General features: G+C 39.4%; 3 protein-coding genes and 1 long non-coding RNA gene across 12 annotated transcripts; 2 read left to right on the forward strand and 2 right to left on the reverse strand.

Annotated features, from left to right (window-relative positions):
* Positions 1-55,763: 55,763 nt before the first annotated feature.
* Positions 55,764-128,249, forward strand: bmal1 (basic helix-loop-helix ARNT like 1). 3 transcript variants are annotated; one of them, XM_016995598.2, is made up of 19 exons: positions 55,764-56,069; positions 98,040-98,171; positions 100,791-100,938; positions 101,965-101,985; positions 103,535-103,573; positions 103,979-104,020; positions 104,925-105,082; positions 106,490-106,569; positions 112,343-112,435; positions 112,892-113,009; positions 113,271-113,420; positions 113,890-114,133; positions 116,587-116,693; positions 116,955-117,105; positions 119,060-119,148; positions 121,116-121,224; positions 122,539-122,632; positions 126,994-127,096; positions 127,588-128,249. In XM_016995598.2, the coding sequence occupies exons 3-19, from the start codon at positions 100,799-100,801 to the stop codon at positions 127,746-127,748; spliced, it is 1,899 nt and encodes a 632-aa protein (XP_016851087.1). In that variant the 5' UTR covers positions 55,764-56,069; positions 98,040-98,171; positions 100,791-100,798; the 3' UTR covers positions 127,749-128,249. The 3 variants fall into 3 exon arrangements, with proteins under 3 accessions (XP_016851087.1, XP_003224223.1, XP_016851085.1); XM_003224175.4 differs by having other exon boundaries at positions 55,767-56,069; positions 113,887-114,133; XM_016995596.2 differs by lacking the exon at positions 55,764-56,069 and adding an exon at positions 58,326-58,609 and having other exon boundaries at positions 113,887-114,133.
* Positions 128,250-129,681: 1,432 nt separating this feature from the next.
* btbd10 (BTB domain containing 10) lies at positions 129,682-170,898 on the reverse strand. Of its 5 annotated transcripts, XM_062967716.1 has the most exons (10): positions 170,767-170,827; positions 162,104-162,214; positions 156,872-157,031; positions 139,998-140,188; positions 137,013-137,298; positions 134,948-135,050; positions 133,448-133,568; positions 132,997-133,194; positions 131,640-131,750; positions 129,682-130,818 (listed from the first exon to the last, which is right to left on the reverse strand). In XM_062967716.1, exons 3-10 carry the CDS (start codon positions 156,970-156,972, stop codon positions 130,508-130,510), a joined length of 1,422 nt encoding a protein of 473 aa, XP_062823786.1. In that variant the 5' UTR covers positions 156,973-157,031; positions 162,104-162,214; positions 170,767-170,827; the 3' UTR covers positions 129,682-130,507. The 5 variants fall into 5 exon arrangements, with proteins under 5 accessions (XP_062823786.1, XP_062823785.1, XP_062823788.1 ...); XM_062967715.1 differs by lacking the exon at positions 162,104-162,214 and having other exon boundaries at positions 170,767-170,889; XM_062967718.1 differs by lacking the exons at positions 156,872-157,031; positions 162,104-162,214 and having other exon boundaries at positions 170,767-170,898.
* LOC134295396 (uncharacterized) lies at positions 170,895-191,909 on the forward strand. Of its 3 annotated transcripts, XR_010001954.1 has the most exons (5): positions 170,896-171,017; positions 173,629-173,687; positions 174,203-174,264; positions 178,090-179,763; positions 180,245-191,909. It is a non-coding gene; the product is annotated as an uncharacterized LOC134295396 (long non-coding RNA). The 3 variants fall into 3 exon arrangements; XR_010001952.1 differs by having other exon boundaries at positions 170,895-171,017; positions 178,090-191,909; XR_010001953.1 differs by having other exon boundaries at positions 170,895-171,017; positions 179,634-191,909.
* Positions 177,625-184,720, reverse strand: pth (parathyroid hormone). The gene is made up of 3 exons (XM_003224188.4): positions 184,630-184,720; positions 181,614-181,704; positions 177,625-179,816 (listed from the first exon to the last, which is right to left on the reverse strand). Exons 2-3 carry the CDS (start codon positions 181,697-181,699, stop codon positions 179,552-179,554), a joined length of 351 nt encoding a protein of 116 aa, XP_003224236.1. The 5' UTR covers positions 181,700-181,704; positions 184,630-184,720; the 3' UTR covers positions 177,625-179,551.
* Positions 191,910-227,226: the final 35,317 nt, after the last annotated feature.

Here is a 227,226-nt window from a genome sequence, read left to right on the forward strand (position 1 = left end):
GAATATAGACAAATCCCTATGCCCCAACATCCTTGCTCAGCTTTCAAACCTCTCTGTTCTCATTTAGGAAGTGTATAATATCATAGTTAGGTTTCCATTAAAATGTGAATCAAGTGAATTTCTTCTTTACCTTTGCATTTTTCAAAAAAGAGAGAAACAGAATGGTATAACCGCTTTAACTTCATCCAGTCCGGTTTGCCCTCATGATCTTTCCAATAGAAGCTGGTTCACTGGGGGGAAATGTGGTGCCCCCCACTTCAGGTGCAGGCTATTTCCCTGTCCCCACTAAACCATTGCTGACTGAAAGCCTGCCTGCTGGCTGACCTTTGTGGCTTTGTATAAGTGAATGCTTGCCTGCCTAGCTGACTCACTTTGCATGTATGTGTTATGAACAGCCACTTTGCCCTGGCTTTGTCCACTTGTTGCTCTGCTTTTTGCCTCACACACCATCACTCTCCTCAGTTGCAATCACTGACCAAAATGTTTAAAGGTAGAATAAGAATAGCATTTTCCTATTGCATCATAAAATTTAAAGTACAGATCAGATCTCAGGAAGATGTTCTGACAACTCTAACTACCTCAACAGACTGCTAGCCACAGGGTGTGGGGAATCTGGCACCCTATGGCTCGCATCACCCGGATCCATGGGAGGGTGATGACATGGGGGGAAGTATGAACACACGTGGAGCATGCATGGTGTGCGCGGCTTCCCCCCATAGAGTTAATAGCAACACAGGAAGCTGCCTGTGTTTCCACTGCAGTGCGCCAGTTCTGCCTTCATTCGTCCACTGAGCTGGCACAACGTTGTCTGATGGGTGCCAACCAGCTCCATGGATGACCAGATCAGTGTATGACTAGATCAGTGTATGTCGCTTATGATGAGATTGTAAGTGGTAACATAATGTCTTGAACCTGTAAAAACTGGCCTGTTTATTTTACCGTGCTACGAACAACAGGGCATTGTACTGCTTTTTCATAAAGCAGGACAAAGAACAGAGCTTCGGTTTCTCTTAGACTGTGGTCACACAAACCTGAAATTACAGTTGTTTTCTTCCAGCTCCAACAAAAATAGAGAAAGCGCTCTCTCAGCAAGAGCTACATCTGCTTAGGACAAAACGGTCATCAAATGTTCAGAGAATCTTTGGAGAGAAAGCCGTATCTGATTATGTCAGGAAATTTAAACTCTATTTCATGTGAAATATCCCCTGAAATATCAATTAAATTCAAACTCTTAGTAGCTCTAGTTATTAACATAATTGTAGAGAAGCTGAGACAAACTATTCATGTCAACATGTGTTTCCCTCCCCCACCTGCATTTTTCAAAATATAAACTTAAACATCTTAAAATACCAAAACATGGTTTAAAGTGCTCAGAGGAAACACATTTGCATAAGGCTGTGTGTGTGTGTTTTAAATTAGTAGTCTCCTCACAAAACTGGGACTAGACTACAGTAGACAGAATGTGGCCTGTGGTCCATCTGCAGCCCCAAGGACTACTTTTGTGGGCCCCAAGGATTGAATATGCTCTTTGGGGATATAGAGACTTTTAGCATTTGGGGGCAAATTTTTAACAATTTAAGCCTGGGAAAAGCATTTTTTAAAACAATCAATGAAATAAAAGTGGAAGCAAAAAAATGTTTTTTTCCCCTCAATGTGGGGCAGGGGAATAATGGACCCCTAGGCTTTCCCGGGTTTTCACCTCCAGACAGGGCTAAATGGATTGTGTGTGGGTTTTTTCAGTAGGCATGCTGAGTGGATAGTCAATATCCAACAATGCCTTTCAGTCCACAGAATGGAGAATGGCAGCAGACAAATGCTTTCTCCCCTGTAGCCTTCCTCATGCACCCTAACTACGCTTTAGAGCACTGTTCCTTAAACTGTGGGCCCTGCCCCCAAATGGGGTCCCCTTAGCTTGATACTGGAGTCATGAAAAATTGGCAACTTCATAAAAAGAAAAATCAGCTGATTTAGAAAACCTTGCAAATGTTGATTTATTATCAGTAAATATTTTGTTTTTATACCTGTTTTATATAGCTATATACTTGGGGTCATGTAAAGATTTCTTAAGTGGAAAGGGGTCTTGAGTGGAAAAGGTGTAAGAAGCCCTGCTTAGAGAATTGGTAGACCACATGGAGAATTTGGAGGACTATGCATGGCCCCAGAAGGAAATGATGTTTCCATTGCATGGGTGTATAGGTCCACTCATATGACATCAAAGGTACCCTTATAGTGTTGAGAACACAACCATAATAAATCAAGAATCTTCTACCATTTTCTTGTTCTAATATTGGAACTTCCTTTTGCAATTAGATATGCGTTTACTATTTTCACTTTTATAGTATGACCTTTATTGTTTTAAGCTTTTTAAGCATTTTATAACCTGTCCCCATTGGTGTGTTATGGTGTCTTTAGTCTCTTGACATTCTTCTGCTTAAGTACTTATAGTCCTAGAACTCAGCACTTTGTTTACTACATTAACACTTTATTGCTATACTGTTTGGCAACTTTTTCATGTTTCTCTTTAATCAGGCAGATTTTTTTTGTTTGTTACCTGCCCAGGCAAAGAAGTCAGTGAAGTGAGGCCGCCCCATTTCAATTGTCACAGATGGAAGGAAGTTTGCTGTTGAAAGATGAATAGGCAAGTTGAGTAAAAGACTAGTCATTCAGGAACTACCCACTCTTCTGATCCTTCCTGCCTATGGTCTTCCAACCTATGGCCTTCTAGTGCCACTTTTGAATTTGCCCCATATATATATATATATATATATATATATATATATATATATATATATATCACAGATTGTTTAATCATGGACCAGAGGGCTGAGCTAGTCAGTACCAGTGAACTACTGCTGGGTATCAGTAATGAAATGGGTGGAGTGAATTTATTTCAGCATCATCCACCTAGATATATAGTTCTACATCAACAAAGTAGAGGAATTTGGCATAAGGAGAGTGTTGAAATGTACATAAAATCATTCATTCTCACTAGAGACCTGTTTACTTATGTGCTGGATCAGAAAGTTTCTATTTGAAGTTAGGCCAAAAGACTACTGCTAACTACTGCACTGCCATCAGCCTCCCTATCTTAACTGCCTGAAGTAATTAGTATGACTTAGAAGAACACACACACACATAGACACTTGCATGGGGAATATCTCAGTGAACATGCAATGGCTACCCAGGATGACTTAGACCTAATATTATTTCTTGGACATGAGGATATTGGGATGGAATTATAATCCCAATGTCATGGTCAGGCCATTTCCTTATGAAGTCCAGATAAATGTATTTTCTTCTTTTCAAGAATCATGAACCCATCCTGAAAGAGTTGAGGAATCTAGAAGATTCTTGACTACTCTGGGAGGATTTAAACATAATTAATCAATTTTGGAATTGTGAGATAAAAAGAGCTTTTGAATTAGAATCATATTGTTGAAATAGATGACAAGAGCCATCCAATCCAACCACTTGTCATGCAAGAATACACAATGAAAGCACTTCTGACAGATGTCCAGCCTTGGTTTAAAAACCTCCAGAGGAGATCTATCACACTCCAAGGCAGGGTATTCCACTGTCAAACAGCTGTTACCAAGATGTTTAGATGGAATCTCTTTTCCAGTAGTTTGAATTTCTTGCTCCAAGTCTCTGGAGCAGCAGAAAACAAGCTGATTCCATTCTTGATATGACATCATTTCAAATATTTAAATACAACTGTCATGCCACCTTTTCACCTTTTCTTCTCCAGGCTAACCATACTCACCTCCCTAAGCCATTCCTCATAGGGCTTGGCTTCCAGACCTTTTACTATTTGGGTTGCCCTTCTATAAACATGTTCTGACATGTGGTATCTAGGTTGCTGACAGATTGCTCCCAAGTATTTTTGGTCTTTTTTTGTTTTGTTTTACCAGGGAATTGGGACCAATAGGTCTACCCAGATGACGGGACAGCTAAACAAACAAGGTACTGAAGTGTTCCAAAGGCCATCTATATATGGCATGGGTGGAAAATATTCAGCTGTTCAGATGTTGGATTACAACCCCTATTATAATTTTCATTAGCCACGCTGACTGAGGCAGATGGGAATTGAAATCCAACATTTGGAGAACTACACACACAACCTTTGCTCATGCAAGGCATGAACTCCAAAAATGTTTCTGTACAAGTTTCTTGCTCAAAAATCAATGGGAGCTAGAATGACAATTATGAGATGAGGTCAAGTTAAAAATTCACAGTATTGTGTATGAGTCGGTAAGAGGGGAGAATGTGCTATATATAGGGTTTTGAATGTCAGCACTCTCCTAAAACGTGTAAACATAAATTTCATTCCAGCTTATGATTATCTACAGTTCATACTGGGTGCAGGCTAACACACTAGTCATCAAGCTCTAATCCCACCCTTTCTATGTTTAAACATGTGTTCTTTTGTGCCATAGGTCTGGGCACAGTTCCCAAGAAATCTTTCTTCAAGACCCACACTCTTTCAACAGCAGTTCATTCATATAATGGCACATAGCATGATGCACAGCTAATTTTTTTCTCATTGTTCATGTTTCTGGATTTCTTCAAAAGTTTGGTTAACCTGTGAGATAGCTGTAGGTTTTCAAGCAGGAGTAAACCTTCAGTTCTAGTTTGATACTGTGGAAAACTTCATGGGAAGCTGGAGTTAAATAAAACTCTCATTCCTTGATTCCATTTGTACAAATTCTTTCCAACCTTCAAATAATTTTTCAAATCAAAACAAAAAAATGGAAGCTTATTTGTTGCACCTCTATTGCATTTCCAGTATAGATACTTAGCATTATTATTATACATAAAGTTATTATTATTATTATTATTATTATTATTATTATTATTATTATTATCTTTTGAATTGTTTAATTTTGACTGTTAATAATATTATGTAACTGAAATAGTGGAATAATGATAACAACAACAACAACAACAACAACAACAACAACAACAACAACTTTATGTATAACCTGCCCTATCTCCCTTGGGGGACTCTGGGAGGTTTTAATGCCATAATGAACAATAGAAACAAAACAAAACAAAACAAAACAGTAAACAAACCCATCAATATAAACTTATAGTAACTAGCCAAAAAGACAAGAAATCAATCACACTTACAGCATAATAAAAATCTAATCAACTAAAATGCATTAAAATTAATGATTAATGAGGTTACAACCAAGTTAGAGACCATTAGGAACAGGGAACATACAACCACTGATATGCGATTGGCCTGCAGTTTCCATCATCCCTATTTGTCTTACTGGCTAAATGTGATGGGAGTTTTAATCCAGAGGCATTTGCATATTTCTACATTAACTAGCAATGACTCCAAGAATACAGAAAATGGAGAGCCTCGCCTTGGAACTACCCATGGAATAAATGTAGGAGACTCCATTCTCCAATTGAGTAATTTTATGTTTTCTGTCCTCAGCCTTCATTTTAAAGGTCACACACACAAAAACTGAACATAGGACGTCCAGATAAAATGTGCATATACACTGTTCCAACTAACAAGAATTCCATATCCTTCCTTTGGAATAATAAAGAAATGTTCACAATGGGTGCTTTTTTGCTTTCTGCATCATTACAGTGTATCAAAGTAAAGTACTGTATGTGGATCAAATCACCTGTTAATTTGCGATGATCACATTAATTCCATTAGATTTTCATAGGCAAGGAATGATCAAAGGTGGTTTTCTCAATTCCTTCCTCTGAAATACAGCTTACAGCAGCCAGCAGTGGCCCATCCAAGTACTAAACAAAGCTGGCCCTGCGTAGTTTTCCAAGATCAGATGTGATCTGATACTTTCAGGGTATTGAGAGAGATTATGTGGCAAGTACAGTATATTCTAAAGTGAATGGCTATGATAAGAATTTCCTCTCAGATTAACTAAACTGCATGAAGACTGTGCATGCCACTATGCACATGTCAAAACACACGCTAGGGGAAATAAATAGTTAATGTTTTTCACTGTCAGTTGTCCATGCTTCACAAAATATATTGACCTGTTTTTTGAGAAATGTAGGTTCGGAGTAAAATTCCTATTTACTCCCCAGAAGTGTGATTTATTGAATGTAGAACTTGGACAGAAAAAAAGTAATTCATTCTCTCTATAAAACTGAGTTCCTGAACTATAAAATGAATATAAAATGTTCTTAGATCTACAGAGTTCCTCTGGAAGATCATTCACTCAAAATGGAAAACTCAGGTGGTGAGTGCTAACAGAATTAGAGGTCTAAACTGGGGTCAGTGGGCAGCACTGTGAAGTGAATCACAAGCTAGGAACCAGAAATTATGGGAAAGAACAGTAAAGAAGATCAAATGGGTCCTTTTTACTGTTCTTTGGAAAACCAGTGATGTTCAACACCACCAGGAGGTGTGAGCAAGGAGTAAGTCAGACCAAAGAGACAATCGGAAGAATCAAAGGTCTAACCAGCCATTGCTGCTAGTGGTATTCTTCACATCCATGGAAAGCTGAACCTGTTCTGGGTTTTAACCTGAGCTTAAGGGAAGCAATCCAATATAGTAAAGCAATTTCACAAAACATTTTTGGTACCTTGAGTAGCTCCTTTAAAATTCAGACTAAAATCCAGGTGCCAACATTCAGGAAAAATGTCAATATCAATATCCTAGAAATATCAATCACTTCTTCCTGCCTAGCGAGATATGAAGTCAATCTAGTACCAAAAAAACCTCCCTTCACTGTAGTTTCAGCCACGTGGGATAAATCGACTCAGACCCAATAGCGAATGACAAAAGCAAGTTGAGACATTTAGAAAAAGACTGGGATTGAGGATTGGCATTTCAGAGGCAGCCTAAGATTTTCAAGAGTACATTACAAACAAATCTAAGAAACCTTCTGCCTGTTTCTAGCATAACCTAAAATCATACAGAAGACTTGTCCTTCTCAGTAGCTACTGAATGTGGAATGAGATTGGGAAATTAAAATAGAAGGGAATGGTGTTACATTGCAGCAGGTTGTAGCAAGTCCCACTTTGTAAGCAGTTAAGGGCGCCTCCATATGGCCAAAAAACCCAGATCTACCAAGTCACAAATGTAGGAACTGAAAATAAACTAGCCAGAACACTCTCCCTCTCCCTTTTTTTCCTCCTGAAACTCCAGTACGAGCTGAGATTTTTTTGGTTCCCACTGCAGCAGGTGTGTTTCTTTTCATGTCCTGGGAGTTTCCAATACAGTTTACGAGAAAAGTTACACATCAATATCAATCGTCTTGGTTCCTCCCACTGTACTTTGGTGTGTGCATGTCTGGTTTTGACAAAACAGTGTTGTGCAACCAGTGGCATTATGGTGCAGGAGCTCATCTCCACAATGTATACATACACCGTCCCAGACAACATCAACACACAGTACTATGTTCAATTGATCCAGACCAGATTGACTGCAATCTTGTTTCTATTATATTACAATAAGTTTCATGGAAGCTGAAGTTACTCATTTCTATCTGTTTCAGTTCTACTTATAAGCATTGGCAGGAAATTTTTCAGCCATTTGCAACGGGGTCTTTCAGTTTTTGATTAGAAAAGTAAATCTTAATGTTAACATTTCTAAACATTAATGTTCTACATTTCTAGATGTTACAACAACTGCCAGAAAGAAGTAGAAACTTCCAGTAAAACTAGACAAAGAAATGTCTCAGCTTCTGTTTGACCACTTTTTTCATTCTCTTACTACATCATTATCATAGATAACTGAAAGCCTCATCATCACCACAATCCCTTGCCAGAGGTCAGGCAAATCTTGTCATTTTCCTGGGTGCTCTGTGAGATTATTTCTTTGCCCCTGTTCTGAGAAAAGGTAACAGAGCTCTATTCCATTGGATTTTTCTTCTATAATACTACTAAATGTAACAAACAACAATATATATATACAGTAGAGTCTTGCTTATCCAACATAAACGGGCCAGCAGAACATTGGATAAGCGAAAGTGTTGGATAAAAAGGAGGGATTAAGGAAAAGCCTATTAAATGTCAAATTACGTTATGATTTTACAATTTAAGCACCAAAACATCATGTTTTACAAGAAATTGACAGAAAAAGCAGTTCAATACATGGTAACATTATGTAGTAATTACTATATTTACGACTTTAGCACCAAAACATCGCAATATATTGAAAACATTGACTACAAAAATATTGACTACTAAAAGATTGAATTGCATAATGAACTTCCATTAACAACATTCAGTCCTTGCTGCCTAGAGAAACAGTTGTGGATCTGGGTGGGAGGCAGACTGCATTGGATAATCCAGAACGTTGGATAAGCGAAGGTTGGATAAGCGAGACTCTACTATCTATCTATCTATCTATCTAATGACAAAGATTTTGAGTAGGTTTGGTCGGTCCCTTCCCCCCACTCCAGACCCACCGAGACCTAGGACAAAGATAGAAGTGTGACCAGTGACATTTCGGAGTCACTGATGCAGTTCCTATCTGGCTTCAGGAGGTCCTCTCTCTCTAAGGCCCTATCTACACTGCCATATACTGCAGTTTGAAACTGTATTATATGATCAGTGTAGACGCATATAATGCAGTTCAATACATATAATGCAGTCAACTGCATCAGCTGAGTCCAACTGGACACATAATGCAATTTCAAACTGTAGTATATAGTAGTGTAGATGGGGCTCAAAGTTGGTTCTACACTGCTATATAATGCAGTTTGCTCTGCATTATATGGAGCCTGATTTCTGTCAAAGTGTATTGACCCAATTTTTGAATGTTTCCAACAGACGCTGTGGTATTCTTTTGTAATCACTAAATTACCATTTAAGTGTCATTTTCAAGGTTTTTTAGACTTGGAACTTTGTAGTTAAAATACAGTTTTGATTTCATTACGACTATATAAAATATAGAATTTAAATTATTTTGAGTTCTGGATCTGCTCTTTATGATTCTCTAAAAAATTGTCACAACTAAATATTAGAAGTAGAATTCAAATTAACTATATGGGAAACAGTGAAGTGTCTGCCTTTTTGAAAGAAGGTTAATCCCATTCAAAACTGCAGTTACATCGGCATAAGCAGAGGGTGAGCTGATTCCTTGGAAGCCTTAATGGAATCAATAGTTAAAACCGCTCAGTAATGAAATCAGCAACCTATTACCGAAGGGCAGAATTATCCAGCTAGGGAATTTAAGTAGAAGCAAATCCCAGTGATTTTAAGGGAACTTTCTGTAAAGATATGAGCACTAAACATATCCATCTAATTCGTATACAGATGCTACAGTTGCAGAACCCATATCTGCGAGATTTCTATGCTCAAACCTGACAAGTACTGGTTTTTGCTAATGAAAACGATTCTTGCTTGATAAAAGTGAAGTAATGAAATAGAACAACTATCATGTGAACAGTAATAATATTTGAGGCACAAGTGATTTGAGTAATCTGCATCAATTAAGAGTAATGTAAATATCCAATGTCACTGTGTGTATTTGGTGAGAATTTGCAAGAATATCCTGTCACCTGATGTTAATTTTCTTGCTGCTGATTTTTTTAAAAAAAAAATTACATACAAAAATATTGATTTACCTATGAAAGTAATAATTGCGCTTTGGATTTTTTCCCCAAAGATTTCTTGCTATGTTCATACGCAAAAAAAATATATGCATAGTTATATACAGTAGAGTCTCGCTTATCCAACGTAAACGGGCCGACAGAACGTTGGATAAGCGAATATGTTGGATAATAAGGAGAGATTAAGGAAAAGCCTATTAAACATCAAATTAGGTTATGATTTTACAAATTAAGCACCAGAACATCATGTTATACAACAAATTTGACAGAAAAAGTAGTTCAATACACAGTAATGCTATGTAGTAATTACTGTATTTACGAATTTAGCACCAAAATATCATGATATATTGAAAACATTGACTACAAGAATGCGTTGGATAAGTGTTGGATAAGTGAGACTCTACTGTATATTGTATAGCTTGTGGAATACTAAGAGGAGTGGAGGTGTTTCGAAAGGGAGTTGCCTCCCTTTTCTGTGCTCATGTGCTCTCTAACTCTATGGCCTCATCATTCCTCTCTATGAGTGGGCTTTCCCCCTCTCCATTGTCACCAGTGCTTTTATCAAACTAGCGTTTTAAAGCAGACACCCCCGCATCCTTGGCATCTTCTGCCTCCTGCAGAAATGTAGTTTGGGAAGGTGGGGACCTCTCTAGCTGAAAATTCTGAAGGCCCTGCCATAAACTACATTTCCCAAAGTTCTGCAGGAGGCAGAAGACACCAAGAAAGCAGGGTGGCCAGTTTAAAATGTGAGTCTGATGAGGCTGCAAGTGAAATTCTGATTTTAATTTTTAAAATATGTATAATAATAATAATAATTTTATTTCTTAGCCGCCTCTCCTAATGGCTCGAGATGGGTTACAGAATAATTAAAACACACACACATTGTAAAAATAACAGAAATACGCATATTAAAATGTATTTCTATGAAATACATATTAAAATACACAAAACAGAGATTAAACAAAGGACACAAGTTTAAAATTCATGCTTAAAAACTGGCTGTTGGAAGAGGTTTATCTGTCAGAGCTCTTCTGGCAGGTCGTTCCACAGATGCCCCCTGGGGGCCTAAGTGTTCAGGGAGGATTGTACGGGAGAAGGCGATCCTTTAGGTAATCTGAACCCAAATCATGTGGGGTTTTAAAGGTCAAAACCAACACTTTGTACTTTGCCTGGAAGCCAATTGGCAGCCAGTGGAGTGACTTTAGGATAGGTGTAACACGCTCACTCCTAGATGTTCCTGTAACCAATCTGGCTCCTGTATTTTGAACCAACTGACGTTTCCAAACTTGCTACAAAGGTAACCAGGGGCGGTTCAGCCATTAGTCAAAGTACGCGGTTGCTGAAGGCACTGTCCTGTAGAGGGTGCAGTTGAGGTGCCACCAGGAAGTGTGCTCAGCGCTCTCTCTGCCACGAGGAGGAAGGAGAGGAGGAGGGAAAGAACGAGGGGAAGAGGGAGAGGAGGAGGGCCCTGGCCACTCTGGCTCCACTCAGCACCCTCCCAGACTCCCACAAAACTCCCATTGGCTCCCACTAAACCTCCTAAACCTGGCTCTAAGCATTACAAAAAATTAAAACCAGGACAGTAAATAAAGAATAACAATTTGAAAACAGGTGAATTGCAGACAGGAAACAATCAGGGCCAGTTAACACCTCCCAACAAAGTATTCCACCAGGCAGGAATCAGCCAGGGTTCAAAGCTATAAGAAAAGTCTACAACAGTTCCATACAATCGATTCCACTATCACACAGAATAAAAACATTATTCCTAATACTTAGGTGCTTCATTTCCTAGTTTTAGGTTAGATTAGGTCATTGTGCCTTCAAGCCATTCCTAACTTATGGCAATCCAATCACAGGGGTTGCTTGGTAAGACTTGTTCAAAGAGAGGATGTTGCTGCTTTCCTCTGAGGCTGAGAGAGCGTGACTTACCCAAGGTCACCTAATGGGCTTCCACAGCACAGCAAAGAATTTGAACCGAGGTCTCAAGAGCCATCGTTCAATGCTCAAACCACTACACTGCTATCTTAGGCTTGACAATGGCCCCTTCTACACTGCCTTATAAAATCCAGATCATCTGCTTTGAACTGGATTATATGGCAGTGTGGACCCATACAATCCAGTTCAAAGCAGATAATGTGGAGGCAAGTGGGAATGTGGGAATGATTATTATTGACTCTCACCACTTGGTGATGGCAGGGAGGGCGTGCCCAAGAGGATGTGCAGAGTGCAGTGTGCCATCCAGGTTTTGGGGATAGGAGGGTACCACAAATGGTACCCCAATATTATCATCATTATTATTACTATGAACTTTATTTCTACCCCACTTTTCTCTCCCATAAGGACTCAAAGAAGCCTTGCAATTATTATTATTATTGCCTCTCACCACTTGGAGAAGGAAGGGCACCCAAGAGCATGGGCAGGGTGCAGAGTCCCATCCAGGTTTTGGGGATGGGGAGCAGTGGGCTCCACAAATAGTGCCCCATCATCATCATTATTATTATTATTATTATTATTATTATTATTATTATTATTATTATTATTAACTTTATTTCTACCCTGCCTTTCTCCCCCATAAGGAGTTAAGGGAGCTAACATTTATGAGTATTGATATAATGTTTATTTATACCCCGCTTTTTCTCTCCACAAGGAGACTCAACAGCAGGACACAGCCCAATAAAAATTTTAAAACAATACCCACACAGGGTTGTTGTGAGTTATCCAGGCTGTATGGCCATGTTTCAGGAGCATTCTTTCCTGATGTTTCGCCTGCATCTGTGGCAGGCATCTAAAAAACTCTAAAATCAGGACAACACTCAGAAGACTGGGGACTTCCAGATAAGAAACAATCAGGGCCAACTAATACCTCCCAACAAAGGATTCCCCAGACAGGAAGCAGCCAGGCTTTGAAGCTGCAAGGCCATTCAGCGCTGATCAAGCTGGCCAATTGCAACATTCACACTTGCCTCAAACAGAAAAGAGTTCTTTCTCCCACCTTAGACATTCCACAGATGTTTAAGCCCCACTTGCCTAGTTTCCAACACACCTCACAACCTCTGAGGATGCCTGCCATAGATGTGGGTGAAACGTCAGGAGAGAATGCTTCCAGAACATGGCCATACAGCCTGGAAAACTCACAGCAAACCTATTATTATTATTATTATTATTATTATTATTATTATTATTATTATTATTAAAATGTTTATTTGTACCCCACTTTTTCTCTCCACAAGACAGACAATAACAGAACAAAGTTTAATTTTTTTGAAAATATTTTTATTAAGTTTTTGCAGTGTTACAAAAGAAAGGGGTAATCTAAAGGAAAGCTGTGTAGGAAGGGTAGGTATAAATCACTGGTTGGGGGAAAAGGAGGGAAAAGGGGGGAATATAGGCAGAGCCGGTCCAACAATAAGGCGAATTAAGTGGTCGCTTCGGGCGCAAAACATACGGGGGCGCAGTCAAGACTGCTTTTTCTGTTGTTTTGTTGTAAAACATGATGTTTTGGTGCTTAATTTGTAAAATCTTAATGTAATTTGATGTTTAATAGGCTTTTCCTTAATCCCTCCTTATTATCCAACATTTTCGCTTATCCAACGCTTTTATTTTTCAGTGATTGATTTTTTTTGGGGGGGGGGTGCCAAAATTCTGTTCGCCTACACTTGAAAAATACCTAGGGCCAGCTCTGAATATAGATAGAAAAGGAAATGGGATAGAATAGGAGATCAAAGAAGGGGTAAATTCCCAGGGAAGAAAAGGCCTAACGGGGGGGGGGGGGGGGGGAGGTAGACTTCCAATCTTCTAACTTCCATTCCAATTATTTCAACAAATCACCTTTTCTTGCAGGTATTCTTCTAGAAGTGACCAGTTCGTTTCTCTCATTGGTCTTCCAGTGGCTTTTTTTAGCAGAAAGGTCAGCCTGTCCATGTTCTTGATGTTTAATAATTTTTAAACAATATAATTTTAAAAAATAATAAGAATAAGAATGTTTTTATTTATGCCCCACTTTTCCTCTCCACAAGGAGATTGAACAACAGGACACAGCCCAATAAAAAAATGTAAAACAGTACCTACACAATTCAATGTTCATGTCATGGCTAGAAAGTGTTTTGAAAATACAATAAATAAAATCAACCCGACATTTAAAGCTCACTATTAACTAACAGGACACAATGCAATAAAAATTCAAAAACAAGACATTTTTTTTAAAAAAGTTACCTGTTTGTGTTTTAAAACATAGCTAACATACAAGAAATACAATAAAATATGTTGTCGAAGGCTTTCATGGCCGGAATCATTGGGTTGCTGTGAGCTTTCTGGGCTGTATGTCCATGTTCCAGAAGCATTCTCTCCTGACGTTTCGCTCACATCTATGACAGGCATCCTCAGAGGTTGTGACGTCTGTTGGAAACTAAGCAAGTGAGAATGTATTGTCGAAGGCTTTCATGGCCAGACTCATTGGGTTGCTGTAAGCTTTCTGGGCTGTATGGCCATGTTCCAGAAGCATTCTCTTCTGACATTTCGCCCACATCTATGGCAGGCATCCTCAGAGGTTGTGAGGTATGGATAAACTACTTTCCTTACTTAGTTTATCCATACCTCACAACCTCTGAAGATGCCTGCCATAGATGTGGGCGAAACGTCAGGAGAGAATACTTCTGGAACATGGCCACACAGCCCGAAAGACATACAACAACCCATTTTTATTATTATTAGGCCTTGCCCCCGGGAGGGTTCCTCCGCTGTGGCTCCCTCCCTATCTATCTATCTTGCCACATATTCTTCACATTGTGTGTATGTGTATCTACTGTGTATATATACAGTAGAGTCTTACTTATCCAAGCTAAACGGGCCGGCAGAAGCTTGGATAAGCGAATATCTTGGATAATAAGGAGGGATTAAGAAAAAGCCTATTAAACATCAAATTAGGTTATGATTTGACAAATTAAGCACCAAAACATCATGTTAGACAACAAATTTGACAGGAAAAGTAGTTCAATACGTAGTAATGTTATGTTGTAATTACTGTATTTACGAATTTAGCACCAAAATATCATGATATATTGAAAACATTGACTACAAAAATGGCTTGGATTATCCAGAGGCTTGGATAAGCGAGGCTTGGATTAGTGAGACTCTACTGTACATACACATATACAGTAGATACACATACACACAATGTGGAGAATATGTGGCATATATTGGCGTATGTGGCGTGTATATATATATAGACACACACACACACACACACATACAAAAACATATGCAGGGACTATATATATATATATATATATATATATATATATATATATATATTACACACACACACATATATATTCTATTTACCTCTGCCTTCTACCTTTTATTTTTCATTGATTGGTTTGAGGTGGGGGCCGCTAAATATACTGCTTGCTTACACTTTAAAATTACCTAGGGACAGCCCTGAAGGTAGCCCAATGTAAAGCGCATTGCAGAAGCCCAACCTTGAGGTTATTAGTGTGTGCACTACCATCTTCAGGTCCTCCAAATCTATGAAGGAGTGCAGCTGGCGTATTGGCCAAAGCTGGTAGTAAGCATTCCTGACTGAGCTGACATTTAGAGGGCTGGATCCAGGAGCACCTCCAAGCCATGGACACAGTTCTTCAGGAGGAGTGTAACCCTACCCAGAACTGGTTGACACATCTCCATCCCCAGATTAGAACCCTTGTTGGCTATCACCTCTGTTTTTTCTGGATTCAGTTTCTATTTGTTTTTCCTCATCCATCCCACTACTTCCTCCAGGTATTCATTCAAAGGAGACATGCTATCCTTAGTTGAAGCTATATTTGAAGGCATGGAGAAATATATTTGAGAGTCATCAGCATGCAGATAACACCCTGGCCCAATCCTATGGATGATCTCTCCCAGCGGCTTCATGCAAATATTAAAGAGCATTGGGGATAGAATGGCATTTTGTGGGGCACCACATAACGGCTCCTTTTTTAAGGAGCAGCTATCCCCAAGCACCAACATCTCAAACAATGGTTCCCAAACTTATTTGGCCTACCGCCCCCTTTCCAGAAAAAATATTACTCGGCACCCTGGAAATTATTTTTTCAAATTTTAATAGCAATTAAACAGAAAGATATATGTACCTGTGGCCATCACCGTGCCCCTGGATTGCTACAGCACCCACCAGGGGGTGGTAGCGCCCACTTTGGGAATCACTGATCTAGAACTTGCCTGAAAGGTACAACTGGAACCACTGCAGCACAGTGCCTCTGATACCTAGTCCCTCCAGGTCTTCCAGAAAGGTCTAGAAGCACCAACAGGGACACAAACCCCTCATCAGTGTTGAGACGAAGATCATTCACTAAGGTGACCATAGCAGTCTCAACTACATATCCTGCTCTGAAGCCGGTTTGAAATAGGGCAAGGAAATCTATGTCATGTTATATATATTTATATACTGTATTGAGGCCCCTAGAACCATAAGAAATGTAAAATATTTCCTGCTAATACCTCATTCCCATTTGTCCTCCTTAAAAATCAAATTGCCTTCCTGTGGGGTATGTGCTCCATGTTGGGAACTAGGGTTTTACATTGTTCTAAAACTCATTTTGCTACTTTTCCAAGAACTGATATTCCTGCTGTCAGGGATCCCAGGATGATGCCAATGGAACAAAAAAATGAGATTTATTTCTGAATAGATACCCATGATCTGCTTTACAGAACCCCTTCTATGCAGAGAATCAGTGTGATGTGGTGGTTTGAGCACTGAACTATGATTCTGGAGACCAGGCCTCAAATCCCTGCTCAGCCATGTAAATCCATAGACACTCTTGTCCTCAGAAGGAGACAAGGATAAAAAAATCTGAACAAATTTGCCCCTCCAAAAATATATCCTGTGATAGGATTGCTGTAAGTCTGAAATGACTTGTAGACATACAAGCAACAATAAATCTTATGCAACTCTGCCCCCTTGTGTTTTTTTTTCCCAAATAATCCAAGAAACAATTTCAAGTACTGGTCTTATTTGTCACGACTGAAACAGTATCATTTTTATCATTCATCCTCCATCCACTCTCTACTAATTGGAAAGGATCATATGGATTCAAAGTGCTTTTCTGGGAAGTTCCAACAAGTAATAAATGAGGTTTTCTGTTGCAAAAGATCTCACTATTTTATTTGAATGTCTCAGTCCATTTTATTGTGATATTGGGAACATAGTAGGTGAAGTGTGGATGTGGTTTCATTGCTCCTTCCTTTGGATTCTTCCCAGGAATCTCCATAAAGAACTCTGCTAACTTTCTAACAGTCAAGAAGCTGTTTCCAAATGGAACGGCTCAAAAGAACTGAGTAGTGTATTAAGCACCCTTATCACCGGCCACATCTTGGTGCAGTGAATTGTACAAATTATGTGTTCTATAAATTGGAGCCTTTCTTTTAGCCACTCTTGAATTTACTGAGTGAAATATGATTTCTTATTGCTGAGTGATTTGCCAGTTTGGTGATGTGCATGTGAGAAGGGCTTTGGCTGAAAAGTAGGCCATCAACTCTTGCTAAAGAAGTTGCCTGGGGCATTTGATCCGAGGAGATTTTGAACCATGCAAGCCATTGAGCCATCATTGAATGATGTACATAGATGGATACACTTGTAAAGCTTTTGAGGGAAGAAAAGAACAGAAACTGGATGTAATAGCAATTTCCTTCACCTGTGGTCTTTAATTGCTAGGACACCTTCGTTCTAAGCAAGTATGTGTAACAGAAGTGAGTAAGACAAGGGATCATATTTTTTCTGCCCATTTTTGAAGTTTTCTGACTCAAATTTCAGCAGTGTTATGGCAGAATAATTCCCCTCCAAAAATATGACTGTACAAAACAAGGTCTTTATGCCCTGCAGTAGCATCATATGTCACAAATGGAGTAACTCATGATGTCACCCCCGTGGACCTCCTTATGTACCAGACCATACAGAATCCATAGTGGTGTTTTGTGTATTAATATTACTTGTAAATCTTCATTCCCATATGTCAGAGAATGTAACAACAAAATCAGTGATTATAAAAAACAAATATGTGCAAACAAAAGCACATCATCTGAAGTATGATTAGAATTTGGCAATAATGATAATAACTGAAGCACATGCACATTAGAAGATCCAAATAATAAATCAGTATAACATTTTTATCTTTGAGGGCATATTGCTACAGTACATGTAAATTGTGCTTGTGGAAAATGTTTTTATGATTATGCCTAAGTATAAGTTACTGCTTTTTATTAAAAAGTAATAACTTACTGTTGAAAAATATATCAAAATGTATAGACAGTAATGTTAGTGTCACTCCTGCCTGCTGATAGTGTCACATGGCGTGATCTGCTCCTTTCTCTGCACTCCCTTGGTGATGCCAGTGATCTCATGAGTGCCATGCTTTAATTTTAAAAAAAATTCCCCTTGACAGTCATGCATTTTTCTCTAATTCATGTTTTATGTGACAATGAGTTGTGAGATGGAAATCAGTGCCAAGACCCTCCTGAAAGCAAAAGAATCGATGCTTTTTTGTGCTCATGTCCTGCAGTGCACACACACCATGGATCATCCATTTAGTTTATTCTAATAAGCGTAAACACCAGGAGGATAAACATTCACAGAGCATCAGTGCTACCAACTTTGAACACAAGATGGAGCCACATAGCTAATATGAAAGGATGAGCCAGGAACCTAATTTTCATCAGTTCACCCATTTCACTGGGACATGAGAGAAGCCCCCTCACAGGATGGTAACACATCCAGGCGTCCTCTGGGCAGTGTTTTTGAAGATGGCTGATTCTTTCATACCAGAAGCAACTTGCAATATGTTCTCAATTCACTTCTGACATGATAAAAGTTTTTTTTTAACCCATTTCATTATGCATCGATAAGGTAAATGTAAAGGTTTTCCCTTGACATTAAGTCTAGTCGAGTCGGACTCTGGGGGTTGGTGCTCATCTCAATTTCTAAGCCAAAGAGCCAGCATTGTCTGTAGACACCTCCAAGGTCATGTGGCTGGCATGACTGCATGGAGAGCTGTTATCAATATTAATATTTATCAATATTAATCTTAAATACCTATTGCAACTGTTTTCTATGTCAATCATATATAAACCTCTAGCCTTTGCCTCCTTCTGAGGTTGAGAAAGTGCGACTTATCAAAGGTTTTGAACCCTGATCTCTAGGACTGTAGTTCAGTGCTCATCATTATTACAATTCTATCATTGTTGCTATCCTATCATGATTACTATCATTTATTCATTCGTTTCCTGCTTTTTCCCATTCTGGGATGCAAGGTGATACACAAGAATTAAAACAAATACACTGATAAAATTTACCATAGTTTGAAATAGAATTAAACTATCAATAAAATTAAAAGCAGTTTAAAATAAACCATTAAAAAGGGAGCAAAAAATATACAATTTCCCGCTGAATTGTTAGCCCCCAAAGGTCATCCAAACCTCTCTTTTGTCATTCAGAACTCCATTCTCTCTATTTTATTGTCCTCCCACAATCTGCTTCCATTGTTTTTCAAAAAGAAAGAGGGAGGGAAGGATAAAAGGTGGGAGAGAGAGACTTAGGTATATCATTCTTGACTGGAAGAGGGGCATACAGATAAAAGGGTACATTTATTAACTAAATTTATAGCAGAACCTTTGCTCAAGGCAGCTGTAGAGCTGAATTAATCTTTCCCATCCAGGCCACACTGGCTCAGGCTTGTAGTCCAGCATATATGCAATTCAACAGGCTGGAAACAGCTAAATGAAAAATATTGAGAATGGGTGGACCAGAAAAGAAGAACTTACATCACTGGGGTTCCTCTTTTTATTTTGATGCAACCATAGCAAGACTGGCATTTATATCTCTCCATACAGCAGTCAATTAGAGGAAAGAGAAAATACTTTAGTATCTATTTTGAGGGGCTGGTTTTTATGGTTTTTTGGTAACCCATAAGAATCAAATTCATATTTCAGATCACAACAAGGGAAGTCATATTGACATTTCAATGAAATCTAATTGGCAGGTTCTGCACTCCATTCAAGAAAAGAGAAGCAATCCATGTGTCATCTGAAGAGAGTTAACACAATGGCGGTGACTCATAGTAACCATGGAAATGAAAAGACAGTGGATAGAGCCCAGTACACAAACCTCACTGGCATCCTCAAAGAGCAGAAAATAGGAGCTTGATTAATTTTTGCACACATCAAAGCAAGATCTGTCAGTGGCAATTACAGACAAGACAAAGAAAGCAAAGTGCATGGAGTCTTTTCAGGAGTCTTAAGGCATTCAGGATCAGGATATATTGTCATTTCCCATTGCAAAGAATGAAAATGTCTTTGAAGTCAAGAAGTGACTACACAGTGCAGATTGACAGAATTTACTGCATGCAGATGAAGTCAGGTAGAAGCCACAAATAGGCTTTAAAATAGGATCAGTGGCACTGTACATGAAAAGGGATAAAAGAATGCAAGTGGAAAAGAGCTATAAGGGAAAACTAGAGGCTAGATGTTTGCCTCTGCATCAAATGACATCCTGTGGATGATGTCTTCTAGGGGTTTTAATAGTCCCACACAAAAAAACCCCCAAAAACAAATCCGGTAGTTCATCATTTGAATTGGGATGCTATTAACTGGACAACTTGTAATGCACGTGAATGTGATCTAGTACCAAAGAGCATGACCTTGTCTGCTCAAGAACATTTTAACTCAGAAATATTTTGCATAGAAATATTAGCTGGCAAGGTATAGCATATTAAGACATGATGCCTGTGCAGTTACTGTTGATGGGACTGAAAAGAGAGAATAGTTTTTCAAATATATATCAGCCTTTATTACTAGACAGCTTCTGGTAGTAATATACAATTGCTTGGATTGTAGCAATTAAAAAATAAATAATAGGATTTGTAAAAAGATATTTATTTATTTACAACATTTCTACCCCACCTTTCACAACCCTGGAGGGGACTCAAGGTGTCTTTACACGCAGGCAGCTATTTGATGCTTTAACAATGTACAATTAAAACAAACACTTTAAAATAGAATTATAAAATACATTAAAACATTTAAAAACATTTAAAACAATACCTTCACTATTAACCATGTCATCCAAAGTCATAGTCATTGCACATAATTCCATATTTATCTATTGCACGAGTTCTCCGAAGGCTTAATCAAAAAGCCACATTTTCACTTTCTTATGGAAGGTCAGGAGGGAGGGGACTGATCTAATATCCCTAGGGAGGGAATTCCATCGCCGAGGGGCCACCACTGAGAAGGCTGGTAAACTGGCTGGGATTTCTGGGAGTTGTAGGTCAAAAACATCTGGGAACTCCAGGTAGAGAACCACTGGTTTAGGGCTTTATAGGCTAAAGCCAGCACTTTGAATTGTGGAACTGACGTAGCAGGGGGGTTGTATGCTTCCTCTACGCCGCTCCGGTGAGCAATCTGGCTGCTGCCCATTGGACCAATTGAAGCTTCCGAACAGTATTCAAAGGCAACCCCACAAAGAGTGTGTTGCAGTAGACTTTTTAGGATGTAACCAGAGTGTGGACTCACATGATCAAGTCTGACTTCCCAAGGTACGGGTGCAACTGACACACAAGTTTTAATTTTGCGAAAGCTCCCCTGGCCACTGTTGAAACCTGGGGTTCTAGGCTCAGTGATGAGTTCAGGAGAACTCCCAAGCTGCGAACCTGCGTCTTCTGGGGAAGCATAACCCCATCCAACACAGGCTGTAACTCTATACCCTGTTCAGCCAGGGTATATTGATTTATTAAATTTAATAGAGAGAGAAACATATTTACATTACAGTACAAGTGTCTTATCTCCGGATTCAATGCCCCTGGTTTCAATTACTCACACTCCAAAAATTCCCTTCAGAAAGTGTTTGTGGGGTCTCTCTAGGCCATCCAGTGCAATTCTATGGTATTCCTCCAGACCAGTTGTAGGAAAAATAGGTGGTTATCTGCAGTTTTAGGATTCTTCCGCAAGGGGTCTTGGAACATATCCCCAGCTGATATGGGGATCATATTGTGCTCATAAAACACAAAGTATGGTTACTATGAGGTATATACTTACGTCACAATGTTATTTTTAAAGGAATGGGGAATCTTTTAAGATTTACACTGGGAAGATTTTTATGCTTTTAGATCTCCCTGACCATTTCCCAAAATGGACTTTACAAACTTTATTCCTGCATTTGACCATTGTTACTTTAAAGACAATCGTCCAGGTGACAAACTGGTCAGTTGGCTGCAGCAACAAAAAACCCACAGATTTCCTCTTTGTATTCCAGATTCTCATTTCCTTCTGATGGGGATCTAAATAGTATTCTATGATGTCACTATACAGCTGACATTCAAAGCCTGCCAAATTGCATGATAGAGCCCATTTGTTTGAAGCACAGACAAGTAATGGGAAACAGGATATCTTGGATGATAGTTCTTGGCTGTTGCCTCTGGCAACAAAATGGTTGAATTCAGGTCTGGTAGGTGAGCCACAAGTCAACCTCACCCTAATCCTAACCTGTGTGTGCACCTGACTTATGATGACTCCATGATTTTCTGATCAAGGATGTGGTTTTGCTAATAATAATCATCATCATCATCATCATCATCTTTATTTTTATATCCCGCCCCATCTCCCTGAAGGGACTCGGGGCAGCTCACAACAGGGACAAGCCCGAAACAACAACACAACATATTTGACAAAAAATTAAAACATTTCAACGATACACAAAATAAAATAATGGACAATACATTAAAATCCAAGCAGATAAAATCAGAGTAATTAAAAGCAAACCAGCGGTAACAGGTTTCATAAAGTGCTGTATCATGGAAATGAGTAACAGTGATAAAGTGCCATACGCTTTTAAAACATAAAGAAGTATTCTGATGACAGCTCTATTGTGCCTATTCATTCAAACGCACTCTAGAACAACAATGTTTTCAATTCCCAGTGGAAAATGGGCAGGGAAGGAGCTAACCTGACCTCCTTAGGGAGAGAGTTCCAGAGCCGGGGGGCCACTGCTGAGAAGGCCCTCTCCCTCGTCCCCACCAGCTGCATTTGAGACAAAGGCGGGAATGAGAGGAGCGCCTCTGTGATGTCTCATGGGCCTCAGAGTTCTGACCCTAGCGCCATCATGGATAATGATGACGAAAACATGGGTTTTCTGCCGTCTCAGCAGGAGACGGATTTCTTCCAGATGCCTGTTGTTGATAATTCTAGCCAAACGGACCTTGAACAAATTCCTCCCAGTTCCTCTCCTCCCTTTGTGAGAAAGGAATCCTATACGGTGAGTCGGGGCCAGAAAGAACTATCAAGGAGAAGCCTCAGATTAGCAGCCAAACAAGTCGTTAATTAGCTAAGTTTCTCCTGGGAATTTGCAGGGAGGAACGCAGCTGCAGAAAGATGTGTTTCACTTCTCTTTCCCTTGGGAAAGGAAGTTCTGGACACCTGCTTTGCAGGAAGATTGAAGAACATAAAAGTTCCCCACACAGGGGAATCCGTGTGGAGTCAACAGATCAGCTTCAGGATTAACTTCGGTTCCAGCCTAGTGTGGACAGCGTTTTAAGTCTGCAACTCCAGTTTCCTTGCCTTGCCTTGCCTAGCCTTGTCAAGTTTTCATGAACTATCTCGTCATGTTTCCAGCCTTGGATTTTGTCTCAAGTATCTAGCCTTGTCTCCAGTTCTTGTTTTGGACTTACTTTGAACCTTAAAAACACTTTGGACATTTCCCCACTCTATGGCTTGAAAGTAGAGTGTGTTTCGGTATTGGGATTATAACTTTGGACTCTAATATAATATATTGGACAATATATTTCTGGACTATATTTGACCTTCCCTGAAAGGTCTATTGCTGGACTACATTTTCTACTTGTTTTTATTCTACTTTAATATTTCCTTAATAAAGATATTAGATTGTTTTTGGTCTCCGTGTCTGGTTCTTAGTGCTCCATTGCCTTGGGCGTGACAGCCTCCCCGGATGATCTTAGGGTTTGCCTTGGTTCGTAGGAGAGGAGGTGATCATGGAGATAGGCAGGTCCTGAACCGTTTAAGGCTTTATAGGTAACCTGCACCTTGAATTGGGCCCGGAAACTTATTGGTAGCCAGTGGAGCTGTTTAAACAAAGGAGTTGACCGTTCTCTGTAACTAGCTCCTGTTATTGATCTGTTATTTGCTAGTTCCTTCCTCTGAAATATGTGGCACCTGGTATTCCCTGGCTTCCCTCCCATCCATGTACTAACCTCCTTCATGCTTTCTTGGCTTTAGGTTGCTTTCAGACAAGACAATCATGTCATTTTTCCTCATTCACAGAATTTTACAAGACCTTGTTTGCTCCCTCATGTTTTTTCTTTCTTAAAAAAATAGGGACATGATACTTGCAGCAGACCTGTTGAGTGAGAGGGCTAGGAACCATCTGTCAAGAAGTAGTTCTCATCTTTAGTGCTGCATAGCAGCACAGCATGGCAGAAACAGCCAAGAGTGTAGGACAGACTCAGGGCCATAGATAGGCCCATGGTGGATTCTTTTATCAAGGCATGCCACAAACCTTTCCTACCTGTCCCTACTGTGGCATGTGTGCCCTACAAGTTGGTCATCATGAGTGGAAATGACTGGCATTCCCAAAGAAGTTTTGAAAACTCAATTATAAATATTTTACCAAGTTGATGTCACAATTAAATACATGTTTTTATTGATGCAGACCTTCTTCCTTTTTGAACTTTCTCTTCAGATTATGTTTCAAAATTCAGTAGATGGCAGAAGGATAACAGTTCCAGCTCCCACTCCTGTTCAAGACATCTGAAGCAACCACACAGGGTGACAGCTAAGATCTCTACCTTCCTTCAGGAAGCAACTGAAGACTTGGATGTTTTGGCAGGCCTTCGGAGATAGTCATTAATTAATCAGCCCCAGTGGGTTTTTAATAATTTATCCTGTTTTTATTACGGTCTTACCATTTATGTATTTTAAATGAAATTTTTATCTTGTATTGTTGTTTATATTGATATATTGTATTATTGTTTTATCTTTTTATATTGTGATTGTATCGTGTTGCTTATATTTTATGTTGTTTGGGCCACTGCCCCATGTAAGCCGCCCCGAGTCCCCGTGGGGAGATGGTGGCGGGATATAAATAAAGTTTTATTATTATTATTATTATCCACTGTTTACTTTGCATCAACAACCTGCAGCTGAGTATTTAGTGCACATTCTCAAAATAGTATTTATTAATTCATTTAGTAAGTACAATAGAACAGGATGGAATTGCCAATGTTGAATGCGTACATTGTGTTGCAGAATCTTTCACAGAGCACAATGCCAGAGAAGAAGAAAAATCTGTTAGTTACCACAAAATTAAAATACAATCACTAGTTGACACTGCTGGGGATTTTTATTTTTTCATGAGGAACTGAACAACCACAGCTTAAATGTTTTCAGCTGTCCCCAAAATAAGTCAATTTCTTTTCCATTTTCAGCCATGCTTGGTTGATTTTCTTAAGGGTAGAGTGGGAGTAGGGAGTAGAGAGCTACAGAAGTGTTCATTTCACCTGGAAGTTTGCAGACATGGTAGTTGATCAGTTTAGGGATTTTTTCCCCACAAGATTTTGAGATTAATAGGGGCTTTGGCATCTGCTGGAATGTTTGACTGTGGCCCAACTATCCGTTTTCCCAATCTCAACTTGCAGTCATATTTCCAAACCTGTTTACTCAGTAAGATATTTTCATTGAGTGCAATGGGACTTACGTCCTACTAAGGCTGGATCTACTCTGCCATATAATGCAGTTTGGAACTCCATTATGGTTAGTGTAAACCCGTATAATGCAGTTTAACTACATCTGCTTGATATTCCTTCAGTTTAATATTCCTTCTGTCCCACCCACCTTTCCACTTTTAGGTCCTTTCTTCCAATTCAGTATTATCTTTCTTGTGAACTACTTATCTGTTTGATGTTTGAAAGTGCTGCTTCTCAGAACATCTTCATTTTCCTTGCACTCCCTCAGCTGCTGCTATTTTCTCACTATATGCTTCTCTGCTCAGCATGTGATCTGTCAAATCACATCATGTATTTTCTTCATGCCTATTTACTTGTCTGCCTCTTGAGTTGTGGTTTCTGGTTTGCTTTCTTGATCTAGATGTGTTAAATCTATCCCCTCTTGCCTATAAAATAATAAGAGATTAAGAGACATGGGAGACGACATAGTCAGGCCTTTGCTCAACGCAGGATCTGCAATGCAAGATAGAATGGCAACTTCTTTATAGATGGGCATGCAGTCTTTAGTTAAAACTTTTCATTAAAAAGAAACTATATTTCCCAGAGCAGTTCTTCCACTCTACTGTTGAAAACCTTTCACTGTTTTACAGTTCCTCTAATTTGAAAACCAAAATCTGTTTTCTTGCAGTTTATACCTACCAGTTCTGGTCCTGACCTATGGAGCAACAGAGAATAGGCCAACTCAATCTTCTGCGTGACAACTCTTCAGATATCTGAAGACTTCTGTCACATCTCTCCTTCTTTTCCAGGCTAAGAATACCTAGCTTTTCCAAGTAGTTCTCATAAAAAGGTTTCCAGATTGTCTTCCCACAGATATGCTCATTCCAAAAATCTGATACTGGGAACTGAATATAGTATTTTCAACCATCTAATCAGTGCTGAATAGAACAGGAGAATTCTCTTTAATCTGGACGATATATGCTTTTATTAGTCTTTCTCTCAGCATATACATATCTATAAAATTTAATTTAGGCATTTTCTCCTCTTTCTTGGTCTAAGCATTTTAACTCCCTTAATAGCTGCTGAAATCCTCCCAAACAAAGCTTTAAAAAAGCCTTTAGTAGACTGATGCACCTAAGATAACTGAAGCCGTGTCTAACATAAGCCCTGCATCTTGCCATATTTCAAAAATCACTGTCTAGTGCAATTTATGATATTGAAAACTGTATGTATGTAGCAACTATTGTAAATAAATCTGACTGTGGTAAAATGAGTTTTACATTAATAAACCACCCTTTGAAGTAAAAAAAAAAAAAAGGTCTTGCTTCTTCATCACTTCATTATTTTTCCCAATTCAAATTGTTTCTGAAACAAGAACTAAGTTGCTTTGGAAAGTGCATTTTTGCTATGGTCTATGAAGTTAAATGTGGGCTACAAAGACATGGACAAAGTCTGAAAACTAACTTTAAATTGCGACAAGAGGCAAATCAGTCTTAAAACATCTTCAAGACTAAGTCATTTGCTGATCCTTGCCATCCTTCCTATTTGCCATGATGCCATCTGCTGCTGGCAGATGGTGCAATTTACAGTAGCCCAGAAGCTACAAAAAATAAGAAGGCAAAGAGGGTAAACAATAATATGATTAGTGAATGTGAAAGGTTTTTGAAAACTAGGTTTCTGATTTGTTTCCACACTATGAAAACTGTGCCTTTCACACTGAATCATTTGGTTAAATAATGCTTTATACAGAATACATCAAAGTCAAAATTATTATTATTATTATTATTATTATTATTATTATTATTATTATTATTAATAATAATAATAATAATGCCCCGCTTTATCTCTCCTGCAGGAGACTCAAAACGGCTTAACACAAAAGCATCAGCATACAATTTAAAATATATGAATATGCAAACATTTGAGCCTACCACTGGAAGGATGTCACGACCCAGGCTGCAGAGCACCAATAACCATACACAGAGGCCAGAACCTATCTAATATCTTTATTGAAGGAATATATAAAGTTAATAAAAACAAATGTAGAAAATAGTTCAGAATTAGACCTTTCAGGAAAGGTCAGAATTAGTCCAAAAAAGCAATGTCCAATAAGAAATATTAAGGTCCAAAGTTGTAATCCAATAACCGAAACACTCACTTTGCCAAGCAAAGTGAGGGGAGATGACAAGGTCCTTTAGTCCATGAAACTTGAGCGAGGCTAGGAAATAACTTGATACTTGAAACAAGGCTTGAACGTGGAACAAGGTAACTAAGAACAAGAACAAGGTCCGTGGAATAACTTGATAAATCCGTGGAACAAGGCAAGGAGTGATCCTGGGAAACAAGGCAAAGTCCGTAGATAAACAAAGGCTGGGAAGCAAGGCGAAGGCTGGATAGCTAGGCAAGGCTTGAGCAGGAGCGAGGCTTGAATCGGAGCGCGCTGTCCAGACACAACTCGCTCCGTAGGCTGACGAATTGACTCCGCGAAGTTACTACGCGGGTAAAACACCTAAATAGAGTCTAGCTTTCCCGCCGAAACAGTTCTCTGGGAATCAGAACCGAAAGCTAACTCTGAGACCAGATGTGAGACTCCCCAAAGATTCTCACGAGAAGGAGTCTTAATTGGCCACATTCTTAGCTGCAATCCTCGCACTCCTGCGCGAAGCTGAATCCAAACTTCTCTGTTGTTTACAAAACTCCCGGCGCAAGAATACGGGAGAAGTAGGCTCTGGGCTTGTTTGACATACTTCTGGGAGACAACTTTCTTGCAGGTGCAAGGTTCCCAGATCTGCCTGGGAAAGATCTGGCTGAGAGGAATCCAGTTCAGACTGGGAAGGTAAAAAACCCAAGTTTTCATCTTCATCAGGAATTACAATGTCCTGAGCAGGACTACAAGGCCCATGGGTCATCACACTATCCCCCTCCTCAAGGCCCCTCCCAAACTGGGGCCCTCTCCCCGAGGCGCGAGGTCGTGGTTTGGTGGGATAGGTCTGATGAAAGCGACGGGTTAGATCAGGAGCATGGACTGTGGAGGCGTCTTCCCAAGAGCGTTCCTCAGGGCCAAAACCCACCCAGTCAATGAGATATTGTAGGCGGCGGCGGTGAAAGCGAGAATCCAAAATGTCCTCAACCTCGAACTCCTCCTCCCCATCCATCAAAACAGGAGGGGGGGCCGGTTGGTCTGTATCAGGTCGCACACCATCCGCCGGAAGGAGCAGGGAACGGTGAAACACTGGGTGAATGCGCATTGAACGCGGAAGTTGGAGTTTGAAAGTCACGGGGTTTAATTGCGCCACCACTGGATAGGGACCAATGAAACGGGCATCTAACTTCCGGCAAGGGCGGTGGGAGGGCAGAAAGCGAGTGGACAGGAAAACCCGATCTCCTACCTTGATTTCGGGGCCCGGCTGGCGATGTTTGTCAGCGTGGCGTTTATAGTCCTCCTTGGCTTGATCCAGTTGCTGGAGCAAAAGTTGTTGCACCGCTGTGAGTTCCTGCAGCCAATCCTCTGCTGCGGGAACCTCTGAAGTTTCAATGACAGGGGGGAAGAAACGTGGATGGAAGCCGTAGTTTGCAAAGAACGGCGTTTCTTTTGTAGAAGCTTGAACTCCATTGTTGTAGGCAAACTCAGACAGTGGTAACAGAGTAGCCCAATTGTCCTGTTGATAGTTTACATAACAGCGAAGATACTGCTCCAAAGTGGCATTGGTGCGCTCCGTTTGCCCATCTGTTTGGGGATGATGAGCTGAAGATAAGCGAGAGTCTATGCCCAATAGTTTCTGTAGTGCCTTCCAAAAACGAGAGGTGAATTGAGATCCACGGTCTGTGACTAAACTCTTGGGCAATCCATGTAGTCTGAAAACATGTTGAAGAAATAGATCCGCAGTTTCCTTGGCCGTGGGGAGGCCTTCGCAGGGAATGAAATGGGCTAACTTGGTGAATAGGTCCACCACCACTAAGATCGTGGTGAATCCACAGGAAGGTGGTAGGTCAGTGATGAAATCCGCGGAAATTATTTCCCATGGGCGAGATGGGGTAGGAAGGGGGTGTAAAAGCCCTGAGGGCTTCTCCCTTCGTATCTTGGAGCGCTGGCATACTGGGCAGGTGTTGACATATTTTTCCACATCCTTGCGGATCTTGGGCCACCAAAAATCCCTTAGGATCAAATGCATAGTTTTAAATAGTCCGAAGTGTCCTGCTGGTTTGCAGTCATGACACAGACGAAGCGCTTTTTCCCTGCCCGGTCCGGGTGGGATATAAACATGATTTCTATAGCAGAGCAGCCCATCTTTAAGCGAAAAGGGAAAATGCAGACCTTGGCGAAGTTGGTCCTGCGCCCAGGCATCTGCTTGCTGACTAGCCCTGATTTCTTGAGCACAGATGGGTCCTGGAGTAGGGGAAGTTGAACCAATGGGAATGGATTTGGTGTTCCCCACCGTGAGCGTGGCAAAGTTCTCAGGTTGTAGCAGTTGGGATTCAAAGGTCTCCTTGCGTCCTGCAGCGTATTCCGGTTTACGTGACAGGGCGTCTGCTTGCTTGGTTTGGGCTGGGGTCACATAATGGATCTGGAAGTTGAAACGTTCAAAGAATAAAGCCCAACGTTGCTGCCTCTGATTTAGTTTGCGGGCAGTTCTTAGATGTTCTAGATTACGATGATCAGTGTGGACTTCAATGGGAAATTTGGCCCCTTCTAGCCAATGTCTCCAAGTTTCAAAGGCTGCCTTTATGGCCAGTAGTTCTTTTTCCCAAATGGTGTAATTCCTCTCTGGTGTGGTTAGTTGACGAGAATAAAAGGCACAGGGGTGGAGGTGATCTCCCACCGGTTGTAAGAGTACAGCCCCAATTGCCACATCAGAGGCGTCCGCTTGCACCACAAAAGGGGTTCCAGGATTTGGGTGCTGTAGAATTGGCTGGGAGGTGAATAGTTTCTTTAGTTGCTGGAACCCTTTCTCTGCTTGATCAGTCCAGCGGAAAGGCTGCTTTCCACGGATGCAGCTAGTGATGGGGTCGGACCAGCGGGCAAAATCTGGAATGAACTTGCGGTAGTAGTTCGCGAACCCCAAGAAACGCTGCACCTCTTTCTTGTTAGTTGGCGCCCGCCATTCCAATACTGCTGAAACTTTGGCTGGATCCATGGAAAGCCCTAGAGGCGAGATGCGGTAACCAAGGAAATCTACCTCTTGTAGATCAAAAGCGCATTTTTCCAGCTTGGCATAAAGTCCATGATCCCGCAATCGTTGTAACACCATTTTGACGTGGTTCTCATGTTCTGATTGTGATCTGGAAAACACCAAAAAATCGTCCAGGTAGATTATCAAGAACCTGTCTAGATAGTCCTGAAAAATGTCATTGACAAAATGCTGGAACGTTGCGGGGGCTCCGCATAAACCGAAATTCATAACTCGGGACTCAAATAATCCGAATTTGGTCTGGAAGGCGGTCTTCCACTCGTCCCCTTCCCTGATGCGAACTAAGTTGTAAGCCCCCCGAAGATCCAGCTTGGTGTAAACCTTGGCTCCTCGAAGCCGATCCAGTAGATCCGAGATTAAGGGCAGGGGATAGCTGTTCCGCTTGGTGATATTGTTCAATGCTCTGTAGTCCACCACCAAGCGTAGTTCCCCTGACTTCTTCTTCACAAACATCACTGGGGAGGCGGCTGGGGATTGAGAGGGTCTGATGAATCCCTTGCGAAGGTTTGTCTCTAGGAATTCCCTGAGAGCTTCTTGCTCTGGTTCAGTCAGGGAGTAGAGATGCCCTCGCGGGATCGGGGCCCCCTCCACCAAGTCAATGGCACAGTCATAAGGTCTATGTGGGGGTAATTTTTCGGCTTCTTTCTCATTGAATACATCCCAATACTCGGAGTACTTCTTTGGCAAGGTGATGATGGGCTCGGTGTCTGTGGCATGGCATACCTTGGCTACGAGGCAATGGTTTTGGCAATACGGTGAAGCAAACTGCAGTTCTCTGTTGGACCAGGAGATGTTAGGGTCGTGGAGAGTCAGCCATGGAATTCCCAAAATCACAGGGAAATGGGGGACCTCGGTAACAAAGAAGGAAATCTCTTCCATATGTTCCCTTATCCACATCCTGGTGGGTTCCGACCACTGACTTACGGGGCCCGTCTTGAGGGGACGGCCGTCTATGGCTTGCACCACACGGGCATTCTTGAAATCATGATATTGTAATCCCAGAGAGTCGGCATACTCTCTATCGATGAAATTGTTGGTAGCTCCAGAGTCTATCATGGCGTGGATCATGACGGGTCCCCTTTTTGCTGACCATAATGTGACCACGAGAAGGAACAGGACCCCGGTTGGCGGCTCTTGGATGGATTTTTTGACCGGGTTGGCGAGCCTCTCTACACCCGGTCGTTGGCTTCCCCCGCCGGCTGTGTGCCAGTCGGCTCAGACGCCTTCGTCTCCGTGGAGGACGCCGCCGCAAGACGGGCGGCAGGCTTCCCTTTGGCTGGGCACTCTCTGGCGAAGTGGCCCCCGTTCCCGCAGTACCAGCAGAGGTTTAAGCGTTGACGACGGGCCTTCTCGGCGGCATCTAGTCTGGGACGCACATTGCCCAACTGCATCGGCACCTCCTCGCCTCCTCTGGGGTATGGGGTTGGCGGTGGGGGTCTCCACACCGGACGTGGCTGAACGCTGGCGGGAGCGGGGGGTTTTGCCCCGGCTCTACTGCCCTGGCCTCGAACCCACTGTTTCCTGTTGGCAATCATGACTTCAGCCCGTAAACATTGATCAATGAGTGCCTCGAGGGTCTGGGGAGGATCCACCTTGGAGATTTCTTCCAGCATTTCAATGTTGAGACCCTCCCGGAATTGTCCCCTGAGGGCTACATCGTTCCAGCCGGTGTTGTGGGCCAGCACTCGGAACTCGGCTATATACTGAGACATAGGTCTGTCTCCTTGGAAAAGGCGACGGAGTTTGTGACCGGCTGCCTCCAAATTGTCCTCGATTCCCCAAGTCTCCTTGAGGTGGTCCAAGAAGTGTTGCGCTGATCTTAGGTGTGGAGAGACTTGGTCGAACAGTGCCGTCGCCCAGCTGGCCGCTGGCCCGTCTAGAAGACTGTAAACCCATGCCACTTTGATGTCTTCTTGGGGAAACTCGGCAGCACGGGCCTCCAGATAAGCTTGACATTGGCGACGGAAGACATGAACCTTAGAAGCTTCTCCAGTAAACTTGGTTGGCAACGCCATGGCCGGAAGACGAACTCCGCGTTCCTTCAAACCCCTTATTTCTCCATCCTGTGCATTGAGCTTATCACGGATTCGGTCCACCTCTTCCTTGTCGATGGTGTAGGTAATCGGCTGGCCGCTCGGCCCAGGTACGACTCCGGTAGACATTCTGGCCGAGGTTAATTGGTGCTTAGGGTGGCGGAGTCAAACTGTCACGACCCAGGCTGCAGAGCACCAATAACCATACACAGAGGCCAGAACCTATCTAATATCTTTATTGAAGGAATATATAAAGTTAATAAAAACAAATGTAGAAAATAGTTCAGAATTAGACCTTTCAGGAAAGGTCAGAATTAGTCCAAAAAAGCAATGTCCAATAAGAAATATTAAGGTCCAAAGTTGTAATCCAATAACCGAAACACTCACTTTGCCAAGCAAAGTGAGGGGAGATGACAAGGTCCTTTAGTCCATGAAACTTGAGCGAGGCTAGGAAATAACTTGATACTTGAAACAAGGCTTGAACGTGGAACAAGGTAACTAAGAACAAGAACAAGGTCCGTGGAATAACTTGATAAATCCGTGGAACAAGGCAAGGAGTGATCCTGGGAAACAAGGCAAAGTCCGTAGATAAACAAAGGCTGGGAAGCAAGGCGAAGGCTGGATAGCTAGGCAAGGCTTGAGCAGGAGCGAGGCTTGAATCGGAGCGCGCTGTCCAGACACAACTCGCTCCGTAGGCTGACGAATTGACTCCGCGAAGTTACTACGCGGGTAAAACACCTAAATAGAGTCTAGCTTTCCCGCCGAAACAGTTCTCTGGGAATCAGAACCGAAAGCTAACTCTGAGACCAGATGTGAGACTCCCCAAAGATTCTCACGAGAAGCAGTCTTAATTGGCCACATTCTTAGCTGCAATCCTTGCACTCCTGCGCGAAGCTGAATCCAAACTTCTCTGTTGTTTACAAAACTCCCGGCGCAAGAATACGGGAGAAGTAGGCTCTGGGCTTGTTTGACATACTTCTGGGAGACAACTTTCTTGCAGGTGCAAGGTTCCCAGATCTGCCTGGGAAAGATCTGGCTGAGAGGAATCCAGTTCAGACTGGGAAGGTAAAAAACCCAAGTTTTCATCTTCATCAGGAATTACAATGTCCTGAGCAGGACTACAAGGCCCATGGGTCATCACAAAGGACAACAGGGAGGGGGGCATTTTGGCTTCCCTGAACAGAGAGTTTCAGAGTCAAGGGGCAACCACCAAGAAGGTCCGCTCTCTTGTTCCCACCAACCAAGCTTGTGATGGAAGTGGGACCAAGAGGAGGGCCTCTCCTGAAGATCTCAGGGCCCAAGCAGATTCGTACAAGGGGATGCAGTTGGCCAGGTAGCCTGGACCTGAACCATCTAGGGCTTTAAAGGTCATAACCAGTACTTTGAATTGTGCCTAGAAACAGACTGGCAACCATTAGAGTTGCTTCAACAAGGAGGTTGTCTACTCACATAATCCAGCCCCAGTTAGCAACAGTTAGCCCTGGCTGTTGCTCTTTGGACCAGCTGAAGTTTCCAAGCTTTCTTCAGAGGCAGCCCCACATAGAGCGTGTTACAGTAATCCAGATGGGATGTAACCAAGACATGAACCACCATGGTCAGATCTGGCTTCTCAAGGAATGGGCGCAGTTGGCGCACCAGTTTTAATTATGCAGAGGTGCTCCTGGCCACTGCCGATACCTGGGCCTCTAGGTTCAATGCTGAGTCTAGGAGGACCCCCAAACTGCATAACTGTGTCTTCAGGGGGAGTGTGACCCCATCCAGCACATGCTGAATGGCTATTCCCTGGTCTGCCTTCCAAATGACCAAAAATACCTCTGTCTTGTTTGGATTAAGTTTTAATTTGCTTCCCCCCTCATCCAATCCATTAATGATGACAGGCACTGGTTTAGGGTCAGGACAGCTTCTTTGGCATTTGGTGGAAAGGAATAGTAGAGTTGGGTGTCATCCGTATATAGGTGTCACCGTATTCCAAAACTCTGGATGACCTCTCCCAGCAGCTTCATGGAACCCTGAGGAGTCCCACAATTCAACAGCTAGGGGTTCAAACAGGAGTCCCCCAGCACCACTTTCTCAGTATGGACCTCCAGGAAGGACCAGAGCCACTGTAAAACATTACCTTCCAGTTCCAGCCCAGTGAGATGATTCAGAAGGACACCATGGTCAATGGTATCGAAAGCTGCTGAGAAGTCCGGGAGAACCAACAGGGACACCCTCCCCCTGTCTAGTTCTCTTTGCAGGTCATCCACCAAGGTGATCAAAGCTGTCTCTGTTCCATAGCCAGGCCTGAAACCAGTTTGAAATGTATCTAGATAATCCATTTCATCCAGAAATCCCTGGAGTTGCGAGGCCACCACACACTCCAAAACCTTGCTAAGAAAGGGAAGGTTGGACACTGGCAAAAAACTGCCCATTATAGAGGGCTTCAGGGATGGCTTTTTAAAAATAGGTCTCACAACCTGTACTAAGGAGGCATTGATCACCACCTTCACTCAAATGGAGGAAAGAAGTTGAGTCAGTGCAAATTTTCAGTTTGGACTTTGGTAAAAATTTCATAGTAGAACCTTTAGAAAGTGTGGATTCAGTTACAGTCAGCCGCGACGTCTGTTGTGTGGGAGATGTGTGCATCACCCATGTTGACATCTTTGTGAAAATGTTTTTGATGTAAGAAGTTTTAGTGCCACACTTTCTTTATGGAAGAAATCTGCAGCTATTTAAAAAACAGAATGATACTGGCACCCATTCATTCTGTGCTGGATCACTTTAGATAATCCACTACCCTATTGGCCCAGTTGAATTAGATATTTTATGTTTTCAACAACCAAAAAGAAAGAAAGAAAGAAAGAAAGAAAGAAAGAAAGAAAGAAAGAAAGAAAGAAAGAAAGAAAGAAAGAGAAAAAGAAAGGAAAGAAACATAAAGAAACATAAAACTGGAACTGGCACTATTTAGATATTCCAGAAACCTTGAAATGTATTACATTTCTACAACGTTCATTTAGATGTCTGTTGGAAAGTGTCAGAGGAAAGGACCAAGATTGGGTTTCAGGAAGAAGACTCTAGCAAGAATATGAAAAAACCTAAAAAAAAAAAAAAAAAACAGGAAGAACTAGCGAAGGGTCACTTAGAGATCAAAATGGAGAAGTCAGTTCATAAGGAGAACAAAGTGATTTGGAAGAGCAGGACAGAAGCATTGATGGGGCAAAGTCCAGGGAAGCTGAGAATACAATTAAGCAAGATTTTTTTGCTAAATTGAAACTGGAAGGTGTTTTATAGAAGGGATATTAATGTGGTCAGTTTAGTACTTGAGTATGGGAAGGCAGTAGAAATAAAATAATAACATCAAAACCTCTCCATATTCATTGAATCATAGAATCATAGAGTTTGAAAAGACCTTATGGGCCATCCAGTCCAACCCCCTGCCAAGCAGCTGGAAAATCACATTCAAAGCACCCCCGACAGATGGACATCCAGTCTCTGCTTAAAAGCATCCAAAGAAGGAGCCTCCACTACACTCCTGGGCAGAGAGTTCCACTACTGAACAGATCTCACAGTTAAGAAGTTCTTCTTAATGTTCAGGTGGAATCTCCTTTCCTGCAGTTTGAAGCCATTGTTCTGCATCCTAGTCTCCAAGGCAGCAGGAAACAAGCTTGCTCCCTCCTCCCTATGACTTCTCCTCACATATTTATACATTCCATCTGGAATAAATGCAATTTGATTGGAGCACTCATAATTTTGTCAGATCTACCAGCCAAAGAATTACAGCTCCTACACTTAGGGGAAATAATTATTAAACTATATTAAGGGTGCACTTCTATACTCACTTACATAGGATTAAACCCCAAAACAATTAAATGGAATCTGTTTACACACACACATGCATCAAATTATGCTATTATTGTCAAGTGTGGACATACTTATTGGCTGGTCTAAGTCAAAGGAGACCTGAGTAACCCAATAAGTCAAAGAAATGGAGTGGGACTCAGAAAAATAAAAGGTGAACAAGGAGGTAATTTGTCCATAGAATCATAGAATTGGAAGAGACCACGTGGACCATTTAGTACCACCTCCTCCTGCCATACAGGAAAAGCACAAGCCCAACCTCCTGCCAAGCAGCAGGAAAATCGCATTCAAAGCACCCCCGACCGATGGACATCCAGCCTCTGTTTAAAATCCTCCAGTAAAGGAGCTTCCACTACACTCTGAGGAAGTGAGTTCCTATTGAACAGCTCTAACTGTCAGGAAGTTCTTCCTAATGGGTTGTATGGCCATGTTCCAGAAGTATTCTCTCCTGACGTTTCACCCACATCTATGGCAGGCATCCTCAGAGGTTGTGAGGTATATGGGAAAACTAAGAAAGGAAGGTTTATATATCTGTGGAAAGTCCAGGGTGAGAGAAAAACTCTTGTCAGTTGGAGGCCAGTGTGAATGTTGTAATTAAGCACCTTAATTAGCATTGAATAACTTCATCTCCTGGCTTCTTCCTCCCTGGGGGAATCCTTTGTTCAGAGTCGTTAGTTGCCCCTGCTTGATTCATGTCTGGAACTCCTTATTAGTTCTTCCTAATGTTCAGGTGGAATCTCCTTTCCTGTAATTTGAACCCATTGCTCCAGGTTTCCTAGTTTCCAGGGCAGTGAAAAACAAGCTTGCTTCCTCCTCCTTAGGACATCATTTCACATATTTATACATGGATATCATTTTTCTCTCAACCTTTTCTTCTGCAGGCTAAACATCCCCAGCTTTTTAAACCGCTTCTCATAGGGCATGGTTCCCAGACCTTTGATCATTTCAGTCACCCTCCACTGGACACCTTCCAGCTTGTCAATATCCCCCTTGAATTGTGGGGCCCAAAACTGGACACAGCATTCCAGGTGAGGCCTGACCAAAGCAGTATTCCAGGTACAGTCTCACCAAATCATGTGCTTTCTTTAATTTGAAAAAATGCATCCAACTTTTTAGAAGTAATCCAAGGTGGGTAGCACTAAACAATCCAACTGTAGCATTACATTTCTGCAAAGGTGGGATTGCATGCTTCTGTGAGACACACGATCCTAACAGGTAGAGATCTTTCCATAACAAAGGAATTCTTTCTCTCCTAGATCACCCCATCCAACACAGAAAACAAGGTAGTGTTTACAGCAACATGGATGAGGTAAGATACCAGTTCAGACAGACTCACAATTCTCATGGCAGACTTGAAGTACTGAAAAAATGATGAATCTCTTTGTTGGTAGACATATGTTTCACTTTGGAATCTAAAATTTGGACTACAGTGTTCAGAGTTTATGGTTGTAGTTATTCGTATATTTAGGCCTATCAAAACAGCACAGACTGAGGATGAGCACCATTTATCTGGAATTCGAAAATCTGAAATAGTACCTTTGCTTTCTGGTGACTCAATGTACACAAATTTTGTTTAATGCATAAAATTATTTAAAATATTGAAATTGCCTTCTGGCTATGTGTAAAAGGATATACATGAAATATAAATTAATTCCATGTTTATATTTGGATCCCATCTCCAAGGTATTTAATTGTGTACAGACATGCAAATTTCCAAAATCCAAAATCTGTACACATAATAAAAGTGAAAAATATGTATGTGTGCATGTGGTGGAGGTGTCCACTTACACAGACAGTCTCCCGCCTCCACTAACAGCCATAGTTCCCACTGAGCAGGAGACACCCATGGCCCTCCCTCCATTGGCATGCAGGTTATAGTGAGCGCCATGAACATGTAGCCCAAACCCTGCCCATGTCCCCCACAAACACCATCCTACCTCCCACCCAAGTGAAGGCTTTCATGCAAGGACCATTTCCTCCTAGATGTTCTGTTTTTCCTCCAGAATGGACATCCCAGGGTTCCCTAATTTGCATGACCCCGCCCACTGCCTCTCCCTTAACCCTTTCCTACCCTTTTCTATGGCACAGTTAACAGAGGAATTGATCAGCAACTGAAGAAGACGTTTGGGGAGAATTCACCAGGATTTACCAGAACTGTACTTGACTGACATCCAGAGAGCAGTTTTAACCCAACCAACGGTGGATCACGTATAATGGCACTTGCAGTACGTTCACTGACATTGTGACCCCCACCGACAATGGACTGGGACAAACTTGGCACAGAGAAACCCCATGACCAACTGAACATACTACAGGGGTTAGTAGGAATGGACCTTGCTTTTGGGAGTTGTAGTTCACCCTTCTCCAGAGAGCGGTGAACCCAGCCAATGACAGATCTGGACTAAATTTGGCACACAGACTCAACATAGCCAACTGTGAATACTGGCAGGGTTTGGGGGAGATTGCCCTGGGAATCTGGGAATTGTAGATAGAGGGCCTCCACCATCTTGCTCCCTGGGGGAGCAGGGAGGGTATATAAAGAGGGGATGAAACTCTATGGAGAGGGGAATGGTGGTGGGGAAGAGAAGAGATCTAGTTAATTGCTGTAATATCATGTTTCATGGATATGTCTATGTTTGATGTTTTTATAGTTTTAATGGTTTTAATCTATAGTTGTATGTTTTTGATTTAGATATGTGATATATTTTATATATGTGTAAGGCATTGAATTTTGCCATTTATTATGTTGTAAACTGCTTTGAGTCCCCCCAGGGGTGAGAAAAGCGGTATAGAAATGCAGATGATAATAATAATAATAATAATAATAATAATAATAATAATAATAATAATAGGGTTATCCAGAAAGTACATTACGTTTTGGAATTAAAAATGAACAAAGTATAGGAGAAAACATTTACCATATGCAGTTGAAAGCCACACCCAAATTCTGCCACTTGCTTCCTCAACCACTTGTTTCCAACAATGGGGACGTGGCTGGCAATGCAGCGTTTTGGCAACGCTGTGCAGCTGAGGGAAGGGGTGGCCGGCTGGTTGAGGACAAGATTGTCTATGTACAAAGAAAATGTGTCCAAATGACATATATTGTTACAGTTCCCCGTACAAAGCTCAATTTGGCCGTACCCGACAAAATGAAAAGGAGCAACAGCTCCAACACAAAAGTTGTTCAAGTCTGGTATTGGTTCCAATACATATAGGCTTCAGGGATACAGTCAATGAAAATATCTTCCAAACAGATGGTTGGTCGTGTTGCTGTATACTGGATTGAAGAAAATAATGATGGAGCACCGCTCTCAAAAAAGTCTTCAAAAGTAAAGTCCAAATAAAGTCCCAAGTCTACAGGGGTCCCGGGTATTTTTGACCCTGTTTCAGGGAAAAACCCCTTCTTCAGGAGTTGTTAAACTCAGCAACAATGAATTTCTATCTAAAACAAAACATAGAGTAACAAGTATTTTACCAGCAGTATTAACAGAAGTAAAGGTAACCCATATAACAGTATTATACTTACATAGTGCTAAATGCTTTCACTGAGTGACTCTGCTTGTGGTGATTTCAACTGCGAGTAATTCTGGAGGTTCATTCAAAGGTTTTTAAAGAGTACTTGAAGGTTTAAAGGAAACAGCTAAAATTAAGTGATTCATTAAGTCCCTGAGGGGAAAAGGTTTTAAACTTAAAGATCCAGTACATTTCCCTTTGGGATAATAGTTTTTCCAAGTCCATGAAAGGTTTTTGAGAGATGCATTCCAGAGCACAAAATTTAAATGAGGTAGATGAATGTTTGTATTGGGTGAAGTGTGAATATAAAAGAGATTCTGTAGATAAATTTTTGATTCTGGATTTATGTTCAGAGATTCTGATTCTCAAGGATCTGGTTGTTTTTCCGATATACCAGAGATCACAGTCACACGTCAAGAGGTAGATTACATTGCTGCTATTACAAGTAGAAAAATGTTTTAGTGTGGTGCCCACTTTGTTCCTATGATTATATATCTCCTTAGTCTTCCAAGATTGAGGACAACACTTACAGTGTTTAAAGACCAATCTTCCATTTTCACAACTACTTAGACTAAAGCGTAATTCAAGCTCTAATGAACACTTCATTCATGAAAGCCTGACCTTAAGCCAGGAGTGTAGAAGTAGAGGCTATCCTAAACATGTCATCAAAAAGGCATTAATTAAAGCTGAAAAAACTGATAGAACCACCCTACTGAAAGAATCTGCTAAACCAACTAAAAATCAAATTATCTGGACACAAGAATTATCGCATTACTCCAAACACATAATCCAAATTATAAAAAAGCACTGGCATCTTCTTCAAGATATTTCAGGTTGTGATAAATTACCTATTTTTGGAAACAGGCGTACTAAAAATATTAGAGAATATTTAATCCATACAGATTTAATCACTCCCATTAATACACCGAAGAGCACCCTGAGAGGCCATTATCCTTGTGGTCACTGTAAGTGTTGTCCTCAATCTTGGAAGACTAAGGAGATATATAATCATAGGAACAAAGTGGGCACCACACTAAAACATTTTTCTACTTGTAATAGCAGCAATGTAATCTACCTCTTGACATGTGACTGTGATCTCTGGTATATCGGAAAAACAACCAGATCCTTGAGAATCAGAATCTCTGAACATAAATCCAGAATCAAAAATTTATCTACAGAATCTCTTTTATATTCACACTTCACCCAATACAAACATTCATCTACCTCATTTAAATTTTGTGCTCTGGAATGCATCTCTCAAAAACCTTTCATGGACTTGGAAAAACTATTATCCCAAAGGGAAATGTACTGGATCTTTAAGTTTAAAACCTTTTCCCCTCAGGGACTTAATGAATCACTTAATTTTAGCTGTTTCCTTTAAACCTTCAAGTACTCTTTAAAAACCTTTGAATGAACCTCCAGAATTACTCGCAGTTGAAATCACCACAAGCAGAGTCACTCAGTGAAAGCATTTAGCACTATGTAAGTATAATACTGTTATATGGGTTACCTTTACTTCTGTTAATACTGCTGGTAAAATACTTGTTACTCTATGTTTTGTTTTAGATAGAAATTCATTGTTGCTGAGTTTAACAACTCCTGAAGAAGGGTTTTTTCCCTGAAACAGGGTCAAAAATACCCGGGACCCCTGTAGACTTGGGACTTTATTTGGACTTTACTTTTGAAGACTTTTTTGAGAGCGGTGCTCCATCATTATTTTCTTCAATCCAGTATACAGCAACACGACCAACCATCTGTTTGGAAGATATTTTCATTGACTGTATCCCTGAAGCCTATATGTATTGGAACCAATACCAGACTTGAACAACTTTTGTGTTAGAGCTGTTGCTCCTTTTCATTTTGTTGGGTACGGCCAAATTGAGCTTTGTACGGGGAACTGTAACACTATATGTCATTTGGACACATTTTCTTTGTACATAGACAATCGTTTGTGTTATAGATACTTTACAAGTATTCTGGGACTTTGTATAGAGATGGTTGAGGACAAGAGGCAGAATTTAGTGGGGAAGGAGTTGCAAAGCTCCTTCATCGCTACAGTAAGTGCCTAGATATGAATGGTAACTATGTGAGATGTGGTATTTGGGTGTGGCTTTTAACTGCATATGGTAAATGTTTTCTCCTATACTTTGTTCATTTTTAATTCCAAAACGTAATGTACTTTCTGGATAGCCCTCGTAATAATAGTTCACCCTTATTCAGACAGCACTGAACCCAGCCAACGACAGATCTGGACTAAACTTCAGTGATATTACCTAACATCCCAAAACAAACAATGCCTTCTTCTAATAACCCGGGCTCTGACGGGTCCACAAGCTAGTAAGAAATGAATCAAAATCCAAAACACTTCTGATCCCAAGCATTTTGGATAAGTATACTCAATCTGTAATTCCTATTGAATTCACTGAAAGTTTTGCACAAGGTTGAGTATTATATATGACTGCACATTGTATATGTACAAACTATCTATCTACATACTAGATTGTGAACAGTGCCTTTGTTCACAGCTGTGTTTTCCTTATAATAAAGGCTGGAGAGAAACAGTACAGAAGATAAGATTTCGTCCTTCCTTCTACTGTATTACAGGAAAGGCTCATTATTTAAATGCACCAGCAACCTCATATGTACAGTATAGTTGAATGTCTAGATACAAGTAACTTTCTGCACATAAGTAAAACTGCCAATCACAAGGTTTTAATGGTCTCATTTACCAATTGAGCTGTTTTGTATGAACACCATTTCAGTGTTATCAGAAATACAGTAGAATCTCGCTTATCAAATCTTCGCTTATCTAACATTCTGTATTATCCAAGGAAGTCTGTCTCTCGCCTGGATCCAAAGCTGTTTCTCTAGGCAGCAACGTGCAGTGGGCCAACACACCCAGCAACAACACAAGTGCAGCCACACTCCCAAACAAATGGCAGACTTTTGTAAAACACGATGTTTAGGTGCTTAATTTGTAATATCATAATGTAATTTGACGTTTAATAGACTTTTCCTTAATCCCTCCTTATTATTCAACATTTTCACTTATCCAACGTTCTACCGGCCCATTTATGTTGCATAAATGAGAGTCTACTGTAGTAAAAAGATAATCTGACTCTAATTGCTAATTTAGTCGTCCCCCCCCCCACTCCCCCGGGTTGAACATGCTGCTGCTAAATGCCAGGTCTCTAAATGGTAAAATAACTAACATCCAGGATTTAATCTAGGATGAACATGCAGAACTGGCATGTATTACAGAGACCTGGTTGGACAAAGCTGGGGGAGCTAATTTCCCCCAGCTTTGTCCACCAGGTTTCTCGGTGCAGCAGCAGGCTAAACCTGGGGGGCAGGGGGGTGGAGTTACTGTGGTCTATTGAGATTCTATCTCTCTGACCAGTTGCCCCATCTCACAATCAACCTCATTTGAATGTGAATATCTCAGGGTGGGTGACCAAGACATAATAGTGATACTGTTGGTGTACCATCCACCCTGTTGCTCAACAGTATCCCTACCTGAGCTAGCTCAGGTGATCTTGGGTCTGACATTGGGGTCCCAGATGCTAATAGTGTTGGGGGACTTCAATGTTCATGTGGAGATCACCCTGTTGGGAGTGTCTCAGGACTTCATGGCAACCATGACAACCATGGGGCTGTCCCAAGTCATTTCTGGCCCCACCCATGCGGTTGGATACACTTTAGACCTGGTCTTTTGTATGGGATGGGAAGATAGTGGCAGTGGTGTGGAGGAACTTTCTATAGTCCCATTGTGATGGACCAACCACTACCTGGTCAGGTTTAGGCTCACAGTGACTTCTAACCTCCACAGCAGTGGAGGCCTATTAAGATTGTCTGATCTAGGAAACTGATGGACCCAGATGGGTTCCTGACAACTCTTGGGGAATTTCCCACCAACTCAGTAGGTGATCCTGTCAAAGCCCTGGTCAATCTCTGGAATGGGGACCAAGGCAGTTGACACAATCACTCCTGAACGTTCCCTCGTACAACACAGAGCCATAGCACCTCATGATACACTAGGGAACTGGTGGCAATGAAGAAGGTGAAAAGGGGACAAGAGCACTGCTGGCAGATGACTCAGAGTGAATCTGACCGAACACGGGTTAGGACTTATTCTAAAGCCTACTCCATGGCAATGAAGGCAGAAAAAAAAATCCTACAATGCTGCCAATATTGCTTCTGCAGAGAACCGTCCAGCTGAACTATTTTGAGTGGTCAGAGGACTTTTGAATCCCAATTCTTCGAATAGATCCCTGACCAGTCGGCAACTCACTATGAAGCTTTTGCTTGGTACTTTGCAGATAAAGTCGCTCAGATCCGTTCCAACTTAGATGTGAGTTTAAGTAGTTTCCATGGATGTAACTCAGGCATCTGTTTGTCCAGTTTTAATGGAATCTTTTCAGTTTGTTCAGCTGGAAGATGTGGACAAGATCCTTGGGGATGTGGGACCCACCACGTGTGCGCTAGACCCTTGCCCATCCTGGTAAGCCAGGGGGACTGGCGGAGTGGGTAAAGGTGGTGGTGAATCCCTCCTTAAGGGAGGGCAAAATTCCAGTAAGCCTGAAAGAGGCAGTGGTCAGACCATTATTTAAAAAGCCACCACTGAATCCCACTCAATTGAACAATTAACAGCCAGTATCAAATCTCCCCTTTCTAGGCAAGGTTCTGAAGCATGTGGTGGCCTTGCAACTCCAGGGATTATTGGAAGAAACAAATTATTTAGACCCGTACCAGTCCAGGCCTGGATATGGGATGGAAACAACTTTCGTCATCTTTGTGGATTACGTCCGCAGAGAGCTTGACAGGGAGAGTGTTACTTTTCTTGCACATCTCAGCAGCTTTTGATACCATCAACCATGGTATCCTTCTGGGCTGGCTCACCGAGATGTGACTAGGGGGCATTGTTTTACAGTGGGTCCTGTCCTTCTTGGAGGCGATTCCCTGAAGATAGTGCTGGGGGAGTCCCATTCAAACCCCTGGCCTTTGTCCTGTGGGTTTTTCCTCAGGGGTCTGTTTTGTCCTCCATGCACTTTAAGCCACTGAGTGAGATCATCTGGAGTTTTGGAGTGTGGTGTCACCTCTATGCAGATGACACCCAACTTTACTGCTATTTTCCATCTAATTCCAAGGAAGTCATTCCAACCCTAAACCAATGCCTGGTGGTAGTAACGGATTGATGAGGGCAAACAAACTGAAACTCAATCCTGACAAGACATGCCAATCAGGGCATAACTTTACAGCCTGTGTTAGATGGGGTTACACTCCCCTTGAAGGTTCGCAGTTTGGACTCATCCTGGATTCATTACTGATCCTCAGGTAGCGATGGTGGCCAGGGGTGCTTCTGCACAATTAAAACTTCTGTGCCAACTGCACCCATATCCTGTGAAGTCAGATCTGGCCACGGTGGTCCATGCCCTTGTCACATCCAGTCTGGATTACTGTAATGCGCTTTATGTAGGGCTGCCCTTAAAAACATTCAGAAGCTTCAGCTGGTTCAAAGATCTGCAGCCAGGGAGCAAACAACCCCGTTACAGCAGCTCCACTGGCTACCAATGTATGTCTGGGTGCAATTCAAGGTGCTGGTTTTAATCTTTAAAGCCCTAAATGGTTCAGGCCCAACTTATGCATCCAACTGCATCTCCCAATACAAGCCTACCCGATCCCTACGATTGGCTGGAGAGGCCCGACTCTTGGTCACACCCATGTCTCTGGTGCAGTTGGTGGGAACGAGAGAGAGGGTCTTCTCGATGGTGGCTCTTTGGCTCTGGAACTCCCTCCCGAAGGACATCAGAATGTCTCCCTCCCTGTTATCCTTCAGGAAACAAATAAAAAACCTTCTTTTTGAAGGAAGCTTTTGGGAAAGACAACGGCTAAGTTGGGTTAAGTGCTATGGACGTAGAATAGGGCAACAGAAAAGTGGCGGTTTTAATTTTAATCATAGAAGTTTTAATAATTGTCCTATCCTGTATTAATGTTTTTAAATTAGCTGGATACACTTTTATATGTATTAATTGATTTGCATTTTGATTACGATGTGGTGTATGTTGAATGGCATTGAATGGCTGCCGTATGTTAGCTGCACTGAGTCCTTCAACGAGGGAGAGAGAACGGTATATATAAAACAAAGTAAACAAAATAAATAAATACATCAATGGGACTGCATAGCAATATACCATTTAGCAACCAATTCAATTGTTTGTTATGGTATGAAGTCACAATTGGATTTAGGTTACAATGTTGAAACATGACACTTTCTGGAGACATAACAAACATTTGAATTCTAACAAAAGAAATGTATGGTACTATACTTAGGCAATAAAAATGATGCACAGATATAGGATGGGTGACATCTGGCTTGAAAACAGTATATGTGAAAAGGATCTAGGAGTCTTAGACCACAAGCTGAACATGAGACAACATTGTGATGCAGCAGCTAAAAAAGCCAATGCAATTCTAGGCTGTGTCAATAGTAGAGTGTCTACTAGGGAAGACATACTGTCACTCTTTTCTGCTTTGGTAAGACCTCACCTGGAATACTGTTTTGGACACCACAATTCAAGGTCTTTGTCAAGCTAGAACATGTCAGAGAAGGGCAACCAAAATGATCTAAGGTTTGAATGCCAAGCCCAATAGGGAGTAGCTGGGGGAGCTAAGTAGTATGTTTGGCTTAAAAGAGAAGTTTGAGAAGGGCTGTGATAGCCATATTAAAATATTTCTAGAAACTAGGAGATGGAGCAATGGATTCAAATTGCAGGAACATTGAGAATAACTTCCTGTTGGAAAGAGCTGTTCAACAATAGAACTCACTGCCTTGGAGTATGGTGGAGGCTCCTTCTTTGGAGGCTTTTAAGCAGAGACAGATGGTCGGGGTGCTTTGATCATGTGTTCTTGCATGGTAGGGGATTGTACTGGATGGCCCTTGTGGTCTCTTCCAATTCTATGATTATGTACTTGTAATGTTGCATTATCCTTGTAAAATATTTATCTTCCTCACAAACACAATTTTGATGAATGATAACATTGATAACATTGATAACATTTGTGACTGAGAACTTTGATAACATTTCAGCTGGAACTGGTTCATATTGGTGGATTGCAATAAACTGTATGTCACCAGGATGGAATGGGGGTGCAATTTGTTTTCTTTTTGTGAAGGGTGTTGTAAGGAATGGATCTTCTTATTATATGAGCCTGCATGTACAACATGAGAGCTGGAAATACTTAGCTGAATCACAAAATCACCATGAACACACTTTATTGTGTGTGATATATCATCTCATTCAAGCATTTAGTCACAAGCAGTTGTTCCCTTTATTCCTGTTATTACCATGGTAACAGGAAACTATATCCTTAGGGAAAAATCTGTGGGATCCTGAAATGTCAATCAGCAGGCTGGCTAACATTCAACTAGGAATGACAAGTCTATTGCGGTGCCCTTCTCAAAACCTGCTAATACAAGTTCTAGATTGCAGATATTATTTTGGAAGTAAGTACCACTGAAGAATATCTCAACTATTTGAAATGATACTGATGGAAGTTAAGGAAGAAAGCAAAAGCAAAACAAAACAGAGGTAGAATTGAATTTTAAGAAGACAAAAATAATGGTCATTGATAATTTACATACATTTAAACTAGGTAAAAAAAACAATGAAACAGTTAAAATAGTTCTTATATTTAGACCTGTCAATAACTAAGATGGAGAGCATGGTAAAGAAATTATAAGAGAAAGACTTGAATAATCATCCATTAAGGATGTTTTGTGCAGAAAACGGAATTATCTCTGCAGAAATATCATACTATTTTCTGTCCAGAAAAATGCCTTGCAAATTTTGTGCAGAACAAGTCTAACCTATGAAGATCCTCATTAGGCCAAGATGATTTCTGTCTGGGCTTCCTAATGTTCAAAAACATATATTTTTTCAGTCATATTTGGAATATTTTCTAAATATTCTTAGCACTTTTATTTTACATTACTGCTAGAAATTTGGAGAGTAAAGGAAACTTTCACTGGGAGGGGCAGTGTTCTTATTTTTGCATCTCCGCAGCTACATACCTGAATATGCTTGCTAAAAGTATCAGTAGTTGCAATTCTAAATTCTGTGTCATGATATATATTAACAGTAACTACAGCTCTTGAGTAGTACTTATCTAGCAAAACCACCTGTGGACAAGAGGAAAATCAGGGGGGAGTCTCAAGATTTGCACATGAGGAACAGAAAGGAAAAAATCCTTTGCACCAAACAGTCCAAAAGGGACTCGGCATGCTTGACTGGTGTTTACGTATGTAGGAAGCTCCTAAATTGGAAACTGGGTGGAAGAGGGAAAAGAATTGAGTGACTAGCATTCTCAGCACAACCCATTCTATGCTGGATATGTTGTTAAATATCTCTCTTGTATTAACGTAACATTTAACAGGATAATGAAGTTTATTTTTTGAGCATATCCACAATACTTAAGCAGGATTCCCAAGTTGTCTTGATTGAATTACTGTGCTGCTTATACAGTTGAGGTCAAGGATTGTTAACACTTTTTGGGAACTCCCTTTTTGACTGCAGCCTGATTCACAAATAGAGATGAATAATCTTCCCGGAATGCTTCTCTAAGTACTTCCTGTCCTTCTCCATAAAAGGATGATAAATATAGGGTGCTCCTATCATGTAGTAGTTGCCAACTATCAGGCACACTCCCTTGGGTGGAATGATATAGTTTAGTTAGAACATGAAGGGCATGACCCAGGCATTTTGAAACCAATTGATTTCAGCAAAAGAATGAAGCAAATGTTTACTCTATACCATTGTAATAATCAGTAAGACATTAATAGTACTTAATATAATTTTGATTCATACCTTGATTTGTTTACTCCTATTGGATCTACATCAAAGGAGGAAGAAATCTAGCCAAGTAACCTCAAGATCATATGGGTGAGGAAACATCTCATAATCAAGGCAGTACTAATTATATCTTAATTGCAAAAACTGTAAGACAATTTGTAAGACTACAAATATTGAATCCAGTTTTAAAATAAATATAGAAATTCTGTACCCAAAGTCACTGTGCATATAAAGATAATGGTTCAAAACAGCAATGACAGATACACTTCATCACTTTTCTTCTCTTGATTTTTCAATATCTGTAGCTTGATGAAGAAGCCCATAGAGCTTTGAAAGTTTGCATGACATATTTTATGCTTTTCAATTGGCCAATAAAAACATTGCTCTTTTGTTAATTTTGTTGTATTTTGCTGCATGGCCAATATAGATACTCCTGATTATGACTCCACATTGTAGGTTTCTGAAGAACAGGCCGCAATTTAGTTTCAATAGAGGTCAGTTCACTAACTTTTGATTCATTATTAATCACAGATTGGCTCCCTCGGTAGCCACCCTCCTTACAATAATGTTGTTTTCAGTATGCTGCAATTCTAAAAAAAAAAATACCTCACCAAATATGTGTTTTTACTCTTGAGATGAACTTCTTTCCAATAGTTTCCATACTGAGTTTACATTTTTCCTTACGGTTTCTTAAATCTATATTATTGATATACTCTAAATGCATGAATATCACACCTTCTAGAATCTGCTAATGTTTGGCCCCTCTCAAAATATCCTGGTTTTTGTCCCTATGTCAGTGTTTCTGAAACAGACTTCTTCATCCATGAAAACTTGTCAGAGCAAAGCAAAGGGAATACTCTGGAGGTATAATATACACACAAACATTTCCCCAGTATTGACATTCAGAGCAGTTGTATATGAATTATCAAAATTCCTCACTAAGAATGTATATAGAGCAAATCAAAGAGAAAATGGGGGAAACAGATAAGCCTTCCTCACCATCCCCCCACAGCATATTAAACAAAGCATACATGTATAAGCTTGGTTGTGTTGTAAGACTTTCCCCCTTTTCTTCTCATGCTATTTCTGCTTTTAGTACAACATTTTCTATTAAAGAAGTAATGCCCAGTAACACATCTATTTAGTTATCCAATGCAAACTTATATGATGAAATAATGGATCTGCAGCAATATCAAGGAATATCATTCACATATGTTCAGATACATTGCTGCTCTAGATGTTTCAGTGGAAGAAAATCCATGCCACAATGAGATAAGATATTATATGGAAGAAAGAAGTACAAATACAAAGGGCATGAGGGCACCCTTGCTGTGATACTTCCCTCCATGAATAGCAGTTTATTCTCTAGCCATATTTTTTAACTCCTTCACAGAGTCATTTATTTGATGGTCGGACTGGGCAACATCCCTGGCAGCATGATTTCATTGCTATGGCATTGCAGCAGTGATGCTATGGCACTTTGCGTGGGTTGATGTTGCTGTGGCAACTACAGAGTTGAAGCTTTGGCTGTGTGAGGGGGTGGCTGCAGTAGTGATGAGAGAAGTTACTATTGTAGAAGCACACAATGACTTTGTGGAAATCCTGCAGCATTTTAAGAGGCACACTGCAAGAGAATTACAGAATAATAAATGCAGTAAGAATATATGGCATGAATGTATTTCAGGTCAGAATATTTAACATCTATTAATATGAAAGAAGATAATTTCAAGAATAGAATCCCATATTTACAACACTAAACAAAAATATTACAAAAAGTTTCTTTTCAAGTATCATTTGTCTGATGCAAGTCTGATTGACTGCTTAGCTGTTGTTTGAGAATTTTCTGTGGAAACAAAGTATATTTTTTAGCAAAACCCACTGCTCCCATGTTAATAAAATGACAGAATGACGTAAGTGACAAATTAATGCTCTGAGGATTTAGGAGAATGCTGCCACAGGTGTCTTGATCCCAAACTGTGCAGGGTTTAAAGGTAAGAAAAATGCACTTAGCATTGTTCATGCAACTGAACTGACATGGAATAACTCATTACAAGTGAGATATTGCCAAACTACCCAGAACCTGTTAGCGATTTAATCAGGAGATTAAAATGATCTGAAATTATATGAGTTAATAGCAATAATGTCACAACAATGAAGTGGAATAATGGAGAGAACAGAGGAAAATTCTGGCTTGATAAACAACAGTAAGGATCAGCTGTGTACTTGAGAAAAGACATGCAAGTTATCTCTTTATAAGAGCAAGTAAGCAGGAAGGGATAACTTTACATAAATCATATTCAGACCTAGATTTTGGTTAAGAAAATGGAATGGCTGAAGAAGAGTCTTAGATAACTATTGCAGCAGTCAAGTGAATCAGTAAAGAAAATGGTCCAAGATGTGTATGACAAGCCATGCAGAAATTTAAAGGAAAGGAAAAATGCACTTTGAATTCTTCCTGCAAATGAAGCAGTGAGGAATTGTTTCAGTTTCAGAACAAACTGAGATATGATCTAACTATACAAGCTATGGGTAAGGATCCTTCAGTGTTCTTTGGACAAGGGCTAGTTTAGAGGGTTCCTGAAGGGATTGAGTGCTCATTTTGCACCTTATCTTTCTTCCTCAGAGTCTATGTTTTAGCAGCAATCTTGATGGCCACCGTAGATCAAATTGGTTGGTGGTCTGTCCAGCAGTTGTTATGGCTCTTGTGAGAAGTACAAAGAAGCACCAATGCTTTGACCAAGGGTGCTTCCACAATGTCTTAAACTTATTTTTCTGATGAAGGTGTGTGTTAGTAATGGCAAAGTTGTGTTCCACACATTTGGTGAGAAGTAGGATGCCATCTAAGTTGCTATTTCCAACTCTATCTTTCCCTACAGTTCCTGGCAAAAGGTCAACATCTCACCCAACTCTTACATTAAAATCACCCAGGAGGGTCTTAAGTCTTGGATGTCTTCAGATGTAGCTGTGACCAAGCCCACTGAGAGTTGAAGCCAAACATGTTGGCATCCCTCTCAGCCAATCATGGCTGATGGAAGAGGAAAGGGGAGGTGGAGGCATTGTTCTTGTAGTCTTTTTAAAAAACATGTTTTCCCAAAATTCCCAAAAGATCAGTGGATGGGTGAAACATTATGATGCTTGATAAGTAAAGAGTGATAAATATGTTCTACCACTGTAGCAAGTTTCAGCCCAATAGCTTTAAAAATGAGGGAGAAAGAAGCCTCTGAATTTTCCCCATTTATAGTAATTTAATAGGAAGCAAGGAGATGCCACATGCCTGCACTGAACTACATTTCCCAGAATGCATTGGGCTGGAGAAGCTATCTGTGGCATTGCGAGACTGTCTAATTATTATAATACATACAGTTATGGAATTTGCAAAGAGGAGTTAAGGAAATAATAGTATATAAACCTGTGCAAAGTTATGTGATTGTGTGCCAATATGAGAGAAGGTAAACCTGTGCCTCTCAGCCAATCAAGGCTGACGGGGGAGAGAGGGAGAGGCAGGTTGTTTTAAAAAGCTTTAATAATCCCCTAAAATTCCATGGATAAGTGAAATACTATGAAACTTGATGGGCAAAGTGTGGTAAATTTGTCCTACTACTGTAGCAAGTTTCACCCCAATAGATTTAAAAATAAGGGAGATAGCAGCACCTAAAGTTTCCCTAATAGTTACCGAGGAGCCATATGCCTGCTTTAAAACTACATTCTCTAGATGTCCCAGTTCCTCTCTCCTCTTGACATTCCTCCCCCCCCCCCCCCCGTTTGTCCTCACTTTTTCCTTATTAATAACATTGACTATCTTGACCAAATTTGGATGTTGCTTGTCCTGGTTTTCATCTGTGAATTTTTGGAGGGTATGAGTTTAGAGAGAGACAGCATGGTGTAGTGTAGTGGTTTGAGAGTGGACTCCGATTGTGGCTTGATTCCCCACTCAGCCATGGAAAAACACTGGGTGATGTTGGGCAAATTACACACTCTCAGCCCAAGAAAACCCAATCAAACAGGAAATAACACTTTCAAACCAGGAAGATTTATTTATTCAGAGGCTGATGGCCATCTGTCAGGAGTGGTTTGATGGTGTGCTATAATTTCTGTTCCTGGTTGATAAATGCCATTTCCTAATTGGTTCTGTCATAAAAACATGGCGAAACTTTATTACACTACCAAAACTTTGTCTTTGTGCAAGGGACATCGTTCTATAAATAACACATTATGATTTGTTGAGTCTTTCTCCACCAATTTAATAAAGTTTCAGCCACAAAAACAAAGTTTCTCAAGTAGAACAATGACTTTCAAAGTAAAGACAACCCAATGAAACAGGAAATAACACTTTCAAACCAGGAACAGATTTTTGTTATTATTAAAAATGTTTTTAATTAAAAAATGAAAATTTGCCAAAAATCTGAGGGTAAGTCAAACATTCTGAAATTTGGTGAGCTAACAGTGGTAAATGTGTTCTACCACTGTATCAAGTTTCATCAGAATAGCTCAAAAATGAGAGAGAAGCCCCTCAAATTTCCCCATTGACAGTAATGTTTTCCTTCATGCGCATCTGCCAATGAAAAATACCTGTTTTCAACATTGTAGCTGTTGTAAATAGATTTTGAGTGCTTAATTCAAACAAAAAATTCATATCACACACAGTTCTTTCACAAATTTCATTACAAAATTTAATGTAATTTCATTAAATCACATTTTACAACATTGTCAACGCTGACACTGAAATACAACACCGCCTGAGCTCTGTGAGTGAGGCATTTTTCCGAATGAAGCAGAGAATGTTTGAGGATCGGGATATTCACAGGGATACCAAGGTGTTTGTTTATAAAGCTATTGTCTTTCCAACCCTGTTATATGCCTGCGAAATGTGGACTGTCTACAGATGTCACACTCAACTCCTGGAACGATTCCATCAGCATTGCCTCTGAAAAATCCTGCAAACCTCTTGGGAAGACAGAGACAAATATCAGCGTGCTGGAAGAAGCAAAGACCACTCGCATTTAAGAGATGCTGCTCCGCCATCAACTTCGCTGGACTGGTCATGTTGTCCGAATACCCGATCACTGCCTCCCAAAGTAGTTACTCTACTCTCAGCTCAAGAACAGAAAATGGAATGTTGGTGGACAGCAAAAGAGATTTAAAGGTAGGCTTAAAGCTAACCTTAAAAACTGTGGCATAGACACCAAGAACTGGGAAACCCTGGTCCTTGAGCACTCTAGCTGGAGGTCAGCTGTGACCAGCAGTGCTGTGGAATTTGAAAAGGCAAAAATGGAAGGCGAAAGGGAGAAACGTGCCAAGAGGAAGGCGCGTCAAGCCAACCCTGACCAGGACCAGCTTCCACCTGGAAACCGATAACCTCACTGTGGAAGAACATGCAGATCAAGAATAGGGCTCTACAATCTACAGCAGTGGTTCCCAACCTTTTTTCACCGGGAACCACTTTGACCAGGGACCGCTCTCCAATATTAGTACCAAAAGGGTTACAAATCAGTTTTTTGTCAACTTTAGATTTGGTTTGGTTATTTGGGGTGCTGATTAAGAAAATTGCATTGGTTAGACCACATCAGCTCTTGTTTCTGATATAGAACATATGCCACCCAGTAGTCGCTATCTGCTTACCTACAGAAAACCATGTTTAATCATCTAGAGCTGATGTAGTCTATCCAATCCAATTTTCTTAATCAGCACCCCCAAATAACCCCAGGAACAGACCTAAAAACGAACACACCAAGACACTCTGCTTCCAGGCACCACATGGAACGACTCTGCTCAGGGGGAGGGAGGAGGAGGAGGAGAAGCAGCAGTTAGGAGGCTTGTTGTCATGCCTTTCGTGGGTAGTCAGCCTTTTCCCTCCCGATATCCCCACTGGCTCAGCACTATAAGAGGGTATTGTGAGACCAGTCGCTCTCGTTGCAAGGTGCAGTAACGGTGGGGCCACAGACCACGTTTTAGTTCTTAGAGATCACTGGTGGTCCACAGACCACAGGTTGGGAACCACTGGTCTACAGTCACCTACAGCATAGAAACATCAAAGCAAGTTGTGAAAAAACTGTGCAGGTTGAACATCTCTTATCCAGAAATGCCAAACACTCCAAAATCTAAAATCGTCCATAGGAATGACTGAGATAGGGACAACTTTGCTTTCCGGTGGTTCAGTGTACTCACATTTTGTTTTGTGTACAGCAGTATAAAAAGATATTGCATAAACTTAACTTTAAAGCATTGTATCCAAGTTATGTACGAAATACACACGGAGTTCCATGTTGAGACTGGAGTTTTACCTCCAGGATAACTCATTGGATACATGCAAATATTCCAAAATATGATTTTAAAAAATCCAAAATACAGAACATTGTGGTCCTAGGCATTTCTGATACTCAACCTGTACCTGATGGCGCAAACCTGAGGTAGTTTTTCGTTACAGGGTTTCACATTCTGATAAAAACCAACACACAAAGTCCCACCCTGGACTTTCCACAGGTATATAAACCCCACTTGCCTAGATTTCAACAGACCACACAACCTCTAAGAATGCCTGCCATAGATGCAGGCGAAACGTCAGGAGAGAATGCTTCTGGAACAGGGCCAAACAGCCCGAAAAACTCACAGCAACCCAATTTTAGTAAGGTTGGTATGAATCTCAATTTTATAGGTTTGTGTTATGGGAAGGGAGTGCTTCCTGTCACCCTGAAACGTTCCCCAGGGGCAACCGAGAATGAAAAGGCGGTGGACTCTGACGAGCTTCGTTGTGCCCCGCTCAAAGAGACCTGAGGCGCGCGGCACCGGAGTCCCCCAACGGCCTCCCTGTGACGACAGCAGCGCGCGCAGGGGAAGCTGGGCCGCGCCTCGGCAGCCCTACATCCGGGTCCCGCCCGTCCCAAACAGTCACTTACGCAACCGTTAGCCGCCGGAGCCACCAGGGGCCGGCAGGAAGGCGGCGCGAGCGAATGGGCGGGCAGTCAGGCAGGCGGGCGCGCGCGCCTCACCCCCCTCTCTTTCCCTTCCTCCAGTTTAGAGGCTTTTCAGCAGGCGCGTTCTCGCCATTCCGACGCCTTCACTCGCCGGCCGGCGATGGCGATTGGCCGCCCGGGTCGGAAGGCGGGCCGAAGGGGCCGCTCCTTCGCCGGCGATTGGTCCTTGAAGGGTGGCAGCGCCAGTGCCCTGCGATTGGTCGGGGGCTCGGTGCGGGGGGAGAAGCCATTGGTTGGAAAGTAGGTTAGTGGTGCGACGTTCAGCGGCAAGCCAGGCGGAAAGTAGGTCAGGTACAGGGGCTGCTGCTGTTACTGCTTGCGCCGGGCGTCGCTCCTTTCGCTACGCGGCGCAAGAGGAGGCAAGGAAGGAGGGGGCGCCCAGCCGTGACCCCCGCGCCCTTCGAAACACGGTGAGGAAACGGGCGGCCGGAGGCGGGGACTGGGGGATCCCTGCCGTGTTGACCCAAGCGCGTCGAAGGGGATCCCTCTGGCTGAGGCGGAGGGGAGGGAGGGGGGCCCGCTGGCTCCTGTCAGCTCCTGTCAGTGTTTGAACCGCTTGGAAGGAGCCCCAAAGGAGATATGTATGTATGGTAATGCGGTTGGCTTATGTTTGTGCAAAAAAGGGTGGACGAGGGTCCCCACGCCATAAAATACGCGCGTCCTGCTTTAAGCGTGCTCTTCACTGTGGAATTAACGCAGTTTGACACCGCTTTAACTGCTGTGAAACCCTGGGGGTTGTAGCTTTGCCCACTTTGACAGCCAAGGTTCAAGCCCTCGTAAAGCTACAACTCCCAGGATCCCATCACATTGTGCCATGCCATTTAAAGGGGTGCCAAGCTGCCTACTGTGCAAATACACCCACATAGTTGGACTTTGTGTGCCTATCAAAGTATGGCGAGCGCTTGAATTCCATAGGATTTTCTAAGAGTGCATCTGCATCAGGCATGGGCAAACTTGGGCTCTCTTGGTGTTTTGGACTAGACACCAGTTTCAATGGCATGGCTCAATGTTATATAGAATCATGAGAGTTGTAGTTTTATTAGCCTGGGTTGCTGTGAGTTTTCCAGGCTGTATGACCATGTTCCAGAAGCATTCTCTCCTGATGTTTCGCCCATTGCCCATGACAGGCATCCTCAGAGGTTGTGAGATCTGTTGGAAACTAAGCCAATGGGGTTTATATATCTGTTGAAGGTCCAGGGTGGGAGGAAAAACTCTTGTCTGTTGGAGGCAAGTGTGAATGTTGCAGTTAATCACCTTGATTAGCATTGCAGCTTCAAGGCCTGTCTGTTTTGCCTGCAGTAGCCTGCTTTGCCCAGGAGTTTTGGTGCCTCACCAAACTATAACTCCCGAGGGGTGCATGTGTGTATTTCCTGACATGTTATTTGCTACAGAGAAGATGTCAAAGAAAGAGATTGTTCCTTCCCATTGTGGCTCAGGAGAGATAAGGAAATGGACATTATTACCATAGTTTCAATTCCTTTGAAGGAGCTCTGTCTGTTTATAACAGACCTTCCTTATCTACGAAATCTGCATCCTTAGATTAAACCATCTGTGGCTTGAACAGACTCTGAAACAGTGGTCTCAACATGTGGGTCCCCAGGTTTTTTGGCCTACAACTTCCAGAAATCCCAGCCAGTTTACCAGCTGTTAGGATTTCTCAGAGTTGAAGGCCAAAACATCTGGGGACCCACAGGTTGAGAACCACTGCTCTAAAAGCATTAATTTTGCCATGTTATACAAAGAGAACTGGTTTTATTACGCCACTGTATATAATGGGACTTGAACATCCATAGATTTTTGTATCTATGGTGGTCCTGGGACCAAACACCATTGAGCAGGAATGGGCAAACCTTAGGCTGTTAGGAATTGTGGGAGTTGAAGTCCAAAATACCCAGAGGGCCGAAGTTTTCCCATGCCTGCTATAGAGTGTGGTCTCTTTAATTCCAATGCATAATTCCAATGCCAGTTCTGTAAATTTTCTTTCTTTTTGATTTGGAAGACATTCCTGCCCAGCATGCTACAGGATGGAGTTCACATTCTAACTCCATAGTTGGCTTTTCATTTCAATTATTATTTTGGAAACAATGTTCCTGGCTGTTCGACATCTACTAATGCCACAGTTGGCTGATCTTTTTGCTTTTAAACTTCGGCATAGACAGTGGAATAAATATTTTGAATTCATTTTAAAACATAACTTATAGAAACCTAGCAAGATGTTCAGAGAGACAAAAATAAATAAATAAGAAAACCCACATAACTGACATTAGGCTTTGAAAGAGACCACATTGAATAAACAGGCTCAGCTTCCTAGCTCTCAAAAGGAATGAAAACCTGTTTACTGGGAATTAAGTCCTATTTGACTTCCTAGCAATTGTAAACAAGCTATCGTGTGTATTCCCAAATACATTCTTATCTGCTTTAGGTTTATGAGCAACAGAAATCATTCTATATTAGTATATTGCAAAAATGATCTCTCTGGCTTATAAATATGAATTGGATGTTTTAATTGAAAAATGTAATCTTGCCTTTTGTGTGTGTTTTTCCGCCATCAAGTGAAAGAGTGTCCATCAAGCATAGCACACTTATAAAAGCCTTGCCTCAGTTATCCTTATTTTGACCATTACCCCATCACTCTTTTCATACAGCTTCACTATCCTTCTTTTTAGCTGATGATTATAACTTCATGGTGAAAATCCGTTACTGAGACTGCTCATGATGTGGAGGTGGTATTCTGATCCAAGATATTCTTTCGGTTGACTACTGGACGAACCAAGATTATTGGACATATCAAAGAAACCATACATTTTTGGAACAGGCTTGAGTCTTACCTAAAGAGACAATCCCCCCCCCCTTTTTTTTAAGTGGGGTTCTTGAAGATAAATCCCATGAGCTTGTTTTGTGACATTCCGTTTGCCCTGGAACAGAGAAATTGTATTTGCCAACAGTGAGGGTAATGTGGAGATTAAGAATTTCTTCCTAGCATGATCAGATGAACTTAGATAAGATAAAGTACTGTGCTGAAGTATGGTTGAAATCCACTGAGTAGTTCTGCTTAATGCACTGTAACTTATTAAGGTTATAGGCCTAAACCCAGTTGCTACTCTCACCTACACTAAATACTTTTAACTAATGAGATTTACATAAATGCTAACTTACAATTCAGAAGCTGATTAAATAAGTTTGAACTAATGATTGGATTTAAGCCATAGTCTTAACTGAACTTGTTCAGATATAAAGTCTATTAAATTTCAGTGACAATTACATGAAAATACAGTAGAGTCTCACTTATCCAACATAAACGGGCCAGCAGAATGTTGGATAAGCGAATATGTTGGATAATGAGGCATTAAGGAAAGGCCTATTAAACATCAAATTAGGTTATGATTTTACAAATTAAGCACCAAAACATCATGTTATACAACAAATTGACAGAAAAAGTTATTCAATACGCAGTAATGCTATGTAGTAATTACTGTATTTATGAATTTAGCACCAAATATCACAATGTATTGAAAACATTGACTACAAAAATGCATTGGATAATCCAGAACGTTGTATAAGCGAGTGTTGGATAAGTGAGATTCTACTGTAAGTATGAATAGGACTGTAGACTTAGAAATAAGAGTCTTTCCAGGTGTTAGGTAAAGGTAAAGGCTTCCCCTGACGTTAAGTCCAGTCGTGTCCGACTCTGGGGGTTGTTGTTCATCTCCATTTCTAAGCTGAAGAGCCGGCATTGTCTGTAGACACCTCCAAGGTCATGTGGCCGGCATGACTGCATGGAGAGCCGTTACCTTCCCGCTGGAGCGGTACCTATTGATCTACTCACATTTGCATGTTTTCGAACTGCTAGGTTGGCAGAACAAGCAAACAAAATGTTATTACTGTGTTCTTGGTAGTCCCTATATAACATCTTTAAAATGATATTCTGAATCTATATAAAGGAGCTAGTTTATGAAAGTTCCTTGCCAGAGGAATAGCCATACTGACGATCAACTTCTGTATATATTCATTTATTTTTGTATGCAACACTAGATGATAGCTTTGCACCATGAGATGCATTCGTGTAACAATTTAGACCTGTACGTACTTCTAAGCTGCATTGAATTTGGTGGGACTCTGCATTCTCAGTACAAATGCGCACAGCTGTGCTGTTCAAATGCTAGTTAAGATTTTTAAGAGGCAGAGCAGTGTGGAGAGAAAAGCCCGATGCTTTTTAAATATAAAAAAGGAGCAAACTAGTGATGGTTCAGATTTCTAGTGCTGTGGTAGAATAGTAGGGAACACATGACTACCAAGTGCCTATATTTTTTTAAAAAATAGGTTCCATAAATAGCATGAATACAGAGCAGGAAGCATTGTGTACCATCATTTATGCCACAGGCATCATCCAGTAAGTGCCCACTGAACTCATGCAACTACATCTTACATAGCTCTCAAAATAACAAAGGACACTGCCAGCAAATCATATTGTGACTTGAGTGGTAACAAAATAGAATGTTTCTTCAGCAGAAACATTAAGGCATATGTGTGGGTCCAGTGCAACAAATTATTTATATGTGTAGGTATGTTGGCCTTTTAAACTGATCATCTGAGAAATTTTTGTATTTACTAAAATCAGTTGAGATTACTTTTGAGAAAATGTGCTCAGGACTGAAATGCAAGAAGATAATTTTAGCACACATCGCTTGAGATAGCTGTATAGTTCTTAAAATATTTTATTTGAAATCTGCTCAAATGGTTAATAACCATTATGTCATTAATTTAAATGTAAAATAGAGTGGACTAGGCAAGAAAACATTGCACTTCTGAGACCTATACTTTCCATTTCTTTAAAATCACTATAAAAATAACAGATCGGAACATGAAGAAATATAGTGTTTTATAAAATGATTCCATTTTGGCAGAGGCCAGAGTTCTCTTTTATAGAGCATTTAAGGGATCTTTTTTTTTTTACATCAGCCTTCACCAGCCCAGTTTCCTCCAGAGCTTTTCACCTACAGCTCCATTCAGCCAACCAACATGGCCAACTGAAGCCTAGCATATCTGAAAGACAAAAGCTTGGGAAAGGCTACTTCACATACTTGGATTCTGTTTAAACAAGATGAATGGTATTGCTAAGATTTGAGCAAAATATTGGTCAGCTTTGGAGTGTCTGTGTAGAGGAAGCAGATATGCTCGACTCTAAAAATGATGTCAATCATTTTTAGAGGATTAGGTCCAAAGTTAGAGGTTTTATAATGTATTTTACTAGGTGTTCTTAACGTTGCAGTTGTAGATTACAGGTTGAAATCTGTACAGCTGATATGATTTGCAAGTGTGCAATTGATGGCACTTCATGTGATTGTTTGACCCACACTGGAAATCTGTTGAATGTGTTTCTCTTCCTCACTGGAGTTGAGTTACCCATTTCAGGATATCTTGCAAGGAAACCCACTGTTGTCATGCAGATGAAGCCCTGCCATTCTGATCAGGCTTCTTACTATTTCATAGAACACGTTCTTGAGGATAATGACCAGATATGTATGTATATATATTTAATATGTAGAAAGAAATCAGGATTTGGTAGAAGGAAGATTCATAGTTGTTGATTTGGAGTGGCATTGCCATATGATGCACTTTACATTGTTTTGTTCAAACTAGTGCCAATTGTGCCCTGAAAAGTTGTACTAAACGTTTAGCAGGTCTAGTTATAACTAAATGGACAAGTTACACAATTTCCAAGTTTTCTGATTTGATGAAAAAGCATTAACACATAGCTGTGTTATTTGTATGCTAAGTTTATTGAAATATTGTCTATGTTATCAAGGTGTGCTATAGTAATTAAGACTGACTTGGTTATGTGGGAGTAATTCCTAGCATTACTTACTTCTGAGTTGACTAGTATAGAATTGCACTGTAATTCTGTTGAATACTTGGGACGGATTATACTATCATGTACTTACATTCTTAAGTTTGTCCCATTTCTGTGTTATTTCAGCAGCCATAGGGCTCTATAGTTCTCATACATTTAGTTAAACATTCTAGCATGTAATGAGCATGGAGTCGGATTGTAAACGTCTAATTGTAATTTTAGAGCTTTAATTTTGTGTGTGTATCTGTACATTGAAAATACATATTGTCATATTCTGATTACAACCACTGCAGCATGACCTTTTTGTGTGGAGAGAGTAAAAAAGGAAGGCTTATGCTTCCCCTACCAAATAGTGAATTTCTCCTGTTTCATAAAAAGATAGGGGCTCACAGGGATCAGTTTAAAGCAACTTCAAGCGTATGTCAGATGAAGTACACCAAACGAGATATACAAATAGACACGTGAAAAATTAAATAACTGCCCTCATTCAATGAAAAGAAATGCTTGTCTCCTATTGAAGTAAATAAAAAACCCCAGCAGTTCCCATTATTCCCTGGCATGGATTGTGTATGGATGCACTGTTAACCTGGCTATGTTGTCACTTATATTTAGCTCCATTTTATGTTCATAATGCCTGGATCACAGAATCAGAGTTGGAAGAGACCACATGGGCCATCTAGTCCAGTCCCCTGACATGCAGGAAAAGCACAATCAAAGCACCCCCAATAGATGGCCATCCAGCCTTTATTTAAATGCTTCCAAGGAAGGAGCTTCCACCACACCCTGAGGCAGTGAGTTCCACTGTTGAACAGTTCTCATGGTCAGGAAGCTCTTCCTAATGTTCTGGTAGAATCTCCTTTCCTGTAATTTGAACCCATTGCTCTGAGTCCCAGGGCCCTTCCACACAGCCTTATAACCCAGAATATCAAGGTAGCAAATCCCAAAATATCTGCCTTGAACTGAATTATCTGAGTCCACAAAGTAGAAAATATGGGATTTTATTCAGCTGTGTGGAAGGGGCCTTAGTTTCCAGGGCAGTGGAAACAAAGCCTGCACCCTCTTCCTTATGACATCCTTTCACACGCACTGATGTCGAGCCAGGCATCATCTATTCTGTATCTTTGCATTTCATTTTTGTGCCTAAGTGAAGTATCCTACACTTCTCCTTGTTGGAATTCATTTTGTTTGCTTTAGCCCAGCTCTCTAACCAGTTACGGTCATTTTGAATTCTGCTCCTGTCATTTGGAGTATTAGCTGTCCCTCCTAATTTGGTGTCATTTGCAAACATGATAAGCATGCCCTCTAAACCTTCATTCAAGTCATTAATAAAGATATTGAATAGTACTTGGCCCAGGACCAAACCCACTAGTCACTTCTTTCCAAAATGAAGTGGAACCATTGGTGAGCACCCTTTGGGTTTGGTCACTTAACCAATTACAGATTCACTTAATAGTAGCATTGCCTAGCCCACATTTAACTAGTTTGTTTCCAAGGAGGACATGTTGAAGGCCTTACTGAAATCAAGATATGCTTCATCCATAGCATTCCCTGCATCTACCAAGCTTGTAACTCTATCAAAAAAGAGATAAGATTAGTCTGGCATGACTTGTTTTTGAGAAATCGATGTTGACTTTTAGTAATCAGAACATTCCTTTCTAAGTGATTGCAGACTGCCTCCTTAATTATATGTTCCAGAATCTTTCCTGGTATTGATGTCAGACAGACTGGACAGTAATTGTTTGGGTCCTCTTTTTTTCCATCTTGAAGATAGGGACAACATTTGCCCTCCTCCAGTCTGCTGGGACTTCTCTTGTTCTCCAAGAATTCTCAAAGATTATTGCTAATGGTTCTGAAATTACTTCTGCTAGTTCCTTCAATACTCTAGTTCCAACAACTACTCTTAGGTTGTTATTATTCATTACAGTAGAGTCTCACTTATCCAACACTCGCTTATCCAACATTCTGGATTATCCAACGCATTTTTGTAGTCAATGTTTTCAATACATCATGATATTTTGGTGCTAAATTCGTAATACAGTAATTACTACATAGCATTACTGTGTATTGAACTACTTTTTCTTTAAAATTTGTTGTATAACATGATGTTTTGGTGCTTAATTTGTAAAATCATAACCTATTTTGATGTTTAATAGGCTTTTTCTTAATTTCTCCTTATTATCCAACATATTCGCTTATCCAACGTTCTGCCGGCCCGTTTATGTTGGATAAGTGAGACTCTACTGTATTATAAAAAAGCAGCTGTGCTCTCTCTCTCTCTGGCAGCCCTCTTAAAATGCTAAATGGCATTGACTGTCTAGAGGCTCTTATATTTTGTCTCAGTCTCACAGAGATCTCTTAACTGCAGGACCACCCACGAGTAACATAGTAATGTACGGTCCATGACCTTCCTGAGAAGGGCAAATATCTGACACATGTTGTCTTCTGTTTTGTTATGGTGGCCACCATATCATCCAGTACAGCTGCTTTTATAATAAAGGGATGACGGGGGGAGGGGTAAGTGAGTATCAATTGTTTGAAGAGAAAGTGATATGATGACCAAGCATGTGTGCTTTATCCTACTTGTGTGTTGTCTTTAGCCATAGTTCTTGGGGGGTTGAATTAGATATTTTCTATATGTTGGTAAATACATAGAAAATGAGCACAAGCATTTCATGTCCACAGTCATGGGTTCAGATTCTGGCATAGAATTCTGGCTGTGGAGCTTTAAAACACCTGTCCCCAAGCTCCTTTTTTTTCGTGTCAGGAGCAACTTGAGTTGCTTCTGGAGTGAGAGAATTGGCCGTCTGCAAGGATGTTGCCCAGGGGACGCCTGGATGTTTTGATGTTTTTTACCATCTTTGTGGGAGGCTTCTCTCATGTCCACGCATGGAGCTGGAGCTGATAGAGGGAGCTCATCCACGCTCTCCTCGGGTGGGATTCGAACCTGGCAGCCTTCAGGTCAGCAACCCAACCTTCAAGTCACAAGGCTTTAATCCACTACTCCACCGGAGGCTCCCCCAAGCTCTTAAAAACCTGTGATAGAGAGGAGATGAATGGAAATAGATTGTACAAGGTCTGACTTAATAAAAGGCAGCTTCCTGTGTATTCTTGTAATACACTTGTAGGTAATAAGAGGAAGGATCCAATTCATTTTTTGTATAGACACTTCTCCATTGAACTTTAGAAGCATCTACACTGTAGAATTAACAGTTGTTACCACTTTAATTGCCATGCATCAAAGCTATGAAATCCTGATAGAGAGTGCAAACTATTGCTCCCATTATTCCATAACATTGAGTCATGGCAATTAAAGTGGTGTCAAACTGCATTAATTCTATAATGTGGGCTCACTCTTATTTTTATTTATTTACCATATAAAGGGGACTCAGAGTGGCTCACATATATATAGGCAACAATTCAATCCCACACAAACATACATTCAGCAAATAAACATATACATTAAAACCAACCATTAAAACATCTCAGATACTCTTGGTGATAGTTATTCAGCTATACTGAGAAATCTCTCTGCCTCTCTCTCCATGGATGGATGGTCTATTGGCCTACCTGGGCCCCTGATACAATGTATAAAATATTTATTTATTTTTACTAAAAGAACTCAGGGTAGCATGAAAGTAAAATCTGTACTGACATGATAAAACAATTTACTTTAATAGATTAAAACAATCATGTTAACAAATTAAAATGTTCTATGATAAATAGGGCTCAATGACTGGATATCCAGGATGCCTGCAGTTGAACAAAAATGTCTCTGACCTTTGTTGTCAATTTGAAGAATGCTTTCAGTACCTAAAACTAGCTTTGTGCTTCCTTAACATTGTGAAGGTTTTGGCATCCTTTATTGTTGGAACTAAAAACCTGTAGAATTGCAAAAACAGTTGATTAATTCCCCTTCCTTTCTAGTCTTTCCCTCTTTCATGAGTATTTGTATGTCACTGGTTCCATAAAGGTCACTTTTCAGAAAACAGCAACAAACTACTTCCAGGTCATCTTTTCTCACATACAACTGCAATGACGATTGGCTGGCACACACATACTTAGTAACCTTTTCACTCTCCAGCTATTTGAGAAGCTTGGTATTAAGAGTCTTAACGACCGCAGTGTTTCCAAGTCAGCTGCAAGAACTGGAACAGTTTGTGATGTTGGTTTGATGCCACACTGTAGTATGCTGGGTTAATTTCTAGTAGGAATGATGCCAGTAGGCTGCTCCTACAGCAGATGATATTGCCAGTGAATGGCATTGCCCGCTCACAAGATTTTGTAACTTCATTCACAGTTAATTGATGCATTTTCCCACCCGCATCTGAAACACACTGATAGCCCAGTCTTATGTATGCTTATTGGGAAAAATATCCTATGATTTCAGTGAGATCTAGCCCAGTGTGTTTGTGCAAATATTCTTGAAGATAATAATGACTGATTTCATTGGAATTAATTTTAATGAATGTTTACATCGCCAGCATAAGTACGTATTATTGATTTTATTTTGTACTTTAGTAGAATGAGAACAAATGAAGACACATTGATATAGACATGATGAAAGCTTGTCTAAAGGTCTGTGCTCTCAGGACCCAATAGTTCCAGATTGTGTAGTTTTGTTCCAGTTTCCCACTTGTCTTTGTTTTCAGGGTCTGTAAATTTGATTGGTGACAGATGGTGGTTGGAAAGTGCAAATGCCTTTACTTTATTCTCCAAAATTCCCAGGCTACATACAACCAGCCCACTGATGCATCCCCCATTAGTTATAACCAGCCCCTGGGATTATATTGGCAATATTATCCTCCCTAGACTATCTCTCAGCCTTGTCTTTGCTAAACTCAGCAAGCAAATACTTCCCTATAAAGACTGACAGACACACAGACACCACCCCCCCCCACCCTTTTATAGGATTGTCTTTATGGGTAGGGGTTTCCTGCTGTGAAAAGGCCATGGAGAGAAAGGAACAGCTGGGGTGGGGAGAAAGATTGACAGATTTAGCCAGTGGATGCTTATGCAAGAATTGATCATTTGAAGAGTCAAAGGGCCAGCGGTGAGCTGTGACCTGAGTCAGGTGGATTGTTAGATTGCTGCATCTTTATTTTCAGCTTTGCACTGATCTTGTAAGAGGTCTCCTACTGAAGCTACACTCAGGTAGGGATGAAACAAATGCTTGGTTTGTTTTATTGTCTTGTAAAGTTCAGTAGAGAAAGCTGCCTTGAAGAGAAACTCTTTATTTGTTCAGTGTGAGGTCCTGCACCTGCTCAAAGTAGCAGCAGTCCAGTGGCCTTTTCAGTCCTTGGATGTTGCAGTGGGACTCACTGTGCCTCGTTTAATTTGCCTGCTATTTTCACAGAGCTGCAGCAGAAAGTAATGTGAGAATGAATGTGCATGTATTAATGTTTTTGTTTCTTGTCAACTTAGGGAGACCTAAAGGAGTTAGGAGAACTGGTAACACTTTGTAGGTTACTTTTGTTTTATATTGATCAACCATGGTAGTGGGTTGGGAAGGCCTGACAAGGTTGTGAGAGAAAGCTGTCACAGAGAAAATGCTGTCATGAACCATGTGATGGGAATTTTATTTCTGAGTAAATTGCCATAAGACTATCCAGCTATTCTGTATGTATTTTTAAACAGTTAGGGGTAGGTGGATTGAGAGAACGGAAAGCAAATGTAAGTGTGAGAAGTGGTTTAATCTGCTTCACTTTTATGTTGTTTGAGAACCTTTTTTGTGATATTGAATATACTTTACTGTTGTGTTTGATTTTGGAGTAATAGTGGGAAATCTGTTAGGCTTCTGACTAACTATAGACTAGATTTTTCTCAATAAAGGTGAATGAATGTCAGCCTCCCTGGATTGGAATATGACATGAATATGTGCTGTGTGGTTGTGATTTGTATCTGAAAAGGGATACACAATAACTGCAGCCTGTCTTTTAAAACTGGTACCTTGAAGAAATCCCATTTAGATTACTGTAACACACTCTTCATGGGCTGCTCTTAAAAAACTCTTGGAACATCAGCTAGTTCAAAGAGCTACAGCCAATGTTCTGGTTATAGGGCTTGTACAACTCACTTGCTTCATCAGCTTTTGTTTTGGTCACATAGTGATAATTATGTATTTATTTACTACATTTATATCCCACCTTCTCACCCCAGAAGGGGGACTCAGCGGCTTTATGAAACACAATTACTAGAGCCCTCCCCCCAAAGGGGAAAGGTGAATTTCTAAGTAGGAAGAAGGCCTCAAGGCAAAACTGGAGGACAAATAGAAATAGAAAATGAGATCCACCTGGCTTTGTTTTTGGCAAACTTTTGGCTCTGCCGCAAGAGAGCCTGCCTTCTGTCTTGATGTGAAAAAGATTTAGCTATCCCATCCCTTCGACATCTTTCACTAGTGATTGTAGTACCTTGAGGCAACTTTTCATTTTTCAAAAAAACAGTCGAAATTGAATGTTATTGGCATGTAATGGACTTTGTTTCGATATTAGAAACCCAACTGCAATAATTGAGAATTTCTTCTCAGGAAAGTAAGTTCTGATTCATGTTCTGTTGAGTGAGATAAGATTGGATGTAGTCATTCAGGGGCATAAGCGATTTTGCTAGTTTGTGTTTTCTAACAAAGTACGTCTTCTTTACCCACATCATTTTGTCTGACTGCATTTCTGAGACAAATTCTGTGTAGGATTGAGAATGCAGGTCTATTGCCAGTTTAACAAGTATTGATTATTGCTTAGGTAAAGGTTTCCCCTGACATTAAGTCCAGTCGTGTCCGACTCTGGGGGCTGATGCTCATCTCAATTTCTAAGCTGAAGAGCCGGCGTTGTCCTTAGACACCTCCAAGGTCATGTGGCCAGCATGACTGCATGGAGCACCGTTACCTTCCCACTGGAGCGGTACCTATTGATCTACTCACATTTGCATGTTTTCAAACTGCTAGGTTGGCAGAATCTGGAGCTAACAGCGGCCGCTCACTCCGCTCCCCGGATTCGAACCTGCGACCTTCCGGTCTGCAAGTTCAGCAGCTCTGCACTTTAACACACTGCACCACCAGGGGCTTGCTGTTCATTTATTGTTTATGTTAGTTGTTCGTGTGCTATACTACCTGTTGAAATTTTAGTTCATGTCACATTTTGGGAATGGTTGTTAACGTGCCATGGACCACTTTTCTTCTCTTTCATGGACCTGGATTCAAGTGGATGAACGTGAAACAAAAATAAACCTTTATCATCTTTTGCTGAATATTCCTTTGTAGATTCTTGCTGGGCTCTAAAATGTACAGTGAGCTGCATTCTGACTTTTATCAAAGAATATAGATTGCATAGTCACTGGAGGGAAGGATACTAGAGTTGAAGTATTTTGGCCACATCATGAGAAGGCAGGAAAGCTTGGAAAAGATCATGATGCTGGGGAAAATGGAAGGAAAAAGGAAGAGAGGCCGACCAAGGGCAAGATGGTGGACGGTATCCTTGAAGTGACTGGCTTGATCTTGAAGGAACTGGGGGCGGTGACGGCCAACAGGGAGCTCTGGTATGGACTGGTCCATGAGGTCACGAAGAGTCGGAGACGACTAAATGACTGAGCAGCAGCAGCAGTTTGCTTCTGTGTGCTGCTTTTTGCGTAGGTGAAAGCCTACCTCACTCCAATGTTTGAGACTGCTTAGCACTTTGTCTTCTTCACCTCCAGAGGCACTATAAAATATATCATTGCACTTTCATCTCAACTGCCCTCCCATTTTACTCCATTTTCCTAATTGGTGGTCTTTTATCTCATTATTTAATGTTTTAAATTGGTTTTTATTGTTACTGTATTGCACTTGTACTGCATGTCTGATTTTACTGTGTTTTACTTATTTGAAGATGCTGTTTTTATCTGTTTTACTCTGTTTTATTGTTTTCGGGCTTTTGCCCTGAATTAGCTGCCGCAAGTCCTTGTGGGGAGATGGAGGCAGGATAAAAAAATAAAGTTGTTGTTATTATTATTATTATTATTATTATTATTATTATTATTACTAGGTCAGGTATGGGCAAACATTTTTGCTTTGGGGCCGCATTGTGGGCTCAGCCATAAGAGCTGGGCCAGGAGGGAGGGGGGCCAGGCATGGGTCATCTTCAGGTTGTCCTCCCAGCATAAGCATGGGCTGCTTGTCCCATTCATATGCCAGGAAGAAGGCGGGACATGCGGCAACTGCCTCAATACTATTTCCCATTTTCCTCCCCCAATCCTCGGGCTGTCCTCTTGACAGAATGCTTGGAGAAGGGTGAGATAAGGTGGTGACTGAGTGTGCTTTGGAGGGCTCTCAATCACCACGTGCTTTCCTTGAGCCGTCCTCCTGGCATACAGAGAGGACCTTATGCCGAGAGGAGAGTGAGACACACAGTGACCGAGAGTGCTCTTAGCTGCTATATGCCTTCCTCCCCCATCCTTTTGGCATAAAGATGTGGCAGATCACTGTATTATTATGCCAAGAGGACAGGAAAAATGAGGAGGGCCTGAGGTAAGCACTGAGATGGCTGCATCCGGCCTCCAGGCCTTAATTTGCCCATGCCTGGAAGCCCATGCATAGAAGCAAACATACATGTGGCTAAGTAGTTTGGTGAAACTGGAGAAGGGAGCAGAAATTAATTTAGTGGAAACTATGTAGCATTTTACAAAGGAAAACACTCTTTTTGAGAGGTCTGCTCCAATCTAGTACCCTCTCAATGTTTTGGGAGTTGCAAATAACTAAAACAGTCTTGCTCCACATTTAACAACTAACACATTTGTTAAAACACATCTGGGGGAGGCTGATTTATATGGAATGGCTGTTAAATTAATAATCTGTTCTAACATTTTTGAAAGAAAAGAACTACAAATGGAACAACCCAGAAATTCAATATTAAGTTTTTATAGTTTTGTACAATAAAACAACAAGTACTTGCTATTCTAACATTTTTTCTTAAATTATTTCTGATTTTTATGGTGTTTCCTAGAGAAACACACTCTTTTACCATCTAGCTATATTGCACTGTACCTATATTTCTTAGTGCACTTCTAGGACTTAATTATGGCTATTATTAATTCAAATTTAGGTCTCTTTCAAGGATAAACATTCAGTGTTGACCAGGTCATTTATCCAGAGGCAGTTGTTCACCGAAAATGCAAACTTACAGCTGTCTGTCTGCCTCTTTACAGTGTGAGCAATCCTAGTTATGGGAACAGAATAAATAATGTAGGCTGAATGAACAGTGATTAATCTAGTAATATGGAAATTGTGACTGTCAATCATTGTTTTTTCTTTTACTATTATAAATGAATAATGTCAAAAATTATCTTTCCATGTTTACTAGTTCAATTTAATCAGGTAAATTGCATCCCTATCTCCAGGCAATGAGTACACTGCTTGCATTAATTAATCTTTATAGTGAATCTCTTAGTATTGGCTTTTTCTCAGTACAGAATTGTAAGTTTGTAGTTGTTAAAAATAATTGTTCATGAGTTAGAATGATATGGTTGATTTTTAGTGTTTATGAGACATGATCACAATATAATGGTTTACTTTTTCTTTCTTTATAAAGGATATTCCTCTTCTGTGTTTTTGATATGGAAATACCATTTCTGGTTTGTTATTTCTTATTTATATATCCACATTTAATCGGGCTTTTAGTTCTGCCTCTGGATATAAACGTCCATTGGACCCGGCTATTGGTTATTGCTTATCGGTTGTTGTTGAGTTTATGCTTTTATTATTTTTATATGTTTTTATGTATTAATTCATTGTAATTGAATATATCTTATAGTGTTGTCTTTTATTGTTGCATTACTGGGCTTGGTTCCCATGTAAGCTGTCCTGAGTCCCTTCGGGGAGATGGGGCGGGATATAAGAATAAAGTTGTTGTTGTTATTATTATTAAATGGTGGCTTTTTCACTAAACTGTGGCATAAATCATCAAATCAATTTTATAAACCAGAGATTGAAGTTACCTTGTTTCACTAAACATGTTAAAAATAGCCCACCAAGTACATTTTACTTTGAATAAGAATCATTGATAGCAAATAATAATAATAATTTGGGTGACATGGTCCACAGCTTGTGTTGATGGAACCCCTGAGCATTTTGTGCCATGATTTCAGTTTGTGTAGCTGACTGGCAATAACTGAAAGATACTCTTCATAAACAGCTCCCACTAGATTAACGTCCTAGATTAAAATTAGAGTCGCCCTACTAACTTCAGGAGCAAAGAAGTATTCTGTTTTAAATTAAGCTGACCTTCCTTACTGATGTTATGGTATTGCATAAATATGATTAAAATAATACAATGCAATTAAAACATGAAAATTACACATTGTAATAAAAATAAAGGAAGCAAATACAGTCCAACAAACAATCTTTTAAAATGTATAGATAAAAGCTGTGAGCTGCTGTTGAAACAGTTGCATTGTTGGCTGAGACACCAGTTAAACTTCTGTGAAAAGAATGTTTATTCTCATGGCACCAGGGAAAATTATTTTGTTGTCTGCGTATATTATTGAGCCAAGATATTTGAAGAAGACCTTCTTCTGGTAATGTTAGTGGACATAGCTGGATACAGCCCTTTGGTTTGTGCATATAAGCTTGTAAACCAGTATAACAAAATACACTTTGATCTGGTTTGATATCCTGGTTTCTTAATTTCCTGCAGTTTGCATAAGCAACCATATTCAACATCTGTATAAAACTGAAAAATGCAGTTTGTTACAGATAGTGACTGGAAGCTTCCAATCCCTTCTTTTCTGTATGAACAAGAGGAAGGAATGTGTTATCCTAAAATTTCTGCTTAATCATTCTCATCACAATAAGCTGTAAAGTTTTTTAAGGCTGTGTATGAACTTTTGATTTTTGAATTGCAAAGCAACTGTACAGATACGTTTTGTGCTAAAATATTCCAAATTCTGCTGTACTAGTTCAGGTTATCAGGCTGTCTTCGAACGATGCAATATATTTGAATCAATTTTAAAATATATAAATAGTATAGGATAGTGGTGTATAGTAGAGGGTTGGAGTTGGACTCTTGAGATCAGGGATCAGAATTCACTCCATCATGGAAATCAATTTGGTGACAATTTGGTGACCCTATCTCAGGCTTATAGGGGGCTAATAGCAAATAACCTTTAAGCCAGTGGTTCTCAACCTGTGGGTTCCCAGATGTTTTGGCCTTCAACTCCCAGAAATCCCAGCCAATTTACCAGCTGTTAGGATTTCTGGGAGTTGAAAGCCAAAACATTTGGGAACCCACAGATTGAGAACCACTGTTCTAAACAAATAACCCCTATGATATATTTGGCTTACTGTTCCCAAAAGCTGGAAATACGTTCAGAGCACACAACAGCATAAGGTAACATGGTTAGAATTTGGTCTTAATAGGACAAAATGTTAGAAAAACAGAGTAGAGCTGAGGATGAAATTGCAGAAAATTAGGTCACCGCATCATCTCCTTTAAGGAAGTACTTCAACTGGATTTCCCATAATTTTCTACCTGAGTTACCAAATCTGCTATACTTGAAGGAGTAGAGGTGGATCTGGCAGTGTGAGCCTCTTGATATGTTTTATGTTTTGGATCCAACCCAATATGAGTTTGAAATCTTGAAAGTTCTCCAACTTCATGTTCTCCCAATTCCCACAACCTGTCAGTTGATCTTTTGAATAGCCTTCGAAGTATAGCTTTCCATTTGGTTACCTTACTCAGTGGAACAGCTGATTAAGAATGATGACTGCTTCAGTACTTGTATGTCCACACAAACACAATATGTGGTCATCTGGTGGTCACTGCTGAATACATTTTAGGTTCAGTAGACATGTGGTTTAATTTTCTAAGACAAAGCTTATATTTTTGGTAGTTCCAGCTGTCATCATTCAGTAAAAAATGTATTTCTTCATGTGGCAATGCAGACACTATGGGCTGTCCTGATTAATCTGGCTAGTGATGGCATAGACCTCTCTCTGGCATTTTGGATTCCGTATGCCAGTTGGATCAGTTTTTATAGGGCTAGGTCAGTCAGTGCTCTGACTAGCTAAAAGACAGTTTCATATGTTTGTATGATGTATCTTTCATCTGCAATTATGTTTTTGCATAATGAATATGTTAGACTCATCAGTGAAATTTTCTAAGGGCTGAAATTAAGAGTATGGTCATCCACAACAGCGGAAATGGGCTACATTGAAAATACATGTTTTTCTCCTGTCGTCTAAGGCTGAATGATTGTTTTAACTGGCGTTGTGAAGGATGAATAATAGAGAGTCTTTTGTCAAGTGGTGACTTGCCATGGTATGTATTTAAATCTCTTGATAGTGGATTCTCCAGGTCATCTGCTTATATGATGAATAATTTAGCACATACCTGCATCTGATCAGAAATCTAGAGATGTGTCAAAGTCCTCCTTGCTTTCACAGTGGGATGATTGTAATTTGATTTAACATTAACATTTCTGTTGATTCACAGCATGTTCCTATGCGTGTCTGTTCGGCTGTGTAGTTTATATCTGTTGTTGCTGTTTTTACAATTATCATGACCGTGTTTCTCCAAAAATAAGATATCCCCTGAAAATAAGACCTAGTAGAGGTTTTGCTGAATTGCTAAATATAAGGCCTCCCCCGAAAGTAAGACCTAGCAAAGCTCCCCCTGGTGGCTGGAAGCTGCAATACCGTCCCTGCTGTACAAGTGGTCCAGGCATTGCTGTGGAAGATCGTTACAGTCTCCAGACAGTGTGTGGGAGCCAGGTACTTTACAGCCCTTATTTTTTGTGGCCCTGTGTGTGAGTTAGGCACACAGTATATAATACTGTACAGTATATAATAAATGTTCTTTCTTTTTTGTTCAGTAATAAATGTGAATTCTTCTTCATAGAAAAATGAAACATCCCCTGAAAATAAGACCTAGCACATCTTTGGGAGCAAAAATTAATATAAGACACTGTCTTATTTTCAGGGAAACAGAGTTTATTGATCACTTACCCAGTACTTTAGGTGTTTTTTGTTACTGTCAACATTCTTCAGTGTAAGTAAATGGAAGTAGTCGTCCATGTCTGCACATCAAACAAGTAAACACAAATTACTACTTAGTGTAACTTAAAGCTAACCAATAACGTTGGGCAAATAATTCTTTTCTGGTACCTCTTGGTGATTTTGTTTCTGAGTAGGATTGGATTTTGATTGTTGTGTTTGCTTAAACTGTTTTAAAGTAACCATGTAAAAGTTACTAGCCTGCAAAAAAAAAAAAGGTAGCTTGCAAGGGAATACTGGTGTGTATGAACTCTGAGTAAGAACTCAGTTCTTCATTGTACAACCCACTTCATTTCTATTCTGGCTAATTTGGTTTGTTTGTTGGGCACAGAGGAGGGATGGAGTGCTTCATCTTTCCTCCCACACCTTTCTTACTTACTTGCTTGGAATTCTTTATTATTTGTGGCTACCAGGCTGCTGGTTTTTGTCAGAAGTTCCAGATTGTCTCTCTGGTAGATACAGGTGCAATCTTTTTAACAATTACAGACTTATATCCATAAAGATGATATATACACAGAGACTGTTTCTGCACAACTTTATCTTTTGCTGGGTTGAATTTGTCTGATGTATCATTAGAGTCACAGCTTCTCTTACTATCTTATTTGTTTTATCATACAGTTGGCCCTCCACAATTGCAGGTGTGAGGAATGTAGAAACCCGTGAAAGTCGAAAAATCACAGATGTCTTTAGAATGGAGTGAGACTTATTTGTGGAGCTGTCAGACAGGGGGTGCTGCTGTGCACACATTCACAGAAAGGCCCCGTGCCTTTGACAGAAGGGCAGAACAAGTGATTTCAATTGGAATGTACTGTTTATGTACATTGCCTTGACTTTCTTTCCTGTGTTTCTGTAATGGATTTCTCTCGATCTGGCTTTTGCCACCTTACATTCTATGAAGACAACTGTTACATAAATCACAGGTGATCTCTTACAGGCCAAGTCAAAGGGCTTATTTTCACTCTTTCTTCTCCATGATCTCTCTGCAGCTTCTGACACAATTGATCCTGCTCTTTTGCTGGATTGACTTCATGACCTAGGATTTACTGATTCAGCCCATCTGGTTCATTGCTTATTTTTCAGGCTGGTCACTTGATGGAAGTCAGGTATCTCTTTCTTTTGCCCCTCTCAGTTGTAGTTCCAGATTTCTCTATTTATATACTTTTAAAGATAATATTATCAGTTCATATGGTTTTCAGTGAGATCTTTATATTGATGATTTCTCTTTTTCTCTCTTTCTTTTTCTCTTTTTCAGAACTCTTTTCTGACATCAAGAGTTATATTTCAGAATGTCTTTCAGCATCATTGCCTTAAAGAAAGAACTATTTTCCCTTCAAAACCTTATTCACATCACTGTTAATGTTCCAATTTATCTTGTGAAGGAAGCACATTGTCTTATCTTTATTTTTTACTGTTATTAGTCTTTTATTTTCCACATTGTAGCAAAGTCAAGTCGATTCCTTTTCTTTATAACATAGCCAAAGCATACCTTTTTCTGCTTCATTTACTAAGATGTCATGTCTTGGTCATTTCTTGCCTTGGTTATTGTATTCTTCTTGTGATGGTTTCCATTCAGCATTCAATTGCTAAGATAATCTTTTAGTTGTCGTTTTGATTATATGACCCTACTTGCCAGGTTCGATTCCCACCTGGGGAGAGCATGAATGAGCTCCCTCTATCAGCTCCAGCTCCATGCGGAGACATGAGAGAAGCCTCCCACAAGGATGGTAAAAACATCCGGGCATCCCCTAGGCAACGTCCTTGCAGACGGCCAATTCTCTCACCCCAGAAGTGACTCAAGTTGCTCCTGACATGAAAAAAAACTTGATATATTTGTATTGGTTACCTGTTTCTTTTAGGATTCAGTGCAAGCATACTATTTTACTATTCAGAGCCCTATACAACCTAGCTCCCCCCTATCTCTGCCCTTATTTCTTTTTACCAGCCTGCTTGAGATCTATGCTTTTTCCCCAAGCAACTCCCGTGAGGCTTCCATTCCATCCAGATTGTCTCACCGTTCATGAGGGCAAGGTGAGACACCAAGATTTGCAGACTCTCAGCTGACCATCTGGAAGCTCTTACTTTTCGCATCTCTGTCAGATTGTTTCATGCGCATGCTTGAGGCAGCACATAGACCATCTGCTCAGTGGTCATATTCTTATAAATTGAACAAGTTCCTTTAGTTTTTGGTATCTCTCCTCATATTCTGGACTTTTAGGTCTCATTATTGGGTGAAGGGTTTCCCTTTTGTCGATCCATTGTTACCTACCAGCAATCTCTTGGAATTGGCAACATTTTAGCATTCTTTCCTGTTTCATGCAACCATTATTGAAGAAGTTTCTGAAAGGATAAAAGAATTTGAACCCACTTGTGGTAGTGCCTACAGTTCAGTGGGACCTTCAGTTGGTTTTCTCCCAATGTCGAGGAAGCCCTTTGACCTCATGAGATTTCAAGCTACTTATCTGGAAAACGGACCTCTTCGTTGCCATAACTTCATTGGGGAGGGCATATAGCTCTATGCCTTGCAGGTTGATCCACATTAGTGTTTTTCATAAGCACTTAGACTGCACATTTGATTTCTATTATTTATTTATTTCTGCCATTTCTGTCCCACCTTTCTCAATCCCGAAGGGGACTCAAGGCAGCTTTACACATAGGCAGCTATTTGATGCCATCAAAACAATGTACAGTTAAACAATTAAAATAGAATTATAAAATACAATTAAAACAATTAAAAACGTTTAAAACAAAACATCACAATTAATCATGTAATCCACAAATGTAGTCCGGGCCATTCCAGTAGTCATTGCACATCATTCCATATGTATCTATTACACAAGTTCTCCAAAGGCTTGATCACAAAGCCACGTTTTCACACTCATATGGAAGGTCAGGAGGGAGGGGGCTGATCTAATATCCCTGGGGAGGGAATTCCACAGCCGAGGAGCCACCACTGAGAAGGCCCTGTCTCTCGTCCTCACCAGTCGCACCTGTGAAGGAGGCGGGACCAAGAACAGGGCCTTCCCAGATGATCTTAAACTCCGAGATGGTTCATAGAGGGAGATACATCTGGACAGGTAAGCTGGGCCAGAATCATTTAGGGCTTTATGAGCTAAAGCCAGCACTACCAAGATATACTCTCTGCTTTTCACCTTAATCAGAACATTGTACTTTTGCATTTATGCAGAACCCTACTCCAGATCTCAAATATTCTCTGTACTGTCTAGATGTATGTAGAGTGCTGGCATTCTACATAGATTGTTTGACCTCTATTTACAGGTCTCTGAGACTTTTGCTTTGCTGTTCCACCAGTAAAGTGTAGTGACCATCCATCTGGCTTATGAATTTGTTGAGAAGTAATCTTTAGCTCAAGTGAGGAGCCACTCAACCAGAGAGACATAAAGGATCGGCAGCCTTCCTGAGGGATATCTCTCTCCATGACATCTGCAGAGCTGCCACCTGATCCCAGCCTTCAACCTTCATCTCACACTATAGACTGAGTGTGAGGTCCCAAGCAGAAGCTGCTTTTGGGAGGACTGTTCTCTGCTCTTACGTTACACAACACTCCCTCCTCCCATGGTTAGTAGCTTGCTAGTCTCCCATTTGTGTGAATCACAGAGACCAGGAAGAAGAAGAACAGGTTGCTTACCTGTATCTGTGGTTCTTTGAATGTTCATCTGTGAACTCACACAACCCTGCCCATCCTGCCCTCATTGTGTTTTGCTTTCCTTAGCTCCTCAGCTGCTGCTTTGACATCCAGAAATCTGAGGGTTTTAGGCAGGAAGTGTGCAGACCATGAGCATGGAGGATTGTAGGGATTGCCACCAGAACACATTGCATAACCCTAGAAGGCTCTGAGAGATGCACTGTGCAGGCACAAAAGACCAATTTCTGTGAGTTCACAGATGACCATTTGAAGAACCACAGTTATAGGTAAGCAATCTGTCCTTGTACACTCTTGATGGGATCCATTGCTTTTTGTTGTTTTGCTTGTAAATCGTCATGTGCAGTTATGAAGCTATATAAATAAACAACAGTAAGAATAAATAGAATTCTGAAGCCGTTGAAGCAGGAGATATATATTTAAAGCAAGTGGTTCTTAAAGCATCTTTGACAAAAGGGGTTGTTGCATGCCAGTACATTTTTTCACCGAAGTCATTATTTGAGAGGAGCAAGGGATTCAGCAGTCCTTTTTAAACTGTTAGGTTTTGTGTAGTGGTCTAGAACAGATAGTATTAATTCAAGAAGCATGTACAAATATTTTTACTGTTATTCTTGAGGAAAACTTTTATAATGGACTGTCCTCAGAATAGATTTTATGCAGGATCTTTATACTTAAACATCAAACCACATTGATAAATGCTACATAGAGGAAAAAGTGTTAGCGCTCTGATGATTAGTACTTTACATTTAGGAAACACAGATAGACAAACACATGGGTAGATAATTTCTATACCTGAGGGGGGAGGGAAACCATATAGTAAATTAGAAATTCTTCTGAAAAAAAATAATCAAAGATAGAAAAGAAACATTGATACTTTCTAGATTTAATTGCTTTGTGCCCCATTGGTCCCAAACCATAGTCTCTCATTCATTTTATGACTGCACCCCCATGTGGTCATAGCTAGACAACCTCAGGAAGAACTTGATAAGAAACACGGAAATCCTTCAACTGCTTATTTGAATGGGCTCAGCAATGGCGAGAGAACAAACAATTGTCTTCATGGAGGAACAATTGAACTTTCTATAGTATTCAGCCTGTGCCACGGTCATAGTAATCCAGGTTTATAAATACCTTCTGATGGAATTGCTTTTAAGCAAGAATCCTCAAAGGAGTTTTCTCAAACAGGAAAATATTTACGGACTAAATTAAATTGTCGCCCCCCCCCCCCCCGCCCCCCACATGTGTCAGGCCACTTATCTTTGTTTATATGCTTATATTTGGGCAAATACATTGTTTTTTGTTTTCAGAAAATACTTACTATGTGCAAACATGTTATTTTCTGCACAGGAAAGGACGTTTTAAGATTGTTTATTGGCCACTAGGGTCATCTATTGGGGGTGTTTTAGTTTTTCTGCTACTTTCTCTGAGGCAGTTGTGAGTAGTAGAAGTAGGACTTCCTTTTAGTGCTGTAAAGGATCTATATATCTTTACTTTTGGAGGTTTGTTCAGGTTCTTTTTTACAAGGTGGTGTCACTGCCAGTCACCAAACTTACTTACTTAGGCGATCCCTCGTAGTTTGAGGATGATGGTCTTCCAGTTGTGGGGTCTTGAGGGTGGGTTCTTAGGTGGCTGAAGAGACCTATTCTTGATCTGCATGTTCTACCACAGTGAGGACATTGGTTTCCAGGTGGAAGGTGGTCCCGGTCAGGGTTGGCTTGATGGGCCTTCCTCTTGGCATGTTTCTCCCTTAAGCCCTCCATTCGTGCCTCTTCGAACTCCGCAGCACTGCTGATCACAGCTGACCTCCAATTAGAGCGCTCAAGGGCCAGGGCTTCCCAGTTCTCAGTGTCTATGCCATAGTTTTTAAGGTTGGCTTTAAGCCCATCTTTAAATCTCTTTTCCTGCCGACCAACATTACGTTTCCCGTTCTTGAGTTCGTAGTAGAGTAACTGCTTTGGGAGATGGTGATCGGGCATTCGGACAACATGGCCAGTCCAGCGGAGTTGATGGCGTGGGAGCATCACTTCAGTGCTGGTGGTCTTTGCTTCCTCAAGCACGCTGACATTTGTCCACCTGTCTTCCCAAGAGATTTGCAGGATTTTTCTGAGTCAATGATGATGGAAACGCTCTAGGAGTTGAGTGTGATGTCTGTAGACCGTCCACATTTTGCAGGCATAGAGCAGGGTTGGGAGGACAATGGCTTTATAAACGAGCACCTTGGTATCTCTACGGATGTCCCGATCATCAAACCCTCTCTGCTTCATTCTGAAAAATGCTGCACTCGCAGAGCTCAGGCGGTGTTGTATTTCAGTGTCAATGTTGACTTTTGTGGAGAGGTGGCTGTCAAGGTAGCGGAAATGGTCAACATTTTCTAATGTTACACCATTAAGCTGTATTCCTGGCATTGCAGAGGGAGTAGCTGGTGCCTGTTGGAAGAGCACTTTGGTTTTCTCGATGTTCAATGAGTGGCCGAGCTTCTCGTATGCTTCTGCAAAGGTGTTTTTAATGTGGCTTGTAATGTGGCTTCTGAATGCGCACAGACTACGTTGTCATCAGCATATTGGAGTTCTATAATAGATGTTGTGGTGACCTTGGTTTTGGCTCTCAGTCTGCTGAGGTTAAAAAGCTTGCCATCTGTCTGATAGATGATTTCCACTCCGGATGGGAAGCTTCCCATCAACAAGGTGAAGTATCATGGCAATAAAGATGGAAAATAAAGTAGGGGCAATAACACATCCCTGCTTGACACCTGATTCCACCTTAAATGGGTCACTTCAGGAGCCATTGCTGTTCAAGGCTGTTGCCATCATGTCATCATGGAGGAGCCGCAGGATGTTCATAAATTTGTCAGGGCACCCGATTTTTTGGAGTATGGTCCAGAGAGCACTGTGATTCACTGTGTCAAATGCCTTTGCAAGGTCAATGAATGCCATGTACAGAGGTTGATTTTGTTCCCTGCATTTTTCTTGGAGCTTTCGTGCAGTGAAGATCATGTCCACTGTTCCTCTGGAGGGACGGAAGCCATTCTGGGATTCTGGGAGGGTGTCTTCTGAAACAGGGAGTAGGCGGTTTCCAAGGATTCTTGTGAGGATTTTCCCAGAGGAGGTTATAAGGGAGATACCGCGATAGTTTCCGCAGTCTGTTCTATCCCCTTTCTTGAAAAGGGTGATAATGGTGGCATCCTTGAAGTCTGCTGAGATTTTCTCAGTCACTCACACTTTTTCAATGAGCTGGTGGAATTGTATCAGCTCAGGTCCACCCTCTTTGAAGATTTCAGCAGGGATCCCATCGAGTTCTCTCGTCCTTCTTTGGACCTCAGCTTTTGCGCTAGCATGGCAGAACAGCTGGTGTGGCCATGACAGAGGGGCTGTGACCTTCTGATGCAGAGAAAAATCAGAATGTTTAGCCCTCTGGACTGGAGATTCTGCCAACTCTTACTGCACTATGAGGGGTAATGTGTTCTAATAAACTAATGTAAAATACAGCAGGAAGAAAATCAATAGTAATATCGTGGTGTAAGTGGAATTTTTATTATCCATCAATAGACATTAAATTACAATTCATGAAACCAAAGATATTCTGGAATTTATTGAATTGCACATAGACTGGATCAAAAAGTATGAGTGATCCTCATTAATTGACTATATGGCAAGTTTTCCCTGTGTGCTGTCTTCCTTATTTTTATACTATTTCTCAAAGAAACTTCCACCTTCTTTAATGTATATCTACTAAGTCCCAATAATTGTAGCCAGATTTTAGAGTTAACAATTTAATATGTTAAAGTGGGATTGTATTATGTCTTGTTGATTTAAGTTGTTTTTATTTGTTATTTGTACCTTTGGCATTGAATGTTTGCCAGTATGGTTTACCTTGCTGTTAGCTACCCCGAGTCCCCTCGGGGAGATAGGGCTGGCTATAAATAAAGTATTTATTTATTAATTATTAGGTTTTCTACATGAAACTAGGATTTGTTCCCATTATTCGGAATCTACATGATGGTGATGCCACTTTCTTGAGGTGCACTATAGTGCTTACGAACAAAAGCATTATATTACCTTAGTAGGATATGTCTGCTTTTAAATATGATTAATGTATTAAGCTGTTTCCATTTGCCATCTATGAAAAGGTCATCTGCCAAATCAAATCTAATACTTATTTCTCCTTATGTACAAATATGTACAGTTTGCATAAGAATTACTTTCCTTGACACTTAGCTATTCTAGACAATTTACAAAGAAAATCTTTTAATAGACATTATGGAAGAGGTCATTTATCTGTGATGGACTCTTGATTCATGGTTTTTCTCTCAATCTTTTCACATGCCCAGTCAGTCATTTTGCTTCAATTTCTTTCTCTTCCATTGTATTTTCATTTTTTATTTTTTATTTGGGGGGGGGGGGGGGGGGTTGGAAGTGTTGGGATGTTTCCAGCATAGTTTTTTAAAAAATAAGTTGGCTTGCATAATGTCTATATCAAAACTCTATGTTTAGGGGCAATATGTCTCTAATATTAGTTGCTAGGGAACAGTGACAGGAGATGACTATTGCCTTCAGGCCCTGCTTATTGGTTTTCTCAGGGTTTTGCGTTATCCGCTGTGGGAAAAGCATGCTGGACTAAACAGGACTTTAATTTGATTTAGCAAAACTCTTATATTCTTAATGCCGTGTCCTCAGAAACATTCAAATATATTTGTTAGAAAGCAGAATTCCTATGTAAGCCTTGTGGCTATCCATTTTCATTCCAGATTGTGGAAGGTTTGACTCTCATCACTGTGTAAAAAAAAAAAACTTGCCATAGACTTGGTATGTAATTGAAAAAGAATGTCTTCGTGGTGTAATGCACTTGTGATTCAGCATTGTTTAATGGTGACACTGAATTTTCCTGTAGGCAGTGTTGGGAGCTGGCAGCATATTGCATGTTGAGGCTTTGCCTCTCAGATGGGTGCCTCGGCAGACTTTTTGAGTTGACCTACTTCTCTCTCCCCTCCCGACCTTGATTTGCTCACAGAGGTGTTTATGTACTCATGATCTGATTTGCTGCATGATTAAGTAAATCATGTGACAACAAGCAATCCAAAAGAAGAAGCCCCAAATCAAAATGCTGACTGCGTGCGTACATGCATGCTGCCTTCCTTATTTTTTATACTATTTTTCAAAGGAATCAAGATGATATTTAAGATAAAACACTAAAGGGAGAGTTGTGGCAGCAGCAGCATAATACAACACAGTGTCAACATGAGTTGGCTTGGTTCTCTTTGTACCAGGACTCTAATCAGGAAGTGACCTAGATGGTATTCTTTCAAATAAGTCCTTGAAGTAGCTTGGCAACGAGCTAGGGTCACAATAGGAAGAATTTCAGTCTCTCTGTGTCCGTGAGTGTTGAGAATATGTCCCAACATGGTAGTGCTGGTGTTATTTCTACACAGTGACTGGAGAAACAAGAAAAATCCGTTACCACTCTTCTGTGTCCTTACAGTGTAATAAAATGAATAGCTGTTGACCTACATGTTTGTAAATGGTGTACAGCATATTTCTAAAGCAACACTGGTATAGTGTATTCTATAAAGTGGTTTTCCCCCTCACATATAACAAATTTACTCTTTTAACATAAAACAAAGGGGGTTTCACATCTTTGTGAGAATCTGCACCTGTATTCTTGACTGGCATCCAGGTACAAGAATTCTCTTAAATCCCAACTACAGATTGGGAATACCTATACTGGAATAGAATAAGTGTGTGTTTCTATGGATTGTTAAACAGAGATTTTCTATTAGAATATCATATAGAGCACAGATATGTTCGGTCTTACAGAAACTACAACCAGCCTTCACTTTTGGGAGGCGGGGTGTTGGGGTGCAGGACCCCCATGAAAGAGGAAAAACTGCAAATATCTCTACCCCCTTCCCCCCAAATATATTTAACACAAAAATGCTCCGTGTATTACAGTATTTGCTTTTGTTTCCATCTCTACCTTACACTTTTTAAAATAGCAGCTTCTATAACACTGGTGTCCATCTTGAACTGGGAGGAAATCAGACTGGTGGAGTAGCAGGAGGCAAGGGCAATGCAAAGGAGCTGTGGTAGCTGCTTTTCTAGTGGCAGACCACTTTGGGCTTTATAGGGGCCACCCCACCAGTTTTATTTCATCACCGCAAACAAATATTTTACCACTGACTAGGCCTGACTTAACATAATTCAACATGGTCAGCAGTTAATCTGAATCAAATTTGTGAAGATTAAACTTATGAATATGGAGCCTGAATTGTAATAACTGTCAGATTGCTTCTAGTCCGAGTTCAAAGTGCCATTGATAAAATGCAAAGCTCTATACAGCATGGAACCTTGATGATTTTAAGGAATAACTTTCTCTTTGTGTATATTATCCATCTGTCCATCCAACCTATATACCTGCCTGAGACCTGCAGAGGAATCCTTTGCTGTGTCCCACTGGTGGGAGTGTCACGTCACATAGGGATGTGAGAGAATGCCTTCTGATTAGATACCAGTTGGCAGCAATTTCGGTTTATTTTAGGCCAAATTAAAACATGACTCTGTTGGTATTTTTCCCCATGTGTATAAATTCATGTTTTTAACTGTTTTGATCTTTTCTGCCAGTTTAACTTTGTGGTGATCTATTTAGAATGCTTTTGTACTATTTAAATTAGGTATTGCTTTTGCTTGAAATTGTTTTCAATTTCTACTGTTTCAATTTCATGCCACCTTGAGACCTAATGATAGAAGGCAAGATAGAGATACTCAAATACATAAGCGTACATTCATACATACGCATTCTTCCGTGACCATTTTATCCAAACACATAAATTGTAGCTCTCTTCAGATTCTATGAAATGCAGCTATCTTTTGTCCTTAAGGAACTGTCATAGATAATTTGTAGTGTGTGTGTGTGTGTGTGTGTGTGTGTGTGTGTGTATACATACCTACATATACACACACACATATATAAAAGCTTTGGATAGCATAGGAAAGTGTTAACACGCCTGTGATGTTTGCTGTCTGCCCCCACACCCTCAGAAGGTTTATCTCAATTTCTTTTCCTCATCATCATCATCATCATCATCATTTAATTACTTATTAATCGCCCTCCGTCCAAGATGCTCTAGGCGATTTACAAGCTAAATTGTAAAGGATAAAAATACATACATACAAATATTGACAAAATTAACATAAATCAAAAGCTCTAGTAAAAAGCCAGGTCTTAAGTGCAAGGGTAAAAGGCCCTAATTCACGCATGGCTCTCATATAAAGCGGCAAGGCATTCCATAAGGCAGGGGCAGAAATAGAAAAAGCTCTGCATCTGGTCCTTTCCAAGTGTACTTCTCTAGGACCCGGTATATAAAGTAAGTCGCGTTGGGATGGTCGTTGCGACCTCCAATGATGGGAGAAGGAGAGACGGTCCCTAAGGTACGATGGGCCCTGGCCGTAAAGAATTTTAAAGGTCAGAACTAGCATCTTATATAGACCACGGTAATCAGTTGGAAGCCAATGCAAATGCTGCAGCACTGGTGTTATATGGCATTTCATGGGTGTTCTTATGTGTAGCCTGGCTGCTGCATTCTAAACAATATGGAACTTTCGGGTTGTAGACATCAGAAGGCCAAGATACAGGACGTTGCAATAGTCCAGCCTAGACGTAACTGTGGCATGGATGACTGTTGCCAGAGCCTCATCAGATAGATAGGGTGCCAATTGCCTCGCTTGTCGTAGATGGAAAAAGGCCTGTTTGCTGGCAGCAGCGACCTGAGCTTCCATTGTCAGCTGCGAATCCAAAACGACACCCAAGCTCTTAACGGTAGGTGAAGAAGATAGGGCAGCACCATCGAAGGTGGGTAGCAAATGGGTCAGTCCAATCGAGCGGCCATTCCAGAGGATCTCAGTCTTCGCCGGGTTCACCTTCAGTCTACTAACACGTAGCCAGTTCGACAGACCCTTCAGACATAAGGTGAAATTGTCTGGTATTGACGTTGCTCCAGGCTCCAAGCGCAGAAGGAGTTGGGTGTCGTCCGCATATTTATAGCAATCTAGGCCGAAACTCTGAGCCAAACTAGCAAGGGGTCTAACGTAGATGTTGAAGAGAAGAGGGGAGAGAATTGCACCTTGGGGTACCCCACATAGGAGGGAAGATCTTTCAGAGACTTGATCCATATACTCCACGCATTGGCTCCGGTTTCGGAGAAATGAGTTGAACCAATTGAGGGCCTGACCGCGAACTCCGGACATGGCAAGACGGTTCCTGTAATACCGTAATTGTGTTTTCAAAAATTTGGCTTGTTGTGGAAACAAGGATTGATGATAAAACTTCAGTGGAGACACCTTTTCCCCATGATAACTCTACCAAGAGTGAATTTCCCTTCCTAGGAGAAGATTTCTCTCACTTCATGTTGTCTTACCCCCATTCTTACTGATGAGTCGTTTGTGAATTGGATGTTTGTAACTTGGGGACTGCCTGTACTTTAAATTTTTGAATGTCTTGGGACTGTTAAGCATTTTAATAATAATGAAAATTAATGTTTTGAAGTTTTTAAATGTGATTTCTCAAGCACGATTAATTTTATACCCTATGTGTAGTCAGTTCCTAAACTATATCTTGTTGTTTTGACTCACAGTTAAATGTTTTATTTTAATTCATGTCCTTTTTATTGTGATTCTGAGATTGGCTAATTGATTGATTGATTGATTGATTGATGACTACAGCATTAATTTCTATTCAACTTTTTCTCTAATACTGGGATTCAACCAAAGTGGGTTATAAAAAAATATGGGCATTACAAGCTGAACATCTCTTATCTATAATTCCAACATCTAAAATGATCAAAAATTGTCCACATGGGTTGCTAAGATAGTGACAATATTGTTTTCTGATTATTCGGTGTACATAAATTTTGTTTCACACAGAGAATTGTTATAATAGTGTATAAGGTCTATTTGAAACATTAATTCATTTCATGTTTAGACTTGGATTTCATCTCCAAGATATCCCAGTATGTACATATATGCAATTATAGATATTCTAAAATTGGAGCGGGGAAGGGATTCAAAATACAGTAGAGTCTCACTTATCCAAGCTAAACAGGGCGGCAGAAGCTTGGATAAGCGAATATCTTGGATAATAAGGAGGGACTAAGGAAAGCCTATTAAACATCAAATTAGATTATGATTTTACAAATTAAGCAACAAAACATCATGTTAAACAACAAATTTGACAGAAAAAGTAGTTCAATACGCAGTAATGTTATGTTGTAATTACTGTATTTACGAATTTAGCACCAAAATATCATGATATATTGAAAACATTGACTACAAAAATGGCTTGGATAATCCAGAAGCTTGGATAAGCGAGGCTTGGATAAGTGAGACTCTACTGTACTTCTTATCCCAAACATTTTGAATATGGGACAATCAATCTGTATAGTTAAAAGTAATTAGAAAGATTTAACTGCCACCCTTAGCCTACTGATTTCCAAAAATTGAAGCTTAGCTTTTCAGCTGAAGCTTTCCTAATCAGAGATGGAGGGATCACAGTATGAAAAGTGGACATCCTAGAGTAAAAAACTGCTGTTGCATATCTGATATGGTTTTTCTATTTTCTAGATGTTTTTCCTCTTTCATTTAGTTTTATTCATACATTTCTTAGATAAATAATTGCTGCACTGGCCTAAATTTGACAATGAGTTTTGTTTTGAACATAAATGAACATATAAACTAACAGCAAGAATAAGAATATTTAAACATTATAAATGTATACCATATTTCACTACATAATAGTCTCACTTTTCCCTCTCTTTTTCGCTTTCAAAAGTCGGGGGGGGGGTGCAACTATTTTGTGGTGAAAACTTTTGAGGTCTACAAGGCCTCCACACCGGGTTGGGGGGGGGGGGGTATGTCATTATGTAATGACATATGCTATGCAATGAAATACGGTATTTTATAAAATATAAAATATTACTTTAAAACAAAGATTAAAAATGGTCCAACACCATAAAAATGCTTTTCTTGTTAATAATCCATTTTTGGCCTTCATCCAACCCATTTTTAGACCAGAGAAGGCTATGGAGTAGGGGTCATGGAATCAGTAGGTGTTGGAATTATTTCTGGGTGGAGTCAGTCAGTTGGAGTGTATTGACTCTAGGTTCAAAATAAAAATTTGTAATATAAAGTTTAGGAAATTTTCTTTGTTCAGATTTTTTAAAAAAAATTATTAAGTGTAATTAATGGGATTCAAAATATAAAAAGTAGAAACATCTATAGATAGCCAAATACAGTAGAGTCTCACTTATCTAACACTCGCTTATCCAACATTCTGGATTATCCAACGCATTTTTGTAGTCAATTTTTTCAATACATCGTGATATTTTGGTGCTAAACTCGTAAATACAGTAATTACTACATAGAATTACTGCGCATTGAACTACTTTTTCTGTCAAATTTGTTGTATAACATGATGTTTTGGTGCTTAATTTGTAAAATCATAACCTAATTTGATATTTAATAGACTTTTCCTTAATCCCTCCTTATTATCCAACATATTCACTTATCCAACATTCTGCCAGCCTGTTTATGTTGGATAAGTGAGACTCTATTGTATGTCTGAAACAGGCATGTTATTCCCCCAAACATATACATCGCAATATGCTATCAAATCCTTCCCCTTCTGCCCCCCAGCCGTGAACCCATCACCCATGACTTCCGACACTGCTCACTGTGAGTCCCATATCTCATAAAATCTACCCTTATATCTACTTTAGTAAATTCCCCTAGTGGCTATTTTTATTGTCTTACTTCCCACATATTCAAATGCCAGCCTCCATTTTTTAACAAACTCTTTATTATTTCCTCCCTGGATACCATTAGATAGCTTGGCCATTTGAATATATTCTAATAACTTTTCTCTCCAGTCCTTTTTAGATAGTTCTTTTTCACCTTTCCATGATTTTGCTATTGTCAGTCTAGCTTGAACAAAATTGTATTGACAGATTTTCTCATCTCCTTTGCTAATTCTCTCTCCAAATATTCCTAAAAGGCACATTTCTGGATTGTTCTTAACTTTATTAGTAATCATTATGTTTGTTTCCTTAATCAGCTTTTTACAAAAACCTTGTACCATTCTGCAGGTCCACCAAATGTGGAAAAAAGTACCTTTCTACGTCTTAACACTTCCAGTATTCCCCTAGCTGGATTTTATCCAATTTGCCTATTGTCTCTGGCATTATATAATGTCTATAAAACCTCTTATACATATTTTCTTTAATGGAGCCAGCTATTGAGAATTTAAATCCAGTTTTCCAAAGATGCTCCCAGTTCTCCAGATCAATGTTTTTCCCTAGGTCTTTAGCCCTGGAGATCATAGCAATTTTTTTCTGGTTGTCCTCTAGATTGTATTTTGGTATATATTTATATAATCTAGAAACTAAGCCCTTAATCCCCTTCTCAAGAATACCTTCCAACGTCGTTTTTCTGTTAGCAAACAATTTAAACTCAGAACAGCGCCCAATAACCTATGCTGACAACTGTCATAATACATGGCCAACTGTAAACAAGAACAAGGGCATTGGATGAAAGTGCTGTGCTGTATTATAATTGTGGACCACTGCAGTTAGACATTCTCAAAGGCTTGTCTGAACATCCAAGTCTTTTTACTCCTCTGGAAAGAGGACAGTGTGGGGGTCTACCTAATCTCTCTGGGGAGGGCGTTCCAAAGCCACGGGGGCCACCATCAAGAAGGCCCTCTCCCTTGTCCCCACCAATTATGGTTGTGATGGTGGCGGGATCCCGGCAAGTCTTAACACTTGCGCAGGAAGATACGGTTACGAAGATAGGCAAGGCCCGAACCGTTTAGGGCAGTGGTTCTTAACCTGGGGTCCCCAGATGTTTTTGGCCTTCCAGAAATCCCAGCCAGTTTACCAGCTGTTAGGATTTCTGGGAGTTGAAAGCCAAAAACATCTGGGGACCCCAGGTTGAGAATCACTGGTTTAGGGCTTTATAGGTAATAACCTGCATTTTGAATTGAGACCGGAAACTTATTGGCAGCTGATGGAGCTGCTTTAATAGGGGCATTATGTGTACCCTATAGCCAGCTGCAGTCAGGAGTCTGGCTGCCAATCTTTGTACCAATTGCAGTTTCCGAGCTGTCTTCAAAGGCAGCCCCATGCAGAGTGAATTGCAGTAATCCATTCTGGATGTAACTAAGACTTGGACCACTGTGGCAAAGTCAGGCTTATATCTCGTCCAGATTCTTAGAAGGCTAGATCTTACTGGATGTCTGTTAAATTATTTGTTCACCTTATCTTTTCCATACCATAGTAAGCATATCATCTATATCTGAAGTTAAAGCCCTCCAGGTTAAGTAAAGCGTGGTCCTCAAGTCTAACCCATTTCTTTAACCAGCTAAATCCTGTTGTAGCATCTAAAATCTGAGAAAGCTAAACCCCCAGTTGTCATGCTAACAGTTTTCCTGGTCCGTTTGCATTTTCCAAACATTTATGTCTGTTATGCATAATCTTCCATTCTAACTTATTCCTGAGTAACAATTCATATTGCTGATGTAATTTAGTCTGTAATTTGCTGTAATTTATTCTTATCCTTCTTATTATTCTATAATTCTCTTTCTGGAGTCTTTCAGTAAATAGTCATTTATTCTCGATTGCTTTCTTTCCCATTGTCTTCCTTTTAACCTAACAGCACCGGGTTATGATCTCAAAGCACTCTTGGTAGAAAATCTGCTTTTTTAGTTTTTACTATCAGCTCTTTTGTTGAGAAAATGTAATCAATTCTGGATGAAGTTCCATGTCTATGAGAGTAATAGGAGTATTCTCTTCTACCTAAATTATGTAATCTCCACATGTCATATTGTTCCCAGTATTGCAATTCTTCCAACAGTGAGCCTGGGGGTTTCCCTCCTTTTATATCCTATTTTATTTTGCAATTTCTATCAAAATTGGGGTTCATTACCCCATTAAAGTCCCCCAGCCAGATCATTTCCCCCCATATTCTGCCAAAATTGTTGATAGGGTTTTGTAAAATGTTTTTTGTTCTGCATTTGGAGCATAAATCCCCACTGGTAAAACTTGTTTGTATTGAAATTTCACTTTAACCATTAGAATCCTGCCTTCCTGGTCATCATATACTTTCTCCAACTCCAGTTTTTGTTCAGAAATATTAATCAAATGATTTTTCTTATTCTATGGCTAAGAAGTGTTTTTTGTGACTCAGTGAGCATTTCAACACTGTTTTCCTGGTGTCAAAGTCTAACACTCAACCAGTATCCAACACTGGCCCAGATTGTAAATCAACACCTTGAGATACTTTATTAGAAAAAGTGATACCTTTCATATAAATTAAATTGTTGCATTTAAAGCTACACATGTTATGGAGGTGTCCTATCACTTGTCTTGTTCTGCTATATAAGGAAAAGAAAATTATTTTTTCTTCTGCATGGTCACTTTGGAACCCACACCTGTGGTATCTCCTGCGTCCACGCAGCTGTTCCGGATGATCTCTCGCAAAGCTTTGCCTAATTGAGGACTCCAGCCCCGCCCCTCCCCATTAGTAATAAAGCCAGGCTATGGTGCTTGAGGCCTTAGTTCCTTTCGTCCGCGAAAATAGCTACATCGGATTGCATCTCCTCTTTATGGACTTTGAATTAGGACTCCTGACGTACTCTTTGGACTTTTGTTTGGACTTCGCTTATTCGTTAAGGCCAGTATGGCTGCTAGTGCAGCCCTCAAATGTATGGGGTGTGGGGGGAAGCTGCCCCAGGGAGACCCCCATCCCCTTTGCATTCTCTGCCGCCGAGGGGAACACTCGGCTGCCTCTTGTGCCGCGCCTGTGGAGGTGCAGGCTTCCGTAAATACAGCCCTTGCGGCTGCAGACTTACCTTCCTCCTCCCCAGCACCTGTTCAGGTGGGAGGAGGCTCTTCGCTCCTCCGGCGGATGCCCAGGAAGGCGCAGAGCCAGCCCCAGCCAAGTGCCGCTGGAAGTCCAGCCGGCTTCCGGCTTCCGGCGTTTCTGGGGCGCAGGGCCTTCCGGTGCCCATGGCAGTGGCGGCGCGGCCCCTAGAGCCCCCAATCCTCTTGCCGCCGCATTTGCCTCAGCAGACAGGGGGAGGGCCTCTCCCTGCCATGCTTCTGCCTCCTCCCGAGGAGAGCACCCTTCTGGTAGCCACGCTGCCTGCACAAGCGATTGCTTGCTGGGGCACTGAGGCTCAGCTCCTAGAGGGTGACCCCCCACTTAGAGCGGTTCCCCATGGCAACAGTCAGCCGACTTCATTTCAAACTGCAAGTATATATCCTTGTTCCTCTTCTCAGACTATGTGGCCTACACAGCAGGATAGTTGGTATTACTTGCCCAATCCTCAAGTTCAAAATTTTTATCCTTATCATTTTGGGCCTATTTTTCCACAGCCTAATCAGTTTTCTAATTTTTCTGTTCCTCAAGTTCCTCAGGCACAGGATGATGATTTTGTTTCAGATTCTGATTCTTCTATTGATGATGAGGATACTTTAATGCAGTGTTGTACTTCCTCAGTTCCTACATCAGAGGGTGCATCTTCATTTTCTTCATTGATTTTACGTTTGGTTCATTCTCTCGAATTGCCTGCTGTTTCTGTGCCTGATGACCCAGTAGATGATCTATTGTTTTCTCCTGACCAACAAAAGGATCAAGTGCCTAGCCCTGTACTTCCTGCACTTAATTTCCTGTTGAAACTAGCAAAGACTCAATCTGGTCCCCCATCTTCCGTGCCTGCTGTGTCCAAGAAGTTTGACACTCTCTATCTCTATCCTCAGCACAGTGGTTAACAAATCCTATGAAGCCTTATTCTGTTGTAGTGAAGGTGGTGCAACCTAAAACAATATAAGAAATTGCAATCTATTCCACCGGATAAAGAGGACAAGAAGATGGATGGCTGTGGGGAAAAAGGTGCACACTGCTGCCAGTTTAATTACTCATATGGCTCTTTATCAGGCCTATATGGCAGCCTATCAATCTTATTTGTGGGACACATTAACACCTTACCTAGACATGATTCCACCAGAGCACCAGCAGTTGCCAAGGACTCTTCACCAAGAAGGAATCACTGTGGCACTTCATCAAAGGGACTTAGCTAAGCATGGAGTTGATACGGCAGGAAGAATGTTTGCAGCTGCAACATCTATTCGTCGCCATGCCTGGCTAAGATCTTCTACATTATCTGAAGAGGGCAGAGCTATGGCAGAGAAGTTGCCAATGTCTGAAAACAATTTATTTCATCCTGACACAAATGCTGAACTAAAGAGTACGCAGAAAATTAAGAAAGCAGTTCAGAAGTTTGGGCTTTCTCAGCAATCTAACTATCAGCCTAGGTTTCGGGGGCCAACCCCCCAACCATTTTACCGCCAGCCTTTATGGCCTGCTCCCTTTAGGCCTTCTCAGGACCAGAATCCTAGATTTTCTATCCCTGTTAGACGTAATTCTTCAACCAGGGGACGTCAGTCCACTAAAGGGAAGCAACAGGACCAGGGTCGGCATCGTTTTTGATGACCCTATACCTTTTTCTTTCAGTGATGGGAATCCTCCTCCTTCACTGGGTGAACCTTGCACTTCTTCTGTTCAATCCACTTCCCCTGTTTTTGGAGACCATTAGCTCCATTTGTTGAGGCCTGGCGTGCTATAATGTCAGATGCTTGGGTGCTAGAAATTGTAGAACATGGTTATGCCATTGAGTTTTTTGAACAACCCCCTGTGGGAACTGTTCGAGTCACCCCTCATTCTTCTGCGCTTTGGCAAGAAGTTCTTACTTTACTTGAGAAGGGGGCTATAGAACCCCTATCGCCTTCTATGTTTCCTTTTTTTTCTCTAAATATTTTTAGTTTCTAAAGAAGATGGGAGGTCTCCATCCTATTTTGGATCTTAGTGGGCTGAATGCATATATTATTTATCGTCGTTTTCAGATGGTGACTTTATCAACCATTTCCCCCCTTTTGCCCAGCAATGCTTGGTTTGCGAGTATCGATCATAAAGATGTGGGAATTAGGTACCAGGATAATAGATATTTGTCCTTTATGACTAATGGCCAGGCTTTTTGTTTTCGCATTCTTCCTTTTGGCATCTCTACAGCTCCCAGGGTGTTTACCAAGGTGATGGCAGTGGTGGCAGCTCATCTTAGAGAGCACAGTGCAGTGGTCTATCCCTACATCGATGATTGGTTACTGGTCGCTAGAACATGTGAGCAGTTACAAGACAATATTCAGTTTACTTTATCATTATTACAGAACTGGGCCTTATTATCAACAAGGACAAGTCTCATCTTCAACAATGCCAGACTACTCAATTTATTGGGGCTGTCTTGGATTCCCATCGGGCAAGAGCCTACCTCCCAGACGACAGATTCCGAAATCTTTGTACCCTGGCTCTTCAGGTGATAACAAAGACATCCGTTTGAGCCAAGGACATCCAGTGCCTGTTGGGCCATATGGCTTCCACTATGGAGGTGACTCCATTTGCTCGGCTCCATCTTCGACCACTTCAAACTTGGTTTATCTGGACATTTCATCCCTTACGCCAGGGGTCCTCAAACTTTTTAAGTGGAGGGCCGGTTCATGGTCCTCAGACTGCTGAGGGGCCAAATTATCATTTGGAAAAAAAAACACAAATTCCTATGCACACTGTACGTCCTATTTGTAGTACAAAAACAACAACAACGAAAGAACAATAAAAAATATTTTAAAAAATTAACTAACATAAACCTATCAGGATTTCAATGGGAAGTGTGGGCCTGCTTCTAGCCAATGAGATAGTCAAGTTAATTAGGATTGTTGTTGTTGTGTGCCTTCAAGTCATTTCAGACTTTGGGCAAGCGTAAGTTAAAACTGAGGACAGGGGCCAGGTAAATGACTTTGGAGGGCCACATCTGGCCCCCGGGCCTTAGTTTGGGGACCCCTGCCTTACACGATAGCCCCAACAGGCGTTTACTAACCCCTGCAGATATTCGCCACTCTCTTAGTGGTGGACTCACCGATCCAACTTGTGCATTGGACTTCCATTTCGTCTCCCCAAGCGTTCGATGCTACTGGCAACTGATTCTTCACTAACAGGTTGGGGAGCTCATCTAGGCAACCATGCAGCTCATGGTGCCTGGACCATAGCAGAGGGAGACAAGCACATCAACTATCTGGAGCTGCTAGCAGTAGAAAGGGCACTTCACGCTTTCACTCATCTAATTTAAGGACACGTTGTGCAACTCACCACCGACAACACTACTGTCGTCTTTTATGTCAACAAGCAAGGAGGCACATGATCTCTAGCTATGGTGTCACTCTCAGGATCTGGAATTGATGCATAGCCAGGAATGTAACCATCATAGCTGTCCATGTCCCAGACGACGAGAATTTTTTAGCAGACACTCTCAGTCAGAAAACTTATGCAGATAACAAGTGGTCCCTTCATCCTGCCCAGGCACAATCACTTTTCCATACATGGCACACTCCTTTAGTGGACCTTTTTGCTTCCCCTTCCAACACGAAATGCCAGTTTTACGGCTCACGACTCCCTCGGCATCAGCAGCCGGGGTGTTTAGGGGACGCTTTCCTCCTGGACTGGACATTGGTGCCCCTGTATATTTTCCCACCACTTCCTCTGTTGTCCAGGGTAGTTGCTCGTCTGCAAGCAGAGCAGGTCAGCTGTATTCTGATAACGCCATGGTGGCCTCGTCAGCCATAGTTTGCCACGATCCTTCAGCTGGCAGGCAATGATTATGTTCAGTTGCCACTCAGACCGGACTTGCTGACTTTGGGGTCCACATCAGTCCCTTATTCCCAAATCGCACATCTCCAACTGACAGCATGGAGGATTCGGTCGCATCTTTTCCTCAGCCGGTAAGAAACATTTTGGATCTTGCTCTTCGGCCTACCACCAAGCACTCCTATATCTGTAAGTGGTGTCGTTTCTGTAATTTTGCTCAACAACAGGAAGTTCAACCGTTGTTAGCACCTACTTTTGTTCTCCTCCAGTTTTTGATGTCTCTGTCTGATTCGGGACTATCTTTATCATCACTCAAAGTTTATTTGTCTGCCATAGCCTCATTCAAGAAGGAACGTTACTTACCCTTTTCCTTTGCTGACCCGCTGGTGAGAAGGTTTTTGCAGGGCTTTAGGAACTTTCAGCCTCAAGTTCATCTCATCCCTCCTTCCTGGAAATTGGAAATTGTCCTTTCAGCTCTTGTAAAACCTCTCTTTGAACCTATGGCCACTGTAGAGATGTGTTACTTTTCCTGGAAAACGGCCTTTTTGGTGGCAGTTACATCTGCTCGTCATGCCAGTGAGCTTACTGCCCTTAGGGTTGATGATCCTTACCTTAAGTGTCATAAAGACAAGATTGTCCTTCGAACAGACATTTCTTTTTTGCCCAAGGCTGCATCTCAGTTCCACATGTCTCAGGACATTGTGCTACCTGCATTATTTCCAAATCCATCTACACCTCTTGAGCAATCATTGCACCTCCTTGATGTGCGTAGAGCTCTCTCTTTTTACATCCATCGTACAGCTCCATTACGGAAATCACCAAGATAGTTTGTCAAGTACTGTGAGGACTCTGTTGGCCTTCCAGTTTCCACTCAAAGATTGGCAGCTTGGATAGTTTCAACTATCAGATTGGCTTATGAGATGGCAGGACTGGACTTGCCTGTTCAAATCCATACTCATTCCACCCGAGCAATGGCTGCCTCAATGGCATTTTTGCATGGAGTGCCATTGGATGACATTTGCCGTGTGGCCATTTGGTTGACACCCCACACTTTTACCCATTATAAATTGGATCTGGCAGCCAAAAGGGATGCAGTTTTTGGAAGGGCAATCCTTTTTTCCACAATAGCATAGTGCCCATCATCCGTCACTAAGCTTGCTAGCCTACCACAGGTGTGGATTCCAGAGTGATCACGCCGAAGAAGGTATGGTTGCATACCTGTAACCGTGTTTCTTCGAGTGGTCACCTTTGGAATTCATGCAATCCGCCCATTCTCCCCACATTGTCATGCCTAGTGTGACTGCTTTTCACGGTACGGAACTAAGGCCTCAAGCCCCGCAGCCTGGCTTTATTACTAATGGGGAAGGGCAGGGCTGGAGTCCTCAATTAGGCAAAGCTTTGCAAGAGATCATCCGGAACAGTTGCGTGGGCGCAGGAGATACCGCAGGTGTGAATTCCAGAGGTGACCACTTGAAGAAACACGGTTACAGGTAAGCAACCATACCTTCCTTCCTATCTACAAGATAGCACATTGAGAATTCATGTGGACAGGTTTTTTGAGTTATATAAAATTAGAATACCTAAAAAAGAAAATTAGATTGGGGGGGGGGAGGTTTTTGCATGTTTTGATCACTCTTCCAGTTATTTTGTCATGACTATGTGAACATATGTTTAGCTTTATAAAGGGAAAATGCTTTTTCCTCCAAATTTTTGAGCCCATGATTTTTAAACTGTTTGATATAGACAACTAGCATCTTTTCACTAGTGTGCCAGGGTCAGGCACCAAATTTATGCCTTCTGATTAAGACTGTTTCATTCCTGGGATTGGTAGCAAATGGCTCAGCGACCGACACAGGTACATGGATTACCATTTGGGTGGCACTGTTTGGGCAAAATACAAAACACTCCATGGAAATTAGTGCTAATGTCATTCTCATGATTGGGTTAGCCAGTTCCTGACAACTGCCTGAACAACAGGGAATCAGTCAAGGAGATTTCTTTAACTCCCCCTCCCCCCACCCCAGACATTGCTAGTTTTAGTTTATGCATACCAAGGCAACTTTTTTGTTTTCCTCAAAGAGAAAAAGTAACTGACAATATATTTGTTTTCTTACCATCCAGGCATTTGAAAACTTTCAACTAACAAGACTGGAAGAAATGAAACAAGGGCTGAGGTAATTCGTTGCTTGTCATTGGCAGCAGCCAATACATCCTTGTGGAGTGGATTTAGGATTCCCAGTATCAAGCTTACAGGTAAGAACAACTGCTGGGGCTTAAATGCTTTTCTGCTAATTTGCTATCTTGCCTTACTCAGTTCCATGAAGAGAGAAAAAAGTGGACTGCTTTTATGTAAAAATCTAAAAACATGTTATGTAACACTGTAATTAAAATTAATTGAATTGTACAACCTCTTCTCCCTTTTAAAGTAATAGGGATCTTTTGTAATTGTCTTTTTTAAATTAAATAATTGTATCCTATTGTTTCTAACCCTTCTTTATGTTCCATGTTTCTCTGTCTTGTATATATTATGTTTGCATTTACATAATGCTCCCTCATCATCTTCTCAAATGAAACAGTATGTTAGGAATAACAGTATACTGTTCTAGTTCAGCTCTGGCACATTTACCATGAAACAGTTTTGTCACATATTAATGTGGTGAAGTTTTTCTTTTCAAAATATCATCATAGTGATTTTTGTGTGTCAGGAACGACTTGAGAAACTGCAAGTCGCTTCTGGTGTTAGAGAATTGGCCATCTGCAAGGACGTTGCCCAGGGAACACCCAGATGGTTGATGTTTTACCATCCTGTGGGAGGCTTCTCTCATGTCCCCGCATGGGGAGCTAGAGCTGACAGACAGGCGCTCTCCCTGATCCCCAGGTTTGAACAGCCGACCTTCTGGTCAGCAGTCCTGCTGGCAGAAGTGTTTAACCCATTACAAATGAATAGAGTCCTAGAGCATCTTAAATATTAAGAAAGGGATGGCAGTTATCATATTCAGTGTTCCTTATACAAAAAATGTATATTTTTTTTCTCTATGATTCCAGTGACAGTAGTGTTTGGCTTGAATGTATGAGATTTGTGCATGAATTCAGCAAGATAATGTGTAGAATTCTCGGGCAAATAACTATCTCTAATCAGTGATCAATTTTAAAATGGAATGTTTGAAATTGATGGGTAATCCAATTGCCTTTAGCCAATGATCTACTTTCAGCACCCGCAATGTTGGCTACAGCTCTCCTGTTGCTATTGTTGCTGCATGCCTTCAAATTATTTTCCGAATAATTACAATATTATCATAGGATTTTCTTGGCAAGATTGTACTTATTTAGAGGGGTTTTGCCTTTCCCTCCATTTGAAATTGAAAGAGTGTGGTTTGTTCAAAGGTGACTCCAGAGGATTTTCATCAATAACCAGGAATTTGAATCCTGGTTTCCAGAGTCATAGTCCAATGTTCAAACAGCTACCTCGCTGTGGCTCTATACATCAAAATACATCTGTTTTCTTCCTCTTCTTCTTCAAAATAGTGACCAGAAGGGATGTGATACCAAATCCGGTTTTGATTTTGGAAGGGAAACAGGAAAAACAGAGGTATTTCAGGAAGGTGTCAGTGATGAAGTCTTTTTGAACATTTGCCCACATTTAGGGGGTATTTGACAAGATTTTCTGTACTGGAAAATGTTGTGTTTTTTTGTGAAAACTTGGAGAGTGGTGGTAATGGGGTTTATGGACTGGACGTAGCATTTGTGCTGCAGTGTCTTTACCTCTGGTTTAAAGCAATAGCATAGAGCAGTGGTTCTCAACCTGGGGTCCCCAGATTTTTTAGCCTACAATTCCCAGAAATCCCAGCCATTTTACCAGCTGTTAGGATTTCTGGGAGTTGAAGGCCAAAAACATCTGGGGACCCCAATTTGAAAACCACTGGCATAGAAGAAGAGTTTCATCAGTAGCAATTACTTTTTTTGAAACATCTATGGTCAGTGACTAAATATTTTTGATTAACGTTTCCTGGAAGCCATGAAGAAATAACTGTCACAATTTTACTTCAGTTCTGAGCTTTCCAAGAGCATTTCTTATCTTTTTCATCAAAGTTGAATACAATGATACCTTGACTTAAGAGTTTAATTTGTCTCAAGACTGAACTCTTTTTACTTAAAATGAATTTTCCCATTGAAATTCATTGAAATTCTATTAATCCCCCTGAACCCCCATTTTTGTTAGGTGTTTTAAATAAGAAAATGTATGTTATAAATAACAAATAATGTATACATGCACATTGTCATGGAATAATACAAAAGAAAGATCAACTTTAAGATGGTAGAAGCACAAGGTAGTGGCAAGGAAGCACAAAACACAAAGCAAAAGGGAAAGAAGCATCATTTTCTTTATACTGTACTCATTCCAGCCTCCCTTCCTCTCTTGTTCTCTCTCCCTCTCTCTCTTCATGAAGCCAAATATACCAGGAGTAAAAACCACACCAAATCAACTAATCCAAAGTTTCTCAAAGCAGACAAGAGCAAAGCAAACAAATCTCCCAAAGCAGACAAGAGTACGAGGCACAGAGGCACAAAGCATGGAGGCTGCTCCCTTGAAGCCCTAAAGACTTATACTCTCACGCTAGCACTCCCTCTGGTGCTAGCTCTTAATTCAAAACATTCTTAAGTTGGGATGCTTTCAAGTAGAGGTTACACTGTAATGGGTTTCCTGTTCCCTTTCCCCACAAAAATACACACATAGGACTGCTGTGAGATGAAATAAGAAATGGCTTTTGGACAGGCTAAGCTTTAGGAATAGAAGAAATTGTACATTGGCATGAATTAGTGAACTGTTTATGTGAGGTAGGCTAACTTCCTTGCATTTTTTGATAATTCCAGACAATCCAATGGCTGACCAAAGGATGGATATTTCTTCTACAATCAGTGATTTTATGTCACCTGGCTCCACTGACCTAATCTCTAGTTCTCTTAACTCTTCGGGTATGGATTGCAATAGGAAAAGAAAAGGAAGTTCTACTGATTACCAGTGAGTCTATTTTAAATTAATATCACTTATAGCTGTGTTTAGAGATCTGTGCTTTATTTGCAGTAAAAGTTGACAAAGACTGGGCCCTACTCAGTCTTCAAAAGTTGTCCAAAGTGGTCTATGACAAATGACAAGTTACTCTTTTGTGAAGCAAGTTGAGGCTTATAGTTGGGAGTGGGTTGGGGGTGGAAAGAGTATAAAAATGCAGATAGAAAAAGGTAAAGGTTTCCCTTGATGTTAAGTCCAGTCATGTCAGACTCTGGGGGTTGGTTCTCATCTCCATTTCTAAGCCGAAGAGCCGGCATTGTCCGTAGACATCTCCAAGGTCATGTGGCCAGCATGACTGCATGGAGCACCGTTACTTTCCCGCCGGAGCGGTATTTATTGATCTACTCACATTTGCATGTTTTTGAATTGCTAGGTTGGCAGAAGCTGGAACTAACAGCGGGCGCTCACTCCGCTCCCCGTATTCGAACTTGCGACCTTTTGGTCCGCAAGTTCAGCAGCTCAGCGCTTTAACACGCTGTGCCATCGGGGCCTCCAAAAATGCAGATATCCTTCCATAAAAATCACACATTTAAACAGTTGATCATGGAATACCAAAAATACCTTCTATTTATTACAAGAAAAGCATGAGAATTATTTGATTGATGGCTTGTTACTTGTTGTTGGAATTGAACTAATATAAGATTCATAAATTTAGTCACTTTCAAACTGCAGTAAACTACGTGGTGCATTTCAACTGGAGACATTGCTTCAGTTCCATAGGTCTGTGACAGACACTTCATTCATATGTTCCTGTTTTTAAAAAGAAGTGTCTGAAAGCAGCAAACATAAGTTTGCAGACACATGCATCATACAGGCTCAGTAGATAGACAGCTGGGATTGTCTTAATAAGAGTTGGTTCTCAGAGTGCAGGATTGCAATTACCTAACCGTATTAATTAAACATTTCTGGTAATTGAAATGTGTTTAGAAAGCCAACATGTCTTAGTACTCAGAATATGTTATAATTTTCTCTTTTCAGAATCGATGGCTTTTCTTTTGAGTAAGTACAGTAATTGTGTTCATGATTCATTTATAGTGTTAACATAATATGTCCCTCCTGTTCCTCTTTAGGTGTTTTATCTCTAGAGAAAACGGGAATGATATATTATGTTAAAATGCAATTAATTAAATGTTAGATATTTAAAATGTGAGTGGTAAAATTGTTGCTGTTGTGTGCCTTCAAATCATTTCTGACTTTTGTGTTAGAAATTGTTCATAGGAAATGGTTCATAAGGCCCTTGCCTTCCTCTGAGAATTAGAGAGTCATCAGTGGGTTTCCATGGCCAAGTGGGGATTTGAACCCTGGTGTCCTACTCCAACACTCATACCAGTGCACCTTTGTGTGTGTGTGTGTATTTGTTATGCAACTTATAGAAAGGATGACATCACCCAGGCTAGAATTTCCCTAACTTCTCTTGTTCATTCGCCCCACAACCACATTTTTCGTTATCACTGTGTTTTCTCTCTCCTTGCCTCTCCTCCCCGCCACTGTCCCTGTTTTCATTTAGCCTTTGTCTCTTCTCCCTCCGTTCCTACCAGATAGCAGGGGGAATTATGGTGCTTGCAGGTAGCACCAGAACAAACAGGTTCTAATTCATTAGGTAATGTAAAAATAGACTTGGGGATCTCTTGATTTAAGCACTGCCAGATACATATGATGACTCATGAACAGTGCATAAAAATTGGTTGTATTGGTATTTTCCAGAAAAGAGCAAATTTCCTGCCTTTGAGAACTTTTTTTTCTTTCTTTCATCATTTTAAGTCATTTCTAATCTTATGAAAATTCACTTAGAGGAAATGGGTTTAACATCTTAAGGATTTATAGGATGTTGTTTTATTGGTATTTATACTTTATGGGAGGATCAGTTCACATGTTCTTAAACTATGAGCTGTAATATATAAAAGAAAATTAAATAACGAAAGGAGAAATAGTTTTAAAATCTATTATTCTGTAAATATTATTTCTGAATGTGCATATTAGTGCATAGAATTATATGATCTACCTGCTACCTTCTGGTTGTATGTCCTACATGTCATAGAAGCAATGCATGAATGCTAACAAAACTAATATTTTTATAGGAGAGTATCCTCACAGAGAATGTAAGACCGCAAATGTTGCATTGTAAACAATGTCTGTTAATCACAGCACACAGTATTTTATGCTGTTAGAATAGTAACTTAAAATCCAACCAGGTATATCTGATTTTGTGACATACCTATAGTAGTTATATGGAAATAGGCTCTTACATTTCAAACAACACTTGATTGGATCAACTAAAGATATTGTTTTGCCCTAAATGTAAAAATAGATAGAAATGTTTAAGGTTGGATTTGCTTGTTATGAATAAAAGAGGACAATGAAAACATCTCTTCTTCTGAGCACTGCTAATGATCTTCAGTTTTAAATTATGTTTTCTATTAAATGTTTAAATGCAAACCATATGTTTGCATACTTTAGTTCAATGTTTAGTTTTAGCAAGATGGGGTAAGAGGTAATATTTGCTGTTTTTTCTATTTCTATCTTCATCTTTCTTTTATTCTGATTTTAGTGAAGGCATGGACACAGATAAGGATGATCCACATGGAAGGTATTTATTTACTTGTTCGTTGTTGCTGAACTGACTGTGCATCTTTGAAATTAAAAGTACATTAAATCCCTGATTGTTTTTGAAGGTACAGTGAAGATAAAGGTCTGTATCCCATGGAATGTAATTAAAATCTGGAGGAGTCTGGGGAATGTAAAAGGACCAGATTAATAATACCAGAGGATCAGGTCTTGATATAGAACCTTTAAGGCAGAAAAATTCAATCTTGATGAGCAAATACACAGTTGTGATCCTTCTTAAGTATACATGGTTAGCAGCTCAGATGCAAACTACTCTGCACCAAATTGTACATGTTCAGGACATGAGTCTCTTCGAACAGCACCTCTCTTACCACACACATATACACCCATTGCATAACTTTACTTGTGCCATTTTATTCCCTTCCAGGTTGGAATATACAGATCAACAAGGCAGAATAAAAAATGCAAGGTAAAGTATTTGCAGTCTTTTGTTTTTCAACTCAGCTTGGACATACAGTATAATTTAGATATGTTCCCAGGATCTTTTCTTCCTTGATCCGAAAATACGTTGTATTTTAAAGTCATATCATAACTTCTGGTTAGGGGCCTCAGTGGAACAGTAGATTAAAACCTTGTGCTGGCAGGACTGATGACTTGAAGGTTGGGTTGCTGACTTGAAGGTTGCCAGTTTGAATTCAACCCGGGGAGATCGTGGATGAGCTCCCTCTAAAAGTTCCAGCACCATGTGGGGACATGAGAGAAGACTCCCACAAGGATGGTAAAAACATCAAAAATATCCAGGTGTCCCCTAGGCAACGTTCTTGCAGACGGCCAATTCTCTCACACCAGAAGTGACTTACACTTTCTCAAGTCACTCTTGACACGAAAAAAACCTTCTGGTTGTAGCTAAAAGATATGCGTTTGATAGTTCCAGAAGTCCCAAAAATGTTGCCTTCAATCCTTTGTTGGCACAAACGTCATGAATGTCTTATGGCTGACACAAAGTGTTTTGCAAGCTAGGTAAATTGTTCCCTCTTAAGTCTTTCCAGACAGGTGATAAAAACAAAAATGCAAAATGAAAAAGATTAACCACAGTTTAATTGCCTATAATTATTTCCATCTCCTAAATTGTTTTTCCCCTTCCATGCCCAACTTCATACTTTGTTTCTACAGTAACACTCAAGTGAGAAAGATTGGAACCAAATAACCCCAGGGTTCTTTTAATTCTGTTGATTTAGTTTTAGATTTGACTAAAAAAGTTTGACTAAACTTTTTATCATGAAGCCAATACAAGTAAGGTAAACTGACCATGTAAGCAACCATGTTCTCTTCTGTACATGAAATGAATGATACTTATTTGATTTATTACTTAGGGAGGCACACAGTCAGATTGAAAAACGACGGCGTGATAAAATGAACAGTTTTATTGATGAATTGGCCTCTTTAGTGCCAACCTGTAATGCTATGTCCAGGAAACTTGATAAACTTACAGTGCTGAGAATGGCTGTTCAGCACATGAAGACATTACGAGGTAAGTTTAAAACAACTACTGTGAAAATGGTAATTATATATGGATTTTAAGAATTGAACTACTTGATACTTGTGAATTATCAAAACACTTTGCATTCAATATTCCAAAATATGTACAACACTACATTATGGTAGACAAGAATTAATATTTTCACATTGCAGATGAGGGAGACTGGTGGTTTGCCTGACAGGCATTGTGAGCCCGTGGCCCTTCAAATATTGTGTTTCAGCTTTCACAGTCCAAGAAAGCATTACCAATCCTTGGGGGTGAGGAAAACTGTAATTAAGCAGTTTTAGGAGGTCTGATTTAAGTGGTTTTATCAATGGAGATTTGGAATCAATACTTTTTTAAACAAGGATGGAAAACTTTCAATGATGGTGGCAGCCACATTATCCTCCTGTCGGGATCACACAAGGACATCTATATTTATTAGGATTTTTACTGAAAGCAAAGTGTTCCAGAAGGAGGACAAGCAAGAAACTATGATGTAGCATGCACAGTTATGACAGAGAGCTCCCCTAGCAAAGACAAAACAGTCCCACCCAATTATGCCAGCCTTAGCAATAACATGGAAAGCTGTACTTATGAAACACAGAAAAGGCAAAAATTATTAAAGTTTCCTTCTCTTTCTCCTGTCAAGAGGGCTGTGCTTTTTCGTTCATCTCTGAGATTAAACATCCTGCTTTAGAGAAAAACATTGGTGGCCTCAGTTATCTATTTGCAACTAATTAGTTTTTTTCTAGAGCAGGAAGTTGATTCTTTGCATGAGGAGAAAAAAGAAAGCCACCTCAAAAGGAAAGAAGGAAGAAGTATTCATTTTCTCTCATCATCTTTGACTTAGCTGAGTGTTTCATATCTAAGAGAGACTCTGGCCCCTTCTATACTGCCATATAAAATCCAGATTATCTGCTTTGAACTGGATTATATGGCAGTGCAGACTCATATAATCCAGTTTAGAGCAGATGATGTTGATTAACTGCTTTGATTATCTGGATTATATGGCAATGTAAGGGGCCTCAGCATTGTGTGGTTGATGCTATTTTGTTCAGCTGTGCAAGGGGAACTTTCAGGGGCAGCCATTCACCCACGGTACAGCTTGTCATACTTTATTTCTAAAAGATATGAAAGAGATGAGACATGTTTTATATATACATGACAATTGGCATTTACTGGTTAAAGGTTTAGCAAGTTCGTGAGTAAAATTAAAATGTAGCTGTCTCATAGAAGCTTTGAAAGCAACATGTATTTTAAAATATGAATCATTGTTATAACTTTAAAGCAACCTCTTAGGACTACTGAAAATAACTTTATACCAGTAGTACATTAAAAATTGCCTTGTAGTATACATGACCTTGCATTCTTTTCTTAAAGTGTCATTAATTTTTCTTCCTCACTTCCCACTTTAAGGTGCTGCAAACCCATACACTGAAGCAAACTACAAACCTGCTTTTCTGTCAGATGATGAATTAAAACATCTTATTCTTAGGGTATGTGTTAGTTCTGAATGTCTGAACATGTTTATGATGAGAGAAGATTCTTGTAGAAAATTCTTACACTCTCCCTGCATTATTTATTTATTTATTGTGTCAGAAGCGAATTGAGGCAAGTTGCTTTTGGTGTGAGAAAATTGGCCATCTTCAAAGACGCCCAGAGGATGCCCGGGTATGTTACCACCCTGCCGGGGGCTTCTCTCATGTCCCCGCATGAGTAGGGCTGACAGATGGGAGCTTACCCCGTCTCGCAGATTCGAACTACCAACCTTCAAGTCAGGTGTTTAGCCAGCACAAGTGTTTAACCTATTTCACCATATTATAAGCAAAGATTTTGATCATTTTTTCTCCACAAATGGCCTCTGTATTAGTTGCATGACAAGAGCACACTGGACTAGCCCTGCATAGTAAATCAGATGTTTAGTAGGCTTTCCAGTAACATGGAACTCTGGATTTATAGCAAGTAAACTGAAGTTTGGATAAGAAACCACAACAAAAAAAGTTCAGATTATTCTAAATGGGCCACTGATTTTAAGGTGGAGATGCTAATATAGGAAGCTTTTTGTTTCTCAGAACATGCATGAATTCATTTGTTCATTAATTCTAGTTCTGAGATGCCTTTTCATGTGCATTGGTAGAAAAGAGCAGGGAAAATCAGGGTCCTGTTCATTAGCTGGTGTAGACTTCTCCTCCCATTGGCCCCATCCATGCTGTAAAATGAGGAAGATGGGAGATGGAGGGCATCAGTGGTGGTAGAAGTCCTTGCACATACAGAGATAAGGACTTCATCCCCAGTGTCTTTCCCTCCTCCCTCTTCGATGGCACAGAGCTCTGGGAACAAAGCTAAAACTGTATAATGTACATGTGATCTTTTCATCCCTCCTCCCCGTTGTAGGACATGGCTCTACAAGGGCCGGAAAAATAGTACAGGTCAATAACTGGCTCAGAAAATGGTGTCAAGAGGAGCATTTTGGCTTCCTTGACCATGGTCTACTCTTCCAAGAGGATGGACTACTGGCAAGCGATGGGGTGCATCTCACACAAGTAGGAAAACATCTTTTTGCACACAGACTCACAAACCTCATCAGGCGCACTTTAAACTAAATCCACTGGGGGAGGGGAACAACAGCCTGGCGAACACTATATTACCCACGACCACAGGGAACCGCCGTAAGGCTAAACGGAGGGCTGCACAAACACAGCAAGGACCAAGTACAGAGAGCACAATAATCCCAAATAAACAGTTCGAGGGGAGGTCACAGGGGCTTACATGTCTTTACACTAATGCTCAGAGCATGGGAAATAAGCAAGACGAACTCCAACTCCTAGCACAGCACCACACATACGATGTCATAGGCATCACTGAAACCTGGTGGGATGACTCCCATCACTGGAATTTAACCATTGAGGGCTATAACCTCTTTCACAGAAATAGAACAAAGGGGAGAGGAGGGGGAGTAGCTTTATATGTCAAAAACAGTTACGTTGCAGAAGAAATGCAAGACTGTAATCCGGGAAACCAGCTTGAAAGCATCTGGATAAGAATCAAGGGAACCGGGACTCAAAAAGATCTTGTCGTGGGTGTCTACTACAGACCTCCGAGTCAGGATGAAGGACTTGATGAAGCCTTCTGTCAACAGCTGACCAAACAGGCACAAAGAAGAGATATAGTAGTCATGGGCGATTTCAATTATCCCGATATCTGCTGGAAAACAAACTCAGCCAAGAGTACAAAGTCCAACAAATTCCTCACTTGCCTTGCAGATAATTTTATGGTCCAGAAGGTAGAAGAGGCAACAAGGGGATCAGCAACTCTTGATCTAATCTTAACAAATGTGGAAGACCTGATCAATACAGTTGAAGTGGTTGGATCCTTAGGGGCAAGTGACCATGTGCTCCTGCAGTTTGCAATACAAAGGAATGCTGAAACTAAGACAAGTCAAACACGCATTCTGGACTTTAAGAGAGCTGACTTCCAAAAAATGAAGGAATTACTGAGCGGCATTCCATGGACGCCGATATTAAAAAACAAGGGAGTTAAGGATGGATGGGAGTTTTTCAAAAGTGAAATACTCAAGGCGCAAATGCAAACAGTGCCAACAAAGAAGAAAAATAAGACAAGTGCAAAGAAGCCAGAATGGATGTCCAAAGAACTTCTAACTGAGCTAAAGCTCAAAAGTGACATGCACAAGAAGTGGAAAAGGGGAGAAATCACCAAAGAAGAATTCAAACGTATAGCCAACTCCTGTAGGGAAAAGGTTCGCAAGGCTAAAGCGCAAAATGAGCTCAGGCTTGCCAGGGACATAAAAAACAACAAAAAAGGTTTTTTTGCTTATGTTGGTAGAAAAAGGAAGAAAAAGGAGGCGATAGGGCCACTGCAAGGAGTAGATGGGGTGATGGTGACAGGGGATAGGGAAAAGGCAGAACTGCTTAATGCCTTCTTTGCCTCGGTCTTCTCACAAAAAGAAAGCCATCTTCAACCTCAGCAACATGGAATGGACGAAGGATTGGGGGAAATCCAACCCCAAATAGGGAAACAAGTTGTCCAGGAACACCTGGCCACTCTAAACGAATTCAAGTCCCCAGGGCCAGATCAGCTACATCCAAGAGTATTGAAGGAACTAGCGGAAGTTATTTCAGAACCACTGGCAATCATCTTCGAGAGTTCTTGGAGAACGGGAGAAGTCCCAGCAGATTGGAGGAGGGCGAATGTGGTCCCTATCTTCAAGAAGGGAAAAAAGAACGACCCAAACAATTACCGTCCGGTCAGCCTCACATCAATACCAGGCAAGATTCTGGAAAAGATCATTAAGGAAGTGGTCTGCAAACACTTAGAAACAAATGCGGTCATTGCTAATAGTCAACACGGATTTACCAAAAACAAGTCATGCCAGACTAATCTGATCTCTTTTTTCGATAGAGTTACGAGTTGGGTCGATACAGGGAATGCCGTGGATGTAGCATATCTAGATTTCAGTAAGGCCTTCGACAAAGTCCCCCACGACCTTCTGGCAAACAAACTAGTAAAATGTGGGCTAGACAAAACTACGGTTAGGTGGATCTGTAATTGGCTAAGCGAACGAACCCAAAGGGTGCTCACCAATGCGTCGTCTTCATCATGGAAAGAAGTGACAAGTGGAGTGCCGCAGGGCTCCGTCCTGGGCCCGGTTCTGTTCAACATCTTTATTAACGACTTAGACGAAGGGTTAGAAGGCACGATCATCAAGTTTGCAGATGACACCAAACTCGGAGGGATAGCTAACACTCCAGAAGACAGGAGCAGAATTCAAAACGATCTTGACAGACTAGAGAGATGGGCCGAAACTAACAAAATGAAGTTCAACAGGGACAAATGCAAGATACTTCACTTCGGCAGAAAAAATGGAAATCAAAGATACAGAATGGGGGACGCCTGGCTTGACAGCAGTGTGTGCGAAAAAGATCTTGGAGTCCTCGTGGACAACAAGTTAAACATGAGCCTACAATGTGATGCGGCAGCTAAAAAAGCCAATGGGATTTTGGCCTGCATCAATAGGGGAATAACGTCTAGATCCAGGGAAGTCATGCTCCCCCTCTATTCTGCCTTGGTCAGACCACACCTGGAATACTGTGTCCAGTTTTGGGCACCACAGTTGAAGGGAGATGCTGACAAGCTGGAAAGCGTCCAGAGGAGGGCAACTAAAATGATGAAGGGTCTGGAGAACAAGCCCTATGAGGAGAGGCTTAAAGAGCTGGGCATGTTTAGCCTGCAGAAGAGAAGGCTGAGAGGAGACATGATAGCCATGTACAAATATGTGAGGGGAAGTCATAGGGAGGAGGGAGCAAGCTTATTTTCTGCTGCCCTGCAGACTAGGACACGGAACAATGGCTTCAAACTACAGGAAAGGAGATTCCACCTGAACATCAGGAAGAACTTCCTCACTGTGAGGGCTGTTCGGCAGTGGAACTCTCTCCCCCGGGCCGTGGTGGAGGCTCCTTCTTTGGAGGCTTTTAAGCAGAGGCTGGATGGCCATCTGTCGGGGGTGCTTTGAATGCGATTTCCTGCTTCTTAGCGGGGGGTTGGACTAGATGGCCCTTGAGGTCTCTTCCAACTCTACTATTCTATGATTCTAGGTGCACATGGGGTGAATGCATTTGTGGAAAGGAAGTACCAGCACTGATGAGCAGCCATAATAACTGTTCTATGAAAAAGAGCAGGCTCTTTGTGATAGCAGAGGTTGGGCAACATTTCTGTTTTTCTTCCTCTGAGCCATTTTCTGTTTCTTACAGATCTAATGTCTTCTATAATTAACAAGGAGACCCCAAATGCACTTATACTGGACCTGTTATAATTTTTTGTTAATCTCAAAAATCAGATGACAGATTTTAAAAATCAAACTGTTGAAAATTGCCTTGATTAGTATTGAATGTAGGAAACCTGTGTTATTTCCATGAATTCTTTGGACTGTATATTTAACAATGCAAATAATATGTTATGCTTCCCTAATTAAGATTATCTAACATCCCTTATTTCAAAAGCCATAAATCTTGTATTTTGATCACTTAGTGTCACGTGAAACACAAAATGTATTCCTTTTTATTTCAGTTGCTATAGCATCAAACTTTATGTGATAATTCTACAAGTCTAAGTTGTTTTTTTGGCAGTACATATTTTATACAATGCTGGTCTTTGCCATTCGAGAGAAGCTTGATTTATAAGATGCATCCCTACAGACAAGTAGTTCCATTAACATAAACTAGGATTTGTCATACCTGTAGAAAATGGCACTTACTTAGCGCATGTGCAGAACTTTTCCAGTGAAATTTTAGAGAAGTCACCAGTTAAGAGAACCCAACCACTCTCCCCTAGTATGAGGGATTCCTCAGAGTCAGATTTAAAAATAAACAGTCAAGTGAGCAAAGTCTTCCTAACATATTACCTTTAAGGCATGTTGGAATTTAATCCTCATCTTCCCCAGTCAGCACAGTTCCACGTTGGTAAGTCTGTGGTACACAACCATCCATCAGCACAAGAGAGTGCATGTTTGGAAATGTTATTGAAACAGTATTTCCTTTCTGTCTATGCATCCATGATCTTTCATATGACCCATTTCCAAATAGCTGGTAAAGCAACCCACAAGAATAAAGTTCTGGAATCTGCCTTGAATTAATCTGACCTACTTCCAGCCAGTACTTTTCTCTTGCTTTCCTAGAAGCCCCTTTGAAAAGATTGTTGGCAACAATCCTAATAAAAGTGAGTCATCTTTCCTCTCCTGCTTCTATGGCCTCTTCCACCCACATACGGAACTGCTCCTGGCAGACTCTTAAGATCTTGAAAGGGTTTTGTTAGAGCAAAAGGATGCGACATTGAGCTCCTTAGCAGTACTCCATCCCAAAATCTCCCATGACTTTTGGACCTGTTTTTCAAAAGAAAACCAGATAGAGAGCGGGGGATACACATATGAATCAGAGTAGGCTTGTTTATTATGAAATATTTGGTGTGACCATACACATAGACATTTAGCAATGACACTTGGTGATTTTGCCTTTATATTGTTGACATTTTTCAGAAGAATAGTGAGGAAGTCATTAGTTCTGCATTGGAGTGTTTATTTGTTTTGTTCTTGTTTTATTTTATCAAAATTAATTTTAATGCTGTTTATATTTAATTCTGTTTTAATCTATGTTCTGTTGAAAACCAGTGATTGTTGAAACTCAGTTGCATGAGACAAAGTTTTTAAAACACATCAATGTATATAACAAAGTGTTTTATCTTGTGTTTCCCAATTAGGCAGCAGATGGCTTTCTCTTTGTCGTGGGCTGTGACAGAGGAAAGATTCTGTTTGTTTCAGAATCTGTTTTCAAGATTCTCAACTATAGTCAGGTATTTTTGGTGTGAATTAGATTTTTTTTACAAAAAAAGGTGTGGTTTAGTTATGTGGGGAATGCAGCTGAACCTCTGTTCAAATTATCAGTACAGTTGGCCTGTTGTATTAACAAATTCTGTATCCACTGATACAAACATATTTTTAAAACAATCCAAAAAGCAAACCTTGATTTTGTCATTTTATATAAGTGATGCTATTTTACTATGCCTTTACATATGTTGGGACTGCTACCCATAGATTTTGGTATAAACAGAGGGACCTTGAACCAAAGCCCTGTCAATCCCAATGGCACCACTGTATTTGCTGCTTATGGTTTGAATATTTAGTGGAAACAAAATTCTTTTCATTTTCTGCCCTCCATTTAAATATTCAGTAAAATCAAGTATGGCAATGCATTAGCAAGATGCTGTTTATAAATATTTTAACTGGCTGTGTATATTATGTCTTGACAGAATGATCTGATTGGTCAGAGTTTATTTGACTACCTTCACCCTAAAGATATTGCCAAAGTTAAGGAGCAACTCTCTTCTTCAGACACTGCACCACGGGAAAGACTAATAGATGCAAAGAGTAAGTGGTTTATCCAAGTCCAGAGGCCAGTTAACATGTGCATACTTATTAGTTGATGGTGACAGTATCAAAGGATTATATACATTTGAGAATGACCCATCCTAGTTCAAGCATAAATTTCATATTGCTAGTAATGTTGTTTTTTAATAAATTGACTTGGAAACATTAAGGATTGAGTAACATACATATTATATGTGTACTTAGTTTAAATCCAAGCCATGTTTATCATTTAGATTTTTGTTCTCTCTTCCTTCCATGCAGCGGGGCTTCCAGTGAAAACGGACATAACACCTGGCCCATCTCGACTGTGCTCTGGAGCAAGGCGTTCATTCTTTTGTAGGATGAAATGCAACAGGCCATCAGTGAAAGTAGAAGACAAAGATTTTCCTTCTACCTGTTCCAAGAAGAAAGGTACAAATATTAAATATAGAAAAAATGGTTCAATTCTATTGAAAAGAGGTTTGTTTAAGATTTAATAAGACACTACAGCATATAAAAGAAATAGTGGGAAACCTAGGTCACTATCTCTTTTTGAACATAAATGTTTCTAATTTTATGCAATAAGTTGTACATATTGCAACTGAATTCATAGAATTAGAACTGTATTTGCTGAAAATGGTAGCATTTGAGAAAAATAATGAAGCCTAGAAACATGTTGCTGCTGCAATTAGTTAATTCTCTTAGTAGTCTATAAAACCTTTTGCTGTCAAATGGCCTTTATTGGAAGAGTTATTAATGATGAAGGCTGCTAAATATTTTGTTGAGGGCTGAAAAGTCACTTTGTCATGATTACATTTGCCATTCTTAAATGTTCCATGTGCATGAGTCTCAACATGCCATTTTTCACAAATGATATAAACCTTGTTTTCTTTTGTAGCAGACCGCAAAAGCTTTTGCACTATTCATAGCACAGGCTATTTAAAAAGCTGGCCACCAACAAAAATGGGACTAGATGAAGACAATGAGCCTGATAACGAAGGCTGTAATTTAAGCTGCCTCGTTGCAATTGGACGGTTGCATCCTCACGTAGTTCCTCAACCAGTAAATGGAGAGATCAGGGTTAAACCAACAGAATATGTTTCCCGGCATGCAATCGATGGGAAATTTGTATTTGTAGATCAAAGGTAAGAACAACATCTTTAACTCAGGGTACCTGGATAGCGGTCCAAAGTTGATGTTTATTCTTTAGCCTACTAGATGACTTGGTCAGAATAGTAATAATGTTACTGTGAAAGTAGATAAATTACAGAGTACTTCAGAACAATTGTATATACACATGAAGTTTGTAGCTGTGTAAATAATTTATCATTTCAAATTGAGGAATTCCTGCACACAAGAAGTAGACATTTGTTCTTCAGCACAAGGGACACACAGTCAGTTGAATAGTTGTCCTGTTTTTCCAGTAGAAAGACAGGATACAATCAATGTGCTGATTATTAATTCATCTCTTACTCTGCAATGTAATGCACAATGTCATCATAATGCATGGCAACAACCATTATGCAGTAATCACAGGTAGTCTCAGTGTGGCATTACAAGCCCACAGTCTCCTCTTGGGTTATACAAAGGCACCCATAGTTTCCCAAAACTTGAACCCCTTGAGTTCCATGGTTCCGTCATTAGTGAGGGGAAGGAATCTATTATTTTACCTTTTTAAAAGTGTGCATGAATTTGTTGCATCGGCTATCTTCATTTCATATTCCATTTATTAAGTGAAATAAAGCTGAGATTTTTAATTTAAAATGATTAGTTCAGCTGTATGGCATATTTGCTATGCATTGTTTTTCCTTTGTTAAAGAAAAGACATGGCACAAAGGTAATATCTTGACTTGATCTGAACTGATGTTTTAAATGCCATTTTTGTAGCCTTATGTAGAACCCTCCCATGTATTGAAGTGAGTTGAAGTACTAGTTGTATTAGGGTTTCGTGTATCTCTTCGTATCTGTATGGTACCAACACTGGATAATTACTCCCACAAATAAAATAATATGACTTTTCATAGTAATTCTTCTCCTTTCTTGCAAATATTTTCTTCATCCTTTCACATATAATGTTAAATAGAGCAAAAAAGTACCTGCATACTCTGCTTTTTGACATTCAGCTATTTCGACAGATCTAAATTGTAGCCATGTTCCACACTTTCAACCCCTGGTCCACTCTTTTGATTATTTCTGCTGTGTTTTGGGCAAGTTCTTTTTTTTCCTTTCTTTCAGTCAACCTGATGCAATTTAGTGTTTAGTCTTGCATTTGCAATCTGAAAAATCCTGGGTTCCAGTTTCCAACCGATTCCATTTTCTGACAGAGGTCCAGTCTCAGATGTGGGGGGGTGTCCTATAGGAAGAATGAAAAGCTATTCTTCCTTGCATTTTCCCCAATGTTTATAGGTAACCATAAACAAGTAAGAGATAGTATCTCTTACTGCTTGTATGAGAGTAAATCTTTAGTTTTCTACCTATATTGTAGTCATTCGACATTACAGTAGCTGAAGAACTAGTTAAGATTACATGGAAACATATTTGACACTTGGGATGTAATGTTCTGTTCCTTATCTTGTTATACACTTTCATGAGAATATGTCTTTTTTTACTTCAAAAACTAAATTAAAAATACTTGGCCAGGTTCCCCAGAACTCTCTAAAATCCTCCTGCTGAAGTAGTTTGTACCAGAAACTTAGTGATATTCTTATAATAGTCATGCAGTGCTTGCATCCAAGAAATTTCCATGTCAACCCACAGTGTGTTGGTGACAGAAAAGAAGGTAAAGTTATTTGTGTCAAAATCATAGCTTACAGATGGTGGATTAAAGTTGGAGAAACGAAAGTTTCATGCATAATCCCTCTTGAAAGATAGCAAGTCTATCACTCTTTTTTTAAAAAAATGAACAAAATAATGTTTAAAATCATTTAATGGACTAACATTTGACATTAAATAAAATCCGATACACAATTTCATTGATTTCAACATTCAAAATTCATTGACTTTGTGTAAATCCAACTCTGCCTATTATGACTATTTCAGTGTCATTGTATCAATGTCCACCAGATGCTTGCCACTGGAAGGAGGGAAGCAATGTTTGCTGGTTTGATCTGCAATTCTCTGTAGCCCCTCACATGGTATTCCAGAGAGCCCATGACTCTTTCAGACAGCTTTTTAGATGGCCGCAAGGCAAATGGCAGAAATTAGCTCTGCCTTCCTTTGTCAGAAGCATCACATTAGCAGAGCATTCATAGTGTTTAAGTCTTCAGAATAGATTATAGGATCTGCAATATTTACAGTTTAGATAGGACATTCTTTTATAGTACATTTATAGGGTATTAGTAAAAATGTGGTTTTATAGTAGGATTGTCTGCTTTCTTATTGGCTGCTCTTCCTGTTTTAACTGCAGCCATGTTTTCAGATATTAGCCAGACAATAATAGTTTTTCCATGGATTGGCAATTTCATCTACTAGTTTCTGCAAATACGGCATTTCTTCAAAGACAATGGAAAGAGCCAATTTCATTTTTGATCATTTGGCAAACATTTTAAATAACAATTGTCATATAATGTATAAATAAAACACCCTTTTTATATTTTAGGGCAACTGCAATTTTGGCATATTTACCACAGGAACTTCTAGGCACGTCATGTTACGAATATTTTCATCAAGACGATATAGGACATCTTGCAGAATGTCACCGACAAGGTAAAATGTTATATATAAACTTGTCTAAATAATTCAGAAATTTAGATTTCCCCCCTCCATTAAGATAATGTTGGCTAGGAAAAAATTACCTCAGTAATAGAAAAACTGGAATAATACTAAACCGACCTAACTATACTAGAACAGGAAATTTATCACAATTGAAAAAATGTAAGTGTTCTATGCTTAAGACAATAAATAATTGAGACATCCACAGAGGCTACATATTTTTACTCACTTCAACTCCTTCCCCATTTCTTTCAGTTTTACAGTCAAGAGAGAAAATTAATACTAATTGTTACAAGTTTAAAGTCAAAGATGGTTCTTTTATTACATTGAGGAGTTGTTGGTTCAGTTTCATGAACCCTTGGACCAAAGAAGTAGAATACATTGTTTCAACTAACACTGTGGTTTCGTAAGTATTTTTTCTTCTGCTGATATGTTGAGCATATATATGTGGTATGTTTTCCAGGTGACAGTATAGATCAGGGCTACTTAAACATTTTTCATTGGTGACCCCTTTTTGTCTGAGAAATGGTTATGTGAGCCCAAGTATATAGGTACATAAAACAGGTATACAAGTCAAACATTTACTGATAATATATCATGATGAAATTTAAAACAATTTAAAACAATTATTTGGTATATATGTAATTTTATCATTTATTAAAGATGAAAGCTAGTTTTTATACTAATAAGATTGACATGTTTGTTTATTTTTAAATAAAGAATTAAATCTTGGTTGAATATTTGAAACTGCAGGACATATAGCAAGCTTGGTTTGCAACCTCAAGTGGCAGTTGAAGCATTTCCTGCATATAGTTGCTAATATATTCATATAAATGTCTAAAACAGCCACTAGGTGGCAAGCTATACAAAATCCCCCCCCCCCCCCAATATGTGGTCACGACCCACAGTTTAAGAAGCCATTCTGTGGAAGGTGGACTTAAAGTTTGCATCTTTTACTGTTTTTTTAAAAACCATAAGCATCTATAGTGGGGGGGGGAACTAGCATTCTAAGATTCATGATACAGAGTAGTTGTTCTGTCTACTACTATGTTTCAGTAGGTATGAGGGTGTAGAATGTTTCTTCTAAATGTTGCCTTTTTTGTCATATCAAAATTTGGAAAGTATTGTTGCTGTACATGGATTCATACCACCCTGGTAAATTGATTGGCTCTTTTTTTCAATATGGTCATAATTAAGAGTAAAGCTAGAAGCAGGTGGATCTTACCTTGTTAAACGTGTAACATTTAATTTAGAACATTTTGTTGTTTATTTGTTCAGTCACTTCCTACTCTTCATGACCTTATGGACCAGCCCACGCCAGAGTTCCCTAAATTAAAAAAAATACCTTGGCTTTTCTCAGAGGCACCAGTAGCTGAAGAAAATTTAACTTACACCTCATTTGGTTGAAACCTAGTAGCTTTGTTGAAGTATACTTCTTTAAGGTTCACAATAGTCATTCTGCTTAGGACGTGCATAGACTACCAGGATCTGTTTGGACCCTCTTTAGAAATCTTATTCATCTTTAGATATCCACAAACAGCTATAACATGTTGTTTTTAAGAAGTTTCAGAATTTGGATAAATGTCTATACAAAGCAGCCATATATGAAGGGATAAGGCCTAACAAATCTCAGTTGTCAGGGGGGTTGTGCTACAAACTTGGATATTTTTTTCTGAATAGGAGAAATGCAAAAATATTTTTCTTAACAGAACACATCTGGCTATGGGAATGTTGCTAAGAGCTTATGTGTTCTGGCCTGCTTCCATGGAATAGGGAATTGCTGCACAGTGGGCCTTCAGTACATCAGGGAGAGGTATATACTTCAGCTTGGTGTAGGCAGACCTACTACTCCATGCTGATCTATACAGGATTGCAATCAGCCTATGTTTCTTTATCTCGCTGGATCCTTTCTGTGTATAGTCAGGCCTCCACATTCGCCGGTTGTACAGTGTTAGTTTTGTGAGCTTGTACTGCCCTGTCCTCTTCCCAAAGATGAATTTGCCCTGTCAACATTCACATGGAAGGTGGACACAGCACAAGTGATGCTTACTTCCTGGTGACAAGGCTGCCATGTGAATGTGCACACAGCCCTGGGCTTTGTGGAGGAGGGGCAGCGAGTGTGAGGCTGGTAGACAGGCTCACCTTCTTAGTGTTTGTTGCAAACCAGGGAGACTCACCTCCACTGTACAATATTCATATTTTTTCCACTTTCACTGAATTCCTGTACTCCTAACCCCATGAATGTGGAAGGTTAATTGTATTCGTCATAATAATACCTTCTGTGGCTATGATTTAAAAAGTAAAAATAGGTTGAATTGCTGATTTCAAACAGAATGTGTCTTTGTCTTCCCAACCTCCAGTGCCCATGTACTTGATGGCGGAGATGCAACTTTCCCACAACTTGCAGCTTCACCGCACAGCATGGACAGTGTACTCCAGGCAGGAGAAGGTAACATGGGCATTTTACTATTTAAAAAACCCACTCGACAGCCTTCCTTTGCATTTATTTCTCCAGTCAGTTTGGTCTATATTCTCTCCTTGTTATACAAATTTAAAACATAAACATACAAGAGAGGAAGAACGATATCAGATACACATCTAGATAATTCAGTTAAACATATAATAAAATAAAAAGCCAAAAGTACCACAGGGAGTTTTACACACAGATCTTTCCAAAATTACATAGGGTAGAATGATCCCAGTCTTAGTCCTGCCTGACCAAATAGCTGTCCCTCCCTCTATTATTATTGTGCTGCCTTCCCCTTGTCCTCAAAATTTTATTCAGACTCAAAATACTGAATTTCAAAATGAATAGTAATCAGCATCTCTGTTTTTGATCTGAGCCCACATTTGATATTTTTGAAAATATACATCATCAACCACTTTACAAGAAGTGTTACTTTATCATTGTTGATATAGCAACTAAAAGCAACTTGGTATCTGCAACACATGAATTTAAGTGCAAGGTTCAGTTATATTTAGCCTCTGTTTGCCAGATGGACCAAGCTTTCATTTTTTCATCTGGTAGCTATGGATTATCTGCTCTTTGGGGCCATCAGCTTAGCATACTGAGAAACTGATCCCTTTTCCCTCAGACTGAAGTGATTACAGATAACAAGCTGCAGGTACATCATAACCTTGGTCAGCTTACATTTGGTTATGTAAAAGATCTAGTTAGAGTGAAATGAGGTTGTGGGCCACGGGGCCAGGAAGGTTGGTTGTTAAACAGGAGGCACAGCTTCTGTCTTCAGGGCCATCCATAGCAGCACTTTTCAGAGCTAGTACCAGTTTGAAGGTCCTGAAAAGTATAACAGGTAAACTTGCACTGTTGTGATTTCATCTGAAGGTAACAAGGAATATTCCTTTTTGAGCCAAACCCCAGCTTTGTGATGAGATCTGTTCCAAGAAGCATTTATCTGATATGTTTATCCCAAGAAGGAGAGATTTATCTCCAGTGGTCTTTACTACATTTTTCCCACATTGCTGCAAGGTGCTCAACAATGGTGTGCATGGATTTTCCTACCTCCCATCCTCAATATCCCTTTCTCATCCCAACAAGCTTGCAGGAGGGATATCTAATGGAGGTTGCTCAGTTATTCACACTATGAGGCTATCCAATCTTTTATGCATGTCTCCATTTGGAGTCACTTGAATAAAATGCTCCTGGGCTTAGAGCTGGCAGGTTTTTGATCATTAATGGAAGTGAGTAAACAAGAAGAGGTAAAGAACAATTCTAACTTACCTTTCTCCTGGCTTTTGAAACAACTCATTTAAAATTACATTGAAGTCTTGTTGCCTACAGTTGTCACATAGAAATTGTATAGACAAATTTCCAGTGAATCTCTGGAATCAGTACATGACTAGGTACATAACATAAACAGTGAGGTGCATGCATACAATTCTTCCTTTTAAAAAAGGGCTGGGTGACCTCTAGGCACCAATTTACCCCCTGCCCCACAAACAAAGGAGAAATGTGGCTGGAAGGCCCTCTCCCAGCTACACACACACATGCATGTGTTCTGGGGTCTTCAAAAACTATTTTAGGGGTTGCATGATGCACAGCCCTGCTCCATGAAGTGTTTATTTTTACATAAATATGTGCAAGGTTAGCTTTTAATGTAATGTTTCTAAAGTTTCTAAGGCAGGATTTCTAAGTTTCTTCCTTGAAACGCTTAAATCTGTGAGTGCTGAAATTAACACATGAAAATAAAAGCTCAAGTTGTATATGATGAGAGGCCAACAAAGGAAAACATCTCATTCTTTTGTGTGAACAAAAACATTGGTAGAAGACTAATCTTGCAGGTTGAAAGCAAGAGAATAGTTGCTGGGATTCTCTCTCTTTCAGTTCTTCTAAAGTAAATACATTCATTCCTCAAGTTCTGTTTTGTCTTTTTCAACATTCTCTTCTTTTAAAAGGTGGCCCTAAAAGGTCTCTTCCAACAGTCCCTGGTATTCCAGGAGGAACAAGGGCAGGGGCTGGTAAAATTGGCAGGATGATTGCTGAAGAAATTATGGAGATTCATAGGTAAGGATATATCTGGCTCTGTTAAGACATTTCAAGCTATATTTCTTAAAGGATTTTATTCAAATGATGGGGGGGCAAAGAGTAGTATTACTACTAGCAACACTGGGTGATAAATGTAACAGGCAAAGAATGTGTTTATTTTCATACTTTAAATCTGTTGTCATACACGTATTCACTGTAATCTGTGAGTGATCAGTAGTTGTTGCAGAAACTTGGCAACAGTAAACACAACGATGGAGTTACGTCTGTCAGTGCACTCTCCCAAAACCTACTCTTTCAACCTGGCAGCACCTAAACAGAAGGGTTTTTGAGGTGGCACAGAATGCAGCACTGGGAAGTGATGTCTGCAGTTATCTCCCAGTCATGGGGCAGATTGAGGACAGGCCTTTGAAAAGTCCTGCCACAACTGCTTGCCTGAATATGCCTCATGACCAGGAAAATGCTGCAGACCTTTTCCAGTGACCCTGGTTTGCAGCATTTTGGAAACACGTTGATTGAGGCACTGATAGGCTGAAATGTTAGGTTTTGGAGTTAAGTTTTTAGTGGTATTTGTTGTAAGTTATTAATTGTTGTATATGGGGGTGTTCCCTTGAAGGAACTGGGGGCGGTGACGGCCGACAAGGAGCTCTGGCGTGGACTGGTCCATGAGGTCACGAAGAGTCGGAGACGACTAAATGACTGAGCAGCAGCATGGGGGTGTTCAAATTGGGTTTTTTCTTTCAATTAGCATATGATGTTTTTAGTTGATTATGTATTTTATCTATTGATGTATATGTATATGTGTTTTTTAAACTTTCATATGCTGCTTTGAATCCCACCCATGGGAAAAAGTGGGATAGAAATTAATAATAGTAATAATAGTAATAATAATGTCCAGTCATTAATGACCATACATGTAATGTCATAACTACTGAATAGATGGCATCCTATATGTTAGACTTTTTTGGGTTATGCTGAACAATTAGTAGTGCTCAGAACATGTTTTTTAGATGCTGTTTATAAGTGGACAAATATAGGTAGAAGAGGCACACACTTCAGTCAGTGGGATATCTCAAGCCATATTGATTCCTTTGAATTATATAAAATGTACATAGTTGAGAACTTTGGAGCACTGTAAATATAGTTTATATACCAACAGGTTGCCCTTCTATTGCCATTATGTAAGGAAGGTTTCTAATGGATTATTTTGCATGTAAATTGCTGTACACAAAAAGTACCTATGTTTGATGGTGATAAAAGCTTGATTGAGGGACTGGTTTTCATCTGATATTGTTGTATTGCTTTCTGATCTGATTGACAACATTTGTTTGATAGGATACGAGGCTCTTCACCTTCAAGCTGTGGCTCTAGTCCATTGAACATGACCAGCACACCTCCCCCTGACACTTCTTCACCGGGAGGCAAAAGGGTGAGGAAGCAGAATTCAAGAAAGCTCTGCTGTGTATAGAAAATAACCCATGCCAGCTAATTTCATGAGTTTGATGTTATTCATTTTGGTGTTTCTTGGTGTCTCTACCTAAAATCTCATTTTTAAAGCATAAATAACTTGGACACATGACTGAAGTAGGGGAGGGGCAGTAGAGATTGAAAAATATATTTCAGTAACTTTCTTAGGACATAAGGTTCAGCTGATAGCTGTAGAAATAAATTTGGGTGACTTCACCAGGTCCTAGGATCATACTGTCTCTAAAAGCTGCACTCTTATCCATCCCATTGTTTTTTTATTCAAAAAATAGTCAAAGGGGGAAATTTCTCTGTGTTTACTCCTCCCTTGCACCAATAACTGCTTAGGTGCAGGAGAAGGTTTTTGAATACCAGGAAGTAAATTCAGAATTACTCCAAGTTTTGAGAAAAGCTCTCACCACCACCAAACAGCCTAGAGGTTATGAGCATTTCAGATTTTCAAAAAGTTTCCCCATGTTCAGAGGAGGTGAATTTGGCAATCTCGGAATTGGCCTTGGAGAGGCACATATTGGCTATAGTCCATACTTCTAAGACCATAGTCCTGGAGTAAATCAGTTTAGCATATTTTGATTATACTCAAGGTTCTTGGTATTTGATTCCAGGACCATCTGTGGATACCGAAATCCATGGATGTTAAAGTGACATCTTATATAGAACATAGACAAATTAAGGGTTACTTTTTGATTTTTTTTCTGAAATACTTTCATGTCATAGATGATGGAGTTCATAGATACAGAATCCATGGATATGGATATGTAGATATGTAGGGTCTCAAATGTACTGGCTGTTTGAATAGTTACACACAGTTTCGGGAAGCTAGACATTCACTGCATAACTGACATGGTTGGAAGAGAAATCTTAACATCATCTGGCAATACTTTTCACATAGTCTTTTTCACTTTGGTTCACTGCACAAAGAGTCATCATGGGAGGTTTACTCATGTGCTATGAGCTGTTTTAACACTGTCCCTATCAATTCGTGGTGGGCTCTTGAAACGTTGTTGGATTGCATCCTCAAGCCACAGTAGTCAATACAGCCAGTTGTGAAGAACTACACTCCAGCAAGAGCTGAAGGGCACATTTTGCCTCAGCTTTCGCAGGATGATAGAATTTCCCTCATAAAGGCAATCTTTTATTTTTCACTTGAACTTTGAGAGGTACCTCCCAAATTGGATGAGCCTTTCTGAGCAGCAGGACAGCGTTATAGATTACACTTAACGCTAAAAGCCTATGATCAGCTTGAGAAAAAGTAATCTGTAAAGCAGATTTTAATATCTCATTTTAACAGAATGTCTCAAATTATTCAGACATCATTTCTGTATTGCATATATATGTCACCTACTGGCAATTGCCATTTGATAAATTGTGGCTATGCCATTTATTTCTATGATTATCCAGGTATATGTTCCCTTACCTTTTTCAAATAGGGGAATAGCATAAGTCAAAATTCAAACTGAAGTTGTGCTTGGGAACTTTGGTTCTATTTGAAATACAAAATGGTAACACAGCATACCACTAATACTGTTATAATGGGGAATAGCTTGCTCCAACATTGGATACAAGCCAATAAGGAATCTACTGTTCATTAGTCAAGCTATAGTTAAATGGTATCCTTCCTGACAAAACCACTGTGGTCAAAATCGTGGTGAAGAAGGTATTTCAGAAATCTAGAAGAGCAAAACAACATGAATACCTCCCTCATTACCAGTAGGAGGAAATCCAGGTTTATTATCTTCATCTGAGAGCCTGCACTGACATATATTGTCATAGAAATGAACAGTTAATTTAAAAATACCTTTGTAAGAAATGAGTGTAATGTTTTGCTATAAAAGCAAACGACTTTGAGAAAATATTAATTTATTTTGGATGGTAGGAGCTTACAATTCTGTAGGGCTTGCCTTGATAAAATTAATCAGATCAAATGTATTTCAGGTATTTTTCATTGGTAAAGCATGTTTATTTCAAGGCAATTTTTCCCATGTTTGTGCTAAATTCCTCAAGCCCTGAAGGAACCTCTTTTCCAGGATGAGATTCCATGCAGCTTTCATTGTTTTTATGTATGAACCCAGTAATTTTGGTTTACATACAAATGAGCTACCCAAGATTCCACCAAAAGAAGCAGCTTCCGTGCAAGTTGGTGTCATGAATAGGGAATGTCCTTAACATAGAAACAATTTATTACTTTAATATTTATAAACCACTCTTTTTAATGCATCTAAGTATATTTAACACCCAAAACATTAATTACAGCCTTTTGAACCACATATCCCTTTAGACTGGAAGCTTAGCTTTAGTCTTTATCACTTCTAGAGGTTTCACTATCACCTGCAGAGACCACTTAAAGTTCTACCTTTTTCTGTTTTTGTCTCCACAATTGAAAACGCAGTCACCCAGACTGCATTTTCAGACAGAAAAAAGGTAATGATTGATTTCAATTTGTATCTCTCAAATACTCAGAAGAAGTATGTGATGAAACTGCAAAGGGTGAAGGGCTTTATCTAGTGATTGTACACTTCTCCTAATATTTACTACTCTTAAGATGTATGCAACAACATGACATTTTTTAAAAAGTAGCAAGAAAAAATAAATGAATTGTATTTGATCTTGGTGGCATTTTAAATCCATGCTGTAATATGTTGATTTCTGGAAGCAGTTACCACCTACAGTTCCTTTCTGCCCACCAACTTTGTGTATTTTGTTTTCCATTTGAGTTTATGGAAGCCCTAGACCCCCTTTAAATCGTTGGACATTTTTGTCTCTTGTTTTGTTTAGATTAGGCATGGGAAAACTTTGGCCATCCAGGTATTTTGGACTGCAACTCCCACAATTCCTAACAGCCAGTAGGCTGTTAGGAATAGTGGGAGTTGAAGTCCAAAACACCTGAAGGGCCAAAGTTTGCCCATGCCTGGTTTAGACTATATGTGGACAATCTGTTGGTAACAATAGAATTACCATTACATTTAAAGGGATTGATCCATTGAGCCACTAAAAATCTGGGCTAGATGTACACTTTTCTCTCCGGAAGCACTAATGACACCACAAGCTGTAATCGGTGCAATCATTCTGAATTTTGGCACATATTACAGTCATCTTATTTTAGTCTATTCAGAGCACCATGAGTTTGATGTGTCATTGTGTGGAACATGGTTAAGAATTGTTCTAATGACAGTATCATTTATTTGATGACTGTATTACATAGTGACTCACTTGTCATTTCCTAAGACATAGACTTCAGTAGGAAGAAACTCTGATGTGATTACTTGTCATACAGTGAATTAGTTGTTACTAAGCCTGAAACAATCCCGAGGGAAATTCTTGCTGAAACATCTTTGTTTGAAGCACATAAAATCATTTGGGGATTGACAGGTAGATCCTTCTCTTAGTCTTAATAAAATAAAATCAGGTGGTGGCTTAGATTCACCAGAAATCCCACTCTAACTTACGGAAGTCAGGAGAAAGTATGGAAGAGATGTATATCTTTCTATGAGGCAAGTTTTGTTTTTTGCAGAGCTGTCACAGATTGAGAATGTCTTTTGAGATTTCCGGTGGGTAAGAATTTTTATTAGCTGTCAAGATATTTTCTACATTACAGGTTTAGCATATGGTTGGATATCTCACTGTACAACATATGCTGCCACTTTTCCTGTTATGATAACTTGACTACCGTTCTCAAAACAGAAACCCACAACAAAAATAAATAGTACTATTATTCAATTTGTTTGAATTCCTCATAAATAGTTTAAGAAAATTTACATAAGCTATTTTTAAATAAAATTTCCTAGCATTGCTTCATGAACATGTTTCCATATTAAATCCCATGAATGAAAGCAGTATAAGACCCAAATTGTTAGTGCTTAAGCATATTACACATATTGCAACTCTTGTGATTCAGACAAAAGACACAGGGAAATTGAAAATGGTTGTTGCAATCTAAGTGTAGAACTCCTGCTGGAAAATTACTCACCCATCCATTTTAATACTTGACATCTATAGGAGGACAGCTTTTAGAATTATTCCTTCTAAACTCATGTACCGTAAATGAAAATTTTGCCTGAGGTGGCAACTTCTCCTGCAAGATCACAGATGATCTCATAAAATTATTTTGAATGAATTGCTTGGTTAATTGATCAAAACAGGTTTCACATTTTTCAATGAAAACAAAAGTAAAAGCTAGCCCCTAAATACAAGTTGTAGAAATTAGGCTTTGCTAATTTTTAAGATTGTTAACAGGACGAGAAAGCTGATTCACAGCAGTTTATGCTGGACTAACATTTTTGTTCCGTTTAATCTCCTTTACTTTTACAGATTTTGAATGGTGGAACTCCAGACATTCCTCCTACCAGTTTACTATCTAGTCAGATCCATGACAATCCAGGTTATCCATATTCTGACAACTCCTCTATCCTAGGTAAGCATACGCCATGCTGACTAGTGCTGCTGAGACTTGCAGTCCAATAACATCTGAAGAATGGTACAATTCCCACCTGATTTTCGTAGTCAGCACCTTGTTATTTGCAGACTCCCACTGATGGAATCCTGGATCATCAGCTCAGTCACTGCTTATTCTAATCAGGTCTTAAAACAAATGTTCTAGAAAAACAGTATTCTGTTTTATTTGCATATTCATTTGTCAAAAGATTATATGCAGCAAAGTAGTATAGTTGACCCCCAAAACTGAAATGGTTAAATCTTTCTTAAAAGTAGCCGAAGCCAAGGTAAAATCATGTCAACATCAGTACCATAATTATCTCCTAAACTATTGTCAAATGCATGAACCCCTTCCTTCACTTGTTATTTACAGGTTATTTCCTCATTCAACCTACCATTAAGTGGTCTTTCCTCTTACCAATTCTTTCTTCTATTGCTGATTGGTTTAAACTTTTTCATTCATTTTTCCAGGGGAAAACTCGCACATAGGTATTGATATGATCGACAATGACCAAGGATCCAGCAGCCCAAGCAACGACGAAGCAGCCATGGCAGTTATTATGAGCCTTTTGGAAGCCGACGCAGGTCTCGGGGGGCCAGTTGATTTTAGTGACTTACCTTGGCCCTTGTAAATGCTACCCAATAGCTTTGACATCTGGACATATCAAAGTGCATTATTGGTGGAATTCTCCCATCTGTGAAACTTGTTGAAATGCTTTTGATGTTTTAATTTCATAAGCCATATCAAGAGAACCGTCATCCTCCTCCCCTGTGTATTTTCAGACCAAGTGGAGATCAACTTGCTGCAGTGTTCCTACATCATTGATTTGGTTATCTGTGTATAGCTTGGATTAACTGTATATTTTGGGTTCTGTTCTTGTGTTGACGTTTTTTTAAAAAAAAAGATCACTGTGCAAACACAGCACTGGCATCACTGGTAGCTTTTATATGCAGATGGTCATTTCAGCTATATTGTGTTTTTACACTACAGGAAAAAGTCCCCCATGTGGATAATGGATATTTCTTATACTAATGTATCAAAATTGTTTCTTGTAAGATCCTTTACTATAAATATTGTTGAAGTGTAATGTATTAGACAGTGAAATATTTTTAAAATAAAATGTTTTCCCTTATTCTGAATTTATTTACTTGGATTGTAAAATAAACATGAAGTGCATCATGATAACAGAAGGAAAAAGATCTGGACGATTGTTCTTGGATCCTGGCTCTGATATCGGCAAAGAGCAGCTTCTTAAGAAACAAGAAGAGTCAGCACAGTATTTAGGGCAGTGCTTCTTCACTTTTTTGCCCTCCAGATATTATGGACATCACCTTCCGCAAACACAGGACAGCAATGCCAATGGTCAAGCCTCAAACTACTGATGAGCTAAAGGCTTAGAACTATTGGTCTGAAGTTTCAAAACAACACAAAGGAAAAATTATGGAGCATAGGCTAGTTGTATGACAGAGGCTGATCATAAAAGCCTATTACATTAATTATGACCTACTTTCTATTGTTAGAATGGTCTACAGTAGAACTGTTGACTCAATTATAGTTATATGTAAATTCACCATTCTACAGTTGATTCAGTGGGCTTCTTACAGTTCAGATTAACCAGGATACCACTCAAAATCGATTTTCTAAGTTTTTATATATTGAGATGTAGTCTGTGTTGCTTAACAGAGATGGGAAAGGAACCAGTAATACTACGTATGTCTTACCTTCAAGCTTTTCTAGGCTCCTGTTAGTTGTCTCCTCCCTCTTGCTTGGCAGCATGTCAAATTCTCCAGGTGTTTTGGACTTCAGCTCCTAGAATTCCTGGCTATTGGACAAGCTGGCTACGATTTCTGGGAATGGGAGTTCTAAACATCTGGGGGGAGGCCATAAGTTTGACATTTCTGCATTAGACCATAATTCCAAGGGCCTTCAGTTGCAATTCTCGCCACTTCTTCAGATTTGCTGTGGTCCTCCTTGCTCCCAGGCTCTCAAGCTATCCAGACTGTAGGCTTGCTGAAGGAGCAATTTACAACTAGTGGGATGTTCCCTTGTGCCAGCTGACTGACCTAGGAGTCCTAAGGTTTCAGTTCCACTTAGTCCATTTACTCTTCTCTCTTCAACAATTTCAGTTTTTTCTGCTTTGTGAACTTTTTGAGCTTTCTGTCACCCTATTTTTAAAACATTTCTCTAAAATAAGATTTAAATATGGCTTGTAATTACCAACCCCCCACTCCATCCCACATTGTAAGATTTGGATGATGAAAGAAAATTCCCACTTGTGAGAAAAAGAAGCAGCAAACAATTACAAAAATCCCCTTTGAGATTGTGAGCATAAAAGTTATTTGAATTTATCAAACTGTTATTTAGTAATTGCCTTAAAACATCAGAGAAATCTAGGTTTTCACTTCTGAAATAGAAAAACCAAATAAAATTATGTCAGGTAAAATACTTTAAACATTTTGGTGGAAAAAGACCAAAAAAGGTCTCTCAGGTGTGGATTGCCAAACATTTTATCTTGAAACTAGAGCTAGTTTAGAGAAAATGGTAATAACATAAGACAGCTAATATTAAAATAATGGCAATTTTATTTGAATGAAAAACTTGAGTTTACAATCAGTTAATAAGTGAAAAGTGAACAACTTGACCTTCCCTATTCCACAACATATGAAAAAACCTCTCAGTAAATAAATATTTCTGTGAACAGATTTAAGGTAAGGCAAATTTTTAAGATAAAAGCCCATTTCAGTTGTTTCTGACCCTTGCACATTGCTGACATCAAACATGAAAAAAACCCTTCACTGGGTAAGTCAAAACACTGGCCATTGGATCACAGCCCAAAAGCCCCAATGGCAAGAATTTTGTGCTCATCCATAAGAGAATTGAGTAGGTTCATCATCTCTGTTCATAACTATTTACATTTATCTGAATACAAAGTCTCTGAAAGAAGCACTCTGTCAGTCAACATTGTACACAGTAACTATAAAAATGGCTTTGAGAATTTTTTTGCCCACCATTTATAAAGTGCCACTATCAATTATGTCTGCATTTTCCTCCACTGTACCAAAATACTGAATAAACCATAGCTTCTGAATCCTGCTATTTCAGACAGAGCCTTAGGATGAGGACAGTCCACCATACAACCAATACCACAAAAATCTACTTACTGGTAAACAAATGCAGGCATATAACTGAACCTCATGATGTTACACATGTACTCCTACAAACCATAATCAGATCCCACTTTGGTCTTTAAAGTCCATACTGCAGCATCCTACAAACATTACATGTTCATTACACAATGGAGAGAAGCTGGAATTGCAGTGCAGTATGAGCTTTTTACAGCATCTTCATTTTTTTAATAATAGCATGCTTTTGTTTAACCAAAAGTTTGGATCAGAGTGGCAAATTGTGTCCCTCAGGATCCGCATCGCTGTTGCTGGGCTGAGGATGGATGGGCAGAATATCCAGTTCGTCCACCTGAGGAGTGGGATGCATCACCACCAGCTGGTCCTGAGGAATGTCAGCTGCAGCAGCTGCCAGGTTGGTAATAGACTTGCTTTTTACGCACTGGAAATCAACATGCCGACTCTTCCCTTCTTCCTTCTCCCATGACATCCTTATGAAAGGTCTTTGGACGTAATTGTAGATCACCTCTGGTCTTCCACCTGGACGTTTCTTAACCTTTTCCTTGTATGTAGGGTAACCTAAAGTATTAAGAGACAAATACAACTATCTTCAATTTCAGTTCAAAGTACCGCACTTTGAATCAAGTAAGAAATCACAAGAACTTTTGCAGCCAGCGGGCATGTTAGTTTAAGGCAGCAAGATCACCTTTTTCCCCACCCTTCATGGAAGAAATTGTTGGCATGTTTTTTGCTACAAGGATTTAGATACAGAATAATGCTGAAATTCCAAGATATAAAACAATACTTACACAAAAGATACACTAGTATAAAAATAAGTCACAAAAGGCCTGCCTATCCAGTGAGAAACTATACTAGTTCATGCCTGCTTCTTTTTGAAGGGTCTCCACTTCCCTATTATTACATTTGTATTTTTTATTTATTTACCAATAATTTCAAAATATTTCACATAATACAGTAGTCATGTTACATCATCTATTCCCAGATCTATACTCTTCCACCCCTACCCCATCATTCACATAGTGGTATACAATACAGCTCTGTCAGTTCTACACTACTATTTATTGTAGTTTTGTCCATTACATATCACTTTAATATATTTTCTAACTGTTCATACACATCTTTCTTTTTTTATTTATATAGAATGTAATAGATTAACATTTTAAACATGCAATCTCCATATTGGAATTTTCTTTTCTTCCAGGAAACTTTTGAAGGGTTTCCATCCACATCTTTCTTGATAATTTGGTGGTTTCAACTGGCTATTAGTTTTACACATGAAGCTAATAAATGGCTTCCATGCATTAAGAAATACATTTGTAAAAAAAACAGATGTGTGCTAGTGGAGGTTTACCATAAAAACCCCAGTTAAGTTATCTTACCTTCTATACCTAATCGAATCTTCTTGAGACCCCTTTCCTTGAGAACTGATTTGGCCACATCTCTGTTCTCAATGTACTTGAAGAATCTATACAACTTTGTGCTATAAATAACTGGGGGGAAAACACATTTCATGAGTTTAATAAGTTGTACACAGTCTTTAGCCCTGCTTCCACAATAAAGTTGAAGAATGAATGTTTTAAATGATTTCAATTTACTTAGACATTTCTTTCAATTTGCTTTGTGATAATAAAGAGGATATAGCCTTAATGTATGCCAGCTCCATCATCAACATCCTTCTCAAATGCCTGCTTCATGTCCCAATTTAAAGTCTGAATAAAACATGATCAGAAAGTGATTCTCCATACATTCCCCTGAATGGAATTCAGATCCTTCCTAAGATGAGGATGGATGGATCATCGCAGTGACAATTTCCAGAGAAGATTCTAAGTACAGTAGAGTCTCACTTATCCAAGACTCGCTTATCCAACGTTCTGGATTATCCAACGCATTTTTGTAGTCAATGTTTTCAATATATCATGATATTTTGGTGCTAAATTGGTAAATACAGTAATTACTACGTGGCATTACTGCCTATTGAACTACTTTTTCTGCCAAATTTGTTGTATAACATGATGTTTTGGTGCTTAATTTGTAAAATCATAACCTAATTTGGTGTTTAATAGGCTTCTCCTTAATGCCTCCTTATTATCCAACATATTCACTTATCCAACATTCTGCCGGCCCGTTTATGTTGGATAAGTGAGACTCTATTGTATATTGAATCAAAGCTTAGTCAACATAGGAAGGTCAGTGCTGAAGACTGAAGGCCCAGGAGTCTTATCTGAGCAAACCTCTTTGTCCCATCACTATAGAACCATAGAACTGGAAGAGACTAAAAGGGCTGCTAGTTCAAACACCAATACCTGAACAAGGCAACTGTCTCTTAATATACATGAGAGATCAATTTTACATCCTGAAAACATTTGTATTGTTTGCAGTCCTTAAACATCCTTCATCCCTGTCTTATTTCCCTTAAAAGAACTGTAATACAAGCAGCTCTTGTTTTTCACTAACTAGGTATTAAAGTTTACTGTGATTTAATTCCAACCTTTGCTGATGTACATGTGACAAAGAAGGATTCAAGAATTTAAACACCAAAATGAATGGGAATATCCAAAAAATGTATCTTGAAAACATTAGCACAAAGCCCCCCGGCCCCTGAGCAAGATTACACTTAAATGCGATAGAACGCCATCTGCTAATTTTAGGGAGGGAGAGGGGTTACTGAAAGTACCATCAGATGCTCTGCAACAGTGATTTGTTTTTTAAAGTTCCCAAGAGACCCATATGACTTACTTTGCGAGTATTCTTCCCCCATCTGCGGAGGATATTCCTCATCCCAATCAACCACATCATCATCAGTGAGCACCACAATATGGCACTCCCTTTCCCCACTCTGAGCACTGGCTACCATCAATGGGAGTATCATTTCTTCAAGGTAAAATTCAAACTGTTTCCGAGCACCGTCATTTGATAATTCATGCATAAGAGCACCTGAAATCAAAACACTCAAATTATTACAACTGAAAACTTGCTTAGGAAGAACATTGTACATCTGCCAAATGGTTATCACCATGAGTCTTCAATGTTACTGTTTTTACAAGCATACAGACACTATAAAACCCAAACATAACCAATCAATTGAAGTGTGTTTTACATAGCTAGGATTTTTGTATTAGATAGCATTTTATGTTCACGGCAAAAGATTTTAATACATACATATGAACATCAATTTCATCATACTTACTAAGGTCTCTACATTTGATAGTACTGTAATCAAAAGAAATACAGAGATAGTCGCAAGCTTCTCTTAGTTCAGGTATAGATATTCCATCAGGGCAACGGATCACTCCAGTCTTGTAGTAATCCTTTAAAAGACAAAAGGACAAAAATGAACGTATCTAAGACACTGTGAGGAAGCACATGTTGCTTTCTTGAAAAGTTTCCCACTTCCCCAAGCCCCAATAATTTGTAGCCTTGAAGCAAAAGTAGATTAATTTTGTATCTTTACAATATACTTTCTTAAATATCAGAAACCATGTAAAATGTAGCTGCCTATTGCCTGTTTGGTGCAGAATGAAAGGATCCTATGACTAGAATTTCTCTGGCTGCTGATGAATTTCTAAGTACAATTCAAAGTGTTTGTGTTAACATTTAAAAAGCTCATTGTTTGTGCATCTTAAGAAATGTCTCTCCAAACTAATACTATACCCCATACACCATACCTTAAACTCTGTATTGATATTAATATGGAAAAACAGTAATTAAAGCCATTTAAGACAAAATAAATATAACACAATTTTACCAAACTATTAAAAAAAACCAGCTTTGTGAATGCAGCATGCAATTTTAGTTATAAAAATCTGCCAGGACCTCATGAGTTCTGGTTGCCTGAGTTCTGGTTAACCAAGAGTCTACTGTACAGAGCAGCTCACCCTGACATTTCTTTCCATTGTTCCTCATAATGTGTTGCCTTCAAAGCACTTATTCTACTCCAGAATGCAATTTATGCAAAGGGTTGTTGTATGTCACAACCTCTGAGGATGCCTGCCATAGATGTGGGCGAAACGTCAGGAGAGAATGCTTCTGGAACATGGCCACACAGCCCGAAAGACATACAACAACCCTGTGATCCCGGCCATGAAAGCCTTCGACAACACAATTTATGCAAACTCTGTAGAATAGCCAGTAACCCAAATGAAATGAATCTGCACCCTCCACCCTTTAGATTCCTCTGAAATTCAGAAAGGTTATGGTAGATAAGTGAAAGTTCCCTGAACACTGGCCAGCAATGAAAAAATTAAACTGAAACAGTACAAAAATCGCGTTTTGAAACCCAAACAGCTCTTTCTGTTCTTTGCTGCAATGTTAACTTCGGTTGCTATACTATACTATAAAAGTTTCATAACACAGCTTTTATAAAAAACCAAGATTTTTTTTTATTGTTGAGACTCTAAAAAGGATCTAAAAATAAATATGGTTTATCTGCCCCTTGATTTTAGTCTAAGCCTTTTGATAACACAGCTGGAAAGAAAACTGCATTGCAAAGGATTTTCATATTACATTTATTCTTTCAAACAATGTCATTCAGTTTACGTAAGAATGAAGCAAAGGGATGCCAGGCAGAATGAAATGCTGCCCTGCAGGAATCCATAGTCAACCTCAATTACAAACCTGCATAGAGGAATATTCTACGCATTTTTGGTTTTTCTCAGTCCACAAAAACATTTTAAAATAATAATCTCACCAAAATAGCACGAAATACAGTGGAGCCAATTCCTTCAGCCACTTCATACTCCCCCTTTTCATTAGGCCTCGTGAAATTATGTTCTCGTCCTGATCCAAACATCCTAAATAAAAAAGATCATATAAAATTCATTATAGCTATGTAATTAATTAATGCTTAAAATTCAGAAAGACTGTTAACAAAATCAGAACAAAGATGATCCAGAGCCTTTAGAGCAGTGGTTCCCAACCTTTTTTTGACCAGGGACCACTTTGACCAGGGCCCACTCTCCAACATCAGTACCAAAAGGGTTATGAATCAGTGTTTGGTCAACTTTAGATTCGGTTTGGTTATTTGGGGTGCTGTTTCAAGAAAATTGCATTGGATAGACCACATCAGCTCTAGTTTCTGATACAGAACTTATGCCATCCAGTAGTCACCATCTGCTTGCCACAGAAAACCATATTCAATAATCTAGAGCTGATGTGGTCTATTCAATGCAATGGTCAGCTCGGTGGAAAGAAGCAGAAATAAAATGAATAAAATAAATAAATAAATAAATAAATAAATAAATAAATAAATAAATAAATAAATAAATAAATAAGGAGATTCGCTGAGCAGATTTTTGCTCTCATGGCCCACAGGTTGGGAACCACTGCTTTAGAGTTTAATTATATTTGATTCTGATTACTTCAGGTACAATACAAGTGGATTACCCAAGAGTCAACCAAATCCACATCAATACAGAACGCATCTTCAGCTACAGTATTCTTCTAATCACTTTCAGGGATGAATATAAACTTTTAATGTGGAACAATCACAAAACGCTTCTTATCTCTCTTTCCTGATGGACCCAAGCCTAACATGAGTAAGTATGTCTACATGGATAATCTCTGGAATTCCAGACATCTGACATACCTTGAGTCCCACCCAGCACAGTCAATGGTAAAGGACAGTTGAAGTCCAAAACACCCAGAAGGTCAAAGATTCCCCACCTTTACCATACAAAACTATAAGCATTATAAATTATATTAGTCTACTTATATAAGGGCCCCTGGTGGCATAGTGTGTTAAAGCGCTGAGCTGCTGAACTTGCAGACCAAAAGGTGCCAAGTTCAAATCCCAGGAGCGGAATGAGCGCCCGCTGTTAGCCCCAGCTCCTGCCAACCTAGCAGTTCGAAAACATGCAAATGTGAGTAGATCAATAAGTACCACTTCGGCGAGAAGGTAGCAGTGCTCCATGCAGTAATGCCGGCCACATGACCTTGGAGGTGTCTACGGACAACGCTGGCTCTTCGGCTTAGAAATGGAGATGAGCACCAACCCCCAGAGTCGGTCACGACTGGACTTAACGTCAGGGGAAAACCTTTACCTTAACTGCTTATATTAGTCAGCTATGGAATTCCCTCCCCAGGTTAGATCAGCCCCCTCTCTCCTGACCTTCTGTAAGAGAGTGAAAACGTGGCTTTGTGATCAAGGCTTTGGAGAACTTGTGCAATGAATAATATGGAATTATGTGCAATGATTATTGGAATGGACCGGATTACGATTGTGGATAGTGTAATTAATAATGATGATACTGTCTTCAATATTTTAATGTATCTTATAATTCTATTTTAAAATGTTTATTTTAATTGTACATTGTTTTCAAAGTATCAAATAGTTGCCTATGTGTAAAGCCGTCTTGAGTCCCCTCCGGGGTTGAGAAAGGCAGGATATAAATAAATAAGTAGACCCTTGTAGAAAAAATACTGCAGTTCTTGTAGAACAAATTATGGCTGGTATTCTATTAGTGATACAGACTTTACATTAACCTTACATCTACTTATGTCTATTTTTTACAGTGTAGATGCTGGAATTTCTTTCCTCCTTTTGCAGTGACCGAAGCCTGCTCCTGAACTACCTTGTGTAAACGTGCCCATGCTGAGATCCTCAAAAGAGGCCCTTTTCTTAGTCCCACCTCCATCACAAGCTTGGTTGGTGGGAACAAGAGAGAAGACATTCTTTTCTCAGTGACTCCCCTTGACTCTGGTTATTAGGAGTGATTCATAGAAGCATCAGTGTATGTGATAATCACAATACCAACCTGCCCAACATTGTATTTGGTTGTGCAGTAAAAACAGAAGGATCTACAACAAATCGAGTGTTGTCCACTATAAGTGTTACTCGCTCAGACATCCGTATGTTCCGAGCTCCCTCTTTCGCAGTTTCATACACAAAAACCATTTCTCCAGCATTCTTGCAATTCCCATCTGAACTTGACTGGCTGCTGTTTCTACTGGTATTGCCAAGACTACTGTTAGAACCGTTTGGTGAAGTTTTTTGAGGCCGAGGGCTGCTTGGTCGAGATGAGCTATGATCCTTTTCACGGTCTGAAATAAAAACCAATAAAAACTGTCATGGTAGCAGCAGGGACTCATGTGTGACCTTAAAGGTTATGAGGAAAAGGCTAAGAGAAGGGGGGATGTCTCCCAGCCTTATCTGCCCATCTGTATTTTGGCTTCTGCCACTCCACGGAATGGATTACCTTTGTGTGACTGGCTGAAAGAAAGCCTTTTATAGATATCTACCTCTATGACTCCTGCTGTATAAATCTTTTGAACTGAAGAGTGGAGCTGGCCACGTTCTATCTTGCCCTTGATCTCACAGTAAGAATAATCACTTCAGCTTTAGACTGCTAGGACACCAGAAGGCTCCAGAAGGGTTCACAGGATACAAAAACAGTCATGAAGGACTGCATGACTTAGGGGCTACCATTTGCCCACTCAAGAGAAGGCTGGTCTTATCATACTAGGCAGACTACCAATACAGGTTAAGTGTTCCTTATCCCAAAGTCTTTAGACCAGAAATGTTTTTAAAATGCCATTTTTTCATATTTTAGAATACCTGTGTCTGCATGTATGTTGGAGATGGCACTCAAGACTAAACACAAAATTAATGTGTTTCATATACAGCCTGAAGATTATTTTATACAATTTTAATAGTTTTGTACATGAAACAAAGTTTGTGCATACTGATCCATCAGAAAGCAAAGATGTCACTATCTCAACCTCCCATATGGACATTTTTGGGTTTAGGAATATTTTGGCATTCCAGACAAGGGATGTTCAACCTGAACTTAACATTTCTCCACAAGTCAAAGCTCATCACATTAAATGGTGAATATAACCAGTATATAATCATTAACCTGTAAAAACATTCTAGTTGGGGGAGAAATCACAGACACAATATTTATACTTGGGCTGGACAAAACACTGTCCTGAGGTCACAAGCACCCCTCCAGCTGCTTTTGTAGACTTCTGATATCCTGGATTGCCTTTTTTCTGACATAATGCCTTTCTTCAATTCCCTTTTCAATAGGTTATAGCCCCTATCCTGCACCGTTTGACACCTCAAAATACCATTTCAAAACCAGAACTAGACTCGTGTCTACTTCTGTTTTCTTCTTAGGAATTTTTTTCCTGGCAGTCTGGGCAGCCCCCAGAATGAATTTTTCACGGGGTGAAAAATTGAACCCCAGACCAGGCAGTTAGAATTATAGAATCATAGAGTTGGAAGAGATGTCATAGGCCATCCAGTCCAACCCCGTCAAGAAGCAGGAAAATCACATTCAAAGCACCCCCGACAGATGGCCATCCAGCCTCTGCTTAAAAGCCTCCAAAGAAGGAGCCTCCACCACAGTCCAGGACAGAGAGTTTCCCTGCCGAACAGCTCTCACAGTGAGGAAGTTCTTCCTAATGTTCAGGTGGAATCTCCTTTCCTCTAGTTTGAAGCCATTGTTCCGCGTTCTAGTTTCCAAGGTGGCAGAAAACAAGTTTGCTCCCTCCTCCTTATGACTTCCCCTTACATATTTATACATGGCTATCATGTCTCCTCTCAGCCTTCTCTTCTGCAGGTTAAACATGCCCAGCTCTTTAAGCCGCTCTTCATAGGGCTTGTTCTCCAGACCCTTAATCATTTTAGTCACCCTCCTCTGGACACTTTCCAGCTTGTCAACATCTCCCTTCAATTGCAGTGTCCAGAATTGGACACAGTACTCCAGGTGTGGTCTGTCCAAGGCAGAATAGAGGGGTAGCATGACTTCCTTGGATCTAGATGCTATACTTCTATTTATGCAGGCCAAAATCCCATTGGCTTTTTTTGCTGCCACATCACATTGTTGGCTCATGTTTAACTTGTTGTCCATAAGGACTCCAAGATCTTTTTCAAACATACTGCTGTTGAGCCAGGCATCCCCCATTCTGTATCTTTGCATTTCATTTTTTCTGCCTAAGTGGAGTATCTTGCATTTGTCCCTGTTAAACTTCATTTTGTTAGTTTCAGCCCATCTCTCTAATCTGTTAAGATCATTTTGAATTCTGCTCCTGTCTTCTGGAGTATTGACTATCCCTCCCAATTTGGTGTCATCTGCAGACTTGATGATCATGCCTTCTAACCTTTCATCTAAGTCATTAATAAAGATGTTGAACAGAACCGGGCCCAGGACAGAACCCTGTGGCACTCCATTAGTGACTTCTTTCCAGGATGAAGAAGACGCATTGGTGAGCACCCTTTGGGTTTGTTCACTGAACCAATTACAGATCCACCTAACTATAGTTTTGCCTAGCCCACATTTGACTAGCTTGTTTGCCAGAAGGTTGTGGAGGACCTTGTCAAAGGCCTTACTAAAATCCAGATACACTACATCCACGGCATTTCCCGCATCTACCCAACTTGTGTCCATCTCTCCACCAAACTAACGCCCAAAAAAGTACCTATATGCCTGCTGTGCTAAGCCCGGCCCCATATGAGACATACATAACCTTTAAACTCTTGCACTATTTATGTTAGCATTTGATCTTTCTTTTATGTGGAAGATGGAGACCTGTAATGCCAATAAGCCTTCACAATGATGTAGATTTTACATTTTTATCATGAGTATGTTTGAAAACTCCTCTAGATTTAATATTGAACAATTTTTAAAATGCTCCCTTATGTTTTTCAAAAATATGAAAAAAACGCACTTGTACTGCTTATTAAAAACACAAGACCACAGGGATGGACCTTTAGGCATAAGTACACTATTACATACCTCCTTGATGTTGTCTTGTTGGTGAAGTAACATTTCTGATACATGGTGTAAGCTGAGACTCTAACCTTTCATGGGAGGAATCACGTGATCTATCACTTGACCTGCGTCTGTCACGTGACCTTTCATGCCCACCGGTAGCACCATGGAGACTCATTTTGCTGCAATCTCCTTTAGTAAGATGAGATGAAGTACTAAAAAGACAAATAAATGTTTATGCTTAGGTCAAGTATTCTAACTTTTAAAGTAGCCAATATACTCATATGCAAATTCTGAATATTTGTATTTCTAGTTCTGTTAACTGACAATCAGTCACATTCTGTTACTGGTATATGCAGAAAAAAATCCATCTTTTGCCTGTATATGCCCGTTTTTGTCAACTGCAAAAGCTGGTATTCCTTTTATCCCTTCACAAGAATCCAAGCTTCTTCCTGGATGACTCCCAACCATGGACATCCTGTGCCGAGTGGAGAGCAGAAGGAATCACAGACATGTGTAGCAATGTCCCATAACCAGATGTGAAAAGATTACATTAGCTGCCCATATCTCTGTAACTGTAGCTACAGGAACATAGTCTGAAATCTCTATGATCCCCTATACTCTCCATTAGGCACAGAACAGGCATAGCAGGATTTCAGCAACAGCAATATGGTAGGCTCAGCATAGCATATTTCTGCATGCAAAACATTGAGCGATGCTGGATTGCAGCTAGTATTTCCTAATCTGGATAAAATTCTAATACAATCTCATCTCTTAAAGGGTTTTGAAAGAAGATCTTTGCTTATAGAGAAACATGAGCCAGGGTGCTATTGATATATAAGCTGGTGGGTACACTTTTTGCCAGGTCATTCAGTGGTAGTAAAGAAAAGCAGTCAAAATCTGTCAGCTTCCACCTGGCTATTACTTTACTGAATTCCTTCTTTCACAGGCCTCTTTCTCCCACTATCTTTGCGGGAATAGTCACGCTGTTGTAATCCACTAACTGGATTCGCACTCTTATGTCCACAGGAGGAGAGTCATTATGCCCCTGCCTTCTTTACTAAAGCTTGAAACACCCTGGTTTTAAGACAATCCTGAAATAAGTTTGAATCTTACTGTGGAACATTGAAAAATAGAAGCAATGTATATAATGAATTGAGAAACAAGTATGAAATGTCTTTGAAACAAAAAACATCATGTATGCACTGAAACAAGAAAAATTTAATGCAAAATATTTTACTGTAAGTGAAATTTTAGAATACATTCTTTTACATCAGTCTTACAATCAACTACTTTTACAGAAGTTGAGATATTATCATGTTGCTTTATTTAAAAAGATAAAGATCAATTTAATTTCTCAACTAAATAAAATTAAGATGATTACAAAGGTTCCCAAAATGAAAGATACCTCTTTAAAATGAAAACATTAATTAACTATGCTATTCAGTCACATTGTGCTGATGAAACTAAAAGTTATTATCCCTTGAAAAAATAACAGCTAACACTAACATAAAATGAAAGCTATCAGGAAAAAAAATCCTCACATTGCCTTACAAGCATATAAGTGCTGACAGGTGTCTACATGGATCCCAGGACACATCCTTGTGCCATAGCTCCTGCCCCATACTCCCTTAAGGCAATTGTGACATCACCAACAGACCCAACAATGTGTTGTGTCTTCCATGTTATCTGAATACCTGGGAGCCCAGGGCTATTTCAGGAAGTTTCACATTCAGGTACAATTAACTTCTGAATATTCACATTATAACACCATCCTTTGGGGTGGGGTGGGGGGGAGCAGAGGTTTGCAGCAAATTAATGGGGTTTCAACCTATACATATTTCCTTGTTGGAAACTTCAAAAGTAATAAGAAAAATGCTTCTCTTTCCCATATGTAGTGGACCTGCCAGTTCATTATGAGTTTTTGAAACAAGATCACTATAGCTACAGAGCAAACTACAATGCAAAGGGATCTTGTAGCACCTTTGAGACTCAGAGAAAGAAGTTGGTAACACTTAGTCTAATTCAGGGGTCCTCAAACTTTTAAAGCAGAGGGCCAGTCCACAATCCTTCAGACTGTTGAGGGGCCGAATTATCATTTGAAAAAAAAAACCCGAACAAATTCCTATGCACACTGCACATGTCTTATTTGTACAGCAAAACAGCAACAACAATGAAAGAACAATATAATATTTAAAAATGAAAACAATTGTAACCAACATAAACCTATCAGGATTTCAATGGGAAGTGTGGGCCTGCTTCTGGCCAATGAGATAGTCAAGTTAATTAGGATTGTTGTTGTTGTGTGCCTTCAAGTCACTTCAGACTTTGGGTGAGCCTAAGTCTAAAATTATTTATTTATTCATTTACACATTTATTTACTATATTTATATCCCGCCCTTCTCACCCCGAAGGGGACTCAGAGCAGCTGTATGTACATACAATGTATTATTAGCATAGCACAATATTAGCATTATATATTACTATATTGAACTATACCACTATACTGTAATATTATATGTAATATATAACATATAATTAATATTATTATATGGTATTATTATTAGTATGGTATAACATTATAATATTATTATCAATATTATATGTAAATACAATATATTATATTATTTAAAATGATATAAAATATTATATTATAAAACTGAGGGAGGGGGCCAGGTAAATGACCTTGGAGGGCCGCATCCGGCCCCCGGGCCTTAGTTTGGAGACCCCTGGTCTAATTCATCAAGTGCAGGATGAGAAAATTAAGAGTTTTATACCTTGACCCTTTACTCTTTTATTTAACTGTGGTAAAGATGTAACAAGTAATGATCATAAATGAATTTTTTAGACTATTAAGGCTGCATTAACATGTTATGTAGAATACTGAAAAGCAACTTCAATTCTCATAAAAGCTAGACTAAAATATAAATGATGTATAATATCATTTCAAAACTACCCATTTTTGAAACATAGCTAAAGTTAAACAGTTAAACAGGTAAACTCCATGTCATTTTATTACTCCAAATTTGATACTTCTGCAGAACTTTATTCATAGGTCAGCAATAGCCGAAGGTGGGGGTGGGGGGTAATTTTGGTTTGTTCTTTTTTCTCATCTGCAGTTGCCTCTGCTTGCTCGTAAACTTGCTTAGAGGGTTGAGAAAGCTCAGAATAGCATGAAGGTTCCCCCAGGATGTTTAGAGGGAGACATCACTGAAAATTTCGACTATACCTTATCTCAATGAGATCATCCATGACATCAATAACATTTCTCCAAAACAAAGGAGCACTCAGAATCTAAATTTACATGAACCTTTAATTCTTCATGACTGACTCAGGTATACATTCATTGTTACTACAATATGTTTAATTACAGTGAGAATAGTTGCATTTATAACCATGAGAAACGTATTCAGGAAAAATACTTAATGATGCCTAAAATAGAAGTTGAACAATATGATGACAGATACCTGACTTTTATACACGTTCTTTCTGGTATGGAAAATATGGGAAAGAAACAATAACTGTAAGGAAGAAAGGAAAGTACTACTTCTTCACAAAAGGAACATCTAAGACACATGTACACAACCTGCAGCCTTCAATCATTCCTTAAAAGACCCAGAAAGCTTTCAATTTCTCATATACAGTAGTCTCACTTATCCAAGACTCGCTTATCCAACGTTCTGGATTATCCAATGCATTTTTGTAGTCAATGTTTTCAATATATCGTGATATTTTGATGCTAAATTCGTAAATACAGTAATTACTACATAGCATTACTGCATATTGAACTACTTTTTCTGTCAAATTTGTTGTATAACATGATGTTTTGGTGCTTAATTTGTAAAATCATAACCTAATTTGATGTTTAATAGGCTTTTCCTTAATCTCTCCTTATTATCCAACATATTCGCTTATCCAACGTTCTGCCGGCCCGTTTACGTTGGATAAGCGAGACTCTACTGTATCTTCAACATTGACCATTTATATTTTGAGAAAAAAAGAAGAAAGTCTTGTGAGAAAGGGATATATTTATTTAATTCATGCCCTGTCTTTCTCCCAAAATGGGATCCAAGACAGTTATAAAAAGGAATAATATATCACTGGGTATAAAGAAAATGCATCCATCAGGAAGTTCTGAAGTATCACCCTCAAAAGAAGAAAGGATTTGTTAACAGAAGCGTACAATCCTTTGTGCTTCAAGGGACACATCTGGGTGTTTGCTGGATGCTGTGCGTGCACAGAAACACATCCCAATGCATGTGCGCAGACATTTATTCATATTCAAGCTGCAGCTGGAAAAAACATCTGGGAAAAAGATGACCTATCTCCAACATTTCAGAAATCAGAAACACCCCCACCCCACCCCCCACCCCCAAAAAAGCCTCAGTTGAACTTCAGGAAGAAGTAGGTGGAGTCCTACTGGCTTATCAGTGCAAAGGGACTAGTTGTGGGACACACATTGTACAGTTCTGGTGGAGATTTTGCTATGGTGAAGCATTAAAAGCTTTTTCTACCAGTAGAACACCGTACAATTTTCTTTTTCCTCAGCCACGGAAAGGTGTGTGCATGTGTCTTTAGGTCACCTGTTAACTTATGGTAACCCCATTAATATCATACTTTTCTTCAAGAAAAATGGAAAATATTAAACAAATGGTACAGAACTCTACTTAAATTAGTCTAAATAACAAAATCATCGTAAAAATTATGTTGGCACAAATGCGGCAAAATTGGCTCTTTCATACTTTTGTGGTGGGAGTGTAATAAAATACAAGAATTTTGTAATAATATAAATAAAGAAATTGAAGAACTTCTAGGGCAAAAAGTGGAATTCAATAACATCAACAGGTATGCAACCATCTGGGCAGATCTTAATAGTAAGCTTTCATAACCTTTTGGTTTATTTTTTTAGCCATATTAGTACAGGATTTCATTTTCAGGGGCTATCAGTATGGGAAAATGTAGGCGTTTTCTCCGATTTTTCTATTTCTACTTTTTTCCAAGGGAAAATGAAAAACTCTATTTTTCTTTGCCCACAATATGGCATAGACTGAACATCCTTTATCCAGAAACATTTGTTTCTTCATATAAAAAAACAATGGGGTAACATGGGAGTTTCCCCCACTCCCATGGCCTCAACCTTCCCTGAAATTGTATATCTCTGGCGTGATGTTGTTAAAATCTGCCTGGACTGCAGAGGAAGCAAATCACACGACTGACTTCACTTGTCCCATGTAGACTGCTACATGAATAAAGCAAGCCTAAGATTGAATCAGACAAGCAATAGTGCTTGCACTGAAAGGAATTTTAACTTCATACAACATGAAGGCACTATAATATCAGCAAGTTTAAGCAAGTTTTTCCTCATATAGACCACAAAGACAGTTGTCACATGAAAATTAGAGACCAACAAGGTGTACTAGATCAAATATTCTGGAGACAAGGAATCCAACTATACACAAAAGACTATCCCAAAAGTTAAGAGAGAAGGAGAAAAGAATTAGGTCCCCTGGGCCTGGAATAAATTTCTTCACCTTTCAGGGCGCAAGCATGATAAATAGTTTATATTTCTACCCTTTTGCGAAAATGTTTGTGGTATATATATTCTGTCCCAAATAATCCTGATGGTAGCAGTTCTTGATAACAAAAAGTTGCTACATACATTACCAAACAGACCACAAATTATAAATATCATAAGGCCTCTTCATATATCATGGGAAGACACAAGCATTTATATTTCTATAGTATTTTACTAATGACACCTCAAAAATGTTCTCGGGTTAATATCTGCACTAAGAAGAAACACACTGAAACTGTGATTCCCATGTGTTTCCCTCCCATAAATCTGATTTCTGGAAGCTACCTTCTACATTAAACAACATCCATCACTACCAGTATGACACAATCAACATTGTATAGATTGGGCCCAACCTTTTGTGTAAAGTATAAAGATGCCCTCAGGTTGACTGATGAAAGCACTCACACAAAACTAGAACAAAACAAGTGAATTGAATATTATACTGAAAGGCAGTTTAAAGAGAAAGATGGAAAATGCCTTGTTCACTCTGAAAAAACACTCAAAACTGTTCAGGAGTAACCTGAACAACTCTGACAAAGAGTTGTTCAGGGTCAAACTAGGGGAAAACGGGCTCTCCACTATGCTGTATTTATTATTATGGACCATTGCTTCATAGCCACTAAGCTGCTTTTCTGAAAGTCATTTTCCGAATCTATAAGCTGCTTAACAAAGAGTTTGTGAATGAAAAATATCTCCCAACTGTATTGTGGGGAATAAAAAGATATCAAGGAACATGACATATACTTCAAAGTCTAATTCCTTGAAATAGTACAGTAACAATCTTTCACACCTTTCTATACTTAAAGAGTGAAATCCATTTCATGTCCATTCCCTGGGAACAGAAAGGAATCCCAGCCTACCCCGCCACCTGCATGCTCCCTACAGTCTATTAACTGAGGGTTGAGAGACTCTCTTGAAGTGATGTTAGGTATCAGGAGGCTGCAGAGGAGGATGAGAGACATACCAGAAGGTCTGCTGAATAAGCAGAACTCTGTTCTATGATGTTGAATGTAACCACAATCTTTTGTACATCCCAAATAAATCAATTCTGCTCAATGGTAATCTTACCCAACTCACAGAATAAAACAGTCTTCTACAGTATTTTTTAAAAAGCAAGACAAGTTCATATATATGAAAATATCTACAGTAAGGATGCTTGATGCCTTAGATAAGGCATGGGTAAACTTTGGCCCTCCAGGTGTTTTGGACTTCCACAATTCCTAACAGCCAGTAAACTGGCTGGAATTTCTGGGAGTTGAAGTCCAAAACACCTGGAGGGTTGAAATTTGCCCATGCCTGCCTTAGATAATACAATTCCTACCCAGGCAGCCCTGTACTCTAGAACAAATATTATGCTACAAAGATCTTCTACTGAATGGAAAGACTTAAGGCTTTATCCACTGGTACAGATTTTCTCATGCTACAATCTTGGACTTTTCCCATCCCCTCAAAGCCTGCCCTTTTCTAGCTCTTTTCTGGGGCATCTCCTCATCCCTGGGGAAGATGAATGCTCTAAAGCAGACTGAATGATAGAGCAGTTTGTAAGGAAAGGAATTTTTTCACTATGTGAATGGACTTTTACTTGCACATTGTTAATGCCATTTCGAAGTTATCAAGTTCAATATCTTTTCCTGCCTTTCTTAAAAAAAAAACAAGTGGAAAAGGAAATCTTGTTTGAGTGTTTTATGAAGAGAATCTAAATTAAGTCCTTTCGAGATTTGTTTCCCCTTCCCCTACAAAGAATATAGCATATATGCTGAGATTGTTTTATCAAAAAAATATGAGATATTATTGGCACAGAAGTATTGCACAGGCAAACAACACTAAAACAACAGCACTGATAGAAATGCAACAAGTCTATGGAATTATTATTTATTTCCCTTTCCCCTACTGGGCATTGACCACTTTTGATGACCGCATCACTTTCCTCCTGCAGAAAACAATGGGTTGAAAGAGAGGTTTAAGTTCATATGAAGACTTTCCACACAAACAATAGCCCCGGAAAGTCAAGGATCTTGACTGTGCAGAATGTCTCCATGTGAACAGATATATCCATGTTCATATAGAGACGATGGAGGAGGTGAGGCTATGTAGCTCCCTGCATCCGCAATCAAAAAAGCATGGTGAGTAACACCTATGAAGGACTAGTTATTTTCACCCGAGACACTTTTTGCTTGTTAAATTCTTTCCTGATCTTAAGGGATTAAATTCACCTGTTTCTCTCCTACTGCCAGTTTCAGTTCTGGGACACAATACTCCTCCTGCCCTATACTTTGCCACACAAATCATGCTATAGAATATTCTCATTGTTGTGTGCTTTCAAGTTCTTTATGATGTACTAGCTGTGCCCAGCCATGCGTTGCTGTGGCGAAGTATCGTGGTATGGGAAATGAAGTATTGATGAATTGGTGGTCGTTAAGGTAAAGGGTAAAGGTTTTCCTCTGTAGAATAAAATCTCACTTATCCAACATTCGCTTATCCAATGTTCTGGATTATCCAATGCAGTCTGCCTTTTAGTAGTCAATGTTTTTGTAGTCAGTGTTTTAAATTCATTGTGATATTTTGGTGGTAAATTTGTAAATACAGTAATTACTACACAGCATTACTGCACATTGAACTACTTTTTCTGTCAAATTTGTTGTATAACATGATGTTTTGGTGCTTAATTTGTATAATGATTACCTAATTTGATGTTTAATCGGCTTTTCCTGAATCCCTTCTTATTATCCAACATATTCACTTATCCAACGTTCTGCCAGCCTGTTTATGTTGGATGAGTGAGACTCTACTGTATATTTATAATCTTATATTATCTGCTTAGAACTGGATTATATGAGGCCCCTTCTACACAGCTGGATAAAATGCACACTGAAGTGGATTATATGGCAGTGTGGAGTCAAGGTAATCCAGTTCAAAGCAGATAATATAAGATTCTAAATGGGTTATATAGCTGTGTGGAAGGGCCTTGAGTTTACACTGCCATATAATCCAGTTAAAATCTGCTAATCTGTATTTTATAGGCAGTGGGGAAGAGGCCTAAGTGAGGCCTAACTCTGCCTGTCTCCTGGGCTGAGTGGGTTGCTAGAAGACCAAGTGGGCGGAGCTTAGCCTTCTAACTGGCAGCAATTGGATAAAAACAATTATTCCTCTCCCTCTGATTAGGACTTTATTTTTCTTTTCTTTTTGTTGTATGAACATAGAGGCATGGATGAGGTTTTGTCCTAGGCCGAAATTTCATTACCCTTTTATATATATAGATTTTGACCCTAACACAGAATTTTTTTGGAAGATTTATTCAGAGAAAGTTTGCCTTCCTCTGAGACTGAGATTCTATGCTTTGCCCACTAGGTTTTGATGGGTCAGTAGAGATTCAGATCATGATCTCCAGAGTCCTAATCTAACATCCAAACCACAGCATCATGCTGGCTCTGTTTGACTCCTCTCTACAAAGTCCATATTGCAACCAGTTAAGAATGCAGTTATGACCAGAGAGTCACAAGTAAGACTGAGCAGGACACTGTTTGACTGGAAAATTCTCTTCAGTTGGGACAGAAAGGAATATGATATGATTAACCTCAATCCTGGCTGTCCCAACCAGGTATTTTCATCGTGATGATAAATTAATGAGCATCCACAAAGGATATACTGGCATGGGAAAAATTAGAAGACCCTGAGAATTGGGGTGTTATCTTTAGAGAAGTGCAAAAACAAACATATGAAGAGACCCACTCAGCAATTTCTGAACACCAGAGGAGAGTTGCACTATTCTGAGACTTTGCTTTAGGTGAAATTCCCTGCCTCCTCTCCATTTCCCAACTTCTCATGTAGGCTGGGGAAACTTCCTGAATGCCCTAATGCTGAGGGTCTACAAGTGGGTGGAGCCAACTCTCCCAATTGCTTTATCATAATGCAATTTATTGAAAGTTCAATAACCAGTAAAATAGACTGAGCTAAGGGATAGCATGAGAGTGAGGACCAGAATAATTTACATCACATACTTCATTGTTAGCTTCTCTCAACCTGAATGCAAGCTCAATTCCGGAGTGCTAAGTTTATTTTTCCACTGAGTTGCTAGAAATAGCAACCTTATACAAGTCTCCTATACTAGTTATTTGTTATGTATATAATTGTAACTGCTTACTATATTGTATGTATATGATTTAATATGCAATTTTCCCTTATCTCTATATTGTTTGAGGTTGCTAGAGGGACTACAGACCATGTGACCACTATTCAGACTGAGACTCCCAATTTGGAAACTCAGAAGCAGTAGTTTTACCTCAGAGCCAGTATAGTACAGAGTGTGTTAGAGTTAACTTCAGAAGTACAGTTTAGAAGTCAGTCAGGGTCTTTATTGAGTCAATGTTCAGTAATGTATTAGACTGATGAGAATGTTAGTCTGTATGAAACAAAGAAGAGACTAAAACAGAATGCTTTAGAGAACAGATTGTATAAACTATCAACCAATAAGAAATGTACCTGTATGCTGACTACATGAAGTTTGTGAGTAAATCAACTATGTTACTTTTAATGAAGACTACGTATTTTTGGTTTCTTGAGAGCATGATTTAATAAAAGCAATATATTTTATGGGAGAGTAGATGCTTTTTGGGCAACTGAAATAACACTTCTAAAGATCTGCTATATATTTAGTGCATTGGCATATCTTTGTTCCTAACAGTTCGGAGAGATAACCAGGTATATTAGTCTAATAACAGAGAAGCCCAATTTGCCTTGCATGAATACTATTTACCACTAAGGAGAAGATTCACTCAAATAAGTATTTAGCTCTTCTCAGGAAGATCATACTTTCCAAAAGGTTATGATTATTCTAAATTGTGTAAATGCCAATTAATTTCCAAAAGGGTCATGCTTCCAAAAGGCTATGGAGATTCTTGGTTTTCCAAAAGAAGCATCCTAGGCAAATCCTGTAGAAGTACTAGACCATACATACCAATTTTGTACACTGCACAATGGATAACTGCTTACTTTGTGAACAGTGATAAAAGGAAAATTTCCATTGTTATATCATATAGAACAGATATTGTTTTTTAAAACGCAAGTTTATACATGATAAATAATAGAAACCAAATGGAAAAACAGGAATGACTACAATAAAGGCACTAGTGAAAGCTGCAAGTAATATTATTTGGTTAACTATTTCTAGGAAGCATAGTATATAGAGGAATATCTCAGTTAAGGACATAGATGTGTTTCTGGATTTTACTTAACATAAAATTTAATACTAGAAACAGAAAAAGAAGATCAGTTCAACTTGTGTCAGCATGGTTCACCCAAAATTAACAGTGTACATTTGCAAAATTAAACAAATTAAGCCTTGCGTGTGTGTATGTGTGTGTGTATATATATATATATGTGTGTGTGTGTGTGTATATATATATGACAAAAACATTATTAAACTTCTACAAACCACCAGAAAGTTTGTTCCCAAACATATCAAGAATATTTTTTTCTTTCACTTTTTATATGATTTCCATTTTGGTGGCCAAATGTATAGATCGCTTTTCTTTAACATGCTGGGGATAACTGGCGAGACAGACCTATATAAATATTTTCCATTTTCTCTCCGTTTTGCTGTTCATACATGCTCAGTAACGGATTCTGATGCTACCTGCATGCCTACTGTAGGCATGCATACAGAATTTCAGAATTTCAGAATTATTCATGTAAAGTTCCCTGTGCTTATGTTGTTTTGTAGTCAGGTAGCAGACTGACCCCTAGATAATATGTGGCAATATGAACATAACATGGACTACAGTCTTGCATGGCTCGGCTCTGTGTACAGGCAGTCCCCAAGGTAAGAACAAGATAGGTTCTGTAGGCTTGTTCTTAAAATGAATTTGTTTGAAAGTCAGAACAGTGTGCCCCTGTTCAGAAAATTTCACATCACTTTCTGTCTCTGTGATAACTCGGTTTTGAAAAATTATGTTGTGGAAACAAGGATTGGTGATAAAGCTTCAGTTAATGCATCTTTTCCCCATGATAACCTTTTCAGGAGTGAATTTCCCTTCCTACTGGTAGATTTTTCTCACTTCCCACTGACTCAACTATGAGTAATTCTTAACTATGAGTTGTTTGTAAGCCAGATGTAAGTTGGGGATTGCCTCCAATTCTTATTTCCTTGATTTTTTTCTTAAGTCAAAAAATTCTAAAAGAAAAAAAGTATAGTAACAAGTTTTCCTGTCTTCAAAGAAATTCATTTGCAAGAAATAAAAACTTTTGCTTGAAGGTAAGATTTAAATCAAATGTTCTCATCCCCAACCCCTTAAACCCAGTAAGTGAGACTTCTGAGACAGTTATACTGATATAAAATTAACATTTAATATGCTCATTATAGATTAGTCTGATAAAGCATGCCATATCCATCACTTTAGGGAAACAGCCATTTTACTTCCCAGCCCCACTGAAAACCTGCATCACTGGATACAGAGCTTTGTTGCTTTTGTTGTGTCCCTTCAAGTCACTTTTGACTTATGGTGACTCTAAAGTGAACCTTTCATAGGATTTTCTTGGCAAAATTTGTTCAGAGGACATTTGCCACTGCCTTCCTCTGAGGACGAGAGAATTGACGTGCCCAAGGTCACCCAGTAGGTTTCCATGGATGAGCTGCTATTTGAAACTTGAGTCTCCCAGTGTCCTAGTCCAATACTTACAACTCTGCATAGAGCAAGAATCGTTCTTTGTAATGCTACACCAAAATATTTTAAAATATATGCTTCTCTCTGAATGAGAGGTTGGCCATAAGTTTTATAAACCTAAGAAACTAAGATTTTTATAGTACAACTCTGCCACTATATACAACCCTTGTGAGATTGCCTGTATGCTACAAATGCCTTGCCATATTGAATAATGGTACTACGGTATTTGCCAGCAGACTACATACAAAAACAATTTATTGCAAGCCATCTGATGAAGAATCTTGATAAAGAGCAGTTACTATATAACATTAGGCTCCGTCTACACAGAGATTCATAGGAAGCAGAATATTGATTTAAAGTTAACCAGAGCATCTAAAAATCCTCAAATTCTAAGGGTTTTTTGTAGGTAAAATTAAAAATTACTTTCCCAGCATTTTAAAGTATTCTTGATGACGGTCATCATTGTGGGGAAGAAATTTCACCTACCTCATGTACTATAAAATATTCAGTACTAAAAAATCCAATGAGTGTTCCTAATCTTAACAATTTATACTAAAGACAAGCATATCAAAGAAACCGAAAAGAAATTATCTGTGAATTTAATAGGCATAGTCTTTTTCATATTATCAGAAAATGTAACAGCAGATAACTCACATTATAATTGACTTTAATAAATAATTCCCAGGGTTTTCATATAAACTTTTTAAATTAACTGATATTTGAGTTGTCTAATTTCAAATTATATATGCAACTTGAGTAGATTTCAAGTTATTCATATACATCTTCAAGAACTCCAACTCTTTCAAATAATAAAAATAAAGATTCTTTCTCGGAATAAAAAAAGGCCACTAGTCAAACAAACTTTAGAAACACTCCTTTCTGAGAAAAAAAGGACATTCATAAACATTTTCAGTTTTTAATTCCAAATAAACTAAGCTAACAAAATGCAACTTCCAGCCAGAACAACAAATTGCAATTACAGTCTTTTCTTTAGGCACAAAATTTTATACAGACACCAAAGCACACACGCCTACTCTTTGTCATATCAGACACTGAAACAGACCAGGCAACACAAAGAACAGTTCATCTCCTTTGTATATTCCAGCCCTCACTCACTGCTGCTCAGATTATTGGATTATCAACGGTTACGCACCTGCTTTCTGTGTAAAACATGGAAGAAACACAAAAACATGGGGAGAATATTGAGCCCAAAGTACAAAGGAAATCTGCTCCTTTCCGGGCGGCAGGTTTGGAAGTCAGCTCAGCATTCTCTGGCATTACTTGCTAAGTTCAGCATATTTGCTATTTCTATCCTCTTCTCAATACTCCACGCACCATTAGCTTGCCTCACTTTTAAGCATCCTCTTTTCCTCTCGTTCTCAATGGTAACAATCCTGTTACTGCTATTCAGTCCATTAAGTGCTCAGAGAAGCAAGCCCCCTAGATATTAATTCAATTCATTTTCGCACAGCCACTGACTCAGCCACGCACAGTGCAGTACTGACGTCTGACCTCGCAGGCTCTTGTAAGCTGAATTCATGCTTACCATTTCCTCATCTCTAAGCAGCTATTGGCTAACATATTTGATGGACAGTGCAAGGAACACATACGACAAGAGCTGCTGTGTATATTGCCATATGCCATCTGTGAAGCTATTTCTAGTTCTGAAAGCTTGTCAGATTTCAATAAACTAACCAAACATCTGAAAAGGTTTTTCTGTCATGTCTTTCATGCCGATTTCACAGACATTCAAGGCAGTATAGTCCATCAATGGACTTCATTCAGGATCTTCTGATTTTTTGGACAGGGACTCAAATTTAAAAGGTTTAAGAAAAATCCATTATCATCCATTTAAAAGATAAAAGAGAAATATAATAGTCAGAAATCAGCTTTTAAAACTGCATAGATAAAACCAGCCCTAACTGTAACTGTTCTATGCATAAGGTTTCTTTCATAATTAAAGAATGTTTCTGAGCTATACTACTGCAGATCAGGATCTAGGTCACTAATTTAAGGGAACAAGTCACGAAAGCAACAGACCAAATACGCATTCAGCTGTTTCTAATCCACCATGTAGGCTGCAATCTAAGAAAGCATTGGAACCATAGACAAAAATGACATTTCCCTCTAAGGTGACACATGATCCCATATGACTCATTATATGCCACCTCGTCTGTAAGTTGCATCTATAATATAAATACTTCTTATTGTTTTGAAATATAGATACAATACACCATATAGGTATATAGATATATATAAAATAGGTAAAAAAACCAAACATTTACTGAAAATAAATCAAAGCTGGTCTAATGGGACCCCGTTTGGGGTTGAGACGTAAAGTTTAAGAAGCAGTGTTAAAAACCAAGGTTTCTTAAATTTTTCCACTCAGGACCCCTTTTGGCCAGAGAAATGTTTATGTGGCCATATACAGGTATGTAAAACAGGTATAAATATCAAACCTTAATGACAATAAATCAGCATTTGCAAGGCTTGCTAAGCAGGCTGATTTTCCTTTTTGGGGAGTACAGCTGAAGCACTTTTGCTGAGTCTGCTGTAAATACTGCATGTTGTTTCTAACAGATTTGTGTAAATGGGTGGCATTCAAATGCCTTTTACTGTTTCCACAAATTTTAGTGATCCCAACATAGAACTAAAGGGGCCCCCTTAGGGGTTGGGACCACAGTTTAAGAAGCAGTGTTATAACCATGGTTCAGGGTAATATACAGTAACTAGCAGTGAAGATGTAATTCTTCCAAATGACAATTAAGCAATGAAGAGAAAGCAGAATTAACATGGATGAAAGACAGAGGAAATTACTGGAAGAAGCATTCAGACTTGCAATAAACTCCTAATATGGGACAAGATCGCATTAGTGTTATAGAATGGAGACTTTCGTCTCACTATCGCCTGGTTTGCTCCTGCTGAATTCTGGGAAATTTAGTTTAGAAAAGTTTAGAATTCCAAAAGCCCCACCCTAAACTACATTTCCAAGAATTCTACAGGAGTAAACCAGGCAACAGGGAGATAAAATACTCTCTTCTATAACGGCAATGTGCTCTTGTCTATGATATTCATCAGAGCAACAATTAATGAGCCCTTATACAGAAAAATGTACTCCCAGAATACTGAAATTAACATACAGTTAATAAATATTTTGGAAGTATATTTTCAATGTAGAAGTAATTGTTGTCTCTGAGAATGATTTAATTAAAATGTATTAGGACATTTAATCCATTTTTTCTTCCTTAAGATCTGATTCAAGTTTGAAAAGTAATTCTATTTTTAGAATTTTTCTCCTTTTGTAAAACAAATACCCACTGAGATTTAAAAACCAAACATCATTTTCTACAAATACAAAAAAATGTATACACTGATATTTTCACATCAGTGTGCCAAAAAAAAAAAACTCAGAGAGAAAACTTGGGATTTATAAAAATCTAACTCATCCTACTTTTGCACATATAGTATTGTATCACATTAAAATTCAGCAGTTCTGTACGACTGAAATAAAATGCCTGTTTTTTCAAAGCTTCCATAAACATATCTCTGTACCATTGCATCCCTAAATTATGCATAGAGATTTCTATCTAAGACCTGCCTCTGAGCAAGTGTTCCAGATAAACCTAGATGACTTCAATCCAAACTATTAGCATCCTTGAACTAATAGCATTTCTTGTTAAAATGTCAGTTTTAAATTTAAGATAAGCAAGTCATAAATTCTGTTCTGACTTATCATTAATAATAATAATAATAATAATAATAATAAAACTTTATTTATACCCCGCCACCATCTTCCCAGTGGGGACTCGGGGCGGCTAACATGGGGCCATGCCCAACGCAATACAATATAATAAAATATAAAACAGCATATCATAACATAATTAAAAATAATACAATACATAATAATAAACATCACATCAAGAAATCAAGAAACAGTCAAACAAGAGCAGGCCGCATGAACACAAAGATAAAACCCGGAGTGTGAGGGACAGAGGTATCATTAAACTGATACCAACTATCAGTAACCCTATAAACTTTCCTCATCTATGCAATTAATATTGTAACAGTAAGCTAAGATGAGGGGATCATTTTGAAGTACAGCGAACATCTGAAATACTTGATTCAACAGGCATATGTAGATTCTAGATGCTCACTATTTTATGTATTTCTACTACCAATTAACTTCACTTATATAAACAGTTTGATAAAGAATTATATTATGACAACATGTAATTCTGTGGTTAAACAAATTTGTTAGCTAAATGTGGCAGAAATCATTCTTATCCATAGTCAAAGGAGTTGCCATGTGTAAATTCTGCATACTGATCAATTCAACTAAGATTTTTTTTATTTTTTCTGATGTACAACATAACCATATGTCAATTTCATATACTTCCTCGATGGCTAAGTTGTAGATACCAGATTGATATTAAAAAAATATTTTGGCATTGAATATTTGCCTTTTATGTTGTTAGCCACTCCAAGTCCCGTATTGGGAGATGGGGCAGGATATAAATAACGTTTTATTATTTTATTATTATATTTTCTGTTCTGTTATTTTCATAGAGCACCAGTCATCTTCAGGACACAGCCACCGTTAAATTGCTTTCAAAATTCATTTGGATGACAATTTTGAGATGCTTTATAGCAGATGCATCACCTACCTTGAATGCTTACAAAGTTTACGGGGTCTACTATGCAATTTTCGATCACAATTCTCTGGATCACTGGAGTTACTGTCATATGGATGAGGCCGTCCTGCCATTCCACTTGAAAGCTTCCTCACACTACTGCTCTGAAAAGCACACAGCCAGCACTCATAACCTACATTAAGAGAGTAGTGTTGACCTTTTAAAATGTCATGTAGAATTAAACAAAAGCAACATTAGAAGAGGTCTTTACTGATTTCTTCCCCAGAAATAACACCAACATTATTAGTCCAGCTGTATAACATGATTCTTTTTTGATAGACTGTATCCAGATTTAGGGATTATAAAAACATGTTCATTATGGGAAAGCACTTTGAATTATATGACTTCATTACTGACAACATCGAATACTGAGAGAAACTTCTCTAGTGACCTTTTATAACTGACTGGATAAGTCTTCATTATACACACATCAATAATATAATTAAGAAAATCCAGATTAACACATGATGTACATCAGAAGTAGGAATTATACAGTCTTCTGAACATAACCAAATTGCAAGCTCCAGAAGCCCTAGCCAACACAGCCAATGATGAAGAATGCTACAACATACAGCTAAAAAACATCTGAAGGCCTGAATGACTGCTGCCCCAATCTATAGGAATATTAGCTGGTAAAATGTAGTTATCCCTTCCCTGGTCTTGCACAGTTAAAATTTTCCATACTTTCCTTTGGATAGCTATCACCTGACCCACTAAACTAACTGCTTTGAAACTAGCAGTTCATAAACCAGGAACAATGTCCCTGATGCTGACAATTCCCAAACGTATGTAGAAATAAGCAAGACATTAAGGGTGCATGCCACAAAAGAAGCACTGGTGCATCCAAATCATACACCTAAACTACCAGCAAAGTCTAAAGAAACACCAGAAAATTGCATCCACCCCTACACTCCAGTGGTAAAGACTACCACCCCATAGTAATATCCAGTATCTATAAAAACTGGGAAGGAAGTGCAAAACTTTGACATCCCAAGTCATGGATAGCAGAGGATATGATCTCTAAAGAACTTATGCTATCCACAATTTACCAATGTGCAAGTTAATAAAACATAGCTGTCTGGAAAAATTATTTCAAAACTATGGAGACCAAGAACTAAGCTTAGAGAATGATGAACTTCTAGCTGAACGGTTATTGTTACAATTGATTTGAAAATAAATAATAAAATGTGCTGAATTACTAATTAACTGAACATCCACTGTAAGAACTGAAATTCAGAAACGATTATAAATGTTGATATATGAGGGTTGAATGAAAAGTAATGCTTCAACTTTCATAACCCCTCAAGAGATGGCAGTACTGGTATGCGGCAGGTACTAGCTTGTTCAGCAGACTCTCCACTACAGTTCCATTTATCGGGAAGCCTTAGCATTGAACGGTTGTGTTGTTAAAGTGCAAAGTATGGAACCCTGCGCAGACGGTCAGTCAATGTGACTTAAGCAACATGCAGTCATTTAATTCTTGACAGCAGAAGGTGTCACCCCAAAGGAGATTCATCAGAGAATGCAAGCTGTTTATGATGATTGTATTGATGTGAGTACTGTGTGTTGGGTGAATAAGTTTAAAGATGTTGAGGTGGGAACATCTGACTCGCATGACAAACAAAGAGTTGGACGTCCTGTGACAGCAACCACTGAGTTTCACAAGCAAAAGGTTGACAGATTGATTCAGGACAATCTTATCACCCAGAGAGAAATTTCAAGCATAATCGGCATATCACAAGAACATGTGGGTCACATTATTGTTTCGCTTGGCTATCGGAAGATCTGTGCACGATTTGTACCCAGGATGCTGATGCCTGAAATGAAAGCACAGATTGAAATTTGCTAGGAACTCCTCTTGCGTTACAAGAATGAAGGGGATGCCTTTCTCCATTCAATTGTGACAGAAGATGAAACGTGGGTACACCATTACGGCCCGGAAACGAAGCGTCAGTCTATGGAATATCAACACAAAGACTTGCCCCAGAAAATGAAATTCAAGGCACAGCCCTTAGGTGGAAAAATCATGGCAACAGTGTTCTGGGATGCAGATGGTGTTATCCATGTTGATTTCCTTGAATGTGGAGCAACAATAAATTCAGAGTATTACATCACAATGCTGCGAACTTTGAAACAAAGGCTAACAAGGGTCCGAAAGGAAACGGGAAATATTTTCCTGCAGCATGACAATGTCAAACCACACACTTCACATGCCACCACAGCAGAACTTCAGAGACTGGATCTCACCACCGTACGGCATCCTCCATACAGTCCAGATTTAGCACCGTCTGTGATGACTCATGGGCCATGTAGTCCCGTTCCTAGCGCTGTTGTGGCAGATGAAGAGGAAAACTTGGGTTTTCCACCATTTCAGCCAGAATTGGAACTTTCCCAGCCAGAACTGGAGCCCTTGCACCTGCAGGAGGTTTGTCTTCCAGAAATCTGCCAAACAAGCCCTGAGTCAAAATCTCCCCCATTTTCTCGCCGTAGTTATTATCAACAACAAAAAGGAGTTCAACAAGCTAATCGCAGAAGCCTGAGAATCGCAGCCAGGCATTCAGCTGATTAAGACTGCTTTCATGAGAACCTTTAGGGAGTCATGCATCTGGACACAGAGATTGACTTTCGGTTCTGGTTCCCCAGAGAAGTGTTCTTTGGTGGGAAAACGGGACTCTATTTAGGTTCCTTGCCCTGAAGGAATTTTGCGGAGTCAATTCGTCAGCAACTGGAGTAGGTTGTGTGTGGACAGCGCTACTCCCGTTTCCAAGCATCGTTCCTGTTTCCAAGCCTCGTTCCCGTTTCCAAGCCTTCGTTCACGTTTCCAGCCTTGCCTTGCTTCCCGGACCTTGCCAAGTATTTACTACGGATCTTGTCCTTGTTCCTCGTTCCTTGTTGCCTTGTATCAAGCCTTGTGTTCCAAGAATCAAGTTTACTTCCTAGCATCACATCAAGTTCCTTGGATTAAGAACCTTGTCATCTCCCCTCACTTTGCTTGGCAAAGTGGGTGTTTCGGTTATTGGATTACAACTTTGGACCTTAATATTTCATATTGGACATCGTTTCTTTGGACTAATTTTGACCTTTCCTGAAAGGTCTACTTCTGAACTATTTCCTACACTTGCTTTTATTAACTTTATATATTTCCTTAATAAAGATATTAGATAGATTCTGGCCTCTGTGTTTGGTTATTGGTGCTCTGTAGCCTGGGTCGTGACACCGTCTGACTTCCATTGGTTCCCGATAATGAAAGAAGATCTGTGGGGATATCATTATGCTTCTGATGAAGACGTTGAGAGAACTGTGAGACATTGGCTGCAGAAACAGAGTGTCGACTTCTTCCGTGACGGCTTCAGAAAACTTGTTCGTCATTGGCAGAAATGTATCCAATTGTCTGGTGATTACGTGGGAAAGTGAATAGTGGTAGTTAAAGAGAACATTCTAAGGATTATTTCTGTGTTTGATTTATTAAAATATTCCCATCCAAACCCAAGTAACGAAGGTGGAGGCATTACTTTTCATTTAACCCTCGTATATGCACTAATGCAGGAAGTTAACAAGTATGTCTAGGCATATACAGAACATTCTGTTAGCATCTTGATGTCTTTCCTTTAAAGGCAATATTAAAAAAGGCACAATATATCAGTTTTCGAGGAGATTATCCTGTTAGTTTGCTTCAGCATAAGAAGGAAACTTGGGACAGGGGGATCTAGATGTATATTTGAGGTTAAAATATATACTTCAGTCTAAGCAAGTGATGACATGTAGTCCACAAAAGCCTGTGCTGAAATCTATCAGTTTCAAAGATTCTGGACAGAGAATGTTGATGGAGAATGGAGACAAGAGGCAATGTTTACCAATTCTTTCTTTTTGTGCCAACCACAGTATCTGTTTTTCATACTGATTCATCAGCCACTTTATACTTTTTTTTTTCCCGTGTCAGGAGCAACTTGAGTCGCTTCTGGAGTGAGAGAATTGGCCGTCTGCAAGGATGTTGCCCAGGGGACGCCCGGATGTTTTTGCCATCCTTGTGGGAGGCTTCTCTCATGTCCCCGCATGGAGCTGGAGCTGATAGAGGGAGCTCAACCGCACTCTCCCCAGGTGGGATTCGAACCTGGCAGCTTTCAGGTCAGCAACCCAACCTTCAAGTCACTTAGTCCACTACGCCATCTGGGGGCTCCAGCCACTTTATACTGAGAATCAGGAAATGCTGTATAGGGAGCAATACTAATGTTACAATAATCCTACTGCCCACTTTAAAAGATTTGTATTCTGTTCCTGTTCTCCTAAGAATTTCTGGTATCATTCCTATATGTGTGACAATCCTCCCCCTAGATCAGGGTTCTTAAAGTGTGCTCTATGGAGCCTTGGGGCTCTGTGAAGCATACTGAGAGTCTCCATGCTCCCCTCCTCTTTCCTCCATTCTCCCTTGCTGCCAAAAGCCTTTCCCCCATCCCTTGATGCCAAAAACCTTTTTCCTCACTTTCCGGATCCTTTCCCCCTCGCCATCCTTGCTTCCAAAACCCTATTTCCCTCCCACTGCTCAGAGGGCACTTTAATTGTACTTTTACTGCATGGCAGAAGGGGATTGGGCTGGATGGCCACTGGGGTTTCTGCTGTTACTATTATTACTATTATCCCCCCATCATCGGAGGTCGCAACGACCATCCCAACGAGACTTACTTTATGTACCGGGTCCTAGAGAAGTGCACTTGGAAAGGACCAGACGCAGAGCTTTTTCTATTTCTGCCCCTGCCTTATGGAATGCCTTGCCGCCCTATATGAGAGCCATGCGTGAGTTAGGGCCTTTTACCCTAGCACTCAAGACCTGGCTCTTTACTACAGCTTTTAATCTACGTTAATTTTATTAATATTTGTATGTATGTATTTTTATCCTTTACAGTTTTATCTTGTAAATCGCCTAGAGCATCGTGGATGGAGGGCGATTAATAAGTAATTAAATGATGATGATGATGATGATTATTATTATTACAAATCTGAGCCATCTATTGGGGATGCTTTGATCGTGCTTTTTCTGCATGGCAAAATTTTGATCAAGCCTGAGATATATGTGTGTGTGTGTACGTACATTATATAAAATACAATATAATATAATATAGATATTTCTTAGGGCTCCACAAGAAATTTTGCTTCTAAAAGGGCTCTTTGATATAAAAGTAAAGTTAAACTAGATATAAAAATACTTACAGAGGATCCTATAAGGCTGAAGACAAAGAGGAATTTATTATCAACTTAACATTTACGGTGCTCTTATCCACCCTATTCAAACAGATGTCAGAGGCTCCTCAAATAAAAATACTGTAAGAAAAATGTTAGTGAATTATCAACCGCATGAAAATATAACATTATACACAACAAACATATATATTGTATGCCTATTTTAACAAAGATATATTTAATTTTTAAAAAACAAAGGCTCCACGGCTGAAAAAGTTTGAGAACTCCTGCTCTACATCATTTCTATATCATATGTTTCTGCTACTGTATTTTTAGCCAATAGTTTTTTACTTCAATTTCTGTTGAAATTGCTTTATCTTTGCTACAGTAAAACTTAATTTGGCTTCAGAATAAGTAAAGACATCTCTCTTTTGTTTATAAAATTATGCAAAACGACATAAATATAAAGGGCACTAAATAATCACAGGTTGAGTACCCCTTATTCAAAATGTTTGGAACAAGAATTGCTTCATATCTCTTATTTTGAATTTATTTTGCAATATCTGTATCGGCATATGCATATATGTATCCCACTATTTCAGATTCTCGGTTTCTCTCCAGCCTTGTGTCTCATCCATGTATGAAGTGTTAAATTGGAGAAAAACTGGGGATCTTTAAAACAACATAAACCCATGATTTCCACTCTCTCCAGCCTCATGTCTCATTCATTTACCACTTGTGTTGTGTATGAGAACACAAGGCCAGAGAGAGAATTAGGATCTGGGAGACAAAAAAGTAGGAGCACTGCTTCCACCTCTCAGCAGAAGCAGGTGGCTGACTGCAAAAAAGTTTAGGGATGGGTTGGTTTTTTAAAAAGTTTTTTGGATTTTGGATTTCCAGATAGGGGTGACTCAACCTGTAATTGCATCTATTTGGAACTGCACCATGTGGGAACTCACTGCTCTATGGGCAACTCTGATTTAAATCTCCATCCTGTTTGTCCACTAGGGCTAATGGTAGTCTAACTAAAAAGTTCCCTCCTCTATAGATTCCAAGTCCAAGGATCTTGGCATGTTGTAATAAACAGAACAAGAGAAAACTCTTTAAGGACATCTAATCACCCTACGTTGGTTTGTTCCCACCTGTTTTCATATTAACATAATTCTACCCATTCTCATTATCCTTCCACCTCCTCATTTCTGTATAATTATCTTCCCACTATACGTTCAACCCTTTGCTTCTCAAACACCCCCATTTTCAGAGTATTCCCTCACAACAGTCCAACCAATGATATTGTTCTGAAATATACTAGGATCATAAATCTAAATGATTTATAATGAAACTACTCTGAGAATAAAATTTCTCATCTCCACAGTGAACTTGATGCTGTTGCTGTAGTATTTCCAACCAAGATATCCAATGGTCTTGGCCTTCAGTTAGCAATCAGTTTCAGTTTATGAAGGCCAGGAGTTTGTAGTAATGCATCCAACCACATATGCTGTGGCCTCTTCTTTCGATCCCTATTATTATTATTATTATTATTATTATTATTATTATTATTATTATTATTATTATATTTCTTATCTACCTCTCCTTGTGGCTTGAAGCGGGTTACAGAAGTTAAAATACATACACACCTTTTTGAAAGACAGACATAGAGGAGGACAGCCTTGACACTTTTGCTTGATCTTTTTGTGGTTTTTGACACCATCAAACTATGAGATTCTTCTGCACTGGTTCAGTGAAATAGGAACTGGAGGATCTGGTTCATCCCCTATGCACAGGACAATTCCAGAGGAACACTGGAAGTTGTTTCTCAGCCCCTTGCTAAGGATACGGGTATAGAATAACATCTGGTTCCCAGTAATTTCTACCTACATGAAGTCATAAGGATATTTTAAGCCAAGTGCTCTCAATAACACTGATAGCAACATAGTCCTCTTTCCTGTTACATTTGAATTAGGTGTAACCATGCAACTTTTGATTAAGGGCCAGTTGATGGAACCTAAATACTAGCAAGTTGAAGGCTTTGTGTCGGTGGGAGACAGGATATCTGGATGGGTGGCAACCCCTCTGAAGGATGAAGTTTATAGCATGAAAGTATTTCTAGATTATTCTTGTCATTAGAGACCAAAATGCCTCCAGTGGCATGGACTGCCATGTGTCAGAATAAACTGGCATGCTACCTGTAGCTATCCTTTGACAAAGATATATTGGGTATACTAGTCCTGAGTTTGGTTGCTTCAAAGATGGTTACTGCACTGCGCTCCATAGAGCTTCCCTCCTGAAAAGTCCAGAATAATTTCCAAAGGCTACCAAATAGAGTAAGATACTATCAATATATAATCCTTCTGCTGGTAGGACTGAATTAGCTGCCTTTTTGCTACAGGGCTTCACTGTTAGTTTATAAACCTTAAACAACTTTGGACCTCGTTATCTAATGCGTTTTTTCTTAAAGACCTATTAGGTCTTTAAAGTTATCTGGAGGTGACCTCCTGGTACTGCACATACTCTTGGACATCCACTTGACAGTTGTTTCACACAGTACATTCAGTATAGTGGTACCTCCTATCAGAGGTACCACAACACTGAATTTAATATGTTCTAATTGTCTATGGTTTTTGGTGCATGTAAAAACATTTGAGCAAGCTTCCCTTATTTAGGACAAGCTTCTCCTGTAATCCCAAGTCTCTTCTACTTGGGCCTCCCAAAGAATCCAAATGTTATTTTTTATTTATTTTTACCTCACCTTTCTCCCAAGGTAACTAACAACATTTTCTATGTATTTCTGTCCCATATGTATTTTAATGATGTATATCACTTTGACATTTTAAAAGAATAGTACACAAATATTTACAAATAAACAAACCATCAATGCTTTGCTAGTAAAATACACTCCAGAAGATACAGGGATATCTCCAGAAGATATAGGGATTACAGGGATAAAGGAAGATACAGGCTTTTGGGGAGGAAAAATATTAAAGGCATTTGCCTTTGTCTATTTTGAACAAAGGCAGCTGAAAATATCTAATCTATTGCTAAATTTTACACATTAGTCTGTGAAATAAAATCCCCAGATCTGTAGACCTTGACCATGATTATATAAGTATACAAGTACTGAACAGCTTATCAAGCAGAAAATACAGCCCAATTTTTTGTCAAAAACCGTGAAAGGATGTCTTATGGCATTAAAAGCAATGGGTGGAATCCATTTTAGATTCAATGGAAGGTTTCAATAAGTGGAACAAAATGGTGTGATTCACCTGTCGTTTAAAATATGTGGAGGGTGGAGAGGTGGAAAGCCACTAAATAAATGTCAGCGGTACTAGATGTATTGAGTGAAATTACCCCCTCCCTGATGAGGATAGTGAAATACAAATAAAACTGACACAAAGTTTGTTGAACAAATGACTCAGAACCCAATACATACTAGATAGATTGGACAGAAGAGGAAAGACAAGAGGAAAACATTATGCAGCCTTACTCTCCTTTATTAATATTTTCATCCCAGATTTAAAAAGAACTCCAGATTACAGTGTAGATGATTCATGACCCAAATCTCATAACACACTTTCCTGAACAAACGAGAGAGATTTGAACTTGCTTGCTAAAACAAAGCCCCAGAAATGTCTACTAGTAGAACCTATACAGATATTTAGGTTTCCAAAAATAAGAATCTGAACTCTAGCCAAACTCATATAACAGTTCAGAAACAAAATAAAATGGGAATTTTTCCTATCAAAGGATATTTCCATTCTAAAGTGTGGAAATAATCCAACTATTTCACCGGATGCCAAATGCTGTATACTTGTTAAGCACATCTCTATTTCACTGATTCCCATAATACTGCTCTGAAATGCATTCAGGGCTACAGGGCAGGTCTGGGAAATTTGTAGCTTTCCAGTTATCAATGGACAAGAACTATCATTAATCTTAGTCAGCACAGGAAAAACAGGTTTAGATTTATAAAGCTCTAAACAACTTAGGCCCAGTCTAGGTGTCCAAGCTTTAAGATCTGCAGGGAGGAACTTCCCTTTGGGTGCATACTATAGAATATATGCAGAGTGACACTACTGGCAGTCCCCAAGTTACGAACAAGATAGATTCTGTAGATGAATTTGTATGTAAGTAGGAACAGGTACATTTTAAGTGTAACTCCAGCCATAGATAGTAGTGGTGTGTATGGAATAGCTATTCATTTTGTTTAGTTTCATTTGTTTATGTATCAGTTTTGTATTTGTCCCTGTTTCTGAAAATGGGGCACCTATACAGATAGAATTTTCATCTGGCTTACGAAAAAAATGAAAATTTTCAGACTGTTGGCTGCAGTGGGAGGGCTTCCGAGCCCCCCCCCCCCCCCCCGATTTGGTTTTTGGGCTAGAAAATTTTGGGTGAAAATTGCCACATACAAAGGGCATTTCGACACCATTTAGCCCACAAACTTTTAAAACATTTGGGTCTTCCCCAGAGTACTATTGTTATTGTTGTTATTATTATTAACACCCATTGGTACACATCAGCTGTCATGGGGAAGCAGACCTCTCTCAGACTCAGCTTATGGTCCCAGAATAACTATTGTTATTAATATTAATGTTATTATTAACACCCATTAGTACACATCAGATGTCATGGGAAATGGGAAATCAGCCCTCTATCAGTACCTGCTTATTGTTACAGGGCCAAAACAAAAGGCAAATAAAAGCAAGCACGATGACTGTGCGGATTTCATTTTTATGTCGCCTTTTGTTTCCTACGAAAATGTCCTCATTTGTTTCGTTTAGACCAATGGTCAAAAAAAAACGATAGCACGAAGAAAACGAAGGAAATTTTTTCATGCACATCTCTAATAGAGAACAAAGTATCGGGCACAACACAGAACTAGATCAATGGGGGGAAATGTGGACCGTTGGCTTGATGTGGACTATTGCCACAACCTTAGAGAATTTTTTTATAAAATGATGAACACGTGGTACCTGACCCCAGCAAAACTAGTTAAATGTGTAAGGAAAGAAACAGCAATTTTTTAAATTCTGTTGTTATTTAATATAATTTTAAACTTAATTTTGTATTTTTAACTATAAAATGGGCCCTTGGTATGTGCTGGGACCTGGTTCCAAGATGTACTCTCTACCTCAATCCATGGATGAACAAGCTCCATTACATACAATGGCATGGTAAAATCAATAAAACAGCCAATTCAAGGTTTGCTTTTTAAATTTTTAATGTTTTCAAACTGTTGGTGGTTGAATCATTCATATTAAAAATGCCGGTTGCTCCTGACACAAAAAAAATTAAAAATGAGAATAAGGGATGCAAACAAGTGGGAGTGGTAATACACGCAGCATGTGAGATACTCCTTGGCCATTCTTGTAGAATCCATGGATAAGGAGAGTAGATTGTATACGTTTTTGTTGTATTTTATGTTTTTCTTGTAAACTGCTTTGAGTGCCAATCTGGGAGAAATGAAGTACTGTATATAAATAAATGGTGAGAGATGGTGGAAGTTGCAATCCAACAGCCTCTAGAGCAGTGGTTCTCAAGTTCTTAGGCTTTTTGGGAGTTGAAGGCCAAAACATCTGGGGCCCCACAGGTTGAGAACCACTTCTCTAGGGCCGGGGGGGGGGGGGGGTGTCACAGATTCTGGAATGTCTGCTACAAAATTTCACAACTTGTACCTCTTCCCTTCAGGGTGTACCAGGATACTGAAAGGGGCTGAGGGCAGATTTTTCATGATACAACATTCATGTAAGAGCAGCCATGTAATGCAAGCCCTACAATGCCAACTGTAATGACCAGCAATGTGCATGAAAGATGAAATCATAATGGGCACCATAAATGCTCTTATATCAAAAACAAAACATACACCCTCTCAGCATGTTTTTGCCCAATGCATGCCACCTGGTTCAACCTCTGACTCCTTTTGCTTAGTATTTGTTAATATTCATTCATTCAATTTTGAACCGTCTCCTATAATTTGTTTTTCCATTTGCCAGCCAGTCACTCTCCAAGGAACTTGCCACCACTAAAGCATGTATGGGATTCTATGCATATACATATCTAAACAGCCTGAAAGTACTATATCCAGTCTAATATTTGAAGCTACACATGATCAGGCCTGGTTAGTATTTCGAAAGGAGACCCCCAGGAAAGAGCCATTCTTCTAGGCTATATTCATAGGGAGGCAATGGCAAATGGCATCTGAGTATTCCTTGCCTTTGAAAAATCCATGAAATTCACAGATTTGCCGTAAGAAGCAACTTGGGAACATACTGCAAGTCGTTTCTGGTGTGAGAGAATTGGCCATCTACAAAGACCTTGCCCAGAGATGCCCAGGTGTGTTACCAACTTTGCTGGGAGGTTTCTCTCATATCAACGTAAGCTAGAGCTGACAGGTGGGAGCTCACCCCTTCTCCCGGATTCGAATCGGCAACCTTCAGGTCAGCAACCCAACCTTTAGATCAGCAGTTCAGCCAACACAGACGGCACAAGGGTTTAACCCATTGCGCCACCACAGTGTGACTTATATGCCCACAAGTGCCTTTGAAACTCATATGGCCACCAAATGTCAACATCAAGTTGAAGCCAAACACTCTCCAAGCATATGACATTATGTGGGTGTTTGATTGGCAGTTCCTTTATAAAGCCTTTCATTTCATTCTCCTATATATATCTGAGAGATGTAAATCAGTACAGAAATCTTTGAAGATATTACAGCACCCATTTCACTTGGCTTTGAAATGAAAATATGATTTCGATATTTAATTAAACTCACTATTCTTAAGCTGATTTCCATTTAAGAACTTTGGACACGAATGTACTCTTGTGTTTAAATTCACAGAAGGCCTTTTTAAAGATGCTAAAGCAGAATGCCCTTTATCTGTTTCCAGGGAATCGAATACTGATCTTCCTGGATGTCATTCTGCCAATATTTTTTTGCTCCCTTTTGTTTTTAATGCTCCAGGTGTTTTGGTACAGGACACTGCCAGTTAAACGGAAGGCAAGCAACCAGCTCTCAAGCAACCAGCAGTATGTATGTGTGTGTGTGTGTGTGTGTATATATACACACATACATATACACACACACACACACACACATATATATATATATATATACACGCACTATTATATATATATATATATATACACACTATTTTCAATCAAAATTAAAAATGAAGTAAAATCAATTTTATAGTTCAGTAGTTTTTATAATATAGTAAATTTATGTTACACTAAGCTTGTCTTTTATTTGCTTTTAATTAACATCAAGTCAAAACAGAGTTCATGAATGACAGTATAATACTAATAATACTAATAATAAAACTTTATTTATATACCGCCCTCTCTTCTCAAGAGGACTCAGGGAGGTTTCCAACATAGCAAAGAAACCATACAACAAATTAAACATAATAAAAAATAATAGACATGAAACAAGAACACACAATTCAAAACAACCACAATTTTTTTAAAAAATCAGTTACAAAATGCTCCATCAGCAGGGCCAGCTATAATGATCAGGGCTTCAGAGTCGGAAAGGCCAACTATAAAGTGCTAGGCAAGGCAAGTGCAACAGTAAAGAAGGCATGGGCAAACTTGGGCCCTCAAGGTTGTTTTGGACTTCAACTCCCACCATTCCTAACAGCCTCAGGCCCCTTGCTTTCCCTCCTCAGCCGCTTAAGCCTGAGGCTGTTAGGAATGGTGGGAGTTGAAGTCCATAACACCTGGAGGGCCCAGGTTGGCCCATATCTGCAGTTAAGTATGAATTAGATGTATTTTTAATAGCAGCTCTCGAGTAAGCAGACACTACATTGGGTTGCTGTGAGTTTTCCGGGATGTATGGCCAGAAGCATTCTCTCCTGACCTTTCGCTCACATCTATGGCTGGCATCCTCAGAGGTTGTGAGGTCTGTTCGAAACTAGGCGAGTGGGGTTTGTATGTCTGTGGAAAGCCCAGGTTGGAAGAAAGAACTTGTCTGTTTGAGGCAAGGGTGAATGTTACAATTGATCACCTTGATTAGCATTGAATGGCCTTGCAGCTTCAAAGCTTGGCTGACACTACATTTATCTGGCATATATCAACCCTCTTATCAATTAATCGAACGCGCTCCCGATGTTCTCACGGATACACGTCGCGCACCCTCTGGAATACACGCATCACCCTGCCTCTACATCAGGCATGGGCAAACTTGGGTCCTCCTGGTGTTTTGGACTTCAATTCCCACCATTCCTAACAGCCTCAGGCCCTTTCCTCCCCCCCCCCCCACAGCCGCTTAAGCGGCTGTGGGGGGGAAGGAAGGGGCCTGAGGCTGTTAGGAATGGTGGGAGTTGAAGTCCAAAACACCAGGACGGCCCAAGTTGGCCCAGGCCTGCTCTACATGTTCTCACGTACCTCCATCGTGTGGTCTCTCGTGTACTCTCCCATACACGCGTCACGTACCTTCCATGGTTCCCATGTACACGCAACACGTACCCCCTTCCCCCAACTTTGCAACAACAGCCCCCTTTAGGGACAGGCCATCTCTTCGTTTCGCAAACCACGCTATCATCCGTCTCCTGAGGGCCGCCGGTGCTTCGCCTCCCTTCTCGGACCCCTCTGGACACCCCCTCCCTTCCCTTCCTTTTCCCCCTCTGCCCCTGAGGACACTTTACCCCCCGCCGGCACTGCTCACCGCGGAAAAGCCGGGCGGCCCGCCTCACCTGTTGCGCCTGCCGAGCTCGACTTCCCTTCTTCTCTTCCTTCAGCCGCCGACGTCGCCTGAGGCAAAGACTAGGCCCGGCCAATCGCCAGCGCTCTCGCGAGACATGCACTGTGGGTGCGTGAAGTCTCGCGATATTCCAGGTACGGGGAGGCGGGAGACGGGGCGAAAGCGAGGGGAGTTGGAGTAATGTTGGCGGCTTCGCTTCCGGGACCGACGCAAACACATAAACGCCTGCGCGAGTATATATATGTATGTATGCATGGAGATATGCGTGTGCATGTATGCACATGTATTTGTATCCACCCTGGTTTTTGAACTACTGTACATATTCTAGACCCATAGGTAAAGGTAAAGGTTTTCCCCTGACATTAAGTCCAGTCGTGTCAGACTCTGGGGGTTGGTGCTCATCTCTATTTCTAAGCCAAAGAGCCGGCGTTGTCCGTAGACGCCTCCAAGGTCATGTGGCCAGCATGACGGCATAGGGCGCTGGAGCGGTCCTTCCCGCTGGAGCGGTACCTATTGATCTATTCAATATCTGTCCCTATCTGTCTAGGGACAATCTGGCTACGGTGATCCAGGCTACGATCATCTCGAGACTGGACTACTGTAACGCCCTTTACATTGGCCTTCCTGTGTCGGTGATCCGGAAGCTCAAATTGGTGTAAAATGCAGCTGCCTGGCTCCTTGCGGGAGTCCCGATGAGATGCCACATAACACCAATCTTACTGCAGCTGCACTGGTTACCAATTGAGCACCGGATCACTTTCAAAGTGATGGTGCTTACCTTTAAAATCTTACATGGTCTAGGGCCGATGTACCTGAGGGACCGACTCACCCCCTACAAACCCCAGAGATCCCTCCGTTCTGAAGACCAAGACCTGTTGGAAGTCCCCAGTTTTAAGACCTTGTGTCTAACAACTAGACGCAGAGCCTTTTCAGCAGTGGCGCCATCTCTCTGGAACATCTTGCCACCTGAAGTTCGTGCCTTAGTACTCTATTGCCCCTGCCCTCAAGCAAAAGAAAGCAAAGGGCTTCTTGTTTATTTCAGCCATCCAATTGTAATGTTACTTAGCTGGAAGACCCATTTTGTTCTGTAAAACATACTGTTTGAAAAAGGTGCCAGAATTTGCAGTTGTCCTAAGCCCTGAGAGATGCCTAGAGAGCTAGCTTGCATGGGTAGCAAATCAAGAACCGAAGACTCCACCAGGATGAAGGCAAACGACAGAGGCTTTATTCAATTTGCGCAAAAGGGACACTTGTACAGCATAGCCAAGAACATGCTGAGAATCAGGTATGAGGCACTTTTTGGGTTAGAAAGTGCCTCATACCTGATTCTCAGCATGTTCTTGGCTATATCACTAATACTCCATAGTTGGTATGTGGTGTGTGTATATATATATGTGCAATACAAAGTCTTAGGGCTCTTCCACACTGACATATAACCCAGAATATCAAGGCAGATAATCTACAATATCTGCTTTGAACTGGATTATCTGAGTCCACATTGCCATATAATCCAGTTCAATGTGGACTCAGATACTGTAATTCATTTCAAAGAAGATATTGTGGATTATATGCCTTTGTGGAAGGGGCCTTAGTGTCTTGCAGTCAGACATGTTTGAAACTTGACACCCACATTGTCGCTAGGCAAGATTAAGAAAAGATGTTGAATCAGATTTACCCTGTTTGTTTATTCCAACTGGGAGGTCCTTATCTCTACATGGTATCATTTTCCCTGCATACCTTATTCAACATGCAGAAGCAGACATCAAGTGTAGGAAGTATATCAAGTCATAATAACAAGGAAGGGTTGTCTCAGTGCATCTGCTGGGTGTGGATCCTGCAGCAATATGTCTAGAAAAACATTTTGTAATTAAAACGAGGTCAAAGGTTTGGATCTTTAAGGAAAGAAACATTATTTGACACTCATACCATCAAAAGGTCAGGTGCCACTTTTTATCAGCCTAACATGCGCCAACCTTTTTCTCATTGCAATACTGCATCCCTCTACAGGTATTCTAATAGTCAACATTATTGAGGAGGTGAGGCAATCAAACTAATCTCAGTTCACTCAAATGAACTTCTATTTGGGTCTTCCTCCCCCAAAGCTGTCTTTTTTGAGCACCCAATAATCATCTAGTTTTGTTATATAACCTCAGTAATGTTTCAATATTTGGATTTACATATTTTCCTTTTTCCTTCCCTGTTTTTCTCTCTTCTAGCATCAGTCTTAGATTGTAACACATTATTGCAGCAAAAGGTGATACGTACATATGTAAAGGATAAAACAATAAACAACATTATTTTTATAAGCGGTTCTGTCTGCTCTGAATCTGCAACGGAGTGTAGTTTATGTGATTTAGGTCACAAAGTCCTAGAAGATGATGACACTGAATTGTTCACAGCAAAAGAGAGTAGACGATGTTCCCTTTTCCATTTACAGATTTATCCACAGCAGTTTTACTGGCCAGCTTTAATGCAAAGCAACTAAAAAAATCGTATGACTTCGCTCTAAGTAGGTCTAGTCATCTGATCTGCCTGCAGATGCAATAGAAACAAGATCCTTGAAATATAATTTATTTTCTCAGCTCTAATAACTCCCTCTAGTGTCTTAACTGTTAATAAACTTCTGTGTGTTTGGTTTTATGTTTGATTTTGTGTTTTAAAAGTGTCATGGGACTTCCACAAACCAAGTTCAGGTCATTTCTTGCATTCACCATGGAATCAAATCAGGCCTGACGTGACCAGAGCCAGCATGGTGTCCTGAGTTGGTTTAAACAGCTGATTTTGAAGTAGATATACAGTAACTGATTTTAGTGTTTAATGTTTTAATGTTTGTGTATATTTATAATTATTTTAGGTACTGGCATGGAATGCTTGCCGTATATATGTTGTGCTCCGTCCTGAGTCCCCTTCATGGTGAGAACGGCAGAATATAAATGTTTTAAATAAATAAATAAATGTAAACTGAGATGAGTAAGAAAGACCAACATTTATGGAGAGGGAGTTGCTTCATGCTAGCATGTGTGAAACTCCACTGCAGGTCTATCAAAACACCAGATGATCACAGCCTGAAATACAATAATGCTGACGTTATTTCTGTATTCTCTTCCCAATTTTTTGGACATACTGGAACAAGAATTTATCATGTTAGAATCAGACCATGATAAGAATGCTTTCATTTTTTCCTCTCTGCACAATATTTTATCCTCTTTGTCTGCCACCAGTTTTTAAAGGCTAGCATGATGAATTTTGCAGTTTTTTGGTTGGCCTAATAAAATTATTATCACAATGAATGCAAAGAACTAGGTATTTCTATCAATTATCTTTTAAAATTATATGGCTTAGTTACATCATGGTTATAATTTCAGGACGCATCACTTCACTTATTTTGTGGTACAACTTTTAAAGGTACTGTATTCTTATTTTTATAGACATGTGGCTTCATAAAATAGTGAAGGAGAAATCACTGTTCAAGTGCTGGCTTGTGCTTTATGTGAGTGTTGAAGCTACAATCATATGGATTTGTACTATATGCCTGTTTAATAGAGTATGTATGTATGTTTACACATATTCTTTTTAAATGCAAGAGAGCGAAAACTACCACTGCACTTACTATCTTGACTATAAATAAGTGGAGGAGTTGAGGAACTCGGGATTTCCCTAACATGACAATTCTCCCCTCACCTATTTAGGATTGCTCTTTAAGGAACTTGTTACAGTTACTTTCTCATAAACGTGAAAGTATGAATCAAAGCCTCCACATAAGTATTGAAAATCTTATTTTTAGAAATATCATTAAAAGCCTAATGTAGTTCTTGTTTGTTTTTTAAAAATGGTTACACTATCCCCTTATATTCTATTGTTTATATCTCAGTTGCACTTTAAGACAAGGAAGAAAAATGTAAACAAATCTTTCCACTTATTTACTTACAGGGGTCTTGTAAAGTCTAAAATAGCAAAGTGACACACTGCATGTGATTAGATCTTGGCTCCTTGTCCATATCAATGGGAAGACCGGGATGTATTTACTAATAATGTCATAACCAGGAAAAGGGAGGAGTAGTAAATAGTGACACATTGGATGGTTGTAGTGAGGCAACCATTCCAAATGTATCTAAGGAATGTGTTTCTTCTGGAGATCTGAAGAGACAGTCAGTAAACTTGTTAAATCTTTGAGTGACAGGATTTGTGGCTGCTTAAATACCTCATCAGCATGCCTCGCCAATAACGTAATCAATATGATGTAGCTTCAGGTGTTTCTTGTGCATCATTGTTAGCTAATAGCTAAATGAAGTTTTAATGTGTTGTTGAAGGCTTTCATGGCCGGGATCACAGGGTTGTTGTATGTTTTTCGGGCTGTATGGCCATGTTCCAGAAGTATTCTCTCCTGACGTTTCGCCCACATCTATGGCAGGCATCCTCAGAGGTTGTGAGGTATGGAGAAAACTAAGCAAAGAGGTTAATATATAACTGTGGAAAGTCTAGGGTGAGAGAGGTCAGTATGAATGTTGTAGTTAATCACCTTAATTAGCATTGAAAAGCTTATCTGCTGTCTTCTTCCTGCCTCTGGGGCATCCTTTGTTTAGAGTAGTTAACTGCCCTTGGTTGGTTCATGTCTGGAAATCCTCTGTTTTCAGAGTGTTGCTTTTTATTTACTGTTCTGATTTTTGAGTTTTTTAATACTGGTAGCCAGATTTTGTTCATTTTCATGGTTTCCTCCTTTCTGTTGAAGTTGTCCACATGCTTGTGAATTTCAATGGCTTCTCTATGTAGTCTGACATGATAGTTGTTGGAGTGGTCAAGCATTTCTGTGTTCTCAAATAATATACTGTGTCCAGGTTGGTTCATCAGGTGCTCTGCTATGGCTGATTGGTTGAGTGAGTCTGCAGTGCCTTTCATGTTCTTCATTGAAAACTTAATTGAAGTTTTCAATGAAGAAAAAGCACCGACACTTTTGTGCCTAGCACAAGTCTGAACAAATGCCATAGCTGGGTGATGCAGTATTTTATTGAAAGCAGTTAATCATTTTGAGGTCCAGAATATGTGCTTGAATCAATGTGCTTGAATCAATGATGTACCCAGATACCCAGAGATAGATAGATAGATAGATAGATAGATAGATAGATAGATAGATAGATAGTACCACTGTATCTCTTGTCTTGACTGTAGTAAAGTGGAGGATTCCAGGAACTGGGATTAGAGTGTGAATTATCTGAACCTAGATCTCATTGATCAGAGGCCCCTTCCACACAGCTGAACAAAATCCCACATTATCGGCTTTGAATTGGAAAATTTGGCAGTGCGGACTCAGATTACCCAGTTCAAAGCAGATATTGTGGGATTTTCTGCCTTGATATTCTGAGTTATATGGCTGTTTGGAAGGGCCCTCAGTGGCACTTCACTGAGGAAATCATCACACAAGTCTGCAAGCCATGTTGGAGGCTCCCTAGACATGAATACAAACACTAGCACATGACATCATCCTAAACTCATCCCAGGCCAATCTTCAAGTCATGTTAAAGTTGTATTAGATGAAAACAGCTTCCTCTCATCTTTTGATTTTTGAATGTATGTTCAAAGTCCTTTAAATGTGGGTTCTAGTGCAATAAGGGAAATCAGTTTCAGCTATGGATTTTTGGAGCTGTGTCATTCCTTGTGGGCATGTTGTTGGTAGTCTTCTGCAAAACAAGAACTTAACCTTTTTTTCTTTGATCATCCCTTTTAAAGTTGTATATGATCAGTGTTTTGGAACTGGGGAAAATGAAAGCTCAGAGATGTGCAGCTTTGAACCTCTAAACTCTTGAAGTTACATAGTTCTCACATTAAAAAGAAGGGATGTGTACCAAGGCAGGGGCAGCACAGATTGGGAGTTGACACATCCATGCAACTGCAGTAAGGTCTATGCCAGGGGTGCCAAATTCATTTTCATCAAGGGCCACATCAGCCTTATGGTTGCCTTCAAAGGGCCATTGAATCAATGGATGGAGTATCCATAGATTCAGGGGATCAACTTTTTTTTTTACATAGTGGTCAGCGCTCTTTAATTTTTATCCAATTTGAGTCCCCAGATATTATTGAACAACCTCCCATAACTTCTTATTATTCGCCATGCAAACTGGGGGGTGATGGAAATTGCAGCTCAACAACACCTGTGGCTCTGAGGTTTGGGAAACATTAAAGGACATTTTATTTATTTACTTTGTTTTATACCCTGCCCTCTCTCCCTCATTGAGAGACTCAGAGCGGCTAACATTTTAATGTCAGACATCATATCCAGAAGCCTTGTAGAATCATAGAATAATAGAGTTGGAAGAGACCTCATGGGCCATCCAGTCCAACCCCCTGCCAAGAAGCAGGAAATCACATTCAAAGCACCTAAACCCCACTTAAACCCCACTCTCCTGACTGAACAGAACAATCTGCAGCCTTACAGGTGTTACTATATCACAAGTCCCATCAACTGATGAATACAGTTGTAGTCCAGCATCTGGAGGACTACATAAAAAGACATGAAAAGCTAGATTTGGCCCACGAATCTTGAGTTTGGCTCATGTGGTCTATGCGCTTTATGCTTTCTCAAAATTTGTTCAGATATGCTTTGTGCAATAAGAAGCAAGCTTAGGCAGGCAAGCTTCCATTTTAAGCAAGACAGGTTGACTGCACTAGAAGCCATTTTAGGAGACTCGTGTGATAACATCCTTATACAAGATGGATATTTAAACTGATTTCATTGGAACCAAAGTTCATCAAACAGGATTGTACCAGTTTGATTAACTCTCCTGTTCAGAGAGACAGTAAGGAAAATAAACTCCAAATATATCTCCAAATATAAATAATGACAGGAAAACTAGAGTTCTGTGCTTTTCATCTACTGCTGTCTGAGAGCTTTTGGTCCATTTTATTTGACAATGCATTAGCAAATCACAGATTTTAAGAAATAAACTACATTTCTTTAAATTTAAATTGAACATGCAGCAAATGAATAAATAGAAAGTGCATTTTAAAGTCACAGTCCCACAAACCCACCCTATTCCTTCTTAAAACACTTCTTCCAAGTAAAATGCACTAAACTCAATACAAGCTCTTTATGGCCTGTTGCAATTAGTTGCATGTATGCAGGAACATGTCTAGTACAATAAAATACTTGGCCCTCAATCAAATTTTTGCTGTATACTTCTAAGGAACCAAATTTTCTTTTGCTGTCTGAATATGATGAATGCCAGCTCTTGATCTGAACATTCATTTCTAGTTTATTAGTTTGTGAAAAAATGCATGAGGTACTAAATCTTATAAAAGTTTATTTGTCTTTCTCTTATAGTGTCTGCGTGTGTTTACCAACATATACAGAAAACTGCAATTTGTTAACCTGGAAAACCATAAAATAATGGGCTCTGCTCCGTGTTCTATAATCCATATAGTATCTCTTGTCCTGGATAAATTTGTACCATCAGCTATATTTGTGCCATGATATGGCCTCACTGGTTTTCATGTTATTGGTTATAACTTGTTCTCCTTCATAGCATATCTTATAGCCTCATCCTATGCATATTTACTTAGAAGGAAGTCCCCATCATTTCAATTAACCTGGTTGTTAAGTACATATGCATAAAATTACAACAGCAAATGTAAACAGATTTATGAAGATATGCTTTTGTTGACATGAACACATTGACAAAGGATTGATGGGCATTTTGGGACTAAGCCCAGCATGGGCTTTTTCTAGAAGTCAGTGTACATAGTAAGATCACTGTCAGAAAACAAGTATAGACACCTCTCTATTGATGTAGTGAGTGAGTTATTCATGAACCAACAGCAACTGTGCATGCTTATGTACCAGGTTCAGTAGCATGATACCTGGAAGAAGTTATAAGGAAAAAAACATCCTAGAAAAATCAAGAGGTTTTCTCATCCACTGCCCAGTTAACCCCAAAGCAGAAGCTCACAAAGTAGATGAGCCAGACAAGCTTCATACCCTCCAAGTATCTCAGTTGACAGGGATAAGACCAATGAACTCTCTGTGGCCCCACCTTTTCAGCTACTTCTTAAATGCTCCAGTTTCTTTCTCCTCCTACCTCATTCTCCCTCTGTCCTTGGCCTAATTCCATTGCTGCAGATTGAGCTAAAAGTGAAAAATATTTTTATTCAGTTAACTCATTGCAGGGAGAAAGTGGAATCTTGCCCTCCCCAATAGGTTCAGGCCAAAAAAAAAAAAAACCTGCTGCAGCCTCTCCTAAAAAGCATGTTCCTCCTCATTTATATTTTCCCATTTCAACTGCACTCCAATGTTGTTTGGCCACCCATGCCCCATTTTTCATCTCTGAGATAGTGGGTATAGATTTGTCCTTACAAGTTACTCTGTAAGCTGTATGGAAAACTGAGGCCCCATCTATAATGTCATATAATGCAGTTTAACTTATATGGTTGTGTAAACCTGTATAATGCAGTTAAACTACATTATATAACTGCATTATATGGCAGTGTAGATGAGGCCTGAGGAGCTCTGACAGCCAGAACCTCCTCTATACATAGACCAAGTGTAGGAATCGCATAGTCTTCCAGATGTACCCTGCAGTTGAACAACAGCTGGAGGACTGCACGGTTGCTACCCACCAATGAAGTCTATGGGAGTAAAATGCTCAGAATGAGCACCCATATTTCCCAAATAGAAGTATTATGCAGACGTGCCTTTAGATGTCATTGTCTTATAAATAATAAATAATAAAATGCCCTGATTGCTCACTACTCTATGCAGTTAACTGGAAAGCTGACTTTATGTTATTTCACTGTGGTTTTGTTTTGAACATGCTGTCCCGATAACCTTTATTCCAATCCTTTGGTTTCCTCTGTATCTTTGCCTGGAAGTGCTCAGGATGCAATCTCCAGCTTCTGGCCTCACGGGGCTTAGCATCTACAACGGTTTCTTCAGCGACCAGGGGAGCATGGTGCACAGTTTGCAATCTCTCAAGGAGCCAGTTTTGCCTGTCTGCAGAATGTAGGTGCTCTCCCAAATTGTGCATAATCTGCATTTCACTTACAGATCTCTTCCTGTAATGAAAACAGATTGGGAAGGATTAAAAACAACCTCACAGCAGTAACAATCTAAATTTTACTTATATATCTTTGGGCGAAGCTACATGTCACCCCATTCACGGCCTTGTCAATGGCCTGGATTGTTTTCAAGGGTCTTGAGTAGACATGTGGAGCGTGGAGTGATCCAGAATAAAACACTGTTAGTGATGGAGCTTTAACCCTTTGCTTTCAGCAGCAGTTCGAATTTTAATGGATCCTGCTAAGTAAAGGTAAAGGTTTTCCTCTGACATTAAGTCTAGTCATGTCCAACTCTGGGGGTTGGTGCTCATCTCTATTTCTAAGCCAAAGAGCCAGAGTTGTCTGTAGATGCCTCCAAGGTCATGTGACTGGAATGACTGCATATCTGTTGATCTACTCACATTTGCATGTTTTTGAACTGCTAGGTTGGCAGAAGCTGGGGCTAACAGCGAGCACTCACCTCACTCCCCGGATTTGAACTGGTCAGCAAGTTCAGCAGCCCAGAGGTTTAACCTGCTGTGCCATCTGAGACTGCAAACTGGATAAATCCTATCATATCTACTTTGGGCATACAGGCAACTTGCCTTCAGAAAAGTATACACTAAAAATTCAGTAACAACCTGTCTCTGTCTATTGCGGTTTAAGAGACCAAGGATTCCCTCCCAATGATGAGAAATGGTTAACAACATTTTCCTAAGTGGTTATTTAACAAGAAAGATAGTTTACCTTTTACAGAATAAAAGTAATGAGAGTCACCATAAGCAATAGAGAGCAGGTCTTCTGTGCCTTTTATATTTGTGTAGAAATGCAATTTTCTTTTCTTTTTTTTAAACTGCATTTGCTGAAGTTCCCTACCCTATATGGTACTCTGCTTTCCATTACATATCATTCCCCATCTCTGTGCTACTCCAAGAAATGGTATAAAGAATATGCCAGGCCTATCCTAGAGCCATTTGGTCCACAGCAAGTTTTCATGAAAGCAATAAATAGTTTTAACTAATGCATACATATATGGCACTAGGAATAACAAAACAACCTACATCACATGTTTAAGAAACACTGAACAAGCTCACACCTTGGTTTATCATTCAGATGTAGATATGATTTGTTTTGTGCACATATGGGTGGGGGGGGGGGGAGGAAATAATTAGACAAAGCCCTGGCTACAGCAGTTTCATCATTCAAGAAGTGCCTTTGACCTTGAGAACTAAACTGACCCATTTTATCGAGTTTGCATCATTTGAACAAAAGAAGGGGAAGCTTATTTTCTATATAAAAGTCACAGTATGTTTGTTTGGTCCGAATCCATCAAACTCCTATTTGGCTTGATGGACCTGGACCAAACTTGTCACACACACACTTCATTACCCAACTTAAAATAATTGAAGGGTTTGGCAAAGGGGGCTGATAGAAGTTTATGCGAGTTTTAGTCCTGGATAGCCATATGAATCCCACCAACCATCGATCTTGACCAAACTTGGTACATAAGGTACCTCATGGTCTAACTTAGTGGGGTTTAGTTGGAGCCTCATAGAGGATTAGTTGGAATCCAGCCATATCCAGAGACCTGCATCATTGCCAGTTCCAACTCGGCTAGATCCGGAGTTGATTACATTTCCAGATGGCCCGATCTGGGTCTGATGAGAGTTGGACCTGCCCACATTTGGGAATGATGAGAGTTCCAGCCAGCTAGATCTGGGCCTGATGGGATTTGCAGATGGGCCGATCTAGGGCTTATATTCAAGCTAATAACTGTTTAATTTCATAAAATGTATATCAATATACTCTACTTACATTGCAGCTTTTCCATCAGCGTTTGTGAAGAAACAGATTGCATATAAAATGATTGTAGTTTTAGCCAAGACTCTGGTTGAAGTCATATTAGCTATGGGGGATGAAGTTGACAGTTGTTAGTCTGTATTTTATTACTGTACTTTAACTACTTGTTAAATTTGAATAATATAAGTAGCAAAAAAGGGTTTGTCACAGGTAGCAATGCTGGCTATTGCAACTGTTATTATATTACTCCAGTGTAAAAATATCATATTCATATTCCAGATAAAGAAGGGATGATGTGCTTCGTAAAACTCCAGAAGAAGAATGTGAAACTAGTATCACATGTGATGCTACTGTACCAGATCTCCCACTGTATTTAATGTTAAAATGTTTGTAATCACAATTTTTTTTACACTTAAACATGCATTCAGGCAATGCCCCCATTAATCCTGAAGTACAGCAAGCATCACACATGATAAGAGAAGGAATCTATGTTTGGATGGTGTCTGGACACATATAGAACAAGCCATTCATTTTAATGAATCCATTCCTAAGGTCAGAGTCACACATAGTAGAATGATTGAAATAATCATGTTAAATCATATAAGAAATGTTTCTTTAGCCCACTAGCCCACTATTTCCATTTTTATTTGGAGTCCCTTCAGAAACACATGGGAAGATGCTACACTTTTTCATGGCTTGCCCAACAAAGCTGTATTCCAACATAATATGCCTCTGAATATGGATGTCCCATTTGTTTGTCATCATTAATAGCTATAGATCAGAGCTTGAAAGAGTTTTTGAACTCTGACTCCCAAAATTCCCAAGATGGCATGGCCATGGATCAAGGATTCCGGGACTTCCAGTCAAAAACCTTTTCCAACTTTGCTATGAGTTAGCCTATTCCTGACAGAACTGATCCTTTTCCTAAGCTAATCATTTACATGTAGTGAAAATATAACTACAGTAGCATCTCACTTATCCAACATTCACTTATCCAACGTTCTGGATTATCCAACACATTTTTGTAGTCAATGTTTTCAATACATCATGATATTTTGGTGCTACATTCATATATACAGTAATTACTACTTAGCATTACTGCATATTGAACTACTTTTTCTGTCAAATTTGTTGTATAACACGATGTTTTGAGGCTTAATTTGTAAAATCATAACCTAATTTGATGTTTAATAGGTTTTTCCTTAATCCCTCCTTATTATCCAACATATTTGCTTATCTAATGTTCTGCTGGCCCGTTTATGTTGGATAAGTGAGACTCTACTGTATTCATTTTGTTAGTTGTGAATTTACAGCCAATATATTTTTCTAGATTTTTCTGGATATGGCTAAAATAAATATAAATAATAGATGTCTTGATAGTATAGACTGAATGAGTGTATCCAAAACTGAATAGGTGGTATCCAGCATATTGCTAGCTTACAAACCAGGTTATGTTTAGACAAAACTTTTAAACAACTTTTGGCATGTGTTTGTGTGGTTGATTACAAAGAAATGCCTCAGGGACACTCCAAAACAGCCACGGATTGGGTGGGGAGGCAGGATGCAAAACAGGAGTCATAAGTCAAAAACTAATATTTTAAAGAAATATTTTTAGTTTGTTTTAAAGGTTTCATCTAGGTATTGAAGTATTAAATATTTCTGTCTGTAATACATCACCTCATAAATAAATGAATAGCTTAATTTTAAGTATAATTTTGTCTTCCACTTTGCATTAATTGAGAACATAGGTGTATTCTGTTCCTTAATGAAATATTTTGATAAACTGTGCAGCAGTTTTGAAATAAAATGCTGAAATCCTTTATTTCAAAACCAGCCAAATCTGTGGATCAACCATTTAGTCCCATTGTAGCCAGCATAGTGTAGGGCACCATGGTTTGAATTCCTGTTCAAATCATAAACAACATTTCGTGACTTTGGGCAGGACTCTGGGGAAGGCAATGGCAAACTGCTCTGAATAAATCTTGCCATGAAAATCCTAGTATAGGGACACTATAAGACAGCATACACTTGAAGACATAACCACAACAGTTCAATTATTTGGGTATGAGTGATGTGCATAACGCTGTCTCCAAAATACTGAGTTGTCAAAGTACTAAATGCAAGTTAATGCCCTTGTCTTTCAACATCACAGACAAACCAAAGGCTTGTCCAATCTCCTGTTTCCTTACGTCCTAAATGTCACTCAGATTTTCATTCATAAGTGAAATTTCAACAAATCTTTTGTTTTACCTCTATACCTATGTATGAGTGTCATTGTCAGATAAGAAATTACCTTTTCTTGCTGCTTTTATCATTAAAGATGATAGGCTGAAAAATTCGGTCATTAGAAAACTGATGTCAATACAATTGCACTGCAATCAATGGAGGTTTCACAGTTTGGAATTGTATTATAGGCTTAGTGTAGACTCATATCACACAGTTCAATTCAGTGAAACCGTATTGTATGAGTCTATACTGATCATATAATGCAAATCCAAAATGCATTATATAGCAGTGTAAGTGGGACTTGAGATCACAGTTTGAGCAATATTACTTCCTTTGATGCAAGAATAAGAAAGAAATAACAAGTGCAATTCTACAGCAATGTTTGAATTTTTAAAGAATTGTGATACTGATTAAATAAATCACTGGTTAAATACTTATTGAGTCCACATTTTGAGATGAATAGACTGTAAATATTATAAATATACTAAAGTATTTTAATAAGTCTGTTGTGTATTATTTTTGTTTTTCCAACATAAGAATGCCTGCAGTTTCAATCTTTGACCTAGTGTGAAATATAAATGGTTATGTGTTCCAATTTATTTATTTATTTTTAAAACCCTATTCAATATGTTTCCTCCCTCATAAAATGTTTAATTTTCCAAATGGATGTTTTCAGAAATGTTGTTTAAATTAAAAACTAAATGACACATTTCTATTACCATCTGTTAATTACAAAGTTAATTACAATGAATAAAGCAAGCAATGTTATAATAATCAATTCCAGAGTAAAATAAAATGTTCTTACCAAGTTGCTCCTTCAGCTGGTTCGTCGTTTAGGTATGCCAGCAACTTTCAGAAGTTGGTCTAAAGTCTGCTTAATTGCTCTAGAGAACTCCTTAAATGTAACTTTAAAATAGACCCTCTAAGTAACTAAGCAGCCCTTTTATTGTCTCAGTTGAGGTCACTTTCCCAAACACACCCCCTGACCCTGATACCACCCGTCATGTTTCTTAATGGGCCATTGAGTGTAAAAGTCAATAACCTGGGCAACACCAAAAGCATTTGACTTTTAGAGAATTTGAGCTGAAGGTTGGAAAAATGCATATAAAGAAATTATGTCATTGGGTTAATTAATTAATGATCGGTTTTAAATGTTAATGGGTCCATAGATGACTAAAAACAGTAACATTTGTGGAAGGATTCCAAAACCTACTAAAATAAATGGCAGACTATAGCATCCTAACATGCCTGACACCATTAAGGAAAAAGAAGCATTCTACCATTGTCCTGTTGATCATTTTGACCCAAAACATTAATCTTACACGTCACAATACATAGACCAACCTTGGAGCCTGACCTACGATGCAATGTGACATCAAGAATGAATCATGTTGAGATTTGGGAATTTTTTTTTTCTGGGTTGCTGTATAGCCATGTTCCAGAAGCATTCTCTCCTGATGTTTCACTGACGTCTATGGCAGGCATCCTAAGAGGTCATGAGATTTTTTCCCCTGTTTTTCCTGTACTATATTGAAAACAATACAATTACCTTCTTTCAGAAAAGATATAAGCCAAGTGGAACTGCTATTAGTCTAGGTTTTGCATTCTAACATGATAGTGCCATGTAAGTGACAGTTGGATTTCAAGGAAGTGATGTTCAGTGTTCTGATGCCACTGGAACAAATTAGTTATAATTGAAGCAAATACTACATATCTATCCTCTTGGTTTTGTCCTAAATAGAAAAGGGACATTTGTTCTCTTTGGGATTAGCCATTAAGGAATGTTTGCTTCTGGGGAAATATTTTGTTTCCTTGTTTTTTTTCATGCAAAAGGATTGATTGACTCGCTAATTTGAGTTACAGGTTGGGTATCTCTTACCTAAAATGCTTGGGAACAGAAGTGTTTTGTATTTTTTCATACCTATTTGCATATACATGCATAAGGAGATGGGATTCAAGTCTAAACACAAAATTCACATACGTATCACATATACTTTGTACACATACCCCAAAAGTAATTTTATACACAATATTTTAAATAATTTTGTGCCTGAAACAAAGCTTGTATACATTGAACCATCTGAAAGCACTATCTCAGCCATGTTTTGAAGTATTTCAGTATTTCAGATAAGGAATACTCAACCGGTATCTGTAGCTCTTGATTCTGCATGGAAATTGTTCAGTTCACCTAGTCTCTGTTTCTGGCAGATGCCTGACATATTTAGATTAGCCATATGGATCTAGATGAATTAACTTGTTCTTTGAGAGAGAACAGATTTTTGGAGCCATTCATTGATATAGTTCAGTAGTGTATGACAACAGATCAATAATATGTGCAAAAAAGAGTTCTTAGCATCACTTATGATATTTGTCTTGCCACCCACAAACCTCTGTGTGTAAATGTGTATAAGGACCCCATCAGATGCATTCTTCTGTGTGTCTTCTCTCCGTTTTTAGGCGCTGGCAAAACGAAGTCCCATGGAGACCATCTCATGACGCAGGGCTACTTCCGGTGGCTGCCTGTGGGAATCGGTATTGCCAGTGCCTGAAAACGGAGAGAAGACTCCATTTTCAGCATAAAATGGAGAGGAAGTGGGGAAAGCACGACAAATGATGGGAAATTACACAGGATGGCTGGCTATCCCAGAAGACAGGGAAAGACAGTAGGAAACAAAGGAGGATGGTTCCCTCAGCTTTCTCCCGCTTTCCTCCTGCCCACCTGATGAGGTCCAATGTCAACCTCATGTATTAATTGAGGTGATGTGACCCACAGATAAATAAAGGTCACTGTGGAGACAGGAGATGGGACCGGTCCCACCTCAGGAGGCCAGTTGCTCCTGGCTCTTGCCATCGTCATTTTTTGACACAAAATTCTAGATGTATACATATGTATTTCTTCAATTGTAAGATTCCATCAATTGAAAGATGTACCCTAATTTCAGTACCACCACTACCACCAATAAAACACATAAGATACATCTGCAGTTCTAAGACGCACTGCATTTTTAGAGGTGTTTATATAGGGAAAATAGTGTGTCTTAGAATCGAAGAAATGTAGAATATCAGTAAATGAAATAGAAATGGGCTTTAAATAGGGAATAGAGTACCTAACTATATATATTAATGAACTCTGGAAATAACTTAGTTCCTTACAGAACGTAAAAGAAAACATTTATTCATTATATATTTACTTGTTTCTGTCTTGCCTTGTAGGCTCCTATCATAAGCCTACCCGATCCCTTCGTTCATCAGGGGAAGCTTTCCTGTCCCCACTCCCAATATCCCAGACCCGCCTTTTCTGCTGTGGCCCCTCGATTGTGGAATTCTCTGCCCGCTGAGATTAGGCAAGCCCCCACACTAGCAGCCTTCAAGAAAGACTTGAAAACATGGCTCTTTCACTGTGCTTTTGGAGAGTAACCATTTTATATTTCTTTTCCGTTGCTCCCTCTAATATCTATCCTCCAGAATACCCCACTCCCTTATGATCCTGTTCGCTGTGGTTTTTATTTTTATGTCTTTCTCACCCAGAGTTTTAACTTAATGTTCATGTGGTCTGCCCTTGTTTTCATTGTCTCCTTGTTTTACTTTGTAATTGATATTATTATTTATTGTATTGCTTATTGTATTGTGATGTGCTGTTCTTTTATATGTTGTTTACATTGTAATGTTTTGGGCATGGCCCCATGTAAGCCGCCCCGAGTCCCCGTTGGGGAGATGGTGGCGGGGTATAAATAAAGTTTTATTATTATTATTATTGCTTTCTCACAACAATTAAGACTTGCAGCTGCACATATGATTAAAAACAGAGAAAGAAAGAAATTTCAATTGTCAATGTTTGTTTTTACTTTTGTTTACATTTTGTTACTTTCTTTATGGTGTGCATCATATACATATTCAACAATTCAAGACAATACACCATGCTATCTACATTTTGAAAGTTTTCTTGTGTACAGTTATATGCCCAAAGACATCTAGGCAATCTGGATCCCTGTGTGAAAGTTGAAATGAAAACCTAGTTTTTGTATATGTAATACATATGAAGAATTGCTTCACTATGGAAGTTCATATTAATCTCAGAGATGTTAGGGTGCAACATACACTGTGGCACACAATGGTGTCAACCTATTTCAGCTGCTTTTAAAATATCCCAGTTTTTCTCCCCTAATCTCCTATCTTGACCACATTCTTGATGTTTTTTGGACACAGGTGACCTGACTTTCATTTGTGAGATGTGGAAGAATATATTTTATGTTGTTTCATCGTGACAGTGTTGTTCCTAAATAGAGCTGTTTTGCAGGGAGAAATAGGATTTTTTGCTAAATAAGAATGCTAATAACTAGAAAGTGTTAGGAAAGATAAAAAGGCAAAATGACTAAGACAAACAGACTTATGTGTGAGTAGAAAATATTCAGGTGTCATCACCTCTTGCTCTGATTTCTAATTCGAGGAAAGAGCTTTGACGTAAATACTTATCCCACATCACTGCATCCCCTGTCCTTAAAACCATTATTAATCTACAAAATCTATAAATATAAGTGGAAATGAACAACAATTTGATAAAATGACGTTAACTAGGATATCATATTTAATAGTTGAGGTCAGTAGGCGTTTCTGAAGGACAGGGCATGCAGCGTAGAGATGCTGGTGTCACATTATAGCTGAGCACATCTTTTTCTCAGAAAAGCTGAATATCCTTCACTGACCTTCACAAAAGTAGCAGAGCAGAACATGAAAAATTGTTGCTGCCATGGTTCTTTTAAGAATGACACATTGACACACAATTGTACAATACCAGGTTCGATGCAAGAAGGCAAATCACATTGATTTAGATTTTCCCCATTATACTAAATCTGCATATTTTAACATCAATTGGAAGAGGTGGATATTTAATATTTTCAGTATTTTTACTTTCCATTTTCTTCACGTGGAAAGTGAAAAGGTCAACGTATCAGTTTACTGTTATTTTCTCATGATGTGATCCTGTAAATCAAAGACTTCACATAAGAGTTGAAAATCTTACTTTTTAAGAAATTACATACAACACCCAATGTATTGCTTGTTTTGTTCTTTAAAAATGGTTATCTCATTATATATTACTGTTTATAACTCAGTAATTGTTGTTTATTCGTTCAGTCGCTTCTGACTCTTCGTAACCTCATGGAACAGTCCACGCCAGAGCTCCCTGTGGGCCGTGGCTACCCCCAGCTCCTTCAAGGTCAAGCCAGTCACTTCAAGGATATCATCCATCCATCTCGCTCTTGGTCGGCCCCTCTTCCTTTTTCTTTCCATTTTTCCCAGCATCATTATCTTATCCAAGCTTTCCTGTCTTCTCATTATGTGGCCAAAGTACTTCATCTTTGCCTTTAATATCCTTCCCGCCAGTGAGCAGTCGGGCATTACTTCCTGTAGTATGGACTGGTTTGATCTACTTGCAGTCCAAGGAACTCTCAGAATTTTCCTCCAACACCACCATTCAAATGCATCTATCTTCCTTTGCTCAGCCTTCCTTATGGTCCAGCTCTCGCGTCCATAGGTTACTGTGGGGAATACTATTGCTTTAACTATGTGGACCTTCAGTGCCAGTGTGATATCTCTATTCTTTACTAATACTTCAGTAATACTTAAAAAAAAAAGACAAGGAAGAAAAATGTAAACATTTTTGTCTCTCCATAATGTAAAGTCTAAAATAGCAAAATAACACACTGCATTGGATTAGTTTTTGGCTTCTTGTCCATATCAATGGGAAGACCTGGATGTGTTTACTAATAATGCCATACCGGGAAAAGGGAGTAGTAAATGGTGACACATTGGATGGTTGTAGTGAGGCAACCATTCTAAATACGTCTGAGGAATGTTTTCCTGGGGATCTGAAGGAACAGTCAGTAAACTTGTTAGATCTTTGTTTGAGTGACAGGATTTGTGGCTGCTCAAATACCTCATCAGCATGCCTCGCCAATAATGTAATCAATATGATGTAGCCTCGGGTGTCTCTTGTACATCACTTGTTAGTTAAACAAGCTTTCAGTGAAGAAAAAGCATTGACATTTTTGTGCCTATCAAAAAATTAGCAAATGCAATGGCTGAATGATTCATTACTTTATCAAAAGCAATTAATCATTATATTACTATTGTTATTGTTAATATCATTATTATTTCTACCCCACTTTATGTCTCTAAAAAGAGCTCCAGAATAAATGCTTGAATCAATGATGTACCCAGATACTAGTTTGATGCTTCTGTACTACAAAAGAAATAAAGGAAACCAATAGAACAGGCTAAGTGGTTCTTAGTCTTTGATCCCCCAGGTATTTGGGACTTTACTCCCAGAAGCCCCAACCAGCTTGGTCAACAATTCTGGGACCTGAAGGCCAAAACAACTGGAGGACCAAAGACCAGGAATGACTGCTTTCTGACATCTAGGGATTGAACAGAGCTCACTATCCTTGCAGATGTGCTACAAAGGGTTGACCATACTTATTGACAAAAAGCATAATTGTCCCTCTTCAAAAAATTGCCATTTTACCATATATTATTTGCACCTTCCTATTGTATAGTGTAAATTATTTTCTAGTATGTATTAATTTTGCCATTCTTGTTAGAAGCAGGTTTTCTGTGAACACAATGGAGATCTTTGCTTAACAGAGGACCCAACTGTGTAACAAGAACTAATAATCATTGAAGATTGTTTTTTTTAAATCAGTACCTATCATGACAATACACAATAAAGGATGACTAATTATGCAAAATCCCTGTTTGCCCTGGGAACTTACTACAAAGGCTTGCAAGGGATACAAAAACTCAGTATTGGAAGGCATGGTTAGGTTGGATAGGAGTCATGTGCAGTTTAGTCACCAGGAAGTTGTATTCATTAATTTGTGCAAAATAGGGGAAAGGAAATCCATCTGTTTTGCTTTCTCGCCCATTCAAATTTTGACAATTTTGATAAATTCCCAGTTTAAAAAAAGAACTGAAATGAAACACTTACTCACCTTTAGTGCTGAATATGCTATGTTTGGAAAATTGGTTAGTGAATGTATCAGTCTGCTGCATGCATACCATTTCCCACTTTCTTTGCATAGAGTCTCCTACAGCATTACATAGTTGTTTTGAAACCTAAATGGGGAACTCTGGTTACCTCACCTCTCGTTAATGAGAAGAATCCCAGGCGTGATGAGGCTCACTAGAAAAATGCAGTTAAAAGACAGTCGTGGAGATGAGCTTCACTTATTTGTCTCAAAGATTAGCTTCACTTATTTGCCTAGTGATCAATGACTGAAAAAAGTTGTGTATGAAAATGACAAAAGTGTTACTGAAATCCTACATATTCTACTTATTCCATATGCATTCAGCTCTTCTCTTTTAGTCTACTATATCAGGAGCCTCCGGTGCCGCAATGGGTTAAATCCTTATGCCGGCAGTTCTTCTGACTGACAGGTCGGCAGTTCGAATCTGCAGACAGTGGGTGAGCTCCCTCTGTTAACCCCAGCTCCCCATGCAGGGACATGAGGGAAGTCTCCCGCAAGGATAGTAAAACATCAAATATTGAGGCGTCCCCTGGGCAACGTCCTTGCAGACAGCCGATTCTCTCACACAAGAAGCGACTTGTCAGTTGCTCCTGACACGAAAAAAGAGTCGACTATATTAAGAGATTTTGTCCATGCACATAAATGTATAAGTCTATTTAATATATATTTAACACATATGGGTGTATTTGTGTTCTCAGATTACCAATTAATGATTTATAATTTGTCAATACCCCAATGATGTTGTCTAGGAACCACTTGTTCCAGCCCTATCGCTCTTATTTGATTGAGTCCCTCCTCTCTTCTTCTCCTTCTTGCCTCCATGTTTCAGACTACATTGAACATTCTACCCATCCCCTCTTTTCTATGCCCTTCAGAGAGATTGAAGATTTCTTGGTTTCATTTTAACTTTTCCAAGCATCTGCATCCATTTACAGCAGGGTTCTCAAACGTTTTCAACCACAGAGCCTTTTTTGAAGCAGAAGTTTCTCGTGGAGCCCCAAGAAATGTATGTGTATGTGTGTATAATATAATGTATATATATCAAGCATGGACAAACTTTTGAGCACAGGGGCCACATTGTGTTTTAAAATTTGACAGATGGGTTGGGTTAGAAGCATATGGATGGAGAGTATTTGTGTGAACTAAATGAAAAAAAAATGAACAAATTCCTCACTCGTTTGTAGTGCAGTAAAAAGGAAATAACAATACAATATTTAAAATGATTTTTAATGAACATAGACTTAACAGTACTTCAGTGGAAGATTCTGGGGCCATCCAGTCCAACCTCCATCTGCCAGGCAGGAATAGCACAATCAAAGCATGCCCAACAAATGGCTATTCAACCTTTGTATTAATAGTAGTAATAGGAGCAACCCCAGGAGCCATCCAGTCCAACCTCCTTCTGCTATGCACTAAAAGCACAATCAAAGCACCCCCAACAGATGGCCATCCAGCCTTTGTAATAATAATCCTAATAGTAATAGGAACAACCCCTATTTAGCACTTCCATATCGAGCTCATTGTTTCCCTATGCTGTCCTCTTTCTAATCACTCATCTTGCTTTAATTCTTTTCAAGCATGGTTCATTTTCTTTTAATGTTTATACACTTCCTCCTCTCTTTAATTCTTGGTAGTGCTTCTATTTCATCTCCATTCCAACATCATGATTTCCCATGATACTTCTTTCCATCTTTTTGTTGTTATTGTTCAGTGTTCTGCAAATATTTTAGCTTTTAAATATTGCTAAAAGTTTTCTTTATTTCTCCCCCTCAGTGTGATATTCTCTTACATCTTACTAGTTTGATTATTTCAGTGTTGTTCTCTAAGATTCATTTCTCAGCCCCATTGACTTTCTTTCATCCACAATTCTATTGCTTATTTTCTTCTGTGTCTCAGTGTGCTCTTTTAACTGCTTTCTTGTACTCTATTGACTTCTTCATAAAGATCTTGTTCAAACTACAGCCCCTGCCTTTTTTGTCTATGAGGCATTTTTTTTTATTCTGAACCCTTTTGATTCATCCATTCACTGTTTGCATCTGCCTGTTCACTATTTCTGCTCTGCTGGTGCTTTTCTCTTGTATAAAACTGTGATTATGAACTCTTTCTCTATGTTTGTCCTTTCTTTACATCTTGCTTTCTCCCTTCTTTGAAATCCATTGCTCTTTCTAAACACAGCGGTCTAATATGTCCTGAAAAGTTATTGGTCGTCCTGACCCTTTTGTCTCTACTCACTATCTTTTTCTTTCCGATCTCCTTTTCTGTCTGTTCTCTGTCTCTAATGCTTTTGTGAGCATGGAGACTATGTTAGATTGGAGCAAGATGACAAACAGGGTTTGCTATGTATATATTTATTTGATTTATTTACTTTATTTTTATCCCACCTTTCTCCCTTAAGGCAGCTCACAATTACATGGCACAGCTCAATATGTAATTGCTCCAACTATGCCTTGTCTCTGAGGTTTTTAGAAATGATTCTATTTTTTAGACTTTAGATTGAATTGGGCAATTTCATAGGTTGTGAGGCTCGGGTTTCTGCCCCAGGGAATGTCCCAAGAGTTGTATAAGGCTACAAAACATGAAAAATAAAAACCAAACCTATTTTTTTTGGGGGGGGCGTGTTCTAGGGCCCTGTTCTAGGTTTTCTCCTAAATTTGCAGCCCTTGCATTTTCTGGCATTGTGGAGTGGCATTTTTGGCCATTTTTTTTCAGTAGCGAGACATGAGAAGTGAAATCAGGAGCTTCTAAAATATTTTCGTGGTTTCATGCACTATATGGTTCACATTTTGTCCATCCCTGCTTTAGATCCTGAGTAGCCCAGAAACTTTCTCAGCAAGAAAAGCATCTTGCGTTCCCAAAAAAGTCTTTCAAGTTGTTTAGGGGAGGGGGCTGTACCACTGGCATAGTGGATGAGAAAACAAGAGAGGACCTTTTGACTATTCACGTTCACTCCTGTAGTAGAAGAGTCTTTTGTGGGATATGATTTGCCTTGTCCCCCTTCCTGTCCCCCCAATCATCTAATGAGCATGAGAAAAGATTAGCACTTATGGCGTGCCTGTCCAACTACTGAAAACAGGAAGAGGAGGGAAGTGAATGAATAGGAAACTACTCTGAAATTTCCTTCCTTGGTGACTAAAGTGACCTCTCTGCTCTTCTTTTGCCAGCAGGTAAAAACCTTTTGATGTAAACTGGCATATACTGATAAGTTGGTTGTGGGGAGTATTTTAGGAGGTTGTGTACCTCCTTTATCTTTATTGCTATGTTTTACATTTTATAAAAATTAATGGCCCTTTTATATAATAACCGATTCTATTGTGTTTTAAATTTGTTATCAGGTTTTTAGCTTTTTTCTACTTTTCTTGCAAGACACTTTGCAGGCTGTTGAGAAACAGGTAGATGTAATATGGTGAAATAAAGAAACACAACTTGATGTACAATTGGAGTTAGTGGCAGATGATGTATGGAGACAAGTGGGGTATTGTTTTTTCATGGCAATGCAGCCTGAAAGACATCTCAAGGTCCAGTTCCTCTGGTCTCTGCCATTCCTGCAGATCAGCTGATAAGTTTGGCGTAAATGCTGAATAGGTTTGATATGGCAACATGAAGCTGACCATATCATGGCTTCCCAAGGGAACGATTTTACACTGGGCCTTCCCTTAAATGTTCCGTGTCCTGGAAATTGCTTACCAAAGCCATTTCTTTGCTGCTGATACTGAAAATCATTATCTAGCTGCTAGCCTCTTTCATTATTTAATAGAAGTGCCTCCTGCAGGAGCACAGTGAAATAACATTATTATGCTCAGAAGACACATTGGAGAATGAATGAATGGTTACAAATGTAGAAGCAATATATAGAAAGATAACCAGAGAGCTCTTCCCTCTGGTCCTATTGTCTTTTCTAAATATTTGGCCATGTACAGATTACTTTTTTTAAACTGTGCCTTCCCCTGCTTTGACTCTTAGACCAGTGTGTTGCTGAAATCATCCTAAAACAACAAATGTATCTCCATAATAGCTGCCAACACTTCCAGGAAAGCAAGTCTCCTCCAAGACAACTCCATAAAGGTGCTGCCTGTGATGAGATATTCACGAGGCCAGACAGTCAGATTTGAGTCCTGCATGAGCACTACTCAGCCTAACAGTAGGACAGGGAATTTGTGCCCAGCATCTGATCAGTGAGGTACTGCATCTGTTCAGTCTTTTAGTGGATGCTTCCTATTAGTCTGGGACATTTCTGTTTCAGTATGTCTTACAACTCAGGTGATACTGATATGATAATAACATTAGGAAATGACATATCAGAAAATGTGTTATTCATGGTAATTAAAATCTGCTCCTACTCATGAAATAAAATTCAACAAAGAAAAACATAAAAATATTATTGACAGCACAAACATAGCTGAATTAACAAAGCCTCCTGACACTGAAGCTCTTTTTTACAAAGTCATTTTAATATGTCCAGTTCCATACTTTTCTTCTTCATCATCTGAGATCTGAGGATACATGCATTCTCATGACCCAGCTTTTGTGAAGGCCCTTCAGAAGTGTCCCATATTCCCTCAACATCTCAAAATAAAATTTACAATTATGAAGTGTGAATTTCAGGCCATTTTGGTTTGAAAGTCTACCTTAAATGCTTGGGAACAAGCACTTCCATAAGCACCTCAGAATCATGTATTATCTGCAAATGTGTCTATTTTCACCTGCCTATTCTCTATTTGCTTATGCTTTTCCTATCTTTTTCCTTTTTCCCCCATCTTGCTTTCTCATTTTTAAAAAATCTGCTGCTCCTGCTAAACACAACTCTTTTGTCTAGTACAGCTTGAAAAGTTATCAGTTATTCTGACCTTTTTGCTTTAGATCTCTGGCTTTTCCTCTCTGGCTTCTTCCTTTTTTGTCTGTTCTCTGCCTCTAATAGTATTGTAAGTATGGAGAAAATGTTAGATTGGGGCAAGATGACAGACAAGGTTTGCTATGTAATTGCTCCAGACAGTCTCAAAATGAGAAGAGATCTCCCTTCAATTCTTATCATTATTTGGGGAAGGAAACAGATCTCTGAGCATATCTCTGGGGATGCTTGCCACAGATGCAGGCAAAACATCAGGAGATAAGCAACTGCTTCCAGAATGCTTTACAGACCATGCATGAAGAATAAAAGAGAGGAGGTGCAGAGAAGCTTGCTCTACTAGGTAGCCCTCCCAAACATGTTTAAAACTATAGATCTATACATTTAATAGAAATCATAAGAAAAGTAGATATGAAAGCTAGGTAATCTCTAGATAATTTTGGCAGCAGTCAGCGCCGGCCCTAGGTAATTTTCAAGTGTAAGCAAACAGAATCCCTCCCCCAAAAAAACCAATCACTGAAAAATAAAAGTGTTGGATAATAAGGAGGGATTAAGGAAAAGCCTATTAAACATCAAATTACATTATGAGTTTACAAATTAAGCACCAAAACATCATGTTTTACAACAAATCAACAGAAAAAGCAGTTCAATACATGGTAATGTTATGTAGGAATTGTTATATTTGCGAATTTAGCACCAAACATTGAACTGGACTATATGGCAGTGTGGACTCAGATAACCCAGTTCAAAGCAGATATTGTGGGTTATTCTGCCTTGATATTTTGGGTTATATGCCTGCTGTAAAGTAAACAAATGCAACTTGGCAGCACTTTTAACTGCCATGACTCAATGCTATAAAATCCTGGGAGTTTCATAAAGTCTTCAGGCCAGTGACTCCCTCCCTCAAGCCCATGTATCTGAAGCAACCAATCAGGAGGCCGCACCCCAGCCCTTCCCGGGAGTGCTCAGAAAACTCCTTCAACCCCTGCCTGAACCCCCTGCCTGCACTGAGTCCCGGCTTACAGTGCTGAGGAGTTGGATGAAGACTTGGAGCTGCGGCAGGAAGCGCCACAGGTCGAAGGGGCTGCCTGCCTTGGCCGCTCCATAGGCGCCCCCGTCGCCCTGGCCCCTACTTTCCATGCCGCCACCCTCCATTCCTCGCCAGTGCTGGAAGCAAGCTGTGGCCGCCACACCCAAACTTGAGTGGCCTCTTTCTCAGGCCACGCCCCCAGGGAGGTGACTTCAACTCCCAACAACATCACTGCTTTGGCTAATGCTCGGGGTTGGTGGGAACTGGAGTCCAAAACACCTGGGTCACCATCAAAGCTTGGGAAGCACTTGAAGGAAGTGACTCTGCACCTCTGCTTTAAAGTGAAGGCATCTCAGTGCCACTTTTAACTGCCATGGTGGCCCGGCTGCCGCGGAGGCCAGGCCGTGGCCACAGAGGCAGGAAGGCCAAACCTTCCTCTAGGCACCCCCTAGAGGAAGATGCCTTCAGAAACCGCATACTTCGCCTAATGATTGAACCGCCCCTGGCAGCAGTCTTTGGGTGGTGGTGGTGTGAGTATGTACATGTGTGCATACTTATATGCTTATTTATGCAAGGCTTAACTGACCTAGTTCTTTAATTTCACAGATGCATACTATTAGTTTTGAATAAAAGGTTTTCTGAAACATGCTGAACTGCTCTTCATTTTTATGATGTACAACCTATAGCTATTTTTCCAGGTTGTTTCAGCTTTTTCAAATTTGCAATATTTTAAGAAGTCACCAAAGGGATTCATTCATTCCTAGCCCACTTTTTCCCAGGTTATAAACATATTTTAAAATTAAAAATTTACAAAATACAAAAGTTAAAATGTGATTAAATTAGACAAAATTAAAACCAAACAACACAATGGAGTTAACAAACAGAAAACCCAGCATACAGTTTATGATTGGTATAATAAATCCTCAAAGGCTTGTTGAAATAGAAAGGTCTTCACTTCTTTACAGACAAAGAGTAGGGGCAGTACCTGTCTAACCTCCCTGGGAGGGCTTTTCTGAGCCTATGGGAAAACACTGAGAAGATTCTCTCCATGTTCCCACCTTGAGAAGGTGGTAAGGCAGACAGAAGGGCCTTCCCAACTGATTTCAAAACACTACTGTCCTGCTAACCTGGACCTGAGCCTTTATTTAGGCAATTCCTTGTTGTCTAAGAATGATTGTCTTCCAGGTGTGGTATCCTGGTGGTGGATACGTAGGAGACTGTGGAGCTCTATTCTTAACCTGCATGTTCTTCCACAGCGAGGACATTGGTTTCCAGGTGGAAGGCGGTCTCGATCAGGGTTGGCTTGATGTGCCTTCCTCATGGTACATTTCTCTCTTTCTCCTTCCATTTGCTCCTCTTCAAATTCCACAGCACTACTGGTCACAGCTGACCTCCAGCTAGAGCGCTCAAGGACCAGGGCTTCCCAGTTCTTGGTGTCTATGCCACAGTTTTTAAGGTTAGTTTTAAGCCTATCTTTAAATCTCTTTTCATGTCCACCAACATTCTGTTTTCCATTCTTGAGTTAGGAATATAGTAGCTGCTTTGGAAGATGAAAGAGGGTTGGACCTGAGCCACTATTGAGGGGGTTCGACCTGGGCCACATAGGGACGAATAGGTCAAAAACACCGCTATGAACTATGGTCAGAGACAGACTGACCAGCAGCTAGTTGGAGCTATTGCAACAAGGGAATGGTTTGCTGTCCATAGAAAGTCCCACCCAATTAGCCATCTGGCTGCAGTTCTTTGGACCACAGGAAGCTTCTGAACATACTTCAAAGTCAGTCCCAGCTATCATGGTAATCCAACCAGCACTCTGTGTCACCAGCACCATTGCCAGATCTGACATCTCAAGGAATATGTGCAGTTGAAGCACAGTCCTCAACTCTGCAAATGTGCATCTGGCTGCTGCCAAAGCTTAAGCTTCAGGAAAACACCCAAACTGCAGACCTGTGTCTTCAGATGGGATGTGACCCCCATCCCATACAACTATTTCATTCTAAAATGATTGACTATCAGAACAAACTCATGTCTTAAAAATATTTAAAATGCGTGGTGCACCCTGAACTCTTCACTTGTATAACTGTAACAGGTTTTAGATACTGCCTTGCTGATGCAATAACTCTAGTATGGGTGGTCATGCTTAGGATATATTTTCTGCATTTTGTAGCTTGCATTGGTTTTGCAAAGATAGCCACCATGCAGTTCTCAGACACTGCTGATAATGTTAACATGGAAAATGCTACTATTGTAGAAAGCTTGTGTCAGGCTGCCTGTGCTTATGAAGACTTCACATCTAAACTTCTTGTGTGCATCGAACTTCTTCCAGTAATCGTTTTCCTTTATTTCCTCAACAAGCTACATTACCCAATCATGTGGTTTAAGCTACATGGAGGGATTTTACACTCGGTCTTCTCTGCACTTATCTTGTTATTGATCTTCTGAAATGGTCCATCTTGTAATAAATGTGTATATTAACAGAGAAACAGCCAGGTGCATAACAACACACCATCCATCCCATCCTTGAGGCACAGCAATGCATTTGTAATAGAAATATTTGGTGGTGATGTACTTTATTTGCATACCTTCCCATCCCTCAAGAGTTTAAGAGACGACCTCTGTAAAACCCCAGCTCAAAAGCAAACAAACACCACACAGCATGAGTCTCATTCTTTACATTACCCAAGAGGTACACACTTGACAGCTGTTATTGTTGATGGGATCTATCCTCCTTTTGGTCCTGTAATAAAACACTGTTCAGTATTATCTCACTAACCCTGCATGATAACTACTTTGTCACCAGCATTCCCTAACATCATAGATCTCTCTGTGACTGTGAAACGCAGGTGCTAACAAAGTCATGCAGCAATTTCTAGGCCTAAAACTTTAAGTAGTCTTATGTTTAGATCCTAAAAGCATGATGGAGGACATAAGTCTTCCTGAAATCTGTGGGACTTGCTTACTTATACTGGTAGTCTCTGAGTTACAAACATCTGACTTACAAACTACTCATAGTTAAGAATGGGGGTGAGACAACAGGAAGTGAGAGGAAGCTACCACTAGAATGGGAAATTCACTCCAGAAAGTTATCATGGGGAAAGAGTGTCTCCACTGAAGCTTTATCACCATCCTTGTTTCCACAACAAGCCATTTTTTTTTCAAATTCCAATTATCACAGAGACAGAAAGTGAGATAAAATCTTCTCAACAGAGGCACAGACAGCAAAACAAACACCACAGGGGTGTTAAGCCTTCCCCATGCTATCCAAAGTTTTTATGTATGTTTACGTGTATAGATAGATAGATTTGACTGGAGTTGCACTTTAAAAATTACCTGTTCTAACTTACAAACAAATTCAACATTTGAACAAACTTCCAGAACCTATCTAGTTTGTAACTTGGGGACTGCTTGTAATTAACCTAGGAAAGATTTATGGTGATGCACACTACCTGCACATCTGGTTGTATTTGTGAAGCACATGTTTATAGCCTAAAATGGTGAGATCTCAAGGAAACATTGTTTCAGAAAACAGAGGCAGGTATGCTGATTATTAGGGGGAGGACTGGGCATGTATATTCAATGAAGCAGGTGTTTTCTTCCTTCCTTCCTTCCTTCCTTCCTTCCTTCCTTCCTTCCTTCCTTCCTTCCTTCCTTCATTTATTTATTTACAACATTTTTATCCTGCCCTTCTCACCCCAAAAGGGACACAGAGCAGCTTATAAATTGTATGTACATACAATATATTATTAGCATAGCACAATATTAGCATTATATATTACTATATTGTACTATACCACTATACTGTCATATTATTAGTCATATTACATTTAATGTATAATATATATTCCATGAAACATAGCCTAAATGGTGAGATCACAGAGAAACAATATTTCAGAAAACAAGGAAGTATGCTGAACATTAGGGGGAAATACATATTCAGTGCTAGGGTATTACCAATTTAATGAATCTGAAAGGTAGGAAAGTGAATATTGTACTGTACTTATGCAAACAAAATAAAACCAATGTTATCAGAGGGAAAAACGTATGGGTGGGAATGGCGGGCTTTTCCTCTGCCCTCACTTCTTCCTTGATAAAAAAGATTTTGAAAACTTGTACACTTTTGAACACCTTTGTTAGGGCTAATAGAGGAAGTACCCTGTTATGGATTTTACAGTACTTCAGTAGTCCTGCATGCACATTATACCTGACATTTATCCTAGCATCCTTTATGTCCAGCCCTCTCAGATATTTTAGAGTCATGCCCCTCTTCCCCAGTTCCCTGTTTCATTCTGGATTCCCTTATTCCATGGTACCGTCATGTTAGTCTTTGCTGAATATTTTTCATGGGTATTTGGAAGCAGGAACATATGACCCACATCTCATATAGGGATCAGTGTAGACCCATATAATGCAATTCAATGCATTACACTGACCAGATAATGCAGTGTAGATCCAGTCTAGGTGTTCAGAAGGAAGGAAAGAAACCTGGTGCTGTTTCCCACTACACAATTACAGCTCTATGATTCTGCTTTCACTGTCATGACGACATCCTATGGAATCCTAAGATTTCTAGTTTAGGGAGGAATAGTTAGAATTCTCTCTGCTGTCTTACCAAACTACATATCCCAGGATTTCACAAGATGCAAGCATGACTGTTAAAGTAGAATCATAGTTGGGTTGCTATGAGTTTTCTGGGCTGTATAGCCTTGTTCCAGAAGCATTCTCTCCTGATGTTTCACCCACATCTATGGAACATAGCCATATAGCCCAAAAAATTCACAGCAACCCAGTGATTCCAGCCATGAAAGCCTTCAACAACACATGGAATCATAGTGCCATAACAGTGTTGTGTGGAAGGACTGCTGTAAATCCGACATATGACAATCTCTTAAATGGGAGCCGTTTGTACTTTCCACACATGTAGACAAATTGTATTACCTCAGAAAAAAATAGAAGTGATTATTTTTAAATGAGTTTCTTTCCTGAACAAATAAGGCATGTCTACATTACAACATGACTATAACTTAATGAGTGTTAACTTTCCTCCTCTTGCAATACAATTGCAATTTGATTTACTTTAAGACTTGTATAAGTTTGGATTTACTAACTTGTGGAGAATAATTTTTACATGGTTCAGGTGCCTCCTAATGCTACATTGTATTGTAGGTGACAATGAAATGGATGAGAGGACAAAAACAAGCCAGTAACCTATAACATTCCAATATGTGTGGATCCTTATGTAAGTAAAAGCTAACTGATTTTGCTGCTTTTCATGAACAGAGAAGCAAAACTAATTATAAAAATGGTTGCTATGGTAGTAACTAACTGAAGAGCTGACACTTGAAAATATAGCAGTATATGTGGCTTTTAAAAACATAAAATCCCAATTTCTGGCCTTGACTACAAGGCCAATCCTGCTGGAGCAAAGTTGGGGTCCATGAAATACAGCTGGTCTCTGGTAGGTTTCCGGGAAAGAAACAATTCTACCCAATGGGAAGAAAGAATGCATTGGTTTCTGGAAGGATAGCAAAAATAATGGCTCATCTCCACTGTGTTAACAAATACGGGAAAGCGAACCAATTTTATTTAATACAATGTTCTTACTTCGCAACTAGGTGGTGCTATTTCCCTTAAACAGTTATTTTTCAGTTTTATAAGTGTTTCTAAAGTCAATCCTGTACGTTTTACAATAAGCTGACGGGCTACATTTTTGAATACCATTCTGGGAGAAATTTGTGGTATAAATTAAATAAATAAATAATAAAACATTTGATTTATTGATTATTTACATTATCTGGATCTCACAAGGCAATATAGGTTGGACATCTCTTATCTGAAATGCTTGGGCCATATGTGTTTTGGGTTTCAGATTAGTTTGCTTTTGGAATACATGTATTTCTAGACATGAACATGAGACATTTTGGAGATGGGATTCGGGTCTAAACATAAATGAATTTGTGTTTTATATACCATCTACCATCTACAAATAACCTGACGGTAATATTTTTAATAATTTTGTGCATGAAACAAGGGTCAGCAAACAAAAGGGTAACTATCTCAACCATCAATGTCGACTGTTTCAGATTTTGGAAATCCAAATGAGGGATGCTCAACCTGAACTTCTTAGCAATTAATAATACCTAGTTTCTATTTCTGAAACACAGCCCCTATTTACACCGACCATTTAATGCAATTTCAAACCAATATTGAAGAAAGTGGTTTTGCTGTGCAGATGATTACATAGGAAGTCCTGGATAAATTTGAGGACCAGATGATGATCACACAAACCACACAACACTGATGCACATCATTGGCTTTCTTTCATGTGCTTTAGTGGAATTTGTTGTCTGGTTACCCCAGTTTGAAGCTAGCTAGCTTCAAACTGTATTAAATGATCAGGTAAAATTATGTGAAACAATTGCATCAGTAGGATTACTGCATTTATATGTTTCCTTCTTTATTTATATTCCACCTTTCTGTCAGAAATAGGGCTCAAGATAGCTGACAAGTGCAGATTTGCAGATGAAACGTGCAGATAAAACACACATAGTAAAACACAAGTTAAGCAAATTAGCTGCAAGTTGCTTCTGGTGACTTAAAGCATTTTGATTATGTTTTAATATAATTTGTTTAACTTGTGTAAAACACAAGTTAAACAAATTATATTAAAATACAATCAAAATAAAAGCCCATCAACTAAATTTGGCCAGGGAAAAAAATGGTATTGCAGCTTCAACCATTTAGGGCAAGATGAGGAAGATGGGAATAGAACTATGAAAGTTAACAAGGAAAGCTACAAAGCAGGAGTCCTGTATAAATATGTTTAGGGATTGCAGTGGGGGGGGGGAGCATTGAGGAACCCTCCCACTCAGTCCTCCTGTCAGCTGTGGTTTCAAAGAGGGGCAAAGGAAGGAGAGTTTCTAACAGCCATTTGGAAGCACTTGTGCCAGCATTTCTTCCCATTCACCAAAGCCCAGAGGAAAGGAGCCAAGCCCTGAGATCTGGGAGCCTTACCTGGGTTATCTTAACTGGGCTTTAGAACTCCCCAAACTTCAAATGTTTCCTGTGACTTCCCCTGTGCTCCCATGTACCTACAAAATATGTTTGAAGAAGTTGGTATAACCTTCTGCAGCTGGTTTTTAGGTGACCTGAAATGCTGAAAGGATGGATTCATTGGGACTGTCAATGAAACTTTGGGTTTAAGCTTGAGTTCTCTATGTAATCATATATAGAGGAGGCCAGTTTTATTAAAGGGATATACATAAGGTGATTCTGCCCTAGTTGATTCTATTCTAGTTAGAATTCCTAGTAGGATTGAGATTTAGGTCTTAAATTCTCAGAACAAAAATGAAAGATTCCTGCGGATAACTTTTTTTTTTATCAAACTCATGATCAAAATATAATCTGCTTTACATCTATGTAGGAAATCTAATTCATCAGAGCACGATGACATGATCATCCACAATATAGATGGTATTTGTCCAAATAGTACCCTGAAGATGTTTTGGATAACAATGGTAACCAGTTGTACCATTGTATAACAGCATTCTATATTACTGGCAAGCAGGGGCGGTTCAACCGTTAGGCAGACTACACGGTTGCGGAAAGTGCCATGAGTTGTAAGGGTGCAGCCTTCTTCCCTCTCTGGCTCCCCCCGCCCTCCGTGGGCACAGCCTGGCCTGCCTCCGCAGTCTGGCTTGCCTCCGCGGACGTGGCCTGACCTGCCTCTGCAAGCGTGCCTCGGAAGCAAGGGGCCGGGTGCCTGCCAGGGGCGGAGGAGGCGGGAATGGTGGCGCCCCCTCTTGCACCCCCGCCCCCTTGTCAGGGAAGGAGGGCACAAGAAGGCGGAGGGAAGCCCCCGGGGCTGCTGCCGAACATGTGTGGCACCCCAGGAACATGGCGAGGAGGCAGAGGCTGTTTGAATCCCGGCACAGTTGCCGCTCCGCCCCGCCGCAGCAGACTTCATGCCGTGAGGTGAACGCGGGAGGAAGGGCTCGGTGCCAAGGAACGGGGCCTTGTCCTTCCTGCTGGGGAGAGGGAGAAGGAGGAGAACCAGGCGAAGAGGCTTCTTCCTCCTCTTCCTCTTCCCCTTTCTTGGGGAAACTCTGGGAAGTGGAAAGAGAAGCGGTGTGTTAGGGAAGGCAGGCAGGAAGAAGGGCAGGTGGCTGTTCCTCCCCCCCCTCTCTCTCTGTCTCTCTCTCCATGAGGGAAGAAGTGGTGCTGCCATCCCTTCCCCCTCCTGCCTTGTCCTCCTCCCCACCTCCATGCCCACCTTTCCTGCCATCAAAAGGGAGAGGAAGGGGGATTGCATTCCTCTTCAGGGAGAGGCTGCTACTCACCGGGAGGGGGGGGAGGCTTTCTCTTCATTCCACTCTCCTTTCCTTCCTCTAAAAAAAAACCCCTCTTCTTTCTCTTGTGCGCCTTGATATTCTGGGTTACATGGCTGTGTGCCATATAACCCAGAATATCAAGGCAGAATAACCCATAATATCTGCTTTGAACTGGGTTATCTGAGTCCACACTGCCCTATATCCCAGTTCAGTGTTTGGTGCTAAATTCGCAAATATAGGAATTCCTACATAACATTACCATGTATTGAACTGCTTTTTCTGTTGATTTGTTGTAAAACATGATGTTTTGGTGCTTAATTTGTAAACTCATAATGTAATTTGATGTTTAATAGGCTTTTCCTTAATCCCTCTTTATTATCCAACACTTTTATTTTCCAGTGATTGGTTTGGGGGGGGGGGGGCGCCAAAATTCTGTTCTCTTACACTTGAAAATTACCTAGGGCCAGCCCTGCTGGCAAGTGACAAGTTGAAGAAGGTTTAAATGTACTTATTCAATCCAACAAGCTCCGGCTACATCAGAGAGTACCGTATATACTCAAGTATAAGCCAGGTTTTTCAGCCCCCCCCCCTCCTCGGGCTTATACTCAAGTGAGGGTACTGGCTGGCTTATATTCGGGTCAGCTTATACTCGAGTATATAGGTCATAAGAGTTGGACAGCCTTATCTTATTAAAGTCTTATCTTAAATTACAGTTTTGTGTAAATATTCAAAAACATTTAACCTACTGATGCCTTATATTTGAGTCAATAAGTTTTCCCATTTTTTTGTGGTAAAATTAGGTGGGTCAGCTTATACTTGAGTATATATGGTAAGTGCCTAATGAGCAGTGAATTCTATTTCCAGTTAAACAGGCATAAAACTGAACTGCTAGTGTCTTTTTAAAAATTACCTGATCACTTCTCATTGACCTGATGAGTCAGATGTCTCTATCCCAGTTTGCATCCCTGTAAACAGTGGGGTGGGAGGCAGTGAATCATGTTATGCCAGTGACTTTTCTTTGTTTGAGCTTGCACAGAGTGGATAGGCGTGGAGGCAGTTACAAAGAAAAGATTTCTGGCTTCACACTACCTGGTTCTGAAATGTCTGGTTTCTGTGGGGTGGGGTCCATGGATCCTAAGCAGCCTGGAGTTCTAGTTCAGGCTTGACTCATGGAGCAGATGGATGTACAAGCCAGATCTTCTATGTGTCTTAGGTTCTGCTGATACCCACCCAACATGTTCCTCACTGCATGGATGTTTTCTCAGCTTCTTTTCCTGATCACCGCTTTGCTTCTTTTAATACTTAGAATCCACTGGTGTATTTATGATATTGGCAAAACCTGTCGAATCTCTGCCAATGTTTGAACTGTTGAAGACTTAGTTTAAAATTACACCCCCTTGTGTTGTCAAAGGCTTTCATGGCTGGGATCACAGGGTTGTTGTGTGTTTTTTCCAGGCTGTATGGCCATATTCCAGAAGTATTTTCTCCTGAGGTTTCCCCCACATCTATGGCAGGCATCCTCAGAGGTTGTGAGGTATATACACAACACCCCTTACACCCCTTGGTCACAAATAGGATAGCTGCTTTTAAGTACATGCAAGCTTTTAAGGGCAACCTGTGAAGAAAGGATTATCACCATGCACACAAGTCTTGCCCCACATACAGAAATTGGGAGTATGAATTTGCATTAATATGCTTAAGTGCATAGATCAAAGAAAGAAGCAGCGAGGAACAATGAAAGGGTCAACATGCCGTCAAGAATTCTTTCTCATTAATCTTATATGAGTACTAGCTGTGCCCGGCCACGCGTTGCTGTGGCAAAGTGGTGGTGGTATTGGTTAAAAATTGTTGTGTAATTTTTATTTGACGTTATTTGCAATTTTTTATTAATTTTATTGTAAGTTATATTTTTATTTATTATATTTTATTATTTTCTTGTACAGTAGAGTCTCACTTATCCTACACTCGCTTATCCTACGTTCTGGATTATCCAACGTATTTTTGTAGTCAATGTTTTCAATACATCATGATATTTTGGTGCTAAATTCGTAAATACAGTAATTACTACATAGCATTACTGCGTATTGAACTACTTTTTCTGTCAAATTTGTTGTATAACATGATGTTTTGGTGCTTAATTTGTAAAATCATAACCTAATTTAATGTTTAATAGGCTTTTCCTTAATCCCTCCTTATTATCCGACATATTCGCTTATCCAACATTCTGCCGGCCCATTTATGTTGGATAAGTGAGACTCTACTGTATTATTTTTAGTTATTTTCTGTTATTATAGTATTTTATTGTATTAATTTTTAGTGTTTATTATTATTATTTTTTTATTTTTTTTATCAAGTCTTTTTTATTAAGTTTTGACATATTAGTGTACATATATACATAAAGATTGTGCACACAGATATACTAGGGAAAGGAAAACCTACAAGGAGAAAAGAAGAAAAGAGAGAAAAAGAAAAAAAAAGGAGAAAGAAAAAAGAAAAAAAAACCAACAAGAATAACAAATACATTGAATCGCAAAACAAGTTTAAAATATCGGTGGTTTGACTTCCACATCTCTGGCGAAATGGATCTATCTTTCTCTAATGGTTGGTTATTTCATCTGTGGCCACACTCGTTTCTTCCTTCTCAGTTTCTGCTGTTCATTCTCTTCTTCCTCCTTTCGGTGGGGGTTTCAGTCTATTCTTACTTCAGATATAGTGTTCAGTTTTTACATTGAACTTGAATAGTTCAATTCCCTATTGCGTATTTTTAAATTCCAGGTATTTTTCTATCTGTTGCCAATTTGTCTCTTTTCTTGGCCTGCCCTGAGTTTTTGCTATAATGTAAGTTAATCTGTCCATATTTTTTATTTCGGCAACTTTAATAAGCCAGTCTTCTTTCTTGGGAGTTTCTTTTTGTTTCCAAAGTCTGGCATAGGTCATTCTTGCAGCGGTAGTTAAATACGTCATTAGTTTCTCTTCATTCTGATCTTGAGATTCTGTAAAGATTCCTAATAGATACAGTTCTGGGAGCTTTTTTAATTTTCTATTTAACATTTTTTGTATTATCTCGTGTACCCTAGTCCAATACTCTTTAGCTTTTTTACATTCCCACCATATGTGGTGGAATGTCCCTTCTTTTTTATCGCATTTCCAGCATTTGTAATTATTAGTTTTATTAATCATTCCTAGTTTTTTAGGGGTGATGTACCACCTATAGAACATCTTCATCCAGTTCTCCTTTAATTGATACGCATATGTGAATTTTAATTTCCTGCCCCAACAAGCCTCCCATTCCTCCATTAGGATGGGCCTTCCTATATCTTTGGACCATTTAGTCATATTACTTTTCACTAGTTCCATCTCTGTGTTCCATTCTAATAGAATTTTATATATTTTTGAAATTAGTCGGCCTTCTGAAAATAATATTTTATCCCATAAATTGTTTTTCCCCATGAAGCCCTTTACTTTATCTTTTTTGTAATATTCCCTTAGTTGGCCGAATTGTAACCATGTGATGTTAAGTTGTTCTTCTTTTAGTTCTTGCTGAGATTTTAGTATAGGCTCCTGTCCTTGCCACTTTATTAAATCTACATATTTGGGCCATTGTGACCATCCTAAAAGTCTCCTTTGGACTGCCTCCATGGGCGAAATCCAAGTCGGAGTTTTACTATACATTCTTAATTTATACTTATTCCAGGTTTTTATCAGGGCTGCTCTAATGAAATGGTTGCTAAAATTTTTCTCAATACTAGTTTTATCGTACCATAGATATGAGTGCCAGCCGGCCCGTAAGTCGAATCCTTCTAACGTCAAAATTTTCCTATTTTTTAACTGAATCCAATCTTTTATCCAAATTAGGTTACTGGCTTCATAGTATGTTTTTAAGTCCGGCATAGCTAATCCACCCCTTTTTTTATCATCTATTAAGTTTATCCTTTTTATTCTGGGTTTCTTCCCCTGCCATATAAATTTGCTCAGGTCTTTATTCCATGCTATAAAGTTTTTCTGGGATCTTAATATGGGCAAACATTGAAACAAGAACAACATTTTCGGGAGGATAGTCATTTTCACTGCTGAGATTCTGCCCCAAAGGGAGAGTTTTAAATTTTTCCAAACCCCTAAATCCTTTTTTATGTTTTTCCAAATTTTTTCGTAATTATTTTTTAATAACTGGGAATTTTTTGGGGAAATATTTATGCCTAAATACTTTATTTTGGTAGTTATTTCTATGCCTAATTTCTTTGAAATTAACACTTGTTTTTTCTTATTTATATTCTTTGTGAGGGCTTTTGTTTTATTTATGTTAATTTTAAAGCCAGAGATTTCACCATACTCTTTAATGGTCGCAATCCATTTTTCCCCTTTGTTAATCGGGTCTTCAATAAAACACATCAGATCATCTGCATAAGCCTGTACCTTATATTGTATTCCTTGGATCTTTGTTCCCTGTAGATCTTTATTGCTTCTAATATTAGTTAGTAAGGTTTCTAGGGTCATAATAAAGATTAAGGGTGAGAGAGGGCATCCCTGGCGGGTTCCTTTTTCAATTTCTAGGGTTTCTGTTTCTCTTCCATTAACCACAATCTTTGCTTTTTGCTTCTGGTATATTGCCTCTATTGAGTTTTGGAAGTAAAATCCCATATCGAGTTCCTGAATTAACAACTTGAAGTAATCCCAATTGACCCTATCAAATGCCTTCTCAGCGTCAATTGCCAAGAATAAGATTTCAGTTTGGCTGTGGGTTTCATAGTATTCTAATAAATCTATTACTAGTCTTATGTTGTCTTTGATATTCCTATTGGGAAGAAATCCTGATTGCTCTTCCTTTATCCAATTTCTCAAGAATGCTTTTAATCTTTCCGCTATTATATTTGAGAAAATTTTATAGTCAACGTTTAATAATGAGATAGGTCTGTAGTTTTTTATTTCTTCTGGGTTGGAATTCTCTTTATGTATTACAGTAATCCGGGCCTCCTTCCAAGATTCTGGCATTATTTTCTGCTCCCTTATTGTATTCATTATTCTATAAAGGTATGGTGTCAGTTCCTTCTCGAAGGTCTTATAATAAACTGCTGTGAGACCATCTGGTCCCGGAGATTTGGACCCATCTAACCTTCTAATGGCTTCTTGTATTTCTTTTTTAGAAATTTCTTTATTCAGATATTCTCTCTCCCCTTCAGTGATTTTTTGTAATTTTAGCTTTCCAAGGTAACTTGTTATTTTCTCCTTTTCTATTGAATCTTTCTCATATAGTGATTTATAGTATTTTGCGAATTGTTTTAAAATGTCTTCCTCGTAGTAATGATATTTTTCCCCTACTTTTATTCTATTTATATAAGTGGCTTCTCTTTTTTTCCTTAATTTCCTTGAGAGCCATCTTCCCGGTTTATTCGCATTTTCAAAGTGTGTTTGCTTTATATAATTCATTTGTTTGGCTCTTTCTTCCATTTCTAGGTAATCTCTCTTTTTTTGTGTCAATTCCAGCTTTTGTAACAATTCTAGATCTTTAGGTTTTAATTTTAATTCTCTTTCAATTTTTGAAATTTCGTCAATTATAGGTTGAATAAGACTAAATTTTTCCCTTTTTTTCCGGGCTCCTTGTTGAATAAAGTAGCCTCTCATGCAGGCCTTACTGGCATCCCATACTATATGAAGAGGGGTTTCTTGGTTGTCATTTATTTTGAAAAATTCTTCCACGAGCTTTCTGTTCCTTTCTATATCTTCTTTCTTTTTCAATAAGTTATTATCCAATTTCCATTTCCAGCATTTTTCCTTCTGATTTAATATTAATTCTATGGGATTGTGATCAGCATTGATTCTTGGTAAAATTAAAGTCTTTTTAACTAATGGAGATAATGATTTAGAGACCCAAAACATGTCTATGCGTGACCAGCTTTTATTTTTCGCTGAGAAAAAAGTAAAATCTCTTTCTTTCTCATGATGTGTCCTCCAGACATCGTCTAAATCGTATTCCTCTTTAAAATTTCTGAATTCTTTTGATATGAGACCTTTATATTTTTTATCTCTAGTTTTCCTACCCAGGTTTCTATCTATTTCACTATTCATCACCCCATTAAAGTCCCCCATCAGAATTATTTTGTCAAATTCTTTATCATACATTAGGTCCTTTAGTTTTTTCACAAATTTTGATTTAGTGTCGTTTGGGGCGTATATATTTATTACCAGAATTTTTAAGTTTTCTATATTGATTGTTATTCCTAGTATTCTACCTTCCGTATCTTTAAACGTCTGCTGGGCTTGCAATTTGGAGTTAACGTATATGACAACCCCTCTTTTCTTTTGTGTGCATGAGGAGTAGAATTCCTGACCTAATTTAGGTTGGGCTAGGTATTTGGCTTGATCGTGTCTTATGTGTGTCTCTTGCAGAGAAATTATGTCATAGTCTGTCTTCTTGAGGTAATTATATACTTTATTTCTTTTCTGGGGTAAGTTAAGACCGTTCACATTGTTACTATAAATCTTCAGATGTCTTCTCATACTATATCTTCTCTTTTTTCGTTTTCAGCCCTTCCTTCTTCTTCTTCTGAGGGGAGAGAGTGCTCTATCTCATCCTCTTTTTCCTCTTCTTCCGTCGTATCCTCTGGCCTTTCTTCTTGATTTCCTTGACCTTTCCTTAGTTTGATTTGGTGGTCTGGGAAGAAGTACTCCTCGTCCTTTTTTTGGGGGAGTCTTGCTTGTAGTTTGTAAGTTCTTGGTTGTTCCTCCTCATCTGATTCATGTCTCTCTTCTAGATCTTTTTTCAATTTTTTGTAGAAGTTACGTGCTTTTGCTTCGGAGGTGATCCAATACTTCTCTCCCTTATATGTGGTCATAAGTCCCTCTGTCTTCTCCCATCTAAATCTTATTTTATATTTCTTTAATTCTTCTACTAGGAATTGATATTTTCTTCTTTTGTTTAAGGTCTCAGTTGGATACTCTTTCAGGACCACTATTTTCTCTCCTTTGAAGGTTATTGTTTTTGTATTGTTGATTCTTAAGATCTCGTCTCTATAAATCTTTTTTGTAAAGTTCACAATAACATCCCTTGGTGTTTTGTTCCTTTTTGCATAATTTGTATTAATCCTATATATTCTGTCGGTTCTGTCCTCCGCTTCGTCTGTTGAGCAGTTCAGAATATTCGCTATGATTTCAATTATTATTCTTCTAATGTTCTCTTTTGCCTCCTCCCATACATTCCTGAATCTTAGTTGGTATTCTAGTTCTTTTGATTCAAATTGTTCTTGTTTCTCTTTGATTTTAGAGGTTTCAAAGTCCAACTTATCTACTTCTTTTTGGAATTTATCCTGTGTTTTTCTGATTTCCGTCTTTTCCAATTTTAATTCTTTTAATTCTTGGTTTATCGTCCCAATTTCCTGTTTCATAGTCTTTAATTCCTCTTTAATTTCTTTCTTAAAGTCAAGCATTTGCTCCTGTGCTAGCTTTTGATATGCATCTTGTTTCTCTTGCATCCTCTGCAATTCCTTTAGGATTATATCCGTCATGTCTCTTATGTTGGGTTCTTCCGAAATAGATGCTCTTTTTTGTGTCAGCTTAGAATCTTTGTTCTCTCTCTCTCTTAGTTTATACGCCATTAATCCTTTGGTTTACATTTATTTCCAATGGGAAAAGAATTTTGTTGTATTTATTTTTATTTTATTTTTTCCCCTTTCTCCTTCCCTTCCCTTTAAATTAAATTGTTAGTTGTTAGTACTGACCCTAAAGGATTATGTGTTTATTATTATTTTTATTGGGTTGCTAGGAGACCAAGTTGGAGGAGCTTAGCCTTCTAACTGGCAGCAATTGGATAAAAGCAATTATTCCTCTCTCTCTCTAATTAGGACTTTATTTTTCTTTTCTTTTTGTTGTATCAACCTAGAGGCATGGATGATGGGTTGTGTTGTCAAATTTCAAGGTTGGGGGGCCTGTAGTTTTGTTGTTTTGTGGGTCGCCGTGATGCCATCACTCTTTTATATATATAGAAGTAGTTCAATACACAGTAATGCAATGTAAAGCAATTATTCCTCTCTCTCTAATTAGGACTTTATTTTTCTTTTCTTTTTGTTGTATCAACCTAGAGGCATGGATAATGGGTTGTGTTGTCAAATTTCGAGGTTGGGGGGCCTGTAGTTTTGTTGTTTTGTGGGTCGCCGTGATGCCATCACTCTTATATATATATATATATAGATATAGATGGGTGCTTCTTTGCTTGCAACACAGAGCATAGTAATAGCAAGACATTTACGGTTCTTCTCAATTTTTAAGCCTAATTTAATATGTAATAATTCAATAATATTTTGTAATCTTTTGCATATGAAATCTTGCCAAAATCTTCAAACTCGGCCAGTCCCTGCAATTGATTTATGCTTTACAAAGCATTTTCCATGACAATTACAAAATCAGTGGCAAATATTCTTATTTGTAAGTGCCTTTTAAAATCTTTATATCTATAAATTTCTCATCTTGTCTTATACCTCTGTACAAAACTATAAGAGCCAAAATAATTAAGAGTAAAAAGGCACCCTTGTATTTTTCTTTTCTGTATCTAACATGATTCTTTTAATCAATAATTGTCCAATATTTGTTCACTATTATCTGTGGTTTCACATATCCATGCCAAGTCCAGGAATGTATTCACCACTTATATGGAGAATCATTCTGTATTAACAGAGAGCACCTGAACACACCCAGTAGTGCTTGCAAAATACATTCTGTGCTGCCAGTTTCTCTTAAGCACCCACAAATTTGCCACAGCTATCATTATCTGGATTACTTATATTAAGGGCCCTTCCAGACAGGCCCTATATTGCAGGATTTGATCCCATCATTTCTGTTTATCCCAGATTATCTGGCCATGCAGACTCATATAATCCAGTTTAAAGCAGAAAACCTGGGATCGGATTCTGAGATATAGGGCCTGTTTAGAAGGGCTCTAAGAGACAAGGTCACATGAAAATACCTTCAAAAGCAAGAGTAATTTGTAAAAACTTTGCTATTGAAATTAGACATTGTTATTAGATATTATTGAAATTGTATGTTTCTGTTATTAGATGTTGATACATCTAATAACAATGAAACAACCCAGTAACAAAGACTCTAGCAAGTACACTGCATATATGTTCATTTGGACTTGCAGAAAATGTAGCGGAGTCTGTGTTTTTCAGAAACTCAACACAATCCACACACCCTGGACTAATGTCTGAATCAGAACAGGGTTATCTTTTTGACACTTGCAGAGTGTTAATCCACAGTCCAAGGTCAAGACAATAGTCTAATAGAGATGCTAACATTAACAGGATAACACAATAGAGAAGCCAAATATCAAAATGTCCAGATTATAAGGTTGAATTAGAATCTGTAGCCAAGGTACAAGGTAAGTCCAGGGTTTGGGAAACATAAGATTGCAAGACTCCAAGGTTGTAACTTCTAGAACTGATGTGGCAACCAGCAACAATGTGCCAGACTTGAGTTCCTTAAATCCTAAATCCACAGGTGTTGCATGTTGCTGGCTCTCTTCTCAGCTAGTCTGGAGGACCTCCGCAGCTGAGACTTCTCTTTTTACAGGTCCATGAAAGCTGAAACAGTTAACTCTTCCTCAAGCTGCTCAGAGGAACCCTCTTGCACTTGAGAAGTAGTAGCTCCTTCCATGGCCGAGGGAGCTGCTGGGCATTGCTGGGCTCCAGCTCTACTGTTACGTTTCTCAGATGCAAAGGGAAGGAGAGTTACTGGCATATGTAGTAGAGTACAAAAAGCAAGGAAGTGATGCAAAGTTTGGCAAAAAAGGGATAAGAGGGAAGAAAAAGTGAGCGGTATGAGCATCAGAGTGCACGAAGTAAGGAAGGGACAAAGATGTGCTTTGTGAGAGTACAGGGGAAGGAAAGGTAGGAAAAGAGAGTAGTGTGCATGGCAGAGTATAAGAACCAAGGGTGCAAGGTATGAGGAAAGAAAAGAGAATGAGTCTGTGAGTGGTGTAATGCAACAAGAATAGGAGGCGATGTGAGAGTGTAAAGCAGGCATCCTCAAACCGGCCCTCCAGCTGTTTGGGCCTCCAATTCTCAGAAGCCCTTGCCAGCTTATTCAATGACCAAGAATTTGGGAGTTGGAGTCCCAGACATCTAGAGGGCTGCAATTTGAGGATGCCTAGTGGAAAACATAGCGAAGTAAGGAATAGGGAGAAAAAGCAAGCAGTGTATGTAGAAAACAAGGGAGGGAAACATTGTGAGGGCATAAGATGAGGCAAAGGAGAGAGTAGGAGGAAAGGAACACAGAGTGGCATGAGTAAAATAGCTCAAGGAAGGCTTCTATAGTGAGAATATAAACAAGGTGAAGAGAAGGAAGGATCAGGAGGGAATGAAGGGAAAGGGGTGCAATGGCAGGATGCAAAGAATATGAGAGAGAGATACGAGATAGGCATGGCACAATAGAAGCAGATGTGGTGTCGCTGAAGGAAGGTCCTGGGCCTTACTAAACTACAAACCCCAAAATTTTGTAGGAGAATTTCAAGTGGGGTACACACTCTTTACCTACCCTTAAGTTCTAGTGCAGGCATGGGCAAACTTGGACCCTCCAGGTGTTTGAGACTTCAACTCCCACAATTCCTTTCCCCCCTCAGCTTAAGCGGCTGAGGGGGGAAAGGAAAGGGCCTGAGGCTGTTAGGGATTGAGGGAGTTGAAGTCCAAAACACATGGAAGGCCCAAGTTTGCCCATGCCTGCTCTAGTGTGATAAGGTGAGCCACTGCATGAGGCTACTCATGAGACAAAAGGAGAGACAGAAGCTTATCAAGACAGATGCTTGATGTGACTTTTGATTTGGGCGAAATGAATACAAACAATAATAATAATCTACACACTCCTCTGTGTAAACTGAACTGTTTATTCACAGATATAAAAACTTAGAATCATACAATAACACAGTTGGAAAAGACCACAGGAGCTAAACAAAATGCTTCCATTGTATAGCTGTGCATTTCATTTTTTCTACCTAAGTCTAGGACCTTACATTTCTTCCTGCTGAAATTCACTTTGTAAGTTTTGGCCTAGCTCTCTAATCTGTTCAGGTAATTTTGAATTCTAAGATTGCTGATTTGTTTTGAACTTGAAGGTGTTTTTTTTTCAGATTGCCCTCTTTCTAGCAAAAGTGAGAGAAGTCACTAACCTGTCCAATTTGGTTATGTGATTATACAGCTCAAGACTCACCAAGATGAGTCAGAGTGAAAAAAATGCTTCTTGAGAAGGTACTACCTTCCTTCCTAGAATTAGCTTTGTTTAACAACAGTGACCCTGTCATTGACAGAAATTCGTCTGTCTAATGATGCCACTGTTGCAAAAAGGAGGAAGGCTGAAACATGGGTCAATCAGGGTCACAAGCACCTATGATCAAGAGGTAAATACAAGGTCACAATATTTGTGGACACCCATAATTACCAGTTCTTGCTTCTTGGAAATTTCTGAATTGTAAAAGAATTATTTGCATTTCCTGAAAAGTAATTCTTTTGGAGATCAGAAAAAGGGCTGTTTAGGGAATCTGAGAGAAATAAGAACATAAAGACAGCCTTGAAATGTTTGCAGTTCATACAACAAATCACATAATTAACTTGCTCTGGAGTAATTAGTCAAGTTCATTTGGTAAATCTGTTCAGTGTGTCTGAAAACAGAATTATCCTGCATCCCCACTTTCCTTAACTTCCTCTGGGTTTGGCTGAAAGGTAGGACTGCTGCAGTAAAAATTGGAGTGGGCTCCTGTGTTTTTAATGGCTATGTAAAAAAAGGGAATTCCAGCAGATATAACTTGTTACTGGGTTGCATGGCATGTAGCACTTGCTGACATTTCCTCATTTTAACAATCTTTAAAAATAGAGATGTCCTCTCTAGTTTTCAATTTTGTAATCTGGAAGATACTTCAGGCAAAGAAATGCGACAGAGAGATATGAATGCTTCTTTTGTACATGTACACACACGTGCTTACACATGTCTTTCAGACTTTAGTGGAAGTCTGGTCTTCTAGACTGGTGACAAAACATTCTTTGAAAGGTAGTATATTCTTGGAAAGAGCCAAACCAATGATCCGCTTTTTAGATGAGAGTTTTGAAACAAGATGAATTTAGCAATAGGGTTGGCAAACAATCATGACTCCCCAAGCCTGGCAATCAATAGCCTCGTCCTGGAAGTAAACATAAGCTGTTCTGGTAGACAAATGCAATAAAGAAAACAAATACCTTCTTGAAAATAGAAGGCAATCTCAAGTGCATCACTATCACATGCAGGACAAACTGAATGCTGAACTGCACAGGTTCTGTAGATGAATGCTTGGAACAATGAGTTCCTGGCACTCTAGCAAAAAGATTTATTTTAATTCTGCCTTTCTCTGGATATAGGGACTTGAAGCAGCTTTGTCATTTTGAGAACAAGAGTGTATCCACACTGTAGAATTAATACAGCTTGACACTATTGTAATTGCTATGGATTAATGTTCTGGAATCATGAAAGTTGTAGCTTTACAAGATGGTTAGCTTTGTTTGCCAATCAATGATTCCACAGTATTGAGTCATGGCAGTTAAAATGTTTTCAAATTGTGTTATCTTTACAGTCTAGATATACACTCTAGCAAACTCTTTACATGGAAATTCGAAGTCATCACATATCGTGGTGTATCAGGAGACTGGCACGAGGAGGCACGGGGAACCTGCCGCCCCATGTCCCACATCACCCGGCTTATCTTTAAGTCGATCCCACAGGGGAAGGTGTCACCTACGCAGCTTCCACCCATTCCTTCTGGTACAACTCAGGAAGCTTCCCATGTTGCCACCATGGCAGCATATGCTGGCTCTACCCTAGTTAAGCCATGGAGCCATACCAGAAGTTCCTTTGTGTTGTGAGATGGGTGCTGGCGGGCTCCGTGGGTCAACTAGAGCTGAACCAGCATATGGCACCAAAGTAAGCCCCATCTGATGAAGTCGTAATACAATGCTTTTGAAAAAATATGGGAATCCTGTGTATAAATAATTCTTATCGGCCTTTGATCCATTCAAGCTTGGTTCTTCTTAATTTAATAAACTGACAAATCTCCCCCAAAAAGGACACTTTGATAAACCTGACTATTGAACTCTATTTGTAGGAAAAGCAGATTCCGTTCTTCATTGCTATTACCTGATGGCATATTTGCCCACTCCAAAGCTCTAAATTGTGGACATGCAACTTTAAAATTTGGCTGATGGTCAGGAGTTGGGGAAGATCAGGAAAGAAATCTGCTGAGATACTTACTAATCACACTGCCTTTTCCAAGTTACATCTTTTGTTTACCTTTCTGTTATATGGACAGAAAATTTATGATTTAAAATTTAGAATAAGTAAATGTATCAATTAGCTAGTGGGGCACACTTCATAATGATCTCATACCTCATACACCAGAGGACCTAATCACACTGATGCTTTCCCCCATAGCACACAACGCCCCTATTAAAGCAGTAGTTGGATGTTCTTTTAATATTGCTATTTTGTTACCCTTGTAGAAAGTTGGTATTTTGGCCTTTTCTTTTAGTATGTCATCTTTAATACTTTTCCTTCCGAAGAAGACAATAACATTTAGCGGCATATTGTAGCATCTAGCATAGTTTGTTTGTACTCTTAAACTCTATCAATGTAGCCTTCTGTCTCTTCTGATGTTCTTTGTGATATATTTGCTACCATTTTGACTATTATTTCCTTTTCTTCTTCTTGTATATTTCTAAATCTCAGTTGGTATTCTTTTTCTTTTTCTTCTAATATCTCTTGCTGTTGTTTAAGTGTGGTCATTATTTTCTCTATTGTGTGTATTGTTTTTTTCCATTTCCCTTTGTTGTTTTTGAAGTATGTTATTTTCTTTGAGGTTGTCCTTGTTGCCTTGCTTTAGTGTTTCAGTATCTTTTGCACAGTCCTTAGTTCTTCTTTAATGATCAATTGCAATTCCTCTTTTAATTCTCTCTTCATTTCTGATATTTCTTTTTTAATTATATTGTATTGTCTGTCTTGCTTTTCTTGCATTTTTTGTACTTCTGTTTGTATCTTTAGAATTTCTCTCATATCTTTCATATTAAGTTCTTCCGTTATTGATTCCGTTATCATTCTCTTTCTCTCTATTTATTCGTTTCCCTTCTCCTCAATCAATATTAATCATACATTAATTGTCAATTGTTAACAGATATTTGACAGTAGCCTATTAAATCCAAATGGTAAAGAGTTTTAAAACAAAGAGATCACACTTGCACAATTGCTCCCTTATCCCACAGGAATTATAACAGAAGATAGATCTAACCAAGTTTTCTACAATGGGAGAGGCAAGGTATGAAATAAACAGGATCCAAACAGAAACTATATGTGCGTGTGAGTGTATACACACAAACACACACACACACACACACACACACACACACATTCAGAGGTTTTCCTTGAGCTCACAAGATAGAACTGGCTACAGAGTGGGTATATATTTTTTAAAAAGAACAAAAACCAAAACACACAATCAAGCAATTAACAGTCAATATTAATCATACATTAGTTATTGACCGTATTTGACAGTAGCCCATTAAATCCAAATAGTCCAGTGTTGTATGCAGTTAAATCCAAATGGTAAGGAGTTTTCAAACAAAACAAAAACCCTCAAACAATTAACCATCAGTATAACAGATAAGATCTTAAATGTCCTCTATTCCTTATCTTATAGTGTATACCTTTAATTCATTCCACTCTACTGTCTTCTATTATTAAATGGAGAGATCTTTGATTTATTTCATCTACCTTATCAATATTCTTCTTGCAAGCTTATATATCACCTTATATATTGGTCTGTCTCTATGTATTTGCAATTACATTGCTTCTATTACATGGACCAATAGTACATAATACATAATAGTACATAATAAAATAGTCCAATATCCCGCCTTTAATACCCCTTTCCTTATGTATGCTTCATGAGTATGTAGGCTTATATTTGATTTTGTCCTTTTAATATTTCCTAATAATTGTGTTTGCAGTTTGGTTGCAGTTTGTTTGTAGTTTGGGGTTAAATATCAGTCAATGGAGTCTCAAGAATACGGAGTTTGACAGTTTTGGGGGGCTTAAGGGCTTTGATTGGCTGTCCTTTCAAAAGTTACCAGTGGAAGATAATGTTATCTGAAGTTCTGATTAAACAGGACTTTTAGGAATGGGAATCTACAACAAACGTAAAAGACAACCCTATACCATATCTGCTGAGACGACATTATTAGAGGATGCATTAACATTAGCTGTGCCAGGAGAGACTCACTCATTTATCTTCCAACCTGATACATACCATCCTTTGGCAACAATGATTTTCTGCTCTCACTAGGGAAGAGTCAGCCAGCCAGTCTCAAGCCCAAGGGATGCATATGGACTGCAGGATTTTACATCTGGTAGAAGCTTCTTCAAATGTTATCTTTAGCCAGTGATGGGAAAATATAAGTTATTCAATGGCATTTTAGCTCTAAATTGTGAGCTTTGGCAGCATTCCATGCTGTCTTTACTAATCTTATTGTTGTTGTTGAGTTGTTATTCTTGTTGCTGTTGTTATCCTACCTTTTTATCAGTTTGGGAGCCAAAGCAGCTTACATTTTTTTAAAAAACTTAGTTAAAAGTCCACAAAATACATAAGTTGGAGTTTAGGGGAGGGGCCTTCAAAATGCTCAGCCAGAGAGGACCTGGGTCTCATTAAACTACAAGCCCCAGAATTCTGCAGGAAGCAACCATGGAATTTCAGATAGGATACATACTCTTTCAGCTGTAGTGCGATACTGTGTCTTTGACAAGAAAGTAAGGAAGCTGCCAGTCTAACTTCTCTGCGAAGATTCCAGAGTCTGAGGGCAGCCACTGAGAAGGTTCTCCCCTTTGTTCACATCAGATGTACCTGTGAGAGAAGGTTTTCTCCAGCACGCCTCAAAACACAAGCAGGTTTGGAAGATAGAATATAGCCTTTTAAATAACATGGGCCTGAATGGTATCGACTTTAGAAGCCAAATCAGAAATTTGAATTGTGCCCAGAAACAGATTGGCAGCCAGCTGAGCTATTACAACAAGGAAGTTGTATTCTCCTTGTAGCTGCAATCTGTCTGCAAGTCTTTGGACCAGTTGGATTTTCTGAATATTCTTCAAAGGCAGTTTCACATAGTGCTTTACCACAGTCCAGTTGTCCAAATGAGATATATATATTGAAGGCATGAGTCAAAAGACAGGGGCAATAAGTGCACTAGTCTTAATGGAGCAAATGCATGCCATGAAAACCTGGGCACTCAGGTTCAGGGTTGAATCTAGGAGGCCTGAGATTTCAGGAGGAATGTGATCCCATGCAGCACAGGATGAATCACTATTCTGCCCATCGGTAGACCTGGAGCAACTCTGTCTTGTCTGAATTAAACTTCAATTTGTTCATCTTCCTCTAATCCAGTGGTTCTCAACCTGAGGGTCCCCTGGTGTTTTGGCCTACAACTCCCAGATATCCCAGCCAGTTTACCACCTGTTAGGATTTCTGGGAGTTGAAGGCCAAAATATCTGGAGACCCACAGGTTGAGAACCACTGCTCTAATCCATTACTGATGTCAGGCACCAGTTTAAAACTGAAACTTGGCCAATGGCTTGTGGTAGAAAGTAATAACAGAGTTGGGTGTCATCCACATACAGATGCCATCAAACCCCAAACCTCCAGATCAGTGGTTCTCAATCTGGTTTCCCCAGATATTTTTGGCCTTCAACTCCCAGAAATTCTAACGGCTGCTAAACTGGTTGGGATTTCTGGGAGTTGTAGGTCAAAAACATCTGGGGAACTCAGGTTGAGAACCACTGCTCCAGATAATCTCTCCCAGCAGTTTCATGTTTATGATAAATACCATGCTGGACAGAACTGAAACTTATGAGGTTGACAAGAATTCCTCAGTATCAGCTGCTGGATTTGTCTTTCCAGGAAGGAACCACCAGAAGGAACCCCAAACTCCATCCCAGGCAACCCAGAAGGATACCATTGTTGATATTACTGAAACCCATTGAGAGGGTCAGCAGAATCATCAGAGACATACTTCCTCTATCTAGCTCCCAGCATAGGCCATCCTCTAAGGCAACAAAAGCCATCTCTGAAATGGATCTAGATGTCTATCTCATCCAGAAACCCTTGGTCCTGGGAGGCCAACACTTGCTCCTTGCTTATAATGGAATGTTAGGGACTGGATGATAATTATTCTGAATGTTGGGATACAGAAATAACCTATTTAATAATGGTTTTAAAACTGTCTTCTTTGTGTGAGCAGGAACACTTATTTTAGTGAGACATTAACTACTCTCTTTACTCACAACCAGTCCCTTCTAGAGTTTCTAGAGTTTTTAATAAGTCAGGAAGGGCTAACATCTTTCACACAGGTGATTTCTCCCATATCTCCAAGATTTCTTGTCTATATCCTTGAGTTTCACAAATTGAAAAATAACCATTATCAATGGACAAGCAGGAGGGCAGAGCTACATCCGTTGGATCTATATCAATTATAGTATCCTAGTCATAGTGAATCTAAGTGGTTTTAGCTGCAAAATGCTGGACAGGTTGTTCACAGTGGGCTGCCAGATAGTTTTACTTTCCTTTCTTGGGTTGTGTGCAACAGACTCCTGGCCACTCAGGACAGCTCTTTTGTCCAGCTCTTGGCAGATGCCACATAATAGACTCTTAGATAAGCTCTACCCGGGGTGCATTTGGTTGTTCTCAGAGTTTTCTGTCAACACTGCTTTAGTCATCTTCTCACTTATTCTATAGCCACCAACCACCTGGAAAACCAAAGAGCCAACTGGCTCCACTCCATGAGAGGGGATGCTCGGGAGTGTCTGTATCCACCTCTCTGTCCATTTCTCCATTCCAGAGGTCAGTCAGTACTTTGACAGGATTGCGTGTCAAGGCAGCAGACCTGGAGTGCAACACTTTAATGGACCACCTTAAAAGTAGGTTTACCATGGATCATGAAAAAATGGCCACTTTAAATTAGGCAATGAAGCCACTAAAATCTCTCTATATAAAAGGATTTTTAAAAATTCGGCCTAGGACAAAACAACAAAACTACACATCCCAGAAACACTAAACTTGGCAACACAACCCCTCATCCATGCCTCTACGTTCATACAACAAAAAGAAAAGAAAAATAAAGTCCTAATTAGAGGGAGATGAATAATTGTTTTTTATCCAATTGCTGCCAGTTACAAGGCTAAACTCTGCCCACTTGGTCTCCTAGCAACCTACTCAGCCCAGGGGACAGGCACAGTTAGGCCTCAGGCTTCTTCCACACTGCCTATAAGATACAGATTATCTGATTTTAACTGGATTATATGGCAGTGTAGACTCAAGGCCCTTCCACACAGCTATATAACCCATTTATAATCTTATATTATCTGCTTTGAACTGGATTATCTTGAGTCCACACTGCTAGATAATTCACTTCAGTGTGCATTTTATACAGCTGTGTAGAACAGGCCTCATATAATCCAGTTCTAAGAAGATAATATAAGATTATAAATATATAGTAGAGTCTCACTTATCCAACATAAACAGGCCGGCAGAACGTTGGATAAGTGAATATGTTGGATAATAAGAAGGGATTCAGGAAAAGCAGATTAAACATCAAATTAGGTAATGATTATACAAATTAAGCACCAAACATCATGTTATACAACAAATTTGACAGAAAAAGTAGTTCAATGCTCAATAATGCTATGTTGTAATTACTGTATTTACAAATTTAGCACCAAAATATCACAATGAATTTAAAACATTGACTACAAAAACACTGACTACTAAAAAGCAGACTGCGTTGGATAATCCAGAACACTGGATAAGTGAATATTGGATAAGTGAGATTCTACTGTAATATGAAATAATTACTGTGGTAATCCAGTCCAACCCAATTCTGCCATGAAGGATACAATCTAAGCACGCCCAACAGATGGCCACCCAGCCTCTCAATAATAATAATAAGAAAAATAAGAATATCATACAATCATAAGGTTAGGAGACACCCCTAAGGATCATCCAGTTCAACTTCCTTCTACCATACAGGACAACACAAACCAAGCACTCCTGACAGATGGCCATTCAAGATCTGCACAGTAATAATACAAATCGAATCATAGAATCAGACAGCTAGGAGAGACCCCTAAAGGCCATCCAGTCTAACCCAACTCTGCCATTGGACGATACAATCCAAGCACTCCCAACAGATGGCCAGCCAGCCTCTCAATAATAATAATAATAAGAAGAAGAAGAAGAAGAAGAAGAAGTAGAAGAAGAAGGATATCATACAATCCTAAGGTTAGCAGATACCCCTAAGGATCATCCAGTTCAACTTCCTTATATCATGCAGGAGGACACAATCCAACCACTCCTGACAGATGGCCATCCAATATCTGCACAATAATAATACACATCGAATCATAGCATCAGACAGTTAGAAGACACCCCTAAAGGCCATCCAGTCCAACCCAATACTGCCATGCAGGACACAATCCAAGCACTCCCAACAGATGACCACCCAGCCTCTCAATACTAATACTAATAATAATAACAACAACAACATCATACAATCCTAAGGTTTGGAGTGACCCCTAAGGATCATCCAGATCAACTTCCTTCTACCATGCAGGAGGACACAATCCAAGCACTCCTGACAGTTGGCCATCCAGCCTCTACATAATAATGATGATGAAGATAATAATAATAATTAATAATAATAATTAATTATTATTATTATTATTATTATTATTAATAATAGAAGCATAGAATACAAGAGTTTGGAGAGACCCCTAAGGGCCATCCAGCCCAACCCTTTCTACTATGCAGCAGAACACAATCCAAGCATTCACAACACATGGACAACATATACTATACAATACTACACAGGGATATAGAGCCCCTCTACCCTCACCACTTTCACAGTATACAAACAACCAAATGCGTACTAAACATAAAGACAACCATACAACAGACATTCAATACCACCACTACCTCAACAAGTTCTCACCAACACCACCAGACAACACCACAGCAACACGTGGCCGGGCACAGCTAGTAGTTTATAAAAATTCCAAATGTTGGCTCAGTTATAAATCAGTATGGAGGCTGTTGTCAAGAAGAATACAGCACTTGGAAGGGCAGCTACCATATAGCAATTTATAGTAATGTGAGGATTGTCCATGCCACTGTGTTTCCAATATTTTTGTATGGCAATAAAAGTTGGACAGAAAAGAAAGCTGATAGGTGCAAAAATCAACTGTTGTGCTACAGAAAGGACAAATAAATTCATGGTATGATAAATCAAACCTGAACACTCCCTAGAAGTCAAGACAACTAAACTGAGATTGTTATACTTGACCATATCATGAGAAGACATGATTCAGTAGAAAAGACAATAAAGCATGATAAGATAAATGGGAATAGGAAAAACGGAAGACTGCATAACAGATTAATAAACTCAATGACTGAAGCCACAGTACTGAGTCTGCAAGACCTGAATAGGGCTGTTGAAGATAACTTGAAGGTTTTCATTTACAGGGTTAGCATAATTTGAAATCCAGTGGCATGGGCAGCTATTAACAACAACTTTCAAATGTTACAGGGATCTTAGATGACCCAACACTTGCTAATTACTTAGGTCATATTGCAGTGCATCATGGCAATTAAATGAATTACTGATGAAAGTGCTGAAGTATTGCTTAATCAATAGGAGATTTCCAAACCTGAGAGCAAACACAAATTAATGGAGGGACAAGCTGTTAATGGCGATACAGGACAATTCCTGTGGCATTTAAAGATTAACCAAATATATTTCACTCCCTCCACCCCACAGAATATCCATCTTGCCTGCACAGAGACACCTGGATTGCTGCTGTCAACCAAAGCCCAAAATGCAAAATTTTCTGAACATTCCTGGCCCCTCAAGCAAATTTAGGGGCAAATGGGGGGCTGGGAAGGGAGGGTGGGGGTGCCACCCAGCTTCTTTGGACTCAAAGAGCCCGAAGAACCAGGATCACAGTGGGGATTGATCCCCAGGATTGCAAAAGCAATCCAAGGAGTCAATCCCCACAGGCCCAGCACCTCAACAAATCCAGACTTTTCAGTAATCTGAAAAGTCTTTTGAGGTGTCAAATTAATCTGGAGTAAATTGGACAATCTGGACAACAGGATTTAGGGCCTGTGTGGAAGGGCCCTAAGAGAGTATGACTTCCTCAAGATCACCCAGAGGGTTTCCACAGTTGTACAAGGATACAAATTCAGGTTTCCAGAGTTGTAGTCCAGCACTCAAGTCACATTATCATGTTTACTCAGGAGTATGCTGCTGCTAGTATAACAAAAAGAGGGGAGATTCTCCACTTGCTGACCCTTCCTATTCTGAGCAGGGATTGCGGTATTCACAAAAAATTAAATGGATGTAAAATGCAATTCAGTTGTCACAAAATACTGGATTATTGACCTGGAGAGATGGGGAAAATGTAGTGAATTTAAAAAAAAATATTTTTAAAGTTTTGACCTTAAAGGGGATGGTACTGTTTATTATCCGGGCAGAGGCCACTAGGTGGCACTAGAGAGAAGATAGTCCATTTTATGGAGGTGAATGATAAGTTAAAGGAGGAAAACCATTTCCCCTGTTTTCTTGTTATTCCTCCCACCCACGTCCCTGTTGTGCAAACAACCTGTGTTTATGATATAGGAAGGGGGAGGGGAAATAACCAGCAAAAACATGGGAAATTTTTTTCTCCTTCAACCTCACCCCATAAAATGGACTAGCCTTCTCTCTCTAGTGCCCCTAGTGGCCTCTGCCTGGATAATGGAGCAATATCAAGAAGACTTTTACAAAATGATATGTCAATTGTATCAAAGTTATTGCATCATATGATTACTTTATGTGCAAAAATAAAGAACCACCCTCAAAAGAATTTTGGATTATAAAAGTTCTAGAACTGGCTAAAATAAACACGTTGTCTTGTTTGATAAAGGAAAAATCAACTAGCAATTTAAAATAAATAAATAATGGGAACCATTTTTATTATTTATAAAGAAAAAAGAAACTGTAAAAATGCTTACATTTGTGGTTATATCATGAGAAGAGAACCAACGTCACTAGCTCAAATAGCACTACATTTGGAGATTTCAGGAAGACAACCACATTGATAG

The sequence above is a fragment of the Anolis carolinensis genome, chromosome 1 (genome assembly GCF_035594765.1).
Source record: "Anolis carolinensis isolate JA03-04 chromosome 1, rAnoCar3.1.pri, whole genome shotgun sequence".
Lineage (NCBI taxonomy): Eukaryota > Metazoa > Chordata > Lepidosauria > Squamata > Dactyloidae > Anolis > Anolis carolinensis.

Excerpts from the sequence above, each read along its gene's own strand:
- bmal1 (XM_003224175.4), top strand. The coding sequence starts at position 100,799 with ATGGCTGACCAAAGGATGGATATTTCTTCTACAATCAGTGATTTTATG. Across the intron at positions 101,986-103,534 it reads ATCGATGGCTTTTCTTTTGA|TGAAGGCATGGACACAGATA; the intron begins GTAAGTACAGTA and ends TTCTGATTTTAG. Across the intron at positions 119,149-121,115 it reads TGTACTCCAGGCAGGAGAAG|GTGGCCCTAAAAGGTCTCTT; the intron begins GTAACATGGGCA and ends TTCTTTTAAAAG.
- btbd10 (XM_062967714.1), bottom strand. The coding sequence starts at position 153,485 with ATGCCAGAGAATGCTGAGCTGACTTCCAAACCTGCCGCCCGGAAAGGA. Across the intron at positions 135,051-137,012 it reads CCAAATACAATGTTGGGCAG|GATGTTTGGATCAGGACGAG; the intron begins GTTGGTATTGTG and ends TTTTTTATTTAG. Across the intron at positions 130,819-131,639 it reads GATTCGATTAGGTATAGAAG|GTTACCCTACATACAAGGAA; the intron begins GTAAGATAACTT and ends TTAATACTTTAG.
- pth (XM_003224188.4), bottom strand. The coding sequence starts at position 181,699 with ATGACTTCAACCAGAGTCTTGGCTAAAACTACAATCATTTTATATGCA. Across the intron at positions 179,817-181,613 it reads GCTGATGGAAAAGCTGCAAT|GAAGAGATCTGTAAGTGAAA; the intron begins GTAAGTAGAGTA and ends TTTTCATTACAG.